The following is a 288,358-nucleotide window of genomic DNA, read 5'->3' on the forward strand; positions in this document are numbered from 1 at the left end:
AGCAGGAACATTTTTAAAGATTGATTTTAAAATTGTTGATTGTAATAACGCGTACTCCTTTTAAAAATACGCTATTTACCTCTTGGCTCCCCACGTGATTCCCTCCCCGCGCAGCCGAGTCAGGCGCTGCAGCGGGTCGCAGGAGAATCGCCGTGACCCCCGGGCCACGCCCATTGACACAGGCCACGCCCCCCTTGACTATTTAAAGCACGCCCTTCCCGCCAGCGCTTGTTGGTAAGCAGAGCTCTTGAAGCGGAAAGCCGAGAGCAGGAACATTTTTAAAGATTGATTTTAAAATTGTTGATTGTAATAACGTGTACTCCTTTTAAAAATACGCTATTTACCTCTTGGCTCCCCACGTGATTCCCTCCCCGCGCAGCCGAGTCAGGCGCTGCAGCGGGTCGCAGGAGAATCGCCGGGACCCCGGGCCACGCCCATTGACACAGGCCACGCCCCCCTTGACTATTTAAAGCGCGCCCTTCCCGCCAGCGCTTGTTGGTAAGCAGAGCTCTTGAGGCGGAAAGCCGAGAGCAGGAATATTTTTAAAGATTGATTTTAAAATTGTTGATTGTGTTAACGTGTACTCCTTTTAAAAATACGCTATTTACCTCTTGGCTCCCCACGTGATTCCCTCCCCGCGCAGCCGAGTCAGGCGCTGCAGCGTGTCGCAGGAGAATCGCCGGGACCCCCGGGCCACGCCCATTGACACAGGCCACACACCCCCCTCTTCCGACATATAAGAATGTGTTGGTTTCGGAGGCGCAGCGGACGGGCGCAGCGGGCGCGCCGGCGGTGCGCCGAAGGCGCGCCAAAGGCAAGCCCGTCTGCGCCCTTCCGCGACCATACGGGACCAGGGGCCACAATCCCTGTTTCTCACACAACCCAGGGCAGGACGTACAGCTCGGCAGCCATCCACAACATAGGAAGTACAACTGTTGCTCAATGCACTCACATCTACGCACCATTGGAGCTCCCCCTTCGCTGCCCTGGCTGCAAACATTCCTTTTGCAGCTCCACTCCGCCGGCCGCTTCACAGAAATACTGTATGTATTTACTAAACTGTCGATCCTTGCCGAGGCATAGCACTCAAATTGCCCTGCTGCTTGAGGAGCACAAGCCAGATGTCATTTTTCTCACAGAGACATGGCTCACATCCCAATCTGAGCCAGACATAGTCTCAGCCCTACCCGCTGGTTTTCAAATCTTCAGATTGGACAGGCCAGAGGGGAGAGGAGGAGGCCTGGCCATAATACTAAAAGACCAGTATCGCTGTCGGACCACAGCTGAAACCATTCCTGAGTGCGAAAGTTTAGAATTTAGCATGGATTTTAATGCGAACAGTACTCTCTCTGGCACTCTGATCTACCGCCCCCCAGAGCCTGCCAAACTGTTCCACAGGTCTCTTCCAGAAATCATTGCCAAACGACTCATGACTTCCGCTAACTACACGGTCTTAGGGGACCTTAATTTCCATTTCAACTCCCCTTTAGACCATATCGCCAAGGAACTAATTGATGACCTAGGAGCCCTTCAATTATCTCAGCTGGTCACAGCCCCTACCCATGAGCAGGGCAATCTACTTGATCCAATCTTCAGCAACTACATCGATTTGATAGTGGATAATCCCACACCACTCCCCTGGTCGGACCACTTTTTAATCCCGCTCACCTGGCTCACATACAAAACCGCTCCGCCGACCCCCCAAGTCACAACAAGGAGGAATTGCGCTAAACTCCCCATGGAAGCCTGGACAAGCACCTTAGACTCCACCCGTCCACCTCCCTGTATAGACCCCAATGTGGCAAACAAAAACTATGAAGGTTGGATCACGAACTCTCTGGACAAGATTCTCCCTTTTTGTAGGTCCACCTCAAAGAGACTGCATAAATCAGCACCCTGGTTCTCAGATTCTCAAAGAGATAAAAAACGCCTCTGTAGGCAACGAGAGAGAGCGTGGCGCCTAGACTTCCTACCAGAAAAAAAGGCACAATACAAAGCGGCAATCAAGGCCTACAGAGAAGGGGTCAGGGCGGCCCAGGCTACCTATTTTTTGGACAAAATCATGGCAGCCAAATCCAAGACCAAGGAAATCTTTCACATAGTAAAACAGTGTACTAAAGTGAACACAGCTCCTCCTTTGACTAAGACCCAGGAACAATGTGATGAGCTTGCGGAATTCTTCCACAACAAAGTCTCTAAAATCTACTCCTCCTTCCCAATTACAGCCACAACTTCTGATGTAACCAACCCACCTCTCTCGAGTCATCGTCCTTCCTCAGACCAGCCAAACCTTGAGCACTTTCCCCCACTTGAGCTTGACACCCTTGGCAAAGTGGCACGCCAAGTCAAATCGGGCTCCCCGCGTGATCCAGCCCCACCGGAAATTCTGATGCAAGCAAGCCAAGCTATCCTGCCTGTTATCTTGGAACTACTAAATTCCTCCATCTCCTCCTGTATAGTACCCACCGCTTGGAAGCAAGCCATGGTTCGGGCGTTACTAAAAAAACCCAACCTGGACCCAGACGATCACTCCAGCTACCGCCCCATCTCACTTCTCCCCTGGGCTAGCAAGGTCCTGGAGAAGTACATAAACGCCCAGCTAGTCCAGTTCCTTGAGAACAACTCACTACTGGTACATCCCAGACAGGCTTCAGACCGAAGCACGGTACCGAAACCTTGATTTAAGTGCAGCCTTCGATACGGTCAGCTATACCACCTTGCTGAACCATCTATATAACATCGGTATTTCAGGCGAGGCATTGAGGTGGTTTGACTCTTTCCTGACCAACAGATCTTTTCGGATCTTTGGCAGGGAAACAGTGTCAGCCAGCAAACCACTAAGTTGCGGAGTGCCGCAGGGCTCCTCCCTGAGCCCTGCGTTGTTCAACGTATACATGAAACCACTGGCTGGGGTCGTCGAACCCCACGGCATCAAAATCATATTGTATGCCGACGATACCCAGCTAGTGGTTTCGCTGGCACAAGAGAGCAACAGGCAAACTCCGGAAGGCCTGCTGAGTTGTTTAGAGGATGTCAAGGAGTGGATGACTACCTCCTCCCTCAAACTAAACGGAGATAAAACGGAGCTCATGCTCCTGGGTCCAACCTCACCAGTGCCTTTCACCTCCTTATGTCCCCCCTGCTTGGGTCCACCTCCCACCCCTAAGGAAAGTGTAAAGAGCCTAGGAGTCTGGCTGGACAATAGCCTCTCTTTCTCCACCCAGGCCACCAAGTTGTCCGCCACATGTTTTGGCTTACTCAGAACACTGAGGAAAGTCCTTCCGCTTCTACCATTAGAAGCCAAACAGGTGGCAGTGCAAGGCCTGTTTCAGTCCCGGCTAGATTCGAATAATGCCCTATATGTGGGGGCCCCCGAGATGACTCTTCGGAAGTTGCAGGTGGTTCAGAACTGTGCAGCCCGCACCCTGCTACAGATCCCACGCACCCAGTCAGCTAGACCCGGTCTAAAAAGTTTACACTGGCTACCAGTAAGGCAGAGAGTGGCATTTAAGGCGCTCTGTATCGCCCATCGGGCCTTTTGGAAAACAGGCCCAACAATCAATGACAAGCTAGTCATTCCGTATCACCCAAACAGAAACCTTCGCTCCACGGAGGCCTTTCTAGCGGTTGTACCTAGAGTAAGGAGAGCTAGGACCGGAAGCAGGATGTTCTCCCTGAACACCTCGAAATTGTGGAATACTCTACCTCTACAACTCCGGTCCAACCCGAACCTGCTCTCATTCCGCAAACAACTGAAAACCCTACTGTTTGCCAAATCCACCGAGTTCTAACCTCTTCTGCACCGCCCATCTCTGTCTACTTACTCAGCGCTTGGACGCCCTTGGGCAGCAATCGCGCTCAACAAATCCATACACAATACAATACAATACAATACAATACACACCAAAGATAACCTGTGCTCATCCTCTGACAGCTTGGTCCAGAGCACACAGGCTAATCATCACAGGCAATGTGCAAAGCGTTTGGCAACGCACTTACACAGCAACACAATGAATACACACAAAAGAGACTCCACACAGGATAAAATATAACATGTACAGTATATTGTACATAAAACCAGACCAGAATTACATGAATCATAATTAATGTCATTACTCAGAACCTAAAAGACACACAATAGATGGATGGAATGCAGAATAAATCAAAACGTTCAGACCCAGTCAAGACATCTGGGTTAAATCCACCATTCTTTTGCTCACCATGCCACCCCATTTTAAACCAGGCCATATGCAAATCAGTCTTGACCCTGTGCCTCATGGGACAGTCCAGTCCGAGCTATGAATGTATGACATTGTTCTGCATTCTGTCCATCAATTGTTCATTTTGCATTTGTAGCCCCGAGTGGGATGGGTATGCCCAGATGTGGGTCCCTTGCTCTCCATGCCACTGAAGTCAAGGTATCCTGGCTGATGGGGGTGAATCCCCGATACCTGTCCTAGGATGCTAGTTTCCATACCAGGGAGGACCTGGCCTGGCAGTTCGGGCAGAACTGTTCCCAATGGGTGCAGGGTCAAGACTGATTTGCATATGGCTGGGTTCATACTGGAATGGCATGGAGAGCAAAAAAACCAATGGATTTAGGCCCAGATCTCTGTACTGGGGTGACGTAAATAAATAATTTACTCTCTTAATTTCTATGCAGGTAAGTACTTAATCAATAATAACTCAATCGGAATGAAAAAAGACAGAGTCCGTGGTGTTAGAGTTTCTTAGGGGTTTTATTCCTTAAAAAGGAATGGTCCAGACCCGGATATCATGTTCTGACCACCACAGGGGTGTCAGAAGGGATAGAGCAAACTTTATTGACATTACATAGCTTATATACTTGATTTATACCATAAGAAGTAGTGTAGTAGGCGTAACAGCTGAGAGAAGACAAGATAACAGTATTCACGTGTTACAAGTACGTAATCAAGAGGCGTGAACTAGGCGTGAACTGGAGGTGTGTGCTAGAAACGTCACTGATAGGTGACGCAAGTGGGTGGCACCAAGGGGTGGTGCTAACAGAATTGTTGCAATGTCAGCAGAAATCGGAAGCTTGGATGCGCGCGCAGCTGTATGACGTGTGATTGGAGGGGTGCAGGGGACTTGACATTTACACTGACGGAAAGAGACAGAAGTCTGACATGTCAGATCAACTTGTACTTCTATCATATCTAATATCTGATGTTTAGGAACCATACTATCTGAGCGGAAAGGTCTCTAGGGCAGAAGCTATTCTATGCTAACTGTGGATGCGTGTATAAGCGCCTAAGTGTCTGCATGAGAAGCGTGGGGGCACGGGGCCTTCCATGGAAGCATGGTAACAGAAGCTATGAATTACTTGCATTGAGACAGGTCGGCCCTTTGGCTCTGCAGCTGGGGAGGATGTTTACTGAAGCTAGTAGGCAGGAATGCATTTTCGTGGAGCGGAACAGATAACTCGAAGGTTATAGTCAGTCTTGGCAGAAAGCAGGCTGAACTGAGCGCGAGGGGCCGCGCTAGAAGTAAGTCAGAGTTCACGGGTACAGAGGTAGCCTGGGCAGACACTGTTAGAGTCAGAAGCCAGAAAAGAGGTTCGATGGCAGAAATTCAGGGCCTACTTTGCCAGAGCAGAAAAACGTGTAAAGTACACTACAAAAAGACGGTGGCATAGCATACTTAGGAATGGACTATATAATCCATTCAGGGTGGATCTGAAAGAGGACAAGTTAACGTTGGACGCAAATGTATTTACGTATTCATAGCTGGCACAGGAGGGAAGTTACATGCACTTTAAGCTGGTACATGAAGTCGGTGGGGTACGCGCTAGGGAACATAACATGACCAAAAATTTATATTTCCTCATTCCCTCCTTGTTCCCTACGGACCCTTCATGATATATCGATCCTCATGAATCGATCAGTTTGTTCTTGCAACATCATTTGTTCTTCTTTCTTTCGTTTACGTTTTGAGAGAAAACTGGAATGTTCAATACAAGAGGTGGCACACAGTCCACAAATCGCTGGCCCACTCTGCAGGCACAGGCAGCAACTGAACACTAGGACTAGGCCAATGCCTAGGAAGGATAGGATCTTCCATCCCCAAGCTGTTAACGTTGTCCAGAACCAACCGGACCAAGTCCAGGTGCCTGGATTCTGATGTATCTGATTTGCAATTTTATGGAGACGTGTGATAGCTTGATATACAGATGGTGCGTTTTGTGGTATGAAAACACAGCAACTTGACCCGATGACCTTACAGGCTCCACCTCTATCTGCCAAGATGACGTCAATAACAAGACGATTTTGAAGGACAACAACCCGCATGGCGGACTGTTCTTCTGTTAAGTTACCTAAGGCGGAGGCAGTTTCATTCACTACTGCTTCAAGTGTTCTAGTTAATCTGCGTATTAATTTACTATTCTGAACAGGTCCTAAAAAGAAAAAGAATCCTTTATTAAAGTCAGTGTACTGTTCCCATGCCGTTTCAGTGTAGTCGACAAGTGGGATATCTCTTCTGGATCTATTCTTTACTAGATTGGTATTTCTATGGTAATCAGGGGGAGCTAGGAAAACAGGTGGCAGAAGGAATGCAATGTAACAGGTACCATCCCAATCTGGAGGTAGGCGTATGTATGCGGTATGACCACAAACAAAGTAAGAATGGCGGATAGCTTTGAAGGACGATTTTCCATGATCACTGAATTCGACCACAGTAGTGCATTTACTATGACCTAAGTGTACTGAACCTTTCTTCTTGATACATAATTCACCAGTGACTGGCAATACTGACATAATAGGTAGAACAGGCGTGTCTTCGGATTCAACAGTAAGAATCATGAGGCTAATTGTATAATTACCTAATCCATACACTTCATTTTCTAGATCAGTTCCTATTCTAGTGGGGAGTCCCTCCTTATCAGGGTAACAGACGTCGAGCAGGACCAAGTTCAGGTTTCCCCAAACCCAGCCCCCATCGAAAACAGCAATATCAGGATCTAAGGAATTAATTATTTTAAACCATGCACCGCAAGAGCCATTGTGAGTGAATGGGTACGGAAAGAGGGGCAGAGCTCCCTTGTAATTCTGGTAGGGAGGGAGTCGGCCACATATCCAGCAATTTGTAGCATTGTTAGTTTGATGAGAATGATGTAACATACTAATGAATGTATTGTTGCACAGCGCAAGTCTGTAAGAAAGCTCGTGTGGAGGTAACTCACTAAAAGTGTGTTCAGCAGATACATTATAGACAGATTGTTCACGCTTGAAAATAGGGTAGTAGATAGGTAAGACGATGCTAACAACAATAATTAAAATACTCAGAATAAACATGATTAATAGTGTCACTATACAGTGACTACGAAGTGATTTACAGTATGTACGTTTCTTTGCTTCTCTCTCTCTATCTCGATCTAGGGGATACATGTCAGAAACTATTTAACCGATTCACCTAGGGGAGGACTTAAACAATTAAACTGTCTGACTTGCTAGATCGGAGTTTCATGCGATACTCTTCTTGAGGAGTTTTTTCTCGTTCAGATTCTGTAAAGTCTTTTGGCTCGACACAGTCTTTGGTGGGGGTGGACGAGTCTCGATCAGGTTTCAGTCCAAAAATTTTTTTCACATGACTCGTATGAACCCACCCCTTTCTCCCTTCGATTTTCACGGCCGTTCTTGTGGTGAGGAGGACGGTCTTTGGGGACTTCCAGCGGGGCTCCAGCGGACTTTTCCTGTCGAAATTGCGCACCAGGACTAGGTCGCCAGGACGGACGTCGTGTGGCTTTACATCAGTGTTGTCAGGGAAGGCTGCGGCAACCTGTGAACGACATGATTGGAGTGCAGACATCAAGGAGGCAAGGTAATCTGTCAACATATTACAATCAACATCAGTAATCTTTTTCGGAATGGGCGTCCCCCACATATTCGGTGGTCTGCCAAAGACCACCTCGTACGGGGATAGCCCTGATCTCGAATGGGCAACCATTCTCATGTAGAATAGTGCCACTGGCAGGGCGACTATCCAGTCGACCCCTTTCTCCTGACATATCTTGGCAAGGCGGATCTTTAGTGTCTGGTTATGCCTTTCTACAAGGCCTGCGGCTTCTGGATGTCAGACACAATGGAACTTCCACTGGTATCCCAGCAATAAAGAAACTTCTTTCATTAATGCAGATGAGAATGGCTGACCGTTATCTGAGTACACGACACGAGGCAAGCCGTATCGTGGGAAGAATTCACGAACCAGCTGCTTGGCAGTGGTCGGAGCAGTATAATCTGAAACTGGGTATGCTTCGGTCCAGCGGGACAGAGCACAAACAACTACAAGGACATACTTGAATCCTCTACAACGGTCCATCTGGATATAATCCATCTGGAGGACTTCAAAAGGGTGATCGGGAGGATGAAATCCACCTTGCTCTACAGGGACGCTTTTTCCTGGATTGAACTGACAACAGATCATGCAAGTACGCACTTTCTGTTTCGCTGCTGCTCGTAAGTGTTTATTGTTCCAAAGATTTTGTAAACTGTCTAACATCGCTTTCTCTCCTAGATGTGCTGTGCTATGTGCTGTATTTATCATGACTTGAACCATAGAGTCAGGGAGAAACCATGTAGATTTTCCCTTCGTCATCCAACCTTGATCTGTCTGGATCCCTCCTAGTTCAATCCATTTCTTTATTTCTTCTTGAGTAGCATGTGTCTGAATGTCGATAACATCTAGTGTGGGATCCCTGACTGCCATACAGTTTGTCGGATCTGTTGTCTTTGTCGTATCAGTTGTCTGAGTGTGAGTCAATGCTGTATGTTTTGCTGTCTGGTCTGCCAGGTCGTTACCCTGGGAAACAGAATCTGTGACTTTAGTATGTGCTTTACACTTCATGACGGATATGCCTGAAGGCAGATGTATTGCTTCTAACAGTGCTTGAATGAGGGGACCATGTTGAATCTTGGCACCATGAGAGGTCAGAAAACCTCGTTCTTGCCATAGCATGCCGAAGTCGTGTACAACTCCGAACGCATAACGGGAATCAGTGTATATGTTGACATTTCTGTTCTTAGCTAGAATACAGGCTCGGGTCAGAGCAATGAGCTCTGCCGCTTGAGCAGACAGTGTATCAATACGATGTGTTTCTTTAACTTCAGTTTCAGTGGTCACGGCATACGCGGCCACTAATTCTCCTGTACTTGTTCTCATACATGAACCATCCACATAAAGTGTCAGGTCTGGATTTGTCAATGGAACATCTGTTAAGTCTCGTCTGGGCTTTGTTACTGCATTAATGATTTCTATACAATCATGCGGGGCTGGATCTGTCATAATGGTAGGTAACAGTGTTGCTGGGTTCAGGATACTGCAGCGTCTGATTTCTATGTGTGGCTGGAATAGTGTCAATTCATAACCTGTCAGTCGTGCTATAGTCAAATGTTGAGTCTGGGTTCTGTTTAACAGAACCTCTACAGAGTGTGGAACTTGTACTGTTAACTGATGTCCTAAAACAATTGAATCACTTTGTCTTATTGCTAATGCTGTTGCTGCTACTGACTTTAAGCACGCAGGGAGTGCCTGGGCTACTGAATCCAATGTACTTGAAAAATAAGCGCAAGGCTTATGTGAACCTGCTTGATCTTGAGTGAGGACAGACAATGCTGTACCATCACGTTCTGTGACAAAAAGTGTAAACGGTTTGCTGTAACATGGTGTCGCTAAAACTGGTGCTTGGCATAATGCTTTCTTTAATTCCTCAAAGGCTTGTGTATGTTCCTGAGTCCAAGGGAGGACAGTCGAAGTTGCTGCCTCCTGCGTCGTTAACTGGATAAGTGGTTTAGCTAGAAATGCATATTGAGGAATCCATTGTCTGCAGTACGAGGTGAGGCCTATAAAGGCCCGCACTTCCTTTTGTGTCTGGGGTCGTGGCATATTTACAATTAACTGAATGCGATCGGGAGTGAGCTGTCTCCCCACTTTGGACAGCAAGTGACCCAAGTACACAACTTGCTGAACACAGAATTGTAGCTTCGAAGGAGACACCTTGTGTCCCTTGTCGGCCAGGAAATGTAAAACTGTCAGTGATGCTTGTTCACATTCGGGCTCACTTCGTGCGGTGATCAGTAGATCATCGACGTATTGCAGTAAAGCGGTGTTAACTGGCATTTGAATACAATCTAGTTGTCTTTTCAGTGCTTGACTATAGATGCTGGGGCTTTCTGTGAATCCTTGAGGTGCGCGGGAAAATTTGAAACTTCGTCCATTTAAACTGAATCCGAATAGATATTGGCTGTCGGGGTCAATAGGTACACTGAAGAAAGCGTTCTTGAGATCAATTACAGTAAAGAACGTTGCTTCTGAATCAATAGCAGTCAATAGGGAAGAGATATCGGGGACCACAGGGTACTGTGGTACAATGCATTTATTCAGTTCTCGAAGATCAATCACCAACCGATATACTGGCGGTGCATTGGGGTCGGTACGTTTAAGAATAGGAATGATGGGTGAATTACAGACATTGGAGTCGGTCTCTACGACTACTCCTTGGGCAATGAGCTCTTCAATGATTTTCAGTAAAGCCACTACAGCATCGGGTGGTAACTTGTATTGTCTGATTCTGGGTAGGACAACTCCTGTCTTGAGTGTAACACGATATGGAGTGATATGCATACAACCTACGTCAGCTGGGCCTTTTGCCCATAGGTGATCTGGTACATTTTTCAATCTGACATCAAATTCTCGTAAAACATAATGACCCTTGAAATCTCGTAGAAAGAGTCTAACTCCCTCCGGGGAACAGCATATTATAGCTCCTAGAGCTTTCAGAGTTTTAATTCCTAACAAATTTTCTGGGCATGATTTCGTAAGTAACAAATCTGTAACTCGTGATAATGGACCCACAGCCAAGGGTACTGGTTCCGATACCTCATTTACAATAGGCTGTCCTGAAAAACCAAGGGAAACATTCTGTGAGCCTGAGAGGGGTGCCCCTGGGACTTCATTATGACTGATTGTGGTGCGGCTTGCCCCGGTGTCAATTAAAAACTTTCTGTCTTTTCCCAATACGTGACTGTGTACATAAGGACCTTCTTGATCTACAGGAATTTCAATAAGAGGCAAGCCAAATTCCCTCTCTAGGCTGTTTCATGTATATCGGGGGTAATCTGGATATGCAGATTGGGCATACTGGTACATCTGTTGCGATACTTGCTGAGTCGCGGCAATGGGCTGTGGCTGTGGTACTGCTACTGTCTGCGCTGTGTGGGATGGAGCATGCATAGACTGTGTATTCTGCATTGGCTGTTCGCTCTGTGTGGTTTGTTGATGCCCATGTTCATGTCTAGGTGGATGCGGTCTTTCTTTAGTTTTACCTGTTGCTATGTTATGTTTCAGGACTGGGCATTCATGTACGTAGTGACCTGGCTGCTTGCAGTAATTGCACGTTCCCTTAACGGGAGCTGTAGAGTGACTTGTCTGGGCCCCACCCTTCCTCTGACCGTCGGCTGGGGCCGTCTGAGCTACTAACATTTTCATCTTTGTGTCTTTCATACGTTTCTGTTCCTGATCTTGTTCTTCTCTAATTCTGTTCTGATGGTATTGTAACATTTGTAACATCTGGGATGGCGTATTTGCCTGCCAAGTACTTTCAACTTTGTACACTCTATTTTTAACTAATGGTAGGGAGTTCTCTACTAGTTTTGATACAAAAAGGTGTGGATATGACTCGCTGCTTGGTTGTAGGCCACTATTTATAATGAAACATTTCTCAAATCTGGAATAGAAGTCACTAGTATCTTCATCATGTTTCTGTTTACAGGACGAGATGGCGTCCCAATCTTCCTTTCTAGTTGTCAATAAGCTTGGCAGGACCTGTACTATTAATCCGGGTAGTGCTTTAGTCTTGTCCCCAAGGCCTAACCCTGGGACCCGTTTGCTTTCTTCGTCTTCTATTTCTGCCCATGCAATCTTTGTGTCCCCCACCTCCCATTCTTTTTCCTTTAATTTCTCGTAAATGCCCGTGGGCAGCAGTACCTTCAACATTTTCATGATATCATCATACGTGTAATCCCCCATCAGTAACATGTCTTTAAGCTCCCTGTGAAAACCTGCAGGGTCTTTATCGTGACACGGAACTAATTTCTTCATTTCTAACAGTTCTAACTTAGTCAGTGGTGTGTGAACATACACACGTTTCAAGATGTGATCCGTACCCATAACGGGATGTACTTCTCGTAAGGGGTTCTGACTTTCAATGTCACCACCGCATTGTAGGTGGTACGTTTTCCTTTCTAGAGGTGGGGCCGGAACATATTCAGAGCTTATGAAGGTGTTATATTTATGTCGTTGTTCTAGAATTATTTGTATTAATTTGGTGCTGAAACCTCTCCATCTATCCATGAGTAGTGCTTCTAATGTTTCGTGTAAGGGACCTGGATCAGAATGATGGTTTCTGTACTTAATGAGGAGGTGCTGAATCATGTATACACCTGCTAATTTCTGCTCGTCTGGGGAGAGGTTCAAGAATGTCTGCGCTAACGTATCATCATTATATATGTCTGGGTTTTCGGCCCATAACACGGCTGACCGAGCTAGTTCCTGTTCATCCATAGAATTGAGTACATGGTACCCCATTCGGTCTCGAAGCCTTTTATCAGTTTCCTGGAACTGATGTTCAGAAGAATTCGGATTTGTTAAAGCAGAGAGAAAAACTCTCTTGTTTTCCGGACGGATGCCTTTCCTAAGGTAGTTTCCCTTACCTACATACGCTATAGTATCTGTAGTCCTTCCTGGTTCTTCAGTTTCTTCTTCCTCCTCGGAGGAAGCTTTGTCATTCCCTTTCTGGTGTGCCGTTATCACTGCTTTCCTAATTTTCTTGTACATACTGGCTATGCAAGCCCCCCTGTCATGTTTTCCGTCGGCTATATTTTGACCCCATTTGTTTAGTGCATCTAATTCACTCTGATCTGTTCCAGGTCTGTCTCGTTCTCTTATTAGACAATTTATGAAAAATCGTAATATCTGTGCTTGAATGTCAACTTTCTGTTTTTCCATGGCATCCTTGATACTGTCAGGGTCTTTCCCTGTCTGAACAAACTCATATATTCTATCGAGACGCTCCTTCATTCCTACATAGCATAGCAAGATATCGGTGGCAGATCTTAACCGTAGTGATGCCAATATCATAAGATCGTCTTTTCCGGGTACTGGATCATATCTGCAAACGGACATGTTTTCCTTGAATGCATCAAGGCGGGGGGACTGGAACGTGAGAGGACTCTGTGTGTCCCTGAAATTGAATCTTCGTGTTAATGGCGGGGTCCGAAGACCCGCAGTCGCACCTCCTGAAGCGGATGCTTGGGCATTATCTCCCTGCTGAGTCTGGATCTGAACTTGAATTTGTCGTTTAGTAAGATCAGGTAGGACTTGCTTCGGTAGGTTAATCTTGGGTGGGGGAAGTGGCGGAGCTGGCGGAACGGGGGAGGTCTGTCGCGGTACCGGTGGGGCGTGATCTGGGGGCGTAGTGCCACCCCCGTCCCTGTCAGGAGGCAGGGCACGGACAGGCAGATTGGCGTAAGCTGGTGCTACATCCTCTAAATATGAATTTAGGAATATGTCTTTAGTAGTCTTATGCATAACTTTAGTTGGCACTAATGGTGGCGGTAAGTTTTTCGGTATTTCTGATAGAGCTTCAGATGTGCCCTCGGCCGCGAGGTACATACCGTTTACGAGATTGTTTCGGGCACGGTCTATTTGTTCTGTTTTTACTCGGATCCCTTCAATAACTAATTCGTTTTCCTGGGCTTTTTCTGATTCTTTAAGTCTGTCTTCTCTACGGAGTGCTTTCTCAGCACGCTTATGGGATTCCTTACGCCAGAATTCTATGGCGTCTTTCTGAGATTGTCTAGCTTTCTTTTTCCATAATGCTTCTTCTACCTTCATGATGCACTCGGCATCCCATGTTCCAGTAGTGGGCCATCTGTGTCTTTCGTCTAGATGCTTGGTGTAATCGGCCCATAAATCTAGATATAATATGGCATCTATGCCATGCTTGTGGTACATAAAGTTACCTGGAGTGTCCCTAGGGGGAATAGGAATTTCTTCCTCCAGTATCCCTTTTCTAGTTCCTATCTGCTTTAACTTGTTGAAAAACGGCATCTTATTTACTTATTACTGAATGCTCAATCCTTACTCCTTAATACTGCTGACAATTAGTTTATACGGGAAACACAATAATGCACATTTAAACAGTCACATTCATACCACGACATTAATCACATAAAAACATTTGAGACATAGATGACTATCCCCTATACTGGATGTACTGCTCAACAGTACAGATACACTGATGTAACAGTGCAAAAATTCGGAATACTGGATATACTGCTAAACAGTACAGATACACTGCCTAAAAACAGTGCAGACCGGACTTGTGTACCCAAACCCGTCTAGATACGACCCAGCAATGGTACTCACCGGGAAGCACGGAAACAGAAGGCCTCGGAAAACTCGACTGGACTCGACTCGGTACTTCGGAAAACTTCGGAGAACTTCGGAAAACCTCGGAAAACCTCGGAAAACTTCGGAAACCTGGTGGGCCTCTTGACACCTCGGACCTTGCTTCTTTCGGCTAGGCTCTGGTCGGGATCCTCCGCACTCCTCACCGCCTCGTCCGGGCACTGATCGCAGTCTTCGTCACCTCCTTGGGTCAGAGGGAGATGCAGGAAATCCTGCCAGTACGCGTAGGTTCCGTCTAACTGACGGCAGGGGACAGAGCTTGCAATGCGCCAACCGGCGCGTGAGGTGGGGGAGGGGTCCCTATTCGGGCGCCAAAATGACGTAAATAAATAATTTACTCTCTTAATTTCTATGCAGGTAAGTACTTAATCAATAATAACTCAATCGGAATGAAAAAAGACAGAGTCCGTGGTGTTAGAGTTTCTTAGGGGTTTTATTCCTTAAAAAGGGATGGTCCAGACCAGGATATCATGTTCTGACCACCACAGGGGTGTCAGAAGGGATAGAGCAAACTTTATTGACATTACATAGCTTATATACTTGATTTATACCATAAGAAGTAGTGTAGTAGGCGTAACAGCTGAGAGAAGACAAGATAACAGTATTCACGTGTTACAAGTACGTAATCAAGAGGCGTGAACTAGGCGTGAACTGGAGGTGTGTGCTAGAAACGTCACTGATAGGTGACGCAAGTGGGTGGCACCAAGGGGTGGTGCTAACAGAATTGTTGCAATGTCAGCAGAAATCGGAAGCTTGGATGCGCGCGCAGCTGTATGACGTGTGATTGGAGGGGTGCAGGGGACTTGACATTTACACTGACGGAAAGAGACAGAAGTCTGACATGTCAGATCAACTTGTACTTCTATCATATCTAATATCTGATGTTTAGGAACCATACTATCTGAGCGGAAAGGTCTCTAGGGCAGAAGCTATTCTATGCTAACTGTGGATGTGTGTATAAGCGCCTAAGTGTCTGCATGAGAAGCGTGGGGGCACGGGGCCTTCCATGGAAGCATGGTAACAGAAGCTATGAATTACTTGCATTGAGACAGGTCGGCCCTTTGGCTCTGCAGCTGGGGAGGATGTTTACTGAAGCTAGTAGGCAGGAATGCATTTTCGTGGAGCGGAACAGATAACTCGAAGGTTATAGTCAGTCTTGGCAGAAAGCAGGCTGAACTGAGCGCGAGGGGCCGCGCTAGAAGTAAGTCAGAGTTCACGGGTACAGAGGTAGCCTGGGCAGACGCTGTTAGAGTCAGAAGCCAGAAAAGAGGTTCGATGGCAGAAATTCAGGGCCTACTTTGCCAGAGCAGAAAAACGTGTAAAGTACACTACAAAAAGACGGTGGCATAGCATACTTAGGAACGGACTATATAATCCATTCAGGGTGGATCTGAAAGAGGACAAGTTAACGTTGGACGCAAATGTATTTGCGTCTTCATAGCTGGCACAGGAGGGAAGTTACATGCACTTTAAGCTGGTACATGAAGTCGGTGGGGTACGCGCTAGGGAACATAACATGACCAAAAATTTATATTTCCTCAATATGTGGGGGCCCCCGAGATGACTCTTCGGAAGTTGCAGGTGGTTCAGAACTGTGCAGCCCGCACCCTGCTACAGATCCCACGCACCCAGTCAGCTAGACCCGGTCTAAAAAGTTTACACTGGCTACCAGTAAGGCAGAGAGTGGCATTTAAGGCGCTCTGTATCGCCCATCGGGCCTTTTGGAAAACAGGCCCAACAATCAATGACAAGCTAGTCATTCCGTATCACCCAAACAGAAACCTTCGCTCCACGGAGGCCTTTCTAGCGGTTGTACCTAGAGTAAGGAGAGCTAGGACCGGAAGCAGGATGTTCTCCCTGAACACCTCGAAATTGTGGAATACTCTACCTCTACAACTCCGGTCCAACCCGAACCTGCTCTCATTCCGCAAACAACTGAAAACCCTACTGTTTGCCAAATCCACCGAGTTCTAACCTCTTCTGCACCGCCCATCTCTGTCTACTTACTCAGCGCTTGGACGCCCTTGGGCAGCAATCGCGCTCAACAAATCCATACACAATACAATACAATACAATACAATACACACCAAAGATAACCTGTGCTCATCCTCTGACAGCTTGGTCCAGAGCACACAGGCTAATCATCACAGGCAATGTGCAAAGCGTTTGGCAACGCACTTACACAGCAACACAATGAATACACACAAAAGAGACTCCACACAGGATAAAATAAAACATGTACAGTATATTGTACATAAAACCAGACCAGAATTACATGAATCATAATTAATGTCATTACTCAGAACCTAAAAGACACACAATTGATGGATGGAATGCAGAATAAATCAAAACGTTCAGACCCAGTCAAGACATCTGGGTTAAATCCACCATTCTTTTGCTCACCATGCCACCCCATTTTAAACCAGGCCATATGCAAATCAGTCTTGACCCTGTGCCTCATGGGACAGTCCAGTCCGAGCTATGAATGTATGACATTGTTCTGCATTCTGTCCATCAATTGTTCATTTTGCATTTGTAGCCCCGAGTGGGATGGGTATGCCCAGATGTGGGTCCCTTGCTCTCCATGCCACTGAAGTCAAGGTATCCTGGCTGATGGGGGTGAATCCCCGATACCTGTCCTAGGATGCTAGTTTCCATACCAGGGAGGACCTGGCCTGGCAGTTCGGGCAGAACTGTTCCCAATGGGTGCAGGGTCAAGACTGATTTGCATATGGCTGGGTTCATACTGGAATGGCATGGAGAGCAAAAAAACCAATGGATTTAGGCCCAGATCTCTGTACTGGGGTGAATGTATGACAGGAGTAGTGTGGCTCACTGGTTAGAGGCGGCAGACCCGGAAGCAGAGGTCGGCCCGGGGCCAGGGTTCGATTCCCGATGCGGCAGGGTCTTGGGCCATGGTCAACGGACTCGATAATTCTCGCCTCGGTGCCTACTCTAACCATGGGTCCCACTCAGCAACTGTGGGCAAAAGCTTGCTTAATCTCTACTAACGGCCCCATCAGCGCCAGGCATGCTTGTCTTCACCTTGGAGATGTCCAGGAGGGACCATCTCACAGGGAAAGCCAGGATGGGTTCCCCAGCGGTATACAGTGCCGGGACGCCCCTTTGCTGGGGCAGCCGTGCGCTTTACAAGTATACGACATTTAACATTGTTCTGCATACTGTCCATCAATTGTTGTTTTAGCATTTGTCACCCCAAGTGGAACAGGTATGCCCAGGCGTGGTTCCCATGCTCTCCATGCCATTGGAGTCAGGGTATCCTGGTTGATGAGTGGTGAAACCCCGAAACCGGTTCTAGGATGCTTGTTTCCAGTCCATGGAGGACCTGGAATGGCAGTTCGGGTTCGACTGTTCCCATTGGGCACATGGTCAAGACTGTTTCGCAATATGGCAGGGTTGAAACTTGAATGGCATGGAGAGCAAAAACACAATGGATTTAGGCCCAGATCTCTGTACTCGGATGAATGTATGACATTGTTCTGCATTCTGTCCATCAATTCTTGTTTATGCATTTGTTACCGCAAGTGGGACGGATATGCCCAGACGTGGGTCCTGTGCTCCCCATGCCACGGGGGTCAAGATATCCTGGCTGATGAGGGATGAAACCCCGAAACCAGTCCTAGGATGCTTGTTTCCAGTTCAGAGAGAACCTGGCCTGGCAGTTCGGGCTGGACTGTTACTATAGACTCATTTGCATATGGCTGGGTTCAAACTGCAATGACACGGGTAGCAAAACAACGATGGATTTAGGCCCAGATCTCTGTTCTGGGGTGAATGTATGACATTGTTCTTCATTATGTCCATCAACTGTTTTTTTTTTGCGTTACACCGAAACTTGCAATGCAAGGCAAAACAACATACATCAGGAAACATTTAGGGCATGAAATTCAGCAGAAAAGCACATCAGTAACAGTAAGTACACATGAGCATAGGAACACTAGCACTCGTACTACTAGTAATCACTAGGTTCTAGCTGTAATAAGTGCAATAGAAAATGGAGTAGGGCACTGGAGCACTTGTATGCCTATTATGCAGGATAAGGTAAATATGAGTCACCATCTCCTGTACTCAGGAAAAGTCCTCACTGTGGTACCCTGCTGCACTCGGGGACCTCTGTTGAGGTTTCACCTCATAATGTTTACCAGAGCTCAAAATGCCTCCAAGATCTAAGCCACAGAGTAAAGGGGGAAAGGCGCAAGCTAACAACTCCCACAAGAAATCTTGCTGGTTCCCTCACTCTCCATGTGCCCAAACACAGCTGCCCGCAAGCACGTGGTGCAGCAGCCCTCCACACAGTACCATGAAGGCACCACAAAGGTCTCTCCAAACCTTGTGATGATATAGTCATTGCAGGGAATTCCTCAAGCAGTGAAAAGAGTCTGGTGGCTGTTGGACGGAGAGCCCGGGCTGCCAATTTACCACACATGCTGAATCCATGGTCTGGGCTATCAGCAGGAGCCTCGTGGGCAAGGTCCGCCCTGGGTTGCCATGCAACCAGGAACGCATGGTCTGGGCGCACACTCTGACTGAAGCCTCCCGCAGCGCAGTTCCTCAAGCGCTAGCAGATGTAGAGGCACTACTCCATGAACACCTGTGGCCATAGGTGCACTGCTCCACAGACACTCTTCATGGGGGAAGCACTGATCTCCAAATGAGCATCGAGCAAGGAGCGCTCACACAAGGGGAATGGTGAAAAAGGCTGAGCTAAAGCACTGCACTCCCTTCTCTCTTCAGACTCTCAGTAACACAGAGGCTTTGCACCTTGGGTGCTTGCTGGGGCAACAAAAAGGAAGGCTTAGTAGTGCTTTCCACCAGGCGAGCGGTCTAAGGTTGAGGTGAAGCATCGCACTTGCTCCTCAGATGTACCAGCGGGTAACAGGTGCACTCCTGCAATGCAGAGCACTTGCCCTAGTTGCAGGGTACGGTTAGCTGGAAACACAAGGTCGTTGATGCCCCTGAGACCTTGTGGAAAATCGGAGGGCAAGCCAACATGCCCTTGGAGAACACTGGGGCACAAGGTGAAGAGCAGGCAGGCAGGCCAGTACAATAAGTTACTTTAGCAGAGTGTCTGTCCCTTCAGTAGCCCAGCAAGTAGCAGGCAGTAGGGCAGCACAACAAAGCAAGTGGTCCCAATGGTGGTTCCTCCTGGCAGCACAGCAGCCCTCTGGCAATGTGCAGGTTGTAGAGCCAGCAGCCCCTGGTTACAAGTCCCATGCTATGTCTAAAATCATGGGTTTAGAGCCCCAATACTTGTACTCAAAAATGACTTTGATGAACGGGTAACTTCAAAGAAACCCTTTGAACTGCCAAAACAATCCTTTCCACTAAGCCTTGGCTCCAGCCTATCAGTGGTGGGTAACAGCAGGACACAACCTACACAAATGTAAAGTGTTAGCTCCCTCTCCCTCGACTAGCCCACGAAGATTATTAATATGCAGATGAATGCAGATGTATCCTCTGTCTCACCCATCACTTCCAGTGCTGTGGCTGTCTGAAAAGTATGCACCAAGCGTAGCTGTCACCTAGCTCAGACATGTATTGGAGTCAGGCTGCAAAGTACAATGAGTCATAAGCACAGAGAAATGCCCACTTTCTATGAGTTTTTGATAATCTCAATGGAGTAACCCAGTAACGAGCAGAACCTGGGGATAGGTAAATTATATGAACAGTGGTTCTGCCAGCTTGAAACATTTCTTTTTTTATCCCCCTAAGGGTGGGACTAATTTACCACCTATGTTTGTTGTGTATGTTAGATACATGTACTTCTGTGTTATTTTCTCTAAAATACATGATTTTTTCAATACATTTAGATAATTTTTCAAATTGATTGTCTTTCTGTTTCAGTGTTGTGTAACAAATTCATTTGTTGATAGTCCCACCCTTAGGGGGACAAAAAAAGAAACATTTTAAGGTGGAAGGACCACTGTTAACTTTCTAGGAGAGACATTTCTAAAATAGTAATGCAAAAGCCAACTGCACCAGTAAGTAGGATTTATCACTTCTGTTCTAAACATTCTGAACATGGCAACCACAATCCTTTCTTATTAGGAATTTCCACTTAAAAGTATATGAGGGAATTCCCAATGCTAACCTATGAGAGTAGTAAGCCTCACATAAGTAACAAACAAAATAGGTTGTTTGTCACTAACAGGACATGCCATACATAAAGGTGCAAGTCTTATCGTTTACTTACACCGCACCCTGACAATAGGGCTACCTAGTGCCTACCTTATGGGTGAACTCTGTGTAGAAAAAGGGGAGTTTAAGGTTAGGCAAGTTATTTTAAATGCCAAGTCAAAGTCAAAGTGGCAGTACATGGCGCACACAGCCCACTCAATGGCAGGCTGGAGATAGATTTGAAAGGCTACTTCTGTGGGTGGCACAAGCAGTGCTGGAGGCCAACTAATAGCATTCAATATAGAGGCCCTGGGTATATAGTGTACCATTTTACAAGGGACTTATAATTAAATCAAATATGCCAAACAGGTGTAAACCAATCATACCTTGTTTTGAGGAGAGAGCACATGCACTGGTTAGCAGTTGTAAAGAATCCAGAGTCCTAAAGCCAACAAAAAGGTCAGGAAAACTGCTGGAGTAAGGAAAAATATTTAGGCATACCCTGCAAAAATGACCAGGTTCAAAACATATGTAATTCTTCACATTACAATTTTCTTATACATAAAAGTCAACAACTCTAAGCAAGCACAACAGAGCCAACAAAGAAATAACTTTTGTCTGCTTCGTAAAGCATTCAAACGGTTCATTCATCCAAGAATCATTCGGAAATGAGTTTTTAACACCGTCCGACTTCCCTACACACACAAACACATGAATGAAATCTCAACCTACATAAAATCATTCTGACTTACATAGTTTCCTCTTTGTGCAACAGGTTCCAATAACAACAATCAATATTAGTACAAATACAACAATTTGTTATAGTTCCTATTTCAATTGTAGAATTGATGGTACCTCAAAAAATGCACCACAAAACCTTATCAGACAAATAATACCACAAAGTACTATTTCTTAACATTATCCTGGGATCTTAGAGTACTTCAAGTTCCGTGACAACTCCACCTGTTCAACATCTAAGCATAAGCACAACTATTTTATTGACTTTACCAAAACATGGAACACATAGCTTCAACACAATGAATAACTCTGAATTAGAAAATGTATCAACCTATTGATACTGACACCTCCACCACTGCAACCTCCTTCAAACCACAAACTCCTTCAGTCTTCAAGTTCGAGATTCAGACTTAAAGGACATGGGCAATTCTAAACTTGGGGAAGATATTTCAGCTTCTTTTCTCCTCAGACACAAACCATTCTCTCGCAATCACTTGCTGGAGTGGGGCATTGTATACCTAAATCTTCGGGAGTAATCATTAAATAACCCCTGCCACTGGTCGTATTGACCTTTGTTCATCAACAAAGGGAAATTAAATGGTGAAAACATCCACAGCAATCCACACATATGTTGAATCAATAATAACTTTTAGTATAGTCAACAAAGAGATTTTGTGTGTTTTATTTTCAGTTCCTACAGTATTTTATCTTTTATTACTACTATTTAGTCTCTTATGCATCAGCATTAAAAATTAACATATTCCAACAATAGATATTTTGATAAAGGTAACATAGAAAATTTGTTAATATAACAGAGAATGTTATAATAATGATGCAGGCGTGTTCCATAAAGGAAATTCGCTAATCCAAATATATTGTAATAATATTGACCAAGGTGTCTGTTCAGATACTGATGAGAGAATCAATGCATAAGCATAACACCTATGCATCTCAACACGACTTTCCTTCTACACCCCCTCCCGCCACCTACGATCCTCCAACCAAGCCCTTGCAACTGTACCCCGCATCAACAAAACCACCATGGGAGGCAGATCATTCTCCTACTTGGCAGCTAAAACCTGGAACTCACTTCCCACTCACCTTCGCCTCACTCAGAACCACCTTACATTCGGAAAACAACTTAAAACCTGGATATTCGACAATTAATTACCCACCCTTCCTCAAGCGCCTTGAGACCCTCTGGGTATGTAGCGCGCTATATAAATTTCTTGACTTGACTTGACTTGACTTCTGAGCTCTTAAATCAGCAGACAGTCAAAGAAAATAGGTAAAGCATCCTTTCACATAGAGCAGTATAGGAAAAACAAAGATGAGTCTACAGTCAGAGAGTCGGGCCGGAATCTGGCTGGTACTCTAGAAACATCCACTAATATAAACACACAATATTCTAAGTTGAAGCATTTTTTTATTGTGTCTCCTATCTTGTACAAACGGGTTTAGGTAAACTCCTGGGAACAGGCAAACTTCCCATCTTCTCACACATACAATAGACTTTAGACTGTAGACCTTGAAAGGTTACAAAGTTCACATTCTGTGACTGTTCTTCCCATGCCCTATTCCTTGTGTTGCCTCCCCTCCTCCAGGTGAAAACCTCACTGTCAGTTGCCTAATGCAAAACAAATGCTTATTCACTGTCTAGAAGAAGGCTCCTTAAAAGTTAGAACATCTGCATTTACCCTTTCTATGCTCAAGACGGAGAGGATCCATCATGAGCCACGGTGGTCGTGTGCTCATGACGGAACCTCTCCGTCATGGTATCCACCCATGGGGGGAAGCATTGGCGCGCTCCCCCCATGGGCAGCCTATCTAGCCCCCAAAAACAGGGATGGCAGTGGAAGAGTTTTCACTGCCACCCCAACCACCTCATGGGAATGCCATGACGTCAGCGCCTTCAGGAAGTCCCAGACATTCTGGAAGCCATTTGCTTCCAAGTGTCGCACCGATCAAGGTAGGTTTCCTTGTTCCTGGGGAGGATTGCTCCATGCATTAAGGCATCGGGGGGAGTGGAAAGAGTTTTTCCTCTTCCCTGATGTCTCTTTGCAGGGCATTTCCGCTTCACGATTGTGCACACCGTCGCGATCGTGCAGCAGAAATGCCCCTACTAGACACAAGGGATTCATTTTATTTAAATGGAAGCAACGCCTTGGGCAATTGTCACTTCCAAAGGGGAGCATATTGATTGGATGTTTTTTCTGCCTCCCCAGGGGTAGATCGCCCCATTTTCTTGTCCTTTCTGCACGCAGGGGGTGGGGCGAAAACCGCACTAGCCACCAGGGATTGAAGTAGAGATTTAATCATTTAAATGGAAGGGTCACTTCGAAAGGGCCATAAAATGAGTGCATGTTTCCCCCCCCCCCCCCCGGGGGGCAGATCGGCCAGTTTATTTGGCCTTTTAGAAAAACTATGCACCAGGGATGGTATATTTTTTTAAATGGAAGCAACGCCTTATGCAAGGGCTGCTTCCAAAGGGGATCAAATGTATGCCATGTTTTTACTGCCCCCCCCACCCCTGGGGGCAGATCTGCCCCTTTTATTTAACTTTCTGCCCCCGGAGATGGGTGGGCAGAAAACCCCACTAGACACCAGGGATTTTCTTTTATATGTAATGGAAGCAAACCCTTGGCCAAGGGTCGATTCCAATGGGGTTAACTTATATTTATGTATGTTCTACCTCCCTGGGACAGATTTCCCCTTTTTTTCGACTTTCTGCCCCAGGTGGGAGGGGGAGGCAGAAAACCCTATTAAGCAACAGCGATTTATTTTATTCTTTTAAAGGGGGGCTAATTTCTTTCTGCTGTTTTCTGCTCGACCTGGAGGACAGATTGGCCTGGCAGAAAACCCCATTTAATCCCCATTTTTCTCTCTCCTAATTGAAGGCCCATCTTTCATATTGACTATTTGGGTAGTAACATAGTGTGTTATCATTTTAATTGTTTTCTTTTTTTGTGAATTGTTAATTTTTATTTCTCCATTTTATTCTAGTTCAAGTCGTTTGCTCTTTAGGCTATTCCAGGTTGCGGTTTAGTTACTGGTGGTTCTGCAGTATGTGTAGTTGTATGTGTTTGGTAAGAGAATCTTTTGTACTATTTAAATGAGTGTAATTTCCCTCCATAATTGTATTTTTTGCAAATGGTGTAATAATAGCAGCATGTTTGGCTTCTGTTTTTTAAGTGTGAAAATCTGGTTGCATTAGTGTTCGATGTGTACTTTGTTGTCTTATGAGTAATTGGTTTGTTTTTTATTTCTAGTGGGATAGTGTTGCTTTTTGCTGTGTCTCTGCAGAGTAGGTGATGGTTAGGGTAGCTATCTTTGGCAAGAGTTATATTGTTTTTGAGTATATAGTTCTTTGTGTTAAAGCCACACTTTGTTTATTACTTATTTTGAACAGTGTTAGTTGTTGTTGACTTGTTTGGGCAGTCTCCTTTCCTAGTAAGGATAATGGCTAGCCACAGGATTACTGCTCAGCAGGTTGTTGATATGTTTTTTCAGTCTTCCTCTGATCATGGGTCAGTTACTGACTCTGCATCTGAGGCTGAGGAGACTGTGGAAGATTCAGGCAGTGAGTTATCTGTCCACGAGGAATCATCAGTTACTCTCAGTGCGGATGAAGCTACTATTAGTGTGGATGAAGTTCCTGTTTTAGAAGAGGTCATTGATGTGCTGATTGTGCAGCAAGAGGCATCTGGGCTGCAGCCTGGGTCTAGCCTTATGCTTCCCATTGGAAGTGCTGACTTCCGGGTTGCCCAAGACATGGTGCAGCCGGCATTGCCAGACTTTACTGGTGTTCCAGGGTGTAGAGTGAATACTGAAAACTTTTCAACTATACATTTTTTCCCAAATGTTTATGGATGATGTATTTTTGGCAGAGATTGTTGAGCAGACTAATTTGTATGCCAAACAGTTGTTAAGGGACAACAGGGCCAGCTTAGGCACCACCCAAGAGCTATCCAGTAGACTTCAACATATCTGGAAGAGATGAAGAAGTTCTTAGATTCAACTTTTTCATGGGCTTGCTAAGGAAGCCATCAATGTCTTCATATTGATCTACTAGTCCCTTGATGGCAACAGCTATATTTCCGGCAGTATTAAGTCGTGATAGGTATTTGCTTCTGCTTCGGATGATGCATTTTGTCAAAAATGGTTTAGCGTTGCCACAAGATCACCCTGATTGTTGACAGTCTTTTTTAGATTCGGCTGTCATTGATCACTTTGTAGATTGCTTTTCTGAGATCTATGTTCCAGGGAAAGAAATAGCAGTGGATGAGTCTTTGGTCTTGTTCAAGGACCACTTGGTTTTAGGCAATACTTTCCTGGTAAGAGGGCAGGCTATGGAATTAAGATGTATATGCTGTGTGACAGTAGGACTGGATATGTCTCTAATTTCAGGGTGTACACCGGTAAGGATTCCAGGGTTCACCCCCTGGTTGTCCGTCCACTTTTGGAGTGACTGAGAAAATTGTGTGGGAACTTGGTAGAGGACTTTTTAACAAAGGTCACCATTCATATGTGGATAACTTCTACACTTGCCCCGCAATCTATTGAACAGACCGGCATGTCCCGTTGCTGAACCTGCTGCTACCTCATATTCTTTTGCACTAGTTCTGAATCTTTAACCTTTTAATCATTCTGCGGTCTAGTTGTTTTACCCTGGACACCTCAAAACAGGATGCTGCACGAGCCTGCTAGACCCCATAATTGTACACACAGGCATGTGCCTTAGCTGAACCTTCTGCCAGCTTGCACAATTTTGCACTTGTTTTGAATCTTTTAACCTTTTAATCATTCAGTGTTGAATATGAGTGTTTATTGAACCTGCTGCTACCTCGCTTTTCTTTTGCACTAAATTTGAATCTTTTAAACCTTTCAAATTCGTGTGCTGAATTTTAGGGTCTATTTTTAACGAGGAATTGATTGATTGGAGAGGGAGGGGGAATTGAACACTGACTTTGGGAGCCTTCTTGCACCAATCACCGCCATTTTCCTAGATGGTGCGGTCTAGTTGTTTTACTCTGGACATCTCAAAACTGGACGCTGCACGAACGCGCTAGACCACGTAATGGAACAAACCGGCATGTCCCTTTGCTGAATGTGCAGCTACCTCGCATGCTTTTGCACTTGTTATGAATCTTTCAACCTTTTAATCATTCTGTGTTGAATTTGAGTATTTATTGAACCTGCTGTTACTTTGCTTTTCTTTTGGCACTAAATTTGATCCTTTCAAACCTTTTAAATTTGTGTGTTGAATTTTAGTGTCTATTGTTAACAGGGAATTGATTGATTGGAGAGGGAGGAAGAATAGAACCCTGACTTTTGGAGGTTTCTTGCACCGATCACTGCCATTTTTCCTAGATGGTGCAGTCTAGTTGACACCTCAAAACTGGATGCTGCACGAGCGCGCAGCGGATGCATGCAGCTGACATGCCTAACGTAAGCCCATCAGCGCATGTTAGCGTCCCTGGAGCAGCCGTCACTGGGAATGCTATAGGTCCACCATCAGAACAGCCTAATCCCATTATGTTCTGTAGAGACAGCCTCTTTACCATCGGTAGTTGTATGAGCTGTAGGCCCCACCTCCCTGTGCAGTGGAGTGATAATTACCAGGTTTGCAAACACTGTAAGTAGAGGTTTTCAACCAATTTGGGGAAACGTTATGTGAACTCTTACATGGGAATACACAGAGTCCACAGGGACGGTATAGGAAACCACCCAAAGACAGTCCTACTTAATACACGGTCAGTCAAAGAGCAACATGAGCTTCAGCTCGAACACCGGTTAGTCAACTCAAAACCTGATCTGTTGGTTCTAACTGATACGTGGTTAACTGAAGCATCTAACCTCACTGTTGCTAATGCTATCTCCCTGGGTTACCAAATCCTAAGGAAGGATCGACCCGAGGGGAAAGGTGGGGGTGTGGCTTTAATCTTTCGGAGCTCCTTCCACTGCGCTTCATTAACAACCATATAGTTAGAGGGGGCAGAGAGCATGGGTTTCCTAATAACTGTTTCAGCCCACCAGTCCATTGCGGGAGTAGTTATCTACCGCCTGCTGGGGCCGGCAGGAAAGTTCTTGGAATCCATTAGCCATGATATCTCTCCTATAGCAGCCAAATATAGTCACGGCCTGGTCCTTGGAGATTTTAATATCCATAAGGATAAAGCTTCAGAACCAGAGTCAATGAGGTTGCGTGAATCCCTGGACATACTTAACTTGACCCTGTATGTCTGCCTCTCCACACATGAAAAAGGGCATACGTTGGATCAGAGTTTTTCACCTAATCTGATCTAAGTGGATGTCCCCCCTCTCTTTAGTTTGGTCGAACCATTGCTTGATAGGTTTAAGAGTCTGTAGGGAGCTAGACAGGCCACAACCACATAGCAAGGCCCGCACCAATAGCTTTAGGGCCTTCCACCTGATTTCCCCAGAGGCTATGCAGAGTGCACTGAGACATTACCCTATTCCCCTTAGTGGGAACCATGAGAGGGAAGTGCACCCCTTATAGCACTGGCTTCAACACCGTGCATTAGAACTTGCCCCTCCGACCTCGTGGGCAGTTAAAACTAACCGAGCCTCTGCCCCCTTAGTTTATGGAGGCCCTTAGGGAAAGCAAAAGCGTGTGCAAATGCATTGAAAGAGAGTGGCGGGCGAATTACAAATCAACTGTGGAGAAGTGTCGCTCACTGGTTAGAGCGGCAGATTCTGATGCAGAGGTCTGGCCCGGCCTGGCGCTTAATTCCCATTGCGGCATGGCTTGGGCTCAATGTCCTCGGACCCAATAATTCTCTCTCCTCGATGCCTACTCTAAACATGGGTCCCACTCTGCAACTCTGGGCAATAGCTTGCTTAATCTCCACACCGGCCCTACCGCTAGGATGCCTGGCTTCACCTTGGGGTGACCAGGAGTGGGCATCTCACAGGAACAGGCCAGGTCCGGTTCCTCAGCGGCACAGCGCGGGGACACACTGGCTAGTGTAACCAGGCGCTTTATAAGCTCATTATTATTATTATTATTATTATTATTATTATTATTATTATTATTATTATTATTACTGATAAAGTCATTTATAGGCGGGCTTTGAAAGATCATTATGGGACTATCCGCGAGGGAAATAAACATTTATTTTCCTCTAAAATCAGTCAGGCCAGTAATAAAAGTAGAGAATTTTGCAACATTGTAAAAAATGTCTCATCCCCAAAGGCCACTGGATGCCCGTTTGCTCCTACGAGTGAATGGTCTAACCTTATGGCCCCTTTCTTCCATGATACAATTAGTCAGGATTCTTTTGAAGCTCAGTTGCCAGCACTTGAAGCAGCCACTGCTTTGCCTCCTGATGCTAGCCATAACACAGTTGTATCCTGGACGCAGTTCCCCGCTAGCACATCGGAGAAATCCCTTGCACTCATTGAGGTTCCGTGACAATTGTAAGTGGTGCATTCGACTCGCACGAATATAGTCGAGTCTGGTATCTATGAACCGCAAATGACGAGTTTGGTGGGTGTGCGCAGTTTCGCTGTGCTAACCTAAACCGTTCGTCTGTTACGTGGGTATTTCCATCTGTACCCATGGGTTCCATCTTAGATACGGCATCCATTTTGTCTCTTGCCCTCAAGTAGCCAGCGAACGGACGTTGTCCGCTTCGCGACCCTGGGACTCCCAAGATATTTGCGGAAGACACATGTTCTTTGTAAGTGTCTTTATGACGAGGGGGATGCTACTGTAAGGCAGATGGCGCCGCTCGAGGCTCATCTTGCCGCACGGACTTATTGTCTCAGCCGTGCATCTCATTAGGCACGTCCCTTTGATGCCTGTATCTCGTGTTTCCCGATACTGCCCCTTTTACACCCTTTCCGATCTCCCCACTGTCTCCGTCTTCCTCTACACCTGTCCTTGTTCCTATTTCGATCTGTTTTACTGCTGATTGGAATTTGCTAATGGTGGGAAGATGGGTTTTTACAGTTGGGAACCGCCAAATGTTTCCGCACTTATGTTCCGGACCTCATGTGTTTCAAAGTGACCAAAGCGACCCCTCTGGGGGATAATGGTGGGAACCGGGTTGTAAACTTTTGTGTTCAATGTAACTCTATGGGTAAAAACTGTATAAAAGGAGCGATCCACAGAACCAATTTGAAGCAGTCTCCCCAAGTTGCACGTGGTGTACTTGTCGTGACTTCTGTGTTCCCTGCAGCAAATAAACCTTGAATCTTTGACGTCGAAGGAAGTGTCCCGTGTCTCTGTGATTCGTACGCCGGAGCAGGTTACCCACGAAGGTTTCAGGTGTTGTGCCCTGGCACCGCTGGGTCTTAAAGAACCCAGTCCTTCAGTTGGCGCCCAACGTGGGGCTGCATCAGTGGTACCGGTCCAAGCCCGACGATCGTGAGGAACTTCGTGTGAAATCTCCGAGGGAAGGTGCACTCCGCTTCATCGATCCTGTTGTCGAAATAAGTGGCCCGAAGACTTTTCCCGCGAAGATTCCCGCCTCCGGACGGCTGCGACGGACTGCTGCCCTGACTGTAGACCTGTTTTGGCGCCTGGCGTAGACCTTGGTATAGCGAGACGATTGACGGGCCTTCCTGGTGACGCCATCGATTTTTGAGTTAAGTATTTGTGGGTCGCTCCCAGAGTTCTTGGTTGTTGACACTTTAGCGAGTGTTTTTGTGGTTAGCGCTGTGTGAGTGTTTTTGTCGGTGACACTTTGCTAGCGTACTTTGTTGTGTTGTTTGACGACTGCAGCCGCCAAAAACCGAGGGTTTTGTTCTTTGCTGGGACTTGGTAAATCCCGTAACCCTTGAAGTTTGTGAAACTCGGCTAGTGTGCAAGATGCCTGGCCGCAGTACTTTGTTTAGTTGTTTCAGACCTTGTGGTACGGATTCCCGACTGGAGGACTCGTGTCCGATACCTCCGGTTGGAACTCCCACTTATGACCTGTACAGTAAGCATGGGCTAGGCCCAATTACCTTTAACGATTACTGGATTAAATACACAAAGAAGGACGGCGATCTTCGTTGGCCACCTCATGGTAGCTTCGAGGCGCCGATCTTAGATAATCTAGAGATTAAATTGTTCGAACGAAAATCAAGGCCGGCCATGTTTGATGCCTTTCGGTTGTGGCGTAAAGAAGCCCGACAGAAAGAAATCAGACAGAATAAACGTAGTCAGCGAGATAATGTTGCTACCATAGTGAAGAAAGCAGAGCAGTTTCAGCGTGATAAGGAGGATAAGGATAAGGAAGTGTTTGACAGACTACAGCGTATGACTATAGATAAATGTTATCCTGCTTTGCCTACGGAGTTGGAAAAGAAGGAAGAGGCAGTTGAGGATCCCTTAATGTCTTATCTTATGAAGTCGCCACCTCCGTACGTACAGGGTACCGCAGCTCCTGTGGTCCCTGCCGTACCTATTCTTCCTCCGCCTGTTCCTCAACCTGCACCTGCCCTTCCGACTGTTCCTGCTCCTTTGCCTGTTGCTATCCCTACTGCTCCTCCGCTTCCACATACTCCTGCTCCCGCTACTGCTCCTGCTACTGCTCCTGCTACTGCTCCTGTTTTGTTAACTCCTGCTGTTGCTACTGTTTCTACTCCTTCTCTTGTTAGTCCTGTGTCCTATTCTTCTCCCTCTACTCGTAGTCGTAATTCTCCCCTTGCGGCTAGCTTCTTTCATTCGCTCGGATCTGTTCATGGGTCCGTTGGTTCCGATGGTCCTCAGAGACGTAGTCAGCTTCCTGGAAACAGAGAACGCGTTGCGCTATATAATATGGCGATGGGTTGGATGGTGAACCCTCTTAGAAGTCCACCCCGTGTTGTTCTCGAAACATTTTGCCAATTTAATATACCAACCCAGAGATATGTGTTTAACGAAATGTGTAAGTTCCTTCATGATCAGATAGCGGCCGATGCGCCTGACGAGGTGCTCACCGCTCTCTCGGATCTTCAGCTTCAGTTCGCAAATGGGCTGATAGTGGATACCAACGTTCGACGTGCTGTTGAGCGGTTGCTATCACTTCGTCCCGCTCCGATACCTCATGCATTGTTTGTTGAGGATATTGAAAAACAGTCAGACGAGTCTGGTCAATACCCTATGCGTGAAGTTCCGCCGGTTTGGGTACCAGCTGATCCTAATGCTAATCCTGCGACAGTGGCGCATTTCCAGAGAGTGTGGATACATCTCCCATGGAAACGCTCGGAAGTGCTACAGGTGAAGCAATCTTTGCCTGATCCGCGCAAAAATCCTACAGGGTATTACAAGGAATTATCGCAGCTCGTAGATGCTACGGTAATGAATCTTGCCGATATCGATATGTTGTTCGGCAATGTCGTACCGCAACCGGTATGGGCTAAGATTCGGCAGGAAAACCATCCGAATGAATTAGGTGGTGATTGGGCTGCCATTGTAGCGGCAGATGCTGGACAAGTGGCTGCTACTAAACCCGACCAGTTGATTACTGCTCTTCCTCAAAGAATAATAACATTAATGAAAACGCTTATGCCAGCTATGAGGGTAAACTGGGACAAATTGTCAGCCTGTAAGCAGAAGAAAGATGAGAGTGTTTCCGACTTCTTTACGAGGTTCGAGGAAGCATTCATCGACCATAGTGGACAGGATATGGGTACTGAGGGTGGTCAAAGATTGTTCGTGGATAAATTTGTTTCGAATTTATTGCCCGATTTGAGCAATAAGTTAAAGAATTCGGAAAGTGCGTGGGCCGTTTCTACCTCTGCTCAGATATTGGCTACGGCACAATATTATGAGAATAGAGAGAAAGAAGAGAACGACCGTGCTGACAAAAAGACGAAGGAGCTGAAAACTAAAGTGCTGCTGCAACAAGCGTATCCTCCGCGTTCGAATCCGAATGCATCCCAACAGAATAGATCGCAGTCGCAATCGAATCGATCACAGCCGCGTAATGATTCCTCTTCCCAAAGATCCTCGTTAGGGTACAATCAATGTGCTTATTGTAGACAGGAGGGACACATTAAGTTCAATTGCCCTGTTTTGAATGAACGTAACAATGGTAACTCATATAGAGGAGGTCGTGGTGCTTCACAGCAGGCATCACGTGGTAGGGGTCGTGGTGCTCAGAACGATCGCTCAGACAACTCATCCAATTCTAATAACTGTTTCGATCAACGTGGATCGTCGCAAGGGCGATCTGCGCAGTACAATGTAGACGATTATTACGTTGATCAGGGAACTGACAACAGTAATTACTAGGACAGCCGAAGACAAGGAGAGGGAGTGGTATCAGTTCCGGTTGATCAGAGAGGGCCTTACGTCGCAGTTGCTACATCGGGCGTCGTTGAGCCTTTTCTGTTGGACACTGGTGCAGCGAAAAGTTCTATCATGCATTCGAAACTCCCTGGCGCACCTTTGTCTGGCTTAACAAATGTTTCCGTTGGATTCTCTGGCGCCCCCGTTAGCAATCCAGTTTCGCGCCCTTTGCCCCTTACCATAGGGCCACGTGAGCTAGAAGCTCCGTTGATTTTGACTACTGGTTGTGGTGAAAATCTTTTGGGCCTGGATTTGCTTAAACGCTTGTATGCAACTTTGTATTGTTCTCCTGCGGGTGTAAAGCTTACGTTAGGAGAGAGGGTTGTCTCTCCTATGTATTTGTCTCTCGATAAGCTTCCTCCGGAATTGAGTTCTCTTCCTGCGTCTTTGTGGGCGACGGGTCCAAATGACGTGGGCCTACTTGATATCTCCCCTTATGTTGTTCAGTTGAAATCTAATGTGCGATTGCCACGTATTCCCCAATATCGTATCTCCCTTGATGGTGAACGAGCACTGTTAGCGATCATCTATGATTTGATCGAGAAAGATGTTATTGAAGAGACTCGGGGAAACGTGTGCAACAGCCCTGTGCTGCCCATTCTTAAACGTACTGATCCTTCAAAACCGCCTGTTTATCGTTTTCTTATCGATTTACGGGAGGTGAATAAAATTGTGGTTCCTTAATTCCCTGTTGTGCCTGACATCACGGCGCTACTGACTCTGATTCCAGCTTCTGCATCATGGTTTTCGGTGATTGACTTGAAAAATGCGTTTTTCAGCATCCCGATTGCCGAGGAGAGCAGGGACCTTTTCGGTTTCTCTCTTGGTGGACGCAGCTTCCGGTTCAAACGCGCTCCTCAGGGCTACTGTGAAAGTCCATCTATTTACAGCCAATCCTTGAAGGGTCAACTGGATGCGTTTAGGTTGCCGGTTGGTGCGGCCTTAATCCAATACGTTGACGACTTATTAGTGGCTGCTGATACTCAGGACATTTGCAAAATTGCTACAGTGTCGTTGCTGCAACATCTCTGTGAGTTAAATCACAAGGTGTCACCTTCTAAACTCCAATATTGTTGTCAAGAAGTAACCTATGTAGGTCACTTATTGTCAAAGGAGGGAAGGAGATTGACCCCAGAGAGAATTGCAGCGATTGCGCGAATGGCTGTGCCAGCAACCCAAAGAGATGTGCGTGCCTTTCTAGGTATCACGTCGTACTGCAGGCAGTGGATTCCTAATTTTTCACTGCTAGCGAAACCATTAGTGGCTCTTACGTGCAAGGATGTTTCAACTCCTTTACCATGGACGGAAGAATGTCAGAAAAGTTTTTCTGAATTACGTGATTCATTGTGTTCGGCTCCTGTGTTGGGTACTCCTGATTACAGTAAACCGTTTACACTATATGTTCACGAGAGGGAAGGTTGTGCTTTGAGTGTCTTAACGCAACCTTTTGGTGGTAAACAGCGTCCATGTGCATATTTTTCCTCGACCTTGGACCCAGTAGCTAGAGCATTGCCGAGTTGTTTGAGAGCAACTGCGGCAGCTGCGGTCTCCATCCGACAATCAGCAGGATTGGTCATGGATAATATGCTCACGGTGATGGCTCCGCATGCAGTCGATACTCTTTTGAATCGTACGAAAACTCAGCACTTGACGAGTGCGAGGTTGTCTGGGTACGAGTTGACGTTATTGGCAAGCCACATTCAAATAAAACGTTGTAATGTTTTGAACCCGGCAACTTTGTTACCAATTAGCGCAGAGTCAGATGAAGTAGCAGAACATGATTGCTACTTGAGGACCGAAGAAGAAACAAAAGGTCGAGTGGACCTTAAAAACACCCCATTGGAAGAACCAGATGGTACATTATATGTGGATGGGTCATGTTTTAAGTTGCCGAATGGCGATGTGACTACTGCCTATGCTGTTGTAACATTGAATACTGTTGTTGAGACTGCAAGGTTAAATCAGAATTCTGCCCAAGCTGCGGAATTGATTGCTCTCACTAGAGCATGTGTGTTAGCGAAAGGGAAACGTGTGAATGTGTTTACCGACAGCCAATATGCTTTTGGCGTCGCTCACAGTTTTGGACGATTGTGGAGAGAGAGAGGTTTCTTGACGTCGCACGGTACGAAGATTCAGCATGGCCAGCTTGTGAATGACCTTTTGGATGCACTGACTTTGCCTACGCAAGTTGCGATCGTTAAATGTAGTGCGCATCGTAAGGTGACGGATGATGTTGGTCATGTAACGCGTTCGCGGATGAGATTACTAAGGAGACTGCCCGGAACCTCAGCACTCGGATGTATGTGACGAGTTTGGTTCGGTGGCCTACAGGGTCGAGTATGTGTGAAGACACTATTGAGAGCGTGAAAGAAATTCAGAATGAGGCCACCGAGACTGAAAAGACGAAGTGGAAAGAAAGTACGGGAAAGTTGGATGCGAGTGGTTGTTGGATTGATTTGTCGGATCAGAAAAGATGGTTGTTGCCTGATGCGTATGTGCTGGCTGTTGTGACAATGGCACATGGGTTAGCACATATCAGCGTGAAAGGTATTTGTAAATTATTGTCTCCTGTGTGGAAGAATGATGGCATTACGAAATGTGCTGAACGTCTGGTGAAGAATTGTATGGTGTGTATGATGTACAATCCTGGCAAAGGAACCCCAACTCCTCCTGGCAGTTTTGCTCCCCCTTCATGTCCCTTTGAGGTGATTCAATTGGACTTCATCCATATGGAGCGATGCAATAACCTGAAATACGTTTTAGTTGTGGTTTGCGCATTCTCCCGATGGATCGAGGCCTATCCTCTCAAAGACAATACTGCTTTGTCTACTGCAAAAATCCTACTGAAGGAATATTTTCCTCGGTATGGAATGCCTAGAGTCGTGTGGTCAGATAATGGAAGTGAGTTTGTTGGAAGTGTGATGAAGAGTGTATGTAAGGGCCTTGGAATTAATCAGAAATTCCACAGCGCCAATCATCCCCAGTCAGCTGGATTGGTTGAAGGGTACAACGGCACCCTTAAACTAAAGTTAGCGAAGATTCAGGCTACGACTGGTCTTTCGTGGCCTGACGCTTTACCATTGGCATTACTGTCAACTAGGGCGACTGTACACTCCCGAGTAGGGCTTAGTCCCTATGAAATAGTGTTCGGCCGTCCTGCGAATGTGTGGGGGGTTCCTAGGCCAGGAATGTTTTCTGATCTTGAGTATCCAATGTTGATCAATTATCTACATGACTTGACTGCTAAACTGAGGTTAATTCACCAACAGGTTTACGACGCATTGCCGACGCAGACGGAGGGTCCAGGCCACCAGCTCCAGCCCGGAGACTGGGTGGTGACGAGAAATTTTTCACGCAAGAATAATCTGGACCCGAGGTTCACCGGACCTTATCAAGTGCTCCTGGCCACGAGGACTGCCGTTCGTCTCGAGGGACGTAAGAATTGGGTGCATGCCACCCACACTAAACGAGTCCCCATCCCTTTGCCGGCAGACCAGTGGGTAAGGAGAGGCATTGCGTCAACAGAAACAGAAACATTGCCGGCGTTTGTACCTTTCAGCGACGCACAGCCTGTTGGAGAATCCTCAGCGCAGCAGAAAGGCACTGTTGAACAATTGTCATCAAAAGGCTCAAGACCAGAACACTCAACTGATCAGCAGGACGCTGTCTCTTCAACGGATCCTTTGTTCGACGAGCAGACACGCCCTGGGAAAACCCGATACTTTTTGCGATCTCGCACTAAGGACAAATAAAATATTCTGCTTTGCTGAATTGACAACTGCATTATCCCGTTTTCCGTGATCAGTTTTGAATATTCGTATTACTGTAATTATTCCTGTACATATATTGAACTTCCTTCCTTGTATCTTTTTGCTTCCGCAGCTGAGAGACTTTGTTTTTGCACATATTGTGTATTGAAGGCCGTAGGGCCGCGCGCGTACTTCCTTCTGGATAGTAGGTCTTGACGCTAGGTTAAAGGCCGTCGGTTCCTGGGAACTCCTAGGGATTGACTATTGCTACACAGAACGAAGTGCGTCAAGAAACGTTGCGGACGGTCGTAGGGAATGGCATTCTCGAAGCTGAATGATTTGGAGGGAGCTAAGGCGCACAGACTCAAGCTGCAGCGACTCAGTCGTACCAAATGTTTCATATTCCAACTGTTTGTATTGTTTTTGACTGCTTCTGCATTACTGGCGGGTGGGGTGTATTACACGATGTCTTACTTCTTACCTGCTACACCTACTCCTACTCCTGACCCTAAACTTGTCTCTACTGTTTCTCCTCATTCCTTTCACATGTTACCGGAACACGAACAGGCTAGACGTGTAGAATTCCGCAACAATTCCTTTATTCAGCTCCTTCATCAGCATCAGTTAGTGGTTAACACTACTAATTGTTGATGTGTGGGTTGATGCCACATACTACGGATAAGGGAATTCCATATCTGGTGTTACCGTATAGTTCCCAAGGGTCAGCTCGAGCATTTCAAACAATGTTTCGAAGCGCACTGGGTTTCCACCCCATTCGAGAACCACGTTCCCCCTACTCTGGTCCTACCTCGTATCAAAAGCCTTTGTCGATAGCAATAGAGGATTTAGATAGCGATATCTATGATCCCTCGCTCATTCCCGAAGAAGAGGTACAAGCCTATAGAGTCCTAAGTAGAGGTGAATATAGTGTGTTCAGCAGCGAAAAACAGCTTAAAAGCTCGCCACCAATATGGGTCGTACCCCACACTGGTAATTTTTGTCTCATGGGTCGTGGCCGAAGATCGAAAGCCCGACTTGGAGAGAGTGCTTGCACTGAAAATTACATTCTGCCGATGTTCTCGTCCCCTGTGTTTCTGGCTGCCAAGGGTACATACTTTATCTGTTATGATCGAGCATATGCATGGTTGCCCGCTGACTTCATGGGCTCATGCTTCATTGCAAATTTGTTGCCTCCGACGTTCACTGTAGATGCCGATTATCATAAGACTAGAGTTGTACAAGGCGTAATTAGCGAAGAGGATACTGCCGGTCAAGAGGCAGGAGACTTTTTCAAGGGTTTCCTCCCGTTTTGGGGACCTATGGTTAATAGTAGGAACCTGAGACAGTTGACTCGAGTGGTAGAATCGACAGCTAATATTACTGCCAGTGCCCTTGGTAATATCACCACAGAACTTCAGGCGGATAGACTTATGACGTTACAAAACCGTATGGTTTTAGATGTCATCTTAGCAGATCGAGGTGGGGTATGTAAGGTGATCCATTCGAGCTGCTGCATTTTTATTCCAGATAATGCTCCAACTGTCTATCAAGCCATCTCGAGGTTGCATAAGATCTCCGAATCCATACACGTGGATGTAGGGGATTGGACGCTGCTTGGATGGTTTTGGGGCCTGATGTCGACTTGGGGTTGGAAAATTCTGATGATTATCGGAGTTGTTGTAGTGTTCCTGTTCACGTGTTGCCTTTGTGTGCAGTGTGGTCCTGCCTTATGTGGCCTCTGTGCTACGACGTGTATGAGACAGCCGCCTGTTACCAATGGGACTCGGTTGGACAGAGCTATGCTACAGCAACATCTCGATGGTCTGATGAATATCGACTATGATTCCGACTAGTGCTTGCCTACATGAGGGCAAAAGGAGCGTCTGAGGTTCCCTGACAATTGTAAGTGGTGCATTCGACTCGCACGAATATAGTCGAGTCTGGTATCTATGAACCGCAAATGACGAGTTTGGTGGGTGTGCGCAGTTTCGCTGTGCTAACCTAAACCGTTCGTCTGTTACGTGGGTATTTCCATCTGTACCCATGGGTTCCATCTTAGATACGGCATCCATTTTGTCTCTTGCCCTCAAGTAGCCAGCGAACGGACGTTGTCCGCTTCGCGACCCTGGGACTCCCAAGACATTTGCGGAAGACACATGTTCTTTGTAAGTGTCTTTATGACGAGGGGGATGCTACTGTAAGGCAGATGGCGCCGCTCGAGGCTCATCTTGCCGCACGGACTTATTGTCTCAGCCGTGCATCTCATTAGGCACGTCCCTTTGATGCCTGTATCTCGTGTTTCCCGATACTGCCCCTTTTACACCCTTTCCGATCTCCCCACTGTCTCCGTCTTCCTCTACACCTGTCCTTGTTCCTATTTCGATCTGTTTTACTGCTGATTGGAATTTGCTAATGGTGGGAAGATGGGTTTTTACAGTTGGGAACCGCCAAATGTTTCCGCACTTATGTTCCGGACCTCATGTGTTTCAAAGTGACCAAAGCGACCCCTCTGGGGGATAATGGTGGGAACCGGGTTGTAAACTTTTGTGTTCAATGTAACTCTATGGGTAAAAACTGTATAAAAGGAGCGATCCACAGAACCAATTTGAAGCAGTCTCCCCAAGTTGCACGTGGTGTACTTGTCGTGACTTCTGTGTTCCCTGCAGCAAATAAACCTTGAATCTTTGACGTCGAAGGAAGTGTCCCGTGTCTCTGTGATTCGTACGCCGGAGCAGGTTACCCACGAAGGTTTCAGGTGTTGTGCCCTGGCACCGCTGGGTCTTAAAGAACCCAGTCCTTCATCATGAAGGCTCGCAAGTTCGACTCACCATCTGATCCCAGTCCTGCTAAAGTACTGACCTCTATTGCAGAAGTGATAAACACTGCCGTTAATTTTATCCTGAACCCCGCTCTGCACAAGGGGCACATGCTGCAGACCTGGAAACATGATAAAGTTCTCCCGCTCTTGAAAAAACCCTTGGTTGACCCTATGGTAGCCAGTAACTACAGGCCTATTTCCTTTCTGCCTTTTTTCTCCAAGGTTTTGGAGAAATATGTCAACACAGTCACCACGGAGTACATGGGGGCCAATCATCTTCTGCATCCGAGTCAGTTGGGTTTCAGAGCCAATTTCATCATGGAAACAGCCTTTTTAGAAGTTGCTGAAACTATAAAAGCCACACTGGATAGAAGAGGCAGTGCGTTTTTGGTGTTGTTAGATCTATCCGCTGCCTTCGATACCGTGCCTCACAACAGACTTTTGCATAGACTGGGGGAGGGCGGTATCAGAGGAACAGTACTGAGATGGTTCAACTCCTTCTTAAACAACTGTCTACAAACCATTTGGTCCCCTACTTCTGCTGCATCCATTCCTCCAATGAACATTGGGATTCCACAGGGCTCAATTTGTATATGGCCCCTCTTGCACTCCTTGCCGAGAAGTATGGTGCCAAAATAGTGTTGTATGCGGACGACACTCAGTTGCTGTTCATGTGCGAGAAGGGTGCTGAGTTCAAAGGCAATGCGATCAACACTTGTCTACCTGAGGTATTCTCTTGGCCTAGACAAAACCAACTGAAGTGCGACACTGAAAAGTCAGAGATTATCTTCTTTGGCTCAAGCCCTTGTGAAGCATGGCACAATTGGTGGCGGCAAGACATGTCTCCCCCCTCATCACCCATTACTACTGTGAAAATATTGGGGTCAAATTGGACTCTGACCTCTCCATGAAGGCTCAGATTCAATTGGTGGCCAGGACTAGTTTTGGGGCATTAAGAATGCAGAGAAATGTTATCCCCCTGCTCCGAGTCTCTCCCAGAAAAACTGTAGTCCAGGTCTTGGTGGTCTCGAGACTGGGCTACATAACCTCCCTGTACCTGGGCCTCCCAGATTACTTACTTAGCCATCTGCAGATGGTCCAGAATGTGGCAGCCAGGGCAATCTTTTTGGCAGGACCTAGGACACACACGACTCATCTTCTCTCTTCCTTACACTAGCTTCCGGTTCGGAAACAAATACATTTCAAGGCATTTGTTCTGGTCTTTAAAGCCTTTCACAAGATAGGGGCCCCTTACCTCAGGGAAAAGTTTCAACACTATACACCTCAACGTACCTTGAAATCATCTGCTCAGCTTCTGACATCTACTCCTAAGGTCTTGCTGTCCCGGGTTGGGGGAAGATCCTTTCAAATGGCGGCCTCTTGTTTGTGGAACAGCTTACCACTGTTTCTTAGGCATGTACAGGACCTCCCTAACTTCATGAGGAAATTAAAGACTTGCCTTTTCTAACTTTAGGTTACGGCCAGCTTTCTGCTTTGGGTGTTTCTCTGTTAGTTGTTACATGATTTTTTTCTCTGAGTGCCGGGACACTCCTGGGAGTAGCTGTGTGTTTTATAAATACCAAATAACTGCACAACTGTGTAGTTGTTCAGTGAGTTGGCCAAAGTGGACACTGTTGCTTGTGGCACAATTTGCTCTAACTGTAAAGGTTTCCCAAAATAACTTGTTTGTCAAAAGCTTGTTCGGGGACAGTGCAGTGCGTTGCTTTGCGAGGAACTGCTAGTGGTGAAGTTTTCAGACAGGAGAGATGTCTACATGATGATTACCATCCATGATGAAAGCACTTCACTTGCGACTGTTTGGGGTCAGGTTGCTGAAGCGCGCAAACCTGTGTGCATTTTAACTATTTTAGGCACATGGCTGGTGTTGATAGAGTAGATCAGAGGTTGGAACCTTACACTGCTCTACGTAAGGCTTACATTTGGTATAACAAGTTGGCTATCCATCTTTTCTACTTGGCTTTTGTTGTATTCAAGGATTTTTGTCCTGAGTCAAAGATGACTTTTGCTAAGTTTCAGGAGTCTGTAATAGGCATTCTTGTAGTAATGGAACAGGCAAGTGTTCCTAGAGTTGAAGTGGTGGAGGTTGGTGTTAGATTGAAAGATCACCACTTTCCTGGTCACATTCCTCCCACACCCTCAAAAGACTTTCCCAGTAGGAGATGTAGAGTCTGTTGGTGAAGAGGTACACTGAAGGAGACTTGTATGTGCTGCCCTGAGTGTACCTCTGCTTGTTTTAGAATGTACCACATGTAAAAGAATATTTGGGAGCATCCATGAGTGGTAAAGTGAACTGCCTCTATTGTTTTGTATTTTTTGTTCAGTTTCAAGGTTGGCAATTGTGCGATGTATTTAGTTTCAGAATCCCCTGCAAACTTCAAATTTAGCTGACAAAAACACATTTTCCACATATATTTGTTATAGAATCACCATGCCGGCACAATAATTAAGCATTTCTCCTTGTTTTGCCATGTTAATATCAGGTTATCCCTGGTCTAATTTTTGCGCTGCCTCCGATTTAAATAGGGAGCAGCATCAAAATCAATGGGTGTTGCAGAGGAACGCCCACTGCAACACCCACTGCCCACCCCTTTCATTAAAGTGTAACAGGGCAAAGTGAGTATTGCCACAGAAACGTCATAAAATGTGACATTCCTGTGGTGAGGGGCTGGTAAATGTGCCCCCGCGTGTCTCCCCAGGGGTGGTGTAACGAGGAGAAATAACATATCTCCTAGTTCTATCCACTTTCCATGTATACTGCATCTGTAGCACACATAGAAAGAGGAAAACACCATTACTGATTGTTTTTGTGCAGTAAGTTGACCATTCCTGCACAAAACCAATCATGCCAACAACACAGACACGCTTGCACCATGGTGCAAGGGTGCCTGCATTGATGCACAGCTGCTAACTGTGCACCAGCACTGGCTAGAAGGACAGACATGCGCTGCATCTTGTAAATATGGTGCATTCCTGCCCTTTCAAATTGGTGTAGGGCAGCACAACAAAATGACTTGCAGCGCTGCTGTATCCCAATACTTTGTAAATATGCCCCAATTGATGTCTACTTGTTTTAGAATGCAGGGGAGCAAAGTTGACTGGAATATCATGTTGGCCTATACATTCGTCAGTCTTAGTTATCTTAAATAATTATATCTCATGCCCTGAAGTAACTATAAGTAGAATAATTACCTTTCTTTTTCTATACCCTCAAAAGATTCCTACTACATAAATCAAATTGATTCATTATTAAGTTGGCTTGATTGGATCCTGAATGACCAATCTAAAAGATATAAAAAGAATTAAATTAAAATAATTCCTTTAGCAGTATTTTGTAGTTCACAACAGCCTTATTTATTATATAACTGTGGCACACTTAAAGTCACCTAATTGAATCAAAGGTGTAAAACTGGAAGCACTTCTAACAGAGAATACTGCAGTAAACAAATAAATGAAGAAGCTTGATAACAAAAATTTCTCCAGAATGGCCACTGAGAAAAAAAACCAAATAGCGAGCACACACACACAAAACACACACCCAAATGTAGTCCAAATGCAGAACTGTGCAAAATGCTTAAAAGTAACTTTTGGAAGAAATAATCAAGCAATGAATTGGATAAAAAATACAAAAATAGCAACTAGTTTAAAAGGCCTTTGTTGCTATTTGGGACCTCAGATAGTGTGCTCATTTTAGATTTCTAAAGCACTTACCATGATTTCTATGAGAAAAAAGTAATGTTGTAGTTCATTTCTAAGGGAAGTGTTTTGACTCCATCAAGATGTGCACCAACATTTGTCATAAATGCAGAATTATATCGCTCTACTTGTTCAGGGGAACTCTGGGTAGGAAGGGAGTAGAGGCACAGAATTGGTCAGTGTAGCCAGGAAAGGGAGTGGGGAATTGGCAGCAAGCTGACCACACCAAGCATGCCAGAGAGACAGTTGCAGCACCACGGACATTGCAGGGAATGTGAGAGGAGGGGCAGTGGCAGACCAATGGACCATGAAGGGCAGGAGGGAGGGGATAGGGCATGGACTTCTATTGTGTAAAGCAGACGGTAGGGGGCATAGGCAGACAATTGACCAGGCTCGGCAGGTGGTGGGGTAGTCACAGCACAACAGATAATGCAAGTCAGGCAGCAGTGGCAACACAATGGACCACTGAGAGTTGGAGCGAGGGGCTGGGGCATGCTCAAGAGCAACGGAGTGCAAGGAGAGCAGGGACAGCAAGCTGAGCACACAGGGCAGATGTGAGGTGCAGTGGCAGCACACAGACCTCACAGTGCTGGAGCCATGGGGCAGAGCATGGCTTTGGGAAACAGAGGGAAGGGGGAGATGGAAGGGGGCAGGGGCAATAAGCTAACCATTGAGGGCAAGTGGGAGTGGCAGCACAGTAGAGCTTTCAGGACAGGACGGAGGGGGAGAAGAAAGGACTTGGACAAGAGAGGGAAGTGATATTACAGGTTTTCAAGCTTAAATTGTGCTCAAATGTGTCTGTTTTTGCTGGTATTGTGAAACTCTATCATATCTGCACCTTGTGAGCATTTTGGTGTACATGTACACCCCCTTGTGGGCCTATGACTGTCAGTCACTCAACACTTGCGAGGGAAGAAATATAACTGAGAGAAAAATGTTGACAATTGGGAGTTTAGACTATTAAATGATCCCATAAGAACTATTTTACATACAGATGTTGTTTGTCATATATATAGTCCATCAGCACTTTCAATACTCAGATATTTTTGTCCAAATTTACAATATTTTTAAAATGTGATTCCTCACTCTGAGTTCCTAGTCGCTTATTTTGGCACACAGTGCTATAAATGTTGTGTTGAGTGTTTTAGGGTTCTCATCACATACTTTATTTTCGGTATTGTGCTTTTCTGTGGCAATAGATTATTGGCTTAGTGCTAAAGTATTTGTTTCCCGCCATCCAACTCATTGGGTTAGCATGCCTGTTTCAAAACTGCAAGTTCCAGAATGCAACAATATTTGCCTATAAAGACCATAACCATAAGAACTCATGACATGGGGGAATTGGCAGCTGTACAGACTGAGCAATTTGTGCAGAGTCTATCATGAGCAGAATTGTGTGCAATGTTGTCAGTACAGAAGATGCTTGACTGGAATCCGGATTCCAATACCTGTCAGCTATTTTATCTCAACGGTGCTGCAAGTATAATTTGGGTGAATAATGAGTAAGCAGATTAGTAAATGGTAACTGTTAGCAAAAGCCTCACCAAAAAGTTCAGAAGACAATACTAATGGCTTCTGCTTATTGTGATTTTGGTTACACTTCCCTAATAACCATTATTACAGGTAAAAACAGGATTTAAACAATACCCATAATGACAGGCAGTCAGGCCATCCTATTCATGGTGTAGATTCCTCGTGCCACTATATAGCTCCATGTCATGTTTGACCCCTTCAGTTAGGCAGCCATGCTGAGTCCACTTTTTTTGTTTAATTCTTGTACTTGTAGTCTTGTTTATTCCATTTGTTATCTTTCTGACGATTTTGTTACAGGGGGGCAATATTGCTGACCCAAACAAAAATGGCCCCCCAGGCACCCAAAACCGGCCCCCACCCTAGCGGCCTACTGGGGAAACGCCTGGTGCCTGCTATGGCCAGTTCGGCCCTGACTCAAAGATATCAGGTATCAGAGCAATTTACATGAGCACCAGTTTAATATCAGGTATCAGAGCAATTTACATGAGCACCAGTTTAATATCAGGTATCAGAGCAATTTACATGAGCACCAGTTTAGTTAAAGGGGAAGGACCTGAGGCAGGGATCGCCATGCCGGGAAGATCTTCGGAACGGAGGCATTAGCCTGGAAAGAAATGCTTTTTTATTGAAGAACTTTATTTTTATATGGACAATGTACAAATCATGAAACAGGAACCTTGGATGTGACTTAACCCATTTAGCCTTGAGAAAGCCCCGGCGCAAATCGCCAAGAGGGGGCGAAACACGTGTCGGCTGTCCTTGTTGTTTGAATAAAAATAAAGAAACCTTGCTGCAAACAGAATTGTCTCTGGCCCTCATATTACGAGCTGAAAGAAACGGATATTAATCCTGGCAAACAAAACCAATCTTATGTGGAGATCACACTTACAACTTCTCGAATCTGTTTCCCCAAACCTGAAGCCCAAGAGGTCCAGAGCTTCGAGTGTGTCTCCATCCACCAACTAACCATACTTATCTAAGTGTTGTCTAAAGCCTAGAAATCCTTGGGCCTTTGCTACCTTATCCGCAGCAAGCTGAGCACACAGGGCAGATGTGAGGTGCAGTGGCAGCACACAGACCTCACAGTGCTGGAGCCATGGGGCAGAGCATGGCTTTGGGAAACAGAGGGAAGGGGGAGATGGAAGGGGGCAGGGGCAATAAGCTAACCATTGAGGGCAAGTGGGAGTGGCAGCACAGTAGAGCTTTCAGGACAGGACGGAGGGGGAGAAGAAAGGACTTGGACAAGAGAGGGAAGTGATATTACAGGTTTTCAAGCTTAAATTGTGCTCAAATGTGTCTGTTTTTGCTGGTATTGTGAAACTCTATCATATCTGCACCTTGTGAGCATTTTGGTGTACATGTACACCCCCTTGTGGGCCTATGACTGTCAGTCACTCAACACTTGCGAGGGAAAAAATATAACTGAGAGAAAAATTTTGACAATTGGGAGTTTAGACTATTAAATGATCCCATAAGAACTATTTTACATACAGATGTTGTTTGTCATATATATAGTCCATCAGCACTTTCAATACTCAGATATTTTTGTCCAAATTTACAATGTTTTTAAAATGTGATTCCTCACTCTGAGTTCCTAGTCGCTTATTTTGGCACACAGTGCTATAAATGTTGTGTTGAGTGTTTTAGGGTTCTCATCACATACTTTATTTTCGGTATTGTGCTTTTCTGTGGCAATAGATTATTGGCTTAGTGCTAAAGTATTTGTTTCCCGCCATCCAACTCATTGGGTTAGCATGCCTGTTTCAAAACTGCAAGTTCCAGAATGCAACAATATTTGCCTATAAAGACCATAACCATAAGAACTCATGACATGGGGGAATTGGCAGCTGTACAGACTGAGCAATTTGTGCAGAGTCTATCATGAGCAGAATTGTGTGCAATGTTGTCAGTACAGAAGATGCTTGACTGGAATCCGGATTCCTATAGCTGTCAGCTATTTTATCTCAACGGTGCTGCAAGTATAATTTGGGTGAATAATGAGTAAGCAGATTAGTAAATGGTAACTGTTAGCAAAAGCCTCACCAAAAAGTTCAGAAGACAATACTAATGGCTTCTGCTTATTGTGATTTTGGTTACACTTCCCTAATAACCATTATTACAGGTAAAAACAGGATTTAAACGATACCCATAATGACAGGCAGTCAGGCCATCCTATTCATGGTGTAGATTCCTCGTGCCACTATATAGCTCCATGTCATGTTTGACCCCTTCAGTTAGGCAGCCATGCTGAGTCCACTTTTTTTGTTTAATTCTTGTACTTGTAGTCTTGTTTATTCCATTTGTTATCTTTCTGACGATTTTGTTACAGGGGGGCAATATTGCTGACCCAAACAAAAAAGGCCCCCCAGGGACCCAAAACCGGCCCCCACCCTAGCGGCCTACTGGGGAAACGCCTGGTGCCTGCTATGGCCAGTTCGGCCCTGACTCAAAGATATCAGGTATCAGAGCAATTTACATGAGCACCAGTTTAATATCAGGTATCAGAGCAATTTACATGAGCACCAGTTTAATATCAGGTATCAGAGCAATTTACATGAGCACCAGTTTAATATCAGGTATCAGAGCAATTTACATGAGCACCAGTTTAATATCAGGTATCAGAGCAATTTACATGAGCACCAGTTTAGTTACAGAAGGACACATTAATTGTTTTGTGAGGCACTGGGAGATTACGTGATTTGCCCAGAATCACAGAATGTTGAGCATCGTTGCTTAGATTTGAACCCAGTTCTCCAGTTTCTGCGGTCAATCGCTCTAGCTGTAAGGCTGCATCCTCTCCCCATTCCATTTAATGCCAGAACTACACATTCAAGAGTACAAAGAAAAAACTTAGACTGGAGAAGCTAAACACGCTTGGAGGTAACTTGACATCCATTAATCTGGCCTTCAATTTTGGACAACAGAACTTTGCCTGCCAGGCCATTCCCAGAAAGCAACGTGACATTCACTCAAATGCTGTGGCTGGCAACAGGGTCACATGTGACATACGGGCCACTTGACAGCTAAGCACCAGCAGAACGCTCATGTTTCTTGGATGTCTGCATGGGTATCTCATCCAGTAAGGATCCTTCAATGCTTTATGGGGCTCATGTTCCATTGCATACCTTTATAAAATACCAACTTGAAGTACCATAAAAACAGGACTGGATAGGCTACTTATGCATTGACTTGGAAAGGGAAACAACATTCACAACAAAACTTTTACACCGCACTACCATTACAACGAAACCTTTACAATGCAACATCCATTACAACGCATGCATTTACAACACAACCATTACAACGCATGCATTTACAACACAACCATTACAACGCATGACACTACAACGCACACCACTACAGCGCATTCCATTGCAACGCAGTCATTACAACGCATACCATCACAACACATAGTACCCTTACACTATCCAACACTTACCCTACTGTTGCACCCCCTGGAGTTAGAATAGTAATTTGCACCCCTACACTATCCAACACTTACCCTACTGTTGCACCCCCTGGAGTTAGAATAGTAATTTTAACCCCTACACTAGCCAACACTTACCCTACTGTTGCACCCCCTGGAGTTAGAATAGTAATTTTTACCCCTACACTATCCAATACTTACCTTACATGCAATGTGGTGTTATGCATTGTAATGGTATGCGTTTTAAATGTAGTATGCGTTGTAGTGGAATGCGTTGTAAAGGTAGTTTCAAAGAATTCGTTGTAATGGCATGCGTTGTAATGGTATGCGTTGTAATGGATGTTGCAGTGTAAAAATTGCATTGTAAAGGTAGGCGTTGTAGAAGTATGCGTTGTAACGTCATACATCCACTTGGAAAACAAAAGAACACTGCACCTGTTTACATTTCAGAGAACTGATTGCTCCAGCAGCCCTGTACTTGTCACATCGACCGAATTTAATTATGCAGCAGGACTCTCAAGGTTCCTAGGTCCTTGCATGTGTAGCTCACCCAGTTCAGGTTTTTGCTTTCTATTCTAGGACTTGTAGCCTTGTTTATCACATTAAGAAACCATAACTTCAAGTCCCAGAGTGCGACAAAAACATAAATATCTCCAATTGCGGAACACTCACAGTTGACCGTGAAAATGTGCCCTGATGGCAGTAGTAAGTGTGGTGGACACTGTAAGGTCAAATTTACTATTTTAGCTCAAGTCCTAGAGTTTTTTGGAACAGAGCAACTTTCCTCTAATTATTCCAGAATGCGTATTTACTATTTTAACTTCGGTTCTAGAACATTTTGAGGAAAGTTATCAATTCCCCAAGTATTTTTAGGAAGGGCCGAAATGTAGTAATTTTGATTTGCGTGTTTCCCTGAGGGTGCAGCCCAGGGCAGAAAACAAGGAATATCACAATAATCACGCACTTGTTTAATTCTAATTAAACGTGTCTGTTGTGAAGTCAGCATACCAGTAGTTGGGAGTGGGCGGAGCTAGGGGGTCAGAGGAAGAGGAGGAGCGGACTTAGGAAGCGGGCAGTTAGAGTAGAGACAGGGATAAGGATGGATGTATAGAAATAAAGCTCCAGTAATTATGATTGATGGTGTCTGTAGTTATTGCAGCAGGACGCGACAACTGGCGACGAGGGTGGGATAGGATCACGGTGACCCACCATCCCTGCTGCTGCCAGAAATACCCTGTCCCGGGCACCCTTCAAGACGAGGTCGCGATCGCGCCGTCTGTGCCCCGAAAGGATTGCCGCCACGACAGAGTGAAGCCAGCATCAAGACGCTGCTCCACGATCGGGCGATCGTGTAGAGCCCTGCCCTGCGAGCTGAAGGGAAGCGCTGCATGGCCGGCGTTTGAAAGACGCTTTCGCGCCAAAGGAAAGCGTCGGAATTGCCCCAGTGACGCTGACGGTAAAGAAGGTACCGGGAGCTCACCCCGATCCCCCTGAAGTAGCTCGTAGATGTGGAAGGGGTCCCAGAAGCCAAGTGACTCCTGCAAGCGCGCCGGAAGGAAAGCTGTTCGCGCTGGAAGCGCGCGTCACGCCGAATGCATGCAACTTGGCAGGTCAGCGGAGAAGAAGAGCGGGAACGTAGGAAGTAAGGCGGGAGCCCACCCCAACCTCACCTGATAGCTGTGGTGGCTGAAGAAAAGTGAGCCCTGATGCGTGCTGCCCCCGAAGACGCCAGCCGGTGAGTGCCGAGTGAAGAGACGTGAGTCTGGAGGCCTGAATGAGACAGATCTCGTGGGAAACGAGATTCCCACAGCGGCGGCCATCTTTGAGTCAGGCGGACTTCATGGACATACCCTGTGTGATTCATAGGCGGCCATCTTTAAGTCAGGCAACAACAAAAAAAAGTGAACAAGCATTGGCAAACAAGAAAACAAGCATTGGCAGAGTGGACCAAAACAAACATTGGCAACCGCAAGTGAAGCAGGCATTAGTGAAAATAAACATTGGCAACTGCAAGTGAAGCAAGCATTAGTGACTAACAAAACGAACATTGACACATGCAAACAAACACTGGCAAATGCAAGTGCAGGATAAATAACCATTGGCAACTGCAAGTGAAGCAAGCAGTAGTGACTAACAAAACAAACATTGACACATGCAAACAAACATTGGCAAATGCAAATGAAGAATAAACAAACATTGGCAACTGTAAGTGACGCAAGCATTGGTGACGGCAACAGAACAAACATTGACGCATGCAAACAAGCGTTGGCGAATGCAAGTGAAGAACAACAAAGCGCTGAAAAGACGACAAACAAGCCCATGCAAATGCAAGAAGCAATCTAAGAAGACAAGCATTGGTAAAGGAAAGTCAACGAGCATTGGTGCCTGCAAGGACAAGTATTGGCCAAGAGTGAACAAGCATTGATACATGCAAACAAACAAGCAGTGGTACGTGCAAGTAAACAAACATTGATCCACACAAATCATCAAGCATTGACACATGCAACTCAACAAACGGACAAACAAAAACAAGCATTGGCAATGACCAAACAAACACTGGGGAAGACAAGTAAACAAGCACTGGTGCATGCAAATAATCACACGGTGGTACGTGCAAGTCAACAAGCCTTGGTATGTGCAACTACACAAGCGCTGGTAAATGCAAAGCAGTAAGCGTGGACAACAGCACGTGGACAACTCTGCACATGTCTTGGCAACCAAACAAAACAAGCACATGCTAACAAAAGAGTGTATCAATTAACAAGCAAGAGCAACCACAAGAGTGACTCAACGAACAAGCATTGACAAAACAAAGGTCAGCACGGGTGGAAACGCGAACAGTGAGATACGCAAGCGAATGTACAGTGGCGAATGTCATGAAGTAACGCGCGTCCATCACACAGAGGAAGCAACGAACAAACATAAGTGATTACAACGGAATCAGCAACGAGCACGAGCCAATGCGCGTGTGGGGTAGCCAATGAACACACACAACAAGCAAGTGTCACCGACCATGGACAAATTCAAGGGTGCAATGTCGACCGAACACGAGTGCACTGAAGGAAGAACTAATGAGCAAGCTCAAGCTAGATCACAAACTGAAGCACCTGAAACCCGAAGAAAAGCGGACAGCACAATGCCCTGCGTCTACGACCGATCAGGACCTCCTTCTCTCAGGGCGGGAGGAGACGTAACTCAATGTTTCAATCCACATCGTGAAGTATCACCCCCAGTGGCACAGAGTGACGATTGGATTCAGGACCTCAAACGGCACTGGTGGCTGGAAGCATTGGACGATTTCTTGAAAGCCAACGGTGAGCAAAGAGAAAGGAAATGTCTACTGTTACTCCTCCATCTGGTGGGTCCCGGGGGCCGATGCCCAATTAGAACATTTTCCAAGGAAGAAGCAGACACTTATGACAAACTCCAAGAGGAACTCTATGCCCATCTCAATGCACAGGCAGAGGTAGATCATAATCGCATGGTCTTCAACACGGCACGGCAGGAACCAGGCGAACCATTGCCGCATTTCATCATTCGGTTGCAAAGTCTGGTTCAAGGCTGTCATTTCAACACGTTTACGAATGAGGATGCTGTTCGGCTCCGAATAATCGAAGGCTGTGAAAACCCCGAAACAAGCCACAAGATACTTAGAGGACATTGGTCGCTAAAAGAAATCATCAAGAAAGCTGAAATTGGGATGCACGTCCAGACAAGAGGCAAATGGAGGGATGTGCATCTGAGTACAAAACTTCGAAATACCTGGGAAGAGAGAACCCAGAATTCCAACAACCACAAAAAGAGAGAGAGAGAAGGCAGACCAGGGAAAAGACAAAAAAGACAGCGGAGGAGGAGGCACAGTAACATGGAATGCTCAGAGTCAGATTACTCAGCGTCTGGCCACTCGGAGAGAACCAAAGAATACTCGGAGTCAACCATCCAAAGAACAACCCCCCGGAATCATCCATCCTCCAGGAGTCCCTCAAGAAGTCAGTCACCGCACAACACACGTCACTCTGATAAAGAGGGAGCGTCCAGTGGGACAGATTGCACTCCTGGACAAAACGACATTCTGCACAACCAGTGGGGGAGAAAGACAAACAATAGGAGGAGCGGCAGTGATCAAGACAGGAAATCGACGTCGGAACATCAATCACCAAGGGGCAAAGATGAGCCCGAGGAAACAGCTAGCAGAAGGATGCACCACCCACAGATCAGAGACACTAGATCACCAAACAAATGGGGAGGAAAAGATCCATACAGTCATGGGCCTCAAAGCATCCCTGGGCCCCGCGACAACGTAGAAACAGAGCGTGGATGGGTAACATCAGACGAGGAGAACGAAGAGGCAAACGCCTGGGATCAAGCGCAAGGGACAAGCGCGGAATCTTCAAACAATCTCCCAAATGAGACAACAGTGAAAATGTTACGACACAGACACACGAAGAAGCCTTGCAAAGGCAATTCCGAGACGGAAAGCAGCTCGTCACGGACTACCCGGTTCCGAAGACCACCTGGTAAGACATTCCCAAAGGAACACTCACAGAGGAGACTAACGGAGCACCCCTCTGATTCAGAGAGCATGTCGGTCCGATCCTTTGAGTCAGGAGAATCGTGGTCCCGACAACGACCACACGCAACATTCTTAAAGAAACATTCTCAGCGGGAAGTGAGTGAGGACCCCTCTGACTTAGATAACATCTCGGTCCGATCCGTTGAGTCGACAGAGTCGTGGTCCCGACAACGGCCATGGCGCCAAGCACCTGAACACATCAGCGAACCAAGGGACACTTTTCCCGTTAAGAACAACGTGTCTAACGCCAATGACAATGCACACTCGATTACTCCACCAGACAACCTGCCACATCGAGCACAGGTGCATTGCGACGCAAAGACTACACCGTCACCCCGGGTAGGGGCAGAAAGGTTGACTCGAAGGTCCTGGTCCTGGTCCCACAAAGGGGAAACAGATATCGTGGCCAGTAGCACTCAAATAAAGATGGACCAACCAGTTGATCCGCAAAGGAAGTCGGGCACGCCCGGAGAGCCAAGTCATCATCAGACAAGAACGAAACACACAACTACCCAGCCGGTTCCAAGGCTTGCCTGGATCAGGCGCAAGCAGGAGTGGGAGAAGCAACCCGAGGCAACCACTCAATCTCCGAGTCATACCAAGATGGCCTCCCCAGGTCATACTCCACCGGCTGGCATCCCAGACTCGAAACAGGAAGACAGTGTTGGTCTCGACCTGACAAGGCAAAATGAAGCAAAAACACATACAGACACTTGGAAGGGAACTAAAGTAACATCCCCGTGGAAAAGAGGCCGAGCGTCACGTGAGCAAGAGTCACAATGGGGGACAGACTGCCGATATCAAACTGAGCTCACCGTAGGCACCCCAGACACTGAAGGCCCCATCCCTCCAGACATCCGCAACAGAGCTTGTCTAGTCAAAGACGAACTATTGGCGAATACTCATCACGACATACGTCCATCCCAGAGACTGATAGTGGAGATGGACTGAGAAGTCAGTTTATTTGTTTGTTTTGTTACAGAGGGGGGAGATGTTGTGAAGTCAGCATACCAGTAGTTGGGAGTGGGCGGAGCTAGGGGGTCAGAGGAAGAGGAGGAGCGGACTTAGGAAGCGGGCAGTTAGAGTAGAGACAGGGATAAGGATGGATGTATAGAAATAAAGCTCCAGTAATTATGATTGATGGTGTCTGTAGTTATTGCAGCAGGACGCAACAGTGTCCTGTTCAAAATCAACCTATTGGTTGTTGTTCTTTTAGGAATATGTCCCAAAACGCATCCATACATTATTCAAGTGCTCTCACTCCCTATACATTTAGATGTCAAAGGTAAATATTCCTTGGGAAGTTTTACCCACATACTGAGCTTGTGATTTTTGGATGGATGAGGCACTGAATTTCAGGAGGCTTTGATACAAAGTATTCACACCATGCCCTTGGCTCCTGGTTAACTACTGTGAAAAGGCACGTGCTGCGCTGTCAAGTACCACACCGTAGGCGTTAGATTAACCAATGCATTTTAGTGCTAGTGTATGCATCACTGCGCTAAAATGCATTAGTCACGTGTATTTAGAGACCCCGACCACCCCCAGGTGTGCTGTAACAAACAAGGAGCTGCAGCAGTGTGCTGGCTGTGCTACGGAAAGCATGTCTGTGACTGTGTCACACAATTAAATAAATACATGATAAACACATCAACGGTGAAGCGCAGCCTGATCACCACAAGAATCACTACTACATCCGCTGCTACCCTGTGTGTCATAATCCTCATCAGAGTGCCTCTTGTGTACCCGGGGTGGCGCTTTGCATGTTGTGTTATCTGGCCAGACACCTGTCACTGTGACTGTGGCATGCAGGCCACAGCCCCTGTGGAACCTTTTCTCCACTTGCAACCTGGAGCTGGAGTGAAGTCGCACTCAGTCTGGTGTTGGACAAGACTATGAGGTGTGCTTTGATTTTGGAGTCCTGTGTGGCCCACCTACACTTGCGAGATGAAAACAACGTTTACCTGCCCAGCATTTACTTGCTCAGCCCTCAACATGTTGGGAGCATGAAGGGGGCACACTTGTCCGGCCCGGCCCCCACGGGATAATGAACATGACACCCATGGGATAATGAACATGATTGCCCGCCCATGTGTTGGAGAGAGGCAAGTGTAAAGCACTGCTGCTTTTGTTACTGGGGGCCGATACTGCAGAAATGCTGCAAAACCGCCCCCCAGTAACAAAATAACAGCCCCAATTGCTGCAAAACCAGCAGCCATCCTTCAAGCCTCCCGGGAAAACACCAGGGGGCATATTTAAAATTACTGGTGCATCCCTGCAAATTAGCAGGGATGCACCAGTAATTGTGTGCCATGCCTCCGCCACCCATGATGCGCCGCATTTACAATGCGGCGCACCATGGGGCAAAAACGGCACAGATACGTCACGCATCTGTGCCATAAAGGTATCGCATTGCTGGAGTTACGTCGCATGTGCGACACAGCTCCAGCAATGCTCTGGGGGGCCATTCTACTAATACTGCGACTTCGCATTCAGTTTAAATCCCTGATTCTCGCCTTTAGAGCTCTTAATGGACGAAGCCCCACCTACCTGAGACACAGACTGAAGTTCTCACAAGCATCTCGAAATCTCAGATCTAACCATCTTCGCCTTATGATCTGCCCCCGTTTTCGTCTAGCGCGAACGGGGGTAGGGCCTTTGCGGTAGCCACCGCCAGACTGTGGAATCTCTTTCCTACTAAACTGAGATTCCTGACTTCTGAACCTCTGTTTCGGAAGAAACTTAAGACCTGGATCTTCTCTCTGATCTAGCTCACTCTTTTCCTCCTGAACTACCCTAAACCTCACAAGATATTGTCTTCAGCGCCGGGACACCTCCGTCGGAGGTAGCTGCGCGCTTTACAAACCTCTAAATAAAATAAAAAATAAAGAATAAGCCTTACGCCTGCTTCAAGCAGGGTTTTCTTGTAGATTTCACTCAGCCACTTTTAGGAGGCATTCCTGCGCCAGAAAGCCCCCCCCTGCACCAGAACACCTCCTTGTAAATGTAAATGTATTTGAGCTTATATAGCGCACAGCTACCCGCAGTGGGTTTCCCGGCGCTTGCTTAGGGAACCCGTCCTGGTATTCCCCTGTGAGATAACCCCGGCAGGGTATCCACAAGGTGAAAGCCAGGCATCCCGCCGCGAGGGGCCGTTGTGGAGATTAAGCAAGCTATTGCCCAGAGTCACAGAGTGTGAACCCGTGAGTCGAGAAGGCACCGGAGCGAGAATTATCGAGTCCGTGGAATTTTTTTTTTTTTTTTGCCCAAGACCCGCCGAGGCGGGGAATTGAACCCTGGTCCAGGGCCGATCTCAGCTTCCGGGTCTGCCGCCTCTAACCCCTGAGCCACACTTCTCCACTCTCCTTAAGGCGCAGGGCTTTACAACGTGACGCATCTCCCAGATGCGTCACGTTGTAAATAGCCTGCACCATGGCGCATCTTTTGCGCCACTGCTGCGACACAAAAGTGACGCAACGGCGGCGCAAAAGAGGCGCAAAGGGGTTTGTAAATCTGGCCCCTGATGCCTACTACGGCCAGTCCAGCCCTGCCTGGATGGAGCTTCATATTGTGGATGCCTGGGTGGGTGTGTGCGTGTGTGCAGAGGGTGGGGGAAGACCAAAAGTTATAAATGAGATGACATTTGTGTCAGAGGGCGGTTCACAGTGCACGTCACAATGCCCAAAGAACAGCAATGTAAGCAATCCTCCTCAGCTGCTGCCTGTTGTGTGCTCCATGTGGATTCTAACTGTGGATTCTGACTTTTTAATTCTAAACACTTTGCATGCTGGGACTAGTAGGTTTCTCTTTTCCTATCATTGAGTATGTGCATACGAATCCCAGCATACAAAGCACACCTAGTTATAATAACAAACAAGACTTGTGACCTTTCACTTTAGGTGCCCTGCAGCAGTTTTAAGATCTTTTTAAAGCTCCTCGCAGTTCAAAAAGATATAATTCATAATATATCAGTTCCCGTGGACTTCATCAGTTAGTTTATTTGTGAGAAAGTTTCACACATTTGGTACTGAATGTCACTCATAAGTACATTGAAGCCAAGAAAATGTCACACGAGACCTCTGAAACCTTGGCAGCTATGCAATTAATCAGCAGACGGAACTTGCTTTCTCGAGCAAGTTTAGCGATCAGGCGCAATTAATTCTTAAGAGCTCAAAAGCATGCAAACACGTGTCATCAGAAATTCTTTAAGTTTAACCGTGTAAAGCTTTGCGGTCACTCAGAATTACAGAGGGACAGGTTATCTGAGGAGGGGTCTGGTTCCTAGATGGTTAATAGAGAGAACGGAGCAAAGAAGATAGGCGGCGTAGGAATTAGTCAGAGGAGGCCACACAAAGCGCTTCCTACACACGCTGTTCTGTCAGACTGCAAAGCCTCTTCTGCCTCAAAGGTAATTACATAGATTTTCTGTCGTGTACTTGCAAAAACAAAGCTCTACACATCTGCGTTGAGCCCCGTGCTTTAAGGTTTAGCCGCCCATGCTCTTTAGGCTGTTTACAGATGGATATTACTTCACCCCAAAGCCGCAATAATGGAAAGGGGCGACCACTCGGTCCCCCCGAACGTATGGTGGAGTACACCGATCCCCCCGGGAGGCCATCTTGGGCGGGAGGCGAGTCTCGGCTGGTATGCCCGAAGCGGCGTAGCCGGGGCGCGCCTTTTCCCGCCCTGGAGTGGGTTGTCCTAGACGCTGACGCCGCCGACCACGCCCCCGGGGGGCAGGCGGAGGCGGGTTTACGCCCGCCCGAAGACGGATAAAATGAGCAACAAGCCAAGAAAGCATCCTCTTGTTCCTGTGCTCTGAAGCTGCACCCCCCCGCTGCACGTGAGCGCGAGACGGAACGAAGAGTCAATTTTGAGCGTTGTAATTTTGTTCTTGTTTTTACAGATATCTTCGTTGGAGAATGCCGGGCAAGAAGGTCGGAAAGCGGGTCGGTACCGATCAGATGCTCCGCATGCTCATAAAGGAGGTAGCCGAGTTGAAGAAACAGATGGCGGTAAAGAATGGGGAGGGAGGCCCGAAGCGAATCGTCGGACCAGCATTGCCGGGAGTAGTCCCTAGCGGGAGAGGCAAGAGGTCCAAGAGGGGGGCACCTGGGGGGGAGGCCCCGGTTCCCGATACACCGATTGAGGAGCCAATCCTGGTTCCGAAGGAGGGGCATCCGATCCCCGTGGTAGTCACCCCCGTGAACGGAGAAGATATGCCTCCCGAGTTGGCTGCACAACTGGCAGCGTGGTTGGGAAAGGATAGCGAGGGCGCCACGGCGGACGACGCCAGGGCAGTAATGAAGCAATTGCAGGAATCTAGACAGGCTGCGAAGGCACCATCTTCTGTTCCCCCGCAGGTTCCGGTGGCTGAGATCGCAGCCGGCGCAAGTTCGGCAGCAAGTACAGCACCTAGTTCAGGTAAGCGGCTACTGCCGATTGCGGGGGAGGGGTCTGTACCCTCGCGAAGGGAGAAAGTGGCCCAGCATGTTCCACTCGAAATTAAGGAAAAGATTTGGGCTAATAAGTATGTGAACATGTTTTCTTTGCTTACTGACCATTACGAGATCGAGCATGTGAAGGCCCAAAAAGAGCTTATGCATCCGAGTGTTTGGCGCGCAAAAATGGCCGCCTTTAAGGTCGACGAGAACATAGGTACTTGGGGCAGAGCATTTGGCATTTTCACCTCCATTATGGGTGAGCGAAGGCCTGAGTTGTTGACGGAATTGCCTATTTATCAGACACGTATTATGGAGTATTCTCTAGCGTACGAGGGCAATCAGTGGTTTTGTTATGACAATATTTTTAGGAAGGCTAAGGAGCATGACCCAGCTCTAACTTGGGATTGTTATGACTCCATTTCTTGGCAAAAAATGGAGAACTCAGGCATGTTAAAGGTACCATTGTCGGGGGGTAGCGGGGGTGAGTCTTCCCGCCAAACCTCTGGGACACCCTTTCGGACGGGTGCAGGTAACGAGCATCACTCGAAGTCGAGTGGCAACGCAGGGAAAAGGGGGATTTGTTGGAATTTTAACAGGGGAAAATGTACAAGGCCTCAGGGGTCATGCAAGTTTAGACACGAATGTGGGGGTTGTGGACAGTCCTCTCATCCCGAGACCATGTGCAGAGCCAAAACGGGTGATAACAGTGGTAGGGGAAGCGCCAAACAGGTCTGAAATAGTCCGAGGGGCGCCTTTACCTACCCCGGTTGATACCATGGCAATGATTCCTTGGCTCAATGAATACCCGGATCATGTCTCCGCAGGGGTGTTGCGAGACGGGTTTTCGTATGGTTTCCGCATTCCAGTGGGGGATTTTCAGGGTAAAACAAGTTGTAAGAACCAACTGTCGGTCCTGCAGCATACGGCGGTGGTACAGGTAAAGATTGGGAAAGAGGTGACTCGGGGGCGGGTTGCCGGTCCATTCGATTTACCGCCAGTTGCTAACTTTGTTTGTTCCCCCTTAGGGGTGGTCCCCAAGAAGGACCCGGGTGAGTTTAGGCTAATACATAATTTGTCAGCTCCACGAGGTCTTTCCGTGAATGATGCGATAGACCCGGAAGTGTGTTCGGTGCGGTACGCATCTTTCGATGAGGCCGTCGCCATGTTGAATCACCTGGGGCCCGGAGCGCTGATGGCCAAATCAGACATCGAGTCAGCGTTCCGGTTGCTCCCGGTACACCCAGACGATCAGCGTCTCCTTGGTTTCACGTTTCAGGGTTGCTATTACATGGATAAATGTATGCCAATGGGTTGCTCCATATCTTGTGCTTATTTTGAGAAGTTCAGTTGTTTTCTGCAATGGGTATTCACAAGAAAGACGGGTTTTCAGCATGTGATGCATTATATCGATGACTTTCTGTTCCTGGGGGCGGCCGGGGATCCAGAATGTGGACATTGGCACCAGGTAAGACTGTGGGTCCCTCAACTTCACTCGAGTTTCTGGGGATCGAGCTCGACTCGGAGGAAGGTTGTTTTCGGTTGCCCAAAGAGAAGGTGTTGAAATTCAGGGCATCCCTTGAAACATGTATTCGAGAGACTAAGGTGAACCTGCATCAATTGCAACAAACGGTGGGCCAGTTTAATTTTGCCCTTAGAGTAATCCCAATGGCCCGCCCCTTTTCCCGCTCGATTGCACAAGCCATGGTCGGCCTTAAGGAGGGACATCACCGCACGAGGCTCTCGGCAGAGATTCGCCAGGACATGCGCATTTGGTTGGCATTCCTGGCGGATTTCAATGGTCGAATTGTCTGGAACAAGCCGGTGGTGTCCTCCGAGGAGCTGGGGCTGTGGACTGATTCGGCGGGGAGTATAGGTTTTGGCGCCATATTCGGTACGCAATGGTCGGCTCGGAAATGGCCGACATGGTGGCACGAGTGCGGGCTGACAAGTAACATTGCTTTCCTCGAACTCTTCCCTATTTTGGTGGCCCTGAAAACATGGCCTGAGGGGTTCCGAGATCACTCTGTGGTGTTCTGGTCTGATAACATGACCGTGGTTGAGTGTATCAATAGTCAGGCAGCACGTTGCAAATGGATTCTGAGACAGCTTAAAGAAATTGTATTGTTGTGTATGCAGTTGAATGTGATCTTTAGGGCGCGACATGTCCCAGGGGTGCTGAACCAAGCGGCTGATGCGCTTTCTCGTTTCCGTATGCAGGCCTTCTGGGGTTTTCTGCCCACAGCGGGCCCGGTGGCGGCACCCTTTCCCGAAGCTCTCTGGTCTCTCGGTGCCCCGAACTACAAAACCTCGTGGGAGAGAGTTTAGCACCCAGGACAAGGAAGGCATATGAAGGGGCGTTCCATTATTATTGGTCCTTTTTGGGTTCTGCTAGGGGGGAGCTTTGGGGCCAGGAAGAGCTTGTTGTAAAATTCTTGCTGTCTTTACATCAGGCAGGCAAATCAGTAGCTACGGCCCAGAGGCATCGGGCCGCCATTTCCTTTATGGCAAGGGCTCATGGGATCCAGGACCCGACAGCGTCTTTTGTGGTACAGAAAGCGCTACGGGGGTGGCAACGCCTTGAGGGTCGCAGAGTAGATGAGAGGCACCCGATAGGTCTGGATAGGTTGGCCCTGTTATTATCCGTACTCCCTGCTACATGTTCATCCCGGTACGAAACAGTGTTATTCCGGGCCGCCTTTGCGTTAGCATTCCATGGGGCAATGCGGGTAAGCGAACTGGTGGCGAAGAACAAGCGGGATACGGTGGGGGGACTGTGCCGAGAGCACATTCAGGTAAAGAGGGAGACAATGACTGTCTCGTTTGTCAGGTCCAAGGCCGATCAGGGTGCGATAGGGGATTGTGTAGTAAAACATCGGATTCCCGGATCTCCCATGTGCCCTGTTGTTTGCTTAGAGGAATATTTAGCGCAGAGGGCGTCATCATGGGGGGGGACCTTGTTGAGGCACGCTGATGCCACCCCACTGACGAGGTTTCAGTTCCAGCGGGTGCTTGCGATGGCGCTTTCGGCCGCGGGCTTGAACCCCGGCGAGTTTGGGACCCATTCCTTTCGGATAGGGGCTGCTACTGAGGCTACAGCAAGGGGTCTGAGTATAGAAAAAGTGAAACGTTTGGGGTGTTGGTCCTTGAATTGTTACAAAAGGTACGTGCGGTTGCACATGTTGTAAAGCTGCTATCATGTACTCACGCTTCTTGTTTTTGTTTGGTTTACAGTTTCGCAAGCTTATGAGGCGGGGCGGACTGTGCAGTCGACCCGACACCTGGGAACCAGCGGTCAAACATCACCGGCTGCGGAAAAAGTGGTGTGGGTCGTGGGCCACTCATACGTGAGGCGTGCCGCGGACGTATTCAAAGCAGGTGACATGATTCACGTGGCTGGGGAATACGGGTACAGGGTGACCTTCTACGGAAGGGGCGGGCTCTGTATTGACCAGTTTCAAAATTTTATGGAGGGTTTGTTAGGGCGGACAAGGTCACCGCCGTCTATAATCATAGTCCATCTTGGGGGTAATGATTTGGTGACCACTGGTAGACGACTGCTTCTCGAGGCAATGCTTTCCACTGTCAGTTGGTTGGCGAGAAGAGTTCCAGGGTGCACAATTGCATGGTCCCATATGATTCCACGAAAAGTGTGGCGGGGGGCGATTTCGGTTTCTGCTCTGAATCACTCAGTGAAGAAAGTAAATAACAAGTTGGGTAGATTGTTTCGTTCAAGTACACTGCATTCTATTCCGCATGGTTGTATCAAGGGGGACAGTATGTATTTGGGAGATGGGGTCCATTTGTCCCGGGTGGGGAATGAGTTACTCATAGGAGACCTCATAGCTTGGCTAAAGAGTTTAGAACATGACCTTTAGGCAGGAGTTGTTGTGGGGGGTCCGGATAGCCGGTCAACTATCCGGCCTGTGGCGGTAAGGTCATGATCGGTAAGCAGTAATTGGAAGATCCCTATGGTGGGGGCGTCACCCATTACGGATGGGAGCGCCCGGGGGAGGTGGCCATTGGCCCCTCAACGGGGAGGCGGTCCCTTCTAAGGATGGGCCGCCAAAAGAAAAGGAAAGGCGGTCAAGGCCCCTTCCTTGATAGGAGGGGCTACGGGCCCCTCCTGGGGAATTTCCCGGGGCCAGGACACCTGCGACGGCAGATGTGCTAAGTTGTGTGGGGTGGGGAGGGGGTTTACGCTACCTTCTAGACACCTCACACGAGTCCTCGGACGACCTTTAAATGGCGTCGAGTTCATTGGGGCCCCCGTCAAGTCAAGGGAAATTGGTAGATGCATTTGAGGTACAGCCTCTGTGCGGTCGCCCCTCCCAAGTGGGGGGGGTAATTCTGGTTTAGGGATCTGACACCGGTTACGACCTTGCCGTTGGCCCTTAACGTTAGGATGTACAATTTCAAGTTAAATGTTTTGCAGGATGTTAGTTCGGCTAGGAGAACCTTTGTATTAGAAATATGTTAAGGTTAGCCAAACATCGTAATGTGGAAATGAAATTGTACATAATATGAAACTGTCATTTTAATGTTTTGATTTTGTTTCATATTTTAATAAATACGGCCGGGAGGGTCACTCCTTCCCGCCTTCCAAAAGTTCAGAACCATTTCCGTTTTCCCATCCTTGGGGATTGCGTCGAGAGGGGGTGGCGGGTATCTCAGCCATATGGAAAGGGGCGACCACTCGGTCCCCCCGAACGTATGGTGGAGTACCCCGATCCCCCCGGGAGGCCATCTTGGGCGGGAGGCGAGTCTCGGCTGGTATGCCCGAAGCGGCGTAGCCGGGGCGCGCCTTTTCCCGCCCTGGAGTGGGTTGTCCTAGACGCTGACGCCGCCGACCACGCCCCCGGGGGGCAGGCGGAGGCGGGTTTACGCCCGCCCGAAGACGGATAAAAGGAGCAACAAGCCAAGAAAGCATCCTCTTGCGAGGGAAAAAATGTAACTGAGAGCAAAATGTTGACAATTGGGAGTTTAGACTATTAAATGATCCCATAAGAACTATTTTACATACAGATGTTGTTTGTCATATATATAGTCCAACAGCACTTTCAATACTCAGACATTTTTGTCCAAATTTACAATGTTTTTAAAATGTGATTCCTCACTCTGAAGTTCCTAGTCGCTTATTTTGGCACACAGTGCTATAAATGTTGTGTTGAGTGTTTTAGGCTTCTCATCACATACTTTATTTTCGGTATAGTGCTTTTCTGTGGCAATAGATTATTGGCTTAGTGTTAAAGTATTTGTTTCCTGCCATCCAACTCATTGGATTAGCATGCCTGTTTCAAAACTGCAAGTTTCAGAATGCAACAAAATTTGCCTATAAAGACCATAACCATAAAAACTCGTTACATGGGGGAATTGGCAGCTGTACAGACTGAGCAATTTGTGCAGAGTCTATCATGAGCAGAATTGTGTGCAATGTTGTCAGTACAGAAGATGCTTGACTGGAATCCGGATTCCTATACCTGTCAGCTATTTTATCTCAACGGTGCTGCAAGTATAATTTGGGTGAAAAATGAGTAAGCAGATTAGTAAATGGTAACTGTTAGCAAAAGGCTCACCAAAAAGTTCAGAAGACAATCCTAATGGCTTCTGCTTATTGTGATTTTGGTTACACTTCCCTAATAACCATTATTACAGGTAAAAATAGGATTTAAACCATAGCCATAATGACAGGCAGTAAGGCCATCCTATTCATGGTGTAGATTCCTCGTGCCACTATATAGCTCCATGTCATGCTTGACACCTTCAGTTAGGCACCCCTGCTGAGTCCACTTTTTTTGTTTAATTCTCGTACTTGTAGTCTTAGTCTTGTTTATTCCATTTGTTTTCTTTCTGCCGATTTTGTTACAGGGGGCAATATTGCTGACCCAAACAAAAAAGGCCCCCCAGGGGCCCAAAACCGGCCCCCACCCTAGCGGCCTACTGGGGAAACGCCTGGTGCCCGCTATGGCCAGCTCGGCCCTGACTCAAAGATATCAGGTATCAGAGCTCTTACATGAGCACCAGTTTAGTTACAGAAGGACACGTTAATTGTTTTGTGAGGCACTGGGAGATTAAGTGATTTGCCCAGAATCACAGGATGTTGAGCATCGTTGCTTAGATTCGAACCCAGTTCTCCAGTTTCTGCGGTCAATCGCTCTAGCTGTAAGGCTGCATCCTCTCCCCATTCCATTTAATGCCAGAACTACACATTCAAGAATACAAAGAAAAAACTTAGACTGGAGCAGCTCACCACGCTTTGAGCAAGGTAACTTGGCATCCATGAATCTGGCCTTCAATTTTGGACAACAGAACTTTGCCTACCAGGCCATTCCCAGAAAGCAACGCCACATTGACTCAAATGCCGTTGCTGGCGACAGGGTCACATGTGACATACGGGCCACTTGACAGCTAAGCACCAGCAGAACTCTCATGTTTCTTGGATGCCTGCATGGTTATCTCATCCAGTAAGGATCCTTCAATGCTTTATGGGGCTCATGTTTCATTGTGTACCTTTATAAAATACCAACTTGAAGTACCATAAAAACAGGACTGGATAGGCTTCTCATGCATTAACTTGGAAAACACAAGAACACTGCACCTGTTTACATTTCAGAGAATTGTTTGCTCCAGCAGCCCTGTACTTGCCAGATCTACCGAATTTAAATATGCAGCAGGGCTCTCAAGGTTCCTAGGTCCTTGCATGTGTAGCTCACCCAGTCCAGGTTTTTGCTTTGTATTCTAGGACTTGTAGTCTTGTTTATCACATTAAGAAACCATAACTTCAAGTCCCAGAGTGCGACAATAACATAAATATCTCCAATTGCGGAACACTCACAGTTGACCATAAAAATGTGCCCTGATGGCAGCAGTAAGTGTGGTGGACACTGTAAGGTCATATTTACTATTTTAGCTCAAGTCCTAGAGTTTTTGGGGACAGAGCAACTTTCCTCTAATTATTCCAGAATGCGTATTTACTATTTTAACTCCGGTTCTAGAATATTTTGAGGAAAGTTATCAATTCCCAGGAATTTTTAGGAAGGGTCGAATGGTAGTAATTTTGATTTGAGTGTTTCCCTGAGGGTGCAGCCCAGGGCAGAAAACAAGGAATATCACAATAATCACACACTTGTTTAATTCTAATTAAACGTGTCCTGTTCATAATCAACCGATTGGTTGTTGTTCTTTTAGGAATATGTCCGAAAACGCATCCGTACATTATTCAAGTGCTGTCGCTCCCTATACATTTAGATGTCAAAGGTGAATATTCCTTGGGGAGTTTTACCCACATACTGAGTTTGTAATTTGTTGATGGATGAGGCACTGAATTGCAGGAGCCTTTGATACAAAGTATACACACCATGCCCTTGGCTCCTGGTTAACTTCTGTGAAAAGGCACGTGCTGCGCTGTCAAGTACCACACATTAGGCGTTAGATTAGCTAATGCATTTTAGTGCTAGTGTATGCATCACTGCACTAAAATGCATTAGTCACGTGTATTTAGAGACCCCGACCACCCCCAGGTGTGCTGTAACAAACAAGGAGCTGCAGCAGTGTGCTGGCTGTGCTACGGAAAGCATGTCTGTGACTGTGTCACACAATTAAATAAATACATGATAAACACATCAACGGTGAAGCGCAGCCTGATCACCACAAGAATCACTACTACATCCGCTGCTACCCTGTGTGTCATAATCCTCATCAGAATGCCTCTTGTGTACCCGGTGTGGTGCCTTGCATGTTGTGTTATCTGGCCAGACACCTGTCACTGTGACTGTGGCATGCAGGCCACAGCCACTGTGGAAACTTTTCTTCACTTGCAACCTGGAGCTGGAGTGAAGTCACACTCAGTCTGGTGTTGGACAAGACTATGAGGTGTGCTTTGATTTTGGAGTCCTGTGTGGCCCACCTACACTTGCAAGATGAAAACAATGTTTACCTGCCCAGCATTTACTTGCTCAGCCCTCAACATGTTGGGAGCATGAAGGGGGCACACTTGTCCGGCCCGGCCCCCACGGGATAATGAACATGACACCCACGGGATAATGAACATGATTGCCCGCCCATGTGTTGGAGAGAGGCACGTGTAAAGCACTGCTGCCTTTGTTACTGGGGGCCGATACTGCAGCAACGCTGCAAAACCGCCCGAGTAACAAAATAACAGCCCCAACTGCTGCAAAACCAGCAGCCATCCTTCAAGCCTCCCGGGAAAACACCAGGGGGCATATTTACAATTACTGGTGCATCCCTGCAAATTAGCAGGGATGCACCAGTAATTGTTTGCCATGCCTCCGCCACCCATGATGCGCCGCATTTACAATGAGGCGCACCATGGGGCAAAAACGGCACAGATGCGTGATGCATCTGTGCTGTAAAGGTATTGCATTGATGGAGTTGCGTCGCATGTGTGACACAGTTCCAGCAATGCTCTGATGGGCCCATTTTCTAATACTGCGTCAAGCCTTACGCCTGCTTCAAGCAGGGTTTTCTTGTAGATTTCACTCAGCCACTTTTAGGAGGCATTCCTGCGCTGGAAAGCCCCCCCTGCACCAGAACGCCTCCTTAAGGCGCAGGGCTTTACAACGTGACGCATCTCCCAGATGTGTCACGTTGTAAATAGCCTGCACCATGGCGCATCTTTTGCGCTGCTGCTGCATCACAGAAGTGACGCAACAGCGGCGCAAAATATGTACAAAGGGGTTTGTAAATCTGGCCCCTGATGCCTACTACGGCCAGTCCAGCACTGCCTGGATGGAGCTTCATATTGTGGATGCCTGGGTGGGTGTGTGCGTGTGTGCAGAGGGTGGGGGAAGACCTTAAGTTATAAATGAGATGACATTTGTGTCAGAGGGCGGTTCACAGTGCACGTCACAATGCACCAAGGACTGCAATGTAAGCAATCCTCAGCTGCTGCCTTTTGTGTGCTCCATGTGGATTCTAACTGTGGATTCTGACTTTTTAATTCTAAACACTTTGCATGCTGGGACTAGTAGTTTTCTCTTTTCCTATCATTGAGTATGGGCATACGAATCCCAGCATACAAAGCACACCTAGTTATAATAACAAACAAGACTTGTGACCTTTCACTTCAGGTGCCCCGCAGCAGTTTTAAGATCTTTTTTAAGCTCCTCGGAGTTTAAAAAGATATAATTCATAATATATCAGTTCCCGTGTACTTTATCAGTTAGTTTATTCATGAGAACGTGTCACACATTTGGTACTGAATGTCACTCATAAGTACACTGAAGCCAAGAAAATGTCACACGAGCCGTCTGAAACCTTGGCAGCTATGCAATTAATCAGCAGACGGAACTTGCTTTCTGAAGCGAGTTTAGCGATCAGGCGTCCGTTCAATTAATTCCTAGGAGCTCAAAATCATGCAAACACGTGTCATCAGAAAAACTTTGAGTTTAACCGTGTAAAGCTTTGCGGTCACTCAGAATTACAGAGGGACAGGATGATCTGAGGAGGGGTCTGGTTCCTAGATGGTTAATAGAGAGAACGGGGGCAAAGAAGATAGGCGGCGTAGGAATTAGTCAGAGGAGGACACACAAAGCGCTACCTACACACGCGGTTCTGTCAGACTGCAAAGCCTCTTCTGCTTCCAAGATAATTACATAGATTTTCTGTCGTGTACTTGCAAAAACAAAGCACTACACATCTGCGTCGAGCCCCGTGCTTTAAGGCTTTAGCCGCCCATGCTCTTTAGGCTGTTTACAGATAGATATTACTTCACCCCAAAACCGCAATAAAGGGGAAGAAAAGTCTTATGCCTGGGCCGCGTGAACGTCATTTTATGCGCCCTGCCGGAATTTTGGACATCTGGTTCCAGATTGCATGCTTCTCCACTTGTTTGGGTCTCTGCCAGTGCCTTGGCTTCTGTTCTTAACATTTAAAATACACAAGTGAAGGTGTGCAGTGTTTCTCCGATAAGCCCTCTGTCTGCACTGCCAATGACGTGGCGCTGCATACCCAGGCTATGTAGTCCATATTCTACCTCATGCCTCGACTCCACGCCACCTCTCTCTTTCTCTCACTCTTGTAGGCTCGTTTTCTAATCCCTGGTTTCTACTTTTGTCACTGTTTTCTCATCGTTCACATCCTTATTTCTGTCTGTGTCCTTCATTCCCCTGTTCTTTTTCTTGCTCTCATTGAAAGTCTGAGGATCTAAAAAGCAGGTTTTGAGCCCCAAAAATGAGTGAAGGTGCTGGCCCCTTAATCCCACCCTCGCCGCCAAATGTAAAGTGCCCAGCAGGATAAATTCAAGGGGCCTCATTTATGAGGCCTTGCGTCAGTTTTGCACTGCTGATATGGCCGGGATGCCTGTCACCCCCTCCCAACACAATCCCCAAGGATGGGAAGACGGACGCAGTTCTGAACTTTTGGAAGGCGGGAGGGAGTTACCCTCCCGGCCGTATTTATTAAAATATGAAACAAAATTAAACATTAAAATAACAGTTTCATATCATGTACAATTTTCATTTATTACATTTCGATGAAGACACGTTCTTTGGCTAACCTTAACAAATCTCTAGTACAAAGGTTTTCCTAGCCGAGTCTAACATCCTGCAAATGCATACTTTCTAAATTAAAATTGTACATCCTAGCATTACGGGCCAACGACAAGGTCGCAACCGGTGTCAGATCCCTACTACCAGAACTCTCCCCCTCACGATGTGAGGGCGGGCGCACAGAGGACTGTACCTCTGTGCCAACTCCAATTTCCCTTGTCTTTGCGGGGGCCCCCTATTTTAACTCGACGCCATCTTAACGGTCGTCCGAGGTCGTGTGAGGTGTCTGTAAGAAGGTAGCGTGGACCCCCCTCCCACCCCACACTGTCTATCACATCCGCCGTCGCGGATGTCCGGGCCCCGGGAAATTCGTAGGAGGGGCATCCAGCCGCCTCCTCCCCTGGAAGGGGCCTATGACCGCCTTCCCTTAGGCGACCCATACTTAGTGGGTGCCGCCTCCCCGTGTGAGGGGCCAATGGCCGCCTCCCCCCGGGCGCTCCCACCATAGTGGGTGGCGCCCCCCTCTAGGGACCTTGAAATTACTGCTCACCGATCATGACCTTACCGCCACAGGCCGGATAGTTGACCGGCTATCCGGCCCCCCCACAAACTCCTACTAAAGGTCATGCTTTTACAAACCCCTTAACCATGCTATGAAGTCTCCTATAAGTAAGACATTCCCCTCCCGGGACAAATGGACCCATCATCGAGATACATGTGATCACCCCGAATACATCCATGCAGAATACTGTGCAACTGCGCCGAGCGAAACAACCTACCAAGTTTGTTGTTGACCTTTTTTACTGAATGATTCAGTGCTGCCACAGAGAGGCCCCCCCCGCCACACCTTCCTGGGAATCATGTGGGACCATGCTATCGTGCACCCCGGGATCCTTCTCGCCAGCCAGCTAACAGTAGACAGAACTGAGTGTCACCAAGTCATTGCCCCCCATGTGTACTATGATTACAGACGGCGGTGACCTCTGCCGCCCTAACAGTTCCTCGACAAAACATTAAAACTGGTCAATACAGAGCCCGCCCCTTCCGTGGAAGGTCACCCTGTACCCGTATTCCCCAGCTGCGTGAGTCACGTCACCTGCTTTGAATACGTCCCCGGCCCGCCTCACGTATGAGTGGCCCACAACCCACACCACTCTTTCCTCAGCCGGTGATCTCTGACCGCTGGTCCCCAGGTGCCGGGTCGACTGCACAGCATGCTCGCGAAACTGTAAACCAAACAGAAGACAAGAAGCGTGAGTGCATAACATTGACTTCACAACATGTGCAACCGCACATACCTTTTATAACAGTTCGAGGACCATCGTCCCAGTTGTTTCACCTTCTCAACACTCTGACCCCTGGCTGTAGCCTCTGTAGCAGCCCCTATCCTAAAGGAATGGGTCCCGAAATTGCCCGGGTCCAAGCCCGCCGCTGCGATTGCCATTGTTAGCACCCTCTGAAACTGAAACCTCGTCAGTGGGGTGGCGTCGATGTGTCTCAGCAGGCTTCCCCCCCATGCATCCGCCCTTCGCGCCAAATATTCCTCAACGCACTTCACCGGGCACATGGGGGACCCTCGCATGCGCTGGACAACAATACTGTCTCCCATAGCACCCTGGTCGGTCTTGGACCTGGTTATTGTGACCACCATTGAATCGCCCTTAATCAGAATGTGATCCCGACACAGACCCCCCTCCACATCATTCTTATTTCTTGCAACCAGCTCGCTCACCCGCATAGCCCCATGGAACGCTAATGCGAAAGCGGCCCGGAACAGCACTGCCTCGAACTGGGAGGAACAAGTCGTGGGGAGTATCGACATCAGCAGGGACAACCTTTCTAACCCAATCGGGCGCCTCTCGTCTACTCTACGACCCTCAAGGCGCTGCCAACCACGAAGGGCCTTCTTTACCAAAAAGGAAGATGTCGGGTCCTTGATGCCATGCGCCTGCGCCATTAATGCAATGGCGGCCCGGTGCCTATTGGCCGTTGCCGCTGATCGGCCTGCCCTGTGCAGTGCTACTAGAAACTTCAGGACATACTCCTCCTGACCCCAATTGTCCCCTCCTGCCGGACCCAAAAATGCACAATAGGAACAAAACGCTCCTTCGTATGCCTTCCTTGTCCTGGGGGCTAAGCTTGCTGCCACGAGGTCTTGTAATCCGGGGCACCGAGTAGCCATAGTGCTTCGGGAAATGGTGCCGCAGCTAGGTTCGCGGAAGGTAGATAACCCCTGAAAGCCTGCATGTGTGAACGAGAGAGTGCATCAGCCGCCTGGTTCAGTACACCTGGCACATGCTTCGCCCTGAATTGTAGGTTCAGTCTCATGCAAAGTAGTACAATTTCCTTCAGTAATCTCAATATCCACTTGCAGCGTGCTGCCTGATTATTTATACATTCAACTACAGTCATATTATCGGACCAAAACACCACGGAGTGATCTCGGAACTCATCCGGCCATGCCTTCAGAGCCACAAAAATGGGGAACAACTCGAGAAACCCAATGTTACCTGTGAGACCGCTGGTGTGCCACCACGTCGGCCATGTTTGCGCCGACCATCGATTACCAAAGATGGCGCCAAATCCCACGCTCCCTGCCGAGTCGGTCCACAAACCCAGCTCGTCCGAGGACGCTGGCGGCTTGTTCCACACCACTCGACCGTTGAAATCCGCCAGAAATGCCAACCATATGCACATGTCCTGGCGAACCTCTGCAGACAGATGGTGTCATTCCTTGAGACCAACCATGGCTTGTGCAATAGAGCGGGAAAAGGGGCGGGCCATTGGTATCACTCTTAGGGCAAAGTTAAGCTGGCCCACTGCTTGTTGTAACTGATGGAGAGTAACTTTCTCTTTGCTAATGCACAGTTCCAGGGAAGCCCTGAACTTCGCTACCTTCCCCACCGGCAAACGGAAACATCCCTCCACAGAATCGAGCTCAATTCCAAGAAACTCGAGTGAAGTAGATGGTCCAACCGTCTTACCTGGTGCCAATGGCACCCCGAACCCCTTCATGAGAGTGCAAAATTCCTGTAACGCCTGCGCACATTGTGTGTCGCCGGCTGCCCCCAAGAACAAAAACTCATCTAGGTAATGCATAACCTGGGTATGGCCAGTGGCTTTGGTGAACGCCCATTGCAGAAAACAACTGAATTTCTCAAAATAAGCACAAGAGATGGAGCAACCCATTGGCATACATCTATCCATGTAGTAACTTCCTTGGAACACAAAGCCTAACAGACGCTGATCACGTGGGTGTACCGGGAGCAACCGGAACGCTGACTCGATATCTGACTTCGCCATCAGTGCTCCGGGCGATTCAACATGGCGACGGCATCATCGAAGGATGCGTACCGCACCGAACAAACTCCCGGGTCAATCGCATCGTTCACCGAAAGACCCCTCGGAGCTGACAAGTTATGGATCAGCCTAAATTCGCCCGGGTGCTTCTTGGGAACTACTCCCAACGCGGAACAGATGAAATTAGTTACTGGCGGGTGCCTATATGGGCCAGCAACCCGGCCAAGGGCAACCTCCTTTGCAATCTTCCTCTCAACCACCGCTGGATTATGCTGAGCCGACAGTTGGTTTCTACAAAGTGATTCCCCACGAAAATCCCCCGCCGGGATGTGGAAACCATATAAGAAGCCGTTCCTCAACACCCCAGCGGAGACATGATCAGGGTATTCGTTTAGCCAGGGGATCATTGCCATGATATCTACGGGGGTAGGTAGCGGTACACAATGGTCCCCCTCAGACCTGTTTGGCCCCTCCTCTACCCCCGTATCACCATTCTTGGCTCTGCGCGAACTCTCGGGGTGTGAAGAATTTCCGCAACCTGCACACTCATGTCTGAACTTACATGTCCCTTGTGGCCTTGTGCACTTGCCCCTGTTAAAATTCCAACAGACCCCTTTTTTACCCCCATTCCCACTATTCCGTGGTTGTTGGTCGCCAGCGGGGCCCGCTCGAAAGGGCGCCACAGGCTGATGGCGGGAAGGCCCCGACCCATTCCTGCCAAGCGAGGACGACTTCGTCGCGCCCGGCAGGAGCTGCTTCTGCCAAGAGATCGAGTCGAGACAATCCCACGTCAGAGATGAATCGTAATCCTTGGCCTTACAAAATTTCATATCGTAACCCATTCATTCATCGCCCTCATACGTTTCATAAAAATCCATTATTCATGCCTGATAGCAAGACAATTCGGACAAAACCTCGGGCTTACGTTCCCCAATAATTCCAGAAAACATCGCAAAGGCCTTGGCCCAATTTGAGATTGTCTCATCAACCCTGAATCCCGCCATTTTTGCTCGCCATACACTCGGGTGCCACAAATCCTTCTGTGTCTTAACATACTCCATCTCGCGATGGTCAGTTAGCAGGGAAAACATATTCACGTACTTATCAGCCCATATCAATTCTTTCGTGGCCAACGGTATATGCTGGACCACCTTCTCCCGTCTTGAGGGCAAAGACCCCTCCCTTGCCATTGGCAATGCTTGCTTACCCGGCTCCATTGCTGTTCCCGCCGTTTTTTGACACCAGCTGCCGGTCCTTCCGAGGTCACCTGTGGGGGGACAAGAGGGAGATTCGCCTTCGCGGCATCTCGTGACTGCCGCAACTGCTGAATTAGTAACTTGGCCTCTTCGGCCGTGTCTCCCGGTGCCGTAGCACCCCCTGTCTTCCTGCCAAGCCATGCGGCTAACTGGGCGGCTAATTCAGGAGGCATGTCCTCCTCGCTGGCGGGCGTAACAACAACCGGAATCGGTTGACCCGCGTCTGGGATCGGTACCGGGGCCTTGACTGGAATGACCGGGCTTTCCGGGGGTAACTCAGGAACCGGGACCTCCTCCCCTGCCGTCCTATTCCTGACCCTTTTACCCCTCCCCGCGGGGACAACTCCCGGCAATGCCGGGCCTATAACCTTCTTCGGTTTACCCGTATTGTTCATTGCCGCCATCTGCTTCTTCATACTCGCCATATCTTTTACCAGCATGCAAAGCATCTGATCAGTCCCAGACTTCTTTCCCGCCTTCTTGCCAGGCATTGTTTAACGGATATTCGATCCCTGTTGCTCAACACGGTCCTGGACCCTAAGGCTCGAAGTCCTGAAAGAGAAACACAAAAATTACAAGTTCCCAAAAATTGCTCCTTGTTCCGTCGAGGGCTCACGTGCAACGAGTGGGTGCAGCTTCCAAGCACAGGAACAAGAGGATGCTTCTTCGGATTTCTGCTCTCTTTATTCCTCTTCGGGAGGGCGTGTACCCTCCTCCGGTACGCCTACGGGGCATGGCCAACGGTGTAGGTGTCTAGGACAACCCCTCTTGGGCGGGAAAAGGCGCGCCCCGGCTACGCCGCTTCGGGCATACCAGCCGTGACACGCCCCCCGCCCACAATGGTTTCCTGGGGGGATCCGGGCCCCCTACCATACGTTCGGGGGGACCGAGTGGTCGCCCCTTTCCATGCGTCACTTTTTGTGACGCATCGGCGGCGTAAAACATGCGCCTTGTTGCGCCATATTTAAAAAGTGACGCATCTAGGTAGATGCGTCACTTTTGAAACCCCTGCGCCACATTATACCTGCGTCAGGTATAACGCAAAAAGCCTCGTAATAGTGATGCAGTGAAATCTATGAGATTTCACTGCGTCACTTTTAGGACGCTGTTGCGTCAAAATCTTGCGCCTGCCTCACAGCAGGCGTAAGACTGACGCAAGCCCTTTCACATGGGGCTTTCCCCATGTGAAAGGACGCATTGCTGGAGTTGCGTCACTTTTGTGACACACTCCAGCAATGCGTCACTTTTGCGCTTACAGATACGTCAGAAATACTGACGTATCTGTAACTCCTTGCGACATGATGCCTCATACATTAAATATGACGCATCATTGGTGTCGCAAGGAGTGCGCAGTGAAAAGTGACGCATCGCTGTTTTCACGCAGTGATGCGTCACTTTTCATGAATAAGGCCCAAGAAATAGATGAGTCGGTAGGAGGTACGTTTCAAGGATGTTTATTATGGTACTGCAGCATATGACGGGAGTGCAGCTGACTTCAAAGAAACATGAACGGTGAATGAACTGTTCAACAGTTAACATGCTTCACTGATAAGCAGCATCTCGGGTGATGCACCTTTAAACAAAAACATGTTTGGAAGGTGCGCACGCTAGGAACTTGGAACATGTGAATAAAGAATACAGAATGTGGAACAATGAGCAGAAACATAAAGGAAAGACTGAGTAATACAAAATACTGGTAATGTGAAAAATACAACCCTTTACACACCTTCATAAATTAAGCCATCCTTGTAGTTTCCGCAGTCAGGTGCTGCTCAGCATGGAGCTTTAAAATGTTACAGTTGATTACTCGTAAGCTTCATTACTCCCGGTGATGGTCTTCTTGTCCTAGTCTTAAGCAGTGAGCCATTGTTTCCTTCTCCACAGTAGTTTCTCATATGAGTGAAAAAAGAAAGAAATGATTCATGCCTCAGAATATGGCTGACCTGATTACTTCATTTTTCATAGTCATAAAAGGTGGGATCAACCCTTATGCTTCCAGAAAATATCAAAGTTGACTCCTTTCTCAATGATCCATAATAAGTAATTTGGGCATATGTAGGTAATTTCCATTTTGCGATTCTCAAATAGCGATTTTAAAGGAATCGCTATTTGAGAATAGCAAAATGGAATGTAGGTAATAATTCGCAATTTTTTTGCTAAACTCTAACATTCCTTATTTGCGATTAGCAAATTGCGAATCACAATTAAGGAATGAGTGTCCCATTCATTCCTATGGGCCAAAAGGCCCATAGGAATGAATGGTGATACATTCTCAAATTGCGATTGTCTGTGAGAAAATTGCAATTTGAGAATCGCAATTCCAAGGGTGCCTGGGTGTCCAAAGGACACCTGTTGCCCCCCTGGAATGTGCCTGTAAGTACATGTGGTGCACATACATTCTCTAAGGGCATGTCTGTGCGCCACATGGCACTTTAATTTTTTTTTAAAAATGCATTTTTAAAGGAAATCGCAAAATACCATCTACTTGAAGTAGGTGGTATTTTGCGATTCCTTATGCCAAAATCGCAATTTTTAAGGCACCCCTACATAGCAATTAAGGAATCGCAAAATTGTGATTCCTTAAATGCTATAAGCAATATAAGGAATCACAATTTTTGTGATTCCTTATTTTGCTAAGTGCCACCTACATACCAAAAGGGCGTTTGCGATTCGCAAACGCCGAAATTTGGTGAATTGCGGCATTTGCGAATCGCTAACACCTACCTACATATGCCCCTTAATCCTTACCCAGTCAGGGGTGAATGGACTGGGATAAGGAAGAGCATGACTCGGAGTAATGAAGCTTTTCTGTAAGTAATCAGAGAATTACCTCCTTATCAGTTTTCCTTGTCCTCGTCTTATGCAGTGAGTCTACACCCAACCATACAAAAAATGGCTTATGAAACAACCATGTAAGCACATTTTACTGCAGCACCAAGTGTATTTTAATTGAATCAAAAACAATATCACGCGAGTGCTGATAGCACCACTTTACTCAAAAAAGAGGACACTACTTCTCCATGTGCAGTCTGTAATGGGATATAAGTGTATTATGCAAAGCATAGCTTGCTGCTGTGCAAATGTCCTTCAGCAAGGCACCGTTAAAAGCTGTAAACCAACTCCCTAATCCAGCGCATTCAACTTGTGTATTCATTATTCTACTCTTGATGCATATGTTTACAATAATGAACTGTGGGGGGTATAGAGCATTGTAAGAGAAATAGGAGACACCCCACACAAACGACCAAGGCCAATACTAAGGAATCATTTCAGTGCCCCGGGCTTTGTTCATTACTAGTGTAATCCTGCAAATGCAAGGTAATGGGCTGTCCGCCTAAGCTTCAGTCAGCCTAACTTGGTTGTTAGTAATCTGGCAAATATACTCAGAGATGGATGATACAGTCATGTGCCTTCATCTATATTTGTCCTCTGTTTACCAAGACAAAAACTTTTATTGTGTCTTGTATTATTGCTAAAAAGAGTGTCTGAGATACTAATTACATTATTTAATGTGGTATCAAGGAGCATGGTTAAAAACAAGTGTGCATGCAATGACCTGTTCATTGTGTCTGGCCAACATGTTTCATTGCCAAGTTTTATTGGCAACTTTCTTCAAGTCAGGAGGACTATCTTGTCACCCTTTGGTACAATATTTTCTCAGTGAAAACAATATCAAGTATAATGTAATTTTATGGTACTTTACAATTACATTTGTGACTACTCCTGGAAAGCTATGTCTGTCATAGCATCCCAGGAGTACTCCTCTCTAGGAATTCTTTAGCAATCCCAAAACATTTGGGCATCTAGTTCAAACCTTGGTACACACTGAAGATGTAAATGTACACATGTTCTTTAGAAAATGCACTCATAGTTTGAGAAGGCAAAATGTTGGGACATTCTAATTGGTCATTTGTAAAAGGGCCAGAATACAATATCAATTTAGCCCCAAAAATGCACTTAAAATGTGACTTAATTAGGCCCACTATCTTTGCCATTTTTGCCACTGGCAGGGCCTTAAAAGCACTGATTTTCAGTCTGTATAAGAAAACGTACCATCCACAGTGATTGACTAACCGAGTTGATACAGATTCCAGTGGTATTAATTAAGTGAACTGAACATTTCTTACCCGGACCATACCCATTTGACCCCGTAATTTTACAAAAGTTTAATCAATTAATAGAAAAACACCCAGCAATCTTCATTCCTAATCCTTGCAAATTTACTAGTTTATAAAAGATTCCATAGAAGACATTCCTCTTTGATGAAACACCTGCAAATGTTGTGGCTAGTGTTTTTTGGATATTTGAGGACAATACTATCTCACAGGTCTTCTCACCCCTCAGACTGTGCTAAGGAGTACTGAATTGAGTGATCAAGATTATGGATTTTCTCCATAGAATACCGCAACCTACTTAATATGTGAATAAGGCCAAATAATAAAACATTTGGTTGTGAATAGCTAGGCAGCCTACGTCCATGGAGACTTTAAGGTGTTAAAGGTCAATGCATGGATGGTGTGCAGCCCAAATAGAGCATGGTCTCATAATCTCAAAACAGCTATACAATTTTACTTGAAGGCCGTATGAGTCGTATTGGCCTTCTCCTCAGTTTTTGTTTTTAGAGTGAAATGTAATTAAGCTCACACAGGTTACCAAGATTGTCAGACCCCCAATTCGCCAGGGAGGCAGAGTTTCCTAAGACAAGAGTGCTGGGTAACACCTATTGAGTAAAAACCTAGCAAAACTGTTGTATTATTGAATCGATTAATTTTGTAGCATTCTATCTTGTTAAAGTTCATAAGGATGGACAACATATTTAAATGATAATTAGAAAAAAAATATTAGTAAAAGACTTGAGCTTAGTTATCACTGGAGAGAGGAAGCTAATTCCTCCTGAAGAACCTATGGTGCCCACTTGTGGCTCGACATCCATAGCAAATGAGATCAGTGACAAAGGGTGCCTTTGCCAAATCCCCCCAGTCATGTTAAAAGAGCCCAACTTCGGAGAGCTAACAATTGTGCAATTATTGGAACCTTGATATAAGCATGTTAAAATGTCCAAGAGTTGGGAAGGGAAACAAGAGACTTCCACAATGGAAAATAAGCATTCCCAGCTTGCACAGTCAAAGTCCTCATCGACATCTATTATTATAATGGCTGTAATCATCTTAGTCAGTGATTTAATGCCAATGGCCTCAATCAAATAGTAGATGCATGCCAAGAGTTGACAGATTGAGATGAAGACATTCTGAACCTTGTGTATCAACGATGAAACCTTACTAGCCATTACCTTTGTAAGGGCTTCAGTCATTTGCTTACAGTTAGAATACAGGAGATTAATGAGCCAATAAGAATTTGTACAAACAGTTTTACGGGAATGAAACCACTAATTTTAATACCTTTTTGTGAAAAGAGCCTGGTATTTTTGTTGCAACTATCCAAGAAAACAACTGGAAGGAGGTAGGAAACATCCCAGATTAATTAAATTCTGACAGTGAGCCACACAATTCCCAGCCCAATCTCCAACTGACAGTCCCATTCAAAATCATAACTTCAACTCACAGAATTCCACATTCTGACAAAATATGGTTTAGGAACCACAGAATACAGGCATAAACAAAGTTCCTCACCTCTGTATGATCCAAGCCTTAAATCTATTTCCTTCTATTTAACCCCTTCCGTGATCGCAGGTGCTGCGCACGACTGTTGGCTGACGCAGCCCGACCCGCTCAATGGAACGCCAGCACCACGGCGGAATGTCCGCTGCGGTAAACAGGTTAACAATAAAAACAAACATGACAGAAGAAAGATACAAGTTGCTAAAGTCTTAAGAAAAAAACACATAAAAATAGTCTAATTAAAAAAAGTATAGCTTTTACCTTTCTGGTGCACGTGCTCCACCTGGCCCAGTTTTGAACCACACCTCCCTTATTACCATCATTCCCAGTTTAAATTTGTCAGCCCTCAGTCTAACATTCTTCTCAGCATCCCACAGATGCCAACTATTCACATGTGCACTATAGGTTTTCAATACATACTGATCACCAACATTCTTCTGGCCTTTCTTGATGTTTCCTGGTTTTCTAATACACACCATGACACCAACTGTCATTTGTAAATCTTTGACATTTTTTCCTCCTTCAAACTGACCTTAGCTCCTGAGTCTGAAAAAGATTTATCTTCCACCTATATATGGGTCCACATACTTGTTTGGATCACCAGCTTTAACCCCTTTATCAGAAATAAGCAAAACCATATCCTGAACGTCCTCACAAATCTGATTGTGCAGGTAATTCCTCTCATGCCTACGTGTAACAACAGCTACCTTCTCCTTACTACATGAACCATCGCATATTGTGGAAAAATGTTTTATCTTTCCACAGGTTGTAAAAGCAACATTCCTTGTCAGACGTGGCTTACCCACTTTCCCATGTGTAGATACTCATGCCTATATCAATTGCTTCTATACTTTTCAAACATATATTGTCACAAAACTGCATTTTTTGTTTTATCATGTCCCCTATATTCTGAACAGTTTATGTCACTACAGCTCTAACATCATTTAACTCTCTCATTGATACTTGTTACTTCTACATTCTTTCATCAGTTTTGATGTTTTGTATGTTATCCTCTAAATTGGTATTCCCCAATGTTAACAACCTGTGTGTAATATTCAAATAAAGCTCCAGAATTACAAATATAGGATTTATTGTAGGGAGAGAGAGAGACACAATACACAGTTGATCATGCTGAAAATCCAAGCGTCTGTCTCTGGATCTGTTACTTGGAATCTAGAACCTTTCAAACCATAGTAACAGATCCATGAGCAATATTTAAAGATAAACTATTATTAACATACAGCAGAATAATAATAATAAATAATTTAACATACAAATGCAACACATCTTACACCTAAAAATACATTAAATAATAAGACAAGTAAATATTAATTTTTAAATCTAACTGGAGTATTTATAATCCTTTCACTAGTTTTCACTCTTGAAGCCACAGAATCTTTTTTGGATACAACTTTGGGGTGAAATGTTCCATCTTCATTTGGAGAAATAACAATTCCAGGAACACTATGACATTTAACAACTCGTCCAACATTCCATACTTTGCCATCATTGATAACAATGCTGTTACGATTGGCCCTCACAACTTTCTGTATAGGCCCATACTTTGAAGAACCTTTAACTAAAAACCCAGGCTTACGTATTTTGAGAAAATCACCAACCACAAAGTTTGGAATCTTCACATTTTGTATTCATCATGATACAACTTCATTTTGTCTTGGTAATGTTTTACTCTCAAAGAAATGCTAAGCGTATCAGCTGGAACAGTATAACTAAGTTTCTCCTTGCCAAGTTTCTCCTTGATCCACCAAGGACATAATTTAGAAACTGGTTCCCTTCCTCTCAACAGACGGAATGGACTAAGTTCCGTAGTAGTATGAGAAGTAATTCTATACATCCACAATCTCTCACTCAATACACACTACCATTCTTGAGGACTCTTTCTGGCCCATTCAATACAATCCTTCAATACACGATTAAATCTCTCCATCTGGCCATTCCCTTATGGTTCGTACAACGGTGTAGTAATGTGCTTAACACAACAAGAACTAAGAAAATTCTCTAATTCTTTAGACTTCAATTGCACACCGTTGTCTGTTATGAGGACCTCTGGACTACCTTCAGTAGCAAAGACTTCTCTGAAGAATTCTACAATTATTTGTGAGGTGGCATGTGAAACAGATCTGACTTCAGACCACTTCGAGTGATAATCAATGAAGACTAAAGCAAAGGGTGCATCTTGGGGTAAACAATTGAAAGGTCCTGAAATATCAAAAGATAATTTCCTCCAAGGATTTTCCGGCCATTCAATGGGTATCAAAGGAGCTGGGTGAGCTTTCAACATTTTATCACTGTTAACACAAACAGGACAAATTCTAATCATCATCTATCAATCATCTTGTGCATTCCAGGCCACCAAAAGCTAGATTGTATCAATCTTTTCATAGATGACATTCCCAAGTTGCTCTCATGAGCAAGTTTAATAATCTCATCTTGCATTCCTTCAGGAGGAACACATTTTCCTCCTTGAAAGAAAATGTCATTGTGTATTTCCAATTCATTCACAACTTGATGAAACCACTTTAACTCAGAAGGAATCATGTGAACTTCAGGCCATCTTTCGAAGATATACTTCTTCAACAGCTCCCAATTTTTGTCCATACCAGTATAACTTTTCCATGTATTTTCAGAAATGGCAGAAAATTCGTTGGCTATAAAATCTCCCAAGGAAGCAACCATTTCTACATCATCCCCATCATCCTTCACTTGATCAACCTCAGCATTAGAAGGTAATCTGGAAAGACAATCTGCAGTTATATTACTTTTCCCTGGAAGATACTAAATTTTAAAACTATGGGCCATATTATCAAGCATGGGAGATACATTATCGCAGCTTTTATCGGCTGGAAACTGCCGCTATAGCGGGAATAATGGGCTTGATAATATGCCCTTGTGAATTCCCATAGAAGCCCAGGTTAACACCACAACCTGGGCTTCTATGGGAAGTCACAAGGGCATATTATCAAGCCCATTATCGCCGCTTTAGCAGCAGTTTCCTGCCGATAAAAACGGCTATAATGTATCACCCATGCTTGATACTATGACCCCATATTCTTGTAACCTAGACATCAGCCTGCTAATGCGTGCTGTGGCATTACGGCCACCACCTGGAGATAAGATTGAAACCAATGGCTTGTGATCAGCCCTCAACAAAAATCGACTCCCCCACAAGAAATTACGAACATTTTCTATTCCCCCACACACATCCCAACAACTCTTTTTCTATAACAGAATATTTCCTCTCCGTCTCGCTAAGAGTTCTTGAGGCAAAGGCAACACACCATTCATCATTCCCACATTTCTGCGACAAAACACCTCCAAGTCCATACTCACTGGCATCAACTGTGACCACACACATTTTCTTGACACAAAATGGTTTCAAAGTGAGAGCATGAACAATTTCATTCTTGATAACCTGAAAAGCAGACTCTTGTTTCTCTCCCCAAAGAAACACAGACTTTTGTCTAGTAAGCTCTCTCAAGGGATCCATTTTAGTTGCAAAATCCTTGATGAACTTAATGTAATATTCGCACAACCCATTAAAAGATAGAAGCTTTTCTTTGTTATCCGGATGCGGAGCTTTCACAAATCCTTCAACAAGAGATTTCTTTGGGACAACACCATCTCCAGACAGAGTATGTCCCAAATGCTCCGTGGATTCTTGAAACATCTTGCACTTATTGTCTTTCAATGTGAGACCATGTAATTCCTATCCTTTGCACACTTCAATGATGTGATCTTCGTGGGAATTATCATAAGGAGAAAACATGAGAATGTCATCTTGAAAGCTTTTAACGAAATCCTGGAGGTCTTTAAAAATATGATACATAGAACGTTAGAAGACAGATGCCGCAGAGGCTAAGCCAAACGGCATTCTCTTGTATTGAAAAAGACCCTCAGGAGTAAGAAAGGCAGTCAAATGTTTTGACTCTTCTGACAAAGCAATTTGATGATAGGCTTAACGTAAGTCGAAAGTGGAGAAAACTTTTTCCCCTTCCAACAAACAAACAACCTCATTAATATTCAGTAGGGGATGACAATCCACAATTAAATTAGCGTTAAGCGCTCTCAAATCCACACACAATCTTAAACTTTGATCCGACTTCCTGGCCAAAACAATGGGTGAAACACACTCTGAAGACTCAATCTCCTCAATGATGTCTTCATCAATAAGATCCTTTAACAAAAGTTTCAAATCTTCTCGAATGTTAATTGGTACATTTCTCATTTTTTACTTCACCGGAACAGTTCCTTCCCTAAGTTTAATTTTGTGACAAAAGGTATGTAATTTTCCTAAATCTTTAGAAAAGACTTTAGGAAACATGTCAATAATATTTTTATTACGATTATAAACATTGACTATACCCTTCACTGTTTGACATTCATTAAGATCAGTGTTCATAACCATAACTGCATCACTGTTCCTTGGATTAAGCATTATTTTTAAATTCCACTGATCTCTCCATCCAAGTACATTCACCCCTTTTGTGGCTATATATAGTTTCAGAAAGGCTACATTTCCTTTGAAACTCATATGTATCCTTCCATATCAATTATGGATCCATCAAATGCGTTGGCAATTATATCTGATCTTTTGAGATCATTGAAAGAAACTATACCCTTAAATACTTCACAAAAATACTCCTTAGTAGTTATAGTCCAGGGTGACCCAGAGTCTGCCATAAGTTTAAGTGAAACACCAAGGGTGTGTACATAGCACTCAGGTTGTTTAAGAGACGACTGAGAACTACACTGTTCTCCACAATCAGTTATAGACACATCAATACCCCTTTCCAACTCAGTTTCATCACTTCCCACATTGTTCACACTGCTGTCCTCAATGTTTAAATAAGAAACTCTCCCTTTCCTATTGTTGCTCATGAAACTGTTCCCTGAAGAATAATTTTTACATATATTACATGAGTGTCCTCGCCGTCCACACTTTTTACAGTCTCTACCTATAGCAGGACATCTAGGAAAGGAAGCAGCATGGTTGACTATACCACACCAAAAACAATGAAATTCTTTGTTGTTTCTCTTAAACATGCATTGGGAATTATTAAAATTATGTTGAGAACTGCTGTTAGTTGATGAGTTAGAAGCAGATTCAGACTTTACAGCACAAACATCATCAGATGTAACCTTCAAACTCTGATCTAGAGTCTTCATTCACTTATCTGATCGTTCCATAGCCTTTGCTGTAGCTATGACATCTTTTAAATCAGGAACACCCATAATCCATAATTGCTCTTGCATTTTCTTGCTTTTAGTATGGACAATTATTTGATCCCTGATCAATTCGTCGGTGATGGGACCAAAGTTACAATTAGTGGAAAGATAACGTAATCCAGTCAAGAAATCATCAAAGGTCTCAGATTCCTCTTGAGCTCTTGTATAAAATGTATATCTGTTTAAGGCCACTGTGCATGTTGGTTTGAACCTGGCTTCTAAACGAATCATTGCATCCTCAAATACATTCCTGTCACCTCCTCCATCATTCTGTGGAAGAGTTCTAAATATAACTTGACCTTCAGATCCCAAAGAATGTTATAAAATATTTCTCTTCCTTTCTGCCGAGAATATATCTCCGTCAATAGCTTTTGGAAAAGTTAAAAATTCTTCTTTCCAACGGTTCCAAGGAATTGGAGGATCTCCTTTACATTGTAAAAACTTTGAAGGAGGATCAAATTGCATTTTGAATGAAAATAAATAACTGGTAATATAAAATCAAAATTCTGGATATATAAATCCAATATCAGTATAATTGAACACTTATGATGCTTGGTTTGTAGATCCCATAACAATATTATTGAAACAGATATATGAACATCCAAGAATAGCAACAAAGAGTAAAATAAAAAAAATATATAAAATTCATCAAACCTATAGTGCCGAGAAGAGAGTAACAATTGTGAAATGTGGAGTTTTCCAATGCTCGTCAGCCTAAATGCTCGTTATCTTTTGTAGCTTGTCTCGATCAATCCGTGATTTGCAGCTTGTCTTGATCGTCGAAGCTGATCTGCGTGGTTGTTGTGGCAACTGAAACAATATGGCTTCCACGTACGCGCGATGAGGTCATGCCCAACGTGGAGCCATAGAGACGCAAAGTGAAGTAGAGTGCAGTGAGCTAGAGCAGGAAGATTCGGACATCGATGGTTTGCTTTCTTGGTTTCCGTTGCAGCGCGAGGACAAAAGCGCTATGAACCCAGTTTCGAATACAAGCAACTTGAAGAAGAAATGTAAGGTAACATGGATAAATCAAATAAAGTTACCTTAAGTTGTAGGACTGCGTAGTGGCAGAAATCGGGCGAAGTAGAAAATCTCTCCTTCTTGTTAAAAGAAAAAAAACGGCACTAGGTTGAGAGTAAACTTTGAAAAAATACAGTAAACACGCTCAAAATAGCAATACATAGCAATAAGTAGCTGAGAAATGTTCCAATAAGTTAATAAAGATATAATCCAGAAAAACAGAAGAGATAAAACAAATTATTACAAAATAATACAAATGTCAAAAATATGCAAATTCAGTGTAGGGTCGGAGTTCTGGTTGCTCCTGTGTCTCCAAGTGTAGTGAACCAGGACAAATCATCACCAATTTTGTAATATTCAAATAGAGCTCCAGAATTACAAAAATAGGATTTATTGTAGAGAGAGACACAGTACACAGTTGATCATGCAGAAAATCCAAGCGTCTGTCTCTGGATCTGTTACTTCGAATCTAGAACCTTTCAAAGCATAGCAACAGATCCAAGAGCAATATTTAAAGATAAACTATTATTAACATACATCAGAATAATAATAAAAAATAATTTAACATAGAAATGTGTGGTAAATGATTTCTATATCTTTTCTCTCTCTACCACTTCATTAGAATGTCCTGTTACATCATGGAATGTTTGAGTGCCTTACTGTGTGGAGATTGTCAGTTGGTCATCTCAGGCTGAGGAGCTGGTAGCTCGCTCCTGGTGGGGTTTCTCCTTTGTATCTTCTTACCTCATAACTTGCCACCTATCTATCTGTTAATAAAGAGGGATCTACTACTACACCTGGACTACGGATCTTCATTTATGTACCACAGTTTGGCGACGTTTCTTGGACTAACCTATGCTGCACAGAAAGAGGATTGTAACTCAGCTTTATGGAAACCAAGGACTGTTCTGGGACCCATCAAAGTTAAAACAGGAGTAAGTCAATGTTCTGCTGAAATCCGAGAAACGCCCAGTAAACCCCACCAGTGTCCTTTTCATATTGGACAGCCTGTACCCTGGGCGTTTGTTTTGTGAAGGAGCTTACTGCTATCTTGCTGTCATCTGGAGATTGACATAAGCTAAGGAGATTCAGCTGGCCTGATCACCCTACTGCGTCTCCCTACTGCTCTTGCACCATGACAGTTCGCCTTTTCTACATGTTGGCAGTGGTCTCTACAGCTACTCTGTGACAGGTGTGTAGATGTGCTCTCTCACCCTGTGGGCACGTCTTATCTTGTCAGAGTTTCCTCTGTTTGATGTCACAGAGTTGCACCGGCGCGAGCAGTATTCTCTCTTTCACAACAGCCACCCATCATCTGTGTTGTCAAGCTCTGTTACAATCTGTTACGATCTGTCTTTCACGTCTGTACTCCCACAGGGTGAGGCTTTCCCTGCCTTCCTGTGATCATTCTGGATTTGGAGATGTTTCACTCAGCGTGAGCCCACGATAGAGTTTGTGTGGATTTCGAGATGTTCTACTCAGCGTGAGCCCAAAATAGAGTTTGTGTTATTCTGATCGTATCTTCGCGGTGAGTTGGTGACGTTTTTTTGGGGGGGGCGGGGATCCGCCATGCGCTCTGTTTTGTGACAGTGGAACCGCTACATTTCAAACAAGTCCCATGCCATGGCGCACTTACAATTTTACCTGTCTCGTGATCCTGGCATCTTTGCCTATGTGACGTCTGCCCCTCTTTCTAAACTTCGGATAGCACGTCTTCGCCGTGAGCCATCCGGAGCGGACGTGACAGCGTGCCGCCATTTTGATTGGAGCATCTGCGCAGGTCTGCGCAGTGTGTACGAGTGCGTCTGCTTCTGCCATTCGTCTAAAAGCAGCAGTGCCAGTTCCGTTTTTGTTTCAGTGGAAAGCAGAACATGAGGATTTTAATGCACACTTACGTGACTCGATTCATCTCTTGCTTTCGGTTCGTCTCAAGCAGTCCCGTAGTAGTTCAGAGAACAACAGAACATGGTGAACATATCTCTTTTGGGAATGGTCGTGACTTTTCACTTTTGTGACTTTATTCAGCTTTTGACTTCGGATCGTCTGGAGTCTTCCCCACTGCGTTTTCGAGGCATGCCACTTTCAGAGGGAGCTGTCTACAGGAACCCGGTGAGAGATCGCTCACCTGAGCTCATGATTTTTATTTTTGTGTTGGAGTTCCATTTGTTCTGTATATTCATGTGTGATTTCATTTTCCTTTAACAGTGGTGGGTGTCAGTTTTGGTTTCCTAAGGCAACATGTTAATCCTATGGTGTACCCTTACTTAAGGGAGGTTGTGGTGTCAGTCTATGTCAACTTTTTGGTTCCTAGGGTCATGTTACCTCATGGTGTACCCTATATATTCATGTGGGATGTTGCTGTCTTGGTTTTACAGGGGGTGTTCCCTGTGTTTAATCCTGCTTAGTGAGCTAGGTTGTTTGTGTTTAATCAATGCCCCTTTCTTGTACTCATGGTTAGTACCCTACAGTGTACCCTTATTTAGGGGAGGTTGTGGGGAAATTGTGTTGTCAGTCAATCCAAAAATTGGTTTGCTAGGGTTATGTTCTCACCCTTTGAAGATGTTACGTCTCACTTTTCACGTGGTGTACCCTTTTATTAGGGGAGGTTGTCGGTATGTAACTATCATCTTCTGAAGTTCCATGGGCCTATATTCTGAAGTTCCATGGGATGGTTGTGGTGTGCGTTGTTAGCGCCATCATTAGATGAACTTGTGTTGAACAATTATTACATTGTTCCATGGTGTACCCTTTTTTAAGGGGAGGTTGTTAGTGATGATCAGGAAGTTGCATCACTCTATTTTTGTGTTGTTCCACCATTAGGTGAAATTGCGTTGAACAATTTTTACATTGTTCCGTTGTGTACTCTTTTGATAGGGGAGGTTGTCAATGATTGTCAAAGTTACAGCACTCTTTTTGGCTAGGCGTTGTGCGTGGTCAGCGCTACCTCTTGGGGAAGTTGCATCACAGTTGTCAGTGTGTGGCTACTGTGTTCTTTGTTTCAGGGGCGTTGGTATCCTCTGGTGTACCCTTTCTTGGGGAGTTGTTTTTTTCCCACAGTTTAAGGTTGCCTTTCTAGGTGTACTCTTGGAGGGGTGGTTGTTAGTGCACGTCATACACTAGTCTTTATTGCAAGGCATACCCTTTTTCTGTGAAGGTTGCTTGTTCATTCATTGCACCGTTGCCAAAATACTTATTTACTGTACTTTTAGGTGCACCCTCACCCTTGAAGGGTGTTTGTTCATCTTGTTATTTTTACTACAAGGTGTACTTTTCCTTAAGGGACGTGGTTGTAGCCTCGCTGCTCTTAACTACTTTTCCCTTGGACATCTGGACCTGGCGTACATCTTATTGTGCTTATTTCCATCTGCAAATATTTTGTCTTTTGGTTGTTACACCCTATTTGGCTTACCAGGATTGCTACCTTGTTTTATTAAGGAGGGTGGATGGGTATGTAATGTAATTTGCATTCTTGTGTTTTGACCAACCATCACCTTTTGTGCATTTTATGAATTTCTTTCTACATGCCTCTTTTAATTTTCTTTACGTCTGCTTCCACGCTATAGTGTCCTGCTTTTCAAACTATCTCTTTGACTTGCACTTGTGTCTACAGTTTCCTCTGAATCCTTCTGCTCCGTCTTAACTTCTTTCTTGTTGTTGTTTGCTAACGGAAGAGGATGTGTGGTAAATGATTTCTATATCTTTTCTCTCTCTACCACTTCATTAGAATGTCCTGTGACATCATGGAATGTTTGAGTGCCTTACTGTGTGGAGATTGTCAGTTGGTCATCTCAGGCTGAGGAGCTGGTAGCTCACTCCTGGTGGGGTTTCTCCTTTGTATCTTCTTACCTCATAACTTGCCACCTATCTACCTGTTAATAAAGAGGGATCTACTACTACACCTGGACTACGGATCTTCATTTATGTACCACAAAATGCAACACTGTGTTTTGTACATTCTTGTTACTATACTGCCAGCTGTACTGATCCCTTACTAGTTGGTCTGAAAAGTTCTCAAATTAATATGCAGAAATTAATGGGTGGAGTGCAGTAGTGTATGTGTCCATATCTTTTTCTAGTCTCTACATTCTTTTGAATAATTTATGCCTGAATATCACTGGGCTGTGAGTTGGATCTATTCTCTAATTTGTTTAGCACTTGATACTCATCCGATTCCTCTCCATTGTAAATTGGGTAAATGTTTAAATCAGCTCTGTCTTCAAATCTCAATGCGTGAAGCAATAAATCCTCTTTCTTTCTGGTCTAAATCTTGTCATACCTAAGTACATCTCTAAGTCATCCAACCATTTTTTCAAGGCAATCTGTCGATCTCCTGGAACTTTGATAAAAGAAGGTAGTAGATTTGCAGACTGCATAATAATTTACTACAATATAGATAAAGTATCCTAGATAGCATGAGCAGATGCCTGCAATTTGCAATTAGAAATTAATTACCATAAAACCAAGAGAATGTTATTGCCACATTATCAATAGTGGCAAACCAGTCTCAAATGAAGATGTGCATTTCGCATATCTTGCCAGATGTTATTAATATGTCATACATGATTAGTTTCACCTGAAGGTGTTAGAAACAAAAGAAATGTTGACAGTTCTACACATTAAGTGTGTGCTTCACTTGACGGGTTCTTTCCGTTTGAACAGTGCTCACATAACAGTCACACATTATCTTATCCAAAACATGCCTGACATATTGTGGTGCCACTTGATGAATGTCTGCATCAATACATGCTCCTCGATGTACCCGTTAAATGAGCCAGCTTTATCCTTCACTACGGTATATACACGTCAAGTGAATCAGCAAACGTGATTTGCCGGGCAGGCAATCAGCAACTAGGCAACTGAAGACAGAAAACATCACTGCTTGTAAGCGCATCTCAACTCGCAAAGAGTATTAGATTGCACTATACAGAGGCCTCAAAGCAGTCACTCATGAAGCAGAAGCCTAGTACACACAGAGTGTCAGAATAACGACTAATTGTCAATAATTGGACATCCTCACAGGTCTGATTGTGGCACACGTGACTCTTGGAATAGAGTTGCACGGCGAGGGCCCCTACTAGCATTTCAATCAGTTGAATGAAGCAGAGTTTTGTGGGTTCACATGCAGCAGGGCATAGGAAAGCAAAACGACGTGTTGCCTTATTTTGTTGTTTTTCAGAGATTTTATTAATCTAACTTTTTGCACTGAATACGAATATATGTGCCCCGGTTCAAATTTCCACTCTTGTCATTGCAGGGGAGAAATGTAGATCAGTTAAGGATTGGGTGTCATCCTCAATTTGGCTTTTTTCTGTGAGAGTTATATTTCTACAATCAATTGTCATCCTGACCCATCTTCCGAGTGTACAATTAATTAATTTGACTAATCTGTGTGTGCAGATTCTTTATGAGAGAAAATGGAACAGCCTAGCAAAATCAATTGAATTTTAGGGTGGATATCTCTGTTGAATTGTCTTGTGCTATTAAGGGAAGACCGGAGTTGCTGCTCACTCATCTTAGTGCCTTTAATATTATTATTTTTTTATACTGTTATTTTTAAGTATTTACACTCTGTGGTAGATGTTTGACCCACTAATCCATTTTTATGAATGCTGGATTTGTCAAGTGCCCAAAGTTTCTATATTTATGTCCAGATTTACAAAGAAAAAATTCAATGCAGCAAGCAAAGTTGCTGGACTACATGTGTGGGACAGAGCAGTGCCACATCTACTAAGATGTGGTGCTGTTCTGCTCTCTCTCTAGGGTGATGCACTTTTAACTGCCATACGCCAACACAAAAAATCCATTGTCATAGTGAAATGGTGTCTGCATTGTGGTAAGCATAATTGTTGTGCAGGAAAGGTTCCTTTACAGTAAATAACTATGCTCTAAGGTATTTCCCTCTTTGCATGTGTGCGATAGAATTAAGCACACATGCGAATAAGAAAAGACATGGAGAAATGTTTTCCTCATTTGCCTGCTTCAGAGAGGCACTAGAGTTTGGCATACATCCTTATCTACAGTAATTTGTAGATAGGAAGTAGCTTCAAAAGCCATGGGTGGCACAGGAGTGCTCATGCACCATCCAAGGATCATTCTTTGATGCAAAGTAATGTAAGAAAGTGCAATGCATAGCTTTGCATTACGTTTGTTTACAATCTGGATTAGCAGTTGATTGTGAACATCAACACAACACTTTGCATTGGGTTTGCGTCAAAAAAGTAACACAAAACGTATGCGGACCTGAGCAGTAAAATAGATTTGTATAATATTTGAGTATATAACAGCTAGAAGATAATACAGGTGTGAGTTGAGGTGTATGTGTGTGTTTGCAAGTGAGAGGGAAATTGGCTTTTGGATGGAATAGGGTGTGTATCCCTGTCCCCCTCCGAGTGTTCCAAAAAAAATTCTAAATTATGCTGGTGAATTAACTCTCTGGTAGCTTGCCACAAAAGCAGTTGGGCTTAACTTGGAGGCAATATGTAAAATATTCATGCAGCACATCAACAGTAGTGAAGTGAAAATACAGCACAAGACAAAACTCACACCAATTTAGACATATACAGTAAAATGTAATAAAATGAGACCTAAATGACAAAACTCCAGTCAGTAAAACCGCAGATTTACAGTTTCAAAGTCCAGTTCCTTGAGTAGATGCTGTGAGGATCAGAGAGAGCTTTGCGGATGGTCGTTATGGTAATGTGAATGTGTTACAATTCATTTATGTATTATTTCATGGTTCAGGTTACTGTTCAATGTATTTTGGTCTATTTCTTTAATGGCATGCGACATGTGTATTTTCTACATGTGTTCCACACTATGTATGGAATTCTCTTGGTGGACGGTTCAACTACGTTGAGGCATTTGCATCTGGACTTCATCCTAGTTGTATGCATTTTCTGTGCTGTAATTAAACTTGTTATTAACTTTATTTTGATTCAAGAATCTTCTTAATATTGGCGGTCACTTGAGCAATGTTTGCAGAGATAAATGCTACAACAACCAAACTCGTAGCTCTACATCTGGTCCTTCTAACACGAAAAAGATCACCAGTATCAGAGAAATTCCTGATCATAATAAAGGTTTTGTAGTCTCCATTATACATAATGGACCCAAGAAGGATATTTGCATGAAGTCTCCCAAATGTATGTTCCAGTTTTAGTATTGACCCAGAACTAATGGTGGATTCTGGATCAGCTTGGAAAATTATCACTACACAATATTTTAAAGAACATTTACAACCTGTGTGTAATTATGATGATTTACAACAGTATGATATTAATGCTGAAAGTTTTGATGGTTCAACAATCGAAATGGAGGGTTTTTTTCTCTGTACCTTCATTTTCCAAAGAAAGATGTGCTCATATAAAACTATACATTGCTGTGAAAGGGGTAAATGTTCTAGGTTGGCAAGATCAGTAGAAACTAGTTATAATTCTCAATCCACAGTCAGAAAATCCTGTTTCTCTTTGTATTGAACAAGAATTGCAGAACATTGCCACATTTAACACAACTGTTGTAAATTTAGGAAGAGAAGAAAAAATGGTGAATACATATCATAATGTGTTTTGTGACAAACTGGGAAGATTGAAGAATTTCTCACATAGAATTGTTTTGAAAGAAAATGCTAGTCCCATTAAACAGAGGTTATGGGGAGTTCCAATCAACATTAGAAATGAGTTAAAAAAAATGCTTAAAGAATTGTCAGATGAGGGTATCATTGAGTCAATTGAGTCATCCAAATGGGTTTCACCCATTGTTTTAGTACAAAAACCAGACCACAAACTCAGAGTGTGTGTGCCTTAAATTCCAACATTGTGATTGATATTCACCCACTTCCTAACATCAACGAGGTAGTTTCATTGTTAGAAGGTGCAGAGATATTTTCCACACTTGACCTAAGATCTGCGTATCACCGGGTAGAACTTACTGAAGAGTCAAAGAAATACACTGCTTTCAATACACCTCAAGGTCTTTTCCAATATACCAGGATGCCATTTGGACTGCACCAGCTGCGTCAGTCTTCCAAAGGGTAATGTTTAAGATTTTTAGAGACATTGACACATATGTGAAATGTTTTCAGGATGACATATTATTCTTCTCAAAAAAATGAAGCAGAACATGAAGTTCATTTAAATCAAGTATTTAAGAAACTTGGAAATTGAGGTCTTACCCAAAGGCTCACAAGTGTAAACTCTTTGAACACTCTGTCGAATATTTGGGACATACGTTGCCTGGTGAGGATCTTAAAAAAATCCAATGTTGATGCTATTCAGAATGCTTTGTCTCCCGTAGACAAAGAACAATTATTGTCATTTTCTGGAATGTGTGAGTATTATAGTAAATTTGTGGAGAATTTTGCTACCACGATGAAACCATTGAGGACATTTTTAAGGCAGAACGTTATGTAGGAATGGAATGATGAGCAACCAAAAACATTTTGAGGCTATTAAAAAGACATTATTGATGCTCCTACTTTGAAACCATTTCGCATGAGGAAAGAATGCATCATAACTGTTGATGCCAGTTTATATGGGCTTGGAAGTGTCTTATCTCAAAAGGATGATGGGAATGAATGAAATGTAGCTTTTGCTTCATGGACTCTCAATGAGATGGAGAGTAAGTATGCAGTAATTGAGAGGGAATTGCTTGCTTGTGTATGGGCAGTGGAACATTACAGAATTTATGTATGGGGTAGCAAGTTCATACTTAGAATGGATCATAAACCGCTAGTTCATATTCTGTCCACAGGAAGTGGATGGAACTCCACTGCCAGAATTTCCTGCTTATCTTCAAGACTCCAGGAGTATAATTTTAAAGTTGAATTTATATCGGGAGAAAAAAATGTACCTGCTTATTTCTTGTCACGCCTTCCATGCAGCGATAATCTTGCTAATGTAAATGTTGTTAAAGAGTAGGATTTTTCTGTAGGAATCACTGAGGCCATTCCTTTACAGTACCAGGAAATCACAGAACAACACTGGAAAGAAGGTCAACAGAGTGATGACAGGTGTTGCGATCTTAAAACATTTGTGATGGAAGGTTGGCCTAGAAGGATGTGAGGTCAGATTTATTATGTTTTTTCAATGTTGCATATGAACTTTATATTGAAGGTGAGTTAATTTTTAAAGAAGAAAAGTGCATTCCTCTCAAAGGTATTCTAGATATTATCCTTAAGTTAGCTCACAAAACACATCCTGGTATATCTGCCATGAAGCGATTAATCAGAACCTATTTTTGGTGGCCTGGTATGGACAGGTTCATTGATCTGACAGTGAGGGACAGTCATGATGAATGTGTTCCCAGTTAAAAAATGTTAAAAGTACACATTCCTCCACTTAAGACAGTTACATGGCCTGAGGAGCCATGGCAAAAGGTTGCTTTTGACATTTCAGTCCCTGTCAGCATGTTACCTGAGGGGTCACGTTTTGCTTTGGTCATGATCGACTACTATTCTAAATGGCCTGAAGTTAAATTTGTTCCTAAAACCACCCCTAGTGCTGTTGTGAACTTCTTTAAAGAAGAATTTGCATGTAAAGGATGTCCTTCTACCCTTATTTCTGACAATGGGGTGCAACCTACATCATTTTCAAATGGTTAATGTTCTGAAAAGTTGTGGCATTAAACACACATTTACTTCACTTTATGAACCACATGAGAACAGTCAAGTAGAGCGTTTTAACCGTGTGCTTAAGAGTTTCGTCAAATATTCTCTAAAACAGGGTGGAAATTGGTTGAGTGCTCTTAGGGAACATCTGTGGGTGTATTGTGTTACCCCACATTCTACTACTGAGATCAGTCCCTTTAAGTTACTCAAAGGTAGAGATCCAGCATCCAGTGTTTGCCCTTGGTGATTCAGGGAAAAATGCAAACGTTTGTTCGAGAAAAAAGAATGTGTACATGATACTGCTAGGAGGGTGGAGAATAAACAAAACAAAACCAAATTATGGTACAACAATAAATGGAGAACGAGAGTACGTGATTTCAAGGTTGTTGATTGGGTACGAATTTTAAGACCGAAACTTCTTAACAAAGGTGCTGCTAATAAATATGGAAAACCTATACAGGTCAAGGAAGTTTTTAACAACCGCATAATCACACAGGATGGTAAAGTATTTCCACATGATTCTGATTTTAAAGATATTGACCACCAAAACAGTAGCCAAAGTAATGAGTAATGTTTTGAATCTGTTGCATCAAGAGTTAAAACTGATACCGCACTAGAAGTGTTCCTAAATTGTTTAATGATTTTGTTCAACTCTTTCTCTTTTCACCTCACCCTTTGTTCTTCTAATGAGGGGGATGTGTTACAACTCATTTATGTATTATTTTATGGTGCAGGTTACTGTTCAATGTATTTTGGTGTATTTCTTTAATCGCATGCAACTTGTGTATTTTACACATGTGTTTCACACTCTGCATGGAATTCTCCTGGTGGATGGTTCCACTAGGATGAGGCAGTTGCATCTGGACTTCATCCTAGTCGGATGCCTTTTGCCATGCTGTATTTAAACTTATTATAAACTTTATTTTGATTCAAGAATCTTTCTAATATAATAGCGGGCCAGACATTGCGTACAATCATCGTGGTAGCACAATGTCATTCTCGGTTATCGCGAACAGTTATTGCTGGAGCTTCATGTTGGCGGTCACCACAGGCAATTGATGCTGCAGCATGAAGCGCAGATCTCATTTTGCCGGTGGTCACTGTCCACCGCTATAATACCTGAAGAGTCCGGTCCACTGGAGCTTCTCGTTGATGGGATCTCATGCAAACAGGCCCTTTTGCAATGGCGAAGAGTCCAAAACCTCAGGATTTCTCCTTCTTCTTCAAAGGAGTGCACTCTGAAGCCAACCATGGGCCCAGGACTTATGGAAGTACACCTTGGGGATCAGAAAATCCCCTTAGCAGAAGCCAGCAGGACTCAGGCAGGTAAAGTTTCAGGCCCCGTTGCAGCAGGTCAGCTGGGCAGTTTTAGAGAAGCCTCTAGAGCTTATTATGTCCCTGTATCTCAGAGCAAGAGGTCAGCCAGCTGACCCTTGGAGTCCCTCTGATTAGGATGATGGGTGCAGATCCAGTCTCCCTTCCTAGAGTAGGGTGGGCCGTAAGCAGCAGGGCAGTCCTCTGGAAGCAGGACAGTCTTCCTTCTGAAATATCCACAGGTACAGGAGTGTGCTGAGGATTGGGTGTGAGGGTGCTATTTTTATACCTGGTGCCAGCTTTGAAGTGGAGATTCTTCTAAATTGTTCCCCCACTGATGGTTCTGAAAGTCCTTTCCTTCCTGTCTGGTCCCAGGATACCTGGGGTGACACAGGACTCGTGTGAAATCCTTTGTGAGTGTACTGAAGCAGCTCCTTGAAATGTAATTGGGGCTGTGCACAGCTCTACCCCTCTTGTCCTGGCAACACCAAGTCCCCCTTGGTGTTGCTGTCTTTGAGGAATACACAAAGACCAAATGCCAACAAGACCTAGTCATGTGACCTGGGATGCAGGCTGCAGGCATCAAATTGTTAGAACAAGAAAATGCCAACTTTCTAAAAGTCAAGTAGGTAATAGTGCCAACAGGGGATTTGTTCACAAAAACAATGTAACTCATAAATAAGTCACTTGGAATGTCCAAGTATGACATCACAACCTAATTTAAAAGGTATGCACTTCATTCTCAAAGAAAACACATTTCAAGCTGCAGGTATGTGTATTTATGTTAAATATATATTGAAATTCAAAATTAGTCATACAGGGGTTCAAAAGATCAATGTTCACATACATTGACTTTGAACACTTCAATACTTTTCTCAGATAGCATGCCATTTGTCAATGCATGTTAGAGCCCACTTTCCAGATATATAACAGTCGGGATTATCATGTCAGTTTCCCACAGCCTTTCCATGTCGGACTTTCTGACATGGAAAGGCTGCTGGGGGCCCTAGCAGGGCCCCCATCCCCCGACCCGCCGGCTTTGGCCCTGGGCACCTATGGTGTCCTCCTGAAAATCCCTGCACTATGTGTCAGGCACCATGAGGTGCCTGAAAGACTGTGCAAGGATTTACACATATTCCCATTTCTCTATGAGAGCTTGAGCTGCATGCGGTTTCCGCCCTCCGCGCAAGCTCCCATAGAGAAATGGGAGTTTGCGGTTGCATCCTAATTTGGTGTGCGGAACCACCGACCTGTGGTTGGGCGGTTCACACACTGAGATGGTGTCGGTTAGAGGCAAATCCGAGCGAATCGTAATGAGACCCTTAAACGGAAAAAGATAGGGTTTTGCCATGGCAAATTGACAATGGACTATGGATTTACATTTGGGTATCTGATATTAAAATATATAAATGGAACCATGCAATACAAGCCTGCCTCTAATTTCCTTTTTACAGTTGCCTGTAACAAGAAGTGACATAGCTGCTCAATTGTAACTGTTTACATTTAAGTTCTGACGTCAATATACCTGCTGCCAGAGCCAGCAGCCAGAGTGAAAGGCAGGTCTCACAAGCAGGCTGTCCTCAGAAGGGAGACATCTATGTCTACATGTTTTTATAAAAGCCATTGCAGGAAATATATCATCTCTGTGTGTTTCTATACAATCTAAACATTTTAATCTGGTTTACATTAAATTAAATGACTACTTTTGATGTGTTTAAATTCTTCTCAGTACAGATTCTTTTTTTATACTTTGTGTCTGTTATAAACATGAAAGATCAGACCCTGAGGAATTAAATAGTTTATGGGACGAGTGATGTGTAGCCATGTAATATAAAGAAAATATCCTTTGTCGTATATTAAAATAATATTGCATGTCACCCCAGAGTTTCATGACATTATGAAACAAGTTGGCCTTAGGCCTAACTCTCATACATGGTCTTGGAAGAGGTTCAGTCTCAATGCTATAGGCTGCTTCATAGGCTTCACCTTGCCAAACATTTGTACTAACACTTAAAATATTAATAAAGCTTATGTTTTTTGGAAGTTGCACTTTATTATGTCTTTGGACTCTAACGATTGATTGAAAACCACAGTTTCGTAATACTTGTATTTTTAAAAACTGCATCATTCCCTAGGTTTGAATACTCACCCGACTTGTGTGGACAACAAAACAATTTTGGTACAACTCTCAGTTTTGCACGATTTTATAGAAAGTTATTCCAACAAGTAGTTATGAAGTCATGCCTTATAGTTTGATTGCATCTTCATCCTTTTCAACACCATAGTTTCTTAATGCAACTTCTGACACTGTAAACTGTGGCACAACTTGTAATTTTTTGGAAACTGCACGCCATATGAGTTTACATTCTGCCATTCTCAGGAAGACTCCAAAATGTGGCTTGTGAATATTAGATGGGTTTGGCTCTATTTGGGTGGAACACATAGCATTTTTTATTAGAACTGATTGAATTTGGAAGCTAGGACCTCCTTTGGTTATGAAACCTACCTGCAATTCTGTATTTTGGGGTTAGACTCTTCAAACAACTGTTTTGAGCCTAATTAGACCTGGGTTAAATTCCTAGATCCTAATGCTGCCTTGCACCTAAAATGCCTTTAGATAGACTGTGAAGAATCTTTTTTCACATAAATGTCTTCATTTTGTAAGCATTCATATACATAAGTGATGCACATTGAAAATATCATTTGGTTGCTTATTCAGAATTCCATGGGTGTGGTTCACATGTCTTTTTTAAGTTTAAAATTAACAAGTGGAAAGAGTTATATTTGATATATATATGTAGGTATATGCCCCTCATAAGGAAAACTGATACCTACAAGTTTCTGTTATGTACATGGGTTATCCCATGAGTATAGTGCTCCTCCCATTTTCTTCCATATTATCTAGCTGCTTCTAACCTTATAAATCAAATCTTGAAGATCTAACATCTATATTGTTTCCACACCCTAACTATAGGAGTTGTTTGACTCCTCCAACTTCTCCAGTTTTGGGCAATATCCCCTCTGTTAGGCTTAGTGCCAGGAAAATCTTCTTGGTGTTTGTAAAATAATCTTCTTCAACCATGTTGCGCAAGGACAATTTTGTGTTGTGATGCAAAGGACATTTCCTGACCGCCTTGAGCATTTGGAAAATCCCAGACCAAATCTGCTCTAGATTTGGCAAGTCTGCACTGTATACTGGAAGTCTCCTGTTGAGCTATGATGGGGTAAGCATACTGGTCCTGCTGCTACATCGCTTTGGAATCCCCAGTGTTGCTCAGGGGCCAGATATAGTCTATGCAGGTAGTCAAATTGCATAAGACAAAGTCTGTAATCACTCCCTCTTGTGGGGCCATGAGTGCAAATATCCAGTTTTTGCCTACTATGTGTACATTTACTTCCCATGTTTCCCTGAATGTATTGAAGTCATTAGGTGTATTGATCACTAGAGATTTTTACAGAGGAAACACTTCTAAGGAAGGGGTAATATTGCCCGATTAGCAGCCAGAGGGCAGTACTCTAGGATTTCCTAATTTTTTTTGTGTAGGGTATTAATGCATGCCTGAGGTGGAGGTATCTATAAAACTGAATATGTAGTAATCCATATTCCCTTTTGATATCTGTGAAGGACTTCAGTGGGCTGTGTTGGTGACGCCACACATTTTAAACATCTGGAGATGGACCCATCTTTCAAACCCCTCTAGGATCAATATCTCCATAGAAGGTAGTGTCCACACACAGCACGATCTGTTCTGTGAGCCGGTTTACCCATTCTGTATCTTTTTGCAACTTTCGATGTTGCACAAACCACTTTTGTTGAGGACAAGGCCTTCAACAGGTGTTTCTCTAACATATGGTAAATGCATCTGTGGTTTCGCTCCCAATATCCATAGTTCCAAAGCATACAAATGGTCTGTTGTGGATCCCACATCTGATGCATTAATCTATTAATTTGCCACCATCAAGTGTGCAGTCCAGTAGTAGAACTTGGGGAATCTATCAGGACCAGGCCACCATTATTTTGTGATTTATATCATTTCGCTAATGGAAATCAGGGTTTTAAAGGAAGGATCTCAGATTTGTAATCATGGTCATCACATATCCTTTGGGTAGGGTGAATGGTAAGTTTTGTAAAGTATAAATGATCTTGGTAGGTTTATCATATTTAACAGTGCTGCTCTCTCCATCATTGTCACCAGTATTGCCATCCGCGTTTTTTGTATCATTATCGATATTATCTAGAAAGGGAATTATATTTTTGGCGCAAGCTGTCTCCATCATCTTAATAAAGTGGACTGGTAGGTAGGTTATAGAGAGAGTAGTGTTTAAGATCCCTCATTCTTACACCTCGGCCCACTGACTTCCTGCTTGCGACACTGGTTATAAACAGTTTTTGTCCATTGCACTTTAAGTCCACAGTAGTGACTAAAGTTATCTAGAAGGTGTATCTCTGATGGCCTAGAAATGTTGGATTGCTTAGATATCAGAAGAGATCCTCAGCATAAAGCTATATCTTGTCTTTCAGATGTTCAGATCATCAAATACAGGTCACTGGCTCCGACTGTCAAAGTCTCCTGGGCAGGATCTCATTTGCAGTGGTGAACAGTAGGATATATAAGGGGTATCCCTATATCGTTTCTCTTTCTAGCTGGATTGGATCTGAGAGAGCGTTTTCCACCGAAATACAAGTTTCCAAGCCTCTGTTCAAGGACTAGGTATATGCTATAAAGCGTAGGCTTAGACCCACTTATTTTAGAACCTCTAAAAGTTAAACCAATTAAATCCTATTGAAGGCCTTTTCCATGCCTACAAATAGCAGGACTGCTGGTGCCTTTAGTCGATGACTGTTGAATCCGACTCACTTGGCATGGCCACCACCAAACCTTTTGCCATCATACTTCCTGTTTGCTGACTTTGATTTTGTTGGGTTTAGAACTGTGTAAACTTTATACCTGCTAACCGGTGTTTGTGCTCTCTCCTTCAAGAATTGTAAAATTGGCTTGCACATAATTAGCACATTTAATTTAGTTATAAATCCCTAATAAATGTCACTACATGTACCCAAGGCTAGTAAAGTACATGCTATATTTGGCAGGCAGCACTCATTGTACTGCCCACTAAAGTAGCCTTTTAAAGCATGTCTCAGGCCATTCACTGACTGCAGCCTGTAGAGCAGTTTTCATTTTTCCTTGTTAATACTTAATAGTCACCCCTAAGGTAGGCCGTAAAGGTGTATAGGGCCTGGTTCATTGTAAAAAGTATGACATGTGTACTTACATTTTAACTATTACAAGTGAAACACTCCTAAAGTCATTTTTTCTATTGACCTATTTCCCCCATTAACACTGGGTTATTACTTTTAATAAATGCTAACTTTGGGGCCGATTAGGATGGCGGATGGACTTGCGTCCATCCGCCTCCCCCGAGGTGGAGGGACCATCCGAAGGGGCTGCGGCGTTCCCTCCATCCCAATTAGGATGTAACCACCACCCTGGCGGTCACATCCCCTACCTTTAACATTGCGGCGGATGCTGCATCAAGCAGCACCCGCCGCACCCCACCCCCCTTCACCCCTGGGGGCCCGCAACGGGCCCCCAAAGAAAAGTCTGTATGCCTTTCCTCGACGCTAATGCCGCCGTGGAAAGGCATAGGACCGCTGACATCCTAATATGGCTGGCGGTGTCTGATAGACACCGCCAGCCATGTTAGAGCTTTTCCGCCGCTCCAGCCATCCTAATCTGGCGGGGGTCTTTTTTCAGTCCGCAGTGGATAATCCGCATCCTCTGGGCCGGCGGTGGCTTCCGCCGGCCCGGAGGATGTGGATTCCTAATGAGCCCCTTCGTATTGGAAGCAGCTGGAGATTAGCTGTTTACAATCACATGAACTGTAATTTAAAATCCTCTTTAATGGTGGAATCAGATTTTCTGTTACAATTCTGAAAAATGCCTATTTTAGAAAGTGGGTATTTTCCTCTCCCAATCAACTGTGCCTTCATATTGTGTCTTGGGTCACATGAATAGGAATGGCTCTGTTGTTGTTTGTGTATTACTTCCACCCAGTTACAAAAAGAGGGCCTATGTGTGGGCAGGGTGGACCATCCCTGCAGAATGATTAGGGAAGACTTGTACTCAACCTCACTTACACTTCAAAAGGCTTTGACTCCTGCACACAAAATAATTTGACACCAGGCCTGCCCTGCCTTTGTCATCCCAGACGGTTTGAAGCCTTGACAGGGGAAGGGGAAGAACTTTCTAGATCCAGATGTAATGATAGGACAAGGAGTCTGGCAGGACAAAACCTGGCACCATGAATACATAACAGACCTTCAGAGCCACTCACCAGAACACTCCTGGACCTGTGAAAGTTACAGAAGGACTGCCCTGCTGCCAGAGGACTGCCCTGCTGCTTGAGGGACTACCACGCTGGCTGTGAAGGAAGAATGTACCTGCTTTTCTACATACCAGGCTACCCAGGGTGACTAAAAGGGTCAGTTGGCTGACCTTCTGCGTGACCTACAAGGACACAACAAGCTTCTGAGGACTCACTACAATTGCCCAACTGGACCTGGCTGGTACTGCTTGTCACTGCCTGGGCCCTACTTCTGGTCTCTGCTTGAGTGAGGCCTGGTTCCCGAGATGTTACCACCCCAAGTCCGGAGCTCTTGACTGGCATCAGTAAAAGCTCCTCCTACATAAAAGGTGACAATTCGAAGTGTGGGCTCCTCACAACTGCAAATGACATCCATCAACCAGCAAGACGAGACCTGCACTTCACGCCAGAGGAATGTCAGCCCGCGATAATACAGCACCGACTGTCTGTGAACACTTGGCTGGCTGGTTGTGCTACAGCAACAGCTGTGGTAAAGCCCAATCTGCTCTTCGCACTGCAGGACTGTCAGTGATACTCAGCATCCCCTTTGCAGTTCCCTCTAAAGTGAAGAGAACTCTTTGCAACTGACTTAAAATGTAACTTTTCAGCAGACCTGAAGTGCTTCCTGTGTCTGACCCATGCTCCAACATGGGTGACCTGAACTGGTGACATTCCTGGAATCTAGCACGACTAGATGACCTCCAGCGGCACTTTTTACTTTTAGGCACTTTTTTGACTAAAAACCTTAAAATTACATTTCTCTGGTCCTACTAATTGGATTGTGTTAATCAGTTTACTGGGCTCTTGTTCTGTGCATGCTAGTCAATAGATAAATTTACCTGTTTACCCCATTTGGTCATACAGTCTACTCTGGGCAGCTAACTATGTGTTATAAGCCATGTCGTGTCTTGATTGCTCAAGTATGTTTGTTTAGGTCTGTGTAAGTTTTCCTCAGATGCAGTGGTTCGATAGTCATTCTCAGCGTGAATCAATCAATCATTTATAAAGCTCACCACTGTCACCCCTAAGGGTACCTGGGCACTGAGGCTGCTAAGTATCCGTCAAAAAACAGGTCTTCAGTTTCTTTCTGAAGTCCAGTAGGGTGAGCACTGTTCAGAGGCGGAGGGGAAGGTCATTCCTGGTCTTGGCGGCAATGTAGTAGGAGTAGGTCCCGCTGCAGAGAATACTTTACATTTTTGTGCTATGGGGTTTATGTTTCTTCCTATGATGACTGCTTTGTGGGCCTCCCATAATTTGATTGGTAAGTCTACAGAACATATGTTGATTTCTAAGTACTCTAAGGTCTCTACTGTTATTGAGTTTCTAATCTCCCAGTTTCTGAGCCATGAATGGCTCATCTGCCATCAATACGTAGTATTCATTGGGTTGTGGTATATCTGGAAATCTAAGTGCATGTTGTCAGACAGGCCTTTGGCATGTAGGGATATGGACCTGAACTTGTCCATATTGGAAACCAGTACCCGGAATTGGACTGAACTGGAAAAGGGTGCATGTGCCCAGAATAAAATGTGTGGCCCCCTCTCTGGGCAGATGATGACGATGATGCCACACATCTTTCAAACCAATATATCTTGTTTGGTAGTATGAGGGGTTGTCAATAACATTGGACCAGACTGATCCAGATTATAGTCCACTTGCCTGTTGAAGTCTCCCCCTATTACCCTAAGGCCTAGTGATGCTTCTGGTAGAAACAGAATAACTTTAGCTACCATTTCTTTCGAAATTGGTGGTGCTGTATAGATTGAGCATAGTGTGATTGAGTGATTGTAATGGGTTTCTATAACCATGACATTTCTTCCCCTGTATATTTCCATTTATGCATTATTACCACTGGTAAAGATTTGTGCAGCATTATTGCGGCTCTACATGATCCTCTCCTAAGTTGTCAGTGACCTGACAGTGTGAATCTGTGTTTTGTATGTGTTTCTGGTTTTTTTTTTAAACCACGTGTAATAAAACAGTTTTTATGAAAGTTCACCCAAGATTTATTTGCCTTTTGTTATGGCTTCTCTGAATTTCCCATGATCCATCTGGACAGGAACTGATCTTGCAGTTTTCCCACCAAAATCATCTTTTAAAGAAGAAGCTAAGCAAGAGGACTTCATTTCATATCCCCATCAGCAAAGTAAGTGATATCACTGGATATTCCAACATCCACCTACACAGGAAGTGACATTACTGAATTTCTCATCATCCATCTGGACAGGAAGTGAGCTCACTGGTTTTCCCATCAAAATCATCTTTAAAAGAAGAAGCCAAGCAAGAGGACTTCCCATCAGCAAAAGGAAATGACATCATGGAACATGCACTCCTCCCCCTTCCCATAACCTACTTAATGGTAGCTTCAATATGGAGGCACAGTGGACGCACACAGTGAGCATGCTGCTGGCGAGCCTAATGTCACTAATCCGTACCTGTACCATACCCAATTCCAAGATACCTGGTTTGATCACCATCCAGTGATACTCTGCAGCACTACTTAGGACACTAGACCCTGGACGCCATTCCCCCTACTGCTGTTCTGCCGAGCCTTACACAATAGTAGGAGCTGTCACCTGCACCCACCGCTGGTTTTACAGCAGCCACCCTCCCACGCAAATATTAACAATGCTCTCAACAACTCTTCCCAATACACAAGCATCAACAACACCTACATTCCCACCCTATGACACATGCCACATCAAACCGGCATCTTAACACCCTCTCACATGAATGCTTCTCAACACACACACAAGTGAAATATGGGATCTACTGAGTATCAACACATCTGGATCCTCTTCAGCTCCCAACAACGCCACAGCAATTTCAGCGGCTACAAAGTCACTCGACAGGACCACCATCACAAGCCAGGAGGAAAACTCGCTATCATACACAAGGAATCCATCAAATGCACAACATCTACAGAAAACACCGACCCATTCATGGAGCACCTGTACTTGCAGGAAGAAAGTCTCTGAAAACTTCACCCTGAACAGAACCTTTGGCTACTGACCACCCAGACTATGAGCCACTTTACCAACCTCATCACTAACTTCTTCACTCCACTCTCCATTGACTCCAGAGCCTACATTCTTCTCAGTGACTTTAACTTTCACAAGGAAGCCCAAATTGACTCTGCCTCCACTACGTTTCGCGAAACTTGAGCAACATCAGTCTCATACAGCTCAGCCCAGAACCAACACACATAAAAATGTCAGTTATTATGCCACTGTATGAGAAGAAGCTGTTTTATCGGTATATACAGAATGACCTTACATCAATAAAGTCCCTTGATGGAATAATCATGATTGGATCTTGTCTTCATTCGATTTTATTACACAGGATATTTGTAAGCCTACAACTCTGAGGCTCGAGATTCCACAAATCATACTGCTACAGAGGCTAACTATGCCCTTTGAGGTGCAATCCCATTAAAAATACTTCTCACTGCTACTGACCAGCTGTATATAGAAGAGCCCTGACAAAGTTCTCTCTGGCAAAAATCAGGAACGAATCGCGTCAGCTGAGTGCCAGTTTTAAAGATTGATTGAATTAAAAGAGGCAATTTTGGAACAGATTCTTATTCGTGTGTATTGACTTCACAACGAGGGCACCTTCCATCTTTTCTTGAAAACTTGGCTCCTACTGACACCTCTGGACGGCGGGTGCGGGAAGTGATTGCACCATTTACTAATTTATTGTACATGTCGACTGGATGTGCTTGACCTTGGTCTGTCGTTTGCCCTTTCTCTGGTATGTGGTTCAGTCAACCCAACCTCTTTCAAATTAGATCCCTTTTTGTCAAATCTCAAAGCCATCAATTTCTACCACATTGGTTTTGGGCCTTCCCACTCTGACCAGACAAACATTCACCTCATGAATCCCATTACTTTGGTAATAAAATGTATCAATGACCTGTTATTCAGAAATCTCTCACTCTGCTGCCTTCACCCAGATTTTCTTCTCAGTGGAAGAACATATGTTGCTTTGAGATCACTGGGCTGTTTTCTGACCTTATGTAAGAATGTATTCCTGTATCTGGGATGAAACTATGAGTATAATCAACAGATATGGAGTTGCCACAATGCTTTATCCATTGTACACCTTGGAACAATGACTACCTCATTGTTCTTTTTATTTTATTTTTTTATTTTTATTGAGAAGGATCAGAATATAAAAAGAAAGCATACACACTTACAGATTTCAGCTGGATAAGAACATGATAAAATCAGACATAAGAATTAAAACAGATATGCAGATATATATAACTCTTGTACGTCTTCCAACAGTTGGCGAAAATCCAAAGAGCTTAAAAAGAGATTAACATTGTAGGAAGACATTACCTTGCAATGCGATAGAGGTAAGGCAGGGTCTATTCAAATTAATCATCTTATTTTTCTCCAATTACTAAGAGGAGCCCATATCTTTTTACCGTACTCTTTCCTCTTTTTACCTTTAAAGCTATATAGACATTCCTCAATATTATGAGTCCCAAGCAGTCTCGTAAGCCACATCTGGAATGTGGGAGCTATCGGATCTTTCAAGGCCACCGCAATTAAAATTCTAAAAACAGCGACACACAGAAAAATAAAAGCTTCGGCTTCCTGTTCAACTCTAAGGTTTTCATCCCTGCCAATCAAAACAGTAGTAGGGGATAGAGGAATTTGACACTCTAGCAGCCCTGACTACCTCATTGTTCTCAAATGTTAAATGAGATACTTATACCCTTTTAGAGTATTAATATATACATGTGCACTTCAGATTCTCAGAAGCCTTCAACAATGTCAAAGTGTCCAAGATCTTTTCATGCCTGCAGCACTAAACCTGACTCTGTGGTTTCACAGAAGACTGAAAATGGAATACATAATTGCCACCAACAAACTCTTCTTCCAGGACACTCAGCCATTTTAAATGCAGCTAGAAAGCCAATAAAAACACTTCTCTATTCCTGGTGGGTCACTGAAGCAAAAGGACCCCCATGATCCTGTCGGATTTCAACAATCAAGAATGGACTGGAGGCATAATTCTCTCTCTCTGGAGGCATTTTTTCCGGTCCAGGGAGGACCTGGCTTGGCAGTTCGGGCTGGACTGTTCCCATGAGGCAGAAAGTCAAGGCTGATTTGCATATGGCCAGGTCTACACTGGGGTGGCATGGTGCACAAAGGAATGATGGATTTAACACATATGTCTTGACTGGGGGTGAATAGTTTGATTTGTTCTGCATTCAGTCCAACAATTGTGTTTATTTAGCATTAGTAATGCACCTCCATTACCTTGTTCTCAAAAACCAAGACTCACTAACACTTCTTAAGATCAAGTCTTCCAAAGTCCGTCTCCTCATGTGAAACCACAGAAGACTTTCAGGTGGGGTTTTGATCCTGGTCTTCTTCAAGAAACTTCTGCCAGTCTAGTTCAGGGAATTTCAGTATATACCCTTGCCCACTAGAGATATTGTTGATCATTCCTTGGCTCAGGCAGTTGTCACAAGAACCTTAAGACCTCCTAGATAAAACCACTCATGAAGAAGCAAAACCTTGTTCCAACATACCAGGAGAGCTACCAACAAAAGAGGAGTTGCTACCAGCAACTGGTCTGCTTCATGAATCTCATCCTCCCCTCCCTCTAGAGCAGAAGTGATGACCTCCACAACCTTTGTCTTACCGAAGTCTGCCCTTTCCTGCAAACTACCCCCTGCTGATCCCTACAAATTAGGAATGATCACAGTCCCACTCTGAGACTTATGTGCTGCCTGTGCTCTAGTAAACACAACTGATGTTGTCCATCCATGAAAGCTCCCATTCCTGGCACCAATCATCACCTAAGAGACCACCAACTGTTTTGTTTTCCATTACCTCAAATTCAATCATGGCCATCTTGCCAGCTCAATCTCAAACTTAAGAAGCAATACTCCATGCCCTCTCCAGTGGCTACCAAACCTATATCCTTGGTCCCAGGGTGTATCTCCTCAGGCTTAAAGTACTTCCTCTCAACCATAGTTGAAGGCCCTAATTTCCCTCAGGGAAGGCACTCTCCTCCTATAAATACTAACTCTCTGCACAAACCCTTCGTATTAGGATGATTGTGCTTCAGAGCATCTGAGTCCATTTCCCAAATGTCCAAAGCCACTAGGTTGAGTGCAACCAGTCCCTCTCGGATCCCTTCACTGATGTCCTAACATGCTTGCTTACACAGGTGTTCCTGGGTCAGGATCTTTTGCTTGATAATCTCTCTTAAAGTTTCCCACCTTGTGGCACTTGAAGCAAGTCACCACTTTTGACTTGGAAGGATTTCCCAGTCCTCCCTTTTTATGGTGCTCCTCCCCTGTCACACCACTACGATTTCCATGTTTCCGGGGCCCTACTCACTTCCCATGAGAGTTACCCTGGCCCTTACGTTCCGGTTTTGAACCAGTCTATGAAGAGTTTGTCTCCACCTTAGGCATATAATCATGCGGCTATAGCCCTTTGTGACCTCTTTTAGCTAACCATTTGTCAGCCAATGCTGCAAGTTTCTCCAGATCCCTTTCTGTCAGATCATGCAGGTATTCCTTACCTGGGGTCAAGCAGCCCTCCTTGAGTTGCTCTGCCGCCATCAATTGGTTAAGGGACTGAAATTCCTGGCTACCATCCCTCTTACCCACTCTTTCCAATCATAAAATACACCACAAATCCAAGCGTCAAATGGAGTATGATCCACTCTCTTGTAGTCAGAAAATAACTGAAGGTATTCAGCTGTCTTCAACCCAAACAGAGGTTCCTTAATTCGCTCATACGCCCTCAGATCTGCCACAGGCAGTTCCCCAGTAATGGCTGTCCCTTCCAATGGCATGTGCCCCATTAACGTAACTGCCATAGACACTTCATTAAAGACCTGTGACTTACAATCGGCTTCATGACTCAGAAACTATTTTAAAATATCTTGACCTACCACATACACATGCACAAGAACTTATGGAACCTTGGCCACAACGTGGCATGAACGGGATATAGAGTCACTGGAACTGCTGCCATCCTATATTTCTCTATCTCCCAAGGACCATATTTTCCCTCTCCAGATCGTTTTCTTTGTTCATTTCCTTCTGTTCTCCTCCAATTCATTATGTTTCTCTTTGATTTGTCTCTGTTTCTCTTCCTTCTCTTGCAATTTCTTCTCAATGGCCCTTTCCTCATGTCTCTCCTGCCAACTCTCCTCTTCTTCCTGATAAGCTAGTCTTAGCTTCTCCCTATCAAACTATCTGTCCTTCTAATTTTCCTCAGTCTTAGCTTTCTAAATGCCCATCTGCATGCTCAGGGTATCTGTTAGACTCAACCCATTCAAGGTATTTACTCCTGGAATTGGTGATAGTGGTATCCTAGAACTTTAAGGTGGTGTGCACACTTGAGATAATATAGAAACTAGAGGTGGTGAGTGTCTTTGTGAAACTCTGCAAGATGCATTAGGGGACACACTCTGCCTGTGCCTGGGATATATCTGTGCTATGGGGATCCTTGAGCCTGAGTCCAAAGCATTCTCTTCCTGAGTTCCTTCCATGGTTCCATCCCTAGAGACAACTGCAGCCCCATCCCTTTCACCCAGTATCTTAAACAGGTTCATAAGTAGCAAGGACTTCTCTGTCCCTACTCCAGGGATTCTTCTACCCTCTGTCCCTACATAAATCTTTCATCTGATCTATGGCAATGATTCTGAGTTCATTTCCCAACCCTGTGTTTTCTATTGTCTAGGCTTGCCTATTGCACTACTGACACAAATTGAAAATGGCCATTGCCGCACTTGTATCCAGGCTCCTCAAACATTAGGCTTTACACCGCTGCCACCAATTCTCAGTACCACTTTTACAAGGCCATGGGCAAGCAGGGGATACTGGACCAAACAATGGGGGTTCAACCCTTTTCCTACAACCTACTATTGATCCTGAGCAACTGTGCCAAGTACCTCTTCTGCACTTGACTCTCAGTGTAAGCATGCTCCGAGCAGTCCAAGCCTCACTTGGTGGGGGAGGTGTGGATACAGGATAGTGAACTCAGGGTCAAACTCATAAGGCGCACAGCAGAAGCAACACATCATTGCCCAGCCAAATACTAACTTTTATAGGAAAATAGATGTATTTTGTTTTCTATCACTTCCAACACAAAAAGGAAATATTACAGTCACAAACAATTACACAGTCCACCCACTGAAATACGGGATGTAGCGCTTCTATAGCAATTTCCCTCTCCCTCCTCATATTAGGGATCGTGGGTATTCCCCATTCACTATTGGTAACATCCAGGGTATACACACTAGTAATCCGAGTCTAAAGACTCTACTGTGACTCTAATATAAAGTTAACAGTGTTCCATAGCAACCGCACTAATTTAAAAGCAAGTTCCCCCAAGGCTAGTAGACCTGAAACCAATCTTACCCACCCATACAGGAATGAAGCATTTGAATGTCATCAATGCTCTGCGTCCACGTCCACTCGCAGTGGCTGCAGCTGAGTTTAGGTGAGTAGGCCGCACATGGCCCCAGAGGCGGCACTCTGTGAGCACATAGCCTCTCACTTGTAGTTGCGCTACTGAAGTGACTAGAGGCTCTCTGCAGCCTCTGAATTCAATATGATTAAATAATATTAAGTGCAGAGAAAAGGTGTATGTTGTAAAATAGATTAAAATTAAAATCACCTATACTACAAACAGGTCTTTTCAACTTATACTGGAGATAACAATATTTCTCTTGAAACAAACATTTTCAGCTCATTTCAGCAAATAATCAGGATTACTGCCTGCGGGGCAGTAAAGTGGTGGGTATTAATCTAACTGTGATTAATCTGAAATTAATCAATTTGGGTTGGAAGGGACATCATGATTTTTGGTGGGAAGGTCCACACAGTAGACTGTTCAAACTTTTTAGGTACTGGTGAATATTAGTCAGCTATGAGTTGCAGTCATTCAAGGCCCTTTACATGTCACACAAAAAAGAAATTCTGTCTTTTGGGACATTTGATGATGAGACCCACTATGCTGATGATCCAAACGAGCGAAAACCCATGCTATGCTATTAATGTACCATAAGGTGGTTTCATCTCCTGATGTGGTCTAGTCTCACTGTCACCTTCACCAAAGGTTTCATCTAACAGTACCTATGACATTTGGGAACATGTATGTTTCCAAAATCTCGTCAGTTGTATGTGTCTTTCTCTTACTTGGAAGTAGAGTGTTTTCCATGATTGTGCGAGATTCAGTAGCAGCTTATGGAGGGAGTGCTGTGGGGCGGAGCGGGGAGGGGCAGGATGGGGGGTTGTAAACTCTGTTGCACGGCCGACTGAAGTAAAGGAAGTAAATAAATAAATAAAACAAATTTCATTGCGCGCACGGAAACGCATTTGGCGTTTCAGCATGAGCAATGAAATTTGTTTTATTTATTTACTTACATTACTCCAGTCGGCTGTGAGCCTGAGTTTACTACCCCCCATCCTGCCCCTTCCCCACCCCTTTCCATGGCACTCCCTTTACTAGCTGCTACTGCAAGATATCCTCCATGAGTTCACAAACATGACCCCTGTCTGTCACTTGGCCAGCTTTTTCATACTTTTAGTACACATTTACTACTAAATAATATGCATTCAATTACAAATCTATAGACTCACATAGATGGAAGCCCTTTGGTGACACCCTCATAACACATTACACTACCAGGGGGTCCTGATCCCTATAACCACAGCATTCCCTGCCTGCAATAGATACAACATCACATTATAAGAGGGTGAATTCAGTAGACAAGCCTACTGTTTTTTCAGGGGGTCACCTCATTATTAATAGAAGCCACATTTAATATGTTCCCATGCAACAACATTGGCATTAACAGGGACAGTACCATTATTGAAAAACATTAATTGCAAGGAAATTGTTGCATACTCAAAAACCAAACGTGTGCATAAATCATTTGATTTCTAAACACTGCTTTATGAGTCTTTTACTGTTATTAGACTACCACTCCAATAATAGGACCAACCCCAAGAAGTCCCTGCATTCCAGAGCCTAAGAGCAACATCTCCAGCAGTGCTTAATTGTTTTATTTATTACACTACATGGGGGCCAAAGCACTTCTGTTGCCCCCTATTATACTTTGAGAATGTTGGTGGGACCCTTTCCCCCTCTAGGGGCACCACACAGGCTGATTTGCATTTGTTATCAGCAAGGGAGAGCTCTGTAGAGATTTACTAGCTCGGGAATATGTATCTAATGAGTGACTTTTCATCTGTTGGTGGTTCTACATTTTTTAGAAACCAAGCGACCACCCTGCGCATTTTTCAGTTATTTTTTATGGGTCCCTTGGTCCGCCCTGAGCACCCATTAGCCATTGTAGTTGGGGTAGCGTGGGGAGCCCACTCCTGTGCTGCCCACCATGTCCCTGTTTAACCAAAACCTCTTCTCATACCGATGTGCGAGTTGGCATCAGATTTCGCCAGTGGATTTTAATGGAGAGTTTAGTTTTTTGAGACTGTACCAGGCTTGTCCTCTGCCTGAATTATTCTGCTCCTGCTAGTGGGAGCATATTGCACAGTGCCTCTACAGTCAACAAACAGAGCATCCTACCTGCTCCCTCTCCAGGTCCCCTAGCCTCTTAGCTACTTGCAAGACATTTTTTGTCAGCAGAGTCAAGGAACAGTCCACATAGGGACATGGGAACCATTCAGAGTCCACCTGTAAGGCTAATTTCCCCAACGGTTCTCCATGTGGCATAAGAGGAACAGCATCACTGGCCCTAGACAGACCCATCCCAGTCTTGGGGCTTAGTTAGAGTCACAAATTTCATCACCATCACTCCCAGATCCAGTGCCTTCTCAACTATCTCTCCCTTGTGCAGAGGCTTTTAACTGGGGTGCAACATTTTAGAAGTCAAGCACCTTTGGCAATTTCAGTTTGCCTCATCCTCAATCCACCCACGTCCCAACCCTCCTGTGCTGCATTCATGGACTATCCAATATAAAGTGTTCAAGTTGTGTATGGAAGGAGATTCCTTAAAGCCTCAGCTCTGTCTCTAAATGACACAGCTGCCTGATCCGTTCCCACCAAAACTTTAAACCCTTCCATGATTATCACGAGCCCAGCTCGTCATGAGGCACAGGGGAGCTGTGCTCATGATGAGCTGTGCTTGTCATAATGGTCGTAGTCCGCACACGTGCAATTGATTTTCCACCTGTGCTGGAGAATCAATAAGTGGGCGGAGTGGTGATGAGCCCAGCTCGTCATGAGCACAGCTCTACTGTGCCTCATGATGAGCTGGGCTCGTTACGAGCAGTGCAGCACCGTGGCCCCCCCTCCCCAGCGCCGGTGGGGGAATTACCCCTGTGGCAAAGGGGTTAAAGGCAAGCCTCCCTGTGTTGGCCCCAGAGGTCAGGCCCTCCTCCTCTGTTCCAGTGCGCATGGACTGTGCCAGCCTAGGTTGACAAGCTAATTGACAGATACAAATGTCCTCCTCACCCCTTCGTTTCCCAGGAACTGGGTCAATGCACTGTTAATTGCTCTGTTTTGTTTGATCTCTCTGCTGTGGAGCAGAGTAATCAGATTGGCAAAGTAAGGGGGACAAAGGCCTTGAATCTGATTCTGAGCTGAGTCAGGGAATTATGACAAATCTTAAAGTGTCATAAGGGGTGCAGGTAGGATGTTACAAACTGTAAATCTACACTATGTGTATTATTACCTCTAGCTTGATACTTTGTTGCACCCTGTAGGGCTAAGAAGAGTGGAACTGTACTTTGGTGCAGAATTCGCCTATAATGTTTCTAAGAGTATATTTCTAAGAAAATTTGGGTTTATTCCAAATTCATATGCCGACGATACACAGCTACTGTTTCCTTTCGATGAACTCACTCGCACTGTTCCGGAGACCTTAAATTTGGGCATGAATGCCATCTCACAATGGATGAGGAATAACTTCCTCCAATGTAATGTTGGGAAATCTGAGCTTTTCCTTTTTGCAGAGGCTCCCATATTATGATCACCGAATTGGTGGCCCATTAATCTTGGAAAGCCTCCCATCCCTAAAAATTAGTTAAGAACTTAGGAGTTCGTTTAGACCATGCCCTCACTTTTAAGGAACATATTGGCCAGACAGTTGGCACATGTTTGCAAACTCTGGGCCTACTTCAACAAGTCTTTCCATTGCTTCCAGACTCTGTTCGAAGGACTCTGACTCAGGTACTCATTTTGAGTCACCTGGACTACAGTAACGGTCTGTTGCTTTCTGCCAATAAAAACTCAATTAGTAAACTTCAAGTGGTTCAGAATACGTCAGCACGACTGGTCCTGAACATGCCTCCTAGATATGCTTCCGGCCCTCTTCTTTTAAAACTTCTTTGGTTACCCATACGTCAACGGATAACATTTTAAATCTGTTGTACTATCCACAAGGCATTGTTTAATCTTGGCCACAGCTATTTGTCAGAAAAGCTTACACTCTATCATCCCTCAAGATCCTTATGTTCTAGTACTAAACATTTGTTGAAGGTCCCCAGAATCAGGAGAGTGAAATCAGGAGGTAAAGCTCTCTAATATCTTGGCTCACAATATTGGAATGAACTTCCCCTACATTTAACAGAATGATCGAAAGACCTTCTTTTTAGAAAATTACTTAAAACTGTTTTGTTCTGTTTTTAAGATTTACAATGTCCGCACATGTGCTTGATACGCGTCCAACGTGCAGAGATACTCCCCGGAGTCGATTCTGGCGCTATACAAACCCAAAAAGTAAAATAAATAAATGTGTATATCAATATAAGCACCACAGATCTTCAGTAGGCACTACAGACCTACACTACAAATACCCACTCACATCATATGACCTAACCCATGTAAGTATCAATCCCTGAAGAGTCCCTTCTGTGAAAGGCTACCTATGCACAAATACTGGGCTAAGCAAGATCGTAGTCTCAAATGCACAAACAGCACATGTGCGTGTGTCAACGTGTTTGTGTGTTACCCAAACACAGCTTCTTACCTTTATCTTGAAAAACAGGCACTGGTAGTTGGTACTCTTAGTCCAATTACCATGAATTTACCATGAGTGAGACACAGGTGATGACACTCATTCATGCTAAGTCAATAAACCAGGTAGTTAAAAGTGAAATGTCAATTTACTACACTAGTGCTGCGCTCCTTTGAATTTTGAGGGTGTTTCCTCATTCTTCTATTACTCTGCAGATATTTAAACCTGTACTTGACAAGAGTAGTTCACTGACTACATCTAAGGTGGAATGTGTCTGTTAATTCCTATCTTAGGTAGTCAGACCAATGCTGGAACCATCATAGCCCACCCTGTGAACAGATCTGCTCACATTTGTTATTAGCTTATGTAGGCGTAACATCATATTTTAGCAAATGTATTTATGGGTATGAATACATAGGTGGTAAATACTAACTATGAGTTGGCACTCCAAGATTTAGCTATTAGAACTCTGATGTGTAAAATACCTTTACGAATCCGTCCATATCTCATTTTCTCATCACACCTGCTGCCCTCTTACCCTCTTACCCTGCTTTCATTGATGTGATAAAGCCTATGGACATATCAACAGTTGCAGAGGATTCTGGGATGTGGTTATCCAAGCTGTCAAATGCTTATATCCATGTCTTGTACAAGCTAAAATCCAACATTTATGTCTGTCTCTATGTAAAGCAACATAAATCAGTACCAACAGATAGGATGAGGGTTTACAAAATGAGAACAAGTCAGACTTTAAAGCTTAAAATAGACTCTTTAAAGCTTAAGATAGACTCCAGGTGGAGTGCCTTAACCCCTTGCATGCGGGGCGTATTTTCCGCCTGTGCTGACTCCGCCTTGCGCGGGCGGAGTCATGGCGGAACGGTTCCGTCATCAGCACAGCTCAACCGATGCTGATGACGGAACCGTTCTGTCATCAGCACGCAAGGGGTTAATCAACCTTCACTTTTGTTATTGTTCTGAATAAGTGTATATTTCCTGCTGCATTTTACTCATCAGTTAAGAATGATGTGACTTTACAATGAGTACAAAGGAATATCTTACATACTGGTGTTCATTTGTTACGGATACATTTCCCCCACAACATTTGTCTTAATATCACTCCTGTCAATGGCCCATGCTCAGATTATGAGTTATGAGGCCATTAAACGCATGACCTATCCACTAATATTTGAACTTTTTATTTCAAGTAGAAAACAAATATCAGCCTGATAAGCACACAGTTTCATGACATCAGTGTTCTCACTGAGAAACCAATGTTTGATGCTTCTTTTGTTTCCAGAAGCAAGGCAATGGGTTACAGCACCTTACCATGGGATTCTCTAGTTCTTACAAAGTTATTCTCGGGGCAAATTTGTCAAGTAAAATGATTATGACCTTTTAAAAAAAATATGAATGTCTGTGAATTTACTTGAAGAGACTTTCATTTGTTTCAATTTACCAATGTTTCTATAGTTGTCATAAGAACAGTATTTGCAAATATGTATATAGTTTATATAACTTTAAACCACAAAATAAACTTGAATAAAAACATTTGAAAATAAATATTACAAATTTCTTTTCTTTGCTTAAAGCAAAACAATAAAAAGATTTCGGGAACTATTATCTTACATTATTTAGGTTAAAATCCAATTAGTACCTCTTTGAGACAATCGTTTATCTTCGTTTCATCGTGCTAATCTAAGGTTGGCTGATGTGTTGCAGAAACAGCTCTATGCAGTTTTCTGTTTGGCACAGCCTTCACCGTTTGCGCTAATAGAATCTGAATATTTATATGTTACTTGCATTGTAAATATTTCAGACACAATTCACAAAACATTTAAGAGTATGTTAATGAGCCATTCAAAAGCACTACTTTATGAAGTCCAAAAAGCCTATGTGAATAGACCCTTCTTACTAATCACAAATTCGTCACAACATCTCAAGAAATGAAATAATGTGAAATGCTTTGCTGATAAAGCAGGTTCCAAGATCGGTGGTACATAAGTTCTAGAAGATGAAAATACAGTAGTGGACTTGGATGTGGAATTTGGGGTCAATTTAGTTTTCTTTACAAAACACTGTAGATAGGCTTTATTCAACTAATAAACGTTTGCATGTCTGGGTTGAGCTATAGACATCTGATGGTGCAACAACTATGTATGAAGACATTTGATTCAAGGTCACTCATTGGAAAGGAATGTGTTGGGAAACTGGATCAGCTTGAGGCATGTGCTTGGTATAGGGGTAAACAATGGCGCAGGTGGGTCAGGTAGATACTGAAGGTGCATTCAACATGTCTTCAGTAAATCTCCAGACAGAAGTAGGAATGTGGTCAACTATTGGTGGAGAGAAATGTAGTGACTGCCAGTGTGTTGGCAGAAGCGGCAGGTGTTGTAGGCATCTTACTTGAAGGAATTTATCACAATGAGAAGGTCTGAACATTCGTGTGTGCCAGGATTCTGGTTGACTTAGGATGGTGGTTGACTACCCAGTCTATTGATATTTATTTGCAAGAGAAAGAAATTTGATCAGAAATGTTGTACAACTGGCTGTATTATTATATTCTACAGATATAGCGGCTTGCATGGACTAACATGGTAGTTACTGGTTGGAAAAAAAGGTGCAGCTGTATGCCATTAAATCTGTGGACACACTATGGAATACTACATCACACAGCATAACCATCAATACATCATTGGCATGGAGGTTATAGTTACACATTTACATTTCGTTGGCAACAGTGTGCAAAGATTTGAACCTTTGTTACTTCTAAGTATGAGAAGATGGTTTCACTTGGCTTTGTGTTCCAATTATTGTGTTCCAGATTCAGGTAGGTCCTGGTTTCTATTTATCTGCCTGTTGGAAAGTGGGTTATAAGTAGTGGTAAATATACATCTACCACGGACAATAAGGCCAATAACACAATATAGGGCTCAGTGTAAATTACGCCCATGCTCAACCCTTGGTAGCTTGGCAATGAGCAGACAGGCTTAACTTAAAAGAGACGTATGTAAAGCATTTAAAAGCATAAATTCAGTAAATATTACGACACAATACACAGTAAGAATCCAAAACCAATTTATAAAATTAAGAAATATTTGTATCTTTAAATAGCACCAAAACTGAAAAAATCCAATCAAGGGAACTGGAGATCTGAATCTTTAAATATTTAGCACTATATAGCACATAGAAACCTCCAGCGCCTATCAAGACATCTGGTTGCACTAGACAAAGTCAAAGTTTCAAGCCAACCACAATGGAGCCATGCCTGCTTACCACTCGTATTTAACAACAAGGGGTGGTGATGGACTGAGTTTCTGAATTAAGCAGAATACTCTCACCCAATCGAGTGATCAGGGCTAGGTCCAACACCGTTTTTTAGCTCACTGCACCATCCCAGTTCAGAACCTGGCTATATGCAAATTAGTCTGTTCCTGTCCCAGTGCATGATGGGAACAGGACAAACCAAACTACCAAGCCAATTCTTACACTGGGAAGGAAACAAGCTTCCGGGGACCGGTTTCTGGCATTTCAGCCGTCGTCGGCCCGGCTTGCTTGAATCCTGATGGTGCAATGAGCAAGGGACTCACATCTGAGTATACCCTTCCACGCTTAGAGTGGACAAAATATTTAACAACAAGGGGTGGTGATGTACTGAGTTTCTGAATTAAGCAGAATACTCTCACCCAGTCGAGTGATCAGGGCTAGATCCAACACCGTTTTTTTAGCTCACTGCACCATCCCAGTTCAGAACCTGGCTATATGCAAATTAGTCTGTTCCTGTCCCAGTGCATGATGGGAACAGGACAAACCAAACTACCAAGCCAATTCTTAAACTGGGAAGGAAACAATCTTCCGGGGACCGGTTTCTGGCATTTCAGCCATCGTCGGCCCGGCTTGCTTGAATCCTGATGGTGCAATGAGCAAGGGACTCACATCTGAGTATACCCTTCCACGCTTAGGGTGGACAAAATATTTAACAACAAGGGGTCGTGATGGACTGAGTTTCTGAATTAAGCAGAATACTCTCACCCAGTCGAGTGATCAGGGTTAGATCCAACACCGTTTTTTAGCTCACTGCACCATCCCAGTTCAGAACCTGGCTATATGCAAATTAGTCTGTTCCTGTCCCAGTGCATGATGGGAACAGGACAAACCAAACTACCAAGCCAATTCTTACACTGGGAAGGAAACAAGCTTCCGGGGACCGGTTTCTGGCATTTCAGCCGTCGTCGGCCCGGCTTGCGTGAATCCTGATGGTGCAATGAGCAAGGGACTCACATCTGAGTATACCCTTCCACGCTTAGGGTGGACAAAATATTTAACAACAAGGGGTGGTGATGGACTGAGTTTCTGAATTAAGCAGAATACTCTCACCCAGTCGAGTGATCAGGGCTAGATCCAACACCGTTTTTTAGCTCACTGCACCATCGCAGTTCAGAACCTGGCTATATGCAAATTAGTCTGTTCCTGTCCCAGTGCATGATGGGAACAGGACAAACCAAACTGCCAAGCCAATTCTTACACTGGGAAGGAAACAAGCTTCCGGGGACCGGTTTCTGGCATTTCAGCCATCATCGGCCCGGCTTGCTTGAATCCTGATGGTGCAATGAGCAAGGGACTCACATCTGAGTATACCCTTCCACGCTTAGGGTGGACAAAATATTTAACAACAAGCGGTGGTGATGGACTGAGTTTCTGAATTAAGCAGAATACTCTCACCCAGTCGAGTGATCGGGGCTAGATCCAACACCGTTTTTTAGCTCACTGCACCATCCCAGCTCAGAACCTGGCTATATGCAAATTAGTCTGTTCCTGTCCCAGTGCATGATGGGAACAGGACAAACCAAACTACCAAGCCAATTCTTACACTGGGAAGGAAACAAGCTTCAGGGGGCCGGTTTCTGGCATTTCAGCCGTTGTCGGCCCGGCTTGCTTGAATCCTGATGGTGCAATGAGCAAGGGACTCACATCTGAGTATACCCTTCCATGCTTAGGGTGGACAAAATATTTAACAACAAGGGGTGGTGATGGACTGAGTTTCTGAATTAAGCAGAATACTCTCACCCAGTCGAGTGATCAGGGCTAGATCCAACTCCGTTTTTTAGCTCACTGCACCATCCCAGTTCAGAACCTGGCTATATGCAAATTAGTCTGTTCCTGTCCCAGTGCATGATGGGAACAGGACAAACCAAACTACCAAGCCAATTCTTACACTGGGAAGGAAACAAGCTTCCGGGGACCGGTTTCTGGCATTTCAGCCGTCGTCGGCCCGGCTTGCTTGAATCCTGATGGTGCAATGAGCAAGGGACTCACATCTGAGTATACCCTTCCACGCTTAGGGTGGACAAAATATTTAACAACAAGGGGTGGTGATGGACTGAGTTTCTGAATTAAGCAGAATACTCTCACCCAGTCGAGTGATCAGGGCTAAATCCAACACCATTTTTTAGCTCACTGCACCATCCCAGTTCAGAACCTGGCTATATGCAAATTAGTCTGTTCCTGTTCCAGTGCATGATGGGAACAGGACTAACCAAACTACCAAGCCAATTCTTACACTGGGAAGGAAACAAGCTTCCGGGGACCGGTTTCTGGCATTTCAGCCGTCGTCGGCCCGGCTTGCTTGAATCCAGATGGTGCAATGAGCAAGGGACTCACATCTGAGTATACCCTTCCACGCTTAGGGTGGACAAAATATTTAACAACAAGCGGTGGTGATGGACTGAGTTTCTGAATTAAGCAGAATACTCTCACCCAGTCGAGTGATCAGGGCTAGATCCAACACCGTTTTTTAGCTCCCTGCACCATCCCAGTTCAGAACCTGGCTATATGCAAATTAGTCTGTTCCTGTCCCAGTGCATGATGGGAACAGGACAAACCAAACTACCAAGCCAATTCTTACACTGGGAAGGAAACAAGCTTCTGGGGACCGGTTTCTGGCATTTCAGCCGTTGTCGGCCCGGCTTGCTTGAATCCTGATGGTGCAATGAGCAAGGGACGCACATCTGAGTATACCCTTCCACGCTTAGGGTGGACAAAATATTTAACAACAAGGGGTGGTGATGGACTGAGTTTCTGAATTAAGCAGAATACTCTCACCCAGTCGAGTGATCAGGGCTAGATCCAACACCGTTTTTTAGCTCACTGCACCATCCCAGTTCAGAACCTGGCTATAAGCAAATTAGTCTGTTCCTGTCCCAGTGCATGATGGGAACAGGACAAACCAAACTACCAAGCCAATTCTTACACTGGGAAGGAAACAAGCTTCCGGGGACCGGTTTCTGGCATTTCAGCCGTCGTCGGCCCGGCTTGCTTGAATCCTGATGGTGCAATGAGCAAGGGACTCACATCTGAGTATACCCTTCCATGCTTAGGGTGGACAAAATATTTAACAACAAAGGTGGTGATGGACTGAGTTTCTGAATTAAGCTGAATACTCTCACCCAGTCGAGTGATCAGGGCTAGATCTAACACCATTTTTTAGCTCACTGCATCATCCCAGTCAGAACCTGGCTATATGCAAATTAGTCTCTTCCTGTCCCAGTGCATGATGGGAATAGGACAAACCAAACTATCAAGTCAATTCTAACACTGGGAAGGAAACAAGCTTCCAGGGACCGGTTTCTGGCATTTCAGCCGTCGTCGGCCCGGCTTGCTTGAATCCTGATGGTGCAATGAGCAAGGGACTCACATCTGAGTATACACTTCCACGCTTAGGGTGGACAAAATATTTAACAACAAGGGGTGGTGATGGACTGAGTTTCTGAATTAAGCAGAATACTCTCACCCAGTCGAGTGATCAGGGCTAGATCCAACACTGTTTTTTAGCTCACTGCACCATCCCAGTTCAGAACCTGGCTATATGCAAATTAGTCTGTTCCTGTCCCAGTTCATCACCACCCCCTTTTCTGAATCGTTTTTGGGCACTATAGGTGTGGCAGGGTATACTCAGACATGAGTCCCTTTCTCACTGCACCATTAGGATTCAAGCAAGCCGGGCCGAAGACGGCTGAAATGCCAGAAACCGGTCCCCGGTAGCTTGCCTCCTTTCTGGTGAAGAATTGGTTTGGTAGTTTAGTCTGCCCTGTTCCCATGATGCACTGGGCCAGGGACAGACTGATTTGCATTTAGCCAGGTTCTGAGCTGGGATGGTGCAATGAGATAAATAACGGTGATGGATCAAGCCCTGATCGTTGGACTGGGTAAGAGTGGTCTGCTTAATTCAGACACTCTGTTCATCACCACCCCCTTTTCTGAATCGTTTTTGGCCACTATAGGTGTGGCAGGGTATACTCAGACATGAGTCACTTTCTCACTGCACCATCAGGATTCAAGCAAGCCGGGCCGAAGACGGCTGAAATGCCAGAAACCGGTCCCCGGTAGCTTGTCTCCTTTCTGGTGAAGAATTGGCTTGGTAGTTTAGTCTGCCCTGTTCCCATGATGCACTGGGCCAGGGACAGACTGATTTGCATTTAGCCAGGTTCTGAGCTGGGATGGTGCAGTGAGATAAATAACGGTGATGGATCAAGCCCTGATCGTTGGACTGGGTAAGAGTGGTCTGCTTAATTCAGACACTCTGTTCATCACCACCCCCTTTTCTGAATCGTTTTTGGCCACTATAGGTGTGGCAGGGTATACTCAGACATGAGTCCCTTTCTCACTGCACCATCAGGATTCAAGCAAGCCGGGCCGAAGACGGCTGAAATGCCAGAAGCCGGTCCCCGGTAGCTTGTCTCCTTTCTGGTGAAGAATTGGCTTGGTAGTTTAGTCTGCCCTGTTCCCATGATGCACTGGGCCAGGGACAGACTGATTTGCATTTAGCCAGGTTCTGAGCAGGGATGGTGCAGTGAGATAAATAACGGTGATGGATCAAGCCCTGATCGTTGGACTGGGTAAGAGTGGTCTGCTTAATTCAGACACTCTGTTCATTACCACCCCCTTTTCTGAATTGCTTACCACTCGTGGTAGGTTTTGGTCAAAGTTTTTACCTTTGGACTTAGAAACTTTTCTGGATCTTTTCGTCCTTGGTCCCTCCAAGCTCTCATGCAGTCCAGATTCCGTGATTGGTCTCCAGCTTGCCTTGTGATGAGCTCCCAGGCAAACTTATGGAAGTCAAACCTTCGGAGATTTCCATCGGGAAGAACTAGTGATTCATGGCAACTTGCAGTTGTAGGTGGGCGGCTTGACTCTCGCAGTTGGTCCCCGTCTCTTCTCCTACATTCAGACTTTTTCTTGCGGGGTCCATCGACGCTCTTCATCAGGCCAGATTTGGTGAGGGTTCACCAGCTTGAGTTTCAGTCAGTCAGTCAGTCAGAATATCTTTATTCGACTTTTTACAAGTCATACAAAGAACAAACAAATAAAACAATTACATTACATACAATACATACAATACTTCTATCTACATTATACAAGAGAAAAATCAACTAAACGTTTAAAAAGGTTATATATGTGGTTAAAAAGCTTTACATTTCATAATAAAAAAGCCACTAATTTTAAGATAAGATTTGGACAACAGATTTCGCCCTTGCGGCAGCTACCAAAAAGTTTGCCATACAAAAAGTAATGCGTGGGTTAGGTAAAAGTTGTAAAAAGTGCAAAGCTGGTCGCACTTGTACGAAGCCTGCTTCTTTCAGGATAGGAAGCAAATATTTCTTTCTCTGCTCGTGATACAGACTGCAGAACATGACAAAGTGCAAAGTGTCCTGCACCGAAAAATTGTCGCAGCTGCACGGTGGGGCCAACTCGGGTATCTGCCAGCTCTTAAAAGAACCCAAGAAAAAATGTAGCAAATTAAATCTGAACTTTGTTAATAAAAACCTGTGATAGGGAAATGTGACAAAACTCAGATAAGGGGCGAGTGAGGGTGAACAAACCAGAAGGCTATGGGCCCTTACCGCTGGTTTCAGCAATTCGTATTCCTCCCGCCGTGCTTCCTGCCTATCCCTGAATGACTTTTTGATAATATCTATGTCCTGTCCCCTAATTTTTTCCGGGGATGAAAAAAGTTCCGGGCGACCTAGATCTGCAAACATTTTAGCTATATAGGCCAACCATGGGATGCTATTATGTTTGTCCAGGGATAAGACGTCGCGCAGAATTGTGTGGTTCAAAGGCAGATCTTCATTCCTCCACATTTTCATCCACAAAATCAGCGGTGCGAGGCTCAGGGTATCAGACAGATAGGGCAAGCCCACCTCTTTGTGAATAGAATACGTTGGGGTTGATTGTGGGACTGAGAGCAGAGATCTGATAAATATATTCTCTGCTCTCTGAATTGGGTCAAGGTTTACATACCCCCACAAAGGTGAACCATAAGACGCTATGGCCACCGATTTACTCGTATAAATCTTCAAAAGGGCTTCCATGGGCCTGGCCCCTAGCTTACCAGCAAAACCCAATACTGCTGAAGACGACCTTATTACTGCCATCCTTTCTGCTCTTATCTGAGGGCCCCAAATTCCTTTCTGATCAAACATTACCCCCAAATAGGGAAATGTGGTTACATAGGTGACGGGGACTCCCCTACAAAAAATGTTTTATGTCTTTTTTTGTTACACTCACGTCCCATTACCATCGTGTGAGATTTAGAGGCGTTAACCTTGAGGTCCAGACTCTCCATGAAAGAACCAAAGGCGCCCAGGAGATGCTGTAGGCCTACACCAGTACGGGCTATCAACACTGCGTCGTCCGCATACAGGAGTGCCGGTATTTTAACACCTCCTGCATGCGGAACGTCGGCTACCTGACCCCGCAGATGACCGCCCAGCCCATTAATATAAATGGTAAATAGTAAGGGGGCTAAGATGCAGCGTTGCCGCACCCCCTTTAAGGATTTAAACAAAGGGGTGCGTCTACCGTCATTTGTAACTCGGACAGCTGCAAAAAGCTCCTGATGCAAGGTGGCCATAAACACAACCAGCGACTCATCGATGCCCATCTCTAACAATATCAGCCAAAGTTTCGTCCTATTCACCAGATCGAAGGCCGAGGAGAGGTCCATGAATGCAAGAAACACGGAACCCTCCTTAGCCACTGTATATTTAGCGATCAGCAGGTGCAGATTTATGCATTGTTCGATGGTCCCTTTTCTTTCTCTGAATCCATATTGTAATTCAGACAGCCCACCACAGCTCTCAACGTTCCCCCTAAGTCTGGCCAGAAGGACTCTACCTAAGATTTTTATGGTTGAGTCCAAAAGAGATATAGGCCAGTAGGAAGCGGGATCATCCCGCTGGCCTTTGTTTTTATAAATGGGGACAATGGTGGATGTGGCCCAGGAACTAGGGGCTTGATTATCGTTAGCTGCGTTGAACACTTTTGACAAAACCTCCGCCCACAATTTAGGTGAATACAAAAAGAAGTCAGCAGGGACACCGTCAGGACCAGGTGCCTTGTGTCTTGTTGTAGCTAGTAATGCTTTTTCCACTTCTTCAGGGTTAAACACAATAGGGTGTGTAGCTACCACCGGCAATATGGCATTATTGGATCCTTCGTCCTCACCCTCATAAACATTTTTAAAATGATTCAGCCATTTTTCGTCGGTAATCACGCAGTCCATGGGAATATTTTTATCATCGGAGAATAGAGGCTGTTTTATAATCTCCCAGAATCTCCTACTATCCTTCAACACTGCCGCTGAGAGGAGATTTCCCATGATTCGCGCTTGATGATATCCTTGCGTTTCTTCATGGCTGCCTTATAGTTTTTCCTTAGTCTAACAATGTCTTCTCCAACCCTAGGGGAGATTTTTAAGGCTGCCATCAGTGCTCTATGGGCTTTTGAACATGCAGAGTCAAACCAGCGCTTAGTTTCAGGCAATCCCTTTTTTGGTTTGGCTAAAAGGTCCTTAGCCACCTGGCTACAAATTGCCTCGTACGCTGCTATTACTTCTTTACCTTGTGCGCCGTTTTTTTGACAAATGTCCACTTTATCTTTTATTTTAGGGAAGTTTTTTTCATAGAAATGTTCCGGGATCACTTTGGCCCATTTCAAACGTCTATCTTGGTCGTGGGGCCTCAGGGGATGTACCGTTTTTAGCACTGTTGGCAGTGCTCCCATCTGGCCTCCCCAGGCCACTTCAAGTAATACAGGGTTGTGATCGCTATAAGGTGTTATAACTGTTCGATAATCCATAGTCCGGGTTAGGATACCTTGTGAGACGAAAATATAGTCTATCACTGATCCATGAGGGGTGCCAGTAAAGGTCGGTGCCCTCAGGCCCCTGTCAGGTTCATACAAATCGTGGTTAGCAAGAAATTCTTCTAACTCGTACCCCTCAATAGAATGTTCAAAGTGGGGTCCCAGTGGGGCCTCCTCATCATCCTCATTGACATTGCCACTACTTCCCTTACAGGCTAGATTGCATAAATGAATATTAAAATCACCTAATAAAATAAACTCATAAGCCAACTTGATATTCTGTGACACTGAATTTAAAATGCTGTCTAGGTTAGCGACATTTCTACCTCTGTGTTCGCTATTCCCAGATTTATAAAAGTTAACATAAATGGTCCTACTATTATTATTAGTCACCCTTTCAACCATTAGGATGTTAACGGAGTCCGTGTTGATCTGTCTATAACTTCCCTTCAGGTCTAGGGAAAACATAATTACCAGGCCACCTTTGGCTCTACCCATACGACTAGGGGCAGCAGGTTTAGAGAAACTAGTGAATCCATCCCACCAAAAGTTAGCGGATGTATCCCATGTTTCTTGCAGAGCGATTATGTGGTAATTAGAGATAAAGCTCAAACAGGCATTGTCCTGTCGTTTTGAGTTTGAGCCTGCAATATTCCAACTTATGATTTTACAGGAGTCAGTTGGTATCCTAGGCTCTTTTACCCCCACCAAGCACCCTTCAGCTATGCGTGGGGATGAAACCCCCTCATTTAATACCACTTCGGGGAGGCTCAATATTCGGTCGATATTCAAAATCGGCTTTTCATGAGCCGCCCCCTGATCGACTGACCGGGGGTGGTCGCGCTCTCGCAACTCAATTCTCTCTGGGCCTTCATTAGAAGTAGGCTCGCTAGGGTCTTCACCGATATAGCGTTGGCCACTGATTAATAAGGGCATATTTCTGGGCTCGCTTACTAGGACAATTCCAGGTTTGAGTCAATCACAGTTGTTTAGATCGGATAAAGGGCCATGCCTGTTCCCTATTCCGCATCCCCAATCAAAGGGAGTAGATACCTGACCTTGACCAATAACTGAGGTATTCCACATGGGTTGTGGCGTATTTGGGCGTAGCAGAAACTGTTCATTTCTCATCCGTGGTATGAACCTGTTGCTCTGTCCAACAAAGTCTAGACCCGGGAAGCCAGGTCCCCAACCATTAATGGCTGGGTCAAATGGCATGGCAGGCCTGAAATTTGGTTCTTGCGGATAATTAAATCTTCCAGGCTCAAAGTAAGACATGGGCCAAAAACGGTCGTTAGGATGTCGGGGTCTAGTGCCCCCTTCCCAGCTGGTGGCATTGTTCACTCTCTTGGCTCTAGGAGTATTAGAGAAAGTGGCAAGCTGGGCCTCACTAAAGAAAAATTTTAGGGTGAGGGGGATTATGGAACCACTACGCCATTGGGGTGGGAAGATATTGGTCAAAATGTTTGGGAGGACGTACGCATTAGCAAAGTTTATAATCACGCAGTCCCCCTTAAATTTTTTAGGCTTATTCCCGATCCAAGATATCCTCCTGGTCATGACGATGTCCCTTGCTAAGCTATCCAACCCTTGATGAGCCATATGCATATTGGTGGTGAGCCAATGTAGCGCTTTATCTTTCAAGTCCTGTTTAGATTCTACTTTCTCTTGCTGTAAAACAGGAACATTTGCAAGTACAAGCACTACTGGGGAGGCTTCCAAAATGAATTGGGCTGAGACGTCCTCGTGTTTTGATCCTCTTGAGTCACCAGTTGTGGAGGACAAAACGGCTCCTACTGCTGCTTCCTGACTAGGTGCCGGTAGGGAAGGTGATGGTAGTGGCTGCTCAGGTAGGGTGGGCTGTGATGCGTTCTCAGTAGGTATGACCTCGGCATCTCCAGTCACCAATTTTGTAACAAGGGAGGATAAGTTCTCCACCTCTTCAACCAACTTATTATGTACTACACCCGCCTTTTTGACCTCCGATGTTAATTTGTCCAGTTTCCCAATCAGAGGCTTAATGATTGTCCTGATTTTAATATCAATCATTTCTTGTATCCGATTAAATAAGTCGTCATCAATGATACGTCTTGACTCTGCTTCCACGTCAAGCTCAACATATTGCACTTCACGTCTTAGGGGTGGTGTGGCCAACATTTTCTTACCTTGTTGTTTCCCCCCTCGCTTTGAGTGAGATTTTCTACAGGCTCTCACAGCCCGTGGTGCGGGCTGTTGCGGAGATAATGCTTGTTCCACTGTAATTATCTGATGGTTGGAGTCAGAATCAATATTAGCAGACAAATTTACCAAGACCTCGGGGTCTTCTTCGTCGGTACCATGATCTTGTAGGATATGATCTGATATATTTATTGGTGGAATCTCTAGCGGTGTAACCGACGTCAGTGTGGATGATACACTTGAAGACGGGCTTACTGGGGGCAAGACTGGGGATTGGCTCAGGCCTAAAGATTGCCTCCTCTCATTATTGATCTTACTGACCTTTTGTACGACATATGAGTACATAGTATTGAGTGGCTCAGTAGCAACGGGTACCAATTTCTTCTTCCCCATGTTGCCTACTACCTATTAGCGAGAGGTCAAGGTAAGTGAACAGTATCACAGGGTAGAGCTCAGGGGCGATGGGCAGATGACAACTAGACAGAGAGTTATAGACAGCCTTGAATGATTCTATAATGATACCAAACAATGGGCGTCAGGGGGGAGGCCTCGCCTGGCCTTCTCGGGCCTCTGAGGGCCACAGAGGGCCCGCCCTTTGCCCGGGCTTCGCCCCGGGCGTCCCGCGATGCGGAGGGCTCGCTTCTTTTGAAGCCCCTCCTGACACGTATACCGCGTCAGGGAATGCGCCGCCGCAAAGGCTCACGGGAACCGTAGTCCCGGTGCGGCGGCGCGGCTGGCGGTGCTGGTGGACTGGCGGTGGTTAGCCCAGGGAGAACTCCTGCGTGCAATGTCCTCTCCGCTCGTGCTCCTGATAAGGTAAGCCTCTTCTTCCTTGGCTGAATAGGACCCCCCCGCTCCGCCGAGGGTTCGCTTCTTTTGAAGCCCCTCCTGACTAAGCGTGGGCGGAAAATCCGTTCCGCTCGCGGATTTTGCGGATTTTCGGGAAATCCGCAATCCGCGAGATTTGCGGATTTCCCGCAAAATCCGCAAATTCGCACGCAGCGGATTTTTTTGGCGGCGCGCGGCGTTGGTGATACAATTTTTGCGGCGCGCGGCGTTTATCATCGTTTGCCGAGTTGTTTTTTTCGATAGTTTGCGAGTGCTGCGCCATTTTGGATCTTGCTGTGTGATCCCGCGGGAATTGGCGAGCGCGATTACGTCATCGCGGCTTGCCAGCGAGAGTTTGTCAACGCGAGTACGGCGAGATCACGTCTCGCGGTACTTCGCAAATTGCGAGATTTGAGATGCGGCGCGCGAAAATATAAATTTGCAATTCTGCACAAGAAATCCACCAGCAAGCAGCATAAACCTTCTAGAAATGATGATTTTTATGTGAATAACTCCTTAGTTTGACATTTGCCTGCACTTTTTTAGCGAGGAGTCCATTTTGGGGAGGGGGGCAGGGGGGTGGGAGGAAGGAAGTGCCCCATAGTCTTCAACTTCCTGTTCCTGTTCAGCAGGCTCCTCCCAGTGCTTTGTCCATCTCCTGGTCACTTTTCATTCGGATGTGGACCTGGAAGGATTACCTTTTGTGGATGCTGCTGGATCTTTGGATTTGAGGCCTTTTTGACTTTCTTTGGATCACTGTTGGATTAGAAATTTTACAAGTAAGTTTGTTTGGGGCATTACAGTTGCTGCAACTAAAATTTTGGGATTTTCGATTTTTTTGCTGTTTTGGGGCCTTTTCCCAGGGGTACTCAGTGGTGGGTGGACTGATTCTTTCTGTGGGTTGTCTTGAATTTAAACATCATGGAGGCCATAGATGAATTGGGATTGTGCTGATTTTTCTGTGTTTTTCGATTTTTTTTTTTTGTAAAATTTTGTGTTTTTCGATTTTTGACCTGTTGTTGGGGCCTTGACCAGGGGTAGTGAGTGGTGCATGGGGCCTAGTCTTTCTGTGGGCTGTCTTGAATTTAAACATCATGGATGGAATGGGATTGTGCTGATTTTGCAGTGTTTTTCGATTTTTGGGGGTGTTCATGGGGAGGGACATGCCATGTGGCTGGTGGCCATTTTGAGTGCAGCTACAGGCACTGGCCATGTGCTGGCAGGCAAGTGGCCATTTTAAATGCAGGCTTTGTTGTTAGGCCTCCAACCATTTTGCCTACTTTTCAACCTTTATTTATGCCAGGGGTAGTGAGTCTTGCATGGGCCTAGTATTTCTGTGGGTTGTCTTGAATTTAAACATCATGGAGGCCATAGATGAATTGGGATTGTGCTGATTTTTCTGTGTTTTTCGATTTTTTTTTTTTGTAAAATTTTGTGTTTTTCGATTTTTGACCTGTTGTTGGGGCCTTGACCAGGGGTAGTGAGTGGTGCATGGGGCCTAGTCTTTCTGTGGGCTGTCTTGAATTTAAACATCATGGATGGAATGGGATTGTGCTGATTTTGCAGTGTTTTTCGATTTTTGGGGGTGTTCATGGGGAGGGACATGCCATGTGGCTGGTGGCCATTTTGAGTGCAGCTACAGGCACTGGCCATGTGCTGGCAGGCAAGTGGCCATTTTAAATGCAGGCTTTGTTGTTAGGCCTCCAACCATTTTGCCTACTTTTCAACCTTTATTTATGCCAGGGGTAGTGAGTCTTGCATGGGCCTAGTATTTCTGTGGGTTGTCTTGAATTTAAACATCATGGAGGCCATAGATGAATTGGGATTGTGCTGATTTTTCTGTGTTTTTCGATTTTTTTTTTTTGTAAAATTTTGTGTTTTTCGATTTTTGACCTGTTGTTGGGGCCTTGACCAGGGGTAGTGAGTGGTGCATGGGGCCTAGTCTTTCTGTGGGCTGTCTTGAATTTAAACATCATGGATGGAATGGGATTGTGCTGATTTTGCAGTGTTTTTCGATTTTTGGGGGTGTTCATGGGGAGGGACATGCCATGTGGCTGGTGGCCATTTTGAGTGCAGCTACAGGCACTGGCCATGTGCTGGCAGGCAAGTGGCCATTTTAAATGCAGGCTTTGTTGTTAGGCCTCCAACCATTTTGCCTACTTTTCAACCTTTATTTATGCCAGGGGTAGTGAGTCTTGCATGGGCCTAGTATTTCTGTGGGTTGTCTTGAATTTAAACATCATGGAGGCCATAGATGAATTGGGATTGTGCTGATTTTTCTGTGTTTTTCGATTTTTTTTTTTTGTAAAATTTTGTGTTTTTCGATTTTTGACCTGTTGTTGGGGCCTTGACCAGGGGTAGTGAGTGGTGCATGGGGCCTAGTCTTTCTGTGGGCTGTCTTGAATTTAAACATCATGGATGGAATGGGATTGTGCTGATTTTGCAGTGTTTTTCGATTTTTGGGGGTGTTCATGGGGAGGGACATGCCATGTGGCTGGTGGCCATTTTGAGTGCAGCTACAGGCACTGGCCATGTGCTGGCAGGCAAGTGGCCATTTTAAATGCAGGCTTTGTTGTTAGGCCTCCAACCATTTTGCCTACTTTTCAACCTTTATTTATGCCAGGGGTAGTGAGTCTTGCATGGGCCTAGTATTTCTGTGGGTTGTCTTGAATTTAAACATCATGGAGGCCATAGATGAATTGGGATTGTGCTGATTTTTCTGTGTTTTTCGATTTTTTTTTTTTGTAAAATTTTGTGTTTTTCGATTTTTGACCTGTTGTTGGGGCCTTGACCAGGGGTAGTGAGTGGTGCATGGGGCCTAGTCTTTCTGTGGGCTGTCTTGAATTTAAACATCATGGATGGAATGGGATTGTGCTGATTTTGCAGTGTTTTTCGATTTTTGGGGGTGTTCATGGGGAGGGACATGCCATGTGGCTGGTGGCCATTTTGAGTGCAGCTACAGGCACTTGCCATGTGCTGGCAGGCAAGTGGCCATTTTGAATGCAGGCTTTGTTGTTAGGCCTCCAACCATTTTGCCTACTTTTCAACCTTTATTTATGCCAGGGGTAGTGAGTCTTGCATGGGCCTAGTATTTCTGTGGGTTGTCTTGAATTTAAACATCATGGAGGCCATAGATGAATTGGGATTGTGCTGATTTTTCTGTGTTTTTCGAATTTTTTTTTTTGTACAATTTTGTGTTTTTCGATTTTTGACCTGTTGTTGGGGCCTTTTCACCAGGGGTATTTGAGTCTAGCATGGGCCTAGTCTTTCTGTGGGCTGTCTTGAATTTAAACATCATGGAGGCCATGGATGGAATAGGATTGTGCTGATTTAGCAGTGTTTTTCGATTTTTGGGGGTGTTCATGGGGAGGGACATGCCATGAGGCTGGTGGCCATTTTGAGTGCAGCTACAGGCACTGGCCATGTGCTTGGCAGGCAAGTGGCCATTTTGAATGCAGGCTTTGTTGTTAGGCCTCCAACCATTTTGCCTACTTTTCAACCTTTATTTATGCCCAGGGGTAGTGAGTCTTGCATGGGCCTAGTCTTTCTGTGGGTTGTCTTGAATTTAAACATTATGGAGGGCATGGATGGATTGGGATTGTGCTGATTTTGCAGTGTTTTTCGATTTTTTTGTGCTCTATAACTGAACTGATGTTCCTCTGTCTTCCATTTTTTTTAGGTGCACAAGACTCAAGAGAACCACCAGTGCCAGGAAGAAGTCCTGCAGCGGTGTGTGTGTGCAGCATAACGTCACGCGACGTCACGTCTGGCCTCAGACAACTCTACAATTCGTGCAACTGCGGCCTGCTGTCTGACCTGCTCTGAAGAAGATGGCCCCGCCCCCAAAGAAAGTTCTCCGTAGCTCCTCTAGCAAGAAAGTTGCTAGTAAGGAGCAGAAGAAGCAAGTTACCAAGGAGGCTGGTGTGTCACCCGCCACTTTTTTTGGGAGCAAAAGAAAAAGTACGCCTGCAGCAGCAGGATCTGCTGGGGACCAACCTGAGAGCAGCACCCCTGCTCCATTGGGTTCAGTGCCTCCACCACCACGCCAACTTAAGTCAAAGCCCTTGAGTGCTTCAGAGGCAGTCAGTGTACTTCTCCAATCACCATCGACCAGTGATGTTGGCTCATCGCAAGAAAGTAGCAGCAATGTCCCTGAATCAACACAGGTTGTTGTAACTCATCTGACAAGTGTTGAACAACCACAGCCGCAACAACAACACCATGTGCAAGTACACGCCCAAGTACATGTGGAAGGAGAGGCAGCAAAAGGAGATGCGCAAGCAAAGGTGCATGGACGTTCACAAGTGCCCACAATAGTTGTTCCTCCCGAAGTAGGGGCACATTTGGAAATCGACAATGAAGCTGAGGTATCATTGGAAGCCACTCCTCCTGATGATCATTCATTGTCTTCCACATCCCTAGCAAGGAAAAGATCAAGGGGGGTGTCTACATCTTCTTCAAGCCCACCTCGTTCTGGTGCAAGTGATCTGTCTTGGGAACCACGACAACTGCGGTCTGACAGTGAGGCAGAGGCACACCATGATCTGCCACCGGTACCTAAGCGTAAAAGGAAGGTCGTCCAAAAACTCAAACCTATGGAGTGTGATGAGGCTCAACAAGAAGTGACAGATACTGCTGGTGATGAAGCCTCTCACGATGACGACGAGGCAGTCATCACAAAGGTCACTGCAGCCCCACCGGGCATGCAGCAAAGAGACATTTTGACCCTATCCCGAGAAGCTGCTGAGCGTGATGATGATGTCGGCGAGGAGGCAATGGAAATGGAATCATTAGATTTGGAGTTAAGTAGTACACCAAAACCTACCGCTTCCATATTTCTTCCTCGCAAGAAGGTACCCACCTCGTCCTCGACCTCAATTCGTGGTGGTGAAAGTGCAAAACGTACTGAAGTTCGGCAATCCACATCCTCCACTTCATCTGTCATTAGCAGCAGGACCACCACCACCAGTATCGACGCCTCCTCCGGCGGCGGCCCCCGAAGACATTTCAAGTCTCCAGTTTGGGACTTCTTTAGTGTTTGCCCAAAAAAGGCAAACGTAGCCATTTGTAGCCTTTGTAAGCTTCGATATAGTCGTGGTAAGCTTGGTTCTAACTATGGTACCGGAGGCCAGAGAGGTCATCTTGAGAGAAGGCACCCTCTCGAATGGTTTCCGCACCTAGAGGCGGTCAAGAAAGCCGGAATTGCACGTAATGAAAACGTTGATTTGTCATCTGCTGATGACGAGGAGGTAGAAGAAGACGATCCAAACACTTCACTTACACCCAGTTCCCATGTCAGCAGCACACCCCATGGGAGCCACACTAAGAGTGTGGGAGAGAGTGAGACATCAATGCGGAAAAGTTCATCAGCGAGCGTAACTGGGTCGAAGAGATCATCATCCCGTAAATCATTGGTCCAGGGCAACATTAAAAAGATGTTGTTTACAGAAGCGCAATATGAACGCAACCACCCAATGACCCGTCTGTATAACACTAAGCTGGCTAAAATGCTAGCTCTGGACCTTCTCCCTTTTTCTTTTGTCGAAGGGGTTGGTTTTCTAGAATTAGTGGCAGTGCTCTGCCCTAAATGGAAGGTTCCTAGCCGGTTCTATTTTGCCCGAGTTGCGGTTCCAGCACTACATGAAGATGTTCTGAAGGCGATTGGGGCAGCTTTGCAGAAGAGTGCTGTTCACACTATACATCTGACAACAGACATGTGGACCAGTGGCGCAGGCGCTGATTACATGTGCATCACTGCACACTGGGTCTCTTTTTCAGGGGCTAAAGCAAAGCTAAACTCAGGTGTTGACACTAACACTGTTTTTAAAGGTGCTCGGAAACATGCAACACTAGCCATGTTTGGTTTGGAGAAACGTCACACAGCAGAAAACATTTTGGATGTCTTTAACACAAAGGTCCTTAACTGTCTGTCCCCACTAAAACGCAAGGTTGGTTATGTTTCCACGGACAATGGCTCCAATATAGTTAAGGCCATGAGGGACGGTTACTATTTCAGAGTGCCGTGTTTGGCGCACTGTATAAACCTGGTTGTCCAAAAATTCTTGGGTAATAAAGACAGTGCAGCGTGCAGTGTATTGGAGAACTGCCGAAAAATTTGCAAGCATTTCAGGCATTCTTTTAAGGCCCGCAAGCAGCTGAGGAGCATGCTATATCAATGTCAAATGCCAGTGAAAGCACTCATCCAGGAGGTGGTAACACGTTGGAACTCAACCTTCTACATGCTTGAGCGTCTGTATGAGCAGTATACGCAACTCGATCAATATTTCTTGAAAGAGGGTATAGAGGAGCTGAGGATGGGTGGGCCGCAATGGAACATAGTTGAAAGCCTAACACGCATGCTTCGTCCTTTTGAGGTCTTCACGCGTGCAGTCAGCAAGGAGGACTCTAATTTGGGAAAAGCTATCCCATTGTTGTACATGCTGGAGGACCAACTGAAGGAGGTGTGTTCTGTGTTTCGAAAAGATGACAAAAAGAAAGGCTCTTCTTTGCTTCTGGCTGAGCAATTATTAGAGCTCCTACAAGGTGATGAACGTCTTCAAAAGATCCACTCAGAACAGCATTACATTTGTGCTACTATTCTGGATCCACGCTACAAAAAGGCGCTGGCAGGCAGAGCATTCTTTGCTTTTGCTGATGAAGATGTTACAAAGTACAAACGTTGGCTAGCCTTGTCAGCCAAGAAGTTTGAAACAGAACGGCTGGAAATTGAAGGAAATGGCAGTACATCAGCAGGCCATCCCCAGTCAAAACAATCCACTTCTGCACCTGTGGCTGTGGCACAAGTGACCTCTCAGCCGTTAAAGACACCGGCAACCGCATCATCTGCACGAAAGACAGCAGAAACATTGGAGGCTGAAGAGGATTGGCTAGCTCTGCGTGGGTTTGGTTCTCAAAAGGCCAGAGGCACAGCAAGAGCTACGCAAAGTGGAGGAACCTTGGAGGAGGACCTTGAGTCGATGGTGAAGGACTATCTGAATGACTCCACAGAGGTCTATGTTAATTCTGACCCATTGGCGTATTGGCATGGGAAAAAAGAATTGTGGCCACAGCTCACCAACCTGGCTTTAAACTACTTGTCTTGCCCACTCGCAAGTGTGTCTTCTGAACGGGTTTTCAGTGCGGCTGGTGGGATTGTAACTCCCAAACGGAGCCGCCTCTCGCCCAAAAATGTGGAGAGGTTAACAATGATCAAGATGAATCAGCACCTCATACCACCAGATATAAGAGTACGAGAGAGCGTGCCGGATGAAGAGGAGGTGGCCAGCACCATAGATGAGGGAATTTCTACTCTGTCAGGTGGCACTGACCTCACCCGGGCTGAATTCGCAGAGTATGATGACGAAGCCTTATTCTTATTCCTGGACCGTGATTCCGACTTCGAGCCCTGAAAATGAGACAACGAATCAATAACTTTCTTTTTCATCCTTATTCACTTTTATTCCTGTGTGTCTGTCTTTCTTTGTTGTGCACAGTTAATATAATTCAAACTTTAATCAGATTATCACAAAGACAAGCCCATCAGCAGAACTGTCTTCACTTGTTTGCTAATTTATTTGAAGGTGCCGCAGTCTGCATTCCTCAGGTTCACAAGTTCAGAAGAACATGCTCCTCTATCCTCCTCCTCCAGACTCCTATTTCCATCAAAGCAGAGGGCTGGTTTACGCCCAATGAAGAAAGACTCAGCACTTGTGGGGGTGTTGTTCTACCTCTTTGCAGGTGAGTTGACGGGTCTGGGGCCATTGCTGGGAAGCACTAAAAGTGGTTTGTGCCAAATCCGAGGCGGAAATTTTTTTGTGTTTTTGATGACTTGCTTGCCTTTGAGGTGCTCTTAGGGGGGGTTCCGTCTGTTTGTGGGTGAGTTTCATGGTCTGAGAGCATTGCTGGGACACTCTAATCTTGATTGCATTTGCTTTTCAGGAAATCCGTCGTGCCAACCCCGACTTATGGCCTAGCTACGCAGCGCGTTTGGACCGAAGGCCCAGAAATATTGCAAGTATGAGATTTTTCTTTTGGCCTGTTTGGGGGTGTTATGCTTCTTGGCGGGTGGGTTGCCGGGTCTTGGGGCATTCCTGGGAAGGTCTAATACCGGGTAGAAGTGGTTGGGACAAAATCCAGGCCGATTTTTTTTTGGGCTATTTCAGACATTTTGCTCTATGTAGCGTTTTCGGGGGCCTGTTTGGGGGGCTTGCTGGTGTTTGCGGGTGAGTTTCGTGGTCTGGGAGCACTGCTGGGACACTCTAATCTTGATTGCATTTGCTTTTCAGGAAATCCGTCGTGCCAACCCCGACTTATGGCCTAGCTACGCAGCGCGTTTGGACCGAAGGCCCAGAAATATTGCAAGTATGAGATTTTGCTTTTGGCCTGTTTGGGGGTGTTATGCTTCTTGGCGGGTGGGTTGCCGGGTCTTGGGGCATTCCTGGGAAGGTCTAATACCGGGTAGAAGTGGTTGGGACAAAATCCAGGCCGATTTTTTTTTGGGCTATTTCAGACATTTTGCTCTATGTAGCGTTTTCGGGGGCCTGTTTGGGGGGCTTGCTGGTGTTTGCGGGTGAGTTTCGTGGTCTGGGAGCACTGCTGGGACACTCTAATCTTGATTGCATTTGCTTTTCAGGAAATCCGTCGTGCCAACCCCGACTTATGGCCTAGCTACGCAGCGCGTTTGGACCGAAGGCCCAGAAATATTGCAAGTATGAGATTTTGCTTTTGGCCTGTTTGGGGGTGTTATGCTTCTTGGCGGGTGGGTTGCCGGGTCTTGGGGCATTCCTGGGAAGGTCTAATACCGGGTAGAAGTGGTTGGGACAAAATCCAGGCCGATTTTTTTTTGGGCTATTTCAGACATTTTGCTCTATGTAGCGTTTTCGGGGGCCTGTTTGGGGGGCTTGCTGGTGTTTGCGGGTGAGTTTCGTGGTCTGGGAGCACTGCTGGGACACTCTAATCTTGATTGCATTTGCTTTTCAGGAAATCCGTCGTGCCAACCCCGACTTATGGCCTAGCTACGCAGCGCGTTTGGACCGAAGGCCCAGAAATATTGCAAGTATGAGATTTTGCTTTTGGCCTGTTTGGGGGTGTTATGCTTCTTGGCGGGTGGGTTGCCGGGTCTTGGGGCATTCCTGGGAAGGTCTAATACCGGGTAGAAGTGGTTGGGACAAAATCCAGGCCGATTTTTTTTTGGGCTATTTCAGACATTTTGCTCTATGTAGCGTTTTCGGGGGCCTGTTTGGGGGGCTTGCTGGTGTTTGCGGGTGAGTTTCGTGGTCTGGGAGCACTGCTGGGACACTCTAATCTTGATTGCATTTGCTTTTCAGGAAATCCGTCGTGCCAACCCCGACTTATGGCCTAGCTACGCAGCGCGTTTGGACCGAAGGCCCAGAAATATTGCAAGTATGAGATTTTGCTTTTGGCCTGTTTGGGGGTGTTATGCTTCTTGGCGGGTGGGTTGCCGGGTCTTGGGGCATTCCTGGGAAGGTCTAATACCGGGTAGAAGTGGTTGGGACAAAATCCAGGCCGATTTTTTTTTGGGCTATTTCAGACATTTTGCTCTATGTAGCGTTTTCGGGGGCCTGTTTGGGGGGCTTGCTGGTGTTTGCGGGTGAGTTTCGTGGTCTGGGAGCACTGCTGGCTATATATACTTTACTTTGCAAGAGGTTTGAAGCAAATCCATGGTGGCTGAGGGGACTTAGGGCCTAGCTGCAGAGCGCGCGCGGAGTGATTTGGGAAATTTGTGAAAAAGTGACTAAGTCCCCATTTTTGTACTTTTGCTCTTTGGCTGTTTGGGGGTCTTCTACTCGTTTTCTCCTGGGTTGACGGCTCTGGGGCCATTGCTGGGAAGCTCTAATACCGGATAAAAGTGTTTTGGACCAAATCCCAGGCGGAATTTTTTTTGTGTTTTTGATGACTTGCTTGCCTTTGAGGTGCTCTTAGGGGGGGTTCCGTCTGTTTGCGGGTGAGTTTCGTGGTCTGGGAGCACTGCTGGGACACTCTAATCTTGATTGCATTTGCTTTTCAGGAAATCCGTCGTGCCAACCCCGACTTATGGCCTAGCTACGCAGCGCGTTTGGACCGAAGGCCCAGAAATATTGCAAGTATGAGATTTTTCTTTTGGCCTGTTTGGGGGTGTTATGCTTCTTGGCGGGTGGGTTGCCGGGTCTTGGGGCATTCCTGGGAAGGTCTAATACCGGGTAGAAGTGGTTGGGACAAAATCCGCGCGGAAAAGCCTTTAGTTTTGGCACTTTTTGTAACTTAGGGTTCGTTAGGGTTAGCCCTAGCACCAGGATTGCATGTGTATCGGGGTGTTCTAGATTTTTCAAACTGAGTTCTGGGGTCTTAGAGCACTCGTGAGAATGTGTAATTTTGGTTGCAAGTCATTTGAAGAAAATCCATGGTGGGAAAGGGGGGATTTGGCATAGTTAAAGAAAGCCTTTGCCACTATTCTTAACTTAGGGTTCGTTAGGGTTAGCAGTATTTCTATTGCATGTGTTTGAGTGGGGGGGATTTCGAGTCTTGGAGCGATGCTGGCTATGGCTACTTTTGCTTGGTTGCTTGCAAGTGGTTTGAATACAATCCACGGGGGGTAATGGGTAATTAGGGTACTTCGGCCTACTTTTACTTTCAAAGTAAGTTTTGTCTCCAGTTTTCTGCTAGGCCTCGTTTTTTGGGTGGGAGCACTGCTAGGAAGATCTATTTTTGTTCTAAAACACAGTTTACAGTACACCTAGCTTGAGGGGCAAGATCCGCTACATTAATTTGCCCATACTTACTTATCCTTCAAAAGGTGACTCAGAGTACGCACTTTCAAAAACATTGTACTGTCTGTCTACTAGGAAAAACAAATTGTGACTTTTTGCACTCCACAGCCTACATACCTTATATTTATTTATCAGTGGTGTTGTAATATTATATCACTTCCTGTTTTTCGTTGAATAATTACAGGCCGGGTTTCAGTCTCTGCAATGGGGAAAAAAGGATGGAGTCAGGCTTCACAGTAGCGAGCCACAATTCAGCATCAGGCAGGCAGTGGACAGGGTGTCTTCTGGTGACCAACATCGGTGGACGAAGCGTCGGCTGCAATGGAGGAGTGCCGCTAATAGGAGGATTTTTTTTCTGCGGGCAACTTACTTACCACTTCCAACAGGACCACTACAACCACACATAGATACAGTATCCCTTGCCTTTTTCTCTGACTGTGACTGCATTTCTTTGCTCTCTCTCGGCTTCTACATTGATCCCTTAACACATCACTTAGTCCACTCCACTATCTGCACCACACATAGTCATTTGTAAGTGCTCCTACGTAATTCGCAAGTCGCAGCACGCCCCAGGCCGTAGAGGACTGGGATGGCCCCAATGATGAAGCATGTCACCAAGGGGCAACCCTGGTGAGTGAGGGGACACCTAGAAAAAAAGCAATTTCTCCTTTTCTATCTACTATACCTTCTGTCAGGTTACGCAGCCCCTAAGCGCCTACCGTACTATGAAACTACATTTCCCATGAGTAGGCGGGAGACTTGCAGACTATTTAGTGAGACTATATGAGAGTACCCTTGTATGTTAGGACATCACTTCACTGATGCCTGTCTTGTCTTCTCTTACAGGTATCCTTTCCCTGCTGACCCTACCTTTACCCATCCCACATTTTTTATTTTAGTTTGTTATTTTTCTCCCTCGCCTAATGCCTCGAACACCCTGTGTTTACACTTCTGGGTGTTGGTGACATTTGGAGGTGGAACCATATTTGCATCGACTGGATCACGGGGAGTAAACGTGACACCTTCCAGACCAACCCCATTGAGTGTTGTTGTGAATGGATTTATAGTGACCAGCAAGGCTCTCGGGTATCTGGCTACAGAGACCTTATGTTGAATATAGTTATCAATAATTCCACACAGGCCCTGTACTGTCGCATTCTTTCTTTCCACAGTTGTCGATGATATATTCTTACTCTGCTTGACAAAGAACCATTGCTAATGTGAAAGAACTTCAACCGAATTAGTAGTTATACTTTACCATTTGTTAGGCTACAATGTGGCACTGCTCTACTGTACTTCTGTCACCTGCTATATTCTCAGTTGTACCGTTGAATTGCTCAGGAGGACAAACCAGATTTCATTTTCTTTTTTTTCATAGGCATGCAACTGCCACTGTGGCACACCACTACTACCACCGCTATGAGGAAATTTTATCCGACCAAGATTGCCAACGTTATTCGGTGTTTCCCGTGGAGCCAGCCCTGGGCCTAGCCCTACTTTCAAACACAAATTACAGGTAAGATAAGCGTTTGGTGGTTTGGGGGTATAATGGAGTATTAGTACGAGAGACGAGAGCCTGAAGGTAGTACTACTAAAGTCCTAGGACTCTTGGATTCACTTCACTTAGTCTGTGAGAGGCACTTAGTGTTGAAAACATTTGGGCATTTACACTTAAAGGAAGAAAATGGAACTAAACTTTCAGGAAAACAGTCAACGTTAAACCCCCACCCACCAGGCAAGCAGTAAAAAACAGGTATGCTCAGATAAAGTTTGAAAAAGTATATTTATATCCCTAACAAAATAATCTCCCGCAAGACCCTCCCTAACCCCAACGATTGTCCTTCAAAAGTCCCCAAAAACCCAACTCCCAATTCCCACCCCCCAAAAGTCTCTAAAAAAGGGGCAAGGGACACTAGGGGTGGATGCTGTTCACTTTTTGGGCCAGGGCATCATGCTCCTCGCGGAGCAAGGCGAGCTCCTGCTGAAGGCGGGACACCATCAGGGTGGTGCGGCGCAGGCGTGCCTTCACTGCCTTGCAGGTGCAAGGCCTGTGAGAAGCAGCTGTTGGCCTTGCTGCTCGGCGGTGGCGTTTGCCTTTGGCAGCCCGGCTCAGTCTCGGTGGACCACTGTGCTGGGTCACGGTGGCAGCCGGTGAGGCCACGGAGGACGACGTTGTCGTTGTTGTCGACCGCACACTTTCCACGTCCTCCAGGGCCACCAGCCGCCGATATTCCGCAACAGTGGCCTCGATTCTCCGTTGCCGGGCCGCTCTAGCCAGCTCCTTCCTCCTTGTTCGTTTGGAAGGAGAACCTATATGAAGAAAGAAAGACATAGTCTGTAACCAATGCTCTTTAAGATTAACTCAATCATTCAGCAGAAATGTGTGCTGCAGTACAACTAGCAACTTGCAAGCGCATTACATAACTATTGAGGCCAGTATCTATCTAACCTCACACTTCTTCATCCTTGCTCTAACATTAGTGGGAGTTTAAGGAACAAATTCTATGAGCACTGTGGACTTCCATTGGAGTCGACTATGAAAGTACACCAGTCTTATTCTTCTTCTTGTCTCTTGTTTTGGAAAATTGGTACGTTATTTTCTGCAAGCCGGCATAATGCCAGCGCGGTAAACTTGCACCCGAGAAAAAGAGACGCACGCCATGAGGAGTGACCTAGACTTGCGTTGCCGTTGCGTTACTGTACCCGTCCAGTACATGCAGGTGGTGAATCTCTTACTTTTCTATTACGGGTGGCACTGAGAATACTCTGTTACAACTCAAGGGCTACTGCTTAATTAATTTAACTTTCACCCTACAGTGGAAATGAGTACTAGAAATGGAAAATTGAAGAAGATAAATAATCTGATTATCTATCACTTCACATGGGATGTTTTTGCTTATATATGGGATGACTTTAGGTGCTTTGCTTTTTATTGAGTGACAGGCAGTGATACATCCACACATGAATGACTGAGTACTACTAAACTTATTAAGAGAGGTAGGGAGTGGCCACCATAATAACCGGATCTATGCAGTGCTTGCAATACAAACTACTGCTACTATTTATGGTAGTATTTGGACAAAATTAAAAGTTCTTTTCCTTGCCTTTCCTACACTGGAACGGACGTGCGGGTGCAGTGTTAGTGTTACATGCTCTTCAAAGTTACACTTACTTCATCCACTGACCGTCTACTCTCTCTAGATCATGGGTACTCACAAACTTTCTCTCAGGGGCTACATTTACAGTGTAGTTTGGGGCCGAGGGCCGCACTGGTGGGGGCGGAGTCAGAGGGGGCGGGGCTAAAGCAAAACGATAACTTGTGACCATGAGGTTGCACACAGGTCCCTGCAGCAGATGCCCTCATCCACTGAGCCACCAGACCCAGCATTTACATACATCTCTCTCCCTCCTGCTGTCCCTCCTGCCCTCCCTCCATCTCTCTCTCCCTCCTGCCCTCCCTCTCCCTCTGTCATCTCACTGTGTGTGTGTCTATCTGTGTCAGCCTTCAGCCCGGGTTGAGACCGCTTCCTCAACGCGCACACACAGACAACAACACCAAAGTACTTAACAGGTCTTTAAAAGACCATTAACATATTATTGAGGCTTTGTTTGTTTTAGCGCCCCTGCTTCTCCACCCTGACAATCACTGCTTGCCCGGCCCCACAGAGCAGAGGCTTAGTTCTATTTCACCTCTTTGTGGCCTTGCATCTCCACTCTGCTCTGTGGGGGCCGGGGGAGCAGTGATTGTCAGAGTGGAGATGCAGGGGCGCTAACAGGTGAAATACAAAAAAGCCTCTGCTCTGTGGGGGCCGGGGGAGCAGTGATTGTCTGCAAGGTCAGCGCACCGCCAACGAAGGCTTGCCGGGCCACCACCGGCCCGCGGGCCGTACTAGGAGTACCCCTGCTCTAGATACACATATGCTATCTAAGAGTCAGATAGTAGCATGATCCAGGTATATGGACACATACAGTTTCTGTGTCACCCACCCAGGCTGTTGTCCTTCCACCCATCATTGCTTCATCATTCACCCAGCCATGCATCTCATATTCTTGCCTTCCCAGCTAGTCTTCAATCTCAATAAGTAAGGAATATATAAGAGCTTACCTCTGGCCGCCACCACCACCGTCTCAACTCTCACAGCTGCCGCCGCCGCCTCCTCCCCTGAAGCATCGCCCGATTCGCCCTCCGCCTCGGTGTCGAGCACCACCACCTCCACACTGGCCCCGCCACCAGATGTTCCACCTACAAAGTACATTTAAGAATGTTAGAATAAAGCAGTCACTAGTATTTGGTCTAGGAATGAAGACATGTGAAAACAATGTAATTTGTGACTGTCGTTAAAGTTAAAAAAAAAATGTCCCTTTTTCCAGGGAAGGTTGTCTTGCTGCACTTTTTGGCACAACTGATGAAGGCTGTTTTTTTAACACGCACCATTTTTCTCCACACAGACAGAAGATGGACTTCTAACAACAAGATCAAGTTGAAACCAGGTGAGAGCTCGGCTCGACCACAAGAAATGTCTTCAATTAATCGTCAGCACTAACCACTTTTCCATTATCAGTTAAACGTTTAGTTTTATTATGACTTCATTTTAATAAATGTGTTTACTTTTAATAAAGCTTTTAAACTTAAATACAATCTGTGTTTTTTGGTCCAGACTAGAGTGACTGAGCGAAAGGTTTTGCAATTTTTGCAAGCATGAGTCCAGATAGAACACTTCAAAAGACATTATGGACAATCCCAGAGGACTGCACTAAGTTGATAGAGCTATTGCTGACTAGAATCATGGGAGTTTCGCCAACCGTGCAATCTTAGTTAGCTACACAGACAGACTAATAAGAATAATCTAGTAATACCACAGGGAGTCATAGTAGAGGCAGGATAAGAATTTAGATACAGTCTACAAGAAGAGCAAAGACAATTTTGAAAAAAGTCAAATGAGGAACGCTAGGAAAAATAGGTACTAGTCTAAAATGAAAACTTACTGGGGCCAGCAGAGGAGCCCTCGCCTGCCCGATCCTGGCCCTGTTGATGAACAGCATCCGCCGCCTGCTGCTCCTGTGTCCTCCTCTCGCCCCTGGGGGGAGCTGACGTACAACATGAAAGAAAGAACAGAAAACATGGATGATTGTTGCTTGTCAATGTCAACCAAATCAAACATTTCAAAAGAACAATAACAAAATATTTCTGCGAAATTATATTGATTATGGTTACTTTTCATTTATATGCGGACCTGTGACTTCGAAAGTCACGTAACTCACTAAACAAAGTACTGAAACGTTCACCTAGGACTGGCAGGCAGCAGTCCGCAGGCAAGACGCAAAGTGACAGACAAACTCCATTGTGATTTCAGTCAGATCAGTGACAACACTAACAGTTGCCTGCTACATTACCAGTCATTTAAATATTCAAACTATCAATCCACCGCCACTATTTTTCTTATTGTCAGGGTTACAAAGGAAGGGGCAGATTTAAGCCCTTGCGGCTCTTTTGCGCCGTTCTTGCGTGACTTTTGTGACGCAGCAGCTAAACAAAAAAGGGCGCCATGGTGCGGCGTATAATATTATAACAACGTGACGCATTTGGGAGATGCATCCCGTTATAAAGCCCTGCGCCATCAGGGGGCGTTCCGGCGCAAGGGAGGGCATTCCTGCGCTGGAACACATCCTAATAGTGGCTGAGGGAAATCTACAAAATATCAATCAGTCACCTTTAGGACAATGATGCGTCACACAAACCCTGCACCTGCTTGAAGCAGACGTACGGCTTGACCCAGCATTGGGGAGATAGGGTACCCCAGAGCATTGATGGAGCTGCGCCATCGTTGCGACGCAACTCCAGCAGTAAAGCTTCGGTGACGTTTTGGGCCCATGGGGCGCCGCCGCCGCATTGCAAATACGGCGCACCATGTTTGGTGGTGGTAGCGGGCCGCACAATTAATGGCGCATCCCTGCTACTTTGCAGGGATGCGACGGTAATTGCAATTCTGCCCCTTAGGGGCATACTTACTTACGCGTTCTGGCGCATCTCCAGAGATGCGCCAGATCAAATGCGTCACGCAAAACTACCCTTGCGACACGGCAGATGTGCCTCATTTACAATGCGGCGCGCCCTGGCGCAAGGGTAGGCACTTGCGTGACGCATCTCGTCACGTAAGAGCGGCGCATCGCTGGAGTCACGTCGCCAACGCAATGCAACTCCAGTAATGCTCAGGGCCACCCAATACTTTACATGCTGTGTCAGTCCTTTCGCCTGCTTCGAGCAGACATAAGGAATTGAATTGACGTAGCAGCGGCGCAGAAGTGCCTGCGTTAAATCTTGTAGATTTCACGCAGGCAATTTTGCGAGGCGCACAGCCGCTGGACCGCCCACCCTGCGTACTAGGAACGCACCCATTGTGGTGCAGGCCCATGGCTTTATAACGTGACGCATCTCCCTAGATGCGTCATGCTGTAAATGACTTGCAGGGATGCGGCACGTTTACGCCGCTGTTGCGTCACGCAAGGCAACGTAAACGTGGCGCAAGGGGCTTGTAAATGTAATCTGCCCCCTAGTGTCTAGCATTACGCAGTTCTGTTAAGTACACTCATACATAATAGTTACTCAGGCCAATGAGACCACGAAATAGAAAACAAATAAGCATAGTAGCAACCCCACTGAGAAGGAGAGCAGTGCACCTGAAATGCACAGAAGATTTTGAAATATAATTTAACTACAATGTAATCGTCATCAGCGGCATTATTGGCTTGCTCCATGTAAAAAACAAATATTTGCAATACAACAACACAGAGCAGGAGAAAACATCATAGTAGTGAGTGATTAAATGCCAATGGCTACTACTACTCACCAAGGCCGGGGATCTCCAAGCCGAGCTGGTCCAGCAGGTCGCGCTCGCGGTCCAGGAGGTCCGTCCAGCGATGGGTGACCTGGCTGTAGGTGCGCTGGACCCCGTAGAGGTGGGATATGGCCCAGCACACCTTCTCCCACCGCTTCCGGCGCTCCCGCATGTTATAGCCGCCGGCCGCGATCCTGCCGCCTCCCGCGATGGTCCTGGGCAGGCGGCGCTGGACAAAGTACACCAGCGCGCCCACTTCCTCCGGGCTGAATATCTCCCGGCGCGTCACCTGCTCCCCCCTCGATCTCACGCCTGCTGTCCTGCCACTGGGTCCAGCACTACTCCCCGCCGCCGCTGCGGCCCTCAAGTGCCTGGGCAGCTTCACGGCGCCTGGCTTGACCATGGTCTGGGCAGGTAAGGTAGGAAGAAGTAGAAAATTAAGAAAGAATAGGATAGGGAAGAAGAAAAGAAAAGAGTTTACAAAAGTAGTTTAAAAGTAAAGAAAAATAGCAGAAAAGACAAAAATATACAGCTAGGAAAAGAGAGGGATAGATAAGAAGCAAAATCGTAAAAAAAAAACTGAAAACAAGCAAAGGATGGGAAAGATATCAAGAGGATTAAACACCATGCCCAGACACAGGAAATGAATGAAAAACAAGATGGCCGGCGCCCGTTTCCGAGCGCGAAAGTCAGTTCGCGCGAGATTTTCCTCGCGATCTCGTGCGAACCTCTAGATTTCCCGCGCGATCTCGTGCGAACCTCTACTCGCAATGCGCTTACTGCGCGAGATTATACATAGCGGGCGGAAACGGAAATACGTCACGCAAACAAAATGGCCGCGCCCGTACTCGACCTTGGGGTAAATTCGCGTGTTGCGCTGCAAGCGGCTCGCGAATACTGCAAAAAAACTCGCGAAACAACAAGCCGCAAAAAAATAAAATGCTCATTCGCACGAATTGGCGGCTTCCGCGGTCGGTTTCGCACGACGCCGCGCCCCGCGAATAGCGCGAAAAAAACCGCAAAACGATTTCAGCAAAAGCAAAAGCAATGAGCAGGTGCAAAAGGTCAACCTCATGATTTGTAACGATTCTTTGTATTGCTTCCTGAGGGGGCCCTCCAGAATTCGGTTGCCTGCTTGCAACTATTGTGTGACCCTGCTCTGACCTTAACTGTATGCCACAAAGGTCCTGATTTACAGCTAAAGGAGCAGACAAGCAGGTGCCAGGCTGGAACTTTAAATTCTTTCAGTGACACATTAATTAGCCCCTAATTCATTATTGTCAGTTGGGGCAGGGCAGGTGTTGTAACTAATTTTGCAACAATGAAAGCACTTAGCAAGTGCAAAAGATCACTAATCAGGGCGCACTAAGGAAGCAGGTGCCAGCTAAAAAAATATTCTGTGACACATTAATCAGCCCCAAATTAATTCAGGTCACTTGAGGCAGGGAAGGTGTGCTTTGCTTTGCCGAAAATAATGTACACTGGACAACCAGAGGGTGTGGTGATGAAACAGAGGGTGGCATGGGTGGGCCAGAGGGTGGCATGAGTAGTCAGAGAGTGGCAGTGGTGACAGAGAGTGGCAGTGATGAAGAAGAGTGTCCCAAACAGGCTGGACATGTAGAAACAACAAGTTCGCAAAACTTGCGACCCGACAGGTAAGTTCGCAAATTGCGAAATTGTAAAAACCCTCGCGAACTGGCAGAAACACGGGCGAACACAAAAAAAAAAAAAAATCCGCAAATTCGCGGGAATTCGCGGATTTTGCGGATTGCGAATCCGCAAATCCGCAAAATTCGCGAACGCGAGATCCGCAAAATTCGCCCATGCTTACTCCTGACGCGTATACCGCGTCAGGGAACGCGCCGCCACGAAGGCTCACGGGAACCGTAGTCCCGGTGCGGCAGCGCGGCTGGCGGTGCTTGTGGACTGGCGGTGGTTAGCCCAGAGAGAACTCCTGCGTGCAATGTCCTCTCCGCTCGTGCTCCTGATAAGGTAAGCCTCTTCTTCCTTGGCTGAATAGGACCCCCCCGCTCCGCCGAGGGCTCGCTTCTTTTGAAGCCCCTCCTGACGCGTATACCGCGTCAGGGAACGCGCCGCCGCAAAGGCTCACGGGAACCGTAGTCCCGGTGCGGCGGCGCGGCTGGCGGTGCTGGTGGACTGGCGGTGGTTAGCCCAGGGAGAACTCCTGCTTGCAATGTCCTCTCCGCTCGTGCTCCTGATAAGGTAAGCCTCTTCTTCCTTGGCTGAATAGGACCCCCCGCTCCGCCGAGGGCTCGCTTCTTTTGAAGCCCCTCCTGACGCGTATACCGCGTCAGCGAACGCGCCGCCGCAAAGGCTCACGGGAACCGTAGTCCCGGTGCGGCGGCGCGGCTGGCGGTGCTGGTGGACTGGCGGTGGTTAGCCCAGGGAGAACTCCTGCGTGCAATGTCCTCTCCGCTCGTGCTCCTGATAAGGTAAGCCTCTTCTTCCTTGGCTGAATAGGACCCCACTTTGAGTTTCAGTCAACTCCCAGTGAAACTCGGGCAGTCGGAATTCTGGTACATTTCGGTGGGACGTACCTGCACCGCAGGCCGGCTCGTGGTTGAGGGTCACCGGCTTGGCTGGCCAGGTTGAGACGGTCCACTCATGGCGCTTTTTCCCAAAGTTGCTCCAAACTTCTCAAAACCTGTGGAACTTCTTCCTGAAGTTCCTGTGAAGGTCTCAAATTGTCTAAAACTTACTCCAAGGGGCTGGAAGCTCCAGGAGGCCCCTTAAAAGTTTGGGACTTTAATTCCGACAATCCACTTGTACAAAACCCTTGTAGTACTCCAGGCTGGGGATTCTTGGTGGTGATGGTCCAGTTGAGCTCTGTTAACTTTTCGCTTGCAGGGAGTCCACTCTTTAGTCCATTTGAAGCAGGTTTTGTCTACAGGACTGTAGTTCCAGATTGTGTAGCAGGCGCAGTCAGGCGGAGTGCAGGACCTGGTTGGTGCAAATTCAGGCTCTCAGCATCGACCCTTCTTCTTCCTTAAGTTTCAAGCAGCACATCTGAGAGGCTCTGCCCCTCTCAGATACTTATTCCAAGTTCTCTGGTTCAAGCAGGAGTGCACTCCGGTCCAATAAGGAGCAGTCAACACCCCAGTGGATGACCATATCCTCCAAAATATGGCACTATAGTCTTCCAGGGACCACAGTTTCTTAAAAAATTCCAGCAGAAAGAGAATAACTGGCTAATCACAACTCCAGGATGATTAATCTTCATAGCCTCTCCCTCTTGCATCTGCTCATTCATCCCTTAATCCTACCATCTGGCTGGGTACAATGAGTAGAGGTGTCAATTAAATTGTCCTCTCCTGCCCATCTCCTCCAACTATTGAAGAAAATTGTTTATGACCCCTCCCACTGCTCTGGCATTCATTTTTTGCAGAACCCAGCCCTCAGAGAAAGGCTCCTTAACTCCAGAGGCTACTTATCAAATAATCAAAGGATCCTGGCTAATATACTTAACTCAGACCAATCAGAACAAACCACTGGAAGGCAGAATTTTGGCTTACAGACAAGAACGTCTTATAACTTATTGTCTGAACATATTAGGATAAAATCAACAATAACATATTATTGGTGTTATCAATACCATTCTAGGGAGTCTTTGAATGATATATGTTTCACCTCCTTGATGATAGTTATTATTTAATACCTGTGTGCTATGTTAGCCTATGTGGCTAGGGATCTGCAATGGGAAACATGACTTGAGCAATTTTCCCCGCACCTGGGCTCATAAAACATCTTTTAACAGGACCCTGCCTATATCTGCAGGATCCCACACCACTGGGATAGCTAGGGGAGACTTTAGGAGTTCTCAATATTTACAAATATTGCAGATCCTCACTTCACAATGCTTCTTGCACAATCTTTGACTTTGAAAGCTTTTTGTGGAGAGTGAAATGTGCAATTGTACTTACCTCAGGGCATATAACACTCATTGTATGTGTTCTCCATATTAATACCTGACCCCCACCCCTGGGACACCTAGGGGAGACCGTGGTGGTGTCTAATATGCCCAAAAAATGTAATGCATTATTTTTTAAGTGCCCAAAACACCAAAGTCGAGTCTGGGCACAATTTGCATTTTAAAAGAAGTCCTGCAACACAGGGCTTTTTTAAACTGACCTCAGGCTTCAGCAGTGCACACATGCAAGTACAGAGGCCATGTCAATGATAGGGGTGCCCAAACCATAGGGTACCCTAGTTTATGTTGGTGTTTTCACTGTAGTTTAAGTGTCTTTTCAGCATAGCACTGGCCCTAGGCCTGGTTAGGCAGAACCCATGGACAGTCAGTTACCCCCAAAATGTTGGCGGTGCCCAGGGCACAGGATGACTTTGCAACATAGCCCCCCAAACTAAAGGTGATGTGTTACTAACCTGCACCCTGGTAGGCGTAGTCAGCTAAGTGGAAAAACCTGGAAAGTCCATCAGCTTTGGTATGGGCAATCCCAGGTCTGTGTTCCACTGTAACGTCCATTCCCTGTAGGGAAATTGACCCCCTTAATAGCTTGGGATTCTCCCCTCTCATGCATGAGCCATCTGAGAGGCCTGTGGTCAGTTGGAACAAAAAAGTGAGTCCCAAACAAATATGGTCTCAACTTTTTCAGGGACCAAACTGCAGCAAAAGCTTCTCTCTCTATGGCCTACTAATAAAGGCAACTGGCTGATGAATGCCATATTCATTTAACTGTGACAATACTGACCCAATCCCTTACTCTGAAGCATCTGTCTGAACCACAAACTATTTTGTGTAGTCAGGGGCCAGCATCACTGGTGCTGGACACATAGCCACTTTGGGAGTGTCAATAGCCTTTTGTGACTCTCAGGTCCAATCCATATTTGTGGGCCCTTGTTGGAACTGGCCCTTTTTGCAGGGTCATCCCCAAACTTTTTGCTTCCTCCTCCCTTATTTTTCCTGACCCGTGGTTGTTGGCAATAGGACTCTGCGCACTTTACCACTGCTGATCAGTGCTAAAGTGCATATGCTCTCTATGTAAATTGTTATTCAGATTGGATATACATGATTGGCATATTTGTATCACCATGAAGTCCCTAGTAAAGTGCACTGGGTGTGCCAGGGCTGGTGATGACAAATGCTACTAGTGGGCCTGCAGCACTGATTGTGCCACCCACAGGAGTAGCTCTAAAATGGTGTCTCGGGCCTGCCACTGCAGTGCCTATGGGCAGTTTAGAACTGCCATGTCCTCCTGGTCAGTGTCCCCACTGACCAGGCCTAACCCTTCCCTTTTCGTGCACATCAGTCACCCCTATGGAAGGCCCAAGGTACCCCCCTGGGCAGGGTGCAGTGTATGTGAAAGGTAGAGCATGTACTAGTGCAGGTACCATGCTCTGGTAGTGAATTACAGCCATTTTCGTTTTTCACTATTGTAAGGCTATCTTGCTCCATAGGTTAACATGGGGGATGCTGGCTACAGTGGTCAACAGCATTTCTTCCCATAGGAACAAGATAGGACATAAGTATCTAGTATCCCTGAACTCAGAATTTAATAATACATCTTTTAGGAAAGGTGGTTTTTAAATCCTGTGTTTGAGAACAGCACTTTTAGAAAGTTGCTGTTCTCTTGTCTGACCCTTCTGTGTGCCTGGGCCTGTTTGTGTATTGACTGTCTGGTTTGTGAGTGACAGGGGCTGGGGAATTCCCCCAGAGGCTGGATGAGTCAGCACTAGGCTGAATGAAGCAATTGCAACCTGAGTGGTGGGAGGAGTTAGCACCTGGGCTGAATAGGGCTGTGCCTGCCTGCCACAATGCTGGCTCCACCTCCTGCTGGGCGGCTGAGGACCCTGCCCCTCACTCTGAAAGGAAAGATGCAGCCAGCAAAACAAAGTACTCAGGACCCACCCAGAACTGGTTCAGACCGGGCTCAGGGCCCACATGCACAGAGAGAACAAAGACTTTAGGGGTATAAGTACAGGACCCCTGACAACAGAAAATTAGATCATCCTGGAATCAAGAAGGAACCTCTGCCAAGGAGAAAGCTGACTCTGAAGAAGGAAGACTGTCCTGCTGTTGCTCTGCTGGACTGACCTGCTGTCGCTTTGCTGCCAAGGAGAGGGGAAGGACTTTGCTGTGAGCTGTGTCCCCTGTCTTGTAAGGAATCTCCAAGGGCCTGAGAAGAGCTGGCTCCCTGTTTCCGAAGTCCCAGGAACAAAAGGACTTCACCCCCAGTCTCCCTGAACTCTGCGGAGAGAGTTCTGTCCTTCCTAGAGCGCTTGATCCAGTTGTGGGGCCTCTGGAAGTTGAACCTGAGCTGGGAAGCTTGAGACTAAGCTAAGAAACTTGTGAAGCTGAAAAGTGTCGCATCGCTCGCTTGCGGAGCGCATCCCCGACAGTGCGAGAAGTTTCCCGCCGCTACGAAGGTCGAGATCGGCGCAGCGCCTGACATCGCTGCCGGAGCCGTCGCACCCTTCGTTTGCGGGACGCACCAGACCGGTGCGGGAGAACCGAACATCGCTGCGAGTGTCGTCGCAGAGCCTGTCGTCGCTGGATGAGATCGCCGCACCGCTTGCTTGCGGACCGCATCACGTCGCTGCAGACATCGCTGCAGAAACATCACATCGAGGAGCTGCGAGAGAGAGGATCACCGCTGGACCGCGCATCGTCGCCCCGGAGATCGTCGCAGCCCCTCCGAGATCATCGCATCGTGCCTTTGCGAGAACAGACTTCCCACGGAACCTACGCACCGGAATCTACGCAAGCTGCCTTCCTCCCCATACAGATCGGATTCGTCGCCACACGCCCGCTGCTGCAGCGGGGCTGTCGCATCGCCTCCCCAGGGTCTCAGGAGTAAAGCATCGCTTGTTTCCACCGCACCAGCTTCCTGCTTGTGGAACTTTGTGGCATCTAAAAGGTACTGTGAGTAAACGTGACGCAACTGTGAACTTTTCACGCATCTGTGGATCATTTGATCACAACTTAAAGAACTTTGATTACAACCTGAAGAACTCATTTGAAACCGTAACCTTGAACTGTGTATGTTGGATTTTTGCCGTTTTGGTCTTGTGTAGTTTAGAATAAATATCTTTATTTTCCTAAACTGTTGTGGAATCAGTTTGTGGTGTTTTCACTGTGTTACTGTGAGTGTTGGTACAAATACTTAACGCATTGCCTCTGGTTAGCCTAGACTGCTCAGGCCAAGCTACCTTGAGGGCGAGCAGGGGTTATCTGAGAGGGTTATCTCCTTGTCCTGACTAGAAGCAAGGGTCCCTATTTGGACAGTGGTACCGACCTCTGCCAACTAGAGACCCCCAGTTCTAACATTGGTGGCAGCGGTGGGATTGGAACTTGTATTTGTACTTGACCCACAGTAATTGGTGTACATCACTAGTGAGTGCAGACCACTACGCCACCGCATACTACGGTTAAGCTTTTTGTTCTATTTTTGATCGTAACCCTGAAAGAATCCAAGCATCATGTCTCAGAATGGTAAACCAGCAAGTGATGTTGCAGAACTGGAGATGGATATTGAAATGTTAAGTGATTACAAAGTAGGTCAACTCAGGCAGTTCTGCAGGAACTTTGGATGCCCCATGAAGCGCCGCTCCAAGAAGGAGGAGCTACAGGAGGCCTTAAGGGCCTGGTGGGAGACCAAAAAGGCTGGGGAGACAAATGATGCAGAAGTGGATGAGGATGCACAGAGGGATGGTTTCAGGCCACAGGATCTGCCTGTGTCCAGAGCAGCCTCAAGGGCTGGCAGCAACCATTCAGCTGAAAGTTTTTCCCCAGAGGAGTTGGAGGAAAACCAAAGGGCTAGAGATCATAAATTAGAAATGTTGAGGCTTGAAATGAAGATGAAGCAAATGGAAAAAGAAAGGGCGGCGGAGGAGAGCAAACATGCCCGTGCCCTGGAGGAATTGAAATTGACCTTGGCCCATGAATTAAGAATGAGGAAGCTTGAGTTGGAGCTCAAGATGCGTGAGGCTATGAGGGTCTCAGCTGAAGAAGAAACATGGGTAGCTCAAGAGGTGAGCTTTGCTGAGTTGGAGGTGGAGTCCAGCTCAGATGGTGGCAGCATGATTATGATATCTAGTGCGGAGAGAAAGGTACAAACACCCAGAGATGTGGCGCCTGACTTGAGGGAGGGGGTCGACATATGCCAGGGGATCCAGGTTTATGATGTAGTTCCAGTGGAGGGCAGTATCCCTGAAGTAGATTGGGGGACTGGCACAGGGGACCATATTCCTAGTGGTGGGAGGGACACTCTACTGACTCTAGATGAGAGGTACAGGGAGAGGGGTTCCCCCATGGTAGAAGCCTTGGTGTGTGTGTGTGAAGACCAGCCAGAAGAGTGTGGGTTGTGTGACAGAGGCAGTCAGATACTGTCTTGCCAGTCTCAGGAGAGCGGTGTGGGGTACTTGTGTGAGGCACTGGAGGGTGAGGCAAAGGGTAGCGTGGTTAACAACTGTGGGGGGTTGTGTGATTCATTTGATGGAGAGCATATTTTAAGTCCCTGTTTTCCAGAGCTATGCCAACACCCGGTGGAGTGTGAGTTCTCTGACCCCAGAGAGCTTGCGTTGGAGGCAGACCTCTTGGTGAATTCCAGAGAGTCTGAGGAGGCATTGGGGAGTGATCCCAAAACGAGTGGCTTATATATCTTCCAGACCTGTGAGGTGGAAGAGGTTCAGTGTAGCCCAGTTAGGTCCCAGTGTAGTGGGAGGGGTGTAGGGGCTCATGTCCGGTCTCAGTGGAGAAGGAATGAGTGTGGGACGGTGTGTCTCACGGTGCCCGAAACCCAGTGTCAGGGCCTGGAGGGTTCCTTAAGGGAACACCAGGTTGGGGACCTAGACTTTCCTTGTAGGCCATTTGAGGAGGATCTACCAGTGTCTGTTGAACGGGGAGTGCCTGTAACCAGGCCTCCATCAGTTCTGGTGTTTGGCAGTGCCGCTCCATTTGGGAGGGTACAGAAGTCCAGACTAAGGGGTGAGAGGGGGAAGGAGTCCCCAGTGGGTGAACCAGTGGGTCAGGGACCAGTCAGAAGGGCTGAGTCTCCCAGGAGTGACCATGGTGACGCCACTTCTGTCCTGGGGGATCTTCCTGCACTGTCAGATGGACAGGGGTCGGGAGATCTGCGCCAGGCAGACTGTCACAGGACACATGAGTTGTGTGTCACCCTCAAGGGGGTACTATGTGAGTCCCCAGAAGTCCTGGCGTGCCAGGCGAGTGTTCCACCGCGGGGGCTGGTCCCTGGGTGGGGAAGCCAGGTTCAGGTGTTGTCTGACCTGGGGGCGTTGAAGCCTAGGTTTGAGGGCCAGGTCCGGGGTGTCCCCCCTGACCTGGAATACCAGTTGCAGGATAGAACCCCTGAACTGGTGGGTGGATGGTGCAGGGTACCTGCCACAGGTGCCCTGACTATTCTAGAAGGGGGTACCGCTCCAGGTGGGAGGGTACAGAGCCCCAAGGAAGAGGAGGACCAGGTGTGGGGAAGCCCACCTCAGCCTCTTGTCCGGCCGCCGGATAAAGGTCCGGGACTGGAGGGTCAGTGCCAGAGTGTCAGACCTGACCTGACAAGAAAGAGAGTGGACCAAGGGTGCCAAGCACCTGGGGCTACTGCCCCCCACCCTCTGATGCCACAGGGGTTTGAGAGCCATGAGAGGCATGAGGCCTGGGTCTCATCCCTGATCACTGTTGGTGGTCACTGTGGCTTGCTGTTGGTCTGTTGGGACACACCTGTGAGGAAATTAAGGTTAGGTGCTGCACAGGTGGTGCCCACAGGTGAGGTGAAAGGTTCCACATGGATTGGCATGGTGGACCCCGAGAGTATGGATAGAGTGATACAACTGGGTTTAGGACGGCGTAGAACAGGACTGCCCTGCTGTTTGGGCCAGGTTCCGTGTTCTATCGCCTTAAGCAGGGAATCCCATCGAGGTATCGTTTGGTCTACCCTGGCTTTAGGCTGGAAGGGGGTTGTGTTGGAACTGGCCCTTTTTGCAGGGTCATCCCCAAACTTTTTGCTTCCTCCTCCCTTATTTTTCCTGACCCGTGGTTGTTGGCAATAGGACTCTGCGCACTTTACCACTGCTGATCAGTGCTAAAGTGCATATGCTCTCTATGTAAATTGTTATTCAGATTGGATATACATGATTGGCATATTTGTATCACCATGAAGTCCCTAGTAAAGTGCACTGGGTGTGCCAGGGCTGGTGATGACAAATGCTACTAGTGGGCCTGCAGCACTGATTGTGCCACCCACTGGAGTAGCTCTAAAATGGTGTCTCGGGCCTGCCACTGCAGTGCCTATGGGCAGTTTAGAACTGCCATGTCCTCCTGGTCAGTGTCCCCACTGACCAGGCCTAACCCTTCCCTTTTCGTGCACATCAGTCACCCCTATGGAAGGCCCAAGGTACCCCCCTGGGCAGGGTGCAGTGTATGTGAAAGGTAGAGCATGTACTAGTGCAGGTACCATGCTCTGGTAGTGAATTACAGCCATTTTCGTTTTTCACTATTGTAAGGCTATCTTGTTCCATAGGTTAACATGGGGGATGCTGGCTACAGTGGTTAACAGCATTTCTTCACATAGGAACAAGATAGGACATAAGTATCTAGTATCCCTGAACTCAGAATTTAATAATACATCTTTTAGGAAAGGTGGTTTTTAAATCCTGTGTTTGAGAACAGCACTTTTAGAAAGTTGCTGTTCTCTTGTCTGACCCTTCTGTGTGCCTGGGCCTGTTTGTGTATTGACTGTCTGGTTTGTGAGTGACAGGGGCTGGGGAATTCCCCCAGAGGCTGGATGAGTCAGCACTAGGCTGAATGAAGCAATTGCAACCTGAGTGGTGGGAGGAGTTAGCACCTGGGCTGAATAGGGCTGTGCCTGCCTGCCACAATGCTGGCTCCACCTCCTGCTGGGCGGCTGAGGACCCTGCCCCTCACTCTGAAAGGAAAGATGCAGCCAGCAAAACAAAGTACTCAGGACCCACCCAGAACTGGTTCAGACCGGGCTCAGGGCCCACATGCACAGAGAGAACAAAGACTTTAGGGGTATAAGTACAGGACCCCTGACAACAGAAAATTAGATCATCCTGGAATCAAGAAGGAACCTCTGCCAAGGAGAAAGCTGACTCTGAAGAAGGAAGACTGTCCTGCTGTTGCTCTGCTGGACTGACCTGCTGTCGCTTTGCTGCCAAGGAGAGGGGAAGGACTTTGCTGTGAGCTGTGTCCCCTGTCTTGTAAGGAATCTCCAAGGGCCTGAGAAGAGCTGGCTCCCTGTTTCCGAAGTCCCAGGAACAAAAGGACTTCACCCCCAGTCTCCCTGAACTCTGCGGAGAGAGTTCTGTCCTTCCTAGAGCGCTTGATCCAGTTGTGGGGCCTCTGGAAGTTGAACCTGAGCTGGGAAGCTTGAGACTAAGCTAAGAAACTTGTGAAGCTGAAAAGTGTCGCATCGCTCGCTTGCGGAGCGCATCCCCGACAGTGCGAGAAGTTTCCCGCCGCTACGAAGGTCGAGATCGGCGCAGAACCCAGCCCTCAGAGAAAGGCTCCTTAACTCCAGAGGCTACTTATCAAATAATCAAAGGATCCTGGCTAATATACTTAACTCAGACCAATCAGAACAAACCACTGGAAGGCAGAATTTTGGCTTACAGACAAGAACGTCTTATAACTTATTGTCTGAACATATTAGGATAAAATCAACAATAACATATTATTGGTGTTATCAATACCATTCTAGGCAGTCTTTGAATGATATATGTTTCACCTCCTTGATGATAGTTATTATTTAATACCTGTGTGCTATGTTAGCCTATGTGGCTAGGGATCTGCAATGGGAAACATGACTTGAGCAATTTTCCCCGCACCTGGGCTCATAAAACATCTTTTAACAGGACCCTGCCTATATCTGCAGGATCCCACACCACTGGGATAGCTAGGGGAGACTTTAGGAGTTCTCAATATTTACAAATATTGCAGATCCTCACTTCACAATGCTTCTTGCACAATCTTTGACTTTGAAAGCTTTTTGTGGAGAGTGAAATGTGCAATTGTACTTACCTCAGGGCATATAACACTCATTGTATGTGTTCTCCTTATTAATACCTGACCCCCACCCCTGGGACACCTAGGGGAGACCGTGGTGGTGTCTAATATGCCCAAAAAATGTAATGCATTATTTTTTAAGTGCCCAAAACACCAAAGTCGAGTCTGGGCACAATTTGCATTTTAAAAGAAGTCCTGCAACACAGGGCTTTTTTAAACTGACCTCAGGCTTCAGCAGTGCACACATGCAAGTACAGAGGCCATGTCAATGATAGGGGTGCCCAAACCATAGGGTACCCTAGTTTATGTTGGTGTTTTCACTGTAGTTTAAGTGTCTTTTCAGCATAGCACTGGCCCTAGGCCTGGTTAGGCAGAACCCATGGACAGTCAGTTACCCCCAAAATGTTGGCGGTGCCCAGGGCACAGGATGACTTTGCAACATAGCCCCCCAAACTAAAGGTGATGTGTTACTAACCTGCACCCTGGTAGGCGTAGTCAGCTAAGTGGAAAAACCTGGAAAGTCCATCAGCTTTGGTATGGGCAATCCCAGGTCTGTGTTCCACTGTAACGTCCATTCCCTGTAGGGAAATTGACCCCCTTAATAGCTTGGGATTCTCCCCTCTCATGCATGAGCCATCTGAGAGGCCTGTGGTCAGTTGGAACAAAAAAGTGAGTCCCAAACAAATATGGTCTCAACTTTTTCAGGGACCAAACTGCAGCAAAAGCTTCTCTCTCTATGGCCTACTAATAAAGGCAACTGGCTGATGAATGCCATCTTCATTTAACTGTGACAATACTGACCCAATCCCTTACTCTGAAGCATCTGTCTGAACCACAAACTATTTTGTGTAGTCAGGGGCCAGCATCACTGGTGCTGGACACATAGCCACTTTGGGAGTGTCAATAGCCTTTTGTGACTCTCAGGTCCAATCCATATTTGTGGGCCCTTTTCTTAGAAGTAAGTTCTTTTAGGGGTCCCCATAATGGTCCCAAAATGTTGAACACAACTTTTGCAGTACCCAATCAATCAAAGGAATGCCCTAACTTGAGTCTGGGTGACAAGAGCTGCCCCATCCAAAATAGTTAGAATCTTGCCCTCAAGAGGCTTTACATGGACTCCGCCTACTAGGTGGCCTAGGTACACTACACAACTCTGCCCTATTTGGCACTTGCGTGCCCTAATAGCCAGGCCTGCCTGCTAAATGGCCTGAAGCACTTCCCTCCGGTGGCTTAAGGGATCCTTCAGGTAAAACTGTATACAGCTATATTATTCGGATGAGCAACACTGAACTGCTCGAACCCAGACAAGACCATGTGCAACAAACTTTTGAAGGTGGCAGGTGCATTCGTTAAGGCAAAGAGCATTACCTTGAACCAGATGTTGCCTGTGCTGGTAAATGCGTGGGTTGTTGGGGGTGCATTCAACTGACAACTAAGAGAGAAAATTAAATAAATAATTAATTTTTCCTCATCATAGTCTGTCGAAATGCACCCCCACCTGGCCCCACTGCTCTTACCTACACATGCCACAGCTGCCTTAAACTGATAATGTCCCTCTGGTCTGCAGAATGCCGATCTCTGCTTTGCTCATTCAGTAAGGGCAATCTGCCAATAACCTGAAGTCAAATCAAAAGTACTGTAGTGTAGTTCCTATATTCCCAATAGGCTCTGCACATTGGAATAATATATCCTATAGATTTGACGTAGGACTTATGTCAGTAGATCTCTATTGCATCTACTAAACTTAATTGTGAGTGACAGCTAGCTCAGAGGTCACTAGAAACTTTCTCAAATTCACAAGAAGGGATTAGTTTCTGACAACCGCATAAACATGACAATTTTGTTTCTCTAGGACTGATAAATATCTTCAGAGGCATAGAAACAATAGATAACTATTTTTCTCAGTCAATCATGCATGCTTCGTTTCTACAGAGTTTGTAGAGAAATAGTGAGACGGGTGTTTTCAATAAAAGGTTTATTGAACAGTCTTCTTTCTCATGCAAGAGAGGTGAACTGCTACAATAGTTAAACAGAATGCAAAGTATAATGCGTACAGCGAGAATAGTATTATAAAATAATACTGTAATAGCATTATATGGTTTATAAGCCATATAAAAATACATACATAAATAACACAGGCTACTATAGGTTTAGTTTTTGCCAAGAATCTACCAAAGGTTTCTCTAGGTTCTAATCAGCTACATACCTTAGAATGAAGGAGGTCTGGTATCTCTGTTTCGGGACTCGATTTCCCAACACCCCGCAAGAGGAGTCAGAAACACTGGAGATGGATTTCTCAGCAGAGGAGGGCAGCTTCCTGATCAGTGCGTAAGCTGGCGAGTCGGCTTCCTTCTGCACTTGCTGTAGCGAGCTGCGTTGGGCAAGTTGGTAATCGAACTGCTCCGAACCACCGTGCTTTGCTATAGCAAGTGAAGGTATAATTATACCTTGAAGGTGTTTAGGAATGCCAAGTTTGACGTAAATTCGGGCATAGGAACGTCATGAATGAACCTCTAATGAATAGATGTTAATTGTGAAACTAACTGAGTTCTTGGAGAAATCAATATTCAAGAGAGGGGAAGTCCCTAACGGCTTAAGCTGGTTTTCCAAGAAATCGTTGTGATGTTTGGTGAACGGATGGAAGTAGCCATGCCTGTATTTGGGTAGCATTGGCTATGCCTAAATAAGGGCTTGATTTCTATGCCTTTATAAGGGTAACGTGAATTGTACCTATATAAGGGCATGAATCGGAAAAATCAATTCGGAGTCTAAAACTCCATGCAACAGTACTCCGGGGCGGTATACACCTGTTACAACGCATTCGTTACTCCGCACTACCATTACAACGCGACTTTTACAACGCATACCATTACAACACATTGCGCTGGGGGGCGCTCTAGGATAGGGAATAAGTATAATTTACTATCCAACACCTTCCCTAGGGTCCACGGGGACTGGAGTTAGAATAGTAAATTATACTTACCACTATCCAGCACCTCAAAGCGCTATGCGTTGTAATGGTATGCGTTGTAATGGTCGCGTTGTAATGGTAGGTAGTTGTAACGGTATGCGTTGTAACATGGTACATCCCTCAGGGGCATATTATCAAGAAACGGCGTTAAAATTATTGCCGCTTTAGCGGCAGGAAACTGCACCTAAAATGGCGAAAATGGGCTTGATATTATGCCCTGGTAAATTCCCACAGAAGGCCATGTTCTGTGGTGAAAAGCGGCGATAATTTTAACACCCTTCTTGATAATATGCTCCTTAGAGATTTAGCCTGTCAATGAGCTCATCAGCTCTAGGTACAGGGTGAGCATCAGTCTATGTGACTGCATTCAATCCTCTCTAGTCCACACAGAACCTAACTCCTTAGGTCCCCCCTGGGGATTAGGTTTGGGCACCAGCACCACTAGACTGGCCCATGGAGTTTCAGATGGTTAAATTACCCCCAGTTCCAGCATTTTAGCTACCTACGCTTTAATGCTGGCTCTGACAGGGTTAGAAAATCTGTACAATTTATTTTTGACTGATAGGCTGTCACCAGTGTCAATTTGGTGCACACACCACTCAGCAATTCCTAGAGTTAAAGAAAACAGGCCAGCAGATTGCATCAGCACCTCGCTGTAGTCTTTGTGCTGCTGGTCCGTCAACTTGCCATAGAGAACTCGCTCCACTGACCCATCTTGCACTTTAGTGAAGAGAAGGTCAGGCACTGGTTCAGTTTCCTCCTCCACTCGCTCATCAGTGACCAGTAACATGGTCATATCTGCCTCATCATGGTGGGGTTTAAATCTGTTCACATGCATGACCCTATGAGGATTCCTGGGGGTGTCAAGGTCAACAAAATTTGTAAAATCACCATTATTTTCTATGATTGGATAGGGCACACTCCACTTGTAATGGAGTGCCTTGGAAGCCACAGGCTCCAACATCCACATCAAGTGTGCTAGAGTATACTCAGGCCTAGTAGTCTTTGTATCATGCCAATATTTCATGAGCTTGTGGCTGGCCTCCAGTTTCCTTATTGCTTTGTACATGACATTCTTGATCACAGGCCTAACACATAGTTAAGCACATTATCCTTTGCTTCTTTGAAAGGCCTCTCTAAAGACTCTCTCAACAGGCACAATGGCCTTCTCACAGGGTGTCCAAAAAACAACTCAAAGGGCTGAAACTAACCCTGTTCTGTGGAACCTCCCTATAGATAAACAGAAGGCATGGGAAGGGAAGGACATCCCATCTCCTCCTGAGCTTCTCAGGCAACTGATTGATCATGCCCTTCAGGGTCTTGCTAGACCTTTCAACCAGACCATTTCTTTGTGGGTAATAGTGGGTGGCGAACTTGTAGTTAATCCCACACTCATCCCACATAGCAGTCAGATAGATGAACAGAAAGTCTGACGCCACCTCCTTTGGAAAACCAACTCTGGCGAATACACAAAGCAGTGCTCTAGCCACTGCAGCAGTATCTAGGGTTCAAAGAGGGACTGCTTCAGGGGACCTAGTGGCATGGTACACATTACCAAGATCTGCCTATTCTCTGATGCATTAGGTGGGTCCATAGGACCAACAATGTCCACCCCCGCCCATTCAAAAGGAACCCCCACCACTGGCAGTGGTATTAGGTGGGCCTTTCGCTTGCCCATTGCTTGCCACGACCTGACAGGTGAAACAGGAGCTTCAAAACTCCTTTACCTTTTCAGACATATGGGGCCAGTAGAAATAGTTCACCAACTGGCTCCATGTCTTTTTCTGTCCCAAATATCCTACGAAGGGGATATCATGACCCAAGGTCAGGATGAACACTCTGCACTCTGGGGAACCATCAACCTCCTGGTGTCGCCCTCCTTGACATTTCCGGCCTTAGTTTAAAGCAGTCCATCTTCCCAGTAGAGTCTGTGAAACCCACTGTCATCTCCTTCTTCCTGCTTAGAGCCAATCCACCTTAAGCCCTTAAGGGTGGGACAGTCTCTCTGTCCCTTACTGAACTCCTCCCTGAAGGGTGCACCTGCTCCTGTCAGTTTTGCCAAATGTGACAGTTCTGTCAAAGATGGAGTCCCTCCCTCAGAGGCCAGGTCCTCCCATTAGGATTAGACTATTTGTGCACCCCATGACTTCCATGGGCTGACTCACCAGGCCCAGTACCTTTGTCCTTGGAATCTTGGCCCTGGGTTCCAGGGTCCAAGTGTCTAGTCTTCCCCTTATGGATAGTCTGTGACCTAGTCCCAGCACATACCCACTTAGGGAGCTCCAATATTTTCATAAGGAGACCCCTCTCTTCCTTTGACCTCTCAGATGCTTCAAGTTAATTGCCTAGAAAACACTGGACTGCTAGCACAGGCGAGCTTCATAGAGCATGTCATACCTCCCTATTCCAATTCCACCACAGCCATGGAATGGAGTTTGTTAGTGCTATCAGCATAGGTAACTAGATGAAACCCACCAGGTGGCAACCTCTCCTGAGGCACCAGCTTGTCCAGGACCATAGTTATACTAGCCTCTGTGTCTCTGATAGCCTCTACCTCAGCCCCAGTAACTTTAGGCCACTGCCTGTACTTAGGTAAAGCAGCAAGTGTTGCAATATGCACCCCACCCAGGAACACTAAGGTTGCTCCTTACACCTCCTACCCCTCCCTGGGACACCACTCTACACCCCCACAATTATACTGGCAATTCCTGGGGAAGGCTCCATAGGGGAGAGCTTCTTAGTGCAGGCAGCACCTCCTTTTTTGTGCCTTAGCTGGTTAAAGTCAAAGCACTTACCCACCTTTGAGGGATCAAAGAACCCATTATTCCTTCCCTTAAACCCCCTCCCTTTGAGTTTGGGTTGGCTCAGGCCCACCCACCTTGTTGAGGTTCTTGTGGGTCTTTGTAGGAATCCTTTTGTTTTTGACCTTCTTTTCCCTGTCCTCCTTTCTTCTGGGTAACCCCCTAGTGTTGTGTGGAAACTCCGGTTCTCACACACTATTCCGCTACCCTGACTAGGTCTCTAGGAATAGACAGCTTTGAGTCCACTAGGTAACGGCGTCACTTTTCCTCAGCACAATGAGTCAAAATGTGCTCTCTCAAAAACAAGTCATACAATCCCTGATATGTGTCAAAAAAGTTCCCAACAATCCAGCTTTCCACTGCTTTCTGTGAGATGTACAAAACATCTATCCAGGACTTTGTACTCACTTTTTGGGTGTCTCTGAAGTTCACCCCTCTCGGGGACACCACTTTACACCCCCACACTTATACTGGCAATTCCTGGGGAAGGCTCCATAGGGGGGAGCTTCTTAGTGCAGGCAGCACCTCCTTTTATGTGCCTTAGCTGGTAAAAGTCAAAGCACTTACCCACATTTGAGGGATCAAAGTACCCACTATTCCTTCCCTGAAACCCCCTCCCTTTGAGTTTGGATTGGCTCAGGCCCACCCGCCTTGTTCAGGTTCTTGTGGGTCTTTGTAGGACTCCTTTTGTTTTTGACCTTCTTTTCCCTGGTCTTTCCCCTGGGGAGTGACATGTCCTCCTTTCTTCTGGGTTACCCCCTAGTGCTATGTGGAAACTCTGGTTCTCACACACTATTCCGCTGCCCTGACTCGGGGGCATATTACCAAGCAATAGCGATAATTATCGCTATTGCTTGGTTAGAGACAAATATTTACAGCTGAGCTGCGGTGATTTTTATCGCAGATAAACCTTGGTATTACCAAAGTTTATCGCAAATGCGATAAAAATCGACCGCAATATATGAATATCGCTGAAAAGTCAGCGATATTCATGTATTACCGAGCTACTGCTCTTAGCCATGTTATCCACCTCCCATTGGATAACATGGCTAAGAACTGCTCAGGGCAGGTGTTAGCTTTTGGAGATATTCGCGCTTAGCGCGAATATCTCCAAGAGTTGGTAATAGGAGATAGCGATGTTAGCAACTGTTTCCAGTCACTAACATCTTGGCCCACCCACTTTGCATGTCATTAGTGATAAATATCACTGACATGCAAAGTGGGGCCCAAGATGGTCGCTATCTCTTACTAGCTGTCGCTAACTGGTGTTAGCGACAGTTAGGTAATAGGGAGATAATTTTATCTCTGCTTTCTTGGATTTTAAAGCCAAAAAAGCGGAGATAAACCCCCTTGATAATATGCCCCTAGGTCTCTAAGAACAGACAGCTTTGAGTCCACTAGGTAACGGCGTCACTTTTCCTCAGCACAATGAGTCAAAATGTGCTCTCTCAAAAACAAGTCATACAATCCCTGATTTGTGTCAAAAAAGTTCCCAACAATCCAGCTTCCAGTGCTTTCTGTGAGATGTACAAAACATCTATCCAGGACTTTGTATTCACTTTTTGGGTGCCTCTGAAGTTCACCCCTCTCTGGGACACCACTCTACACCTCCACACTTACACTGGCAATCCCTGGAGATGGCCCCATAGGGGGGACCTATTAGTACAGGCAGTACCTCCTTTTTTGTGCCCTGGCTGGTTAAAGTCACCTTTGAGGGATCAAAGAACCCACTATTCCTTCCCTGAAACCCCCTCCCTTTGAGTTTGGGTTGGATCAGGCCCCCCGCCTTGTTCAGGTTCTTGTGGGTCTTTGGAGGACTACTTTTGTTTTTGACCTTCTTTTCCTTGTTCTTTCCCCTGGGGAGGGACCTGTCCTCCTTTCTTCTGGGTACCCCCCTAGTGCTGTGTAGAAACCCCGGTTCTCACACACTCTTTCGCTGCCCTGATTAGATCTCTAGGACGAGCCAGCTTTGAGTCCACTAGGTAACGGCGTCACTTTTCCTCAGCACAATGAGTCAAAATGTGCTCTCTAAAAATCAAATAATACAATCCCTGATACGTGTCAATAAAGTTCCCAACAATCCAGCTTTTCAGTGCTTTCTGTGAGATGCCCAAAGCGCCTACCCAGGACGTTGTACTCACTTTTTGGGTGTCTCTGAAGTTCACCCTGTACTGCTCCGGGGTAAATCCTATTTCTAAACTAAGCATGCCTTCATCAGCTAGTAAGATTCTTTATCCTTCCCCTATTCCTCCCAGCTACTGGAATCAACTATCACAGGAGTTCACCCCAGTCCTTGGAGTGGACCCTACTCATCCTAAGGGCCTTCTCAAAGGCTACTAGCCACTTATCAAGGTCATCCCCATTGTGTACTTGGGTATTATACCCTTGGGAAGTCTGGTCTCAAATCCACCTTGGGTATCTCAAAATCTTCATCATGTTCACTGCCACATTCCTTTTTTTGCCTCCTCCTTCTCCCACTTTTTCTCAGCCGATTGTAGTTTCCTCTGCCCCAAAGCTAATTGTGACTCAAGTACCTCTCTGCAAGGGTCCGTTGTGGTTTCTGAGTAGGGGATCCTTCCCCCCTCCCACCATCTGGAATCACATTGCTGACACTGGAGAAAATAGAAGACTTACCATCCTTACCCTCCTCTTGGGTGAGATTGGGGGGGACACCCTCGACCCCCCTTAAAGCTCCTCAGCTAGCATAGCCCAAGCCCAAAGGGTCTTGAGCAACCTTGCCTTCCTAATCTTGTTGGAAGCAGGCAGCTGCCTGAGTCCACACTGTACCCTAAGCTCAGCCATCCTGCACTTAGACAGTTTAGCCAGGTCCAGCTCCAGTGTTCTCTAGTTTTGGGTTAGAACACTATCAACACAGACTAGGAAAGAAAAACTCTCCAGAATTGCACTAAGGTGGGCTGGAGTGCCCTAAATGTAGGGATTATTACTGTGCAGTTTTTGCACAGTATATGTCCATATTAAAATAGAGTCTCATACTTGAATTTTTCTGAACTATTGCTGCAGCTGATTTGCACAGAACACCAGATAAGCCATGTGTTAGAAATAATGAAATAAGCCAAAAAAGTCAGATATAAGAGTAAGGTGGTTTTTTTTTCGAAAATGCCGGGATTTTCTTTAGAAGATATGCTATTCCTAAAGTTCCATCTGAAATACTCCAAAAATGGGCCAAAGTAGGGTGTAGGAAAATATCAGATTTCCTCCAGGTGCTCAACATTTCTGAAATCTATGAGTTAATTCAAAATTATTTTCTTCTCCTAACAGAATGTTATGTAAAGCTTTCAGCAATTTGGATCTTGGTCAGATAAACGTAATAAAAATATTGTGCTCACACTATTTGAAGTGGAAACAGATACAAGTTCCGGGGAATGGAAAAAACACTTCGCTTCTATAAAAAAGTCTGGACCTTATCCAGAAAGCAATTGCAAAATGGGGTAAATATGAAAGGCTGTAATTAACAGCTAAAATGTGGACTGAAGTTAATAAGCTTAATTTCAGTGTGTTACGTGGAGCTAATTTGCAATGGATGTTATTTTTCAGTAAATGGCTGCTGTATATATCCCCACAATTCCTCTCACAATGTAATCCTAACCTGTTGATTCACTGCTTTTGGTGCTTAAATGGACAGGCAGCCAATTGCATATATATAATTAATCAGTGCTCTTTTGTCCAAGGTTTCTGGAATTAAATATTTCTGTATCTGGAGACTGAATGGCAAATCAAACTGGTATCCAATAGTTGGTTGAAAGTCTTGGGATATAATCCATCTCTTGGCCTAATAGATAAATGAGTAAAACTAGTATATATATTTAAATGGAGGTGGCCAGATCCCTTTTACTCCAAAAATGGAGATCACAACAGGTTCCAACAATGAGTGATTGGGTTCGGAAAATGAAGCAAGTCAGAAATAGTGAGCTGCTATATGCATTGTGAAAGGAAAATCATGACATTTGAAAAGCTGTGGGAATGGTCTTTTGAGCAGAAATAAAGGTCAGAGTAGATTACCTAACTGTTAATCTGCCATTTTGCACATCATATCCTTGTTTGCACTTTAAGTGATTCACACTGCTTATCTTAGGGGGTTGTTAGAATTATATATATTATACATATTGGAGGAATAATATTTTGTACATCTTATCCTCGCATGGACTTTAAGCAATCCATACTGTCAAACTTAGGAGACTACTAGAATTATATTTTATACATATTTTATGTTTTTATTCCTTGTAATTTAAAAAAAAAATCTTTTTATTAGTTTCAAAACAAATAAAATAATAGACATATCAGGTGCCATACATTCAGACATAATAAAACGGCGAACCGATGTAGATACAGGTTGGATACTAAGCAGTGAGGAAATGGCTGAGACGCCTACGCCAATGTATGAGAAACAGGATGTGCTACAGTACAATATACAATTCACAATTAGCGCAAGCTCAAAGAGTCTGCCCACCCATAAAATCAGGATAATAGGAGAAGCACGAGCACCAGATACTGGAATACCAACAAAGTCAGGATGTTCCACCAACTATACTTATAAAAGGAAATTGAAAGAAAGTGTGAAGAAAAGAATCCATAAAAACAAAAAAGAAGACAATAAGAAAAGAAAACAATAAACCCATCCCCCAACCCTGCACCCCTGCATATGGCTGTCGCCTAACCCCAACTAGCAGTGTGCCTGTCGACCCAACTAACTAAATACTAAAAGTAGAAAAATGGAGGAGGCCATCTTCATACATGCCCCCGGTCTCCGCTCCCTCCTGCCAAAGCCAGAATCCCCAGACTAAGGTCTTGAAATCTATTAAGCTGAAAATACGTAGCGCAACAGGGAAAACTCCAAACACCACCCCACCTCCCGAACGCATCGTGGTTGCAAACCCCTTGTCCAGTAAAACCCGATGGCAAACTCAATCACACAGTCTCATCCTTGACCCTTCCGATCAAACATGTGTGCCCCTTCCGGACAAACTGTCGCTTCCGCAGGATAGTCAATACTAACCCTGGGCGAAGCACTACGCTATTCTCGCGGAGTTGGCGAAGTTTACGCAACTTCGCACTACGCGAGCTGCACATAGCACAGTGCGAACACGCGTAGTGCAGCGTAGCGTAGTGCAGTGCTCATTTTTTGCTTGTTCGCGGTCCTGAACGTCATGTTCGCGACCGCGAGCAAGCAAAATGACATCCCGGCGAGATTCTCAACGCGGGGAGGTAAGGTTTCTCATTGTGAGTGGTTGCGCATGCTCGCGACCGCTCTCAATGAGAAACTACCAGTTCGCGTTGAGAAAGCTGCAGCTCGAGTAATAATCTACTCGAGCAGCAGAAAACTACAGCTCGCACTGTGCAAGATGCAGTTTTCAATGATTGCACAGTGCCGGATGCTTGTCCGCACTGTGCGATCATTGAAAACACATCTTGCACAGTGCGAACATGCTACTACGCAGCTCGCGTAGTGCTAGGTGAAGTTCGCGTAGTGCAAAGTGCACTTCGCGTATCTTCGCGTAGCACTACTTCGCGAACTACGCCCACCCTTAGTCAATACACAGAAAAGCTGCAGCAAAGTTCAAACCGAAGCAGAGAGTGTTGAGAACTCCGCTAAGTCCAAAGACTCCCCATACCGTCATGGATTCCCAAAGTTGTTCATCCGCCATCTTAGCGGTGCCGATGTATAGATGAGTGACGCAGTTCCAAACCAACAACAGTTCCCATCAAAAGTCTCGGGAAAGGGAGCATCAGGTAGTCCTTCCATAGTCGTCAACGATCGTAGGCCTGACAATCCAATTGCGGCATCAAGCTTGCTTTCAGCACCCAACACACTGGTCAAAGGCTCCAACGTCTCCCATAATACGGGGTCTAATTCCTCCATCGAAGAGGCCATCTTGGGTATCTCGAGTCATTTTGTTTCTTGTAGTGGTCCAGGGTCCGGTCCCACCTGCCCAGTTCCAGACAAAAACACTATAATTTTATGGATGCGGGCTTCAACGCAAACATGAAGTGACCTTATGGCTGCCAACACCGTTCATAGTGACGGGTCACTCTCAGTCCGCTCCACAACGTCTCGCTCAGTTTCGGTCATATTCGCGTCCCCAGAGAGCCCAGTATCCCCGGGGGGAATAGGTGGATGCAGAACGGACGGCTTCAGAGGGGGACTTATCGTTGAGGACTATAACAATCCGAACTCAGCCACCGCCGGCGGAGATCCCAACCCAGCGAACACCGGCGGGGCCCTATCCGAGCCACCAGGCCAGGGACTCCCGTCCACCGCTCCAATTGTACGTCGTCACCCCTCCTTCGATATTCACCAATTCAGCCAGCCATTGTCAACTTCGGTCCAAGGAAAAAAAAATTCTGACCCTGTCACACAACTACAGCCGATGTTGTTCATTTGAAACCCGGCAGGGCCAACACTCGAGACCCCGGCTTCCAGGCTGGTCTAGGCCGCAAACTGCCACACGACGTATCTTTGTCTACCAAACTGGTAGAAATCTCGGGATTGCACCGTTAAGCTTCAGTCCGGTTCATACACACAGAGGCAGGGCGCAAAAACAGGATAAATAACAGGATCTTCTGGCAGGAGTCGGAGGTCGGCGGAGCTGGGAGCTTACACTGCCATCTTCTTTGCTGGCGTAGCTCCTCCTCCATTCCTTGTAATTTTTAAGCCAGTACCATTCTTTTTCTTAGTCTACTTTGTATTTTTGTATGTCTGAATATGTATGCTGTATTTATTGAGTATTGCTCCATGACCAATATTTTAGAACTGTGTTGAACAGATAGATTTGAAATTATGTCTGATCTCCATTCAAAAAACACAACACAGACTTAGATTAGAACCATTTTGGAAAAACCAAAACAATGGATTAGAACTGTTTACTCCAAATTCCAAAAATCAAATTGAAAAGGTTTGTTCTAAGGCAATTTAGAGACTTTCTAAAATATGAATTCACTTTACTGAAAAGTGTGCTTTTTAAAAGTAATTCCTCATCCACACCGCTGAACCCCAAATGTTAGAAAGTGGGTTATTAGATGTGGTAAATATAGATCTACCACTGGTAATAAGGACACTAACACAATATAGAGCTCAGCATAGATTTTACAAAAGTATTCCCATTCTGTACCCTTCGTAGATTGGCCGCGAGCAGACAGGCTTAACTGCAAAGACTGGTATGTAAAGCATTTAAAAACACCAATGCAGTAAATAATTATTGTGATGGACTTCTAGAATGGTTTCCAGTGGCCCATCCGACTGACCCGTGCCCCCACCACATCTTCAACAAAGCGGCCCCCACCATCGCACCCCATCTCCAAGACATCATCAACACCTCCTTCAACACAGCCACCTTCCCTGAGAGCTGGAAGCACGCCGAGGTCAGCGCACAACTGAAGAAACCAACAGCGGACCCGACCGACCTCAAGAACTTCCGCCCCATCTCGCTACTTCCCTTCCCGGCCAAAGTCATCGAAAAGGTCATCAACAAGCAACTGGCCACCTTCCTTGAGACGAACGGATCCCTCGACCCATCGCAGTCCGGATTCAGAGCCAATCACAGCACCGAGACCGCCCTCATCGCAGCCACTGACGACATCCGAGCCCTGCTCGACAACGGTGAAACAGCGGCACTCATCCTCCTTGACCTCTCCGCTGCATTCGATACTGTTTGCCACCGCACCCTAGTCCAACGACTCAACGACACCGGCATCCAGGGGAAGGCCCTGGACTGGATCACCTCATACCTCTCCGGAAGAACACAGAGAGTACGCCTCCCGCCGTTCCGCTCAGAGGCCACCGTAGTCATCTGCGGCGTCCCGCAAGGATCATCGCTCAGCCCCACTCTCTTCAACATCTACATGAAACCACTAGCTGCCATCGCTCGCAATCACAACCTGAACATCATTTCCTACGCCGATGACACCCAGCTGATCCTCTCCCTCACCAAAGACCCCGACACCGCCAAAGCAAGCCTTCACGAAGGGATGAAAGACGTCGCCGAATGGATGAACAGCAGCCGCCTAAAGTTGAACACGGACAAGACAGAAGTCCTCATCCTGGGAACATCGCCCTCTGCATGGGACGACTCCTGGTGGCCCCCAGCCCTAGGCGCCGCACCCAAGCCAACAGACCATGCAAGCAACTTGGGCATCATCCTGGACTCCTCCCTATCGATGACCAGACAAGTCAACGCCGTCTCCTCATCTTGCTTCCACACACTCCGCATGCTCCACAAGATCTTCCAATGGATTCCCACCGAGACAAGGAAGACGGTCACCCAGGCCCTCATCACCAGCAGACTGGACTATGGAAACACCCTCTACGCCGGAACAACAGCCAAGCTTCAGAAGAGACTCCAGCGCATCCAGAACGCCTCCGCCCGACTCATCCTGGACGTCCCCCGACGCAGCCACATCTCGAGCCACCTGAGAGACCTACACTGGCTCCCTGTCAACAAGAGGATCACGTTCAGACTCCTCACCCGCGCACACAAATCCCTCCACGACCTGGGCCCTAGGTACCTCAACGACGGCCTGACCTTCTACACGCCCACCCGCCAGCTGCGATCGGCGAACCTCGCCCTCGCCGTCGTGCCTCGCATCCAGAGAGCCACCGCCGGAGGAAGATCCTTCTCCTACCTAGCGACTAAGACATGAAACTCCCTGCCCGTCCACCTGCGGCTGACCCAGGACCACCTCGCCTTCAGGAAACAGCTCAAGACCTGGCTGTTCGAGCAGTAGCAGACACCCCTCCCCACACGCCTTGAGACCCTTCCGGGTGAGTAGTGCGCGATATAAATGCCATGATTGATTGATTGATTGATCTAGGAGATGACTTGAGAGACAATCAAAACATCAGTAATTTCACAGTTGACTTTTTTGTTTATTGACAAAATGGAGCACAATTTTTCTTGTTGAGTGAAATTTTTTGGGAATGATGAGAGGTTCGGTATGATGAATGAGCAAGCAGTGATGAAAGTTTCTAAAGCAAAAAGAAGTGGTAAGCAGTAAGGTGTTTTCCTAACAGAAAATTACGTACATCTGACTCAAATTATCTCAGGTTGTTCATTTCAAAGTGAGCAGAGATTTGCAGGAACACCAGTTATAAACATCTTTTTTACAGTTATGTATATTTCTAAAGCGCACTATCACCCGCCTGTTTGTAATGGCCTACTATGGTAGATTGGTCTATTGAAAATCCAGGTCTTAAGCTTTATTCAGAATTCAAGAGGAGAAGACAGGGCTTGATTTGGAGAGGGAGGTCGTTCCATGCTTTAGGAGCTTTGTATTTGAACACTCAACCACCTGATCTTGTTCTGTGTATCCATGGTTGTGAGAAATTGGGTTGTTAGTTCACTGGGTTGGGAGCCCTGGTCAAGCACCAGCCACAATGCCTTGCAGGGTAAACCTCAAAAAGTCACTAAATTAACATTTGCTTATCCCTGGGTAGTGTGGCATTAAAACAGTGAGGGTTAACTTAGAGGGAATGTGTAAAGTATTTATGCAGCACACAAACAGTAATAAAGTGAAAACACAACACAAGAACAATCCCAAATCTATTTAGAAAAATAGACTACATTGTAATAAATTATTTGATGCCAAAAATGTAGTCAGTAGAACCGGAGTTATGAATTTTCAAAGGTTTTAGTGAAAATAGCTCCAAAAAGCATAAAGTGCCAACCATGGACATCTGGCCGTACTGAACCATGCCAAACTCATACTTTCCGGCTGACCACGATGGAGCGCAGGTTGGCTGCAGTCATCAGATTAGTTCAGCTAAAGTTTTCCCTTCTCAAATCAGCACCAAATGTCCAGTTCGTAATGGAATGGGCTGCGAGGAGCAGAGAGAGCCTCGCAGGAGACTGCTGGATTAGCGCAAAGAGCAGGCCAAACACCGTGGTATGGGCGTTGTTGGAGCGTCACATTGATGGCCCATAGATTGGTCTATGTTATAATGTGAAGAAGTGGCTGCTGCAGTGCTTAATTTGTAAAAGTACCGGGGCTGAAAATGCTGCCAAGGAGGCGACCGACCACTTCTACCTCTGGTGTGCCCAACTTTCAACACCTGCATAGTCTCTATCCAGTAACCATGCTCTGCTGTCACATGGGCCACGCGCTCCAGGAAGGACAAAACTCTCTCAGTAGAGTTCAGGGAAGCTGAGGATGAAGTCATTTTGTTCCTGGGAGTTCCTTACAGGGAGCCAGCTCTTCTCAGGCCCTTGGACATTCCTTTAAGCAAGGAGACACAGCACAATGCAAATTCCTTACCCTCTCCTTGGCAGCAAAGTAACAGCAGGTAAGTCCAGCAGAGCAACAGCAGGACAGTCTTCCTTCTTCAGTTTCAGCTTTCTCCTTGGCAGAGGTTCCTTCTTGATTCCAGGATGATCTAATTTTCTGTAGTCAGGGGTCCTGTACTTATACCCCTAAAAGTATTTTTTCCCTTTGTGCAGGAGGGCTCTGAGCCCGGTCTGTACCAGTTCTGGGTGGTCCTTGAGCACTTTGCTTTCCTGGCCTCTTCTTTCCTTTCAGAGAGCAGGGCACGGTCGTCAGCTGCCCAGCAGGAGGTGGAGCCAGCATTGTGGAAGGCAGGCACAGCCCTATTCAGGCCCAGGTGCTTCCCCCTCCCACTACACTAGATGCAGATGGAGCTATTCAGCCCAGGGATGGCCCACTCAGACTCTGGGAGCCACCCAGCCCCTGTCACTCACAAACCAGACAGTCAATTCACAAATGGACCAAGGCACACAGAAAGGTCAGACAAGAGAACAGCAACTTCCTAAAAGTGCTGTTCTCAAACACAGGATTTAAAAACAACCTTTACTGAAAGATGTGTTATTAAATTCTGAGTTCAGGGATACCAGACTTTTTTGTCCTATGTTGCTCCTATGGGAAGATATGCTGGTAGCCTCTGTAGCCAGCATCCCCCATGATAGCTTATGAGGCTAGATAGCCTTACAATCGTGAAAAATGAAAATGGCTGTATTTCACTAGCAGAGCATGTCACCTGCACAAGTACAAGCTCTACCGTTCACAAACACTGCACCCTGCCCAAGGGTGTACCTTTGGCCTTCGATATGGGTGACCAATGTGTACAAAAAGGGAAGGGTTAGGCCTGGCCACTGGGGACACTGACCAGGAGGACATGTCAGTTCACAGACTGCCCCCAGGCGCTGCAGTGGCAGGCCTGAGGACACCATTTTAGGGCTAGTCATGTGGGTGGCACAATCAGTGCTGCAGGTCCACTAATAGCATTTGCCATCACCAGCCCTGGCACACTCAGTGCACTTTACTATGGTCTTCTTGGTGATACAACTGTGCTAATCATGTATATCCAATCACAATAACAATTTCTACAGGGTGCACTTACACTCTGACACTGATCAGCAGTGGTAGAGTGTCCAAAGCATCTAAACCTGCAAAATCGAAATCCAGCACAGCATCAATAATACAGGAGGTAGAGGCAAAAAGATAGGGGGAAACCACGCCAAGGAGGCCAGGTCTAACACTCCCTTAGTGGCTCATGAGCAGGACTGTTTTGGGATTGGCTTTATGGTGCAATCGGCTGCACTTGGAGTCTTGGTTCAATATGATATCTGTGAGGTTACGCAGAATCTCCTTCTTCAAAGTTACATCGAATATCACACAAGTTATCCAGCAATGCTCATGTAGACGCCCGACTACGAGGAACACATGTGTTCATTCAGCTTTCTGAACTGGAAGGCATCCCTTTTTTCATCCAACGGTAATAATGTCATTTTAGGGGTGTTGCATTATTTTGCTCATATACTCTGATTGATTAACCTTGGTAATGCAATTTCACAGGTTCTCAGATTTTGGATGTTCGTCTTCAAAAACTTTTTTTTCTCCATAAACAGTTTTTTTTCTCTTCTTCCCCTTTTATTCACTCTTCTTTATATTTTTTACAAATGAAGGCGCTTTTGACTTCTACTCGTAATGAATTGAACTCTATTTTTGTCCTATATCTACATACTATGGTTTTACCAGGGGGAGGGTGTAGTATGGATAGCGGGTTCATTGTCGACATTGTTAAGTTAGCGTGAGTTTCGCTGCCAGAAGGCTGCTCTTTTGCATGGCACTACACACATATATTTTGCAAGATGTTGTTTGTGCCCTTTTCAAATGAGAACTGTCTGCTTTTCGCGATCTCTGCTGTGCTCTGAGGTTTAGTCTGCACACAATGTACAAGGTCGATCAACAATGCCCCTGGTTATTCTGCACCTAGGCATAACATGATACACAGCTGCACTACTGAAAATTGTATGCTTTAATATTTCAAGCTAAGCATGTTGTTCACGCACTTGGAGAGGAACCTGTCCTGAGATGTAAATCTTTCATCTAGGCCTTGAGGTATGGGGTCTGCTGACAAAGCCCAAAGGTTTTCTTTTTCATAATAAACTATATCTTAGATCGGGGAGGGTGGTTAGGCACTGTAGTGCTTTTCCACTTTCTTTATAAAATGATATCCCTGCTTGTCTTCTGTGGAATTGTGACAAAGCTTACTATATTGTGTTTATGAATTTATCTGCTAGTAATGACACGTGTACTGTACCATAGAGCGTGTTGGTTAAAATAAACATTTTAAACTATATTGTGACTCTGAATACTCTTAATGTGGACAAGTATGAGTAAGTGAGCAAAAGAGTTGTCTTGCTCCCGTGATTCCTGAGAGTCAGGAGTGTTGTGTTCTGGGTTGTCTAATCATTGGTAGCTTTGCTGTTAGTCATAGAACTAGTCGGTTTTTGGGATTTTGGATACTGAGGGGATAGTTTGGTACATCACTATCTACCAAGGTCCTGGTTTCCAGCGCATGGTTCTGTTTATGTGCAGAATCCCCACAACGGGAGATATGAGGTGCTGACAAACGCTGACATATGTAGTTGGCAGTATTTGCCTTTCTTAAGAGTAGTCTTTTTACAGGAGGTTTGAAGGTGTCAACAAGATTAGAAATTGTGCAGACCAGTGCAGCCATTAAATAAAATATTTTCCTTTGTGACATATTTTTCAGTTTGCAGTGTTTTAAGGAAGCCTGTTAATTACAGATTCACATTACTTTTTTATGCCAGTGACCTTGGATGACTCTGATGGTTGGCAATGATGGCCTTCAATCACAAACTTGGAAATGAGGCAGGGTTGACATTTTCTGATTTATTTGTGAGGCAGCTGTGGCTGGTGTGTGATTCCATGATATCCCTTTTTTAGATGAATGGGGTTCTCTGTTTTGAAACTGTCAAGATATTGGATAGAGAAACATAGTTGATGATCTAAAATCATGTAACTGAAGTGAATAGAAAGTCCAGTCTGTGGCCACAGGACTGTTTAAACTTGTCTAGCATTTAGGTAAAGGCAAGGTTACATATAAGAATGTGCTGATAGAATCATCTGTCCTACATAAGAAAAAATATGGACATTCCTGGAAATAAAAAGATGGTGTCCTAAGAAGGCAGTCTGATTCTATTTGATGGTTGGAATATAGATTATGGATGAAGTTGAGCTAAGAAAACATTTTACTAAGAGAAATGTGAAAACGTTAGACTTTGCCCATTGGAGTTCCCTGCAGTTAAAGATGACTTTTGAAACAACTCTTTCTTGAAACAATTAGAGAATACATCAGTGGTTCATGTACATGATAGAGTCTCAGAAAGTGTACAATAGGAGATATACACACACATAATAGATTGGGGGATGCCAGTCACAGTGATTACACTGATGGCGGGACAGGATACGGCTGATAGCCCTGGTCGTGCCCACACTATAAGTTGGTTGTCTTAGATTGTCAGGGGTCTTAATGAACATCGGAAGGTACGTAGGTTTATGAGCTACCTGCACCGTCACAATATTGACATTGCCCTACTGCGAGAGACCCACCTACCACTGACAAGCACGATGCTGCGCTGCAGAGATCTAGTTGACAATATAACAGTAGCAGGATTCACCACACACGATAGAGGGAAAACAACACTTACAACGCAACTTTTACAACGCACTACCTTTACAACTAAACTTTTACAACGCAACATCCATTACAACGCATACCATTAAAACGCATGTCACTACAACGCATACCACTACAACGCATGTCATTACAACGCAGTCATTACAACACATACCATTAAAACGCATACCTACACTATCCAACACTTACCCTACTGTTGCACCCCCTGGAGTTAGAATAGTAATTTTTACCCCTACACTATCCAATACTTACCCTACTGTTGCACCCCCTGGAGTTAGAATAGTAATTTTTACCCCTACACTATCCAACACTTACCCTACTGCTGCACCCCCTGGAGTTAGAATAGTAATTTTTACCCCTACACTATCCAATACTTACCAGACATGCAATGTAATGGTATGAGTTGTAATGGTATGCGTTGTAAATGTAGTATGCGTTGTAGTGGAATGCGTTGTAAAGGTAGTTTCAAAGAATTCGTTGTAATGACATGCGTTGTAATGGAATGCGTTGTAATGGATGTTGCAGTGTAAAAAATGCGTTGTAAAGGTATGCGTTGTAAAAGTATGCGTTGTAACGACATACATTCACGCTAGAGGAGTACTGACGTGGGTGAACTCCAAGTCCAAATACACGTTGGAGTTGTTGAGGGCAGACTCAGAGTGTTGTTTTGTTATATCCCGATGTAGTGGGCGGGATACTGATTTGATGAACTGCTCCCACCGCGCAGAAGACCTAAAAAGTTCTGGAGGCTATTTCTGGCACAACAAGAACATGAACACAATACCTCTCCCTGGCAATAATTTAACACAGGGGTGTTTCCTCATTCATTAAATGAACATCAATATTGTCCCAAACCAGAATTATATAAACATAGTTTCCTTTTATTATATCATAGGTTTCATCAAGCTATTTATAACATTTACAAATTTACTCTCTATACATTCTAAATATTTACATAAGGCCCCAAACAAGAGTATATACATGGAGGTCATTCATGCCCTACTAGTTCCACACATACCCAAACGCATCAATCAAACCATACACAACAAAAGTATGTCAAACTAAAATACATAAAAACATCACAATGTTCACAGAAAATGCAAATATATAAAAACACCAAAGACAATAACAGAAGAAAAAGTGCTGACGCGAGTTTCGGAGTAGGACAAGGGTCCAAATTTCCTTTGTCAGGGCGCAGTAGATGCAATACTTTCCAGATAGTCAAGTCAAGTCAAGTCAGAAAATTTGTATAGCACACTACATACCCAGAGGGTTTCAAGGCGCTTAGGAAGGGGAGGAGGATTATTTGTCAAATATCCACGTTTTAAGCTGCTTTCTGAACGCTAGGTGATTCTGGGTGAGGCGAAGGTAAGCGGGGAGTGAGTTCCATGTTTTGGCAGCCAGGTATGAAAAGGATCTGCCTCCCATGGTGGTCTTGTTGATGCGAGGTACAGTGGCGAAGGCTTGTCTGGAAGAGCGAAGTTGGCGGGAGGGGGTGTAGAAGGACAGTCGAGAGTTGAGGCAATCTGGTCCGATGTCGTAGAGTGATTTGTGTGCGTGGGTAAGCAGTCGGAAAGTGATCCTCTTATTGACGGGTAGCCAGTGGAGGTCTTTAAGGTGACCAGAGATGTGTTCGTTGCGTGGGATGTCTAATATAAGCCTGGCTGAGGCGTTTTGGATTCGTTGTAGTTTCTTCTGGAGTTTAGCGGTGGTACCTGCGTAGAGGGTGTTTCCGTAGTCCAGTCGGCTCGTGACTAGAGCGTGGGTGACTGTTTTCCTTGTTTCGGAGGGGATCCAGCGAAATGTTTTTCTGAGCATGCGAAGCATGTTAAAGCAGGAAGAGGATACGGCGCTGACTTGTCTGTTCATTGAAAGTGAAGAATCCAGGATGACGCCAAGGTTCCGTGCGTGGTCTGTCGGGATGGGTGCATTTCCGAGGGCTTCCGGCCACCAGGAGTCGTCCCATGCAGAGGGGGATTTACCTAAGATGAGGACTTCTGTTTTGTCTGAGTTCAGTTTCAGACGGCTTTGTTTCATCCATTCGGCGACTTCTTTCATTCCTTCGTGTAGGTTAGTTTTGGCGGTGCTGGGGTCCTTGGTGAGAGATAGGATCAGTTGAGTGTCATCCGCGTAAGAGATGATGTTGAGGTTGTGTTGGCGGGCGATGGCCGCGAGGGGGCTCATGTATACGTTGAAGAGGGTGGGGCTGAGTGAGGATCCTTGTGGTACGCCGCAAATGATTTCAGAGGCCTCGGACTTGAATGGTGGGAGGCGGACTCTCTGGGTTCTTCCGGTGAGGAACGAGGTGATCCATTCCAGTGCTTTTCCTTGGATTCCGATGTTTCTGAGGCGTTGTAAAAGGGTGCTGTGGCAGACTGTGTCGAAGGCTGCAGAGAGGTCGAGGAGGATGAGGGCGACTGTGTCTCCATTGTCCAGTAGAGTTCGAATGTCGTCAGTTGCTGCGATGAGGGCGGTCTCAGTGCTGTGTTTGGCTCGGAAGCCAGATTGTGAAGGGTCGAGTGATTTGTTGGCTTCGAGGAAGGCGGCGAGCTGGTTGTTGACAGCTTTCTCGATGACTTTGGCCGGGAATGGAAGAAGCGAGATGGGGCGGTAGTTTTTGAGTTCGGTGGGGTCTGCTGTTGGTTTTTTCAGAAGGGCGGTGAGTTCAGCGTGTTTCCAGTCTTCTGGGAAGGTAGCGGAGTTGAAGGAGCAGTTGATGACGTCTCGGAGGTGCGGAGCTATGACGGAGTCTGCTTTGTTGAAGATGTGGTGAGGGCATGGGTCTGTGGGGGATCCAGAGTGGATGGAATTCATCAGGCGGATGGTGTCCTCAGTGGAGATTGGGTTCCAGGCGTTAAGGGTGTTAACGGGGGGAAGATGGTCAGCAGATGGTAGGGTGGGTTGGCTTCCGGGTTGGTTGTCAAAGCTGTTGTGGATGTCAGCAATCTTGTTGTGGAAAAAAGAGGCTAGGGAGTCGCAGAGGGTTTGAGAGGGGGTGATGTCGTTGGAGTTGGCCGAGGGGTTGGAAAATTCCTTGACGATGTTGAAAAGTTCCTTGCTGTTGTGGGCGTTGTTGTCAAGTCGATCCTTGAATGCTGTTTTCTTGGCTTTTCGGATCAGTTGGTGGTGAGTGCGGATGACGCTTTTGAAGGCGTCCTTGTTGCTGGTAGATGGGTCTTTTTTCCATGCCTTTTCAAGGGAGCGGCACAGTTTCTTGGACTTCTTGAGGTCATCGTTGAACCATGAGGCCTTCTTGTTGCCAAGTTTGTGTTGACGTTTTTTCAGTGGTGCTAAGGTGTCGGCGGTGTTGGATAACCAAAGGGTGAGGTTGGAGGCGGCTTCGTTGGCGTTAGAAGAGAGGGCTGGGGAGGTTTGAAGGAGCGATGTGGAGATCTGCTCCGTGGTGATTTTGTTCCAGTTTCTTTGTAGAGTTGGTTGGAGGTGGATGATGGGTTTCGGCTTGTTGTAGGTGAAGTGAACGCAGCTGTGGTCAGTCCAGAGGAGATCCGTAGTGTGGCTGAAGGAGACATGGTTGCTGGAGGTGAAGATGGGGTCGAGTGTGTGACCTGCGATGTGGGTGGGGGAAGTGACCAGTTGTTTAAGTCCGAGGTTGGCGAGGTTGTCTAAGAGGGTGGCGGTGTTGCGGTCGTTGATCTTTTCAAGGTGGAAGTTGAGGTCTCCCAGAAGGATGTAGTCTTTGGAGGGGAGCGCGTGTGGGGTGATGAAGTCCGTGATGTCTTCACTGAATTTTGCGCGGGGTCCTGGTGGTCTGTAGAGGAGGGTGCCTCTAAGGGTTGTCTTGGGGTCGATGTGGATCTGGAAGTGAAGGTGTTCGGAGTTAGCGAGGTTGGCGTCGGAGCTGGTAGAGATGCGGATGGATTTCTTATGGACGATAGCGATTCCTCCTCCTGTATGGTCGGTGCGGTCCTTGCGTGTGATCTTATAGTCATCAGGGATAGCGATGGCGATGTCAGGGGCGGAGGAAGCGTTCATCCAAGTTTCCGTTAGGAAGGCGACGTCAGGAGAGATGGTGTCTAGTAGGTTCCAAAGGTCAATGGCGTGCCTGTGGACCGAGCGGGTGTTGAGAAGGATGCATTCTAGGTGGTTGGGGTCGGGAATCTGTGGTGTGGTCGTAGCGGAGAGTTGTCGGTGCCGCTGAATTTGCAGGAGAAGCAGGAGAACGGTCCGTGGGTGCGTCCAGGAGCGGCTTGGACGCAGTTGGGGGCTTGACCGGGGTTAAGGGCTAGGAGGGTGGCGGCATCGTAGGTAACGCGGGGGGGCTGGGCAGCGCGAGGGGCAGGGGGTCTGGCGCTGGGCGCGGTCCAGGCGCGGACGGGCGTAGACGGGCTTATCTTTGGCGCACCTTCGGCGTGTCCGTAGCGCGTGGACGCTGCGCGTGGGACCATCTGACATTAATGGACAGTGGAGGGGGCGGAGCATGGGAGGGGCAGCAGCTGGGAGGAGGCGGTGGCGGGAGGAGGAGTGGACCAGGGGATAAACAAATGCACAAAATGGAGGGTCAAAGGCGAGCACAGCCAGGGCCAGCAAATGCACAGCGTAATGAAGCTTTACACGCACGAGACAGCTGAGCAATTCAGAGTTAATGAAATAAGTAAGGCGACAGTGCGGCACAATAAAATAATTAAATCAGCAGAGCAGCGCTATTCACGAGGTAAAAGTAAATCGGCAATACAGCGCTATGGAGCGATGGTGCAGCGCTAGCAAATGGATGAGTGCAGGGCAATGCAGCGTTGGGAGCAGAGAAATGGAAAAGCACAACGATACCAGCGTGTGGTCAGCTGGAGCGTGGAGGAGCAACCGGGCTGAATGAGGGTCCAGGCGGTCACAGGGAGCTCGGGAGCGAGGACGGGTATAACTCGTGGGTGGGAGGGGCAGCAGCTGGGAGGAGGCGGTGGCGGGAGGAGGGGCGGACCAGGGGATAAACAAATGCACAAAATGGAGGGTCAAAGGCGAGCACAGCCAGGGCCAGCAAATGCACAGCGTAATGAAAGCCTTACACGCACGAGACAGCTGAGCAATTCAGAGTTAATGAAATAAGTAAGGCGACAGTGCGGCACAATAAAATAATTAAATCAGCAGAGCAGCGCTATTCACGAGGTAAAAGTAAATCGGCAATACAGCGCTATGGAGCGATGGTGCAGCGCTAGCAAATGGATGAGTGCAGGGCAATGCAGCGTTGGGAGCAGAGAAATGGAAAAGCACAACGATACCAGCGTGTGGTCAGCTGGAGCGTGGAGGAGCAACCGGGCTGAATGAAATTTGAATATAATATGCGATACCACCAAACGGGGCTCAAACTCAATATCAGTCAATGGGGTACCAATCGTTTTCCTAACGTGAAGGTTTGTGGGCTGAAACAGTAGAGGTCCTTAAGGTTAATGGAGTCAGGCAGACCGACTGAAATAATGTGTGATGCTTGGAGAGTAATGGGGTGACTGTCGATAATCAGCATAGTCCTATCAAACTGCTGGAAGGGCAGGCGCAGACTAACCACTCTCGGTATGTTCTGACCTGGGGATGCCTTTGGAGACCTGCTATCCCGGCAAGTATATCGATGGAGAGCGTGGTCTCGTGTATGCAGAGCTGGCGAATTATGCGTTCAAAACACTACGGATACCCATATTTCATCAAAATCACAATCGTCGAACTCGGATAAAGGTGTCCCAATCTTGTGGAAAAGATGCTCTGGCACAACAACCCAGAAGGAATGGGGAAGCACTCCCGCTGGAACTGAACCCACACGGGGAGGAAGCAACACAACATACTATACCACACAATGAATGAGCACGACTAGACGGATACAATTGGAACTGAGAGAGGGACTTGAGGTTGGCCCTACATGTAAAGTGTGCACCCAGAGTAGGGGAACACATGGAATAGATGCAGATGGAGAGAGCGGGCGGGAGCGGGAAACTTGAAGATTGAGGTCGATACGGTGTGGGGTAGACCACTGACGTACTGGGATATCGCCGGATAGAAGGCAGCATGAACACGTGCAGCACTATTCAAAAGGACTCCTTCTGTTTGGTGTTAATGTTCATGTTCTGTGAACAATGCGCCGCCTGCTTCATGCTGGGATGTTGGCATTACGGCTGTGTATTAACTAGGAAGGGGGGGGGGCGTTGCTACAAAAAAAAAAAAAATCTTCAGGTGGACTACTTTGCACGAAAATGCTCAGGCCCGTCCCATACAAGTAAGAGCGGGGAGCCGGGTGAGGGGTATTATGACAGACAATGACAAGGGAGAATTCATTATTTTATTTTCCCTCGTGGTCGTCTGTCGAATCCCCTCCCAATCCAGCCTCACCGATCTTACCTGAACAGGCCGCGGCTGAAAATGCGTTGCCCTCAGGCAAGCTACAAACGTTCTCATGCCCTGTAGGCAGGGCATTCTCTTTCTTTCAAGCAGCTGCGCCCCGTCTAGGTAAGAGCGGTTGGTCGATTAGGCCGGGTGGTCATGTGGGAGGGATTTTGACAGATGACGAGGGAAAATTCATTATTTATTTCATTTTCCCTCGTGGTCATCTATCGAATCCCCACTGCTCTTACCTGCACCGGCCGCAGCTGCTTTCAAGGACTGCCAATGGAGAGGGGTGCTGGAATTAACGGTGCACTCTGTCTTTGCTGCACACTGTCATGCATAATCTGACATCTCTTTTGAGTCTAGGCACACGTAAGTGTCTTCATCCACTTCTGAAGCATGGAAAGTGGACCTACTTACAGTCGTGGCTTCTCGATGGAGTACTGCGGGTGGTGGGGCGAAGTTGGGGAAGGGCGGGGGTAGTAAACTCCGGCATACGGCCGAACGGAGTTAAGTACATAAATAAATGAAACTAATTACATTTTGCCCGCTGCAACACCAAATACTTTGCAGCACGTGCAATGTAATTTGTTTTATTTTTGTATTCTACCCCTCACCCTGTCCCTCCCCCGCCCTGCAGCACACCCTCGAGGAGCGGCGACTGCCTACTTTGCTGCTGTACCCCAGGCCACTTTGTGTAATAGGGCCTAGGTGGCCCTGGCCCAAGCAGCTGGATTGCCCCAGAGAAATGCATGACCAAACAATCATTAACAAACAACAGTAAACAAAAGATGTCTGCACAATACAATCGTCAAACAAGTTGAGAAAAATCCAGAAACTGTAAATGTGAATACGTATTGGCAAAGACAATAGGTCTTTGTTTTACTTATCCAGTGCTTAAGTTTTTCACAGATAGACACAATGCATGCACACAGCCGGAACCATCTTGAAATACTTGTTCTTAAGCTTTTTTTTATTGATTTTCTGGTACACTATATAGTTTTTCAGAGTCCACAGCAAGATAGAAGTTGACCGACTTTGGAACAAGATAAGCATTTTTAATGTGACCCTATCACCTAAAATGCAAACATGCCTACAATAGCAGCTACAGAGTAACAGGCACCGAAACACTTGACATCGCTTTACAGTTTGTATAAAGAAGTCAACTGTATACATTTATTTGCAATCTACATAAAAACGACAGGGAATGGCATGACTTATAAGGACACACTTTATGTCTAAAGTTTCTAGGCACGGCCCAAAGATTTTGTTTACTTTGCTGTCGCCTCATATGTTGAGCAATAACTCCGCGCGCGCAAACTGAATAGAAAGAATGACTTTCCGATTATTCCGCTTTCTCTATTACACGGGATATTTGGAGCATTGTTTGCAGTTTATATTCCCACCGATAACCTACGTGTATTTCCATTAGACAGCACAACTCTATGACATGTTCAGCATGAATAGGCTTCCTGAGACGGTTCCTTGTATATGGAGGCCGCCTCTAGGTGGGCTTTCGTTGTATTTTAAACGTTTGATGTGTTTTTGTCTGGACGTCTCCTTCTCAATATGTCCTGCCTCGCCGGCTGTCATTTCAGGCTGTAACAGGGGCTTTCCTCGTGTGTTTCATTATCGTAAAGCCGGGCTGGAAGCGGGCGGCTCGCGGGATGCCGGCGGTGTCTGCCTGCCACTGAAAAGGCATCTCGGCATGTGATGCGCCGCTCCTGTTAAGGCTCCTGTTTCCTATCTCATTGTTTGCATAAATTGCCAATGTTCTACATGCACTTCCGGGTCCGTGCGCCCTCTGTACATTTCTTAACATGGATTCCTACCCCCGGTAACGTATTATAGTCCAGTCTTCCTATTATAGCCTGAGATGATTACCAATATTACACTTCACACTTGGAGACTTGTTTCTAGTTTTCACATAAAGATGCAATTTCCACATCGTCCCTCCTTTTTATCTTCATTCATCTACGTCTACGTGAATGTTTCCCATATCAAAAGTGGCGCACCTGCTTTGCAAGGGGCTTGTACATAAGCCCCCGTGGTTCCCTCTGATAGACTTTAAAACGCTTATTCAGAAGCGACAGTAGAGCATCCTGTGGAACTACATCAAGTCATCAACTAATGAAGTTGCAAGAAGAAATATTTTATAGTAAGAACAATTTTGAGAGAACTACACAGGTGTAAAGATAATGTAACTGAAAAGGAAAAAGGATGTTATTTTAAAGTTTGCACAACCATGAGCTGAGTCGGGACTTAGGGTGAAGGAAAGAAAGAAGGGCTGCACCTCTGGAATGCCGGGAGCTCCACGGAAGACAATGAAGTGGCCCAGGGCTAATCATGGCTGGTACATGACTTCTGCTCCAACATTTCTCATTGGGTCAATCTCTCGACTGATACAGCCCTCTGCAGGGGGCTCTACGGCTATAGAAAGTTATAAGCAGGGAGCCCAGTTTCCACCATCAATTCATATTGGGACTGATTGAATTGAATTGAAGGCTGTGCATTTTGAACAACCTTTTAAAACAAATACCTTTTTTGTACCGGCGCTGCTGCACTTTTCAAGGGATTTTGCTTAAAATGATTTCCGGTGTGCAGACTACTGAGTTGAGGGGAATCACTGTGTTTTTGCTGCTATGGGAGGGAGAGTGGCAATTGTTGGCTGGTGTATTTTCAAGACCCGTTTAAACCTTTTAAAACAAATTCCTTTTTGGCACTGCAGTGCTGCACTTTTCAAGGAAACGCAATGGAGGTTAGTGCTCCAGTTTCTTGTAGGGAATCTACTTATAATGATCTCTGGTGTGCTGATGTGGGTAGAGGGTGCACCAAAAGCAAGCCCCTCTGCACTCCTCTGCGCTCATCCATGCCAGAACGGGTCCAGGGCCTTGGAACCCTGGATCATTACAGGCAAGGGAAGAGGTTTATCCCACCCCACCAACTATTAACTTTACAAGAAAGTCCGAGTGATAGTTTTCTTCACTCTATTGATCCAGGTGCTTGAGAAATCTCTTATAAAAATTGCCCGGTCTTTTGCTGGGGCTAGGGAACCTAAGGAAACACTGATGGGAAACACATGTGGAAACTCTTCTTTTTTAAATTCCCGATAGCTCACAGCCCACAAATTAGAACTTGTTGCTCTACTTGAAGACAACAAACCTGACATGATATTTCTAACTGAAACCAGGCTCCATTCCAAGGCTGGGCAAGATCTCGTTGAGACAATATCCCCGGGATACTATACGGCATGGAAAGATCAGGAAAACGAAAAAAGGGGAGGAATAGCAATTATTATCAAGAAAGAATGCAGCTGTCTTACTGAACCCACGCACAATTTAGACTGTGAGAGCCTGACTTTCGTTATCTCCTTCTCCGCAATTACCGCCTTCTCAGGGATTCCTTTGTATAGACCTCCGGGGCCAAGTGGCAAATGTTTTATTTACCTTGCTTAGGTAACTGTCACTCTGGCTAGTGCCAAAGCATCTGGTTAAGGTACCTGCCATCGAGATCAGGGGTGGCTCCTCCACTAAGGTGGAGGAGCGTCGCCCTGCTGCCTTTCAGCACTACAACAAGGGAAAAATTAAAATAATAACGCGAGGTTAATATAATTTTATTTTTCTTGCTAATGCAGTTTTGCGGGTCTGGGCTAGGCTAGGCAGTGCTTTGGGGAGGAATGGGGAAAACAAAGAAGGTTTGGGTCCTGTCACTATTCGGCCTGAACCACTCAAATATTATATAACAAAACGTTGACCGAATAGGTTATATACTGAATCTTTCGATATGAGCTTAGACCAAAAATTCTAAGTTCATGTGATTTATTTCACATCACTGACGACTCATTTCAAACGTATATACATGAACAGTCAATCATGTCTTTCAGTATACCATACTTATGAGAATATGCCACAGTTGAACAAACATATTGTACATGTAAAAAAAAAAAAAATCATAAACGGCAAACAAATCAAAAGTGTCCTACAAATCTCTTACACATAACCAGTCCTTATAATACAAATAAAAGAACATAGGCGGACTATATAACAGTTCCAATTGCCCTGCCTGTGTATAGGGCAAAGAGCTGTGCAATTGATACAATGGTTGTCTGTCCGTTGGGAAAGGATTCACTTCTAACTAATTACCTTTCAGCAACCCTAGGCTCATTTGCCTTTGCACAGATGTCAACGTGTTTCAAAACCAGATTTATTTGCGGGGGAGGAATGGTGGCACCCTCTTAAGTGCCCATGACTGTTTGTTCGGCCAAACAATCATGCGCACTTTGCATGTTCTCCACCCAGGCTGCATTACAGCCTGGGTGGAGAACAGGCTCCCATTCCCTGTCTGAGCGCCAAACTACATCAAACTTTTAAAAAGACCAAGATAGAGAAAAAATACAAAACAGAAACATGAAGTAAGAGAAAGATGTAAAAACCATCACAAAGAGAGAAAGCAAGAACCTGCAGGAGCAAGATAAAGAAGCTAGTAAATTAAAGAAGCAGGAGGTGGATTCAAGACTATGCAACCTTGGTGTTAGGTGCTCTGACATTTAATACCACAAGCTTCTAACCAGAGCTTTGACTACCAACACCTAGGGCATATTTACAAGCCCTCTGCGCCACCACAGCATTACTTTTTTTTACGCTCTGGTGGTGCAGCACCATTTTCCATATTTAAAAGGTGGCGCTGGACTCTTTGTGTGGCTTAACATCACCTTGTAAGTATGCCCCTTTCCGCCGCAGTCCTCTGTGGCAAAACGACGCTCATTGGGTGTTGCTGAGGCATTCCACCACAACACACATTGTGTTTTGACACTCCCCAGATTTACAAGGCTGAGGCAGTGCCAAAAACTATCGCCAATGGCACAATGAGGAGAAATGATCAATTTCTCTTCCTTTTTGCTCTTGCCAGGTGTCCCTTCCTGCACGTGAACAATTGTCTTTTCAACATGGTGAAAGGGTGCCTGCGCTGGCGCTAGTCAGCTTTTTTTTGTGATAGTTCCAGGGGAAATCAGGGGTGCACCATATTCTTGTAAATATGGTGTATCCCCGTGCTTTGAAAATGTTGTAGCATGGTGCTGCCAAATTGTGCGCAGCTCTGCGCTCTTACTTTTTCTTGTGAATATGTCCCTGATTCTTTTACAAACTAACGACTGGATGTTGGCAGCTGAAAGGATAACATTGTTTAGGAGAACTTTGAGTAGTAGTTTGTAGTTGTCAACTGCTTCATTGCTATCCATATTATTTTCTTTTTAATCACGCTTGTACAATAGGCGCCAGGACGCCCCTTCGCTGGGGCAGCTGTGCGCCGAATAAAAGTTATTAACATAACATAACATAACATAACATAACATAACAGAGAATGTTTTAATGCCTCCGCTTGAATTGCAGGCGCAGTATCCTTGTGACCTTTTTATTTTAAGAAGAAAATGAAAGAAATGGCTGTATAAACAGAAGGAGCTTACTTCCCCAGACATGCTGAGTAGGTAGTCACGATCTTCTGTGGGCAGTGCAATTAGTTGTATCTATATTAAATCTAAGCTGTAATTATGTGTTACATTAATCATGCCTACTGTTCCCATCGAATTAATCACGAATGTTGTTTTTTTCTTTTTTTTTTCTTTTTTTTAAGGAAACCCACAAACACATTCCTGTGACTCTATCTCTGTAGGAGCACAAGCAGCAAATTAGACTATAGGGGTTTTCAACCTCGGGGCGAAACACTGTAATTGTATGACTTTAAGCATATGCATCTCATTTATGAACACATCGAGATCTCAATAATGTTTGCTCCATGTCCTTTTCACGAATGCACTGACAAATTCAATTAGAACTGTAGGCGCTTTAACATTAAGTAAGGAAGATTGAGCTGGTAGAGCTAGTGATTGGTTTTGGAATTGATGTCTGCATTGTACACAACTGCAGTTCAATCCGAAAAATTAATCCTTTTAACAATTGGTGTCTGAAGGAGTTGAAGGACCTGAATTTATCTGCGCAGTACAAGTTTGTTGCACAAATCATTGCACATTTCTTAAAATGTTGCTCAGCAAATCCCTTGAGTGGAGGTCTATTGGCCATCTAAGCATACTCGGGAGCCGAGTTTATCAAATCAACCTCCAATTGCTCTTCCACCTCAGTTTGGCAGGGACAGAAACCTGCTGGTAACAGCTCATATCTGGTACCCATAGGATGCAGCAGCCATTTGTAATCCCCAAGATAAGTCACGCATATCCCAGTGCACCCAGTGGTGGCTGCTGCTTAACAGGGTTGATGGGGTGGGGGAGAGGGGGAGTGGGATAAAAACATCCACTTTCCTGCAGGGTGGTCTGCCACCTCCCGGTCCCTTATGGTCATTGGCACGCAGGAAGCATGCAGGCTCCCCTAGCCAATCACGACCCTGCTGTAAATAGCTTGACAGCAGAGTTGTGATTGGTCTGAGTGCCATGGGTCGGTGCTCAAATAGGCACCTATATTTTTTGCTTGTATGTGGAATACTAAACTTTCATGTGACAGGCCACACATGGCTCAGGATTGCCAGTCTTACACTCTCACTTTCAATACTTGAAGTAGATGGGAATGGATACTCTGAGAGCGGATGCGGTGCTGCCAGAGGTCTCCACTTTTCCGGTGGGGAACCAGGTCTGAGTCTTGGTATCAGCTCAACATGCTGAGATTCTGGGCAAATCACTTGATCTCCCCATGCCTAAAAAGGTATCTAACCTTGTGTAATGTAACTTGAGCTCCAGTACCTTCTGGTCGGTTTCATGCTGTATAAAACGACAAGTAAATAAATAAATAAAAATAAAGAGAACTGTCTTGCCTATGCTCAGTAGAATCCTGTCTCTTTGTGAAACAACACTATGTAACACTGAGACACATTTCATTGTGGGGAGTCATGGCAGAATCACCTTTTTAAGTCTGAGCGAATTAGACTAGTATGAGAAGGAGGGTTGGATGGAAAGAGACACAGGCTCAATTTGTGAACTATATGTACTCAGGACTCCCCGCCTAAGCATGCTTCCAGTAAGAGGGTTAGCACCAAAACACCAAGAGGCCTATTTATGAGCCCGTTTGCAATACGCTACCCTGGACGGGACTTCCAACGCCCAACTCCGAGATCCCATTGAGGATCGGCTGGAACTGGACTGCATCATCTTGCAGCCGCCCCTTGCCCTCAGTACCCCAGGCTCTTAAACCGCACCTGGCCCTCTGCCACTGTGCAAAGGCCGCTCTCATCAGATTAAGGAACTTTCACCAGAAGTTCTGTCACGCCGCTCACCACCTCACAGAAGCCTCACCAGGCTCTCTGTGCATATGCTAAGGTGTATCACACCACTTCTGAGGCTTCGCACACAGACGCCGTCGGTTTGCACTTATCGGCGATCAAGCTTCCCAAATCACTCAGGCAATAGCATTATACGTAGTTCTGAAGATTATTCCAGTTAATTATTGGAGATAGGGATCGAAACCTCACGTCGACTGTTTTAACAGTACTGTATTTTTCACTTGTACAATATGTGTTGCAGTAACTGTTGGTTCGTGCTTACACAAGATTGCATTGTCTTGTAAGCCTCCTTTTGCTCCACTCTGTTTGCCTGTCATTTTTTCCCCCTGTATTGTTCTCTCTCCCCTCTTACTTGGTACAGGCGTGTGCCCAGTTCTTGATCTAGGTCTTGTCTCACGCATTCGTGAATCTTCGTTTAATCTTGAAAATTAAATATTCCTTTGTCCGGCTGGACATTGGAGAAAAAGAGACATAGTTCTTATTTAAGTCTATCTGCATTGAAAAGTTTAGGACCTTTGTTCTTTATAAAATCCAGTAAGAGGGTTAGCACAAATAGAAAGAGCAATACGCCTCCCAGGATTGTTTTTGTGCAGGAAGGTGTCCCTTTCTGCACATAAAAAAAAGGGCTCAGGGGCTGCAGCCCTAACCATGGAGGGAATAAAGGAAAATAAACACCAGAAGTATAATCTTTCAACCCCCAACTAACAGAATAGTAAACGCAAGAGAGACTTGCAAAACGTTAAGTAGTTAGATTGTGTCAGCTGAGGACTATCATATGTTGCATTGCTATAGTAAAATCAGTATAGAACCACACACCCATTCATGGTGATCCTTTTTTTTTTTTTTTTAAGACCTTTATTGTGCATACAGAAGAAATACACAGCTCTGTGTGCCTACAACCTGAAGGAGCAGGCCGGCAGCGTCAAAGAACATAGTCACAATATATAGGTATTAACCAGCGGCGGGAGCTTAACGTATCACAGCATGCCGCCTACAACCCAACAGGGCCGGCCGCACCGCAAAGCGCACAAAGCTGGTAAAGAATTGCGGTGTTGCATTCAGCAGTTAGTGAGTTGAATTCAAAAGATGAACCTATGAGGTCTCATTTTTTATTTTATTTTCAAACCTGTAATAACAAAATAGGAATAGGTGTAGTCAGTCCACCCCACTGGATGCCACCATACGAAGTATGTGGTATAGAGAATTGTTTGACGTAGGGTGAGGGTGTAGTGTTCTCTCTGAAAGATATCTTGTGCAGTTGGAGAAGAATGTACCCTACCATCAACTGAAAGTGGAGATGTTGTGGGGGGGGGGATTAGTGTATTCTGTGATCTTGTCTGTGATCTAGGGGGGGATTATGTTGCCCGTCCGCACGTATGCAGTGTGTGATGTACAAGGAAAAGTAGGAAAGGGTTAGTATCCCGGAATGCAGGAGGAAAGTGCTAACAACTGGTCTATACATTAGCGCAAGGACAAAGTGCTAGGGCCACCAATCACAGCGTAGCCGGTCCCGAACCCGGGGCAATCCCACAGCACACCAACTCCCGCCGCGCAGATTACTTAGGGGAGTGTATGCGTCTTGAGAAGGGAAGTGTGACGGGCAGCTACTGGCAGCAAAGGGGTCAACACTCAGTAGTGCGCCACTGGCGCAGTAGTCCGAGCATTCGCAGCTAGATCGTCAGATGAGGATTCGTCGTCTGCGTGGACATGGAGTAGGTAGGTCGTGAGAGGGCCCCATAGGTCTTTGGGGCGCGATTAGTGGGGCAATAAGTCAGCGTAATTATGCATTTGATCCTGCCAGGTAGACATGGTAGTCAGCCACGTCTTGAATTTGGGGGCGCGGCCACAGCCCCATCTGCAGGCCACATGGCGTTTGGCAAGAAGAAATCCCAATGCGAGGAATTTCCGATTCTTTTTAATGGCCGGGGAAGAGAGACCTAGCAGGGCGAGCTTGGGGCAAGGAGCAATCTCAATCTCCATCATGACAGACAGAGCTTGAAAGATCTCCACCCAGTATGAAGCAACTGGTTGGCAAAGCCATGCCAGATGCAAGAAGTTGGCCCCTGAACGATTGCATCGGAGGCATCGGTCATTATCTCGCAGCCCGAATTTGTGCAATTAGGTAGGAGTGTGGTAGAGGCGGTGCAGGAATTTAAAATGGAGCAGGCGAAGGCGAGCATTTCCCGTCACTGAGTTTGTATGAGAACAGCTTTCCTCCCATTGATCATCAGTGAGTGGAGTACCAAGGTCATCATCCCAGTCGCGTCTAGCTCTGAAAGCAGGGGGAGTGGGAGCTGAGTATGCGTGGTTATACAGCATAGAGACCACGTGTTTCGGAGTGTCGGATTGGAGAAGACAGTGCAGGGGTGCCATGACCTCCGGTTCTAATGGAAAGTCAGGGGTAACTGCTTTAACATTCTGTCTCAGCCGGATGTAGAGGAACGTATCCATAATAGAGGGAGTATGTTCCCCGAAGAATTGGGCAGAGGAGCAAAATTGTCCTTGCACATATAAATCCCCCCATGTGTGAAGTGCCAATTTAGAGAACAGTTTGCGGCCTAATTCTTCCCTGGTTATGCTTAACCTAGGATCGTGCGCGAGAGTCATGAGTGGGGAGTAGAGAAAGGCAACGTCCATGCGCACCGCAATCCTATGCCAGGCCAACACTGTGCAGTCCACTGTGGAGGGATCGCGATCAGACACTCTGGCTTCTGTGAAGAGATAACCTGATGGTTTATCCGGTCTCATGTAAGCATCCTCAACTGCGAGGTGTGCCATGAAGGGAGGAGGGCGGAGCCAGTAAGCAGCGAAGTGGGCATGCGCACAATCATAGTAGAGTCGAAAGTTCGGAACGTCGAATCCACCTTGATGATAGGGCAGCAAGAGCGTTTTCAGACCTACCCTAGCCTGCTTTCCGCCCCATATTAGCCTTGACAATTGGGAATCTAAAGCTCGGAAGAAGTGCGGTCCAGGGCTGTAAGGGATGTTAGTGAAGAGGTATAGCGACTTAGGAAGAATGACCATTTTAATCAGGGATATACGTCCAGCCATAGACAATGGCAGATGGATCCATTTTGTAACGCTGTCTGTAATTTTATCCAGTACCGTACCATAGTTCGCCCTAATGAGGGCTTCACGATTTCTAGTTATGTTGATACCTAAGTATTTTATCTCGTCGCTTTCCCATATCAGTGGAAAGTCGAGAGGGAACTGCTGGGTTTTGTCAGTCAGGGGAAAGAGGGCCGATTTTGCCCAATTGATCTGTATCTCCCCAATGGCTCCAAATTTAGTAATTTCGCGAAGGAGGGGATTCAGATTTTCCTGTCGCTTGTGGACGTACAGGGTCATATCATCAGCGTATAATGAGACGAGAAGCTGTCTGTCTGGGTAATTCAGGGAGCGATGGTTGTGATGCTGCCGGAGTTTGGCAGCGAGGGGTTCAATGGCTATGGCGAATAGGACCGGGGATAGCGGGCATCCCTGCCGGGTACCTCTTTGAACGCCAAAGGAGGAGGACCTGGATCCATTTAAAAGGACAGCTGCATGTGGTTTGTGATATAACAGTTTGATCCAATCAATAAAGCTATAAGGAGTTCCCATTCGCTCCAATAGGGAGAACAGGTAATCCCATTCTAAAGAATCAAAAGCTTTAGTAGCGTCAAGGAAGATCGCAGCAGCTTCACATCTAGGGGAAATGTCCTGTAAAACAGTCTGTAATGTACGCAGGTTGTGAGATGTCGCACGGTTCGGAACAAAGCCCGCTTGGTCCGGTAGGACCAGTCGGTCCATTAGGAGATTAAGGCGTGCCGCAAGAACCTTTGCGAGGATTTTAACGTCGGAGTTCAGTAATGACAGTGGCCTATATGAATCACAGTGTTCCGGCGGTTTACCCGGTTTTAGCAGGGACGTTATCAGGGCTTCGCGCATGCTGAAGGGTAGGATGCCTTCTTCCAGGGAAGCATAGTATAAGCGCTTCAATATAGGAGCAAGCACATGAATGAAGGTTTTATAGAAATCTATAGGCAGGCCATCTGACCCAGGAGCTTTACCCGATTTCATGGACATGATTGCGTCTTTTATTTCGTCCAATTCCAGTTCATGGTGTAGAAACTTCTGTTGGGACGGGCCCAGCCAAGCGATCGCTGTGTCCTCTAGGTATGCGCGTAAATCTAACGCCGTTTGTCTGTGGGAGGTATACAGTGTTTTGTAATGGCCAGTTAGGACACCAAGCTGGCTGGGGAGGTCTCTGTGTGGCATATGTTGATCATCCATCAGGGTGGTGACATAGTTATGGTGTCTAGGAGGTCTGACCGCAGAAGCTAAGGCCTTGCCTGGTCTGTCACCCTCTCCGTATGTGCGCGCCGTGTAAGGCTTCCCCAGGAATTTACTCTCCTTGTCCGCCAATTCAGTGTATTCATTAAGCTTTTCCCAGAGTTGAGCTCTGACTGCATCGCCCTGCGCGCTGTGAGACAAGTCACGCTCAAGGAGGCGTATTTCGGCTTCAAGCTTCCGCAGTTCGCCACAAAGGGACTTTAGGACACCTCCTCCTTTTGAGATACACCATCCCCTCACAGTGACCTTAAAGGCTTCCCAGACTGTGGTGAAGCTGGAGACTGACTCAATATTGCGTTCGAAAAAATCTATGATATCCTGCTCCAGTTCTGCTCTGAAGGCTGAGTCTGTGAGGTGAGCAGGGTTGAGACGCCAGCTTAAGTAAGGGGAGACATCTAGGGGGATACGTAATGATAGGAGGACTGGAGAGTGATCAGAGAATGTGCGTGTCAGGTGCAGAGAGTGGACCGCCCAGGGGCAAAGACCAGCTGACACGAAGATGTAGTCTAAGCGGGCCCAGGAGGAATGAACTGTGGAGAAGTGTGTACCTTGCCTCAGGGAGGGGTGTGAGTGTCGCCATCCATCTACTATGTGGTGTTCTTCCACAATGCTCAGTAGAGCGCGCTGGGTATTGGTGTAGTGGACCGATTGTGGATGAGATCTGTCCATTGCGGCTTGAAGGGCAGTGTTGAAGTCCCCGCCCAGTACAACGTGGGTGATGCCTAATGCTTGGATTTTGCCCCACATGGTAAGGAGAGCGGTTGGGTCATCAGTGTTGGGGCCATAGTAACAAGCAAAGAGAATGGTGTGTGCGTGAAGTTTTCCCCAGACCATGCAGTATCTCCCCTCCATATCAATTTCAGTACCTGCCGGGGTAAACCCCATACCTTTCTTCACTAGGATCGTGACACCCCTTGAGTAGTTTGAATATGATGCGAACACCCTGTAGGAGGCCCACCTAGAGGCAAAAAGGGGGGATCCAGTGGGTAATAAGTGCGTTTCTTGTAGCATGGCAACAGACACCCCGTGCCTATCCAGATATCCTAATACCTGCCGTTTCTTCCTCGGGTTGTTCAGCCCCCGCACATTCCATGACGCTATCTGGTATTTAAATGATGGTTGCATATCCGTCACATCACCCATTTCCATATCGAAAAAATACTGTGGCAAATAAACGCAGCAAACATAATCAAACAGTCAGCAGCAAAATCACAGGTGCGATTAGAGCTCAAGTCATCCCTTGTAAACCTTCCCGGCTTCAGAACAACATCAGTAACTGCGCTACAGGTTTGTGAACAGACAACACCCATCCCAGTAACGGCTACCCCAACTTGCCGAAAAGTCCATAGTTTCATAACCTGAAATAGTCTGTATGAAGAGTTTGTAGCTGGCAAAATAGGCATTTCAGCATGAAATCGAAGAGCCCGCCCACCTACTACGGCAACCCCAACTGGCCGAGAATTAGGATCCCACCCACCCACCCAGTACCCAACCATACCCACAACTAGAACTAGCAAAGAAATTACTCTCGCCCTAAGGAGGGAAGAGACATTAGGGGGCTCACCCATTGGGGATTGAATCTAGGGGCGCCAGACCCGCCTTCCACCTCCCTACTTGCACCCGCTGGCAACTAGGCGCAAGCCCAGTCGGCATCGCGAGACGGAGGTGGGTGATCAAGCACAATTAGACAGCATAGATCATAAGAAATTAAAACAGTAAGGGCACCTCACTGGGGTTCATGGTGTATGGACAGCATCCTGGCAACGCCCGCTAGAACACGGGCCATACGATACCCTGGTATGGAAGCAAGGGGCCATCCATGAAACGTGACCCAGACATGTATGCGAATGTAGTTAGAGTTACACATCAGAGTCTGGTTAGAGTTAGTGGTGACTATGGGCAACATGCAGCATAGTACATCAGTCCTGTTGGGACATAGGTGACTGCGATCGGGAGCGTCTACTCTCCGCATCCGCTCCAAAGTGGTCTTTTCTTAGGTGTTTGAGGAAATCCTCCACCTGCTGCGGGTTTTGGAACAAGTGCTGTTTACCTTGAAGTGACACCTTCAGTTTGCCTGGGTAGAGCATGGCGTACGAGATCTCCTGGGCAAGAAGTTTCTTTTTTACGCCTGCAAATTTGCGCCTGGCCTCCTGGACCGCCGGAGTGAAATCCGGAAAGAAGGAGAGCATAGTATTGCCATATTTCACTGAGCCCAGCTCTCGGGCGTGCCTCAGCACAGCATCCCGGTCTCTATAGTTAAGGAAGCGCGCTATGATGGGTCTCTGCTGGGCTCCAGGGGGGGGCCGCGCGGCGAGGGACCTGTGGGCTCTTTCAACGATGAGATGGGATGAGAAGGCTTCTTTCCCAAACAGTTCAATCACAAGATTCTCCACGAAGATCTCCATCTTCCCTGTATTTGCCGTTTCCGCAAGGCCCAAAATGCGAACGTTATTGCGACGAGACCTCGCTTCCAAATCCTCGTTCTTTTCGGCGATAACTCTAAGAAGTCTATCCATCTGAGTCACTTGCCGGGCATTGGAGGAGGCTCCATCTTCCAGCGTCTTGAGAAGGAAAGTGTGACGGGCAGCTACTGGCAGCAAAGGGGTCAACACTCAGTAGTGCGCCACTGGTGCAGTAGTCCGAGCATTCGCAGCTAGATTGTCAGATGAGGATTCGTCGTCTGCGTGGACATGGAGTAGGTAGGTCGTGAGAGGGCCCCATAGGTCTTTGGGGCGCGATTAGTGGGGCAATAAGTCAGCGTAATTATGCATTTGATCCTGCCAGGTAGACATGGCAGTCAGCCACGTCTTGAATTTGGGGGCGCGGCCACGGCCCCATCTGCAGGCCACATGGCGTTTGGCAAGAAGAAATCCCAATGCGAGGAATTTCCGATTCTTTTTAATGGCCGGGGAAGAGAGACCTAGCAGGGCGAGCTTGGGGCAAGGAGCAATCTCAATCTCCATCATGACAGACAGAGCTTGAAAGATCTCCACCCAGTATGAAACAACTGGTCGGCAAAGCCATGCCAGATGCAAGAAGTTGGCCCCTGAACGATTGCATCGGAGGCATCGGTCATTATATCGCAGCCCGAATTTGTGCAATTTGGTAGGAGTGTGGTAGAGGCGGTGCAGGAATTTAAAATGGAGCAGGCGAAGGTGAGCATTTCCCGTCACTGAGTTTGTATGAGAACAGCTTTCCTCCCATTGATCATCAGTGAGTGGAGTACCAAGGTCATCATCCCAGTCGCGTCTAGCTCTGAAAGCAGGGGGAGTGGGAGCTGAGTATGCGTGGTTATACAGCATAGAGACCACGTGTTTCGGAGTGTCGGATTGGAGAAGACAGTGCAGGGGTGCCATGACCTCCGGTTCTACTGGAAAGTCAGGGGTAACTGCTTTAACATTCTGTCTCAGCCGGATGTAGAGGAACGTATCCATAATAGAGGGAGTATGTTCCCCGAAGAATTGGGCAGAGGAGCAAAATTGTCCTTGCACATATAAATCCCCCCATGTGTGAAGTGCCAATTTAGAGAACAGTTTGCGGCCTAATTCTTCCCTGGTTATGCTTAACCTAGGATCGTGCGCGAGAGTCATGAGTGGGGAGTAGAGAAAGGCAACGTCCATGCGCACCGCAATCCTATGCCAGGCCAACACTGTGCAGTCCACTGTGGAGGGATCGCGATCAGACACTCTGGCTTCTGTGAAGAGATAACCTGATGGTTTATCCGGTCTCATGTAACCATCCTCAACTGCGAGGTGTGCCATGAAGGGAGGAGGGCGGAGCCAGTAAGCAGCGAAGTGGGCATGCGCACAATCATAGTAGAGTCGAAAGTTCGGAACGTCGAATCCACCTTGATGATAGGGCAGCAAGAGCGTTTTCAGACCTACCCTAGCCTGCTTTCCGCCCCATATTAGCCTTGACAATTGGGAATCTAAAGCTCGGAAGAAGTGCGGTCCAGGGCTGTAAGGGATGTTAGTGAAGAGGTATAGCAACTTAGGAAGAATGACCATTTTAATCAGGGATATACGTCCAGCCATAGACAATGGCAGATGGATCCATTTTGTAACGCTGTCTGTAATTTTATCCAGTACCGTACCATAGTTCGCCCTAATGAGGGCTTCGCGATTTCTAGTTATGTTGATACCTAAGTATTTTATCTCGTCGCTTTCCCATATCAGTGGAAAGTCGAGAGGGAACTGCTGGGTTTTGTCAGTCAGGGGAAAGAGGGCCGATTTTGCCCAATTGATCTGTATCTCCCCAATGGCTCCAAATTTAGTAATTTCGCGAAGGAGGGGATTCAGATTTTCCTGTCGCTTGTGGACGTACAGGGTCATATCATCAGCGTATAATGAGACGAGAAGCTGTCTGTCTGGGTAATTCAGGGAGCGATGGTTGTGATGCTGCCGGAGTTTGGCAGCGAGGGGTTCAATGGCTATGGCGAATAGGACCGGGGATAGCGGGCATCCCTGCCGGGTACCTCTTTGAACGCCAAAGGAGTGGGACCTGGATCCATTTAAAAGGACAGCTGCATGTGGTTTGTGATATAACAGTTTGATCCAATCAATAAAGCTATAAGGAGTTCCCATTCGCTCCAATAGGGAGAACAGGTAATCCCATTCTAAAGAATCAAAAGCTTTAGTAGCGTCAAGGAAGATCGCAGCAGCTTCACATCTAGGGGTAATGTCTTGTAAAACAGCCTGTAATGTACGCAGGTTGTGAGATGTCGCACGGTTCGGAACAAAGCCCGCTTGGTCCGGAAGGACCAGTCGGTCCATTAGGAGATTAAGGCGTGCCGCAAGAACCTTTGCGAGGATTTTAACGTCGGAGTTCAGTAATGACAGTGGCCTATATGAATCACAGTGTTCCGGCGGTTTACCCGGTTTTAGCAGGGACGTTATCAGGGCTTCGCGCATGCTGAAGGGTAGGATGCCTTCTTCCAGGGAAGCATAGTATAAGCGCTTCAATATAGGAGCAAGCACATGAATGAAGGTTTTATAGAAATCTATAGGCAGGCCATCTGACCCAGGAGCTTTACCCGATTTCATGGACATGATTGCGTCTTTTATTTCGTCCAATTCCAGTTCATGGTGTAGAAACTTCTGTTGGGACGGGCCCAGCCAAGCGATCGCTGTGTCCTCTAGGTATGCGCGTAAATCTAACGCCGTTTGTCTGTGGGAGGTATACAGTGTTTTGTAATGGCCAGTTAGGACACCAAGCTGGCTGGGGAGGTCTCTGTGTGGCATATGTTGATCATCCATCAGGGTGGTGACATAGTTATGGTGTCTAGGAGGTCTGACCGCAGAAGCTAAGGCCTTGCCTGGTCTGTCACCCTCTCCGTATGTGTGCGCCGTGTAAGGCTTCCCCAGGAATTTACTCTCCTTGTCCGCCAATTCAGTGTATTCATTAAGCTTTTCCCAGAGTTGAGCTCTGACTGCATCGCCCTGCGCGCTGTGAGACAAGTCACGCTCAAGGAGGCGTATTTCGGCTTCAAGCTTCCGCAGTTCTCCACGAAGGGACTTTAGGACACCTCCTCCTTTTGAGATACACCATCCCCTCACAGTGACCTTAAAGGCTTCCCAGACTGTGGTGAAGCTGGAGACTGACTCAATATTGCGTTCGAAAAAATCTATGATATCCTGCTCCAGTTCTGCTCTGAAGGCTGAGTCTGAGAGGTGAGCAGGGTTGAGACGCCAGCTTAAGTAAGGGGAGACATCTAGGGGGATACGTAATGATAGGAGGACTGGAGAGTGATCAGAGAATGTGCGTGTCAGGTGCAGAGAGTGGACCGCCCAGGGGCAAAGACCAGCTGACACGAAGATGTAGTCTAAGCGGGCCCAGGAGGAATGAACTGCGGAGAAGTGTGTACCTTGCCTCAGGGAGGGGTGTGAGTGTCGCCATCCATCTACTAAGTGGTGTTCTTCCACAATGCTCAGTAGAGCGCGCTGGGTATTGGTGTAGTGGACCGATTGTGGATGAGATCTGTCCATTGCGGGTTGAAGGGCAGTGTTGAAGTCCCCGCCCAGTACAACGTGGGTGATGCCTAATGCTTGGATTTTGCCCCACATGGTAAGGAGAGCGGTTGGGTCATCAGTGTTGGGGCCATAGTACCAAGCAAAGAGAATGGTGTGTGCGTGAAGTTTTCCCCAGACCATGTAGTATCTCCCCTCCATATCAATTTCAGTACCTGCCGGGGTAAACCCCATACCTTTCTTCACTAGGATCGTGACACCCCTTGAGTAGTTTGAATATGATGCGAACACCCTGTAGGAGGCCCACCTAGAGGCAAAAAGGGGGGATCCAGTGGGTAATAAGTGCGTTTCTTGTAGCATGGCAACAGACACCCCGTGCCTATCCAGATATCCTAATACCTGCCGTTTCTTCCTCGGGTTGTTCAGCCCCCGCACATTCCATGACGCTATCTGGTATTTAAATGATGGTTGCATATCCGTCACATCACCCATTTCCATATCGAAAAAATACTGTGGCAAATAAACGCAGCAAACATAATCAAACAGTCAGCAGCAAAATCACAGGTGCGATTAGAGCTCAAGTCATCCCTTGTAAACCTTCCCGGCTTCAGAACAACATCAGTAACTGCGCTACAGGTTTGTGAACAGACAACACCCATCCCAGTAACGGCTACCCCAACTTGCCGAAAAGTCCATAGTTTCATAACCTGAAATAGTCTGTATGAAGAGTTTGTAGCTGGCAAAATAGGCATTTCAGCATGAAATCGAAGAGCCCGCCCACCTACTACGGCAACCCCAACTGGCCGAGAATTAGGATCCCACCCACCCACCCAGTACCCAACCATACCCACAACTAGAACTAGCAAAGAAATTACTCTCGCCCTAAGGAGGGAAGAGACATTAGGGGGCTCACCCATTGGGGATTGCATCTAGGGGCGCCAGACCCGCCTTCCACCTCCCTACTTGCACCCGCTGGCAACTAGGCGCAAGCCCAGTCGGCATCGCGAGACGGAGGTGGGTGATCAAGCACAATTAGACAGCATAGATCATAAGAAATTAAAACAGTAAGGGCACCTCACTGGGGTTCAGAGTGTATGGACAGCATCCTGGCAACGCCCGCTAGAACACGGGCCATACGATACCCTGGTATGGAAGCAAGGGGCCATCCATGAAACGTGACCCAGACATGTATGCGAATGTAGTTAGAGTTACACATCAGAGTCTGGTTAGAGTTAGTGGTGACTATGGGCAACATGCAGCATAGTACATCAGTCCTGTTGGGACATAGGTGACTGCGATCGGGAGCGTCTACTCTCCGCATCCGCTCCAAAGTGGTCTTTTCTTAGGTGTTTGAGGAAATCCTCCACCTGCTGCGGGTTTTGGAACAAGTGCTGTTTACCTTGAAGTGACACCTTCAGTTTGGCTGGGTAGAGCATGGCGTACGGGATCTCCTGGGCAAGAAGTTTCTTTTTTACGCCTGCAAATTTGCGCCTGGCCTCCTGGACCGCCGGAGTGAAATCCGGAAAGAAGGAGAGCATAGTATTGCCATATTTCACTGAGCCCAGCTCTCGGGCGTGCCTCAGCACAGCATCCCGGTCTCTGTAGTTAAGGAAGCGCGCTATGATGGGTCTCTGCTGGGCTCCAGGAGGGGGCCGCGCGGCGAGGGACCTGTGGGCTCTTTCAACGATGAGATGGGATGAGAAGGCTTCTTTCCCAAACAGTTCAATCACAAGATTCTCCACGAAGATCTCCATCTTCCCTGTATTTGCCGTTTCCGCAAGGCCCAAAATGCGAACGTTATTGCGACGAGACCTCGCTTCCAAATCCTCGTTCTTTTCGGCGATAACTCTAAGAAGTCTATCCATCTGAGTCACTTGCCGGGCATTGGAGGAGGCTCCATCTTCCAGCGTCTTGAGAAGGGAAGTGTGACGGGCAGCTACTGGCAGCAAAGGGGTCAACACTCAGTAGTGCGCCACTGGTGCAGTAGTCCGAGCATTCGCAGCTAGATCGTCAGATGAGGATTCGTCGTCTGCGTGGACATGGAGTAGGTAGGTCGTGAGAGGGCCCCATAGGTCTTTGGGGCGCGATTAGTGGGGCAATAAGTCAGCGTAATTATGCATTTGATCCTGCCAGGTAGACATGGCAGTCAGCCACGTCTTGAATTTGGGGGCGCGGCCACGGCCCCATCTGCAGGCCACATGGCGTTTGGCAAGAAGAAATCCCAATGCGAGGAATTTCCGATTCTTTTTAATGGCCGGGGAAGAGAGACCTAGCAGGGCGAGCTTGGGGCAAGGAGCAATCTCAATCTCCATCATGACAGACAGAGCTTGAAAGATCTCCACCCAGTATGAAACAACTGGTCGGCAAAGCCATGCCAGATGCAAGAAGTTGGCCCCTGAACGATTGCATCGGAGGCATCGGTCATTATCTCGCAGCCCGAATTTGTGCAATTTGGTAGGAGTGTGGTAGAGGCGGTGCAGGAATTTAAAATGGAGCAGGCGAAGGTGAGCATTTCCCGTCACTGAGTTTGTATGAGAACAGCTTTCCTCCCATTGATCATCAGTGAGTGGAGTACCAAGGTCATCATCCCGGTCGCGTCTAGCTCTGAAAGCAGGGGGAGTGGGAGCTGAGTATGCGTGGTTATACAGCATAGAGACCACGTGTTTCGGAGTGTCGGATTGGAGAAGACAGTGCAGGGGTGCCATGACCGCCGGTTCTACTGGAAAGTCAGGGGTAACTGCTTTAACATTCTGTCTCAGCCGGATGTAGAGGAACGTATCCATAATAGAGGGAGTATGTTCCCCGAAGAATTGGGCAGAGGAGCGAAATTGTCCTTGCATATATAAATCCCCCCATGTGTGAAGTGCCAATTTAGAGAACAGTTTGCGGCCTAATTCTTCCCTGGTTATGCTTAACCTTGGATCGTGTGCGAGAGTCATGAGTGGGGAGTAGAGAAAGGCAACGTCCATGCGCACCGCAATCCTATGCCAGGCCAACACTGTGCAGTCCACTGTGGAGGGATCGCGATCAGACACTCTGGCTTCTGTGAAGAGATAACCTGATGGTTTATCCGGTCTCATGTAACCATCCTCAACTGCGAGGTGTGCCATGAAGGGAGGAGGGCGGAGCCAGTAAGCAGCGAAGTGGGCATGCGCACAATCATAGTAGAGTCGAAAGTTCGGAACGTCGAATCCACCTTGATGATAGGGCAGCAAGAGCGTTTTCAGACCTACCCTAGCCTGCTTTCCGCCCCATATTAGCCTTGACAATTGGGAATCTAAAGCTCGGAAGAAGTGCGGTCCAGGGCTGTAAGGGATGTTAGTGAAGAGGTATAGCAACTTAGGAAGAATGACCATTTTAATCAGGGATATACGTCCAGCCATAGACAATGGCAGATGGATCCATTTTGTAACGCTGTCTGTAATTTTATCGAGTACCGTACCATAGTTCGCCCTAATGAGGGCTTCGCGATTTCTAGTTATGTTGATACCTAAGTATTTTATCTCGTCGCTTTCCCATATCAGTGGAAAGTCGAGAGGGAACTGCTGGGTTTTGTCAGTCAGGGGAAAGAGGGCCGATTTTGCCCAATTGGTCTGTATCTCCGCAATGGCTCCAAATTTAGTAATTTCGCGAAGGAGGGGATTCAGATTTTCCTGTCGCTTGTGGACGTACAGGGTCATATCATCAGCGTATAATGAGACGAGAAGCTGTCTGTCTGGGTAATTCAGGGAGCGATGGTTGTGATGCTGCCGGAGTTTGGCAGCGAGGGGTTCAATGGCTATGGCGAATAGGACCGGGGATAGCGGGCATCCCTGCCGGGTACCTCTTTGAACGCCAAAGGAGTGGGACCTGGATCCATTTAAAAGGACAGCTGCATGTGGTTTGTGATATAACAGTTTGATCCAATCAATAAAGCTATAAGGAGTTCCCATTCGCTCCAATAGGGAGAACAGGTAATCCCATTCTAAAGAATCAAAAGCTTTAGTAGCGTCAAGGAAGATCGCAGCAGCTTCACATCTAGGGGTAATGTCCTGTAAAACAGCCTGTAATGTACGCAGGTTGTGAGATGTCGCACGGTTCGGAACAAAGCCCGCTTGGTCCGGTAGGACCAGTCGGTCCATTAGGAGATTAAGGCGTGCCGCAAGAACCTTTGCGAGGATTTTAACGTCGGAGTTCAGTAATGACAGTGGCCTATATGAATCAGAGTGTTCCGGCGGTTTACCCGGTTTTAGCAGGGACGTTATCAGGGCTTCGCGCATGCTGAAGGGTAGGATGCCTTCTTCCAGGGAAGCATAGTATAAGCGCTTCAATATAGGAGCATTCAATAGAAACAGGACAACCCAAAAGTCCCCAAGGAACTGGGTAACATAAGTTAAATAGAAGAAGGCTCCTTGAGGAATTATTTCCAATATCTCAACAATTTATATTAAGTCTTATACAAGTACTTTACTTCAAAAGAAAACATAAGCAACATGGCATCTCCATAACATTTTTTGTTATATTTTTTTAGAAAATGATGTTTTGATTTTTCACAAGATTCTAGAGGCTCAAATCATAGGCAACAAAAACAACACTACAATTTCCTGTACATTTCCTGTAGTGTAGTACACCGTTGGTACAGTATGTAATATACAAATATATACATAGGGTGCTCCTGTACATGCAGTCAGTTAATCCATCAATACAATATATACAAATCCTTGTTTGGATAATTATGAACCAAACGGTGTAAATGCGGGCCATACGATACCCTGGTATGGAAGCAAGGGGCCATCCATGAAACGTGACCCAGACATGTATGCGAATGTAGTTAGAGTTACACATCAGAGTCTGGTTAGAGTTAATGGTGACTATGGGCAACATGCAGCATAGTACATCAGTCCTGTTGGGACATAGGCGACTGCGATCGGGAGCGTCTTCTCTCCGCATCCGCTCCAAAGTGGTCTTTTCTTAGGTGTTTGAGGAAATCCTCCACCTGCTGCGGGTTTTGGAACAAGTGCTGTTTACCTTGAAGTGACACCTTCAGTTTGGCTGGGTAGAGCATGGCGTACGGGATCTCCTGGGCAAGAAGTTTCTTTTTTACGCCTGCAAATTTGCGCCTGGCCTCCTGGACCGCCGGAGTGAAATCCGGAAAGAAGGAGAGCATAGTATTGCCATATTTCACTGAGCCCAGCTCTCGGGCGCGCCTCAGCACAGCATCCCGGTCTCTGTAGTTAAGGAAGCGCGCTATGATGGGTCTCGGCTGGGCTCCAGGGGGGGGGGCCGCGCAGCGAGGGACCTGTGGGCTCTTTCAACGATGAGATGGGATGAGAAGGCTTCTTTCCCAAACAGTTCAATCACAAGATTCTCCACGAAGATCTCCATCTTCCCTGTATTTGCCGTTTCCGCAAGGCCCAAAATGCGAACGTTATTGCGACGAGACCTCGCTTCCAAATCCTCGTTCTTTTCGGCGATAACTCTAAGAAGTCTATCCATCTGAGTCACTTGCCGGGCATTGGAGGAGGCTCCATCTTCCAGTGTCGAAATTCTGTCCTCAGTTTCTTTAATACGCGTGTCGTGTTGTTCCAGCTTCGCCACGACGCTGTCCATACGCGTATTAATGGCGTCTACTTTGGCGTCGATAGACAAGAGGCTTTGCTTCATACTCAAAAGGAGTGTCCTCCAGTCTTCACCCTGGGGGTCCGGGGGAGGGGGGCTCTCCTCCGCTCCAGGAGTCGATTTAGATGACTTCTTGGACTCGAATGGGATTTTCGACTGCCTGGCGTCGTTGCGGCCCATGTCTCGCCTGGGCGTCCACGTGGCGGTGGAGGAAATGGCCGCCAGGTCGCGAATGGAGGTGAGCAGTTGAACCGGACCTCTTGGTAGTAGGCTGGCGAGTTGATAGCGGATGGGTGACCACCCCACTGCACAGTTCTCAAATGCACAGCGAGGGGTGCGGGGGTCTTGTAGCGTCGGCCGGAGTCCACGGGCAGGTTCTGGACAGGCGTGGAGTGGCGGGGTCCAGTCACACTGCAGGCCAGAATAACCGCCAGGTACCTGCACAGTAATTATAAAAAGACCCTCCGATCAGGGAACAACCAGCCGCCGCCAGCACCTGTGTCTCTGCACCAATGGCGATGGGGTTGTGACCACTGCAGTGAGGAGATCGTTTCAGCAGAGTGGGGAAGAAGGTAAGGAGGTAGCGAGCCTTGGCCGAAGGGAGGACGACCACAATCCGGCTGCGTGTGAGCTGTGCGCCAAGCGAACGGAGCAGGCCTAAGTAAGAACAGGCCAGCGCCAGAAGTCCTCCAGGCGGGTCCAGGCACTACCGGGAAGAGCACGCCGTCTCGTAATTAGCAGCAGGCTGCGGGCGGGAGATGCACAGTATCAGCAAGCGGGCAGGCCCCCCGGGCAGAGCGTTGTGGCCTCCACCGGCACTATAGCAGGAAAGGCTCTCCGCCGCTCTGGCCCATCGAACAGTCCGGCGCAGAATGGGGGGGGCGGAGTGTGAGGGGGGGCAGCCGAGCACGATTCAAGCCAGTGTGGGGCCCCAGGCACAACTCACCTCCGACCACGCTGAAGCAACGTCGCCCGGGGAGAGGGGGGGGGGCAGCGGGGACAGCTCAGGTCGTCCGGTAGTCCCGGCGTCGGCCCCCCCTCCGAAGCGTTGGATAGGCCACGGATCCCCGATCTCACACAGCAAGTGTAGCCGACAGGCAGCAAGCCACGTACCAGCAGTCCGATCCGTTCCGAGTTTCCAGGCAGAGATCTCAGCACCCAGGCGGCCTCTGCTCATCTGTAAGGTACCGATCGGTGCGAGACACCTTCACGAAGCCAGCGGTGAGGTGTTTAGGCGCATTGGTAGGGTCAGGATGCATGTAGGATGGGATATTATGCTCGATCGAGCGAGAGCCTCACATCAGTGCGGCCATCCTGGTTTGGTGCCACCTAGCTCCCCCCCATTCATGGTGATCCTTTGCTCATAGTTTGTTTTCTATGGAATTTAGGATATAGTTTGCAAGTTTTTACCAACTGTTGCACCTAGATTACTCATTTTTTTCCACTCAGGACAGAGCCTTGGATTGCACCAGCAAGAATATCAGCCACAAAACAGTGTGTTCAAAGGTCTGGGCTTGAAACAACCATGAGCTCAATTTTGGAACTGTTAAGTACATACTGGTAGCCAAACGTTCAACAATGAGGGGCTTAATTATGTGCTTTGTGACGCAGTACAGCGCGGCATGTCACCCGGCTGTGCTGCACTGCATGACAGGGAAAGGACAATAAGGTAGTGCATTTAATGCAATATGGCACATTCCTGTTCTTTCCAATGTGCTGGTACACAACAGGCTGCCTAGCGCCAAGGCAGGCACCCTTGCACCATGGACGATTGTTTTTTATGTGCAGAAAGGGGCACCTTCCTCCTCAAAAACAATTCTGTGAGGTATATTCCTTTTTCTATGTCTGTCACAGAAAGCAGCACATATGAAAAGAGGAAGAAACAATGAGAAAAAGAAACATTTCTCTTCATTACACCTTCCCTAGTAAGGTGTAAGATTTTGGCGCATCCCCTGGTTTACAAGTTCTTGTGCCAAAATCCATCCCATCACTCATGAAACACCTTCCCAAGGCGGAGTAATGCAACGCAGGGATTTGCGTTACTTCAGCCACAGAAAGTTGCTTTCTGTGGTTTGAAAAATCGGTTTGCATTGCTATTGCACCACTGTGCGTGGTGTAAAGGTGATGTAAACTGAGTCATAAAATATGCCACTGAGTATCCACTAACTGTAATAGGTAACTTGTGGGGAAATTACTTATGGTAGGGTGCATTCACACTTCCTATCAGCCAGGTGTATTGCCAGTGGTGTGTGGTCAGCGTACATCCTAAACCTCTTAAACTAAATTCTTTGACTTAAAGCGACCTCAGAAATCAGGCACATTAAGTATTTGATAAACACTTACCCCCAAAACCCAGACGTCATCTCCCACACCGATGTCGCCAAAGCAGTCATTTTGTTGTCCATGATTCTCAAAAAAGGATATGATCCATAACAGAGCTGGATCCATGTATCTCATCCAATTTTCAGAACCTTGTCTCGTTTTTTGGTGGTGTATGATATAGTTACAAGTAGAGGATAGATCGATCAGGAATGCTGCTTACCCCAACCCATAAGCAACAAACATTGGTCTGGTCTCACATTTGAACAAGACCACACTTGGTGCTAGCAAATTGGCTAAATCAATACTGGACTCAATGGAACAGATACTGTTCTGTAACATATGACAAGCTGTGAAGTTACTGAGGTTGGTCTCAAGTTTGGGCTCTTTAATCTATTGTGTGGCCATTCTTTATTTCATTTTGTTAAGACAGTTGCCTTGTCAGATTGGGCACTTATAGCCCCCATAAGAACCAGTTTGGATAGTTTGGCGCGGCCTAGAAGTTAAAGGCACCCATTCATGCCAATTTCGACAAAATGGTAAAGCTGCCTCGAGTCAACTGAAGGGAACAATGATGGCAATGGGGCTCGATTAAAAATTAAATTTTTATTGAACTGATGTCGCAAAATCTGTTTGCTTGCACAATTGCTGTGCCTGCAGTTAGCTTTGCAGGACTGAAACTTAGATGGAGTCATCTTTGAAGCTGAAGCCACGCTGCCAGCCAATGTCCAGTGTTTCTCGTCATTTCGCAGGACCAAGCAATCAGCTTGTGGTCATGTTGTCCCTCCTTTGACAGAGACTTTTGAGAATCCGGGATATTCTGCCTGCATTCATAGGATCACCTGACTAAGATGCTTCTCTGGCAGGAAAATGCATGAATTTTCTGTAGACGAGCTGAAGAAAAATACATGGCAGTGGGTTGTGGTCTTCTTCTGTGGGAAGCGCTTATCCTTCATGTTAAAATGCTTTTCTTACAACATGATGAATGGCCACAAACCTTTACGGTAATATTAACTCAGACATCCCAGTAATGTTCGCAAAGCCCTTTCCCATAATGTATGTACTCTGATGTTTACAACGAGTAATGCTAGCAGTGGCTGCATATAATGTCACACCATTAAAACTCAATAAAGAATAAATTAGCACCGAACATTTTAAGTCTGTCCTAAACCTCTAGACTTGATGAATTAATTCCCCAAAGTTCACCTAGGCATCATGAAAAGATTAACAGCTACCATCAGTAATGGCTTGTCCCCCAAAAAAGAAGAGATCTGCTGTCTGTTGGGCCCCTAAAAACTAAGAACAAAAAATACGACCAAAAATTAAAATCCGCTTTGCTGGCATTGGACTTTCACGCCTGCCTGATAAAGAATTCACTTTTTGTTAGCTCCGATGCCCCGAATAGGACATCAATGATCCTCCAATGATATCTGGTATGTATTGTGAATGTGTATTTTTTTAGAATTTCCACGATTGAAGGTACTTTGCCTTTGATCTATCCGCGCTCGAGGGATGCATAGAACCTCTTCTAATATGAGCATTTGTGATTACTTTTTACTCCATGGATCCCACAAACAAAATAGAGAACAAAAGTGGGTTTGTTTATTACAACCTTGCAAGTCGACACATGTAGATCATAAATTGGCCCACTATAAAGAAACAACATACTTTTTAGTAGAAACGTATACATGGAAATGGCATGTTCTTATACACAATGTCCTTTCTATTTTACCAGACAGATTTAGATCTTACTGAAAACCTATGACCTGTATTGTTGCATTTGAATAGTTACATATTTAACTCCTGCTATAGGCACTTAAAGGATTTTCAATAATTGTTTTAAAAAAGTCAAAATTATATGGATGAATTCCAGTTTCTTTAGCTACCTTTGCAAGTTATTATGTATTCATTAAATCATGTCCTTTAGGGCATTCATTCTGTGAGGTCATGACCAACGGTTTTATGATGAAAACATACAGAAGTAACAGATTTGCTGTGGCATCATGAGATTTAACACATCCATCCATTACATGCAGGTGGCTCACATAGAAATAAAGTACAATGCATTCCAGTATAAAAACCCTGGACAACATATAAATGACAAGAAATTCACATGGACAAAAAGATCAATAAAGTAACCATGTAATAAAAAACTTGGAAAGTTAGAACACTTCAGCTAACAGTTGTTTCCTCTTCTTTTTGTACCCAACATCATAGGTCACGTTTGTAAGAAATTAGTTGTGTGCAGGATGTGAGGCCTGAACAAGTAACACATCCACATGAGTCTCTGCCTCAATTCAGGAAGAACCCCAACACCTGGCTCTTCAACTGAACCATAGCCTCCACCCCCAACAGCGCTTTCAAAGTCTATTGGGTGAGTAGTTGCGTTTTGCAAGAACCCTGATTGAAGGCCTTCTTAGGGGAGGTGGTGTGGGCTTGTAAACACCATTCGTTGGAACAATAATAACACTCAATAAATAATTGCCCAGGCAGTATATTTTTTTACACATACTCTACTGAATTATGTACATTAATTTACAAATATATACATTAGGCAGATTAAAATGACCTTTTTGACACTCAAAAATCACATTTTACTCATAAAGGGTCGGACCCCAAAAATCAGAACACACCCACCTACTCTAGATAGAACATCACAATATAGGGTGTTATCATTTTAAATAATTCAGGTCTATTAGCTATGTCAAAGGGTCATCACAACACATATAAGGCAAGCCTATCAGCTTTGTGACATATTCATCATGTTAAAAGACAACCCGCATGTTAAAAACCCTCATCATTTAAATACAATCATTAATGTCAATAACATTTCAACATTGATCAAAATTCACTGTCCACATTTTATGTTCAATAAAGCATTCAGAATGAACATAACATGTGCCTTGTTTATACACTTTCAAGGCACATAAAATGCAGCCATAGAACCAGGCCCTGGCGGGTGATGCACTTCTAGCTAAAAATCAAAAGCTCAGGCCTTGAGGGTGCTTCAAAAGAATTATGAATATCATGGGAGGGTCAACAATTCTTTGACTCCATAAACATAGGGTCAGTTTTTAAAAGTTAAAAGTGGGTGGCGGTACAGCTGTGAGTCCCGCAGCCCCCACAACATCATTGGTGGTGCCCCAGCCCTCTCGGTACCACCGCAAGACGTCAATATTCATTAGGCGGCTCAAGGCACATTCCTTTACAGCCATGAGACTCCTTTGTGTTTCTATTTTTCTTTATTGAGGTGCCGTTCCTTCACTGGTCACCCCAACTGGCCGTTACATTGGGAGGAGCTTGGGGAGCCTGTCTTCAGTTGCCCCTGCAGGCTCCCCCACCCGGCCAACCTCCTGTGCTGCCAGTGTGGAAGCCAGCACCATGCTTCTCCCCTGCCTGCTGTAAGCAGTCAGGTTGTTCAGTATGTGGTGGCCACCTAACGAATCCAGGAAATAGGCAAGAAGAGCGGGGTTAAGCCCACCACAGTTGGCTTGGCATGGCAGCATTTCTCCTGCTCTCTGAATGTGTGGAAGTCTTGTCATTGCTGGCGGGGGGGGATTGACAGCACTTACCCTTCTCTTCTCTTGGCATCCGCCCTGAACTGGCTCTGCTCCTTCCTCGCGGCAGAACCCCAAGAATCAGATTGCCACCCTTCCTCTCCAAACCCATGGAAATCAACTGCGGAGTACCCCAAGGATTGCCGCTCAGCTCCCCGCTCTTCCACATCTACATGGCCCCCCTCACCGCCACCATCAGACAGCACGGACTCAGCATAGTATCCTACACCGACGATACCCAGCTCACCCTCTCCCTCACCAAGGACCCATTCACCACCAGAATCAACATCCAGGAAGGAATGAAGGACGTCGTATCCTGGATGAGCAGCAGCTGCCTGAAGATCAACTCGGAGAAGTCAGGGGTCCTTGTCCTAGGAGCCTCCCCCTCTGCATGGGACAACACCTGGTGGCTCCCCGCCCTTGGCATCCCCTGCCACCTCCACAGAACACCCCCGTAACCTCGGCATTGTACTCCACTCCTACCTCTCCACTACCCAACAGGACAACTCCCTTGCCTTCACCACCCTCCGCATCCTCCGAAAGTCCTTCAAATGGATCCCCCACAAATCAAGGAAGAATGTCACCCACGCACTCATAACCAGCAGACTGGACTACGAAGCGCCCTTTACACCGGGATCAACGAGTCTCTGCTCCTCAAACTCCAGACTATACAGAACACTGCAGCCAGATTTGTCCTCCGCATCCCTCAACACAAACACATCACCCAACACCTGCGTAACCTTCACTGGCTCACCATTGAGAAGAGAGTAACTTTCAAGATACTCACCCACCCCTACAAGTGCCTCCACAACAGCGGACCCCAATATCTCAATGATAGAATCTGCTTCCATGTACCCAAAAGGAACCTCTGGTCAGCCGACCCCCGCACTCGCCGAATCCCCATGCATCCACAGAGCAAGAGCAGGTGGCAGAACCTACTCCTACATTGCGGCCAAGACCTGGAACGAGCTCCCAATCGGCATCAGACGTGCCCCCACCCTGCATATCTTAAGGAAGACCCTCAAGACCTGGCTCTTCAACTGACCAGAGCTGCTTCCCTCCCCTGCCCCAGTGCCTTGAGACCCCCATGGGTGAGTGTCATGCTTAAAGAATCCCTGATTGATTGATTGATTGATCAAGGCTGAGCTAGGAGCTCAATATGATTTGGCATTGCATGGCGCTGGGGAACAGAAGATGTCTGTTTCTGTCCAGTGTCTCATGTATGAAGTTAGTCAGAAAGAAATTCCCTTTGGGCAGATAAACACTAGTACATAAGTACTCACAGACATACAAAAAAACTACTCAACAACCCACATATCGCACGGAAGCAATGTAAACAGGTGAAAATTACTATATATGTGAAAACACTCTGAAAATAATTCAAATTCTTAAAACAATTTATTAAAGATACATTACATCAAGTAAAAACTAAAGATTGGGAAACACATAAGGACGGTACAATAATCAATAAAAACAACATTCAAGTAAAAAAGGAGTGTACAGGGTGAAAGGATAAAAATCAAACAGAAAGCATTCGTTTTGAATTTCTCCTTGATTTATATTCCCAGATTTGCTCCTTAGGCGTCGACGCGTTTCGGCGGTGCTTTCAATTTAATCCGCCTTCATCAGGACAGTTTATAAATAATGTTTCCCAAATAATTTCTGAAATTTAAATAAGACCAGTCTTAGGCTTAATTTATAAACACAGAAGATCTAATTAATTAGCAGAAATACAAAGGCAAAGTCTTTAAAAAAACGTAATGTTTCCAACTCATTATGTTGACACCCATATATATACATTGCTTCCAGAACAAACAAACACATACAACATACTAATAGAGGTGTACTACATCTGTCACCTTGAAGATAATAGTTCTTCACATTATGTCATTATCTCATGATTGAGGGCATAGAACCAATACGTTTGTGCCTACATTTAAAATTCAGGAACATTTGATTTTCCATGAATAACCAATAAACACATACAACATACTCATAGGAGTGTACTACATCTGTCACCTGAAGATAACAATTCATACACATTAGGTAATTATCTCATGGTTGAGGGCATTGAATCCAATACGTTCGTGCCTACATTTAGAATTCAGGAACATTTGATTTTCCATGAATAGAAAAAAGAATTTGCAAAAACATATCAAACTAGAGGTGGCAAAGAAAGAGAGCAATGATGTATCACCTACCTCAAGTGAGAGATAAGTCTGGAGATGTATTATAAGGGGTATTCAGCCTCCTTATCATCAAGTAGAGATATTCGTCCAGCGAATAATTTTCTCTCTATATTTTTAGACACCTAATCAGGAAGAGTAAACATATTATTCCTCTTGTATGAAAATTGATGCTCTCTATTTGTATTGTAAAAAGTGGGTTTTTTAAAAACACCAACTTATATATGTCAACTATTACTGCGCATCACTTTCCAAAATGTTTGGGACAGTGAACTACTTGTCTCTTCGTTCTATTATAGCACCGGGACATTTCCCGTTTTGCTGTGATCTGTTAAACAACTAGCAACTAGCTCTTAGCAAGGTTACTTTTCTGCTATGAGGAAATAACTGACCCTACCGCCGCTCAATCAAGGCAACTACATTAGATATGATTGGGGCATTACCATTTTCTCGATGTGCGCAAACCAACGGGCAGACTATAATAGAACGAAGAGACAAGTAGTTCACTGTCCCAAACATTTTGGAAAGTGATGCGCAGTAATAGTTGACATATATAAGTTGGTGTTTTTAAAAAACCCACTTTTTATAATACAAATAGAGAGGTCGACCACCCAACTCCTCTCCCCAGTGGTTGGTTGGTTAGTCATGTTGTACGTAGGGGTTTTGGTAATTTTCATTAGCACAACCTAATTGAAATAGGTGACATCTTCATCATCATTATTAGCTGCATATGCCTGGGTACCTGTAAACCAAAACCCCATATGGCTGAATTGCACTCTATTGGAGTGGTATCAACTTTTTGTCTTAATTGATAAAATAGTCATAAATGCTTTTTTTCCTGTCCCCATTCTAATAGTTTTGGTGTCTTTCTTGCTCTTTCATTTTTCTCTCATTTTCGAAATAGGATTGGGAATATTATTGTATCTTTTTGATTTGAACATTGTTTGTAGTGCTTGAACTTAAAATGCTTGCTACTTGTGCAACAGCTACCAACAGTTGATCAACATTTCACTACGACTTGCATTCACACCTAACCAAGGTGTGTTTTACTAGGGTGGTAAGGATTCCCCAATACCCAAACTAAAAATCCACTTTATGATAAAGGGGCCTATTACGATTGCGGTCTTTCCGCATCCTCCGGGCCGGCGGAAGCCACCGCCGGCCAGGAGGATGCGGAAAGACCGCAGCGGACCCACCAAAGACCCACCGCCACATTAGGATGGCTGGTGGGTCCTGGTTTCCGTCCACAGCTTTTCCGCCGCGGTTGGCTTACCACCGCGGCGGAAAAGCACTAATATGGTGGCGGTGTCTCTCAGACACCGCCAGCCATATTAGGATGGGCTTTAAAAAATGCTTTTCCGCTGCGGGTTTTCCGCCGTGGAAAAGCATGTGGAACTTCACTGCGGGGGCCCGTTGTGGGCCCCCTGGGTGAAGGGGGGTTCACATGGGGGGTACCTATGGTACCCCCCTGCATTTGTATGCAGACATCGGCAGGCACCGCACACTGCCTGCCGCTTTCTGCATACAAATGCTATGTATGCATTTTTACCATTGCAGCAGTTGCAGCTTGAAGCTGCAACCGCTGCAATTGTAAAAATAGAGGATGTGACCGCCAGGGTGGTGGTCACATCCTAATTGGAAAGGAGGGAACTCCGCAGGCCATGCGGAGGTTCCCTCCTCCTCTATGGTCGCAGACGGACTCAAGTCCGTCCACGATCATAATGGTCCCTATAGTCTTTTTGCACTTCACATCATTCGCATGTATGTTTTATAATATGACACACTGATACACATTCAAAGGAACATGGAGCCACATGTACAAAAGGTTTTTGTGGTCACAAAAGGAGAATCGGGCCATTTGCAACAGCTAAGTAGCCTTTTGACATGTACTATTGCCTAATCACAAAATAGGGTTTGCGAGTTGGTATTCGGAAGGGGCATGTTAGGGGCGTGCCTTCCTAATAGCAAGTTGCAGGGGGATATATGAATGTGTTGCCACTGGAATGCTGTCGTAAAACATTTGCAGTTTACTTCCAAATTCACGGAATCCCTTCCCCTTTGAAAATCTGGGCACAAATACGTGTGTTTTTAAGACCACTGCCTGCACTTAAAAAATGAAAAGAAGACTTTTAATTTTTGTTTTTGAAATGCAGTCCAACGGCTGCATTACAAAAGAAAATTGCTTTATTGAAAAAGCAATCACAGACATTGTGGTCTGCTGACCCCAGAATGTTTACCATCCCTGTGCTTTTGCGATTCCCAATAGGTGCATTTGCTACCCGCTTGGAATCGCAAACACTGTTGTACCTTGCATTTTGAGTCTTTCTAATTGTAAGTGGCAAAAAGTCACAATTAGGAACTAGCAAAATGTAGCGATCATACGTGGCCCCAGGTCTTTCCACTTCTTTACAACTCCCACCACCTGGGCTATCACTTTTAAATATGGTAAAAGTGGCTATAAACCCAATTGGTTCATTTAGTTTACTTGTAAGTCTCTAGTAAAGTGGTACTGCATGTACCCAGGGCCTGTAAATTAAATGCTACTAGTGGGCATGCAGCACTAATTGTGCGATATACTTAAAAAGTCTTTCGAGCAGGAAACAAAGGGATAACCTCATGAGTCAAAGAGATTCCCTCATTTGCATGGGGCAGTGACAATGCAAATGAAAGAACACCCTTTGAAGATGGCGCTATCAGTATGACAGAAGGGGCCGCACAGTTCTGCGGTCTCTTCTGTATTACCAAAGTGCCCCGGGAGCGCGCAAAATGAGTGCAAACGCCCGTTGTGCCCCTGGGGCACCTTGTGCAATTCGGCCCCATGTCTTATTTGGACTTAATTAATTAATTGTGGGTTTGTAATGCGCTAGAATCGACTCCCGAAGGAGTATCTCTGCGCAGTAGACCGCTGGGGAACCCGTCCTGGCATTCCCTGTGAGATGGTCCCTACTGGGTATCTCCAAGGTGAAACCAGGCATCCGCGGCGTATGTGGGCGGCTGTTGTGGAGATGAGGCAAGCTAATGCCCAGAGTTGCCGAGTGTGATCCCTGGTTAAAGTAGGCACCGAGGTGAGAATTATCAAGTCCGCTGACTGAGGTAATAGAAATTTTCAGGTAGCCAATATGTCCCTCACTCGCACCCTATCCATGCACCCATGTTCCATGTATGTCGTGTAACTTCTGTTCTGTATGTGCTAGACAGACGCAAATACATTTGCGTCCATCCTTAACATGTAAGCTATCCAACCATACCAAGAAATCTCGTTAAATATGTTCCTAGGTATACGGTGCCACCGTCTTTACATGGTGCACTTCTGAATTTCGCACACGTTTTCTCCATGTTTCCTGGCCCAGTCGAGCTAGGCCCCTAAACGAGGCCTCTCTGCCTCATCTCTTCTGTCTCCGAAAGCTGTACGCATCCCTGACCCCTGCCTTACTTCCTGCCAGCGCAGCGGTGCCCGGCTCGGCCTGGATTGCCTGCCAAATTCATGTTTTGCCTACAGTTATCTGCTCAGCCTCCTCGAAAATACATTCCAGTCTAGTGAAACAGGTAAACATGTTCCCGGCTGCAGAGCAAAGGGCCCAGCCTTTTCTGTCCTCCTTGCAAGCGATTTACTGACTCCGTTACCATGGTAGGCCCGTGGCTCCAGACGTTGCACCCAGACACGTATGCACGCACTAGCTTTTCAGTATTGGATGCCCCCTGCCCGAGAGACCTTTTACTTCAGACACTACATCCTCCAAACATGAGATACCAGATATGCTATAGGTACAGGTTACCCTGACACTCCAGACACCAGTCTCCTCCACTAGTGCTAAAGTCAAAGCCCCCAGTTTCACGTCATGCTAGTTGCGCCCGCATCCAGGTTAAGGCTTTCTGCCGATTCTGCAACTTTTCTCTATACATCCACCCACATGTGACGTATCTTGTGACGTTTCTCTGACATGTACAGTGCACGCCCATGTGTACGCCTCTTTTCCACGCCTCCTCTTACGCACATGTGTTCTTATCTCACTCTTTTCACCTGTTACATCTACTGTATTGGATTCAATTATGTTACTTTACTATATATAATGTGTAATGTTAATAAAACGTTGACTGTCCCTTCCCGAACCCTAGTGGTGACGGAACATGATATCCAACCTCGAGGTTCATTGTCCATTAAAGCCCGTATGACTCAGATACCACGGACTCTGCCTCTCATTTGAATGAGCTGTCTTGTAATGATAATTATACGGAAAAAATGATTAGGTAAAATTATTTACCACGAACCTGCCGCGTCAGGAAATGAACCCTGGTCCCAGGCTGTCCTCTGCTCACGGGTCTGCCGCCTCTAACCAGTGAGCCACACCACTCCACTAAAAGTGAGCAATAAAAAGTCTTATATTAAGGTATGTGTCCCTAAGTTAACAAAGTCTATATCTTTTCCGTCCAGGGGAAAGGGATAGAGAAGTTCAAAATTTGTCCTCACTAGGAATTCTTTTTAACACCCATTATTATGAAAGAAATGACCACACTCTACTAAGCCAAATGCCTCTCAAATGCTGTCTAAGGGGCTGGAGTGTGGGGTTTTAGTAATTGTGGAAAGCTCCACTTATTGGAGAATAATTTTATTAGAAATCTTTCGATGGTCCCTAAGAGCGCATCAATGTCTTTTTGCCAATCTAAACTGGAGTATATTGTGGATCATATTAGTCTTGCCTCTTTAGTATTATTGGTGAAAGTCTGGCGTACACCGGAGCTAGATTTCTCAAGATCCATTATTATGGATTGTCTTTCCAGAATCAGAGAATCAGATGCAACCTTATTTATATCTTCAACTTTAGTCTTAAAATAGGTTTTATTTATCAAGAATTCATTTGAACACGTTGCAATTCCAGGTAGCTTTACTTAATAAAGGTGGTTGGCATGACAACCTCCCACCCTGCCCATGTAATAAAGTTGCAAATCAATCCACTTTGCATTTTGATTTGTTTTTTGCACTGTACAAAAATTCGAGATCCAAATTTTTGCCTCCGATACTGAGGCCTTGTCGTCCCTGTTCTTAGAGAAGGCTTTAGGTATCTACTGTTGCTCTACTCTTTTGATATCTGCGTTGCTGTTTTAAGTTTAAGAAGAAGAGCCCTTAGATTGCGAAAACGATGCAGATAAATGAGTGTATCAATTTGTACCGCATGTTATAATGCATTTTTTTCTCCTACCGTGCTCTGTGATCAAAAATTAATGAAAAGGGAATTCTATCTGAAATTTTGGATATTCACTTTTTTTCTTACAGGGCGGGAATGTGATTCTCCTGCTTTTATGATACAATGGCAAAACACGTACACTGTAATAGATTTATGTAGAGTTGATATTTTGCTTCCTAACTTATTTGCTTGCATTTTTTTATTGCTTCCATTGGATTTAACAACCTTACAATGAATTTGTGTATTTCGCTTAAATTATGTACTTTCATTCTGTGATATATTTTACTGAATGGGTTGGTATCTATGTGCTTTTATTGTTTGCCTGTCAAATTGAATAACGTTTATGATGGATTGATTGGTTGATGATGTTCTGAAATTCTACCTAGTAGCCATAGTATTGTCTAAGCGGTTAAGGAGCCAAGAGTCGTCTGCATTGTTGTACACTCTACATCCACTAGATACAAGCAGATGTGCAGATGAGAAGGATCCGTTTGAAACTCCACATATGATTGTAGTGGAAGTAGCCACAAATGGACCCTACATCGCTTCCTGGGTACAATCTTTAACCCCTTGACTGCGGGGTGTTTTCCCCCCGCTGTGCGAGGGGGAGGGGGCCGCGTGCGGCGCCGCTGTGCTATTAACGAGCTCGGCTCATCATGAGGCACAGCGGAGCTGCCCTTGTGACGAGCTGAGCTCGTCACACCACACCCGTTTTTAGAACGTACAGCACAGCGGGGAAATTATCCCCGCGTGCGAACGTTGCAACGGCTGTGACAAGCTCAGCTCGTCATGAGGGCAGCTCAACCGTCCCTCATGATGAGCTTAGCTCATCATTAGCACACAAGGGGTTAAGGAAAGATTTCAACCAGTTCAGGGTGGTATCTTTCCTCAAAGCGGTTAACGAGAATCTTATGGTTGACTGTATGGAAGGCAACAGGTAGATCCATTAGTGGCAGTGCAGAGATCTGTCCATTGTCCCTATCAATCATGAGATCACCCATTATGGCTATGATCACAGATTCAGTCCTATGGCCAGGATGAATCCTGTTTGCGGCAGGACCAAATATTCTGACTTTTGTAGATCGTTGCAAAGTTTCTATGCCAACTGTGCTCCCAGAATTGTTTCTATATACATTTTCTCCAAGTCAAGCATGTTTCTCTGTGCCATAGTTACCAAGTGGAGAGAGCAGGTTGAAATCATTGAACACTTTGACTGGATAGTGACTTTAACGCTTATGGTGAACACCAATCTACTTTAATGAATAAATCACTTTGTCACAGTCTCTAACTGGAGGCAAACTGAATATACCCAGTAGCCTACACTATAATGGAATCATTGAGATGTTCAATTGATAACTTATTATTGATTTATGGAGCACTGTTTGTGTACTCAAGAGAAATCCTTCTAAAATCATTTTCAAAAATTGCATTGTTTGGAGGTTTGCTCTTGTAACACAAGAAAAAATTGAAATTAAATACTCCAACCCACAAATTGGGTATAACATTGATTCCTGCATCTTATTGCCATTTGTGAAGAATGAAATCAGTGACAGAAATGATTGCGTAGGTAAATATGTGTGCACTAATGGCTTCCAAAATATGAAAAATATAATTTGGGCCATCTTAATCTATCTCCTGCTAAATTATCTCCCTACGCATCTAATTATACATTTCATATAAATTATATTAAGCTTCATTCATGTCTTTGTCCTATCTTGAGAGATAAACAAAGGTTACAGTGCAATCAGACAGTCACATATCAGAATACACTAGTGGGATGTCTAAAACTGTGGATGGGCATAACTTGTGTAATTAGCTGTAGTGTAATTACGTGAAATTATAGCAAAATTATCAGAGATTGCGAGGAATTATGCATTGAGTGTTATCTAGCGTTTAGTTCAATTTTCTCAGCTTAAAATTCACCCTTGCATCAAAGTGGGCTCTAGGATGCATTTTGTGCTACAAAAGTAGTGTTAAATGCAAGAACATGAACAGCATCAGCCAGCAGCTGCTCATGCTCACTAAGGCATAGATGCATCAAGCTAAACATCGCTCGCAAAGGGGCAGATTCTCGGAATCTGCCCCTTTGCGACAGGTATTTTGGCATTTGGGATGCATCATCCCAAATGCAAAAATCGCAATTAAAGAAATCGCAAAATTGCGATTACTTAAATTGCTATTACATTTAAGGAATCTCAAATTGAGATTCCGTAAATGCAATGCATTAAAGTTAAAAAATTTGCAATTTCGCTAATAGGGGGAGCAAATTACTATGAAGTTGAACTTCATGTTAATTTGCAAAAACTTTGAAAAATTCACTAAATTGCATTTTTCAAAGTTCCATTTTACACACAAACATGCTCTTAGGGCATGTGTGTGTGCAAGATGTACCCATATGTAGATTTCAGGGGTGCAACAGGGTGTCCTTTTGACACCCTGGCACACTTGAAATTGCAATCTCAATTTGCGATTCTCTAATTGAGAATCGCAAATTGAGATTCTCTTCCCAATCATTCCTATGGGCCTCTAGGCCCATAGGAATGAATGGGGAGGTATCCTTAATTTTAAAAAGGAATTTTAAGAAATCGCTATTTTTTAAGCGAGTTCTTCATGCATTGCATTTTGCTATTCCTTATTAGCAAATCCTTTTTTCGTGCTAATAGGGAATCGCAAAATGGATGTTTGATGAATCTATGGGTAAGTTCATTGTTCCAATTGCACCTACTGTAGAACTTTTGTGTCAAATTAATCATAATCACACAAATGGACATAATAATGCTATTTTTGGTAATTTTTCATCAAAAGAGTAACATAATATTATTGGAATTACTTCGAGTATTCCAGTGTAATGGACATTTCTCCAGGCCTATGTGAACCTGAATCTAATTAATTGCCATTTAGGGTTGTTGGTAACTGAAATAAATGTTTGAGGGTCACAAAATGATTCGGCATCCAAGATTCCCCCCCCCCCCCCCCCCCCCCTAACAAGCTATCATCAAAAGAGTGCTCTGAATTGGACAATGCAAATTGGGAACGATCAAATGCAGTTGCAGCTTCAACATATGTCTGTTAGGGAACCCTGGCCATCCTTCTTCACTTGAGACAGACCGACAATTTAAACTGATCCTGGGTTTCTTATCAACCCACATAAAACAGCAGGTGACACTTTAAATCTTTTTTTTGAAACAATTGGATTCAAATGACATGGGAGTGTTGTGAACGAAAATAGGAAAATAGAAGGGATTTACATTTTGACCACTGCTACTCTGAATGAAATTAGGATGGCCCTCCACCCTTGTGTGAGGCCTGCAATCCTAGCCACGGGCAGGCAGTAAAAGAAAGGTGACGGAAATAGTTCAGTTATAAGTCACAGCAACTGAATATCCCATTAGCCCTAACAGGAAAACAACGAAGCAGCAATATCAATAGCCATATTGAGCTGAGAATGCTGCAAGGGGTATCAAACGTTTTGCAAAACATATGGGCCACAAGACGGCTAATCAGCTGGATAGGGCCATGCACGACAATATACGCGGTATACACATAGGTCACGGATGACAATATAGGTGGTACACACATAGGCCACGGATGGTTTTATAGGCAGTATACAAATAGGCCACGGATGGTAACATAGGCTGTATACACATAGGCGACGGAGGGTAATATAGGCGGTATATAATAGACCACAGATGGTAATATAGGCGTAATACACATAGGCCATTGATGGTAATATAGGTGGTATACACATAGGCCACGGATGGTACTATAGGGAGTATACAAATAGGCCCCAAATGGTAATATAGGTGAGATATACATAGACCACGGAAGGTAATATAGGCGTTATACAAATTGGCAACGAATGGTAATATAGAGGGTATACACATAGGCCACGTAAGGTAATATAGGTGGTATACATATAGGCCACGGATGGAAATAAAGGCAGTATATAAATACGCCATGGATGGTAATATAGGCGGTACACAAATAGGCCACGAATGGTAATATAGGCGGTATACACATAGGCCACGTAAGGTAATATAGGTGGTATACATACAGGCCACGGATGGAAATAAAGGCAGTGTACAAATAGGACACGAATGGTAATATAGGCGGTTTACATACCGGCTACGGATGGTAATATTGCAGGATATAAATAGGCCACGGATGGTAATATAGGGGGTGTATAAATAGGCCACGGATGATGACAAAGAAGGAAAATCTGTGAGAGGAATATTCGGTGACCTCTGGGAATTCCTTCCACATCTCTTAACAGCCAACACTTGCACTGAAGATGCGATTCAACTGCCCCACCCCTTCTCCTCATAAATATGGCACAATAGCGGTGGCATCCAACTTGAACAACCTAACTGTCAATCAGCTAAAATACTACCTGCCTGAAAACTGCATTCAGCCTGTGTTGTTATTATTGGCAGTGAAGATCAGCACCAGTGTCAGACACATGAACCAAAGCCATATAGAAATGAACACGAACAACCCCATCAACGCCCACACCGGAGAAGAAATTAAAGACAGAATATTGCCTTCTTGGAACACGTTTTATCACGGGTTCTGGTTCAGAAGTCATTCAATGCGGCGTTGTTTCCAGGAAGTTCAATATAACACACCAATGATCCACCTTTTGCTTGACATTGTACCTGCAGAATTTTAATGATATTATAAAACAAGACAATGAAATGACGCATAACCAGCTGCGCTGCCATTGTAGCCAATTCAATACATTATGTTAATTTTACTAGAATAATAAGTGACGGTAGATGATGTTTCAATAAATGGCTTTATCTATCCGACAAATGCGAGCAAGGCAATTAACATGGGGCATTTTATGTGGTCTGGTGGCTTAGTGGACTAATTCGTCCACTGTTGGGGCCTGTGTTTGATCTCAACGTCACAAGTACAAATCCCAGCGGGTGCACTCAGCCTTTCATCTTTCTGACCTCGATAAAATGAGTACCACTGAGATAAGTAACTGTAAACATTGATTATGCAGCACCAAAATACCCTTCGTTGTGAAGGTGCGCTTTACAAATACACGTTATATTTATTAAATGTGCATCATACACAGTGGAAACCTTGTTGCCTGTGGGCGCAGGGAACGTATTCAGTACTGCCAAGAGAAAAGGTGACTTGAGCTGTGGATGAACAACCTTGAAATGAAACAATCCCCAAGATGCCTCAAATAATCTAAAAAAGAAGCACATCGTTTTTCTCTGGTTCTTATTATTATCCCTTTAAGATTCTGCTACAGGGAATGCATTTCCCCAATCAAATAGGATCAAATTTCGTTGTAATTCAATATGACTGGACTACAGGGAGAGGCTGTATCCATTAGGATCGATCTCCAGGTAGAAAGTTTGCCTTCAGCTTCTAATCAGGAGGGTCGTTTGGTGAACTTTAAAATCAAGTTGGAAATAGATAATTATTAGCCATAATGAGCCTTGATGAATTCCTTGGAGATAGGTCCCAGAGTTTGCATAACCCTGTTATTCGAGCTGAAGTAAGTGGTTGTAAAGTGCATGTTCACTCCTTGGGGCATCTTCTCACTGAATGACAGAATGTTACTCAAGCAAATGGTACTCAGAATGTCATCCCCAGACGGATTCAAGGCTGAGTGGACCGCTGGAACTCCAACCAGTTACCTTGAGATCCATGCAGTAAATGCAATCGTATACCGACTCTTCAAATCAGGGCCCTTCCAATGCACAAATCACAATAGGGGGGGTCATAATTTTTACTGTATGCTAATGCTTGCGCTAGTGTCTTCAAACCCAAGTGTGGTCAATCAAATGAAATGGCTGAAGACATAGCCAACCTAAGAAATAATTAGGTCTAGTAGATATTTCGGATCACAAAAACAGAGGGGGCATATTATCAAGGGGGTTTATCTCCACTTTTTTGGCTTTAAAAGCCAAGAAAGCGGAGATGAAATTATCTCCCTATTACCTAGCTGTCGCTAACAACAGTTAGCGACAGCTAGTAGGAGATAGCGACCATCTTGGGCCCCACTTTGCATGTCAGTGAAATTTATCACTAATGACATGCAAAGTGGGCGTGCCAAGATGTTAGCAACTGGAAACAGTCGCTAACATTGCTTCTCCTATTACCAACTTTTGGAGATATTGGCGCTAAGCGCGAATATCTCCAAAAGCTAACACCTGCCCCTGAGCAGTTCTTAGCCATGTTATCCAATGGTAGGTGAATAACATGGCTAAGAGAATTAGCTCGGTAATGCATGAATATCCCTGACTTTAGAGCTGACTCGAGAACTTGTGGCGGGAGGTGTGTCTAAAAGTTTATACAAGTTCTAGAGAATATCGCTGAATGAAGAGTGGTGTGGGTCACTGGTTAGAGGCGGCAGACCCGGAAGCAGAGGTCGACCTGGGACCAGGGTTCGATTCCTGACACGGCAGGGTCTTGGGCCATGGTCAGCGGACTCGATAGTTCTCTCCTCGGTGCCTACTCCAACCATGGGTCCCACTCAGCAACTCTGGGCAAAAGCTTTCTTAATCTCTACTAACGGCCCCATCAGTGCCGGGGATGCTTGTCTTCACCTTGAAGATGCCCAGGAGGGACCATCTCACAGGGAAAGCCAGGATGGGTTCCCCAGTGGTATACAGCTCCAGGACGCCCCTTTGGTGGGGCAGCTGTGCGCTTTACAAGTATATGACATGACATTAACATTTTCAGCAATATTCATGCATTACGGACGATTTTTATCGCTTAGGAGATAAACCTTGATAATAGCAAGGTTCCTAAGCGATAAAAATCGCCGCAGTTCGGCGATAAAAATATTGCTGCTAAGCCAACATAGCGATAATTATCGCTAGTTGTTGGTAATATGCCCCAAGGTTCCTAAGCGATAAAAACCGCTGCAGCTTGGCGATAAAAATATTACCGCTAAGCCAACATAGCGATAATTATAGCTAGTTGTTGGTAATATGCCCCAGAGTGCTCAGGAAAACAGAGGTTACTCAGCCAGATTTTATTCAGTGTCTTGCATGGACTACTTTTTTGTTAGCTCACCTCCTTCAAGCTGTATCGTACCACATGGTGCTTTGATTTTTCGACATTGTTAATGCAGTTAGATTTAAGGCTAAAGAGGATAAACACTCAGTGGTGTCTACAGAAGAGTATCTTAACAACACACCATTGATAATATTTGTGCATTTATTCAACAATTCTTTTTAGATAATTTATATTTTGGGCAGATGGTGTGCTTTGTTATTTCTAAAATTAATTAAATTATCCAAAAAAAGAGTAGATAATGTCTAATCCTTGTTGTCTCATTATAGTTCAATATCTTTCATCCCTCTCCGTCTGTTTTTTTTCTGCATTTGTTTCATAATTTCTAAGAATCCTTATGTATTTTTAGATTGCTGCTATCAAATACAGCCTTTCCAGTAACTCACTGGGAGGTGTGTTGGCATAAAGCCAATGGATTGCATTCGCCTCTAATATGAGCCAACAGGACTTTATGTTCTTTCATTGTTTGCATCGATAATTATTCCACATTTCAGTGCAGAATAAATCTGCTATCCGTATAATCATCTCTTCACTGTTGCCCTTACATTCTAACATTTTATTACTGTAAGTTCATATTTGTATACAATATTTGAGTTTTTCCTTAAAAACTGATTGCCCCATATGAGATTAGCCATGCCAGGTGTTTCTTCTCATCTTAATCCTACATTTTCGGTTTACAAATCTGACACCGCCTCAGGCTAATAGGTGTGTGGTCTCAAAGATTTGTTTTACGTCTAGATATTATGGGCCTCATTTATGAAAAGTGACGCATCGCTGCATGAAAACAGCAATGCATCACTTTTCATTGCGCCCTCCTTGCGACACCAATGATGCGCCAAATTTACAGTATGACGCATCATTGCGCAAAGAGTTACAGATACGTCAATATTTTTTACATATCCGTATGGCGCAAAAGTGATGCATTGCTGGGGTGTGTCACAAAAGTGACGCAACTTCAGCAATGCGTCCTTTCACATGGGGCAAGCCCTATGTGAACGGGCCTGCGTCAGTCTTACACCTGCTGTGAGGCAGGCGTAAGAAATCTTATAGATTTCACTGCGTCACTTCGATGACCTTTTCCTGCGTCAGAACGCCCCCCTGCATACATTATACCTGGTGCAGGTATAATGTAGCGCAGGGGTTTACAAAGTGACGCATCTACCTAGATGCGTCACTTTGTAAATATGGAGCAACAAGGCACATTTTTACTCTGCGGGTGCGTCACAAAAAGTGATGCACTGGCGGCATAAAAGTGACGCAGGGCCTCATAAATGAGGCCATATGTTCTGTTTTAAACAGTGTGGGGTAGATTTACAAGCTCCCTGCGCCACCAGTACATCACATTTTGTTATGTAACGGTGGCGCATGGGGCTCCTCCATATTTACAAGGACAGTAAAAGCCACCCTATGTGACTTTTTCTATCCTTGTAAATATGGCCCCTTCATATGCAGCACTTTGTGTTGAAGAGGCGTTCCATGGGTGTTGCTGTGTGTGTTCCCACACAACACCTGTGGAACACATCTCCCAATGTAGGGGAAATCATAAATCTGGTGATGCGTGTAAATGCTACGCCTCCCCAGGGGAGGTGTAGGGAGGCGCAACCAGGAGAAATGTATTAATTTCTCCTCGTTTTTTCCTCTTTCAATGTGTGTTGCATTCTACAGCACTCATTGAAAGGGGAAAATGCCTGTAGTGATTGTTTTTGTGCATGAGGGGGCCCTTTCCTGCACAAAAATAATCTCCCCACGACACAGGCATCCTTGCAACATGGTGCAAGCATGCTTGCAGCAGCGCATGGCTGCAATTTGTGCAGAGATGCAACATATTCTTGTAAATTTGTTGCATCCCTGTGCTTCGGAAGTGCTGCAGAGTGGCGCAGCCAAAGGGCTTGTGGTGCCACGCTGCTGCACTTCCTCGGAGATCTGCCCCTTTATGTTTTGGTCTATTCGCATTTCCTCTAGTCCATCTTTGATCCACTGTCTCGCATCTTCTTCCATTTACATCTATCTCTGGGGATCACAAATAAATACCCTGTTCTGAATTTACTCCTTTTTAATCTGTGTGGCTTCTGATCGCCATAGGATGGACAATGTTTCTTGGTCACTTTTGATGCAGATAGGTATCACATAGATTTTCAGTTTTTTAGTAATTTGATATTATGCCAAATAACTTTCAACAAACTACTCAAATAAGTACCCATGGGCGGTATGAAAGCCTCTATTCTACTGAGAACATTCTACATTCCTCTGAGGAACTTAAAGTGCACTTACATGAGTATTTGACACTTGCACACTCTTCTAATTGACAAGTAATGGAGCAATTGTAATACAGGTCCGTGGTCTGTGGATGCAAAATCCCGCTTGTGAAGAAGTGATGCATAGTCGATGCATTAGCACTATAGCGTATGCAGATGACACGCAACTGGTCTTAGCCTTTGATGAAGACCTGGCAGTAGCCGAAAAGACCCTAAAAGAGTGTCTTACGGCGACCTTTGCCTGGATGAAAAATAACCATTTGAAATGCAACTCGGCCAAAACAGAAATTGTGCCGTTTGGTCACAACAATTTCTTCTCCCCCCAGAGTTGCTGGCCAAAAGAGGAAGAAGCCCCGCCCAATACCATCGTGGCAGCATGAAATTTGGGCATTAAATTTGACGAGTCACTCTCCTTTAAACAGCAGGTAAAGGAAGTGGCAGGATCATGCTTTAACATCATAAAGGGCCTTAGGAAATTCTTTGACCTCCTACCCTTATCTGCCATGCGTACAGTTGCAGTGGCATTGATTACATCTAGACTTGATTACTGCAACAACCTGTATGCAGGGGTTAATAAATCTGCCCTGCATAAATTGCAGATGGTTCAGTATGCCACAGCAAGGCTGGTGCTCAGATGGCCAAGGAAATCTTTGGCCTCTGCTGCACTGAAGGAGCTTCATTGGCTTCCTATACAGAAACGCATCCTGTTTAAGGTGTTGGTGATTGCCTTTAGGGCTTTTCCTAAACATGGCCCTCTCTACCATTCTAAATATTTTAACAGATATTACCCCACTCGAGATCTCAGATCCGCCACAGCCAATCTAATGAGTGTTCCAAAATTCAAATTGATGACAAAGGGAGGCAAGTCCCTGGCAGTATTGGGCGCTAAGGCATGGAACACGCTGCCTCCTAATTTGCGTACTATCACACCTGAAAAAAAGTTCAAGAAATTCCTCAAGACATGGATCTATAGTCTGGCAGACTCAGCCTGCAGATCGCTGGTTTAACTATCCTGATTGAGAACTCTATTTCCGCCCATCTTTCAGCATATGAGGCTAAGTACCAAGATGCTCCCTGGAGTGGTAGTGCGCTATACAAATGCTTATCACATAACATCACACATAATGTATCAGGAGTGAGACAGACTGGTGCAATTTCTCTATTCTGTCCCTAAATGTACCAATGAAAAAGCTGAACTTGATCATATTGAAAATACTGTGAGACTGTTCCATTGCCGCCAAGTTTTCCTGAAACCCCTAAAATATCATTAATTTTGTGTCAGTGTTGGACTTGGCCCTTTCTTGAGGGTCAACCTTCCTATTTTTTCTGGCATATTCTTTTGTAGTCATATGACTCTGCGTGCTTTAACACTGCTAACCAGTGCTAAAAGCCTGCACTCATCACTAAAACATAGTAACATTGGTTTACAAGCGGTAGGCATATTTAATTCGTGAATAGGTCCCTAGTAAAGTGGTTTACCATATATCCAGGGTCTGTAAATTAAATGTGACTAGTGGGACTGTGGCACCTATTGTGCCACTCACTTAAGAAGCCCCTTAAAACATGTCCTGGCATGTACTTAGCAGCCTGAACGCAGTATTAAACTATAATCCTCAGGCCAAACCTGAAACGCCTCTTTGATTACAAATAACTCTCCCTTAAGTTAGGCTACAGGGCAGGGTGCATAGCATTTAAAAGATTGGGCATGTACGGTTGAGTTTTACATTTTTTGGTAGTGAAAAAGAACTATATTTGTTTATTACTACTGTGAGGCTTACCTCTCCTATAGGATAACGTTAGGTTGCTTATTACTTTTAATAAGTGCTAACATTTGATTAGCAACAGTTAAATAGATTGTGTTTGGTGTCCGAGAAACCGTAATTAAAATCTTCTTTAATGGTAAAGTCGGATTTTAAGTTACAATTGTTGGAAATGCAACTTTTAGAAAGTTGTCATTTTCCTGCATTATTTGGTGCCTGCAGCCTGTTCCTGGGTCACATGACTGGGTGTAGTTGGCAGTTGGAATTTGTTTCATCCTCTCAGATAGTTCGATAATAAAGAGATTAAGTGTGCTAGGATGGGCCATCAAGTGATAGGGGGCTTGGGGGGGGGCGAGCTGAAGCTATCCCCACTTTCTTTTGCACAAATGACTTGTCACTCCTGCTTTGTTCATACAGAAAGCAGTGTTCATGCAGGTGAAGCAGGAAACTTCAAGCCCTTCAAAGGTAATTTTCGGGAAAGTTCTCCAACTCCAAAGGAGGTACGAGTTGTGGAAATAGGATATTTAAGTATAATAGGGCATTTACAATACATAAGCTTATCGAGGGGCTGTTTATGAAAACGCTAACATTTTTAATATACCAGGGCATTTAAAATGAAACAAGCCTATTGGACTTGATGCTCCATTTAGTGCGCTTTATATTCATAGCATTTGTATTTTTATTGTGTTTTCTACAGTATTTGCATCCCGTGATGGCGGGAATTACCTCCACACGTTTCTGATCAATAATGATTCTTACACCCCATAAACCAACCAGACCCCTAAGGTGGGGAAGTGGACTGGGACTGGTCGAAGTCTTGAGGAAGACCGGCGTGACCTTGTCAGTGGGGGCACAGTAAAAAGGTCGAAACATGTTGGCATTGGCAGTTTAAGTAGGGGTGTTTTGAGAACCTGACATTCTCTATAACACTTCCCATCCTTCACTATTTTAATACTGGGCGTGGAATCAACGAATAAAGGGTTCTGGAAGGGCATCCGTAAGCCAGTTTTAAGCAGTTCCCGTTGCTTCATTTTTTTCCATCACTGTACCCAGTCACAGGGTAACACACACTTAATAATAATAATAATACTGGATTTTATACAGCGCGAACAGCTACCTCACAAGGAGGTGTCCCGGCGCTAGTAGTTTGTTATCACTGTTTGTCACTTTTGTGTTTCCCCCTACCTATGGTCCGTCCTGTGCGTGACTACGCCAGGATGTTTTGTTAGCAGACCTAATGATGAAGCATGTCACACACATTTGTGTATTAGTTAGGGCAGTTTTCTAAATACACGATTTGTGCCACTGCATGTTCATCGCTCTGTTTGTGTTGGTTGTCTTCTCTCTACCCGTCTTTGTGTTAACATGTTGTATTAGGAGGTTCGGGGTAGTGGAGAGTTATTGACCCTCTCCCCTTTTCTGTGAGTAAGAGTGGTTAATGTATGCCAGTCCTTGATTGTGCAGGGCATTGTAGGTGTGGGTCAGCATCTTGAATTGACATCTCTTGTGGATGGGGAGTCATCAGGTGTGGGGTGATGTGAACACACTTGGGTAGGTTGAGGATGCGTCTGGCCGCTGAGTTTTTATGTTCTGCTGTCTCTTCAGGAGGTAAGTTGGAATTCCTATGTACAGTGTGTTGCCGTAGTCCGAGTGGCTAGTGACAACAGCTTGAGTGACTGTACATCTGGTGCTAGCAGTAAGCCATTTGAAGATGTTTCAGAGCATGCAAAGAGTGAGAAACCAGGTGAAGGAGACTGCGTTTATTTGTTTTTTCATTGTGAGTTTGCTGTCCAGGATTATGCCGAGGTTCCAGGAGCGGTCTGTTGGAGTGGGTGAGAGTTTGAGTTCAGTAGGCCACCAGGAGTTGTTCCACTAGGAGATGTCTTTCCTCAAGTTCAGTACTGCTGTTTTATCCGTGTTGAGTTTGAGGCAGTTGTTTTGCCTCTAGTTGGCGATGCTGGTCATGCACATGCAGAAGTAGGCCCCCGTGGTGAATGGGTCTTCTGATCGAGAGAGGATGAGCTGGGTGTTGTCTGTGTAGGATATGATGTTCAGTACATGGGTTCTGACGATGTCTTTTAAACAGCCAATTGGTCTCAACTCATGCCACAAACAGTGACAACAAGTATTCACACACACATAGTGAGTTCGTCCACATTGTTTATGTATCATAAGCTCCAGGGCACCAGGACGCGCCCCCTCAATACCCTTGCTCTCCTCTTGTTTTTCCTTCTGACGATATTAGCCAGGGGGGTCATGTATGCATTGAATAGAGTAGGGCTAAGGGATGAACCTTGAGAGATGCCGCAGATGATGTTCTTGGGTTCTGAGCTGAAAGATGGTAGGCGGATTCCCTGGGTTCTAATGTTAATGAAGGATGCAATCTATTTGAGGGCGTCTTCATGGATTCTGATCTGGTGAAGCTGTTTGATAAGGGAATGGTGGGATACCGTGCCAAAAGGCTGCTGAATGGTTGAGGACGATCAGGAGACCATTTCTCCCGGTCTAGGAGTGTTCTGATGTCCCTGGTGGCTGTGATTAGGGTGGTTTTGGTGCTGTGGTTTGTATTGAATCTGGATTGAGATGAGTCCAGGTATTCCATGAGCTGGTGGTTGATGGCTTTTTCGAGGGCTTTGGTGGGAAAGGGGAGCAGAGAGATAAGCCAGTAGTTCTTGAGCTCTTGGGGTCGGTGTGCAGTTTCTTAAGGAGGGGTTTGACTTGAGCGTGTTTCTATTCTTCAGGGAAAGTGGCAGAGGTGATGGAAGTGTTGAAGGTGGTTGTGAGTTAATTGCTGACTGTCTGAGGTTGAGCACGTGGTGGGGACAGGGGTCCATGGGTACCTCTGAGTGGAAGGAGTGGAAGGAGTGCATGATGGCATGATGGGTATGGTGCTCAGTATGGTGGGCTGCTCCCAAGAGGTGTATCCAGCGGTCAGAGTTTTTGTGTGTGGGAGCTAGGAGACTGAGGATGTCAGAGACAGCAGGTGTGGGTTTTCAAAGTGTTTTTAGATGGTGGCGATCTTGTCATGAAGAAGTCTGCCAGGATGTTGCAGAGTTTTTGGGAAGGGGTGATTGATTTTGGTTGCTGAGGGGTTGGAGACCACCTTGATGATGCTCAAGAGTTCTTTGCTGTGGTCGCAGCTGGCTTCAATGTGGTCAGTTGGGGCAATCTTTTTCATCTCTTCAGGAGTTGGTGGTAGCGGATGAGCGATGTTTTGAAGATGGTGCAGTCTGTGTGTTCCTTGGTGGTGCACCATTTCCTTTCTTGTTGCTCACAGTTGCGTTTCGGGGTTCTCAGTTCTGTGGTGTAACAACTGGCATGTTTGGTGGATCTGTTCAATTTGGTGGGTATAATGGGATGATACTGTCAGTGCAGTCAGTAATCCAGGTGGTGAAGTTCTTGACAACCTGTTGCAGGATGGTTTTGGTGTCAGTGTGAGAGGTGTTGCGGGTGCTGTCCATTGGTTTTCAAATACTTTTTCCTAGTTGTGGTGTGAGGTGCTCGGCAGTTTGCTGGCTGTGCTGGGAGCTCCTGTTATGGTGAAGTGGACAATAGAGTGGTCCGTCCTGGTGAATTGTGTGACATGGCTGTACTTGAATGTTGATGGCTGTGAAAAGAGGGTAGAGCGTGTGTCCTGTGTTGAGTGTGGAATCCTGACTAGTTAGGGAGGCCAATATTGTTCATGCTTTTGATGAGGTTGGCTGTGCTTGCATCGTTGGGGTCATCGAGGTGACAATTGAGGTCTCCGAGGAAGATGTAGTGTTTGGTGTTGATGGCATGAGGAGCAATTAATTGGGGATGGTGTCCCAGAAGCCGGACTAAGATCCTAGAGGTTTGTAGTTGAGGGTGCCTTATACGGTGGTTTTGCCATCTGTTTTGAGTTGGAAGTTGAGGTGTTCCATGATCGGGGTGGTTGGTGTTGTCTGCGGTAGTGATGCAGTGGATGGTTTCTTTGTAAATGAAGGCAATTCCACCTTTGTGTTTGGTATTGTGTTCCCAGTGTTATATCTTGTAGCAGTTAGAGGTCTCAGTGAGGAAGATGACATTGAGGATGAGGGAAGCAATGGTGTCCCAGATTTCAGTGGCATGTTTGTAGAGTGATTGGGCATCACGTAGGAGGCAGCGAATTTTCCGAACGCAGTCGTGGTTGGTATGGTGGTTACGCTTGTGTGCGTGAATTCTCCGGAGTTGCAGGTGAATTGACAGTGTTGGTATGAGGAAGGTCCTGCTGTAGACTGTGGAGAGTTGCAGCAGTGGGGTCTGACCTTAGTGCCCCTGTAGCTGCGGGTGATGGTAGATCCAGGGTTCCTGGTGCTAGGCACGTTCCAGGCACGGATGATACACCAGCAGCATGGCCACGCTGCAGCCTTCATAAAGTAACCTCTCTGCCTGACTTGTACTCATAAAGGTATCTGTTGAAGAATCCCATATGGCTGAGATACCCGCCACCCCCTCTCAACACAATCCCCAAGGATGGGAAACCGGAAACAGTTCTGAACTTTTGGAAGACGGGAGGGAGTGACCCTCCCGGCCGTATTTATTAAAATATGAAACAAAATTAAAACATTAAAATAACAGTTTCATATTATGTACAATTTCATTACCACATTGCGATGTTTGGCTAACCTTAACATATTCTCTAATACAAAGGTTCTCCTAGCCGAACTAACATCCTACAAAACATTTAACTTGAAATTTTGAAATTGTACATCCTAACGTTTAAGGGCCAACGGCAAGGTCGTAACCGGTGTCAAGATCCCTAAACCAGAAATATCCCCCTCACTTGTGAGGGGCGACCGCACAGAGGTGTACCTCGAGTGCAACTACCAATTTCCCTTGACTTGACGGGGGCCCCAATAAACTCGACGCCACTTAAAGGTCGTCCGAGGACTCGTGTGAGGTATCTAGAAGGTAGCGTAGACCCCCCCCCCAAACCCCACACAACTTACCGCATCTGCCGTCGCAGATGACCTGGCCCCGGGAAATTCTCCAGGAGGGGGCTGTAGCCCCTCCTACCCAGGAAGGGGCCTTGACCGCCTTTCCTTTCCTTTCGGCGGCCCATCCTTAGAAGGGACCGCCTACCCCGTTGAGGGGCCAATGGCCACCTCCCTCGAGCGCTCCCATCCGTAATGGGTGACGCCCACTCATAGGGATCTTCCAATTAGTGCTCACCGATCATGACCTTACCGCCCGACCAAAATAAATACGACAGTTCTAAACTAAATGACTAAATTACTTAAAAGACAGTTAAAAGCAACCACTTTATTAAAAGCATGCTACTGATCAACACTAGAGCAGGATTACTTTATTTGCAAAACATACCACAATTGACCATTTCTTTATTGCATATTCAAAATTATCACGATAATAATCCGGTACCTGCAAAATAAAAGAGTTATCACATCAAACTTTATTCAAAACCACTTGCTGTCCTCAGGGGCTGGTGGGTGGGTCAAAATTGGCTCTTCGTTCCGTCTCGAGCTCACGTGCAGCGAGGTGGTGCAGCTTCAGAGCACAGGAAGAAGAGGATGCTTCCTTGGCTTGTTGCTCCTTTTATCCGTCTTCAGGGCGGGCGTAAACCCGCCCCGGCCTGCCCCGAGGGCGTGGCCCGGCCTCGTCAGTGTCTAGGCCAGCCCACTCCAGGGCGGGAAAAGGGCGCGCCCCGGCTACGCCGCTTCGGGCATACCAGCCGAGACTCACCTCCCGCCCAAGATGGCTTCCCGGGGGGATCGGGGTACTCTGCCATACGTTCGGGGGGACCGAGTGGTCGCCCCTTTCCATATGGCTGAGATACCCGCCACCACCTCTCAACACAATCCCCAAGGATGGGAAACCGGAAACAGTTCTGAACTTTTGGAAGACGGGAGGGAGTGACCCTCCCGGCCGTATTTATTAAAATATGAAACAAAATTAAAACATTAAAATAACAGTTTCATATTATGTACAATTTCATTACCACATTGCGATGTTTGGCTAACCTTAACATATTCTCTAATACAAAGGTTCTCCTAGCCGAACTAACATCCTACAAAACATTTAACTTGAAATTTTGAAATTGTACATCCTAACGTTTAAGGGCCAACGGCAAGGTCGTAACCGGTGTCAAGATCCCTAAACCAGAAATATCGCCCTCACTTGTGAGGGGCGACCGCACAGAGGTGTACCTCGAGTGCAACTACCAATTTCCCTTGACTTGACGGGGGCCCCAATAAACTCGACGCCACTTAAAGGTCGTCCGAGGACTCGTGTGAGGTATCTAGAAGGTAGCGTAGACCCCCCCCAAACCCCACACAACTTACCGCATCTGCCGTCGCAGATGACCTGGCCCCGGGAAATTCTCCAGGAGGGGGCTGTAGCCCCTCCTACCCAGGAAGGGGCCTTGACCGCCTTTCCTTTCCTTTCGGCGGCCCATCCTTAGAAGGGACCGCCTACCCCGTTGAGGGGCCAATGGCCACCTCCCTCGAGCGCTCCCATCCGTAATGGGTGACGCCCACTCATAGGGATCTTCCAATTAGTGCTCACCGATCATGACCTTACCGCCACAGGCCGGATAGTTGACCGGCTATCCGGACCCCCCACGACACTCCTACCTAAAGGTCATGTCTTAAAGTCTTTAGCCAAGCTATACAGTCCCCTATGAGTAACTCGTTCCCCACCCGGGACAAATGAACACCATCCCCCAAATACATACTGTCACCAGTAATACAACCATGCGAAATAGAATGCAGTGTATTGGAACGGAACAATCTACTCACTTTGTTATTAATTTTCCTTACTGAATGATTCAGAGCAGAAACAGAAATAGCCCCCCGCCATACTTTTCGTGGGATCATATGTGACCATGCAATCGTGCACCCTGGAACTCTCCTCGCCAACCAACTTACAGTGGAAAGCATCGCCTCAAGGAGAAGTCGTCTACCAGTGGTGACCAAATCATTGCCCCCAAGATGTACTATGATTATAGACAGCGGTGACCTCGTCCGCCCTAGCAAACCCTCAAAAAATGATTGAAACTGGTCAATACAGAGTCCGCCCTTTCCGTAGAAGGACACACTGTACCCGTATTCCCCAGCCACGTGAATCATGTCACCTGCTTTGAATACGTCCGCGGCACGCCTCACGTATGAGTGGCCCACGACCCACACCTCCTTTTTCACAGCCGGTGAAGTCTGACCGCTGGCCCGGTGTTGGGTCGACTGCATAGTCCGCCCCGCCTCGTAGGCTTGCGCAACTGAAACCAAACAAAAACAAGAAGCGTGAGTACATCATTACAGCTTCACAACATGTGCAACCGCACATACCTCTTATAACAATTGGAGGACCAACGCCCCACACGTTTAACTTGTTCGACATTCAGACCCCTGGCTGTAGCCTCTGTAGCAGCCCCTATCCGAAAGGAATGGGTCCCAAACTCGCCCGGGTTCAAGCCCGCAGCAGTAATCGACATCGCAAGCACCCGCTGAAACTGAAACCTCGTCAGTGGGGTGGTGTCAGCGTGTCTCAACAAGGTCCCCCCCCATGATGCCACCCTTTGTGCCAAATAGTCCTCTACACAACTCACCGGGCACATGGAGGACCCGGGGATCCTTTGTATGATTATGCAATCACCCATCGCACCCTGATCGGTCTTGGACCTGACGAACGAGAGAGTCATCGTCTCCCCTCTGATCTGAACGTGCTCTCGGCACAGTCCCCCCATCACATCCTGCTTGTTCCTCGCCACTAGTTCGCTTACTCGCATAGCCCCATGGAATGCCAGCGTAAAAGCGGCTCGGAATAACACCGTTTCATACTGGGATAAACATGTTGCAGGGAGTTTAGATAATAACAGGGCCAACCTATCCAAACCTATCGGGCGCCTTTCATCTACTCTGCGACCCTCAAGGCGTTGCCACCCACGTAGCGCTTTTTGTACAACGAAAGACGCTGTCGGGTCCTGGATCCCATGAGCCCTAGCCACAAAGGAAATGGCGGCCCGATGCCTCTGGGCCGTAGCCACTGATTTGCCTGCCTGACGTAACGACAGCAGGAATTTCACTACCAACTCCTCCTGACCCCAAAGCTCCCCTCTAGCCGCCCCCAAAAAGGCCCAATAGGAACGGAACGCCCCTTCATATGCCTTCCTCGTCCTGGGTGCTAAACTCTCTCCCACGAGGTCCTGTAGTTCTGGGCACCGAGAGACCAGAGAGCTTCGGGAAAGGGTGCTGCCACCGGGTCCGCTGTGGGCAGAAAACCCCAGAAAGGCCTGCATATGAAAACGAGAAAGCGCATCAGCCGCTTGGTTCATCACCCCCGGGACATGTCGTGCCCTAAATAGTACATTCAATCGCATACACAATAACACAATTTCCTTGAGCAATCTCAGAATCCATTTGCATCGTGCTGCCTGGCTATTGATACACTCAACAACGGTCATGTTATCCGACCAGAATACCACAGAGTGATCTCTGAACCCCTCAGGCCAAGTTCTCAGGGCCACCAGTATGGGAAAAAGTTCTAGGAAAGCAATGTTGCTCGTCAGACCACTATCATGCCACCATGACGGCCATTTTTGTGCCGACCACTGTGTGCCGAATATGGCACCAAAACCAATGCTCCCTGCCGAATCTGTCCACAGCCCTAGCTCCTCAGAGGACACGGCCGGTTTGTTCCAGACAATTCGACCATTGAAATCCGCCAGAAATGCCAGCCAAATGCGCATGTCCTGGCGAACCTCTGCCGAGAGCCTTGTGCGATGATGACCCTCCCTCAGGCCGACCATGGCTTGAGCGATCGAGTGAGAAAAGGGGCGGGCCATCGGTATAACTCTCAGGGCAAAATTCAACTGTCCCACCAATTTCTGTAATTGATGTAGCTTCACCTTAGACTCACTTATACACATTTGCAAGGATGCCCTGAATCTTAACACTTTGTCATCTGGTAAACGAAAACAACCTTCTTTGGAATCGAGCTCGATCCCCAGAAACTCAAGGCAAGTCGAGGGACCCACAGTCTTACCTGGTGCCAATGGCACACCAAATTGATTCATCAAGACACAAAATGCAGTCAAAGCCTGTCCACATTCTGGATCCCCGGCTGCCCCCAGAAACAAAAAGTCATCGAGATAATGCATAACATGTTTAAACCCCGTCTTCCTTGTGAAGACCCATTGCAGGAAGCAACTGAACTTTTCGAAATAGGCCCACGATATAGAGCACCCCATCGGCATACACCTATCCATGTAGTAGTGACCCTGAAACATGAAACCCAGGAGACGCTGATCGTCTGGATGTACCGGGAGCAACCGGAACGCTGACTCGATATCAGATTTCGCCATCAGCGCTCCGGGCCCCAGGCGATTCAAAATGGCTACGGCCTCATCGAAGGATGCGTACCGCACCGAACACACTTCCGGGTCTATTGCCTCCTCTACCGAAAGACCACGTGGGGCTGATAAGTTATGTATCAGCCGAAACTCACCCGGGTCCTTCTTGGGGACCACCCCTAAAGGGGAACAAACAAAGTTAGCAACTGGTGGCACATTAAATGGACCGGCGACTCGACCTCGAGCCACCTCTTTCCCGATCTTTTCCTGTACCACGGTCGTATGCTGTAAGACCGATATCTGGTTTTTACATTTTGCTATACCCTGAAACTCCCTCACTGGGATGCGGAAACCATACGAAAATCCGTCCCGTAACACCCCAGCGGAAGCGTGATCCGGGTATTCACTGAGCCAGGGAATCATTGCCATGGTATCAATCGGAGTAGGTAAAGGCGCCCCTCGGACTATGTCAGACCTGTTTGGCGCCTCCTCTACCCCCGTTATCACCCGTTTTGGCTCTGCACATGGACTCAGGATGGGATGATTGCCCGCACCCCCCACATTCGTGCCTAAATTTGCATGACCCCTGGGGCCTAGTACATTTCCCCCTGTTAAAGTTCCAACAAACCCCCCTTTTACCTGCGTTGCCGGTTGGCCTCGAGTGATTGTCGTTACTCGTACCTGATCGAAAGGGCGTCCCCGCATATTGGCGGGAGGACTCGCCCACGTAACTCCCTACCAATGGCACCTTCAACATACCAGAATCCTCCATTTTGGACCAGGACACAGAATCATAACAATCCCAAGTCAAGTTTTTATCATGCTCTTTTGCTTTTCTGAAAATATTGTCGTAACAAAACCAATGGTTGCCCTCGTGAGACACTGAATACCCCATGATCCGTGACTGATAAATCGGCAACTCGGGCAGCAATTCGGGCCTACGTTCACCTAAGATGGATGTAAAAACCCCCCATGCTTTGCCCCAATTACCAATGTTTTCATTTACCTTAAAGGCGGCCATCTTTGCGCGCCAAACACTCGGATGCATGAGCTCCTTTTGACTCTTAACATGCTCCATCTCATAATGATCGGTAAGCAACGAGAAAATGTTTATATACTCCCCTGCCCATATCTTCTCCTTGATAGCCAGAGGGACATGTTGACCCAACCTTTCCCTTCGAGAGGGTGCCGACTCATCCCTCGCAATCGGCAATGGCCGCTTACCTGAACCGGAAGCTGTATCTGCGACTGGACCTGACCCAGATGGTTTCTCAACTGCCGCAGCCGGCGATGGTGCCTTCGTCGCTTCCCTTGTTTCCTGCAGCTGTTTCATCAACACCTGCGCGTCATCAGCCGTGGCGCCCTTGCTACCTTTACCCAACCACGCTGCTAATTGTGCTGCCAGCTCGGGCGGCATATCCTCCCCGGACACGGGGGTGACCACTACGGGAATCGGATTTCCTTCCTCCGGGACCGGAGTGGGTGCTTCGAGCGGAGTACAGGGAACTGGGATGTCTCCCCCAGCTGTTACCCTCCTGGGCCTCTTGCCTTTTCCCCCTGGAGCCGTTCCCGCCAGAGGACGTTTCGGCCCCCCTTCCTCGTCTTTCTCCGCCATTCGCTTCTTTAGGTCGGTTACCTCTTTCATGACAACTCGCAGCATCTGCTCGGTAGTCATTCGTTTTCCCGCCTTCTTAGGCATCCTCCGACAGAGTATCTGCAAAAGAAACAAGAAGATTATAACGCTCAAAATTGGCTCTTCGTTCCGTCTCGAGCTCACGTGCAGCGAGGTGGTGCAGCTTCAGAGCACAGGAAGAAGAGGATGCTTCCTTGGCTTGTTGCTCCTTTTATCCGTCTTCAGGGCGGGCGTAAACCCGCCCCGGCCTGCCCCGAGGGTGTGGCCCGGCCTCGTCAGTGTCTAGGCCAGCCCACTCCAGGGCGGGAAAAGGGCGCGCCCCGGCTACGCCGCTTCGGGCATACCAGCCGAGACTCGCCTCCCGCCCAAGATGGCTTCCCGGGGGGATCGGGGTACTCTGCCATACGTTCGGGGGGACCGAGTGGTCGCCCCTTTCCATCCTCATCGCCAAATTGTTGAGGATGAAGACTGCAGACATTTCTTTAGGTAAGTACAGTTAATTTATTTAAGAGTACAGCAGCGATAAACCCACATGCCTGCTGACCAAACTCCTAACTGACTCCGGTAGAATATCAGCAGTGGAGTCAGAACACAAGTGAGCATTCTGGAATAAAAGCGGTGAGGACATAGAGAGGAGATAAGATCATAGAGTAACAATGTAAGTAAGATCATTCACAAAAGTAACCCATAGAGTGGTGTGTGTGGATGTTTCAGGGCTTATTAACTCAATATGTTTCATTAGGTAGCAAATACAGGAGGTTATACCTGCACCTGTATTAGTGCATTTTATTTTGCAATCCTAACTTCATCTGTACAGGTGTGTTGCCTCAACATACTCTGCATTGAATGCGTGAGTTGATGACCCATGAGTTGTTGATCCATGTGCCTCTTGAAGCAAGTGGAGCCACAGTGGTTATAGTACTGGTTATATCTCTTCTACATACTTTAGACAATGGAGTGAGTCTACAGTATGGACTCAAACAATTGTGTGCAAAGGTCACACGAATGCAGTGAGTGTACAAAGGACTCATAATTTTGACCCTCCCCATTCAGTTGTTAATCGTCAACAGCACACTATATGTTTGCCATAAGGCTGCTGTGTTTTCCTGCAGCTGTTACCCACATGCTCTCCACAATGGATCCTTTGTGATGTTCCTGGTATTTTAACCTCTACCACTAGCTCACCTACATGTGTCTACCAGTCTTACTGCAACTAAACCCTTCCTGGGTCTTCTGATTCGTAATCATTCGAGCATTATGATGCGAACAATGAATTGGATACAATAAAATCAGACAGAGCACACATTTTTGATTACAGCCTTCCAAAACACAAATAAACAAATGTATTTTGTTTGGTTTATGCAAGACAAAAACTGTCCAGATAAAACCAATTATGTCCTGTGTAAAGTTAACCAACTGAATATATGAGGTTTTGTCAGTTGCTATTTGCTATTTCTGAAGGAAGTGATATATCCTTCCCAGATCTATCAATTCAGAGGAAGGAAAAAACAAAGCCGTCACACCATGAATGTGGTGTTCTCGGATTGCATGGGCGACAACATTTAATAATCTGACATATTTAATAAATCGCGTATGGAGGCTGTTATCACCAAACACAGCTATTCGCTGCTGACTTGGGGGAAAACTTTTAGACAAACTCAGCGTTCCTTTTCTATTACACAGATCTGTCAGAAATGACAACTTGGCGAAGTCTGGTAATTTCCCCCTGACAAGCCGCTGCATATTCCTTCTTAGAAGAATGTCATCTTTTAAAGGTGCAATGTTCCTAACTTGCTGTAAGCAAGCCTATTTATTCCCTGCATTTCACTATTATACCGCTTATTCTGCCCATTCCCCAAAAATGCTCTTTATTCCAAAATTCAGGCATTATTGCCATCTATTTTTTTTTCATTTTCGTATTTAATATTTTGACGCAAATATTACAAATTCTAAAGTTATAGTTATAAAGTTATAACTTAAATTTATAGTTTACGCATCACATTTGAATGTATTTTTATGTATTCTTTAGCTACAAACATAAGTTAAAATACAGGAAAATACAAACTTCTAAAGTTATACTTACACCTTATAATTTACAAAGCACCTTCAAAATATTATACCTCAAGCACCTCCATACACAGTGTAATCAGCTTGGTAGCCAAACTACACTTGTAGCTCGCGCCTTCTACATATACTGCTTGTACAGTTTTATGTTATCTCACTTATACCATGTAAAATAACAGTATTTATAAGAACAATTATGACATCTCAAATCAAATCTTTTGTGAGTACACAGTGCATGGTAGAGTGGCAAGTTATAGGTAATGTAGTGTGGCTAACAAGCTGACAACACTGTGTATGGAGGTACGCAAGATATAGTAATTTGAAGGTGGTGAGTAAATTATACACTGTAAGGTATAGTTTAAATGTCTAATGTTTGTTTAGTTTAACTCCTCCCCTGCTGATGACGGAACCGCTCCGTCATCAGCCGCGGTGGCGCTCTGCTGATGACAGAGCGGTTCCGTCATGGCCCGCCCGACACGCCTGAGCGACACGGATTCCGCGCCTGCGCTGGGCGTTCTATTGAGCGGGCGGGCCATGACGGAACCGCTCCGTCATAAGCACAGCGCAACCAACGCTGGTGACGGAGCGGTTCTGTCACCAGCATGCACCCGCCGCATTTCCGCCCCGCCCCCTTAGCACTGCTGTGGAATAGCCGCGGCAGTGAAGGGGTTAAGTTGGTTTGTATAGAAAGAATACATTACATTTTGCTAACTATACCTAAGGTTTAACCTCTGGTTTCTTCATTGAATTTGTGCTTTTTTCAAAAAATTGGAAATACATTTTTTGCAACCTATAACAAAGTAATTAGCAAAGTAAATCCATCATTGTTTTTCTTTTGTACACAGTGGCTTGGAATGGTGCATTGTAGAGTGGCATACAGTAGAAGTCCTTCGAGTAGAGTGTTGTACAGTAGCGGAAGGGAGAGTGAAGTGGAGTAGTGTATAGTGGCGTAGAGTAGAGTGGTACACAGTAGAGTGGCCTACAGTGAAATAGGGCAGAGTGGAGTGGCATAGGGTGCAGTGGATTGGCGCAGAGTGCAGTGGCACAGAGTGTAATGTTTAGGGTAGAGTGCAGTGGTGCAGAGTAGAGTGCAATGTCGTAGAGCCCAGTGGCATAGAGTGAAGTTGCATACAGTAGAGTGGCTTAGAGGGGCATACAGTAGTGTGGTGTAGAGTAGAGTGGTGTACAAGTTATAGAAAAGAAAAGAGTGTAATGGTGTAGATTGGAATAGCATGGAGTGTACTGTTGTAGAATGGAATAGCATAGAGTGGAGTGGTGTAGCGTAGAATACAGTGGCATATAGTTGAATGGTATGGAATGGAGTAGTGTAGATTGCAGTGCAGTAGAGTGGAGTGGCTTCTAGTATAGTGGAATAGCATAGAGTGGAGTGTGGTAGAGTGGAGTGGTGTGGTGTCAAGTGGAGTGATGTGTTGTACAGTAGAGTGCAGTGGCATAGTCTGGGATAGTATAGAGTGCAGTGGCTTAGAGGAATGTATGGCATTACCATGCATACATTTACATCGCAGTACTTTACGTAACTTTTGTTACAATGCAAGTCGTTACAACGACTTGCGCTGGAGGGCGCTGGACCTAGGAATAGTATGATTTACTATTCCAACTACAGCCTACATACAGTAGGGAAGGTGTTGGAACAGTAAATCATACTATTCGTTAGGTTAGAGTGCCATCCAGTGCAAGTCGTTGTAACAACTTGCGTTGCAATGCCCAAGATGGAAAGGAATTGCGATGCAATTCCCGCGTTGTGTGTGAAGGATGTTTTCTGGCTTAGAGTAGAGGGGCATAGTAATAATAATAATAATAATAAAAACATTTCTAAAGCGCCTGGCTGCACAAACAGTGTATCCCCACGCTGATTGCAGACTAAACTAACAGAGGGAAAGGACGGAAAGGAGTAGGGCAGTAATATTGGGGGAAGAGATGGGTTTCTAATCTGGCTCTAAAAAGGGTTTCTGAGGGTTCCATACGCAAATGGAAATACCAAGAATAGAGTGGCATAAAGTGGAAGAGCATTGCGTTGAATAGAATAGAATGCACTGGCATGGCGTGGAGTGGGTTATAGTGAGTGACATAGAGTTGAATAGCATAAAGTGGAGGGCTTACAGTGTACCATCATAGAATGGAGTGGTGTACAGTAGATTGGTGCACAGTGGAATAGCTTACAGTTGAATGGTGTAGAGTGGAGTGACATAGATTGGAGTGGTGTCAAGTGGAATAGCACACAGTGGAGTGGCATAGAGTGGAGTGGCATAGATTTAAGTAGTGTAGAGGAGAGAGGTGCAGAGTGGCATACTGTGGAATAACATAGAGAGATGTGGGATAGACATGAATAGCATAGAGTGGAGTGGGGTAGAGTAATGGAGAGTTGAGTAGTGTAGAGTGGAGTGGCATAGAGTGGTGTAATTTGGAGTGGCATAGAGTGTAGTGGCGTAAAGTGGAGTGACATAGAGTGGAAAGTCCTAGAGTGGTGTTGTACAGAGTGCAATTGCATGGCAAAGAGTGGAGTGCAGAAATGGTAATGGCATAGAGTGAAGTGGCATAGAGTGGAGTGACACAGAGTGGAATGGCCTAGAGTGGAGTAGAGCAGAGTGGAATAGAGAGGCATAGAGTTGAGTGAAGTTGGGGTAGCGTAGAATGGGTGGCATCCAGTAGAGTGGGGTACAGTTGAATATCAAAGAGTCAAGTGGCATGATGTGGCATAGAGTGGACTGGAATAGAGTGGAGCAGATTAGAATGGCAAGGGTACAGTAGAGTGACATAGGTTGAAGTAGCACACAATGGAGTTGCATAACGTGAATTAGAGTAGGGTGGCATAGAGTGGAGTGGCTTAGAGTGTAGTGGTGTGGAGTGGCATATAATGGAATGTCATGAAGTGGCTTACAATGTAATGGCATAGAGTGTAATGGTGTAGAGTGGAGTGGTGTGTCACAGAGTGCTATGGAGTGAAATAAAGTGGAGTGGTGAACAGTGCAGTGGCATACGGTGTAATGGTGTACAGTGGAGTAGCATGTAGTAGAATACTATGGAGTGGAGTGGCAAACAGTGGAGTGGTGTAAAGGTGAGTGGCATATCGTGGAAAAGGGTAGAGTCAGAGTTGCATAGAGTGGGGTAGCATAGAGTGGAGCAGTGCAGTGCAGTGGGGAGTGGCAAATATTGCAATCGTGTGGAGTGGTGTGTAATGGAATGGTGTAGAGTGAAGTGGAGTCTTGTGATATAGAATAGAGTGCCATAGAGTGGAGTGATGTGTTATAGAGTAAAATGCAGGGGTGTAGAGTGCAGTGGCAAAGAATACAGTGATGGACGGAGCGTTTGAGCAAATCAAACACTCACCCCCAGTCAACTGATCTGGGTTTAATCCATCACCATTGATCATGACGCCACACCGGTTTTGGAACGTTCAGCACAGCGGGGAAATTATCCCCGCGTGCAAATGTTCCAAAGGCCGTGACAAGCTCAGCTCGTCATGAGCACAGCTCAACCGTGCCTCATGACGAGCTGAGCTCGTCATGAGCACGGAAAGTGTTAATGAATGACCACAAAACTTAGCATCATACGCCTATGAAGAAGAAGCAATAGGTCTACAAAGTTTCATGGCGATTCATCAAACTGTTCGCAAGCAAAAATCTGAGGAATTTCTATTTCTTGATTCCTCACTATAACTACAGAGTGTCTTCCACCACTTTGTGTGTATGTTAATATATATATATATATATATATATATATATATATATATATATATATATATATATATATATATATATATATATATATATATATATATATATATATATATATATATTATATATTATATATAATATATATATACAAATACATATTATAAATATATATGTATATAATATATATTTATTATATGTTATGTATATAATATATTTATTACTTACTGGCGGTCTCCAGTCAGTAGTTATAGTTAGGACCTAGTTACCATAGGAAAATTACAGCAATTTATTTATTTTTATTTATTTTATGGAGTTTGTAGAGCGCGCAGCTACCCCCGAAGGGGTGTCCCGGCGCTAAAATCCAGGGTCAGCCAAGTAAGAGGGGAGGTGAAAAAGGAAGGAAATGGGGAGGCTAGAGTCCGGAGAAGAGCCAGGTTTTAAGTTTGGCTCGGAAGATGGTTTCGGAGGGACAGAACCTCAGCTCAAGTGGAAGGGAGTTCCAAAGTCTGGCAGCAATGACACTGAAACCTCTGCCACCGGTTCTGGACAGTCTGAAACGGGGCGAGATCAGGAGGCGAAGGTCATTGGATCTCAAGGATCTGGTGGAGCGGGATATCGAGACCCGGTTTTTTAAATATGTAGGACCGAAGTTGTTGACGGCTCGATAGGTAAGAGTGAGGACCTTAAACTGGATGCGGCTAGCCACAGGGAGCCAATGGAGTTCCCTCCGGTATGCAGAGACAGATTGACGGTACGGGATATTACCGATCAGTCTGGCTGCAGCATTCTGGACAATCTGCAGCCGGCCAATCAGGTACTGGGGAGCCCCTGCATAAAGACTATTGGCATAGTCCAAATGGGACGTGATGAGGGCCTGGGTGACTGTGCGGCGGGAATCCAGGGGGAGATAGGGAAGGATCTTTTTTATCATGCGGAGTTTCATAAAACAGGCGGAAGTAACTTTATTGATCTGGGTTTTGCATGATAAAGAGTCATCAAATTGGAAGCCAAGATTCCGCGCCGAGTGAACCGGGGATGGGGCAGGATCAAGCGCCGTAGGCCACCACCAAGCAGACGGGATAGGGGTTTTCTGATTGAAGAACAGAACCTCTGTTTTATCTGCGTTCAATCTGAGGTGGTTCGTAGTCATCCAGCCACTGATGTTATTAAGGCATTGGCGGAAGTTGAGAAATGCGGAGTCCGAGTGGTCCCGAAAGGAAAACACCAGCTGTGTGTCGTCAGCGTACGAGACCACCCTGACTCCGTAAGATTCCACAACGTCAGCCAAGGGGGCCAGATAGACATTGAAGAATAGGGGGCTTAGGGCGGAGCCCTGCGGCACTCCACATGACAGAGGTTTTTTCTCTGATTTAAAAGGACGTAACAGAACCCTTTGACTTCTGGATGAGAGGAACGACTCAATCCAGCTGAGGGCAGTGCCGCCGATGCCTATCTGCTTAAGGCGATCAAGAAGGATGGGGTGGGAGACCGTGTCGAATGCTGCGGACAGGTCGAGGAGAACCAGCATGGCCTCCTCGCCCCTGTCCACGCATTCTCGGATGGTTTCAGATACCTCCAGCAGGGCCGTCTCGGTGCTAAATCCTGCTCTAAAACCGGATTGGGATCCATGAAGCAGAGAGTGGTTTTCTATCTATCTAGCAATCTATACACAATAACTTTGGCACCGGTTGATGATTCTTCGCGAAATTTTCAAAACTAATTCTTTGCTGATATCAGCCACTATGTTGGAAGTCTGGGGGTGATTCGTCAAGGGGGGGCCAAGAAAAAAGGGGGTCCCAAAACATGTATTCTCCATGTTAATTTCCATAGGAAACAGTAGACAAGGTTACAGGTCGAAAGGGTGAACAGAATTACCTCAAATTTGGCAGGTGGAAGGGTCCTGGTGTAGAAAGCACACATTTATTGATTTGGTGTAAATTAGTTCAGTAGTTTATGAGAAATATCAAAATTTAGAGATATTAATATTTGGGAATTCTGCCATCTGATTGGCTGAGGCATTACAAGCACGAGTTTGCTGCTGGTTGGCTGCGAGCGGAGCGAGCGGTTGCAATTAGGGAGTATTGTCCGCCATTTTGTGATTCAGCTGAAGCGAGTAAGGGGGAAAAAGGGTGAAAAAAGTAGGAAAGAGAAGGGTAGGAGCACTGTAACCTCTGTGGGGTGTTTAGGATGTGCTGTAGAGGGGGTGCAAAGCAAAGTATTCACCCCTACCGGTATGAAAGTAGTGGGCTACGGAAATTAAGTGAGGTATTGCCTAGAGTCTAATGCTTCGAAAGTGAGCTCATGCGGGACTCGGTGATTAAAGCGTGAGCCCAAATTGTGTGTCTTATGCTGTGAAGTCATGTGCTGTGGCTGCTGCAATACACTTGTGGAATTAGTGTCAGCATGTGTTTATAACTACTAGGACGAACTTCTGACCTGTACTGGTACGTCAGATACCGTCTAGAGTCTCATGCTGCTCAGCTGAGCTGCTGCCGGACTTGGGGATGGAAGCATGAGTGCAAACTGTGTTATATGCTGTGAAGTCATGTGCTCTGGCTGCTGTGCCACATCTGTCCAAGTAGTGTCAGCATGTAGTTATAGCTACTTGGATGAACTTTTGTTTCGAACTTTGTAGCTTGTGTATGGTGCTTAGGGGACATTATATCTTGTGCTTATCAAATCAATTCGGTATTTGTGAAGTGCTAACTACTCACTCCTATTGGTCTGATGGGGCTGGGGGCATAAGCTGAGATGCTGACAACCAACGTGGCTTTTTTATCGAAGGGCCAACCACCATCAAAACCACCAGATCCGCAAACCACATCAACAATTGGAAATGCACCAAAACCAGGCGAGGAAAAAGAAAAAACAACAAAAGAGAAACAGCGCCAAAACTATCGGAATCAGAGACAATAATCATTAAACTATTGTCCCAAACTCTTACCCCACAGCAAAAACATCTTCTAAATAAAGGGACCTCATTTGTACCCATGCATTGTATGACCTTTCATCAAACAGAAGTTGCTTTTTATAAATTCATGCGTACACTCGGATTGAGGGATTATTTTGACAATGTGGTCCCCAATTCTACCACTCCAGAAGAGAAAGAATTCTTGGAATTTAGACCAAAAAGCACCTTTATTGCTCCTGTTTCTCTTAAAATACTTGATTGTTTTGAGTCATTAGTCAAACAGGATCTGTTAAAACTCAATTACCGATCTGACAAAAAACACAACCTGACCATAGAAGAGAGGAATCTTCTCAAGGAATTGGCTAACAATGAAACACTGACATTTCAAACAGCTGATGAGGGAGGAGCTCTAGTTATGATGGATTCAACATATTACCACCACAAAGTTCAGGAACATCTCTATGATGAGAACACTTACTTGAAACTGGACCACGATCCTACGGGAGAAATTCAGCTGATATGGCAAAAAAATTTGGACAAAGCCGAAAGCATGGATTGGATATCTGGAAAAACTAAAGTTTTCTTGTGGCAAAACAACCACAAGCTGCCGCACATTTACATGCTGCCTAAAATTCACAAGCACAGCACTGATCCCCCATTCAGACCCATTGTGTCTGGGTGTGGGTCACTGTTTAAACCATTGGGGAAATATATAGATCACTTTTTTCAACCGATTGTTCGTAATTGGAAATCATACACAAAGGACACCACTGACTTTCTAAACCAACTCAATCAGTTAGACTTAAATAACACCTCGGAATTCTTGCTATGTACGATCGTTGTGACCTCTTTATACACATCCATTCCTTTGCAAGAAGGGCTCGAAGGGGGAGGAGCTATGCGAGCATCCGAGATGGCCGCGTGAGCACAGGGCTCCCGGGACCCTCACCGCCCTTCGCAAGTATCCTGACATTATCCTGATTTCTCTGATGGGTTACTGAAAATGAACCTCAGCTGATACTTTTTGCTCTTTCAAGAATTTGATTTGGACTTCGGGAACCACTGTTACGTTGGTCCGAACTTTCGAGGCCCACCTTGCGGTGAAGCCGGGGGCTTGGCAAGCTGGCATGCCGGGACGAAGTTGAACAACAACGGCTGAAGGGTCTTCCCCCAGTAGCCCTGAATCAACTTTCAGTTTCGCTTTTGGGTCCTGGCACTATCAGATCGCAGGACTGTTCTGTTCTGTCGGAGGTCCGGCCTGGCTCTGCCCCTTAATTGTGTGACTTCGGTTCTCAACGCTTCCATATCGAACTACGTTGTCACCTCGGCCAAGCGAACCTACTTTTGTAGAATTTTGGTGACTTGCCTGTGTATCTTCAAGATGGCCAACAGGGCCGACAACGAGAAGCGGAAAACCAAGGCGCCTATTCGCTGGGGACCTATTCAAACTAATATGGATCATTATACCCAATCTAAAGGATCCCCAGTGGTACCAGCCGCACTCCGGAGGATGCCAAGGAAGATCCGGCTGCGCTGACCGAACTGTCTCTCCAAGACGTCATGAGCGCCATTGCCAATATGAAGGCAACCATCGGCCAGCAGTATGAAGCTCTGGCTCATAAAATCGACACGGTTGCCATCGATATCACCTTGATCAGAGCCGACTTGTCTAAAACCAACGAAAAAGTGAAATCGCTGGATTTGCAGAATTGTAGCCTTACGGCCGATGTGTTGGAACTACAAACAGAAATTGGCAACCTTAAATCATCGAACCACCTCATGTCTCATCGACTGGAGGATTTTGAAAATAGGGCAAGACGCAACAATATCCGCATTATTGGTGTCCCTGAAAACCCCGAAACTCCTTCAACGGATCTCCTGGAAGAAGACCTCGTTTTAAATCATCTTGCCCCCACAGGACTGAGCAAATTCTTCGCCCTGGAGCGTGCCCATCGTGTGCTCGGTGGGAAGCCGAGGCCGGGCACCTCTCCGAGGCCTATCATCGCCAAGCTCTTTCATTTCAGAGACCGAGATGCTATCCTGCAGGCCTCGAGAGTGAGCGTCCGGTAAAGTTCGAAAACACTACGGTAAGCTTTTACCCGGACTTCACTCAGCTTGTTCGGAGGCAAAGGATGGGCTTTCAGGGAGTGAAGCGAAGACTCCGAGACATGGGCCTGAAATATGCTATGTTGTTTCCTACCAGACTTCGTGTTGAGTACGAGGACCGGACGTTTTTCTTTGACCGTCCAGAGAGTGTAAGTGACTGGCTGGATTCTCTGCCTGCCCGGAACGATCGGAATGAGCACCCTGGTGGTGCCGAGGGTGGCGAGCCAGAACAGAAGTGACACTGCGGTTCCTGATTACTGAATACTTGACTTTTCACAGCTGGATTCGAATATTCTGATATTATTGTATTTTATTATTGTTCGCCCGAGAGTGGCGGGGGAAGCGAGACTCTTTCCTCCTCCAGGATTCTTTTTGTAGAATAGTGTAATGGTAGGGCGACAGGCACACTGCAAGTTGGGGTGGCTTTTTAGTCTAATGCAGGGGTGCAGGGTGGTGGGAGTTGTAACGGGTTCAAGTTGGAGGGTGGGAGGGAGTGTTTGGGGGTTTGTTATTTTCTCTCAAGGCAACATATCGTTCTTTTCTGTGATCTGGCTATTGTGTTCTTTGTGGGGTGGGCTCTGCATTGCTTGCTGGGATGGGGGTAGTGGGTTGAGGCTAATATCTTGGAATGTCAACGGGTTGGGTGATATAATAAAACGGGGAGTGGAGTTGCAGTTCTTGCGTCGCCTGTCCCCTGATGTCGTTCTTCTGCAGGAAACACATCTGGTAGGGAACACGTGTCACGCCATGAACAGGTGGGGGTAACGTCTCGTGGCACATTCTGGGTTCACCTCTGGTTCTAGGGGCGTTGGCATCCTTGTTCGGTCCTCTCTTCCTTTGGAAATAGATGACGTAATCTTCGACAGGGGGCGCTACGCCGCCCTCACTGGTAGATGGGATGGTAGGACTGTTTCTTTGATTACTGTATATGTTCCGCCGGGTCTACAGACCTCTACTTTTTCAGATATTGGGAGTCTGGTGCTGGGACTTCCTGAGGGTACCCTGGTTATGGGTGGAGACTTCAATTCTGTTATTTCTGGCAATGTAGATCGCCACCCTCCTAGGGATCTTCCCAAGTCTCAATCATGGCTGAGTGGGTTTTTGGAGACTTTTGGCCTGGTAGACTGCTGGAGATTGATGCACCCCGAGCAGATACAATACACTTTCCATTCTGGGGTCCATGGTAGTCTTTCCAGACTTGACTATGTACTGATGCTGGCGGCGCAGTCCCCTTCTGTTAGAGAGATCAGACACCTTGCCCGGGGCATCTCAGATCATTCTCCATTGTGGCTCTGTATGGATACTAGAGTCTGTGGTGCAGGACAAGTTGTTCCCATAAACCCCTGGTATTTACGCAATCCTAAGACCCGTGCTGGTTTGGTAAAGTCCCTGGATCAATATTTTCTTGAAAATGAGGGGTCTGTGTCCTCTTCTGTGTCATTGTGGGAAGCCTTCAAGACAGTCATTCGTGGGCGGGCTCTATCTTTAATTGCTGAGGCTAAGAAGACTAAAAATCAAGAAATCGCTCGTCTAGAGACGGAAATAGTTGAGCTGGAGAGTGACTTGGAATCAGGCGTGACTCATGCCAAACTCCACGCCCTTGGTCTGAAACAACTTGATTACAGATCCCTGGTTACGGATGCTGCCAAAATAATGAACAGGGAGCAGCAAGGCAGATTCTGGTTGGGGACAAGGCTGGTAAATTGATTACGTGGCTTGATAAAAAAGAAAGGGTGAATCGTGTGGTTCCCGTGATTCAGAAATCAGATGGAGTGTGTGTGACTGATCTGAGTGAGATAGTGGGGGGTTTTGTGGACTATTTTCGAACAGTGTATTCCCCGGTCTCTGATAGACCTGAGGAAGACTCTCATCTGTTGTTACGCGATATTGCACTGCCGCGCCTATCGGAGGTTGATCGAGATCTAATGGACGCTCCACTGTCGGCGGATGAGATTGCAAACAACATTTGCTCGGTTCGCTCTGGTAAGGCTATGGGCCCCAACGCTCTGCCCATCGAACTATACAAATTGCGCCCTGATAAAGTTGCACCGTATTTTCGAGATATGTTCCTGGAGTCGCGAGACCTTGGCTCTCTCCCTTGTGATCAGTGTTTGGCTACGATAGTGGTTATTCCTAAGGAGGGGAGGCCTCGGGATCGCTGAGCCTTATACAGGCCCATCTTGCTGTTGAACGCCGAACCTAAAATCCTAGCTAAAGTGTTAGCTAATCGGCTCATCGCGGTGATTGGTGACCTGATCCACCCGGACCAATCTGGTTTTATCCTGCATCGTAACACCGCACTCAATTTGCGGCGTCTGCATGGCGTCCTTGCGAGGGCGGAGTCTCTTCATGAGCCGGCCATTTTGGCTTCCTTAGACGCCACAATGGCCTTTGATACTATAGAATGGCCGTTTCTTTGGGCCACCCTTGCGAAATTTGGTTTTGGTTTCGAGTTTATCGGGTGGGTGAAACTTCTGTACGAGGAACCGCTGGCCCAGGTGGTCGTTAATGGCCGACTCTCGGATCCTTTTACTCTTGGGAGGGGTACGCGACAGGGTTTCCCGTTGTCCCCCTACTTTTTGTGCTTGCTTTGGAGCCTCTAGCTGCTTGTCTCCGATGGCAGCCTTCGATAAAGGGTATCCAGTGGACTCCAGATTTTGGGGATCGGATTTCGCTTTACACGGAAGATATCCTGTTATACCTTACCTCCCACAGAAAATCGCTTAATGTTTTGTTTGATGTTCTCACTTCGTTCAGCAAGAACTCAGGTCTAGTCATTAATTGGACTAAATCCTGTGTTTATGTCATTTCGGGTGGTCTCCCCCCTTTGCCACGTAGATTTCCCATTTAGGTCTCGCAGACGGGATTCAAATATTTGGGGATTTTTATATCATTGTACCCCGCCGTTCGCTACGAACGCAATTTGCTTCACCCTCTCCAGAGGCTGAAACTTGACGTCGTTCGCTGGTGTAGATTGCCATTGTCTCCGCTCGGTCGCGCTGCACTTTTTAAATGATGTCCCTGCCGCGTTTTTTGTACGTGCTCCAGAACTCGTTCGACATTATCCCGGCAAGCTATTTCCGGGAGGTGGAGAGCCTGCAGAGGTGGCTTGTCTGGGACGGACGTGCGAGAATTGCCCTCGCTAACCTAACCCTCCCCTGGTACGATGGGGGCATGGCACTCCCGGATATGAGGCAGTAATATTGGGCCTCTCAGTTGAGCGCGATTAACCATGCAACATATGCACCCAGCCCAAATCCTGCATTTGAGATGGATAAGCATCAGTTGGCGGGTGGGAATTATAACAGGGCACTCTACTCTAAGGTGGCATGGAGGGACTTAACAGGTCCCACCAAGATTGCTGTACGAGTCTGGTGTGATGCGATTGTGGCCCTGGGTTGGAAGGATCAACTGACACGGGTGACTCCTTTGTATGCGTCTGAGAGATTGGGATGCCTCTGGACAACGAAAGGTTTTGAGAAATGGGATATGATTGGTATTAGCAGGGTGGGCGCCCTCTGGGCCAAGGGTGCACTTAAGACTTTTGAAACGTTGCAGAAGGAATATGAGTTGAGTGATAGGGAGTTTTTTAGATACCCACAGATTCGTCATGCCTTGACTTTGGTCTTCACTGTCGATGTCAATATCCCTGAGTCCTCACTGCTAGAAGATTGTGTGCTTGATGGCCATTTGCCTGATAGTACGATTTCATTAATATACAAGAAGTTGATAAACAATCGGGCTGATCTCCTTGTACGCCTCAGAGAAGTCTGGACTGGGGATGGGCTGGAACTGGACGATGAAGACTGGCAGTCTGCATTATCTTCACCTAAAGAGGTGGCTATTCCCGCCCGTCTCCGTCTCCTCCAACTTAAAATTCTTCATCGTGTGTATGTCACCGGTCCTCGTTTGGTCTGTATGGGTATTTCGACTGATGGGTTATGTAAGCGTGGTTGTGGAATGATTGTAACCTTCCTCCATATCATTTGGGAGTGCCCGGAGGTGGCTGTATTTTAGAATCGTGTGCATGCAGTGATGGAGAGTGTCACCGAAGTCGCGCTGTTGCCTGAAGCCCGGCGATGCCTGTTGAATGTGTGGGAGCCGAATGATTATAGTATCGCTCAGACCCGGTGGGCGACCCTTGGGAACATGATTGCCAAGAGAGACATTGCACAGTTGTGGGGTTCCCGGTGGCCGCCCACGGTGTTGGTATGGAAGGAAAATATGGATTGGTGTATGTTTAGAGAAAAGACTGTGTATTTGGCTAGGGGCAGACCGAGGGCATGGACTGGAGTCTGGAGCCAGTGGAATGCCTACCGCGGAAACATATGTACGCCCCCTTTTGATGACAATCTTGACATCTCCCTCTCCCCCTGATCCGACATTACATGTCTTGTTCAAATTTTGTTCCTATTCATCAGCTTCCCCGCTGGCCCCTTCCACTAATTGTAAGTCCGCATAACTCTGCACTTGGAGGTCCCTCCCGTACGAGCACAATTCCGTGTACAATGTTCCATTGCCTTGAGACTTGTTTCTTTCTTTTTTCTTTTCATTTTCTTTCTTTTATAAAAAAAAAAATCTTATCCTCAATCGCTGCCGGGCCTCAGGGATGTCGGCGAAAGAGCTGTGGTATATAATGATACTCTCACTTCTAATTTACTAGCGGCCGGCCCCTGTGGTTGTAGGCCCTTGTGTGTAACTCTATTTGAATGCACAACAAAGTTAAAAAATAAATAAATCAGGGCTCAAAGCCGTAGAATGGGCCTTACTCAATCAACCCGAAATCCAAGCACACAAGGTCTTTTTGATGGAACTACTGGAATTTTGTTTACAACACAGTTACTTTCATTACAAAGAGAACTATTTCTTGCAGATAAGCGGTATTTCAATGGGTTTTGGGGGAGCACCCACATATGCCAATATGTATATGGCACTGTTTGAGGAAACATACATCTTGAATAACCCTGATTGGAGAAGCAATTTGAAAATGTACCAACGATAACATTTTTTTGACTTGGTCTGACACGGAAGATTCATTACACAAACAAATCAAAATTTTGAATACCAGAAATAACCGCATTCAATTTACATTCAATATCAGTTCTACTAGCTTACCATTCTTGGACGTAATGGTGGAAAAAACAGGCCCATCTATCAACGCTTGCGTGCTCATTAAACCCACGGATCGCAACAATACTTTACTGTTCATGAGTTTTCATCCACCTAAATTAAAACAAAATTTGCCATATTCATTCATGATTCGGTCCAAAAGAATATCATCGACAGATGAGAAATTTAAGCTTGATTTTGAGAGAATCCAGAATAGATTCGCTCAACGGGGATATCCTATCACCGTTGTTCAGGCTGCTGAAAACAGGATCTCGAAGATGGAAAGGAACACTCTATTAATCACCAAACAAAAAACACCTACCACCAGAACAGTATTTGTGTCTAAGTTTTCTACCAACTCACCGAACATCAAAAGGATTATTCAGAAACGATGGGAACTGCTATTAGAAGAACCCTATTTTGGAACTTCTTTCGCACAGCAGCCACTATTTGCATATACTCGTAGTCGCAATTTAAAAGAACTACTGGCATCCAAAAAATTGACTACAACATCCAATCACATGGGCATGAGGAGATGTCACAATTGTGTGAATTGCAATAATGTGATGGAACAAAAATGTATAACACATCCTAAAACGTGAGAAAACATCAATTTGCACCACACATCTGACTGTAACACTGCCAACTTGATTTACGGAATTAAATGCCCGTGCGGCCTGATGTACGTCGGCAAAACTGAAAGAAAAGTGAAAATTCGTATAGGAGAACACAAAAGCATGATCAGAAACAAAAAATGTTATTCCAATTTAGTAGCTCATTGGTTGGAACTAAACCACAACATTGCTCAACTCAGATTTGTAATTATTGAAAAGGTGATCATGAAGGAGGGCTCTGACAACAGCAAGAGGCTCTCACAGAGAGAAGTGACCTGAACACGTAAATTACAGACTATGATTGACAAATTAGATTTAAGTTGCTTTCTATAAACTCATTCTCAGCTCGTATCCATCTCTCACTCCTTTGTAACCACGTCACTCTCACATATATACTCATTATACCTATAGGTTTCACATCCACTGTATACTAGTTAATACTGATGGAGCAGTATTCATGTAACCAGACTGTACAGGTTTTTGCATGTTATGTAGGATGACCCATGATAGCATCACCTGTTATGCTTATACTAGTGCTCTATTCACACATGGTTCTCAGCATCTATTATTCACCATCACCTTTCTTTAGTTTTTATTTGTATCCACTTTTATCACTTTTTCATTATTATTTTTTTCGTCCATCTCTATGTTCTGCATGTATGTATTGTGTACGTCATCGTAGGATTCCGCACAACTAGTAACGTGGTCGCGTTAGTCAGGCGCTACGTAGATGTTACAGTTCTGATTAGGAGCAGTCGCGTCTGTCCTCTTTCTATCTTCATGGTGCAATCACATGACCGGCTTGGCAAACATTTTGAATTGTGGGTATGTTTGGCAACTGCATGGCGCAGACCACGTAGAGAAAATTTTGACTGAACTTTTCGGATTACTCGGTAGGTGGACTACGTGGCAGTGTTTGTTCGTTGCATATGGCCTGGGAAGATGGTGGTATTAACGGGAGTCTCTATTTCTTAACTATTTCATAGAGAATGGAGGAACGTTGGTGTATTGAAGTTAGTGAAGATTAGCGAGGTTCGGACATTTTTCTGCTTCGCTGCTGGTAAGGATTCTTGATTTTCTGTTGGTCTTCTGCAGTTGATAGATTTAAGCAAACACTGGTCCTTGAGAATTGTCCATATCTGTTGCAGGATACTGGAAATAGTTACAGTCTTGGTGGTAGATGCTATACACTATACTTTCAGGTATGTAGGGAGTCATATAAACTCATGTTGCATTGGTGGGCATTTATTAGTTAATCTCGTAGCATTGATCACTCGTATATTTGGTTTTTAAAGCATACTGGTACATATCCGCATCAACCAGGTATTATGTCATTAGATTTTATGTCTTTCATGTGGCGGTTTTAATTTTTGATTTTTCAGCTGTGTGGAAAACTGGGTTGCGTTTGTGGTATTGGGTAATATTCTCCTTGTGTGCAAGTCGTTTTATTGTCACCATGCGAGCTTATCGCACAGTCACAAATCATGTCTGATTATTATTTACGATGTTTAGTGAACACATGGGTGGGGATATTAAGGTATGCGCTATTTTATTTCAACACATTATCACCCCTCCTGGGCTATCACTACTTGACAGCAGTATTTAATTATGTTACCAAGAATGTTTTCGTTAATTAAAATTGTTTTTTAATTTCAGAGGCCCCCGAAGAAGGGACATCTGTCCCGACATGCATCGGGCTCATGTTTAATGTTGTGGTGTGGAATATCTAATACAATTGTACATACATGATGTATTGATGAAAAAACGATTTTGATTGTTCGATCTAATGTCAATAAGGATATTTAAGGAATTACTGTGATATTAACAAACCTAATTTGAATTGTATATTTGGTTTCTATATTTTTTTGTTTACTCCATCACATGCGTTGGATAACAAGGTTGAAACAAAGTTAAGAAAGATTACAATATAGACATTTTTTTTGTTGTGCACACAGGTTTTCAGTGAGAGTTCTCTTGATTTTTTCTTAAGAATACAACCACTGCCAGCAGTTGTAAGACAGATAAACAAGTCTACCCTAAAGCACAATCACAGTTTCAGACCCGTGGCAATCGTGAACTTGCCCTTAGACAGGCAGAGGCAAGCTGGATACGTAGATTGCATGCGCTTGAGATGGGAATCAATATTGACAGTGAACTACAATACTTTTTGGGCAACTAATTGGATGTAGTATGTTTTCAATTAGAGCTGTATCTTTATATATGTACGTTGGATAGAACTCACATGGATAAAAGGCCCATTCCCTTTACAATTCCTTAACTGTGTTTCTGATAATATGTTACTAAAAGATGTTGGTTACTATAAGGCGATTGCATATCCTCATGTGTGTTATCTTATGCTCACCTTAGAAGTGGGTTCAGCTATTATGCTTTGCATCAACTGTATATGAACATTGTAATTGTTCCTTGAATGTACTGTTTATTTATGACTTTGTCCATTGTATTGGACCTTTGACTTGAAATGTCTGACATTTTATCGATTGTCCATAAGACTCTTAGTTTATGCTTGATTTGTTGTATACAAATGTATTCTTCCTATTTGCCTTCCTTTTTACATAAGTTTCTTTTATATGTTTGGTCTCTCTATTAATGTTGGTGTCAAGATGCCTCCTCATCTTTTCTGTTCTGTCTGTATTCCTAAGGGAGCTATCCTTTTCTACTATAGTTATTGTAATATTCAGATCGGGAGCTGTGCTTTAGTGACTATTTGACAATAACTCACTTTGACTGAGATATGCGATGACGGGCCATTTTATTGTCCTTTTTAACACACTATTCATTAGGTTTGATACTACTACTGTCAAGGTTGTGTGCACCTTTTTTAATCACTTTGCTGGTCTTATGAAGCTTGATGGGGTTGAATGGTGCTATAATACATATTTTGTGCTTCTTTGGATTTATTGTATTAATGTTGTTTGTTTTGGACTAGTAAATTCTAATTATGGTTAGAATGGTAATTGCTTTGCCTCGTTGTGCGCTTGAACAGTTGTGGCCATGTGTTTTTTATTGTTGCCACTTTGTTGCGTTTTTTACTACCTTTTCGCCACTTTGGTTCGTTTCGACATCATCCCTGTGCGAGGCTTGTACTTTCTTTACACTGGTAGTGTTCACAATATCTACTTTAAGATCAGGAGAACCGTATCCTTAAGGCCGTGCAGCGCAGGGTACGCCTGAAATCCCCGGGATTCACCTGCCTTGTCAAATACAGCGACACGGACTCTTCGTCTGGAGTAGAAGATTGAATTTATTAGCTGCAGCTAGTACATTGGTCTTAGAAGTCGTTGATATAACGTGGTTCAAATGAGACTGCCACTTAACTCCGTGGTGCACAGGCTTATATACGGTACAACATAATGCAAAACACGAACACACAAGAGCATGAGGCATAGGCAAATGTTACAGACAATGCTTTAAGTCTAAAGTAACTCAAGTTCCCGGTTCTGTTTGTCACTCGACTCCTTAAGCAAATTACAAATGAATCCGCACAATTCACTTTTCAGGCAGAGGAAAACACAGTTGTATAGTCTAGAAGGACAGTCGTGAAACAGGAAAATGCATGAGACGTGTAGCGAAGGACAGCAGATAAGATAACCTACAGGAAAGAATGGTGCGAACCAACAAATAGTCCGGACGGGGATTAATCAGCTCAGTGTACTAGGCCAGACCCTGACACTCGTTAGTAAACAAAGACAAGGAAGCCACCTGACACGGAAATGCAGAAATGACAAAAACATCGCGCTCAACGCGCTGCCTGAGTCAGGGCAACACAAAATGGCGAATTCGCGATTTACAGACCTCAGAATTGATGACAATTGTTTGTACAAATGTGCACTCAAGGTTGCCGCTGGTGCTAGACACCGATCTAAGATATGCGTTTTTGACTGCTGCTTCATTGAAATTTAGGTATGTCATACTGCCCGTTTTTTCTGAGGCCTCCTGACTTTTTCGTTAGTATACTTTTCTGTTAGTCTATGATTAATAGGGTTGGTTTCTGACTTGGGTTGTGTTCACAATATCCACTCTAAGATGGCACTACTTTAGAATTGTAATCCGTCATCAGTTTTGTGTTGACGATTGTGTGTATAAATGTGAACTCAAAGATGGCGCTGGTGCTAGATGTCGATGTAAAACATGCGCTTTTGACTGCTGCCTCGCTGAAATTTAGGTATGTTATACTGCCTGTTTTTTCTGGGGCCTCTTTTATTCTTTCATTAGCTTATTATTTTTTCGTTAGCCCATGCCCTGCAGGGTTGATTTTAATATTGCTAACAGTGAACTCTAGACGCAATGCTTTGATCTGTATTTGTAGTGATAGACAACACACTTTACTGTGTTTCACTTTGGTTATAGGTCCGAACTCGGTGTACCTGAACCGGTACTATGGACATTGCCACTTGGTCTTCCTTATATTGTGAAGTGATGTCCTGAACTTGGAGGTAAAATAAAATATTTTTTTAGACTTTTAGATTTTTGACTCTTAATATGCTTTAGTCTATGTACAATATGTGAGCAGGCTCGGCCCGGGCTTGCTCACTCGTATTTATGTTTATATGCAGAATGTGTCAGAAATATTCCATATCCATAACTAATTGAACTCCCTATTCCAATCCTCTTTAAAGTTACGATTCACAGCTCCTTATTTCTTACTCCATGGTTTGCGCATCCTCTTGTATTTTGTTATTTAATAAGGATGCAGACAATAAGGACTTTGCTGTTAATGTATTTTTGATCTTTATTTGTTCCTGTCTTGATATGATTTTCCCTTATTCTAGATGGATGAGGAGTGCCAATGTGTTGTGTAGTTGTTCCTTTTTAAGGAGGTGCAGCAACTAGTAGTGTTGTTGTCTCTTGGTTTATATAAACTGTGGTAATTTATTATGTGATATTTTGAGTATACAATTTTGCGTTTTTCTTTTATGTCTGATTATGGTATTAGAAACCTTGTGCTTTTTTGTTTAGGAATTTGACATATGACTCATGGCCTGATCTTCGTATTGTTCTTTCATTACTAAATATATATATAAATATATATTCACTGAAAAAAACATAGGTTTCACACCAATTATAGTTAGCTATACATTTTACTGACATAAAACCATTGAAATTCCCACGTTATAGTTAGTTGGACTCACTATAACTTGCGCGCCTGCAATGCACTGCTGATGACGTCACATATTACATCACTGATGACATGGTCAGTGACATCACTCATGACATCACTGATGACACCATCCAGTGAATGTGTGTCTTTCTGAAAAATAAATATGTTTTAAATATGTATATTAAAAAGGACGATGGAAGAATAAATGTTTAAATAAGGGTGTTAATGGATGTTTTATAAAAAAAAAATTGATTGGTTAACTGGCTTATTGTTAGCGAGTATTGTTTAAATATTTAAATGTTTGTATCAGTGTTTCACTTTGTGTATAAGTGGCTGCATGGGTTGGTGAGTAGCTACATGTGTGTGTATATGGGTTATTAGATGTTTTTTTAGTATCAGTATGAGTGTCTGTATGGTTTGGTGGGGGTGTTACTTAACACATAAATGCATCAATGATTGACTCACTGTTTCTATGTTTTTTGAAAACAGCATATGTGCAGGACTGTATGGGTGGATGTGTGTGTATATATGTGTGTTAGTGAGTGATTGACTGTCTCAGTAGTATCTTTATCAGTAACTACATATGTTTTAATCTTTTATATGTGAGTGTTAATGTATATAAGTGAGTATATGTGAGAGTGAGACATTGAAAGAGTTCCTGTTTAAATAAGTATGTGTTTCTATAAGTGATTGTTTAAGAGAGTAAGTATGTGTAAGTTTCCTTAGAAGTAATGTGCTAGTGTGTGTATAGCTGTATATTCAAATTAATGGATGTTCAATAGTTTATTTGCATGTGTGAGTATGTGTGTGCGTAACTTTTGGATGACCGTCGGTGTGTAACAGGATGTATATGTGTATCACTACATATGATAAGTGAGTATATGTATGAGTGAGTATATAGAACTGTTGCAGAATGAGAGGATGTGTATATAGATGGTGGATTTACTGTATTGGTTGTTGTAACTGGTATGGGTATCTCCATTTTTAAAATGTTAGTTTCTATTTTTGAATATGTGTTTCAAGGGTTACATTACACTGAAAGGAGGTCTGTCACTCTGTCACAAGGACTTACTTGCCAGTAACCCTCCCCAATCTACAAGCACCACCTCCAAAAGAAAGCAACCCACTCCGTCGGGACCAGAGGCAAGGGAGACGATCCCTTGCATTCAGCCATGGTTTGCGGATTTCCGAATAACATGTATTCATTGTGGGAAGACCATCTCCTACGGTGAAATGAGCATAAAGCTCATCGTCCTTGCTGGGGACAACCACAAATGCAACAATTTTTTATTTTTTTTTGCTCCATTTGGGCCATTTTCAATTCCCTGTTTTTTCGTTTCTCCCCCTGAAAAATACAAAAAAAATATAAAACTGTTCAGAAAACCCCAAAAAAGTAAAAAATGTTCAAAAAACAATAAAAAAATATAAAACAATAAAAAGAAGAAAAAAACAGTTCTTTTTAGAACTACCTCCAATTTATAAAAAAGGCTACATTTTTTAAAAACTCTGTCATTCTTCTTTCCCCATGGGCTCCCCCCGCGCAAATCAAAAAATATATATATATATATATTTTACTCCGCGGGGCCCTTTTATAGACCCCACATCAAACCTAGGGGTCAGGGGGGGGTCTACCCTGCCCCCTTATGGTCATTTTCCCCTTTTTTTTCCACCTCTTGTGTCTCTATCCTACCGAGACACAAGATGGCGGCCGGTCCGGACTGTTTCGAATGTTTTCAGACACTCGAGAGCCAATCAGCTTTCCATGCGCACCTCGCGTGTCGCGCCCACTGCGCTCACTGGTGCGCGTACCGGGGCGCGGCCAGATATATATTTTTTTGAACCAAAATACTCAAAATCTACTGGAGCACATATCTTGAGACATAGCAAAGGTACATCGGGCTACCAGTCCCTACAATTTTGCCACGTTTGGTGCAAATCCATTCAGCCGTTCGGGCTAAAAGTGAGTTTGACCGCCCTATGGAAATTAACACTGGGAAAACACGTTTTGGGACCCCCCTTTTATCTCGGCCCCCGCTTGACGAATCCCCCCCATATTTTCAGGGAAGGAGCAGAGCGGGCCACGAACTTTGGGAAAATCACGAAGATTCGTCCACCGGCGCCAAAGTTACAAAGTTATTCCCAATAGAATGTTGCGGATTTCCTATGGAAAGTAGATCCTAACTATAACTACCTACTGGCGACCGGCAGTAGGTAATATGTATATATCTAAATATATATATATATATATATATATATATATATATATATATATATATATATATATATATATATATATATATATATATATATATATATATATATATATATATATATATATATATATATATATATATATATTACCTACTGGCGTTCGCCAGTAGGTATATATAGTTAGAATTTTTTCCCTATGGGACTTTTGAAAATTCTATGTCTAATAACTTTGGCGTTTGTGGATGGAATCGGCTGAAATTTTCAGGAAAATGGCACATTTTGTTTCTGAGCAGCTCCTGAAAATTTGGTGGGGTTTCGTCAAGGGGGGGCTGAGAAAAAAGGGGGGTCCCAAAACGCGTTTTTTGCATTGAGTTTTCCATAGGGCGGTTGGACTCACTTTTAGCTCGAACGGCTGAATGGATTTGCACGAAACTTGGCAAAATTGTAGGGACTGTTAGCCCGATGTGCCTTTGCTAGGTCTCAATATATGTGCTCCAGTAGTTTTTGAGAAATTAACGTTCAAACCAAGATATATATCTGTAACAGCGCTCTGGGCAGCGATCCGGTCCGCTTACTTTTCGCTTATCGGAACTTTGCGCGCAGAAAGCTGATTGGCTCTCCGGTGTCTGTCAACATTCTAAACAGTCCGGAGCGGACGCCATCTTGTCTCTCGGTAGGATCGAGAGAGAAGAAGAGGTGGAAAACGAAGGGGGAATTTAATGAAAGGGGGCAAGGTATCCCCCTCTTGACCTCCTAGGAATGTTGTTGGGGTTATTAAAGGGTCCCGTGGGGAAAATAAAAAAAAAATGATTTTTCACGGTAGAAGCGCGGCCGCGAACTGGTAGCGAAACGGGAATTCGCCATTTTGTGCTTCGTAAATTAAATTACTAGTTATAAGTGGGTACGGGAGACGTATCCTAATCCCCTATGTTTCCTGAGGGTGGGTGAGGAGGCTGATATATGTTGATACATCTCTTCCAGCGGCTGTGCGTGAGCTTTTTTTTTTTTTTTGCTGCGTGACAGTCCGGAGCGGCCGCCATCTTGTCTCTCGGTAGGATCGAGAGAGAAGAAAAGGTGAAAAACTAAGGGGGAATTTAATGAAAGGGGGCAAGGTATCCCCCTCTTGACCCCCTAGGAATGTTGTTGGGGTTATTAAAGGGTCCCGTGGGGAAAATAAAAAAAAAATGATTTTTCACGGTAGAAGCGCTTCACGGGCCGCGAACTGGGCCGCAAACTGGTAGCGAAACGGGAATTCGCCATTTTGTGCTTCGTTAATTAAAGTACTAGGTATAAGGGGGTGCGGGAGACATATCCTAATCCCCTATGTTTCCTGAGGGTGGCTGAGGAGGCTGATATATGTTGATATATCTCTTCCAGCGGCTGCGCCATCTTGCCTTTTTTCGAATGCCACAATTTTGTCGTGCACGGCAGCCATTTTAGATGCCAGGCTGGTCCCAGGCTATCACCTACCCCTGCGGATGTAGTTTATGGCCCCAGCTGTAGAGAATTCAGACATGCCAATTCTCCTGATTCAGGCGTGTGAGTACTGATTTCAGTGCTAGTCTCCCGCCTCCCGATTTCTGCAAGCAAAAACCCGGGGGCATATTACTAACAACTAGCGATAATTTTTGTCTATAACTTGTTTAGAGACAAAAATTATCGCCGCACATCGGCGATTTTTATCGCAGATAAACCTTGCTATTATCGCAGAAAAGTCAGCGATATTCATGTATTATCGACCTAATGCTCTTAGCCATGTTATCCACCTCCCATTGGATAACATGGCTAAGAACTGCTCAGGGCAGGTGTTAGCTTTTGGAGATATTCGCGCTTAGTGCGAATATCTCCAAAAGTTGGTAATAGAAGGTAGCGATGTTAGGGACTGTTTCCAGTCGCTAACATCTTGGCACGCCACTTTGCATGTCATTAGTGATAAGTATCACTGACATGCAAAGCCGGGCCCAAGATGGTCGCTATCTCCTTTTAGGTGTCACTAACTGGTGTTAGCGACAGCTTGATAATAGGGAAATAATTTTATCTCCGCTTTCATGGTTTTTAAAGCCAAAAAAGCGGAGATAGACCCCCTTGATAATATGCCCCACGATTCCTTGGGGGTTTCAGCTGATAGGGCTTGGTATTGTGTTACATGGTAATTTTTCCATGAAACGTCAGAGGGTCGATGTAGGGGTTCTAGAAGAGGTGATAAACCATTTAAGCCTCATGAACAAGCGCATGGTCTTTTAAAGATTTCTGAAGTACTCGGGGCGGCGGTGTGTGTGTGCCCTCTTTCAGGAGCGGGCGGGGGGGCACTGCCAGCAACTTGCCAGGTCAGGTAGTGTTCAACACGTGCATCACCCTTTCTCTGCCTGCTATTGCGCTCCATGCTTCGGAAAGGTAAGAAAAAGAACGTGCATTTGAGTTTGAAATGTCCGATCCTGCAGCAGCACACTTCCAAAGCCCACACATGACAATAACCCGATTCAAGGCCCCATTCACCCGTTTTTCAAAAAATAGATAACACTCCAACAAAGTAAGGTTATAAAACTTTATTAACTTTTAACGATAATGAACAGAACAAAAACTAAAAACATTTAAACATTTATTAACACAAAAAGCAACAATGGTTAGAAGCTGTCTTTTGTGCGAATAGTCCCAAGGCAGCACAACGTGCAGAGTTCTGGACGGCACCCAGGTGATGTCGCCTGGGTGCCGCACTGGTTTAGGGATCCTACAATGCTGCTCCGAAAATTGGCGTGGGGCGTCCCGGGTGGGGCGGGGGGAGGCCTCGTCAGTAGCGGTCTGTTGTGCGAATAGTCCCAAGGCAGCACAACGTGCAGAGTTCTGGACGGCACCCAGGTGATGTCGCCTGGGTGCCGCACTGGTTTAGGGATCCTACAATGCAGCACAGAAAAACAGCGTGGGGCGTCCCGGGTGGTGCGGGGGGAGGCCTCGTCAGTAGCGGTCTGTGTCCAGTGTCACATGGCTGACACAACATGTACGACAGGCACCCAGGTGATGTCCAGTAAACTGCCGCACTGGTTTTGGTATCCTACAATGCTGCTCCGAAAATTGGCGTGCGGCGGCCCGGGGGGGGGGGGGGAGGCGGCGTGAACGGGCCTCCCCAGGTGGCGGCCATTCAGCTGTTTACCGCCCGCTCTTGCGACTACAGCGTCTCGCTCACCATGTAGTTGAGTTGTTCCCACTCTTGCGGTGCAGCGATAGGCGGCTGCCACATGACTCTTAAAATGGCGGACGGCTCTTCGGTTTTGGGCCTGGTCCACTGAAATGGCCCTGGGACACCTTGGAAGTCGGATGCTTGCCTGCTAGGGCTTGGGCTCCATTCTCGAAAAGCGTCCCCTCAGCCGTGAAGATTGTATAAAAGTCTTGGGGGCTCCCGACTCCCGCAGGCTTTCGGTGGGGAGCGGCTGCCATGATTGCTCGCGGAATGACCACGACGGAGCCACGAGATGGTGGTGCTCTCATGCTGACGCCAGCTTCAGTCTGAATGATCCAGAAACAAGGTGGGGCTTTCATCGTTTGGGAAAAAAAAATGTTCTAAACCAATGAAAAGTGTTATTTTTAGGTCATATGACCAAGCCTTCCATCTTTAGGAAACCAAAAGTAAAATGAACCAATGAAAAGTTTTATAAACAAGTCACATGACCTGTTATGCGACATAGGGCTACAAAAAGCGTAGAAAATCCGTTGGCACGTGAGGCGGCGTCAGTAGCGGACCGATGTGCGAATAGGCCGAAGGCAGCACAACGCGCCGAGATCCGGATGGCACCGAGGTGGTGTCCAGCAAATTGCCGCACTGGTGTGGCCATCCTACAATGCTGCGCCGAAAGACGGCGTGTCCAGCTGAATTGCGGTCACTGTTGCGGTACAGTGACTCGAACGCGCCGAGATCCGGATGGCGCCGAGGTGGTGTCCAGCAAATTGCCGTACTGGTGTGGCCATCCTACAATGCTGCGCCGAAAGACGGCGTGTTCAGCTGAGTTCCGGTCACTCTTCCGGCACAGTGACTCGAACGCGCTGAGATCCGGATGGCACCGAGGTGGTGTCCAGCAAGTGGCTGCACTGGTGTGGCCATCCTACAATGCTGCGCCGGAAGTCGGCGTGGGGTGCCCCGTTGGCTTATGAGGTGATGTCAGTAGTGGACTGATGTGTGAATAGGTCGGAACCAGCACAAGGCGCCAAGATCCGAATGGCAAGTCCTGGATGTTGAGTGCCTCAGTTGAGATTTCTGAGCAGTGCTTGTAGAACTGTCTGAAGCTTATTTGCACCTGCTGCAGCTTCACTAGGTCCGGCGGAACTTGTTGCCTTTTCCTTTCTGCTTCTTTTCCTACAATGCGTTTCTTCTGAAGACACGACCAGGTCCCTGAATGTGTGCAGGGGGACGCTATTGAATGAATGAACGCGCCGAGATCTGGATGGCACCGAGGTGGTGTCCATCAAATTGCCGCACTGGTGTGTCCATCCTACAATGCTGCGCCGAAAGTCGGCGTGGGGTGCCCCGTTGGTTTATGAGGTGATGTCAGTAGCGGACCGATGTGTGAATAGGTCGGAACCAGCACAAGGCGCCCTGCACTGTTGAGCCTTTTTCAATGTCTGTTTTTTGTTCTTTCCCTTCCATCAAAAACAAAACAAAAATACAAGGCGCCAAGATCCGAATGGCAAGTCCTGGATGTTGAGTGCCTCAGTTGAGAGTTCTGAGCAGTGCTTGTAAGACTGTCTGAAGCTTATTTGCACCTGCTGCAGCTTCACTAGGTCCGGCGGAACTTTTTTCCTTTTCCTTTCTGCTTCTTTTCCTACAATGCGTTTCATCTGAAGACACGACCAGGTCCCTGAATGTGTGCAGGGGGACGCTATTGATTGAATGAAAATGGCGGCTTGACACAAAGCTGACTCAAGCGTTACTGTTGGTGCTATACAGACAAAAATTGGTTTTCAGTTTGTACATTCTTCAGGTTTTTTTTTCCATCCAAGTCTGATTGAGAGTTTGTAGAAAAATGGCTTCAGATTTTCCACATACTACTCTTCAACATTCTTCCTAAATGTAACAATGTGAAACTCACTAGGAGAACGGCTGTTTCTGTTTCCTTTCAAAATGCTGCCACCAATATTTTCTGAATGGAAGACATCATCTTGTAACATAAAGGGCCGAAAGGGGTTCTGGTCTGGCCGATGGTTGGTGGAGACATTTTGACTATATCTTGGACCTGCCCGGCCTCGCCCAAAATGGCGCCGGTATAAATGGGACTCGTAACTCTTTGCCCGCAAATGTATATCTAGAAAATGTTATTGTAAGTGGCCCTGTCGTATTTTAATTACAAAATGTACGTCCACCGATACCGCAACTGTTAGACACCTTTGTTCTTGTCACCTAATGGCCCGCTCGTTACGTTCTTCTACAGTGTAAATGTCTCCTCATCATATACGATTTGAGTTTGCTCCGTGGCCGGCCCACGTGGTTATAGGCCCGTATTTGTATACTGACATTTTCACAATAAAGGTTTTTAAAACAAAACACGGTAGTAGTATTTTCATTTGTAAAGTTTTTACTTTTAGTGACTGTTTTCGAATCAGTAAAAGGCAAGTGAAATAAAGCAGTCCAATTACATGACGGATAAAAGGTATAATATGTAGGAACGCAGTAAAGATAAATGGTCAAGGGCAGTTGTGTTTTTCATGTCTGCAACATAAAGTGATCGATAAGAATCTGATAATCAGGCGTATCGGCGACTAAGACAGCAGGCCGAATCTCTTTTACTCAACGGCTCCGTCATGGAAGGAAGAAACGCCCTTTTTCTCGAAAAAGGAATATATTTTACTTGCCAGACAGTTGTAAATTTTCCGGGAAAGTACATTAGCCTGGAATATTATAACATATGTTTGAAAAAAAAATATTGTTCGAAAATAATAAAAAGCGTAATTTTTAGGTCATATGACCAAGCTTTTCATCATTAAATTAACAAAAGTAAAATGAACCAATGAAAAGTTTTATTAACAAGTCACATGACCTGTTATGCTTACGTTACGCGCTGCGCGCCGCGCCTCGGATCACTTCCGGGTGCGCTAACGCGGCGTGTCATAAAACGCATTACGCGACAACGTAGGTCAAGAATATAGTCTAAATGTCTCCACCAACCAGCGTTCAGAACACAACCCCTTTCAGCAGTCCAAAAAGTTCTGTTAAATGACAACAGAGGGGACAGGCAACAAGAACCATCAGTCAAAGAGGGGAGGGCAAGTTCTTCTCTTCCGGGTCATGTTGGGGCGCTACCGGAACTGATCGAATTGGTAGTCTACAGTGTTTCTGGATGTTTCAGACTAAAGCTGGCGTCAGCATGAGACCACTACCATCTCGTAGCTCCGTCGTGGCCATTCCACGAGCAATCATGGCAGCCGCTCCCCACCAGAAGCCTGCGGGAGTCGGAGGCCCCCAAGACTTTTGTAGAATCTTCACGGCTGAGGGGACGCTTTTCGAGAATGGGATCCAAGCCCTAGCAGACAAGCGTCCGAGTTCCAAGGTGTCCCAGGGCCATTTTAGTGGACCAGGCCCAAAACCGAAGAGCCGGCCGCCATTTTGAGAGTCCTGTGGCAGCCGCCTATCGCTGCACCGCTAGAGCGGGCGCATCTCAACTACATGGTGAGCGAGACGCTGTAGTCGCAAGAGCGGGCGGAAAACAGCTGAATGGCGGAAGAGGCACAGTGTAGCAAAAGAGGGCGGAATGGCAACTAAAACGATAAAGGGGCGCCTCACTACAGCTTGTCTTCAGGTCAAACGGATTGTGGGACAAGGTCCAGAATTGAAGAGTCATCAAAAGGCAAAAAGTACCGCCGGACCCCGGGAGCCGGCCGCCTATGTCGGGGGCGATCTCAGGCTACACCAGTGCTATAAGACTTGGGGAGGGTGTCGGAGCCAAGCGTCTTCTCCGAGTCCATGGCCATCACAGCGCCCCTCAGGGGCCTCCGTCAAGCTGTTTAGGAAGGTAACATATCATATTGTTTTCTAATGCAGTCAGGTCCACAAACGACACTCACTTACTTTGAGAATAGTGAAGCTGCAGTAGGAGGAAATAAGCTTCAGACAGTGTTACAAGCGCTGCTCAGAACTCTTAACTATGGCACCCAACATCCAGAACTTATGCTATTTGAGAATGGTAGTGACATCGAAGCATCTCGGGGACCAAAACCATTAACGTACTTTCACGTATGAAAATCTTACTTGGGGAGGGGGCAGGAGCGAAGCGCCCCCTCCCAGTCAGCGCCACCACACCGTATGTTGAAAATCTGAAGCCATCGTTCTACAAAGTCAACCAAACTTGGATTGAAAAATCTAGAAAAATGTACAAACTGAAAACCAGTTTTGGTCTGCATAGCATCAGTAACAACGCTTGAGTCAGCTTTGTGTCAAGCCGCCATTTTGATTCAACAAAGCACAGGCATTGAAAAAGGCTGAAATTCAGAACTCTAAACTATGGCACCCAACATCCAGGAGCTTGCTATCCGGATCTTGGAGCCTTGTGCTGTTTTCGATCTATTCACACATCGGTCCACTACTGACATCATCTTATAAACCAACGTTATGTAAATAGTTTTTTAATAAAATGTTTTACCCTATTTCTTTGCTGGTGTGTTGTCTATATTTTTAATATTTGCATAGGGTTTGTCATTATTTTGTGCGGGATGGGTGATGGAGCCGAGCTGTCTTGCAGCCCTCATGGTGTGGAGCTCAGTTCATCTCACTATTTTCGTATTTCTCAAGAAGGGTTGTTCCTAATATTTCTATTTTAGCGAGGTCAAAAAGAGATCCAATTAGTGGCCTACTGATTTTGCTCGATTACTTTTATTTTTTTACACGATTTTTCACTATCTGCAAAGACTAAACAGAGTATTGCGACTTTGTGCTTGTTTGTAAATAGAGAATGATCCAAAGAGAACCAATTCTAAAACAGTAAATGCTTGGACAACAATCAATCAAATGGAGAGACAAGGAGGTACGACGGATTACAACGGGGGTAAAGGCCTGCGTTAACTACCCTTCTGTATCTGCAAAGAGAGAGTACTAACAAAGGCAAAAGAGGGGAGGGGGGGGGCAGCGTTCAAAGCACATCAGCGTGCATAAATACGAAAATGTTTTTATCTATCACGTACTTGACATTTTAAAGCTTTTCATATTTGCTATTAAAAAACCAATGAAATTCACAGAAAAAACCATAGGTTATAGTGGATATATAGTTAGGAATTTGCATTTACAAAACCTTGAAAATTCAATGAAAAAACCATAGGTTATAGGCCATATATAGTTAGGAATTAGCATTTACAAAACCTTATTTTACTCGCATAAAACCATTGAAATTCCATATATAGTTAGCTAACTATAAGCGCTAACTATATATCGCGCACCCGCAATCCACTGCTGATGATGTCACATATTACATCATTCATGACATGGTCAGTGACATCACTGATGACATCACTGATGACATCTCAAATGACATCACTGATGACAACTCAAATGATATCAATGATGACATCTCAAATGACATCACTGATGACAACTCAAATGACATCACTGATGACATCTCATTTGTCATCACTGATCACATCACTCATGTGATAATACAATGAACCTCTTCAGACTCTAATATAACCTTACATACACTCAGTATAAACAGACACTCACAGACTGTCACTCATCCATGGACTTACTCACACACCTAGTCAGTCATGCAAAGAATCAATCACACCTCCATTTCCTCAACTATACAGTTATACACATCTTACTTATTCAAACATATAATAACACATATTTACTCTCTTATATAATCCCTGATACAAGCTCACAGTGATCGATACAGCCACTCACACATTCACTGGCTCTTATGTTCAGTTATTTATATATCTCAACTCTCACATGTATTGTGTTTTACATACGTACTTACTTGCACATGTAGCAATGAGAAATCCATTCACTCACCAACACACCCATGCACAGTCAACCGCTCATATAGCTGTTTCCACATGCACTCTTGAACTCATACTCCTAGTGAATCAACTGCTTACACATCTATGCACAGAGTCACGCACCTCCCAGCCACCCACACACACACTCAGCCTCCCATTCAAATATTTGGGCAACCAATCAATAACCCATATGGCTACTCTTATAGCTACTGATCAACACATGCAGCAGCTTACACAACAACAAACATACTGATGCACGAATTAAGACAGTTTAGTCACTAACCCATGTAGTCAGTGAGACACATTTAATCACTCACTCATACAGTCAGTCATGCACCTACTAAATTCTTCATCCAGACACTTATACATCCACTCATTCTTCAATATGTGAAACATATTTTAACTTTACAGAAACATACAGTCACTGGATGTTGTAATCAGTGATGTCATCAGTGATGTCACTGACCATGTCATGAATGATGTAATATGTGACATCATCAGCAGTGGATTGCGGGTGCGCGATATATAGTTAGCGCTTATAGTTAGCTAACTATATATGGAATTTCAATGGTTTTATGCGAGTAAAATAAGGTTTTGTAAATGCTAATTCCTAACTATATATGGCCTATAACCTATGGTTTTTTCATTGAATTTTCAAGGTTTTGTAAATGCAAATTCCTAACTATATATCCACTATAACCTATGGTTTTTTCTGTGAATATATATATATATATATCCTTGGTAAGTCTTTTGTTGTACTTTTTGCTTTTGGTGACCTTTAAATGTTCGTACATTGGGGTCAGACAGCGGTCTCGATCTATATATTTCTCACATGCTCTTTGGTCTTCTAGTGTTGTGTGTTTATGCTCTCTCCTTTTCAGAGCACCATGGGTTTTTGTGTGATAGCACCTGCTTTTTATTCACTCCTTATCTTTGGTAATGGATTTGGTTCTTTATTTCTTCTGAGTTCTTGATTGTGTTACATATTTCTGACCTAGCCATTCAATTTGTGATGTTAACTGTAGGGTTTTTGATGTGTCATTAAGGCTATCCCATATTTGTTTTAGCCCTGATGAAGTCTGTCGGCATAAAAAGCCTGACGAAACACGTGTTGGCAAGATCTTTTGGCTATCCTGTGGGTGAGGAATTTCTAAAGTAAGAACTGTGGCAAGAATTCTTTTGGTTACCCTGTGGTTGGATTATATCCAAATAAGAACTGTTTACCTAGAAGAAATCATGAAGTTGGAAAAATAAATTTAAGTAAAGAAACTTAATACCACTAAAGAGAGTTGTAAGATCAGTCAATACAAATCCAAAGAAGAAAAGGTTGATGGACATTGAAGTGTTTAATAAGTCGGTAGTTACAGAGACCCCATCCAACTCCAAGAGCAGGCAACTGTTTAATGAGCAGTAGCACACCACTCCATAGCAACACAAGGATTCCAAGTTACACCGGATAGTTAAAGCATAACAAGGGCCTATTGAACATGCCTTAAGACATTACAAGAGTTTTTTATTGATACACTTATTTGTGAAAGCGTTGCTCGGGTTTGAAACTGTGATTGTATTTTAGGGTAGACTTGTCTATCCGAGATATAGCATAGCCTGAAGGAATAGCGGCTACCAAATGTCTGAGACCGTCGAGCTCCAAGTTTCTGTCATAAAAATGCAGTCAAGGTGGTGTGATGCAATAAGCTCATGAATTTAAGTGTAGTGGGTTTATTTCCTTCTCTTTGGAGTTTCCTAAATAGTAGGGCAGAGTAGGGGAAAATTGATCCTCATTGAGCATGTTCTTGAATCTTGCCCGAGTCTCCAGACCTCATGAAGTTGGACCATATTTGTTCAATAATATTGCCTATATATAGACATAGATTGATTGGTCATAGAAATAGGAGTTGACACCATCAACAATCATTGGAAGTATATTCAATCTTTCATTTCTGACAAAAGATACTACATACAACAATATAATCATGTGTTGTCCAAGTTGTGGCAATGTATTTATGGGTTGGTAGGAATAGGACATTGCATAGTTTAACAGTATTAAAAAATAGAGTACTAATGGAACAGGACATTGCTTATAGAGTTAGTCTCAAATGCCCTGGAAAGGTGTTTAAGTTAATAAATTGAGGAAGAAACAATGTCCTCAGCAGCGCTAGTTTGAAAAGAGGCTGAATTATTCACTATCCACTATTCACTTGCTAGCAGGTTTCGATGCCACCAGTAAGTTAACATGATATTCAAAGTACCTGTAAAAGAGAAGTATTTTCATATCTGTTATGACTCTAAGAAGAATTTCATTTATTTTTATTCATTTATTTATATTTAATCTTATAAAGCGCGCAGCTAACCGAAGGTTTCCCGGCGCTAAACCAAAGACAAAGGGAGTGTGCTTGCAGACTCGTTTATTGATTGAAAAGCCAGGTATTAAGATCCCTGCGGAATGTAAGATGGTTAGATTCCGTTCGAAGAGGAAGAGGAAGACAGTTCCACAGGGACGGGGCTAAGAAGGCAAATGAACGACTACCCATTCTGGCTCTCCTAATTCTGGGAATCTGAAGTTTGTGTTGGTTGGATGACCGCAGAGAGCGCGAGGGGACGTACAGATGAATCAAGGATGTTAGATATTGAGGAGCCTTACCCCAGATGATTGTATGTGTGAAACAGAGCGCCTTGAATTTAGAGCGACTCTCAATGTGGAGCCAATGAAGGCTACGCAAAGAGGGGAGGTGGAGGATTGAAAGGGTAAATTACATAACAGACGCGCTGCCATATTTTGGACAGTCTGTAATTTATGAATTACCTCTTTGCTAGCCCCCAGAAGAAGGATGTTACCATAGTCCAGGCGAGAAGTAATAAGCGCCTGGACTACGGTTTTCTGAGTGTCTAGGGGGAGCATCCAGGCAATTTTCCTCAGCCATTTAAGAATGACTGTGCAGGTGGAAGAGACTTTAACAGCGTGTTGCCTCATGGACAATTGATTATCAAAAATGATGCCCAAATTGCGTGCTGTTTTGGAGGGATTGGGAGGGGTACCCATTTGGACAGGCCAATGGGAGGGCCCCCATAAGGCGGTGTTATTGCCAAACAGAAGGAGTTCTGTTTTTCCTCTGTTTAATTTTAGCTTGTTGTTGTGCATCCAGGAGGCAATGTTGCTAAGTCCAGAACAAAGGGCAGATGTAGTGACATGATGACTGGTGGAAAGTGAGAAGATGATCTGAGTGTCATCAGCATATGAAAATATGGAGAGCCCCGCTTGCTCCGCAATGGTCGCCAAGGGTCTGACATACAAATTGAAGGGAAGGGGGCTAAGAATGGAACCTTGAAGAACTCTGTGTAATGATTTGTGAATTTTTGACGTAGATGTGGCCGAAAAAACTTGGAACGTCCGGTCATACAGAAAATTGGTAAGCCAATTGAGGGCAGAATGAGAAATGCCTATAGTTTTGAGAGTGCTGACCAGAATGGGGTGGTAGACCGTGTCAAACGCGGCACTTAAATCGAGTAGAATAAGTGCCACGGTCTCCCCTCTGTCAACCAGATGACGAACGGTTTCAGAGACTCCCAAAAGAGTGGTTTCCATAGAAAAACCGGAACGAAAGCCAGACTGAGAATGATGCAAAATGTTGTTAGATTCGATAAAACTGGTGAGTTGTTTAAGGACATGTTTTTCCAATATTTTGGAGAATACTGAAGAAGGGAAATTGGACGAAAATTGGAGGGGTCATTAGGGTCAGCATTAGCCTTTTTTAACAGGGGTACAATCATTGCGTGCTTCCAATCACTGGGGACCTTTGCCTCCCTGAGTGACATATTTAGTAGCTCCAGGATGATTTTAGAGAGGGGGAGTTAAGGGTTAACAGAAATTGGGGAGGGATGGGGTCAAGAGGGGAACCCGATTTAATACTTCTGATGATGTTGTATAAAATGGATAAGGTAAGGGGGTCCCATGCGCTAATACCTGTTTCGGCTGGCTGAGGATCGCCCGGAATGGTAGAGATGCCAGGCACAAGGGAAGGAGTTGGGGAGTCGGGAGGACCGAAGTCAACATATATATTCTCAATCTTAGAGATAAAAAAGTCTGCTAAAGCATCACATTGTGCTACATCAAGACAATGGGCTTTAGGTTGACAGGAGGCAACTGACAGTTCTTTAACAGCCTTAAACAGAGCTTTGGGACGGTTTTGGGCATTAAGAATAGAGAAATTAACATATTCTGTTCTGGCTATTTTGCTTAGGGAATGATATTTCGTTATAGCAGCTTTATATTGCAGTTTAGAATGAGGATCGTAATTAGAGCGCCACTTCCGCTCAAGGTGTTTACAGTAGGTCTTTTCTTTTTTCAATAGGTCATTAAACCATGGTGCGGGATGGTGGTGTACATTGAACTTCTTCTTGCGGAGGGGTAAACAAGCATTAGTCGCAGACATAAGCCAGTTATGAACAGCGTCCGATTGCACAAGGTTGTTAACATCCGTAAAAGAGAAATATATCAATCTCCAATTGGTCAACTACCTGGAAAGCAATCTGCTGTTAGACCCTACACAGACAGGATTCAGGCCCAAGCATGGAACAGAGTCCGCCCTCCTTATGGTCGTTGAGGAGTCCAGAAGAATCATCGATCAAGGAGGATCAGTGGCAGTGGTCCTCCTTGATCTCAGTGCGGCGTTTGACACGGTCAGTCATAACACCTTACTGAACCGTATAGCAAACGTCGGCATTGTGGACAAGGCCTGGCTCTGGATAAAATCCTTCCTGAGTGACAGGTCGTTCCAGATATTTGACGGACAAGCCGTCTCTTCCAGCATACCGATGAAGTGTGGAGTCCCCCAGGGCTCCTCTTTAAGCCCTGCGCTTTTTAATATCTATATGAGGCCACTGGCTGATGTAGTTCGTCCGTATGGAGTTAAGATCATTTCCTACGCGGACGACACACAGCTGGTGGTCTCCTTAGCGCAGGAAGCCCAACACTCTCCATCGGGGGGTCTAACCAAATGTCTGGAGGAGGTGAAGTCCTGGATGACGCTGTCCTCATTGAAGCTGAATGGGGACAAAACGGAGCTCATGCTGCTAGGCCCGGCCGACCCGACCTTCTTCAAGTCATTATGGCCCACCTGTCTAGGCCCCCCCCCGGCCCCGAAAGATAACATCAAAAGCCTAGGGGTATGGCTGGACAAGAACCTCACTTTTAACACCCAGGCCACAAAGCTTTCCGCCACCTGCTTTGGACTCCTTCGGACATTGAAGAAGGTCCTACCCCTGCTCCCTATGGAGGCTAAACAAACAGCTATTCAGGGTATAATACAATCTCGCCTGGACTCAAATAACGTCCTTTACTTGGGAGCCCCAGAGTACACATTAAATAGGTTGCAACTGGTGCAGAACTGTGCGGCTCGCACCCTACTGCAAATTCCACGAAGAATTTCAGTCAGAGAGGCACTGACCAGCCTTCACTGGCTGCCAGTACGGAAAAGAGTCACCTTTAAGGCAATGTGTATTGCCCATCAGGCCTTCTGGGACTCGGGCCCAAAACTCTTGCGTAGCCTAGTCAGCCAATACCATCCAGGCCGTGAACTACGTTCTAGCCAGGCTTTTATGGCAAAAGTTCCCAGAATCAAGAGGTCTAGAGCAGGTGGAAGAATGTTCACCTTCAACGCCTCAAAAACCTGGAACTCCCTACCCCCTCACCTGAGATCTAACCCTAACCTTGCCTCCTTCCGTAAGCAACTTAAAACTCATCTATTCAAATCCCCGTAATCAATTCAGCCCCCCTTCTTCTTCCAGTTTCTGTCAGCCTCATTACACCCCCTTTTCTGGTTCCCTAGCGCTTGGACGCCCCAGGGCAGCAATCGCGCTGTATAAGTGTATTTTCATTCATTCATTCTTTCAAAAGGCAAAGAGCATGACAGAACAGAGTTCAATTTGTTGGAGTCGAGGTTCCTCCAATTGCGGGTCAGTCTGAGTTTAGGGATATCTCCAAGGATATTGGATTGGTTTATTGTTAACGAGAATTCAACAATAAAATGGTCCGACCAAGGGACGGGTAGGGCAGGTTTACATGTGATAGTAGTTAGGTTAGAAAACACTGGGTCGAGCAGATTGCCCGCCTTGTGGGTGGGGCCTGAATTGTGCAAAGTAATGTTCATCGCCGCTAAATCAGATATCAGGTTAGTGCTGATGGAGCAGGTAGTATCATTAAAATGGACGTTCAGGTATCCAACAATTAAATAATTAGTTGCATTCAATAATAACGGGGCTAAGTACTCTGAAAGAATTGATGCCCACGGGTTAGCAGGGCCGGGAGGACGGTAAATAAGAACCCCTGAGAGGGTGAACTTGGGGGATAGAAGTATTTTAAACATCCCAGCCTCGCAACTCGGAATATCAGTGTCCTCCCATTTGCAAGAGTAAGTACTTTTGAAAATGGTAGCTATTCCTCCACCCTCCTTGCCCCTCCTGTTTCTACATACATAGGTGAAATCGTCAAGGAGAGCAGCCGCGATGTCAGGAACCGAGTGATCCGTTAGCCACGTCTCTGTAAGAAACAGGACATCAGGTCGGGCGGAGGTCAGAAGATCAAATACATCTCTACTGTGTTTGGGAAGAGACCTGCAATTCAGGCTGATAAAGTTGAAAGAGTGGGGAGGGGACTCCTGAATCTGCCTCTGTAGGAAGGAGGAAGTGGAGATATCCAGTGTAGAAGAAAGTGAAGTGAGGGTAAGCAAACAATTAGGGCATGACAGTGGGGCTTGCTGTGGCCACATTAAATTACATGGCGAACATTGGGGGCGACCTAAATGTTAGGAGAGTGTCTTTCGAGTAAGTTAGCCTAGATGTTAGGGATTTGGAAACAGGGGGACTGGCCCATGGCCGCGTACAGTCACAGATGGGCGCAGACGGGCAGGACTCTGGCACGACTCCGGCGCGCCACCGCCGCACACGCGTCCGCTGCGCGTCGTCCGACACATCAGTTAAGTAGGGAGGCGGCGGTATGATGACTAGACCGCTCACCCCCGCTTCCGCCGGAAGTGGATAGGGAAAGGAGGACCTCCCTCCACCCACGAACTTGGCTCGGGGAGGAACGGGGAGGGGGAAGTGCAGAGAATGAGTGACTGTTAGAAGCGATTTCAAAAGGAGTATTACAATATGCGCGCAATGCAGACAACCTGTTACAAGTGTCCCCCTGCTCTCTCACAGCAGTATAACACACAGGGGCCGAAATGCACAAGAGAAGAACAGTTACACAATTTAAAAAGCGCAGTGCACAGAGCACATTAAATCATGACACCCGCAAGATAAAAGTACACAACAGAGCTCAGTGCAAGCACATAAATCGTGCCCCCGGCAAAATAAGTCTTTTTAAAATTCAATGCCACAAGTACATCAGAGCACAAACCCTAGCTAATAGAATGTTAAGTTAACAATAATTATTTAAGAAAATTCAGAACAATCAGTAATTGCAATTGAAAAAACGAGTATATAGATATATATGTATATAATGTGTTAGAAATTGGGCTATAGGTTGACCGGGGTATGAGCCCTTGTCAATCCAAGAATCAATAAATCAATTACCTAATTGAACTATACTTATAAAGTTTGGCTAATCCTGCTGCTAAGGGAGAGTTTGGTTGGTCAGCGGGGAGGATGAGGCCCGGAGGTGGAGGGGGAGGTCGTTCTAGGAGTTCAAAGTGAGGTAGGAGAAGGAGCTTTCTCCACTGTTGCTTCAGCAGATACAAGGGTGTGAGTGAGGAAGAGGAAGGTGAAGCACAGTTGTCTGAGAGGTTGGTGGAAGTTCAAACATTGGTTAACATATGCTGGCCGGTATACACCCGTTACAACGCAACTTTTACTCCGCACTACCATTACAACGCAGGCATTACAACGCATGACATTACAACGCATTGCGCTGGGGGGCGCTCTAGGATAAGAGGTAAGTTTAATTTACTATCCAACACCTTCCCTAGGGTCCACGGGGACTGGAGTTAGAATAGTAAATTATACTTACCACTATCCAGCACCTCAAAGCGCTATGCGTTGTAATGGTATGCGTTGTAAAAACCGCGTTGTAATGGTATGCGGAGTAAAAGTATGCGTTGTAACGACATACATCCATGCTGGCCCTAGGTTGTGTATGGCTTTGTAGGTGTGGATCAGCTTCTTGAACTGAAATATCTTCTGAATTGGGAAGCAGTGGTGCTTCTTGAGGTGGGGGGTGATGTATGTCCACTTAGGGAGGTCAAGGATGTGTATTGACTGAATTCTATATAAATAAATCCTAAGTAGGATGTGCTGCCATAGTCAAGCTGGCTGGTGACTAGGGCTTGGTTGACAATCCATCTGGTGTTGACTGGGAGCTGCTTGAACATCTTACAAAGCATTCGAAGAATGAGGAAGCAGGCAGATGAGATTGTGTTGATCTGGCTTTTCATGGTGAGCTTGCTGTCCGGGATGATGCCAAGGTTGCAGGCATGGTCTATCGGGTGGGTCAAGGTCCTAGTTCGGAAGGTCACCAGGAGTTGTTCAATGGGGAGGTGTTGTTCCCAAAAATCAGCAGTTCCATTTTTGTATGTGTTGAGTTTTAGGCAGTTCCCTTTCAACTAGTTGACAATACTTTTCATGCACCTGTGGAAAGTGGTGATCATAGCAGAGGGGTCTTCTGATAGCAAGAGGATGAGCTGGGTGTCGTTGGCATAGGATATGATGTATAGTCCATGAGTTCTGACAATGTTGGCCACGGGGGTCATATAGGTGTTGAACAGTGTAGGGTTGAGGGACAAGCCTTGAGGGATGTAGCAGGAGATGTTCTTAGGTTCCGAGGTGAAAGGGGGTGGGCAGATTCTCTGGGTACTTCTGGTGAGAAAAGATGCAATCTATTTGAGGGTGTCTCCCTGGATTTTGATTTGGTGAATCCTCTTGATGAAGATGTGGTGGGATAGGGTGCAGAATGCTGCTGGGAGGTTGACAATAATCAGGGCTGCCATTTCTCCCTGATTAGGGAGGATTCTGATGTTGTCAGTGGCAGCGATCAGGGCAGTTTTATTGCTTTGGATGGTGCGGAATCCTAATAGGGAAGTGTCCTTAAGAAGGCGCTGATGATGGGGGCTTTAAAAAAGGCATTGAGCTCATTGCTGATCATCTTGCTTCAGAGGTTGAAAATGTGGTGGGGCCAAGTGTCTGTGGGTGCTCCTCAGTTGCTGGAGTTCATGGTGGCTGTGGTGTTTTGTGTGCTGAACAGGTCCCAGGTGGTGAGCTGGAGTTTGGGGTTGTAATCTGTGGGAGTGAGGATGTCCGCAGCGGTGGGCTTTAGTTCAAAGTTTATGTTGATGGTGGTGATCTGCTCATGGAAGAAGTCTGCCTGGGGGTCGCAGAGCTCCTGGGAAGGGGTGATGATGTTTTCAGTGGCTTTAGGGGTTGCAGATCTCTCTTACTCTCTTGGCCAGGGCGGGTTCTGATGGGGATGCATCGGGCCGATCCATGCAGCAAAGAATATGTGCCTGTTCTGGTCATGCAACAGGAGCAATATGCTGGATCCGATATACGCAACTGGAGTGTTGTGCTGGTTCTGATTTACACAATGTTGCGTCACCTCCAAGGGTCCAGGACTAGGGTTGCATCACTTGGCAGAGTATCCAGGTGCAAAAGGAGGTAAGTCTTTTATGTCCCTGAGACTTCGGATCAGGAGGCCAGTCAGTTAACCCTTGGAATCACTCTTGGTTCTAGTGATGCAGGTCTAGTCCAGAGTGACAGTCCTTCAGCAGCACATCAGCCCCTCTTCCCGGCAGAGTCCTCACTGGTACATAAGTGTACTTAAGTCATTGATGGCAGAGGTCTAGTACTTATACCCAGTTGGGCCTTTGAAGTAGTTGTGCTCCAAAGACAGGTCTATGAAGTGCACAGAGGTCTGCCCTGGCCCTTCTCTCACTGCAGGGGGTATGCAACCTCCTGTGTGGGGACAGGTCACAGCCCACACAGGTCTAAGTGAGAGTGAGTACAGCGCTCCCTTGCTAGCCACCCAGAATTGCCCATCTAGTCACACCTAATTTTCCATTATGTTTGACTGTCTAGAGTGAATACACAGACTCCGGCTGTCATCCACCCCAGACTGATCAGAGACAGGCAGCAGGCGCCAAATGACTAAAATCTAAAAACGCCAACTTTCTAAAAAGGGCCATTATTCAAACTATAATTTAAAATCTGACTTCACCACACGTTAGGATTTTAAATAAGGATTCCAGAGACACCAAACTTTGGAACTATATCTTTTCCCATTTGGAAATTACGCTTATAAATTGTAAAAAGGTAGTCCCAATGTTTTCCTATGGAAGATATACCCTTGCAGGAGTGAACAATGACGTTGAAAGTTTTTTCACAAATAGGACACGCACAACTAAATATTACATGTCCTGCCTATTAAATACATCACTCCCTGCCCTCTGTGTTGTCCAGGGCCAACCATATGGATTGAACAGGAAAGGCATGGGCCTGGCAAAGGTTCATTTTGCCAGGTCAACATGGCAGTGGAAAACTGCTCATACAGGCTCTGCAGAGGCAGGCCTGCAACATAGTTAAAGGGTTATTATAGTGGGTGGCACAATCAGTGCTGCAGTCCCATTAGTAGTAAGTAAGGGAGTAAGTTAGTAACATGTTTATAGAGGCAACCAATGCCGATGCGTCTTGGCGCTATAGCAGGACACCGGTTTAAGCAAAGGAGGAGTACCTTACTTCAGCCTAATAAATAGCCACCTCTTCAGCAGCTTACTAAATCATGGTCTGGATGGTTGAAGTCTGATCTCGTCTGGCAAATAATTCCATAATCTGGAAGCACAATATGACAGGCTCCTACCACCCCACCTTGCTCTTTGTATTTTGGGCACCTGGACAAGACCATTGCTAGCTGACCTAAGATTGCGCCTAGGAGTGTAGGAGTGTAGGAGTGTAGGAGTGTACTGCTGAAAAAGTTTTTGTAAATCAGTTGCGCCTCCACCAAACTGGGTTTATGTACCAAACACAAATCTTTAAACTTGATTCGGTGTTGCACCTGGAACCAGTGAAGAGATTTAATGCTGCCAGATATATGATAAAACTTTGGAATGTTTAACAACATTCTTGCTACAGCCTTTCGTATGGATTGTAGTTTGAACATTTGGCGTTTGTTTATGCCATTAAAAGGGCATTACAATAGTCATTCCTTGAGAGAATCAAATCAACCACAACCGATATCTGTAGTTCTGGGGAGATAAATGGAAAGATTGTCTGTAGTACTTTTAGCTTGAAGAAGCAAGCAGATGTGACTTGGTTATTTTGGGCTAGGAAACTTAGTTGGTTGTCCAACAGGGTTCCCAAGTTCCTGACTTTTCCTTCAGGTACAGGACAGTTCCCTGCCTCTGCTGGCCACCATACCTGTTTTCAGAGTGGTGCCCCAGCCCCAGTTTTTTCCATATTTAGCTTGAGATAGTTCTGGTGCATCCAGCCCATGATACATTTTAAACAGCCATGGAATTTCCCAGCAATAGTGTCTGCATTTGAGGAGATGGAAATGACAAGTTGGGTGTCATAAGCATATGGCACCAAAGAGAACCCATGTCCTCTGGCAAGCTCAGCTAGGGGTGCCACATAGATGTGAAAGTATTGGGGACAGAGTTGACCCCTGGGGAACTCCACAGGGGAGGGAAAACCTATCTGATTGATGGATATCCCAGTATACCCTTTGTTCCCTATCCATAAGGATGGCAGGACGACTAAGGGCCATCTCATTAATACCTATTGCCTTCAGCTTTTGAATCAGTACCTGATGGTTCACGATATTGAATGCAGCTGAAAGGTCAAGTAGGATTAGGATTGCCTTTCTTCCACTGTCTAGTTGCCTGCGTATTTCCTCCATGGCCATAATTAAGGCTGATTCGGTGGAGTGGTGCTGTCTAAAACCATGTTGAGAGTAGTCTAAAATGTTATTAAGCTCTAGATAGCCCATTAAATCCAGATTCCTAGATTTTTCCAGTATTTTTGCCGCTAGCAGTAGACAAGATATGGTTCGATAGTCTTCAACCAAATGAGGGTCCAGGGATGGTTTCTTTAAGAGTGGCCTGATACATGCCTTCATCCAGGAAGTAGGGAAGATTCCTGAACTCATGATGTTGTTTAAGAGTGAAGCAAGTGGGTTACTAATTTCTCTTCATGGATAGAGGGGTAAACCTGGTCAGCTGATTTGACGTTGC

Source organism: Lissotriton vulgaris, chromosome 3_1 (assembly GCF_964263255.1).
Source record: "Lissotriton vulgaris chromosome 3_1, aLisVul1.2, whole genome shotgun sequence".
NCBI classification, from domain to species: domain Eukaryota; kingdom Metazoa; phylum Chordata; class Amphibia; order Caudata; family Salamandridae; genus Lissotriton; species Lissotriton vulgaris.